This window comes from Cyprinus carpio, chromosome B21, assembly GCF_018340385.1.
Source record: "Cyprinus carpio isolate SPL01 chromosome B21, ASM1834038v1, whole genome shotgun sequence".
Lineage (NCBI taxonomy): Eukaryota > Metazoa > Chordata > Actinopteri > Cypriniformes > Cyprinidae > Cyprinus > Cyprinus carpio.
In genome coordinates, this window is record NC_056617.1 from 12983958 (window position 1) to 13272315 (window position 288358).

Consider the following 288358-nt stretch of genomic DNA (forward strand, 5'->3'; position numbering starts at 1 on the left):
TTGCACATGGTATGTGCTGTGGCACGCCATATGTCTGAAAAATGTGCATCTGTTTATCATCAAAGAAAAGACATGACAGACACTGATAAATAGACAGCGACCGGCTTATAAACAACGATATATTGTTATAATACTAGACCGTATAATAAACAGTTTATGCGGGATTGGTAAACATTAAAACGAGTACAAAGATCATAGCTTTTGTTAAACTAGCAGTCTGGGTTGTGACAATGAAAGCTACTATGGCGAAGACTGCTGGTCATGAATATTAAACAGATCACGTGATTCTTTTATAAATTGTTTGATTTTTTACTACACAAAGCACACGTAAAATAATTTTCAGGACAACAATAATGACTATCACAGTTACTGTAAATATTACTATTTATATACAGAACAAAACATATAAAACACAATAAAAAATAAATAAATCCATTCATACACAAATTAAACATACTAAAACATTTTTTTTCCGTAATATAAAAAAAAAATATTTACCTTATGAAATTAAGAAACCACATATTATCTGTCTGATCTGTTACTATAATAACAAATGATAGACGTTAGATTAAAGGACAAGGTCATTTGTGAAACCTTTAAGAAATAAGAGCACAAATCAGATAGGAATTATACAGAGATATTAACAAGAAGCACTACCTAATGTCAGCATAATCTTATAAATATTCATGAGCTGAGCTTGGGCCATAGCAGAGCATACGGCTCTGGGCCATAGGACCGTTCAAGCGGGACGCTCGAGGTTGGTTACCAAGCAACGTCAGCATGTCTCATTAATATGCATGAGCTCTGGCTTTGCCATAGTAGGCTCTACGATCGACGTATGTCTGAACCTTCTGGGCGGGGAATCAGAAGAGCGAAACGGCAGAGCGGAGAGTCATTCAGGGTTAATAATATTCCGCCGTGGGGGGGAGCGGGGGAGGACACACACACACACACACACACAGACACACACATAAACTGCCAACCCGGCGACGAGGTTGGGCCTGCGGTGCCTGCCTGCAACCCAGGAAACATGGAGCTCGAGAATATCGTGGCCAACACTGTTCTGCTGAAGGCGAGAGAAGGTAAGACATGACAGCCCGTCTGATCATTGTCACTTTTGACAGCTCGTGATACTCTAACGCCGTGCTATCTGGCTCAAAACGATGGGGGATTCCCCCAAAGGAAGTTAACGTTAGGCCAAAAATGACAAGAGCAATGCAATAAATGCATGCTTTATGATGCTTTCAAATCACTGGATCATATCTGAGGATTACACGTTGATAATTTTGTTGTTCGCTGCTTGCTTTGTTGTGTTCCAAACCTTGAGCGAACAAAAAAAAAGAAAAGATGGACCTGTCATTCAAAAAATAAATAAATAAATAAAATCCCATCTCCGTTTCTGTCAAAACCTTGTTTGGATTTTACAGCGTTTTTATGAACAGTCTAAGTTTTTATATAAAGGAGAAGCGATAGTCATTGTCAGTAATGTTATATATATTGACAACAGTGCCTGTGTGCTCGAGATAAGCGCCTGACTTAAACTGAACCTTTTGAATTAACGGACCCTCTGATTTTCAAAAGTGTTTTTTAAAATTGTAAACTACCTACTAACGTTAGATGGTGAGACATCATTGTCAAAAAATATGTCTAGTAGTGAGTTTTAGTTGTTAATAATTTATTTTGGCAGGTGTTTTTCTCAAACATGAGGGAATCCTACTGTATTTTCTTTCGTCCATGTTCGAACGTTCTTGGGCGGCACACTTGGGCTGCTCCGTTTGTTGTAGTAGACGTTTAAATTGTATATACAGACTTACTGAAAATTTACCATAAGATCCATACAAGATCGTTGGGGCTATATTTAATGTTAAGTAAAATTATACAGTTTCCTTCAAACAGTGTAAGAGGTTTGTATATATGCTTTTGTAAGCATACATTGGTTACAAATCACAAAAACAGCAGTTGTTAACTGCGTACTACATGTAATAGGCAATGTATTATATATTACTTTTGTTCACAGTTCTCAAGACTTTTTAAAATTTTGAAAGCTAGTTTCAGTTTAGTCACTGCTGTATGATTGCTTAACATGTTGTCTCTTCCTGTTTTAAGATGACATTTAACATCAGCATATCTCAGTAGGGAGGGTTGTATATTTATGTTGCACTTTATAATTTTTTATTATATACAGGGAAACATGTCAGCATCTTATTAAGGTGTGAAGGATCTCAGGAATTTTTCAACATTCTGTTAATTACTGCAAATTTGCTGTAATTTTGAATTATATCTTCAGTTGTCAGTAAAAACAAACAGACAAAGTAATTGACAGAAATGCACTTTATTTGTTGCAATTTAGCCCAGCAGACTTCCATTTAAACCTGTAAACTTTTTTTTTTATTGAAAATTATTCTATAATGTAAAATTATTATTATTATAAGTACATACAGTGAGGAAAATATTTCTTTGGTCCCCTGCTGATTTTGTAAGTTTGCCCACTTTCAAAGATATTAAGGGTCTGTAATTTTTATGGTGAGTTTATTTTAATGTATAGATACAGAATACCAAACAAAAAAATCCAGAAAAAACACATTATATAAAGGTTAAAAATTGATTTGCATTTCAGTGAGTGAAATGAGTATTTGATCCTCAAGCAAAACATGACATAGTACTTGGTGCAGAAACCCTTGTTTGGCAAGCACAGAGGTAAGACATTTTTTTGTAGTTGGTAACCAGGTTTGCACACATCTCGAAGGGATTTTGATCCACTACTCTTTACAGATTCTCTCTAAATCCTTAAGGTTTCTTGGCTGTCATTTGGCAACTCAAAGTTCCAGCTCCCTCCACAGACTTTCTATAGGATTGAGGTCCGGAGACAGGCTAGGCCACTTCATGACCATAATGTGCTTCTCCTTTGTTGCCTTGGCAGTATTTTTGGGGTCATTGTCATGCTGGAAGACCCATCCTTGACCCATCTTCAGTGTTCTGGCTGAGGGAAGCAGGTTCTCATCCAAGATTTTACAGTACATGGCCCCGTCTATTTGCCCCTCAATGTGGTGAAGTCATCCTATACCCTTTGCAGAAAAACAGCCCCAAAGCATAATGTTTTCACCTCCATGCTTGACTGTAGTGATGGTGTTCTTGGGGTCATAGATACCATTTCTCTCCCTCCTAACACGGGGAGCCGAGTTAATGCCAAAGAGCTCAATTTTGGTCTCATCTGACAACAGCACTTTCTCCCAAGCCTTCTCTGAATCATTTAGATGTTCTTTGACAAACTTTAAATGGGCCTTTACATGTGCCTTCTTGAGTGGGGGACCTTGCAGGCGCTGCAGGATTTCAGTCCGTTGTGGCGTAGTGTGTTACCAATGTTTTGCTTGGTGACTGTGGTCCCAACTGCCTTAAGATCATTAACAAGCTCCTCCAGTGTAGTTCGGGGCTGATCCCTCACCTTTCTCATGATCATCCTTACCCCATGAGGCAAGATCTTGCCAGTTGATAGTTGTTTTGTATTTCTTCCATTTCCGAATAATCGCACCAACAGTTGTCTCCTTCTCACCAAGCTTCTTGCTGATGGTCTTGTAGCCTATTCAAGCCTTGTGCAGATCTACAATCTTGTCTCTGACATCCTCTGACAGCTCTTTGGTCTTGCCCATGGTGGTGGGACAGGTTGGAATGGAAGATACAGATTGTGTGGACAGGTGTCAAGTAGGGCTGGGATATATATTGAACGATATGATCATGCGTATCTAGTCAGTAAAGACGGTTCCCTGATTAGCGCTAAATCGCCATCATCTGCTTTCAAATGGAGCGGCAATGTGAGCTAGGTTATTCCAGAGTTTAGGTGCTAAATAGGAAAAGGATATGCCGTCCGCAGTTGACTTGGATGTTCTAGGTATTATCAAATTGGGAGTTTTGAGAATGCAGCGGGCTTGGAGGACTATAATGTTACAAGAGCTTGTTCACATACTGAGGTGCTAGACCATTCAGGGCTTTATAAGTAATAAGCAAGATTTTAAAATCTATACAGTGTTTAATAGGGAGCCAATGCAGTGTTGACAGAACCGGGCTAATATGGTCATACTTCCTGGTTCTAGTAAGAACTCTAGCTGGCTGCATTTTGGACTAGCTGGAGTTTGTTTATTAAGCGTGCAGAACAACCACCCAATAAAGCATTACAATAATCTAACCTTGAGGTCATAAACGCATGGATTAACATTTCTGCAGTTGACATTGAGAGCATTGAGATATTTTTGAGATGGAAATGCTAGAAACGTGGCTTTCTAAGGAAAGATTGCTATCAAATAGCACACCTAGGTTCCTAACTGATGACGAAGAATTGACAGAGCAGCCATCAAGTCTTAGACAGCGTTCTAGGTTATTACATACAGAGTTTTTAGGTCCTATAAATAACACCTCTGGTTTTATTTTCAGAATTTAGTAGTAAGAAATTACTGATGATCCAGTTTTTTATATCGACTATGCATTCCATTAGTTTTTCAAATTTGTATGTTTCGATGGGCCATGAAGAAATATAGAGCTGAGTATCATCAGCATAATGGTGAAAGCTAACACCATGTTTCCTGATGATATCTCCCAAGGGTAACATGTAAAGTGAGAAGAGTAACGGCCCTAGCACTGAGCCTTGAGGTACTCCATACTTGTGATCGATATGATACCTCTTCATTCACTGCTACAAATTGATGGCGGTCATATAGGTACGATTTAAACCATGCTAATGCACTTCCATTAATACCATCAAAGTTTTCTAGTCTATCCAAAAGAAAAAAAAATCTAACGAGGTGACATTAGGAGTAACTTCTTAAAGTGGCAGGATTAATCTGTGTTCCACATAAGCACATAACCAATCTGTGGGAGCCAGAATTCTTGCTGGTTGGTAGGGGATCAAATACTTATTTGAAATGAAAATCAATTTCTAACCTTTATGTAATGTGTTATTTCTTGATTTTTTTTGGTTGATATTCTGTCTATATCAGTTAAAATAAACCTACCATAAAAATTACAGACCCTTCATTTCTTTGTAAGTGGGCAAACTTACAAAATCAGCAGGGGATCAAATAAATATTTTCCCCACCTTAACCAGACAGTGTTCAAAACTCTCAGACTAGCCAGATTCACAACAGTAAGCTTATAATAATTGTCTCTAATTTTAGTGGTACTGGTAGGTTTTCGCAGGAAATACAAGCATGCCGCAGTTCATCTTTGTGTCATTATGTCACCTCTGTAAACATAAAAAAGGAGTCCCAACTAGTAGTAGGCTTGCCGTGATAGACGGTGCTAACGGTGATAACGTTGTTAAACCGCAACACCAGTTACGTCACCTGCCCATCGTGGCACCGACCCCCACCCTCGCTTTGATTTCTTTATAGTTTATAGTAATAAAATGAATTTAGTTCAGTAAAGGAACAGACACTACAATTAAAAACTGAACACCGCTGCTCAATGCAGTGTGCCGAACGTCACATTACAGATCAGATTTCATTTATCCAGTGAGGAGAGTGAGGTGAGACAGACAAGATGATGGTGGATGATTTAGTTTCGAAACGAAATGCAAAGGGATTTTTAAAAGTCTTTTGACGCTTTTTTTTTATCTAAGGTGATTTTGGAGTTTTTTTTAAACTTGGTTCCACAGTGTTTGCTGATTTTTACTTTTTTTAAACTTGATGTAATTTATTTATTTACTTTGACATCAAGGTATATGCTGTGCCTCCAAGCTTTCTTATTCGTTTTGCTAATAAACGTTCTACGTTTCTTATATATTTGGTTATATATTATACAAGTTTACTTATTTCCAATTTTGTACACCAATTTATACTTTATGTAAGTTATTTGTTATTTTATATTAGGCATAGCCTGCCATATAGCATGGTGTATTTTTATTTGTTTTATTAATAAAAGTTCTATGTTTTATATAAAGGCTAGTGAGTTTGACGTTGTATTTTGTTGTTGCATTCAAGCAATTGACACCAAATTGCAGCTAATTCGAAAAAATAAACAATTGCTTTGTGCCGAATTGCCGCTATTTAAAAATGAAAGTAAAATGCGCAAGCTGCTTTCACAAGCTATTTAAAAGCGAAGGAAAGCGAGGAAAACAGGAAACGCCCCTGCCCCCGTGGTGATACCGGTATTACCGGTGTTGTCACATGTCGATTAACCGATGGGATTTCTCACCATCACAACCTTTACTAGTAGGCTATATCAAACGTAAGGATGCTGCAGGTGGAGGATCATTAATAGCCTTTTCTCACAGCAGCTGGAATAATTAAATGTATCATTTTGATGGCGGATTGTAATCCAAAAATTTCCACATGACAATCATCAGTGACAAATGGAAATTCACTCGTAGTCACCAGTAGTCTACAGGTAACGCTTACACACTTAATACATGTAACTTAGGCCTGTTGACACTAGTGCGTTTTCATTTGAAAATGTATAACTTTTGCTACGGTTACGCCTATCATTTACACTACTCCAGCGTTTTCGACCCTTGGAAACGGAAACTTTTGAAAAACACTGCAGACCCTGTTTTAGTTTGAAAACTCTGGGGTTGCGTTTCATTGTAAATGGACCAAAACGGAGACTTTTGTAAACGATGGTGTGGCTGCCCACATTCGCCCCCGGCATATTCTTGATGACCGTGTAAACAATAACATCATGCGGATTGTTGTACCCATAGATGTATAGGTAGATTCTCCATTCTATCGCTCCAAGCATGTAGACGGATCCACGATCTAAATAATAGGGAATCTACCTATTCATACCTATGGCTGTACCTGCATGAATGGTCACGTGACATGCGTTTTAGGTTGTGTAGTGTAAACAGAGATATTTTTCTGAAACGCCAGTGTGGACGAGGATCATTTTAAAACGAAAACGCACTAGTGTAAACAGGGCCTTAGTCACACAATGCTGATGTTGTTAATATTAACATTCTGAACAAAATATAACAATAATATTAATTTGCATGGTTTGATGTGATATGAGCTAAGCGATTGTTAGATTTATCACCATTGTTAGCGCAATGTATTGTAATGCTTTTTTTTCTCAGTTGGTCAGAACAAAAGTGACAGACATGTTACTTAATTGTTCAGATGACATTTTTCTGGTCAAAATTCTAATTTGGGTTATACTTCCAAGATGAAGAATCTGTGATTCCAAAGTACAGTAAATATCCACACCGGTGCGGTGAATGACAGCTACATATAGCCTACTCCTCAAAACATTACATTCATCCGAGCTGAGGAGCTGTGCCGATGCACAACCCATGTAAAGTTGATAATTCCACAGATAACTGCAATTGCAGGGTTCAAACAGAGATAGCGAATAAGAGGCAAAACTTACAAACTGCATCTTTAAAGTGCATAAAGGTGCGGTCACAATTAATGAAATTTTCCTCTTTTAAATCCTGTCATTCTGGGAGCTGTTGCATGAAGGCAGAAAGTTCCTGACACAGATTTTGCTATGTTAAAGTTGGTCATGCGAATTTGCCACACTGACCAACAGAAAGCTACTTGGTTTGAAAATGTTTACAAATTTTCACTAATCTGACCATACATTAAATGTCAACAAATATTTAACTGCTTGTGTTTACTCCCTTTTATTCTCTTCACACCCTTTCTCCTAACAACATGACAGGATGTAGTCATGCGTTGTTTTTTTTTGGTTGTTTGTTTTTTACAATGGAAGTGTTTCATGTCACAATCCTGTCAGGGATTTATAGGGCTTGTTCCTTTTTTTTCTCGAAAGAGCTCTTCCAGCAGAACAAGGAAGATGAGTGTTTGCCATCAGTTTTATATGATCTGTTCTATATTTTCTTGGTGATTTATATTGTGAATAATTTGATGAAAGTGGGGCCTTTTTGTTGCTGTGCTGGAGGCAAGTTTTGCACACCGTGAATGAAACCCCTTCACTTCTGAACTGATGCTGCATAGACAATACATTTCTTAAGCCATTTGCATCTTGGCAACTTCCCACAGCGCTAATGCCGGGGGTTTGCTACTGTACCCGTACCATCATAATCTCTTAACTGCAAAGCATTTGTTTGAACTGCAGATAGCACACCATGGTGTTAGCTTCCTGCTAGCTTCCACTCCTGCCTGACTTTACATTTTAATTTTTCATGAGTTATATCTTTGAGGTAAGTTGAGGTACAATGCCTGGCCTTGCACAACAGATTTTGATTATGTAAGATAATGAGGATTCACAGCTGGGCTCATCTAGTGTCTCTCATGTGGGAAAGTCTATGTTGTAACATACAGTCGTGTTTTGAACTCTTATCAGATTGCAGTCACAAGCTTCTCCTGTACATTTGTAATCACTGGATCTTCCACCATCCCATCCCATCCCATTAGCGTTGAATCTATTCCTCAAATCCCCTCATAGCCTAGCAACAATGCAAACACCTGGCTGCAGCTTTCACAAGAGTCCTCTCCATTCCCAGCGAGTGTGTCCCATGCACAGCATTGCATCCTGACCTTTCCCCGCACAGTCTGTTGACAAGCGCATCAGGCCCAGCACCTGGGCCAGTCATTCTAATCAGGGAGCCCGAGCTGTCCTGATGACGTTAGCTTGGACTGGCATGGGCCAGTGGGACATTCACATGGCATTGGCGTGATTCTTTTCCTGAATTCAATCCAGGGAAGTATTAGATATGGGTTGGACATAGATAAACAAGGACTACATCTTAAGCCAACTCGTGTTAGACTGGAATATACCAATATGAAATATGAAATTGAAAATATTTTGAGCATTTTATTACTGATAGCCACGTGTTTGTTGCCCTTTAGCAAGTGTGTCTTGCGTTCTTGGCAGAGTTTGTCATTGATACAAACATATGGAGCCATAGTATTTTAATGTATATATTTTATATCATAATAAAACATACTGCACTGTACATCATACTATAGTTATCAAATCTACACATTGTATGTTTTTTGAAATATATATATGTCATTGCCAGAATAGTCTGTATTTAAGAATTTTAATCACAGTCCATTTCTTTTTATTTCCAGTTCAAAGCTAACTGGTTTGTTAGCCAGTCCAAAGCTTCTCTTAAAAGGGAGAGATGTCATTGCCATCACACAATATCAAACATCCATACTATCACACATACCAGAATCCACTTGATAAATCTGATAAATGTTTTAACATTGATGAAACAGTTTAAAGAAGTCTTATTTTTTTAAGCTTCCAAAAGTGCCTTAATTAAACAATGACCTGTATATTACTTACATTATAGGAAGATATAAATGTATTCATATCCCATTCTGTCTTCGAAAGCCCACCTGTGTTAAGATAGTAATCTAATAGCATTTTAGAGCCTGCATGCAGTTCCTGCCTCTAATTTGATCTTTGCTCGATTCCTTTGCAGGAGGGGGTGGGAACAGAAAAGGCAAGAGCAAGAAATGGAAACAGATGCTTCAGTTCCCTCACATAAGCCTGTGCGAGGAGTTACGTCAGACTATAGGTACTCATCTTATGCTTTCATCACACGTGTCTTATATGTCATATAAGCAAATGTAGAAAGACTGTTCGTTCATTTAGAAAAAAAAGGTTATTATTTCTTTAATTATAAGATTCTTGGTCATTTTCATGGGGTCCTATTATACTTCTTTTTACAAGATATAATATAAATCTCAAGTATCCCTAGAATGTGTCTGTCAATTTTCAGCACAAAATTACTTATGATTTATTATACCATGCTGTAAATGCCTCTGTTTGGGTGGAAGCTAGGGCTTCCAATCTAATAATTGACTAAATGTTAGTTGACAAGAAGAGGCTTATTCGACCAACAGTTTATTAGTTGGTTAGTCACCAAAAAAAAAAAAAAAATGTCAATGTCCATGACAGACCAAATGTTAACGGTTGGTTCTTGAGGTAATTACAGCATATTGGGCAGGAATTCATCTCATCATCTCAAATATGACTTATCATTTGAAATTTAAACATTTAAGTAATAGCAACTTTACATGGCCGATCGCCAAACGGTAACTTGTGTATAGTCACAATATCAACAAAACACTGGTTTTGTAAAATAAAGAAAAACAAAGAGGATGTGCTTTCTGCCGTCTCGGTTTCCATGGACTGGAGTGTGTCACAAAAATTAAACTTAACATATAGGCTACTTGCCTCACAGACATGAGAGTAGACATTTTAAGCTCTCTCTCTCTCTCTCTCTCTCTCTCTCTCTCTCTCTCTCTCTCTCTATCTCTATATATATATATATATATATATATATATATATATATATATATATATATATATATATATATATATATATATATATATATATATAGAGAGAGAGAGAGCTTAAAATGTCTCTCTCTCTCTCTATATATATATATATATATATATATATATGTATATATATATGTATATATATATATATATATATGTATATATATATATATATATATATATAGAGAGAGAGAGAGAGAGAGAGCTTAAAATGTCTACTTTAAAGCAAACCTATCAAAAACAAAAACTCTCTGTCTATTCTTTGTAATCTATATGAAAGGTGTATTTCTCTATAAAGGCACATCCGGTGTACTGTTGAAATGGTGAATCAGCATCATCAGCTTCATCTTTGCAGCAGATACTAACTCAGAAAATACTACTTTATTAATTAATAATTAAAATATGTTATTGCTATTTTTTTCCAACACATTCATAGTCATTACTTTTGCCGGTGCTTAGAGGCAAGCTTTATGCTTGTGCTTGAGCACAGAATAGTCTCTATATTAAAGGCTCATTATATATTTTAAGTATTTAAATGAATCTAAACGTGCAGTTAGTTGACTAATGACTTAAATGAACGACTGCTAGTCAAGGATGCTAGTCAGACCTAGTGTAGGCAAAAACATTCTGTTTTTGTGTGTCTTTTAAATGCAAATGAGTTGCTGATCCCTGCCCCCTTTCCAGAAGAGGGCTGTGCTTTTACAGTTCGTGCCTTGGTTAATTTGCCAACAATTTGATTATCATCTCTATTGCGCTCACTCTCATGTGAAGTTGCAGATCTTAGTCATCATGATAAGTTTATTCTTAGCTTATTCTAAGTGCAGACATGTCAAATGCATGCAAAACACACATAAACACAGTCAGTTATGTCTGCAAACGTAAACAGCTGCATGTCAGTATATTAGATCTGAGAAACAGCATCTTTTGGACATGGCAACAACACACTATTAACACAACTCAACCAAGCTTTGCCTCCTCTTATTTTTTGCATATGCCCTGGGCAAGATTTATTTAAATAAGGGATATTGTGACGTGTGCATTCCCGGAAGAAAATTTAGGACTGCAATTAAGCCGTTTGAGGGAGTTAAGAAACAGTGCTTATTGCTGGGTTAAATGCAACCAAGCGATTATTGGGTTACTGCCCAGAAGGTTGGGTTAAATGTTTAACCCAACTGTTGGCTGAAAACAACCCAGTCACTGGGTTTGTTCATATTTTACTCAGTGCTGGGTTGTATTTAACCCATCATTTTTTTAGAGTGTAGTGATATAGAGAATCACTCTATATCTCTTTTGTTATTTATAAATTTGCTGATGTTTTTTTCATGTGGCATTGAAAAAACAGCAATATTACAAACTAAAGGAAGTTGAAAATATAAAAAAGCATAATAGTTAATTAGACACCTTTAATGGTGACATATAAAACTATCTTAAATGAGATTGCAGGAAAGGAAAGTCAATCCTAAAATTATAATGTTTGCTTGGAGAATGATACAGTGAGCAAAAAAAATCCATAAACTTCAAGCCATCTCTATATACCTAAGCGACTTTGACTTGGGCAACCACCCAGAATACTTTAGCAACTACTAAACCTATTCCTTAGCAACATTTTAAAAAAACACTATGATCACCTTAGCAAGCAGATAGTATTTGCCTAGCATCACACTAGTTATTATTTAATCATTTTTATTTGAAGAGTTCTTACATTTTGGCATGGAAAAGCTGAAATTGTGATTAGACTTTACCATCTGACAGCTGGCTCTTTTATTTTTACTTATTTAGCCATATTGCACTTTGCAATTTCTTCCATTCATATTATTACAAGTGAACCATCTAGTATCTTAGTATTTGTCATCACAAATGGATCTTTCATTGTTACAATGATAATTCACTTGTGTAAATGAAGGTTGTAATATCATTTGCAAGTATTTTTGCAAGTATCTTGATATTTGTGTGTTGGGACAGGGGTGTTTTTTTGCATTCAGTATTGTCACGCATATGACGCATATTTTTGTTTCCACACAAAAACACATTACCTTCTTCTTTTGTCTCTCATGCTCCTTCTTAGGGTAGTACACAAGTCCAGCTGTTTTTCAATCACTAAAAATGTTATGCATACTTTTGCAATATTGCCCAAAATTCTGAAGTTATAATTAATGTAAACTGGGATGTTGAGAATGTAGGTTGGCCACAGAGTTTCATGCCTTCGTCAGCAACAAAGTACAAGGGGTAAATGTGCGACTGTTGTAGAGGAGAGGAAACTGTGGCTGGGCCAGAAAGAGGAAGTTAACTGTCATTTTTTTATGTTCGTCGCTTAACCCTTCTCAAGAAAAAAAAAACTGTGAATTGTGCAGTTATTGTCTTTGATTTCTCACCGGTAAATTAAAACAAGATACATTTTGCAGATGCATTGTGAATTAAGCTGTTTAGGCTACAGATTTTTATTTACAGTAGGCCTGTGTGTGCCTTGTGATCAACTTTTGCTGAATCAGTTTCCTTTAGAAATCACATAGATGTTCTTACCAAATGTAATGTTGCAATCTGCATCTGCAAACTCTCCCCACTTCTGCACCTTCTAACTCTGTCAGTTCAATATGAAAGGAAACTTAAAATTCAAATAGATCTGATGTGACAAAAAACAAAAACTGTTATGATTGTTAGGGTCATGATATTGGTATTCTGTAACAGTAGATTTGTTTTTTTGACAGCTTAGGTGGTGGTGGTAATGTCAGTGATAGAACAATGTTGTTGGAATGGTTGTGGAAGAAACCTGAGGTGTTACACAACCACTCTTAACTTCCTGACCATTGCTGGTGTGATCTTGGGCATGTGCAGTGCCAGGAAAATGTGGTATTTCCCTCTATTCTCAAACCAAAAACTTCTCCTCATATCTAAATAAAAATACTCAGACAGGTGCAGCAACTAGATGTTCGCATTTGCTTTTGAAAATGTAAATTTTACGTGGCTGTGCAAAAGTGTGTGACAGTTCTAGGACGTCGTGTGTGGTTTGCATTATCATTCATGGTTGTAACAAACAGTGTGGGATGAGTTACCTTTCATATTTATTACTACTTAGGGTTAGAGGATGGTTCACACCCTAAGCCCATGTGTAAGCAAAGCTGCAGTAATATTGAGATTTTCTTTGTAAATGCCACAAAAATCATGTACAGTGGACGTACAAAAAAGTCCCTATTAGTTTAAATTCAATCATATAATTTCCTCTAAATTTGGAGCCTAATTCATCCTAATGTCACCAGATTCTGCAGCTGAGTTGTGGTTTAGATGGGAATCAACTGTGAGCCGCCGAGGAGTCTACTCTGGGAAAGCATTGATTTTTGATGTTGAAGAATGCTTCCTCTGTTTCCCATTATGCAGTTGTATAAGTATAATACCTGACTTGACTTAACCAGAGTTCATTGGTGAAACTGGTTCAAAAGGAAACAGTCCTAAGAATATTAACCAACTTCACTTGGGCAGGAAGTGAAACACTTGGTGTTTGTGTGCACTGTGCCCATCGCACATCTCAACGTTGTGCTCACTTACTTCCTGTTTCCTTTGTTATAATTACTGTCTCAAGCTATTCCAACAAGTTTTTTTTTTATTATTAGAATTAGTACTGTGACCAATACAATTACACTTTTGGGAATAATCCAATTTCCCATGTAACTGTGGTGCCTTTTCAGTTTCATGAGAATCACACTGGCTTTGCCTTAGGTGTCTGAAGCAGGAACTTGAGTGCAAAACCACAAGTGAAGGCCCAGACAAAGTAAACATTGAAAATGCTTAAAAGGACACTTAAAAGAGCTAAAGAAAATAAAGGTCCCCTTTAGGCATATCCGATTATTTTAAACGTTTCATGCCTGGGGTGTTCCCATCCCATTTAATGTGCTCATTCAATAAAACCTCTCTTCATCATTTTACATGGTAAAGGCGTCATGTCTTGCCACATTGCTTCTAGGGAGGCTAAATATCAGTTCAAGTTTTCTTCACTTTGTCAACAGTTTTACAGTATATCAAATGTTCCTTATAAACAAGTCTGTGCCTAAAATAACTCCGCTTTCTCTTACAGTTTTTATGTTTGATAATATGCTTCACGTAAATTGCGACTCAGTAGGCTACATGATGTACATTCATATCCCAACTGTCAATTGTCAGAGGATTCATAAAGATTTTTATATTCTTCATGTTCTGTGAGGTGATTATTTCACAGCAGTGACAGAAATGAACTTTTCCATTAAAGGTGCAGTAAGTGATTTCTGAGAAATGCTGTTGATATTTGAAATCACCAAAATAAACACACCACTACCCAAAAGGATCTCGATTGCTCCGTCCCCAAAGTTCATGAACATGCTATGCAACACAGGCACCTCCTACATAGGATTACATGCATGCAAGGTGTGCATTTAATATCACCTCATTTTCCAGTAATTCTTAAACGATTCGTTCAAAGCAGTTCAAAGATTCAGTCTCTCTAAACCCCTCCTTTCCGTGAGCCTGCTCTGCTCTGATTGGTCAGATGGCCTAGTCTGTTGTGATTGGTCTTCGAAATACAGCAGTGTCGGAAACAATACGTCTATTTCAACAGTTCTGTATTTTGAACACTCTAGAAAATATAAACATCTATTATTTATCATACTTACAGGTTGTGATTCAGTGGAGCAGCTGGTCCAAATAAACAGGATACTGATCCATCTTTCAACAGCAAGCATTTTGTGAAACCCACGTTATACTCCCCGAGATTAGAGAAGTAGAATGACGCGTTTGTGGGCTGGGTCAAGTTGTTCACAGCCGGCCAACGTAGAACATAGGTGTCCATTATGCAAATGTGTTAACCCATGATGTGTAGCCATCACGGAAGTGAGATTCGAATTACTAACATCTTGTTTAGGCTGTACAGAGTCGATTCTTTATTTTGGGAGACAATAACTTTATTTATCGTGCACTTTCAGCTTTACAACTATGCAGATTGTTTACATTCACATACAGCTACATTACACACTGCATGAAAGGCAGTATTGGAAATGGCATAATAGGGGCACTTTAAATAACAATCACAACAACATATAAACCTGATTGAACAGTGCAGATAGACAGACAGATTCAGAGTAGCATTTTTCATCTTTATGCAAGACAGTGTTTCCAAGCTTAACGAGGCAGGGCTGTCCCCTTTCAAACCTTCACTACACACCCAAAATGAAAAATCTCACTCCGGTAAGCCTTGGGAATTTTTCGCACAGTTGAGTGTAAAATTGTGATGACAGACCCAAAGGGAATTGAGAAAACATGTCTGCATTGACTTTTGTCGAAGGTCATGATTCAGTTGTTTATATGAGAAAGTGTCTATTTTATTGTCATTGATTCCTAAGCTTAGAGGTCTCAATATGGTGCTTCAGACCAGACCACAGCAGATTTTCAGGGGCTTTTCTCTGTTTTAAAGCACAGTCGTTTGGGTTGGCACCTCAGCAGTCTCTGTTTAAATGTCTTCATGTTGAAATGCAAGGAACCAAAAAACAACCTCCATGGCAAATGACAACATGCCCAGAAGCACACTCTAATCCACCCAGACATCTTGCGTTTTACTTTGTCTGCACACAGTCAGGAAGGCTGAATGATTTTCACTTCTGACAAAAACAAACCGGCTCAACATGCATCCATGCCAAGGCACATATTCCAAACAGTCATTATGGGGCCCATGGTTTCCATGTCAGGCTCCAGTGGGCTTTTGTCTATATGGCTTTTGTGAGTCACCACTGCAACTATTAATGAGCCTTCAATTCAGGTTTATGACATTGACTGTATATTTCCCTGGCTGTATATCTGACTTTATCACAGAATTGCCCCCACTAGCTAAACAATGACAAATGAAAATCTAATATCACCCAGTGTTCTTGGAGTTTTTAGCATAATGTTGACCTTGTTGTAGTTATATTTAATATCAGTTTTTCACAGACTCTGGTAAAAAAAAAAAAAATGTGTTGTTGTTGTTGTTGTTTTTGACCCATGTAACCTTGTATTCTAATAAGGTTGTCATGATAACAGTGAAATTGTAAAAAATTTCTCAATTTCAAATTTGATACCACATTTTTTTTTTTTTTTGGTGAACATTAATAGCCCCTTTCACACTGCATGTTGGACCCAGAAAATTGCCGGAACATTGCCGGGTCGCCTTCTGTGTGAACGCAAACACGTCCCGGGATTGATTCCGGGATTGATCCCGGGTCGGGGACCTAGTAACATTGCCAGGTTCAGTCCCGGAATGAGCCCTGTGTGAACAAAAGCCAGATCTAATGCCGTAAAGGGTGTGTCGTAGTGATGACTTCTCAATAGAAATTATGTGTGCGACTTTTTTACCAGGTGTTTTGAAGGCAGATCAACGTTCGCGACGAAAAAAAATATGTGCAAACTGTAATGAAGCAGAGATCAGGTAGTTCCTCACTTTCCACGCTGATGCTGAGATCGTTCGTCAGCTTCAGTGAAAGTTAACGTGCCTAGCGTTTTCGACTCGTACATTACACGTAACATCCTGATGTCACGTGTCTTTATGGGACCTTTAAGGGGTTGTGTGTGAACGCACACACATATTCCGGGTAATCAATGGCAGTGTGAAAGGGGCAAAATCTAGCGACCCGGGAACAATTGCCGGGACACATTACCTGTGTATTTTCCGGAATCGCAGTGTGAAAGGGGCTAATGACAGATATGTGCTGTATTCGGCTGTTGACACTTAAAGGCCTGATTCACATTGAATACACATACCTCTGAAAACTGTTTACATTTACTTAAAGGCACAATATGTCATTTTCGCCTCTGGATTTTTCGGCACATATTCAAAATGAGCAAAGAGACAAAGGCGTAGTTTGATGATGCTGTAACTGAGTGTGGAATCATGGGAGTTGTGGTCTTCATCCCCACAGCCGATGCAATCCGATGGGAGTCGGGCAGAAATCATATTCATGGATAAGCTAATGATTTATTAACGCAGTCGAATGAAGCAGGGTGAGGCTGAAAGCTGTCAAAGCGATACAAGGCCGCTGAACGAGCATGACATGGCTCGAAAGCAGCGGAGCTTTTATTATGCCACAGTCAACCACTTCCTCTACTTCCGGTCGTGAGTATGTGGGGAAAAAAGCAGCGCTGTTTTACAAAAACTGTTTTATCATACTAGATACATTTGAAAGTTCTGTTATAATACCACTCTGTGTGGTCGTCACCAGTCTATTAAAACGTACAACATATTAAAGCGTCTTTGCCATTTCCGGAAATCGAGGGGTTATGACGTCATTGGCAGGCGACACAATGACACTATGGATACGGTCCGTGTCTCTAGTTCAAATTGCCTATTTCTCTGGATTTAAACTTTCTTTGAAACATTTGGAATAATGTAAGTACACAAGTCAGCAAAATATATAACACTTCTAGTGGTATTTGGATATTTTAATAAAAAAATCTTACATATTGTGCCTTTGAGACATAACTGACTGTGTTTACAAGGATACTGGCCAAGAAAGCATTTTAAAGGATAAGTTCACTTCCAGAATGAAAAATTTCCTGATGAGTTACTCACCCCCATATCATCTAAGATGTTTGTCTTTCTTCATTCGAAAAGAAATTAAGGTTTTTGAGAAAAATATATTTTTATATTAATAGATTTTTCTCCATATAGTGGACCTCAGTGGGACCCAATGGGTTGAAGGTCCACATTGTAGTTTCAATGCAGCTTCAAAGGGCTCTACATGAATCTTGCCGAGAAACAAGGGTCTTATCTAGAGAAACAATCAGTGATTTTCTTATTTTTTTTTCTTTTAATTTATGTACTTTTTAACCACAAATGCTCATCTTGCACTAGCTCTGCAAAGTGCATGTGCAACTTCACGCATTATGTAATCATGTTGGAAAGGTCACACGTGGTTAGTTCTTTGTCTGTGTACTTCGGTTCAAAAATGTAGGTTAGGGCGGAAAAGTAAAAAAAACTAATTTTCTCCTCCAACTTCAAAATCGTCTGACATCTTTGGACTTTCTTTGCATGTTCGCTTTGTAAACACTGGGTCAGTGCTTCCGCCTACATCATATGTGACCTTTCCAACGTGGCTATGTAATGCGTGAGGTCTAGCTAGTGCAAGATGAGCATTTGTGGTTGAAAAATATATTCTTTTTTTTTAGAAAATGTTTCCGTATGTAAGGCCCTTTTTCCTTGGGTGAGATTGTGTAGAGCCCTTTGCATCTGCACTGAAAATGCAATTTGGACCTTCAACCCGTTGGCTCCCATTGAAGTCAACTATACAGAGAAAATACGGATAAAAATACACTATACAGAGTGTTTTCATCAAAAACCTTAATTTCTTTTCACCTGAAGAAAGAAAGATATGAACATCTTGGATGACATGTGGGTGAGTTAATTATCAGGAAATTTTTTATTTTGGAAGTGAAATAATCCTTTAATGTCATTTTGCGCAAAAGACCAAATGCAATTCTACATTTGCGCATGGGTGTGTGCACAGAAAACTGTTTATCAGACATTGCCCGACTAATGAGCGTGTTTACATGCACGTTCTTAAGCTGATTATGCTTATCAAGACAAAAATGCACGTGGTCATGTAAACGCAGTAACCCGCTTTCTTTTATCGGAGTAATCTCATAAACACTGTAAGCATAAATCAGTCGACACAGGTAGTTTTTTTGTATATTACCCTGATTTTGCGTGGCATGTAAACGCAATAACCCGCTTTCTGTCGGCTTATTAAAGTGCGCATGTGTGATACGTGACAGGAACGCATCGTTAGTGCAGATCTAAGCGCATCTAGATAGAGCAAAATTTTGCAGTAAAGAAAGAAGGAAATATATCACAAAAGCAGAGTCTTTCATGACTCAGAAAATTATACAAGTGTTCTCATCTCGTGCAGCAGAAGTAGAAGTGGTTCAGTCAAAACTGCTATATAACTGCATCAGAGGATAATATGAGTTGTAAATTTCGCGCTGACATGTTGCAAGCTTTATTTAACATCACAGCTGACAAACATATGGAATAATCTGAGTCCGATACGCAAATGATTATATTTTGACGTCACTAAAGGGAAATAAAATTTAAAAAGTCATGTAAACACAGCTTACTTGTGTTGTCAGGTTACTGATGTGCATGTAAACGGGGAAACCTGGTTATTTTCAAAAGCTGAGATTTGTGAGTTCTCAGCTTACTGGTGTGCATGTAAACATGCTCAATGAATTGAGTTCTCCTTTGCATGTTCTTGTGCTTGAATGGTCAAAAATTGCTTTAATGTTTAAATCGATAAGACACATGCAAATACTAAACTTTTGTGATGATCCCGTCAGTTTTCCTGAACACCTTCCATGCTGTCCCAGAGCCAACGAGCCGGCTTTTTTATCTTAATGCCTCGTCTTTAGATTTTTTTAAGATAGTAAAGATAGTAAAGCAATGACAATAATACATAAACATAAATAAATTGTGCAGATAGATAGGACAATTCTTCATGTCTTTATGCAAGACAGTGTTTCCAAGCTTGTTCAGTCTTGTCTAATTGTTGTGCTTGACACAGTCAGAATTTACATTTACATAATAGTTTTTGCCCTAACTCTGGCCTGTAGAATGAAACGGGCTGTTTTTGTTATAGTACTTTTAAGATTCTATTTGCAAATGAACTCTGTTTTCATTGGCTAACCTTTTGTAAATGTGAACGGCCCTGTCATGTTGCATATAAAATAAGTGTTCATGTGGTTATATGTTAATAATCAATAGTTCACCCAAAAATGACAATTCTGGCATAATTTACTCAGTCTCTAATCTGTTTTTTAAAAAGCAGTAAAAAGAGTCATTTTTAAGAAATTCACAAAATTTCTTCAGTTTACAATATTCAGCACAGCAGTAAGCAACTGCTGCATATTTATCAACCATGTGTCAACCATGACACATTTACATGCATTGAGTAAAAATGTAGAGTTGCACTTGATTTAATCTGGAATTTACTGGATTGGAGAAGTCATTTTAGGCAAAGCATTTTGGCAAAAGATTACAAAGGCCATTTTTGAATAATATGCAGTGATGAATTGTGTAATAATACATTAAATTAAAATTTCAATTCCATGTTGACTTCAATGAGGAGCTTCTCTCTTAACTCCTATCTTTTAACTAATTTGTCCATTTAATAACAGGTTATTAAACGCCTCTGAAAAGTAATAGTGTGACATGGCGAGACCCTCTTCCAAAGGCCAATCTCTCCATCTCTTCCAATGACTTTGTACGCTCAAAGGAAGCCTTGTGACCATATGCATGAAACCATGTTGCTGCTCATTTAATCATTTACATAAAATGTGCATGGGGGTCAAACCTGATTTGTTTTTAAGGATTTTAAGTGGTGTTATATATAGTCAAAGACCACCCCGGGTGGGGGGAAGAGAGGAAGATAAAGCGGCCTCATTTCATGATCAATTATTAATACCATAATCACTCTGTTTTCTGGCTACAACTGAGGCAGTTTGAAACTCATCAGAAAAGCTTCAATCAGGAAACCGTTGACGTAAACCACTGAACAAAATCATGGACTACATGTTCATTGTGTGACAAAATGCCCTTTTATGACCTCAAACTGTATGACACAATCAAATACAGTGGCCTCCCCAAACATATTTGGACACTTAAAAATTAAAATTTGTGTGTGTGTGTGTGTGTGTGTGTGTATAGTAATATATATATATATATATATATATATATATATGTGTGTGTGTGTGTGTGTGTGTGTGTGTGTGTGTGTGTGTGTGTGTGTGTATGTGTGTGTGTGTGTAATGTATGTATGTATGTATATATATATATATATATATATATATATATATATATATATATATGACAATATACACATATATATATATACAGTGCCCTCCATAAGTATTGGAACAGTAAAGACAAAACTGTTCTGTTTGCTGTGGAGTCAAGAAATCTGTAAATATGATTAAAAGATGAATATGAGACAAAACTACAGAATGTCACATTTTATTATTGGGTGACTCAACACAAAGATGTTTTACCAGCTAAGAAGATCAGCACTTTTAGAGTTTCATCTCCCTATCTGATGTGAGTATAAGTATTGGAACAGTTGCCTTACAGGTCTTTCTAAGTGTTCAGCTGTGTCCTGTTGCATTAATTCTTCAGATAGGGAATGTGTCTTATCAGTTGTATCCATTGCTTCTGCATTCTAAGTCATGCATTCAATGATGACACACCGAAGCTGACTCTGAAAGAAAAGCAAGCAATTTGGATGCCTAAAGAAAAGAGGAAGTCAATTAGAACTATAGGAAAAACAAAGGGCATGGAGAAATCAAGAGTTTGGAAACTTCCGGCGACATTAGCAACCGATCTGATCGGCTGAGAAAAAAAACAGTAGTTGATGACAGACAAATCATAAAAGCTGTGAAAATGAAACCTAAAATACATGTCTATAAAATCACCAACAACCTCCAGAAAGCTGGGGTGATGCTCTGTCAAGCTACAGTCCGCAGGAGAATTTGACACAGAATTACAGAAGCTACACAGCAAGATGCAAACCTCTGATCAGCACCAAAAATGGAAAGGCAAGTTTCTTCACAAATGTGAGCCAGTAGAGTTTTGGAACTGAGTTGATGGACCGATGAGATTAATTTATCTAAGTGATTGGAAAGCAAAAGTGTGAAAAAAGGAAACTGCAAATGATCCTAAGCATACAACCTCATCTGTAAAGCTTGGTGGAGGTGGTGTCCTGGCATGGGCATGGATGGCTGTCTCTAGAACAGGACCTCTTCATTTTAATGATGACTTAATGTATGATGGCAGTAGCAGAATGAATTTGGAAGGGTACAAAATCATCTTGGCTACCAATATTAAAGAAAATGCCACGAAACTCATTAGAAAGCACTTCATATTGGATCAGGACAATGACCCAAAACCCCCTGCCAGTTCAGTCAAGGGCTTTATCAGGGCAAAGAAATGTAAAGTCTTAGATTGCTCAAATCAATCTCCAGATTTAAATCCGATTGAACATTAATTTCACCAGCTGAAGAGGAGACTAAAGACAGACCCTCCTCAAAACAAGCAACAGTTAGAATTGGCTGCATTAAAGGCTAGGGAAAAGCATTTCAAAGCATAAGACCAAGAGTCTAGTGATGTCTAGTGATGTCTATGGGTTGCAGACTCACTGCTCTGATTGCATGCAAGGGATCTGCAACTAAATAATAGCTTTTAATCTTTTACATCTGCCTTAAATTCAGCTGTTCCAATGCTTATGTTCACATCAAATAGTGGGATGAACTCTAAAAGTGCTGTCCTTTTTAATTGGTAAAACATGTATGTGTCGAAAGACCTAATAATAAAATGTGACATTCCGTAGTTTTGTCGCATATTCATCTTTTAATCATATTTGCAAATGTCTTGACTCCACAGCAGAGAAAGCAATTTTGTCTTTACTGTTCCAATACTTAAGAAGGGAACTGTGTATGTGTGTGTGTGTGTGTGTGTGTGTGTATATATATATATATATTCATTCATTTATTTTAAAGAAATTTAAAACACACTTTTCAATTTGTAACTTTGTTAGGGTTTAAAAAAAATATATATATATATATACTGTATATACAATATATACAAAATGTATATATATACTGTATATACAGTACATGCAAAAGAGAGAGGGAAAATAACAATAACAAAAAGAATAAAATATTTATTTAAAAAAAAACAAGGAATTGTCATTTACCCTAATATCACTCAGAAAATGCAGCCTATGTTCTATAATACAGTACGCTCTCATGTAGCTCTACAATCACATTTGTATTTGCTTACATTCAAATGTGGCAGATAATGCTACATTATGGTAAAGTGCAATATTTTCAGTGATTAATGTCCAACATTTAAGTTAAATATGGCCACATAAGCTTTGAAATATAGTAAACAACTTGTTTTGTGGTGCTTTTTGTCATCTGACAGCCCCAATTCACTTGCTTATAATTTGGAAAAGTGCTGCATAAAGATTGAAGTTTGAGAAGTTGAAAAAACGAGTTTGGAACAACATTAGTAAAAATTAGTAAATGAGAATCTATTTGCTAAGCTAACATTAGTTAAGATTCTTGGAGATGGTAGCATCTTGTTCTGGACATCAGTATCAAAAACACAATGTATGCTGGTGGTCACCACTCATTTTCAACAGTAATGCTGAGGACAATTATTTCCTGAAGAGATCTCATCTTCTCTAATTAAAACAAGCATATATCAACAGCAGTAAAGCTGATTGTTATCTGCAGTACAGTTTTGCGCTTTTTGCCAGCAGCATTATGAAGTAGCTGTAAGCTCTCCATGTATTTATGCGGCATTGCTATCAATACCAGCCTCCTACACACTGCCTCTATATTGCTGCAGGTCCACACACTCCCAATTGCCTCTGTGTAAATCCTACTGTCTCTTTGCATATACCTGAGCAGCAAATGCAAATCTCAGCCACTGGCCACTGTCTTCCCACTCTGTTCACTTCAATGCATTCTCTCTTCATAATCACACTCATTTCAACCAGTCTATCAGGTGTGTGGCTCACTGGCTACGTTACTGCAAAGCGGAATTAATTGCACGTTTGGCTATACTTGCTCAAACTGACAGAGCTCTATATCAGTCAGGGCAATTAATCCACCAACATTTGGCCATTTTGAGTTTATTAACTGGTAATCGTTTATGTTTGGCTGAATTTCTGTTTTGTTTTGTTTTGTTTATTGAGTATTTTGGATTTTAAGAAATTTGAAAAAAAGTGAAACTGATAATGTAAAATATGAATATATTTCATTTCAGCAATTTGTGTAAATCTTAGTCAGTCTGAATAAATAGGGCTGGGCAATATGATTATATTATTGTATATCGACGATGTCTCATAAGTATCGCCATGTCAATGTCAACCGTCAGGTATCAGATGATTATCAACATTATCGGGGAAAAAAAAGACAAATTTTAAACCTAGTAAGTTGCAAAATAATTTTTACATAGCACCGTAGTCACCATACAGGTCTTTTTGCATGCAAGAATGAAATAATTTAGTAGGAGGGTTGGGAATCGAAAAACTATTCCAATTTCGGAAATCAGATCAGATGCGTAAGGTCAGGATAAATTTACTTGTTATAAAATTACATTTCGAATATAACTCACTTTTGCACTGTTTTCCGCGCTGAGCACACACACACAAACACACACAAAGCACACGCACAAAATTAAAAACTAAAACTAAACTAAAAAGTTTAGTTGCAAACGGATGAAGACTTTTGAAGCTCGGATGAAGAGCTTTGAAGCTCGTCCTCGCAAGCGTTTGGAGTTTCGGGCGCCCAACACTGAATATTATATTGTGGGCGTTGTATTTAGATTAATAAAATAAAAATTATAAAAATTAACATACAGAAATTAAATTTAAATTACCCTGCTTCTAAATAAATGAAGCAATTATTTTTATTTAGTTAAAAACGGACTAAAGTAGACTACCAGAAAAGGGGGGGGGGGAAGAAGAAGAAAAAAAAACCTTAAAGTTTTTGCTCTGAATTCGTTGTTAATCCCTGCATGATTTTAGTAATTAGTGATAAATATCAAATACGTTATAGCTTGACTAAAAGTTTAAAAACAATGCTGCAAGTGTCATAATTTAGGAAATTAAACCTACCATCTTGAAATGTGTCTGCACAGGAGATAATGCCAAAAAGAAAGAGAAACATCAGAATATAGGCATATTTTATTCAAGACATTATTATATGACATTAACATGTATTTATCATTATTACAATCACCGCCAGAATGTCCAACTTCACCATGATAAACTTAAAATTGTGTTCTATTATTTTTACTCAACAGTTCTCCTCACAAAACGAAATTAATTTCAAACACAAATTTGATAAGAACAGAGGGGAAATTATTAGCAACACCAAAATAACAGCAAAGCTAATGTTTTCTGTTAGTTTAGGCACAAACTAAGAAAAGTAAAACCAAACTTTGTGCCAATAATTTAAGACCAAACTGAACATGGTGTGTGTTCTTGGTGCATGTCGGCAATGTTGTCTCGGTGGGGGCGGGGCGTGGTGGAGGTGGGGCTTAGGTAGACGATATTATCGGATATTGCGATATTTTGCGATTATCAATAAGATATTTTTGACATATCACCTAGTCTTAACTCTGAACTTACATTACTAGATCAGTGGTTCTTAAGTGGTGGTCAATTTAAATTTTATATGTTTATTATTATTACTATTTAATTACATTTTATTTTGTAAATTAAATACAAATTGCTATTAAATTTCTAATTAAATGAAAGTAAAATAATTTTTTTATTTATATTAAAATTAAATAAATATTTATGCAAATCATAAAACTTTGGCACACTGAGCATATTCTCAATGCTTACTGCTTAATTTGTTCTCAGTTCTCAATCATTTCTGCATATTGCTGAGCCTGTGTACTTTATGAAAGTATGAATACAATTCAGTTTAATATTTATGGACATTTTTGTTCACTTAGTTTATGCTTAACAGTTTTGGTACTGTGCTGGGTCACAACGTCGTGTTCAGTGAATCTCAAGCAAATCTGCTGTTCTAGATATCAGTATCTGCCATTGCAAAACTCGGGTTGCCCACTAATCTGTACGCAATTACTGTGCATTTTCTTTGAATTTGGCTTAAAAGGAAAAGCTTTACCAATCCTGGGGTGTGCCTTTAATATTTTTAGGATGTTGTCGACAGTATTGTCCATTTCGTTGTGGTCAACTAATGGTTTTGTCTCTTCAGTTTCCTTTCCAAAGCGAGAAGAAGAAAGGAAAGTGCTATTGATTTTTATTGTATTCATCGAATGTCTCAAATGATATTTACTCATTTGTATGTGTGTGTGTGTGTGTGTGCATGCTTAACTCCACCTTTTCAAAGCCCTTAGTCACTGTGTTTCATGTTGTTGTATTTCCACAGAGAAAGACTACAACAGCCTTTGTGAGAGGCAGCCAATCGGACGCTTGCAATTCCGGCAGTTCTGCGACACCAGGCCGGAGTTGAGGCGCTGTGTCAAATTTTTGGATGCTGTGGTGAGAACCAGACCACTAATTGTTCTTCACTTTAAAGGCAAAATGTGTTTGTTTCTTCTCTTTACGAACAACCCGCCTTGGATACAGTGAAACTAGCAAGTTGAGGGTAGTTCTAGAGCAAATATTTCTATAGGAATTACCTTAACACTTTGTTACTCATAACATACTGTGAGGTCACTGTGGTGTTTGGGTGGGCTTGGAACAGCTCTGGCTTTGGAAATAGCCTTTAAATGCTGTTCACACCAAGGGCGATAACTATAACCTTAATAATAATTTTTATTCTATGAGTATAGGGAAGTCCACACTATAGATATAATGATAAGGACACAGAGGAACAACATTGTTGGAATCACTTTTAGAACATTTATTTTTTTCCAGCTGATGAATGATAAAAACAGTCACTCAGAATCCACCTGACATGAAAGAGCTTGTTCATTTTAAACAACAGATGCCATAACTGAAGCGAGCTTTTTGTAATAGACAGAACTTTATCGTCTGTAAGTGTGGACGCTAACAAAGATATCGGTACAAATATTTATATGCTTATTAGGGGTGTAACAGTTAACAAAATTCACGGTTCGGTTCAATACGACACTGGTGTCACGGTTCGATACGTTTTTGATGGGGGGGGTAATTTCTTACTTTGCAATGTTGGAAATATTTCTGTTTTAAACCATGAAGGTGAGCCAATGGACATCATATAAGAAACATGCAAACTTTGCGCAAGAGTTAAGCAGATGATCGTCATCACGGCATTGTGATCTCCCCCTCCCCCCATACCCCCCGCAATCCGCCGCATCCCAATTCCGCGCACACACCCTAAGCCCCCCCGATGTTATCGTCCATCACAATGTTTCACTGTAGACATCATCCGATGCCAATTTGGTAGACATTGCCGAACCCTAGTATATAGCTTACTGTTTTAATTTAGTCCCTTAATATTTCTCTTGTGGCCCGTACATAGTGAAAAAAAAAATTAGAAGAAACGTATTTTGTGTTAAACAGGTTGTTTTTGAAAGTCGGTTCTTAAAATAAGCTAAAGCTTTTTATTTCATTGATTTTTTTTTTATTGATGACTGCAGTGTTAATATTTTGATTATAGGCCTATAATTAATTGTATAATAGACCTGTTTTAAATCACCATTTTTTACAACATGGTAATTGAGGAGTAAATAGTCTAATGTTATCCTCACAGCGCGGTAGTTATGCGGTAATAATCTGTGATATAATTAGTCTAACGAATTCTTCGGTTTATAATGCGTACCGAACCAAAAGCCTCGTACCGAACGGTTCAATACGAATACGTGTATTGTTACACCCCTGATGCTTATCGTTCTTGGTGTGAATAGGCTAAGCTAGTAAAATGTAAAAGTTAACCTCCAGAATAAATAATAACCAAATATCACAGAAAACCAAATGTTTCAGTTTGTAAGGCACAAAAAATGCATACATGGTCAAAATGTTAAGGTATAGCGCTGACCCAATGAAGAAAGTAAACGTTTTATAATGTTTAAAATAAGCTATGTCATTTCAGCAATTTTGTGTAATTCTCAGACTATGTATATCGGCATTTTGTCACTCTAAATCAGTGGTTCTTAAATGGTAGTCCATTAATTTAATTTTAAATCAAATTCAAATATCACAGAAAACCAAATGTTAAAGCTTTCAAGGCATAAAATGCATGCACATAGTCAACAAGCTGTAAAATGCAGGATGTAAGCTATAGCACTGACCTTATAAAGAAAGTGAACTTTCGGTTAAGTGGACTCTCAAAATGGCCTTTATTATTATTGAGCCCTGTAACAGAGTTCAGTTCCAACAATCATGAGCTTCCTTTTCTGTTAGTCTGCTGCCGCCTATGTTGACAGTGGTCACTCATAAAGATTTTTAACAGATCAAATGTCTTTTGAATCAAAACGATCATAGATTTCTTCTGACATTCATTTTCCCTCTAATACAGTTTATAATAGTATTGCCTGCCTGTATTTTTTTTATTATTATTATTCTCTGCTTTTACCCTTTTTCAGAAGTTGGGTGACCCAACACCTCAAGTGAATGCCCACTAGCAAGTCCAACTTAAAAGAAATGTCTGAATTTCTTGTCCACACCCATAACTTAAAAGCTTGACATAGTGGCCTTGGTGATAAAATCACATTCAAACAAAAAAGCATCTCGAACTAATTTGAGGTCAGGTCTGCCGTTCAAAATCCTGCATTTTAAGGCAAATCTTTTAATTGTAAATATTTTGACGTGACATGCCGTTTCAGTTATGGAATGCAGAGTCTGCAGACTACCGCTTACTCTGTTCCTGCAAGCTAGAACATAAACATCACAACGTGCAGATCGCCTTACACGTACATGTGCACGCCCACGTAAAAAAACTTGCTGGTGTTTGCTCCACCTTTAAAGACCTTGATTTTGCATGTTCAGTGGAGAAACCACTGAACCACTACTTTTTGAAGTTTTATAAATGAAAGTGAATCTAAAACCAGATTGTACACATATTCTGAAGCAAATATGTCTGGTGCATGCCTCTGCCAGAGTTCTAGGGTGTTGTGGGTGGTTGCCAGCACATTGATATGTGATTGCTACAGTGGTTGCTTGCTGGCCTAAGTCAAAATCTGGTCCCTCCTTTAATATTTGTATGTTTTGTTGTGTAGTTTTGCTAGTGATTTCATTTGCTTTTGTTGCTTTTGATGGATCATTGTCTTCTTTAGAACATTAAGAAGTTATAAAATTATGTTGAAATCAACTAAATGGTTTGAAATCCAGTCATCCATACAGCTTTGTCATGATTCTATGAAATGTGCAATATGGCTGTTTTGTCTTGTCTTGTCTTGTCTTGTCTTGTCTTGTCTTGTCTTGTCTTGTCTTTAATGCCTGCAGTTGCAGATAGGACATAGAGCACGCTGTAAACTAAAAACAAAGCTGAACTGAAATTGAATCTTTACTGAATGATGATAATGTAAAGTCATCATAAGTTTATAAATAATGAAGAATGTAGATATGACAAATATTACAGCTAATTTTTTCCATAATTTCAGGCGGAGTATGAAGTAACGCCAGATGAGAAGAGGAAGGAGTATGGACAGGAGCTCTTAGACAAGTACCTCAATCCGAAGGTACTGAGATGAGAAGCACAGGAAAGACCCAAATCAACTGGTCATTTTAGAGTTTGTTGTAAAGATAATAGGGATGCTCATTTTGGTTAATTTTCCTGACCGACAACCGCTGCTTGTTAACCAAACCGTTAACTGATCAAATTAGAACTAGATAAAAAGTAAGTCACGACAAACTTTAAGTTGGCTTGGAAAGCCAGACCAGAACATTTGAAAAAGTTTGAAAAGATTAAAAAGTTTAAAAAGTTTTAAGTTCTATGGTTTTTAGTCTGAAATAGTTAAGTTTAAAGTGGTTTTAAAAGATTAAAGTTTGAATGTTTTGAAGGCAATACAGTCTGTCAAAGATAGATAGATAGATAGATAGACAGACAGATAGATATATAGATATATAGATAGATAGATAGATAGATAGATAGATAGATAGATAGATAGATAGATAGATAGATAGATAGATTTAGATAGATTTAGATAGATAGATTTAGATAGGTTGCTAGGGTACTTGGGATGGTTGCTAAGGCATTTGCTAGGGTACCAGTGGCGGTTGCTAGGGTGTAGTTATGTGGTTGCTAAGGTACCCAGGTGGGTTGCTAAGGTAAGTCAATAAGTCTATGGGAAGTAAGTCTATGGGACTTTTATGATTTTTAATCTTAATTTTTATGAAAACTGAAGACTGATCAGTCTGAAAAGATATAGCAACTAACTTCAGATCAATCTGAAGAGCTGGGCTGAGTTTGGAGTTTGTAGAGTTAAAGCTGTAGGAGGAGTTAGACTGAATGCTTTTAGTAAGAAGAATAATAAGAAGATTACATACAATTAAATCAATTAAACTTTATCAATCCAACTTAATAACTGTAATGATGTGTTCACATCAGACGCAAAGCGAATATGTGCATCGCGTTAGTCACTCTAGATTACTCGCGGGATGTTTTTCGTGTCACTTGTGCGAATAAAAACATAGCGCGATCAACCATGGTGGAGATGACTACAGTCGCAAACGCCAATGTGTCTGGGTTCACAGCACCATCCACAGTAGGATGAGTAACGTTAGGATCCTGCATTAATGTGTGTTATATTTTACTACTGTATATATACCCTGATATTACTATTATACTGTATTTATTATTGACAGCAGCATGTCTATAGCCATGCTAATAAAGTACAACTACCACTACAACTGATCTTCCATTGTCTGATTCAATTGGACATGTCAAGAATCTCTTCGCTGATTGGCTTTCGCAAGAATGAGTCATGCGAATTTTCTGCTCTAGTTGAAATTTTTGAACTTGCGTGGAAGACGCATTTGAGGTGAATATCGTGCGTTTGCGCAAACACGTAGCACATAATTCACGTTGCCCGGCGCGAATTTGCCTCTATTCGCGTCTTTGTGTTGACTTTGTAATTTACTCACACGAATAATTACATTCGCATCTGGTATGAACACTCCATAAGTTTAAGTCAGATTTCAGTAAGTTGGCTTTCTGAAGCCAACCTAAGTTAAAGGCTTAGTTCACCCAAAAATGAAAATTCTGTCATTTATTACTCACCCTCATGTCGTTTCAACCCCGTAAGAGATTCGTTCATATTCAGAAAACAAATTAAGATATTTTTGATGGAATCTGAGAGCTGTCTGACCATCCCATAGACAGCAACGCAACTGAAATGTTCCTAAGTCCAGAAACGTAGCAAGGAGATCTGTAAAATAATCCATGTGACATCAGTGGTTCATCCGCAATTATACAAAGCTACAAGAATACTTTTTGTGCGCAAAAGAAAAAGAAATAACAATTTTATTCAACAAATCGTCTCCTCAGCATCACCCTGTAAACAGCGTATGTTGTTCTGTGTCAGCTGCGTAACGCCGGATAGGATACGCTGTTTCCATTCAAATCAAATCACAACAACGTAGGAAACAGCGTATTTGGTGTGATGCAGCTGACACAGAACAGCATGCGTTATTTACAGGGTGATGCTGAGGAGACGAATCTTTGAAAGCGGTGACGTCATGCATGTGCGTAGTACGTGTTAAGCCCAAGACACACTGCACAATTTTCGGCTCTCCCAGACAAAAGATTGGCATCGTGAAACAATCGTGGCGATTTCTGTGATCGTGGCTCCTAATCGGTGGTCCTATGTCGTACATTGAGAGAGGTTCAAAGATGGCCGTTGTCAGACTCTTGCGACCAAAGATAGCCTACGATAATTTTCTGGCAGTGTCAGAAATTCAGCATGTTCATCGTTTGCAGTTACGACCCACGTTTACTGACCAATCAGTAAAAATGCGACATGAAATTAACTCGACATCTTTGAATCAACTTTGACGGTTGTAGTTTTTATGTGTGCCGAAAAAAAGTGGGAGCGGAAGAAATAAGAGCTTAAGGTAAGCAGTTTTATGTTTTAGCTCCACTAAAACATAAAACTGCTTACCTTAAGCTCTTATTTCTTCCGCTCCCACTTTTTTTCAGCACACATAAAAACTACAACTGTCAAAGTGTGATTCATTATGCTCTTTTTGTTTACCACTAGTGCATGCTAATGATGTTTTATTCTTCTATAGAAACATGCGTTGTAGCCTACAAATCAATAGGTGTAATCATCGTACAGTCTACATGCATGTCATACCAAAGTTTATTAGATCCATGTCACACAGTGTGACCAGCAATGATCTTATAGGATTGCTAAAATCGTGCAGTGTGTCGAAGGCAATGGCAGAGTACATGGTACTGTTGTTTCTGCTCAAGAGTTTGCTAATACTTCTTCAGCAAAGTGTGGATTTACTTCACCGAATAAAACGCAGATAGAGAAATCTTGACCGAGGAAACCTGACGACAATAAAAAATGCGATTGCACAAAATATATGGTCTGTGTTCTTTAAGCAATCTAAGGTATTTTTATAAGGATAAAGTATATTTATAATGCAATGGTTATTGACATAGACTTTATCACTGTATATAATGCTATAAAATTGTAAGATTTCTGCCTTATTCTGTGACACGAAACCACATATGAGCTCAAAAATAAGTTATTTGAAACACTCGACTATGTTATGAAGTTAATATGGAGAAAAAGCATGTCGATGAATAATATCTTTGTTGGACAACAGGTTTGTAAATGACTCATACACATGTAAAACTGTATTGCACACGTGCTACTGTACATTTACTCAAGGCTCAGACCGATTTATGTCACACTGTTCAGTGTTATCCAAACCTGTTCCAGATTGTAGAAAGAGCTGCTCAATTTCACGTCCGCATTCTTTCACATCACTCCACACAGTCAAATTTTTACCGGTATATCGCAAACAATAAGATATCGCCCATCCCTAGACAGCGCCAACTACTGGCCTGGCATACGTAATACAGGGTTTTTTTGGCCGTTTTCGCGGATATGTGTAAACGCGAATCGTTTTGGAAACATTGTCGTGTATACGTGAAATTTTTTAAAACGCAAGGGAAAAATGTTTCCATTTTTGACTACATCATTGTCATGTAAATGTAGCCTTAATAAGTTTGTCAATTTCAGTAATGATAATAAATTAGTATTAAATAAAAATGGAATGGACAAGTATCTGTGATGATACATGAAAAATACAAACAATTATTTTATTTTAACATGCAAGCAGAAGCATACAGAGAACATCAGAATAAAATAATATAAATTAAAAAATGAATAAAATAAATAGGACTACACTAAATATATTGCCTATAAATTTAAATAATTATCTAATTAAGATGAAAAAACTAAAACACACACTGAATCCTTCTATGCGCTTTGAAGAACGGTACCGTCAGACATAAAACTATATAGCAGGCCTAACTCAGTGTACAGGTTTTTTTTGTTTTTTTGGTATTTTTTTTTAAGTAACGTGTACATGCTGAACAGATAGACTGGAGTGCTGCCTGTTAACTGTTAGACCCGCGGGAAAATCACCATTACAAAAATCGCTTCAATTAACGGTTCGGGACTTTTCATCCACTTGTCATATGTTTCTATTCACAGCACGTTTTGCAGCGTTGAGCAGTATAGCCAATAACAGACATATCTGTTGATTTCACTAACGTACAGTGGCCAATCAGAGGTGGTTAAGTTACAATCCTTTCACCATCCAAAATGCCGGTGTTCCTCAGTTCTGCTGACACGTTCGCGAACTCTCTCATTAAAACAAAGAAAGTGTAGACATGATGTAAATAAGAGATTAACTGCGCAGTGTAAAGGTTCTTTTATTACTTTTTATTAACTTTGTGAGATCGCACTACAGTAAGATGAGTGACAGCTTTCCAGTGATAATAATGGCACTTTCTAGGCTGTAATAATCCATTCAGAATTTGAATATACTTATGGATTCACTCTCTGATAACCATTTATCCAATATTGCCAATTACCATTGTGTTGCATATACTAGCCTACATCAGTTAACTAAGTGAAGGTGAAGCAGGTGCTTGCTCAGCGAAATATGTCTGTATAGCCTAGGCACGCGCCCTTGAGTAAACAAATAACTTCTATAGTATTGTTTTCTTCCACCATGCAGTAAACGTGTAATAAAAATAGTAGGAAAAAAAATCCTTTTAAACCGTTTAACTGATAGTATTAATCTGTGAAAATTCTTACTGTCGGTTAACAGTTAAACATTCAATATGAGCATCCCTAAAAGATAACTAATGTGTCATATCTCATAATTTAAATGCAGTTGTTTTTTAATTTCCTTTTTGCTTTGTTCATAGCATAATTCATGAGCATGTAAGCATTTATTTGTGTTTAAAAGATATTTTCATGTTCTAATTCTTCCATTTGCAGTCAGAGGACAATGTCCCTGAGGTAACAAAGGAGATGGTGACTAAGTGTGCAGAACGCTTGCAACAGGAGGCATGTAAAGAGCTCTTCATGGAGTGTACCAAGTGAGTCTTTTAGACAGGAAACACTCTTATTATCCCATTAGATGGCACTAGTAGATACTCCTACCCTGCCACTGTCTGACAAACACATGGCATCAGATCAACATTTTTCTGAGTGAAACGAAATGGAGCATTTTCATGCAAATCAGTTAATTAAATCAGGATGTGAGAGTCATATTTTTTTACTGTGCAATTTTGTAACACTTTAGTGGAAGTCGTGCCCTAGTGGTAAGAGAGTTTGACTCCTAACCCTAAGGTTGTGGGTTCAAGTCTCGGGCTGGCAATACCATGACTGAGGTGCCCTTGAGCAAGGCACCGAACCCCCAACTGCTCCCCGGGCGCCGTAGCATAAATGACTGCCCACTGCTCCGGGTGTGTGTTCACGGTCTGTGTGTGTGCACTTTGGATGGGTTAAATGCACAAATTCTGAGTATGGGTCACCATACTTGGTTGTATGTCACGTCACTCACTCACACTCACTTTATCTCAATGTTTTCTTTCTTGTAGACTGATCCATGACTTCCTGAGCATGGCCCCCTTCGCAGACTACCTCGATAGTATGTACTACAGTCGCTTCTTACAGTGGAAATGGCTTGAGAGGTATAAACAGCTCCTGAATGCATTTTGAACTTTTTGGTTTTGTTTATAATGTACAAACTCAGTGATTTTCTGTAGTTCTGAACTCTCATATGCATGTTAAATGACAGCAATTATATTTAGTTAATAAGTTTTTTTCACCGCTGAGTAGAGTCTAATTATTCCTTTGGGTGCCATGATTTATTTATGAAGCTAAGCTTATGCAAACCAGATGTGAACTCTGAACTTGCTATTTATTTACTTTTAGTCATAAAAATGTCCTTTGACTGAAAGTCTAAGGCAGGCCTGGACAATTCCCATCCAGACCTTTTACAGAGAATAATATGATATGCCGGAACAAATACTTTCACTCTCATGTACACATTAAGAGGCCTAGTTCACTAGCCATCTACTGAATATGTAAAACAAAAAAGGGTCTTAATTATATTAAAGCCATGCGTTTTAATATTGTGCCTCAGTGTCTCTTGAGATATAAGCTTCTTGTGAAGGCAACAGGAAGTTATTCTACTGTAAAAGTATGTTATAATTAAATAAGACGGGGTCATGTTCGTTCTCATGAAATGTAACTTTTGTTTATTATTCTCTTCCTTTCCTCAACAGACAGCCAGTCACAAAAAACACATTCCGTCAGTATAGGGTTTTGGGAAAGGGAGGCTTTGGCGAGGTGAGTGTGAAATGATTAAGCATCGCTCTGTTTATGGCAGAAACATATTGAGGCATTATTAGTTATTAACTGGAATGCCACTAAATCAAACGCTATCTGTCTACTCCAGGGTTCATAAGGCTAATATCCTATTTTTGTTACGCTATCAGACATAAATCCTTCAGATTATCATACACATTGCCATTCAATGTTGGCAGATATAGAGCATGCAAGTATTTTTATTACTCTCAGCTGCCCTTTAGAAGGTCCTTTTAGATGAATCCCTTTTAGGAACAAATCAGAGTCATATAAGCAATTTTTTGCATTAGTTTTATGACCGGTTTTATTTATTTTTAAAAAATATTGAATTAAAGTACTTTTTATCCTGAATTTACACTGTAATTATAATAAAAATGTCACAATGCAAAATTTAAAGGCAAGATAATGAATCCCAACAAACCAAAAACAATTACCAAACTGATCAAAAATCACTTCCCTCTATCCCCCAAAAAAGCATGAAATATCTCTTTGTATACTGTCTAGTACAGCCTCATCACATTTGTATGACAATTTACATAAATTAGAATTTCATGTAAGAAAGTTACAAATAAATGCCCCCCCTTCAATTTTCCCACTGAGCTTTTATTTTTAATTTTTTTGCACCCAGTCTGTGCATGCCAGGTGCGGGCCACAGGGAAGATGTACGCCTGCAAAAAGCTGGAGAAGAAACGTATCAAAAAGAGGAAAGGAGAGTCCATGGCCCTGAATGAGAAGCAGATTCTGGAGAAAGTCAACAGTCTGTTTGTTGTAAGCATCTGAAGTGCTTATTTCACCCAATCTTGCGTTTGTTTTGTTAGTGCGTAACCTTATCTTTCAATCTCTTCCACACATATGTTTTCTACAAAAAAAAAACATGAAGTCGCTTTAGTTCTGACTTCTGTTTTTGGTCTGATTAGCTCACAGAGGCCCTGCTTTTGTCATTTCCTGTGAGATCACAGGAGATCTGAGTGCCCATTTTGGATCTTCAGATTTAGACAAATTAAGGCATGGAGATCTGATGTAGAGAGATTGTAGTGTTACTGTTGTTTCTATTTAATGTTTACATTCAGAATCCTACACTTTATTTAAAAAACAGAAACCGAAAAAATTGTTTTTTTTTATATAAAATTGAAATTTCAAAACCTTAACATCTGATGGTAATCCCTATTTTGATGAAATAATAACTTTGTATTTGGGGTTTGTGTATCTAAAGGCCTGACCTCGAGCATGCTATTTTGAGTTGTTTTGTTTGGCGGTTATTCTTGGGATTTTCTCTTAATTTATCCTCCATTTTTAGGCACTTTCCCACACAGGCTGTATCAAATACGGGAATTCTTTTTTTGTAACTGAACCAATGTACCTTCCTGTTTTCCCATGGAGGTGAGTCTCGCATATGCATACGAGACAAAAGACGCCCTGTGTTTGGTGCTCACGCTGATGAACGGAGGGGACCTGAAGTTCCATATCTACCACATGGGAGAGGCAGGTTTTGATGAGAAGAGAGCTGTGTTTTATGCTGCTGAGATCTGCTGTGGGTTAGAAGACCTCCATTGTGAGAGGATAGTATACAGGTGAAAAGATTCAGACTGAATTGTGGTTTACAAGGCATTGTTTGCAACAACAACAAAAAATACTGATAATTAAAAGTGTTGACTTTATTCAAATGCTGTTATTTTTTGTGAAATTTTGGTTGTTGATTGTTGACTGACTGGTTTCTTTGTTTATCTTCTGTTAGGGATTTGAAGCCAGAAAATATACTACTGGACGATCATGGTTAGCAGCATCTTTTCTTTGTGATTGCTTATGAAATTTACTGGTTACTGTAATGGTAATTGGTATGAAAATGGTAAAAAAAAAAAAAAAAATCTTAAAGGGACGTTCCAAACCCGTAAGACCTTTCTTCATCTTCAGAACACAAATTAAGACATTTCTGATGAAATCCAAGAGCTCTCTGACCCTCCATAGACAGCAACACAACAGAAATCATGTCACATGGACTATTTTACAGATGTCCTTGCTACATTTCTAGGGCTGGGAACATTTCGGTTGTGTTGCTTAATCTGAATTTGTGTTCTGAAGATGAATAAAGATCTTACAGGTTTGGAACGACATGAGGGTGTGTAATTAATATCAGAATTATCATTTTTAGGTGAACTATCCCTTTAAAGAAAAGCTGTGTCACATGGAATGTCACATTCTAAACTAGCACTAATGTTTGCCACAAGAGGGGGTAGAGTACATAATATTGTTTTTGAGCCATAAAGTTCAACATCCACATTTATAACATACAGTCAGCTGTATGTGTCAGTTTATTGAACTAGGGCTGTTAACAAAATAAATGTTCATCAAATTAATTACAGGACATGCTGCAGGGTTTCCCATATTCATGGAAACCTAGAAATAACAGGGAATTTTACAAATATTTGTAATATAAATGAATCTAGTTTTTGTAAGTTTGATTTTAGCAGAATTATAATAATAAATCATTATCAGGTTGTCAAACTGCTGAAAAAATCATGAAAAAATCATAGAAATTAAATGATCAAAGTGTGGGAACCCTTACATTAATTGCAATCTTTTAAAAGAAGATAATTTAAATAAATGATTTTGGCATATGGAATTTCAAAATAAGTTGATTTTAAAAGATTACTCAAGTTATTAGTAAAACTAACCACTGATAGACATCATTTAAGCGTGCTTATGGAAGAAGTAATTTAACAAAGCTGTTATGTTTCACCTCAGGTCATATACGTATATCAGACCTGGGCCTGGCTGTGCATGTACCAGAAGGTCAGACAATCAAAGGACGGGTGGGAACTGTGGGGTACATGGGTATGTATTTGACTTTTAGTAACATATTAGCAGCAGCTGGAACAATCATTGTGACCTGAATATGTTTATGCCCCATCAGCCCCAGAGGTGGTGAAGAATGAGCGTTACACATTCAGTCCAGACTGGTGGGCTCTCGGATGTCTTCTCTATGAGATGATCCAGGGCCAATCACCCTTTCAGCAGCGCAAGAAAAAAATTAAGCGAGAGGAAGTGGAGCGGCTAGTGAAAGAGGTGGAGGAAGAATATTCCAGCAAGTTCTCAGAGGATGCCAAATCACTCTGTAAAATGGTAAGTATGCAAACAATTATTCAATTCAATTCAATTTACTGATCTGCATAATAAGTAATAGCAATTAAACACATACATCAGTATTTCTAAGAAAATCCCCATTTTTTTCTGTCAAGTTCATCTTTTAAATGTGCTAAATGGAAACACAAGGAATATTACATTTTTAGTTGGCAATGTTGTTCTGAGATGCTTGCAGAACAGATTTTGAACATCTTAATGAGATAGTTCGTGCAAAAATGAGAATTCTGTCTTAATTTCCTCCCCTTCGTGTCAGGTGAACATATCATTTTTGTCCATACTATTAAAGTCAATGGAAACTGAAACTTTTTGGAAACTTTCTTCAAAACAACAAAAAAAGGGTTATCACATGTTTGGAATGGCAAATGTGGGTGATGATGGAATTTACTATTTTTTTTTTGTGTGTGTGGAAAGGAAAGATTTTATATAGTTGTTATTTGTTGTTGTTGTAAGAAACGTAATTATAAATTTTTATTTTTATTTTTCTGTATTAAAGCCTATGTTAATATGGTATTAAAACAAATAAATAAAAACATTTTGAACATCTTTACAGTTGTCAAAAAGGTGTTAAAGATGATTTATTTCAGCAAGTGTGCACTTTTTTCCTTAGCTGCTAGCCAAAGACCCTAATGAGAGGCTTGGCTGTCAGGGGGATGGAGCCACAGAGGTGAAAGCCCACCCTATTTTTCGTTCCATCAACTTCAAGCGACTTGCAGCAGGCATGCTCGAAGCACCCTTTATTCCAGATGTAAGTATCTTCTGAGCCTCTAAATAATTTAATTGGGAATATTAACCACAACTACTGTTGTTATTATTATTATTAGTTGTTCACTGTTCAAATCATTTGTTCACCCAAAAATAATAAGTCTGCCTCATGTTGTTCCAAACCCATTCAAACATATTTTTTCTTGGAACATAGAAATTTTGAATAATGTGCCAGTTGCTCTTTTCCTTGGATTTACATTTATTGATAAAACACATTTGTATAAAGAAAATAACAAAAGTCAGTTCAGAGTGTGACTTGCAAATGGTTTGTTCATGAATCAGACATCTCTTCTTATTTTAATGAATGCACAAGGTCCGTAGCATGACATGCTTTTATGTCTATCTCAGCCTCAGGCCATCTACTGTAAGGATGTGTTGGACATCGAACAGTTCTCCACAGTGAAAGGGGTGGAGCTGGAACCCAAAGATGACTCCTTCTACAGCAAAGTATCCACTGGAAGTGTTCCCATCCCCTGGCAAAATGAGGTCAGATCACTACCCAGAATAACCTCAGTAAATGTTTTACCCTGATTGACGATTTATGACCAGCATACAATAAAATGGAAATTAATGTTGACTTTGATAATGTGTGCAAACAGACTTCAGTCAATGCAAATATGTGATATTTTTTCTTGACATGAATGCAACGTTGCCATTCTGAAATTAACTGCCTTGTATAATTGGTCTGGTTTTAGGTTAACCCGACTCTGATCTGATGTGTTTCTTACCTTTACATAAGATGCATTCTTGTGAAATAAAATGAACAGGAACACCTAGAAATTGGCATGAGAAGCAACACAATAGCTGAAAGACTACTGTCTAAAGGCCAGATTTACAAACAGCTTGCACCAGTGCAAACCATCTTTTGGCATTAAAATAGTACTGTCAGGATTTACTAAAGATGCACACTGAAGAATTAGCACTGAAAAGGCATGGACACAGTTATTTTTGCGCCTGACCTTAGTAAATATGCATTTCTAGGAGATTTTCTTTCAGACGCAAAATTTATGGGAGGAGAGTATTTAAATGAATCACGCAATGAGATTTACTAACGTTTGCACTTGTCAATTTACTGGTATTTGCGCCATTATTTAATGCCCCAAAAATAACATGTCGTAAAGCAGGCGGTAATTTGCGCTGCTTTTGGTGGATTGCGCTAGTCAATTTGGAAATGATCTGGCTGCGTCTGTGTTCTTTAATGTGTATATTGTTAGTAAATCACCCGCAGAAATTTCCCCTCCCATCGGTGCTTTTATGGATTTGCGCTCTAACGCTAATTTGCCCAGTTTAATAAATCTGGCACTAAATGTGTATAGCTGTTGTGGAGTTGCTTGAAAATGGATGAATTTAAGTAGTGGCAGATCTTTTCATCGATGTTGTAAAATAAATCTGAATGCAAAATTGCAGTTAATCGTAAGAATTTCAGGACTGTAAGGTTAATTAGACTAAATGATTAGAAAAGCCCAGCACATGTCACCAGAGAAAAGTCTGTTGTTTTATCAGATGAATTATGACAATGTGATTCAAATTACTAGCTCAAAGGTTTAAAAAACTGAAACAATAAAACAGTAATTTTGTGTCAATTACATTTCATTCATAGTTTCAAGATATTAGAATGTGAGTTAAATGTATATCTAACATAAATTATAAATTACTTTTATTATGAATAAGGGTGATCGGGACATTGTCATTTTAATTAGAATTTATTTTCATATTATTTAAATACTTATACTGTAGTTTATATTTAAGTGTGTAGTGTATATAGTGTATAATATATTACTTTTTTTATTACAATTATTTGCTAATTATTTTGAATTTACTTTTATTTTTATATTTTCGGTTTTCATTTTAATTTCATTTAAAAACTTTTTTACAGATATATCTAAATGGTTATCATCATTTTTATTTTAGTTTTAGTTGTATTTCAGTTTGTAATCCAAGTTTAAATTAAGTTTTTAATCTGTTTCTTTTCAGTTTTATTTCTGATAACAAAATAGTTTTTAATCGTTTTGATCTTGGTTTACAATCACAGAAATGGACAGAATTCATAAAAATGCTAATTTAAGAGGGTTTTCAAAGTAGTTACTAGAAACTTTGTAGTTAATATTAGGACCTGGTGGTCACAACTTGCCCCTGTGACAACAAGCCCCATTTCTCCCTATATTAGTTTGACTTTTATTCTGAGTGTTATTTCATTGATCCATTCAGATGATAGAGACGGAGTGCTTTAAAGAACTTAACATCTTGAATTTGGATGGCACTGTGCCCCCTGACCTGGACTGGAGAGGTCAACCCTCACCCCCACCCAAGCAGGGCTTACTGCAAAGACTCTTCGGCCGGCAGGTGAGATTTCCTCACATCCTTCTATTATTTATATGCTGTGTTTTTGCTCCAAGGCATTATTGTTTGTTCCATTAGTAAATGAGGTTGTCAGCATCGGGTTTTCAGCTCAGCCAAAGTGTATCTGAACCTGTTTATATCCTGTTTGATACTGAAATCGTATATGGCTTAGCAGGCAATTCTTGTAATGAAATAAAATAACAGTGTGCAGGATTTCTTCCCCCTCTTCTTGCTGTATAATTAGGCCCAATCCCAAATCTATTTTATACCCTTTCACCTACCCCTACCCTTACCTCTGTGCCAACCCCTTCCCCTTGTCCCTTGAAACAGAGTATCAAACATTATCATACATCGTATATACCGGTGAAAATTAAAACCACAACAATACCGTTACACGTCATCATATGTCGTCAAGCTTCTACAAGACATGCCTATACTGGTGTGATGGTGTGCATTAGAGCCTTTAATTACTGTTTTATATTAATGCACTGCTTTTACTGACACACACACGCACACATATCAGAATTCGCACAGCTCACACATTCAGGAGCAAAGAAACTTGTCAACGCTGCCCCTTGACTTTTATTAATTACGTAGTTTAAATATTGAATTGCTACATTATATTTTCTTGCAACGAGTGGATAAAATTGTTGTTTTTGAAGTAAACTCACTCATTGTAAAGAGAGACGTACAGACGCACGTACATGAAACTTTCATCTCTCTCTCTCTGATTGATCATATTTGAGAAAAAGGTTTAGCGATTTCTAATTATGTCTCAGTGTCTATGGTGGTTATCACCCTGATCATACATGAAAATATGTTGTGGCACAAACGTGCGATAAGTAATAATTTAACGTTAGCAAACTTTAGCAATTTTTTGTAAACATTTCTTTGAATAAAATTACCATAAATATGAACACACGATTGAATGTAACATAAAACAAATGATTACTTTTCATTTAAATCGTTATTAATGCCAATATTTTTTTTTTTTTTTTTCGCTCGGGCAGCCATGTTGTCGCTGTAGCCAGTTTATGCTGAGATTTGAATTGTGGTCCTGAAAAATCTTAGTATGAAGGGGTATTTCGCCCTTCCCCCTACCCCTACACCTCCAGCCAAAAGAGATTCAAGACACCCCTACCCCTTCACATGATACGCAAAACGGAGGGGTAGGGGTAAGGGGTAGAAATGGGATTGGGCCTTAGTTAGATACATGAAATGATTTATGTAATATACTCTGTTTACTAATGTATAACTTTTTAGAGGCTTTTGCCTTGCTTCTCAGTTTTATTTGGACCTCCAGGCACTCTTTAATCGGAATGTAAATGTAAACAGAAATTTTTTATTACAAAAAAGTCAAAAAGTAGGCCCTTCATTGTGAAATGGTAGAAACAGCATGTAATGGTTTGACGAATGCTATTTTGTTCCTGTGTTGAAATATTTCCTATCGAAACAGGAAGTTTGGGCTGGACATTGAAGGCCTTGTGCTTTTTTTTTTTTAAATAATAATAATTTAAAGTTAAGACACATTACCAAACCATTATTTGCTAGGCTGACTGTGTGTTTTCTAGGAATAGAAAGTGCATTTTCAAAATTGTACATTTGCTAAATATTTGAGCCAACTTTTATTAGCCCACTACTGTGACCTCAAAGCTAAGAGACAACCTACATTCTTTGATTCTTGATTCTTTTAATGCTATGTGAAAATGTCTGTTTGACGGTGCATGTGTCTATGCTGCCCCCACAGGACTGCTGTGGAAATTGCAGCGACAGTGAGGAGGAGCCCACACGGATGTGAAGGCGTGGCCTGGTTGTGGCTCCTCCCCTACACCACTGAGGATCTCATTTGTTTACAGTTTTTGCACATTTGTATTTTTAAGATAGCTCTATATAAACATTGGAATGTATATTTTCACTATATAGCCATGCAGTGTATCGTATTTAAAGTCATCGAAATGAAAAGGACAGAAAATTATTATTGTCCTTTATCATGTGTGACATATGGAAAGGACAGATCTTTCAACACTGCTCAAGTCTCAAACCCGGTTGACCCAACCGATCCTGTACATTTCTTCATCATTACTTCCAGCATCCTCTCTCCTCTTTCTTTCTTTTTTCTTTCACGAACTAACTCACACACATGTACAGTATGCACTCTGAATATTTGTTTTAGATGCGGGGAGCAAAGGAAATTTGCTTTTGCAGATATTTTTATATTTATATTTTGAATTTTATTTTCTTATGGTAATCTCGACAATCAAATGACACCATTTGTATAAAACAGTGATAAATGTGCATTAATAGAATTTAAAAAAAAGCAAAAACAGGAAGTGACTATAAAACAGAGGAAAATTTTAACATCATAAATTCTCTACCAGAAGTCTCAAATACGTAAGGTTACTTAGCCAGAGATACCTAGAAAACCAAATAGACGTGATTAAAGTGCATATATGTACAATAACAATGGCTGACAGTTGTACCATGTTGTAAATATGCGACACTCATCTGTAAAGTCTTCAGCGCGTCTTCCTGCTAATTCTTCTCTGGATAATTAGGAAAAACATCCTGATTATAGTCCTGTGTGGCCCATATGTTACAAAATGTGTCGAATCATAAGGCATTATTTTTCATTTACGATATATTTCACAACATGACTGGTAACAACATGACAGTAATTTGTCATTCCAGCTCTGAAGACTGAAGGACTTTAATTAAGGCCTATTTCACACTGCACACTTAAGCAGGGCGTAAGCAGCGCATATATTTTCTTGCCGCTCATGTTAACAGATCTGAACATTCACACTGGACGCTGCAGCAATGCGTAGCAGAGCAGAAGCAGCAGAGCCGCAAATATTTGCTTCACTGCTCACACAGTATTTTTGGCCAAAATATGCATGTTGACATGAAAAATTAACAAATTTACCATAAAATTATAAAAGTGATGTCTACTGTGTTTCACACAATCATCAAATGACTTTCAGCACTGCGGGGAAAAAAAATAATTAAATCTCTGAAAATGCAAGTTTGTTTGCCCAGACCTCAAATCATGTTTAAATGATTACAGTTTTTCTCAAATTGATTTGACACTTTTCTCCAAACTGTTAACACAGTGATCTGAACACTTCATAATTGTCCTAAACAAATCATGCAAACAATACATCATCTGTATAATAAGCTTTCCTTTGATGCATGATTTGTTAGGAAAGGACAATATTTGGCCGAGATACAACTATTTGAAAATCAACTTTAAAGTTGTCCAACTGAAGTTCTTAGCAATGCATATTACTAAGTTTTGATAAATTTACAGTAGGAGTTTACAAAATATCTTCATGGAACATGATTTTTACTTAATATCCTAATGATTTTTGGCAAAAAGAAAAATTTATCATTTTGACCCATATAATGTTTTTTTGGTTATTGCTAAAACTATACCCCAGCGACTTAAGACTGGTTTTGCGGTGCAGGGTCACATTTGTCCAAACACAACATAGTTATGAGAAAAGTTTTGTTTGCAGTTCTTGCTGCTAATGGTGGCACAAACAAAGGGGCAGTTAGTTTTTTCTCATGGGTGACGGCAAGTGTGGGATAACAATTTTTATTTAATTTAGATATACATACAATATATAAAAAACAAAACTCCCTGTTGAAGAATTGCAATAAACATGTATTTTCAGTACCATATTTGTGCATCTACAGCTGAATGTGTTTTATAATCAATAGAAAACACACCTATAGATTTGATGTTAACATTTACATTTAATAAATGCATTACTAGAAAAAATTGCAGTGCTTCATTATGCAGTTAAGTTGAACTGTTTGGTTAAGATAATTTTGTGTTTGGATGGCTGTGCTAATTGTTTTGAGAACAAGTACATTGCATTGGAGAAAAATTGTATCAAATTGATTGAGAAAAACTGTAAATGATTAGACTTTATTTATATATATATATATATCTTAAAGCGTTAGTTCACCCAAAAATGAATATTCTGTCCTTAATTACTCACCCTCGTGTCGTTCCGCCATTTTCCGCTCTTCGAATGCGAAGCTTTCGCACTGCTATCGCTCTTCTTATGCATCCAGTGTGAAATAGACGTAATACTCAACTGATGCTCAGTACGTCATCATCGCTTAACAGTTCAACATGCTAATAGACAATAGAAATGTTATGTAATGTTTTAAAAGTAGATATGCGCAATTTTAATGGGCTGTGTATAATTAAATTGCTGCTTTTTTATATGTAGGTCAAACAAAAATTAATTTGCCAAAAATAAATATTTTGTGTTTTGTTTTGTGTTCCGTATCCCCTGCAATCACAATCTCTTTACAGCTCTTTACATTTTCAGATGCTTGGAAACATGATGTCATGGGAACTTTGTTGTAAATTTGAGCTTGATTGATGCACTTAAGACCAAACCAGTTCCATTTTTGTCCTCCATCTTCATAGAAGGTGCCTTTTGAAGTATTAAGGTACTCATCTTTAGGGATTTTTTATTCAATTTTTGAGTTAGCTTAGCATTTTGTGCACACACTTTCTATTTTCTTTGCTGGTGTTTTACCTCAAATATTACTGTGCCCTGTGGATGTTATTATTTTTTGTTTGTTTTTTTTTCCAAAACTTGTGAATTCTTATGTTGGACATCGTAGTAACTCGCAAAAGCTTCGGGACTTTGTATTGAAGCCTAGCTGAATGCATAACATCGGTGACCTGCCAACTCAAGGGTCTGTAAAACAGGAAGTCCATGGAAGCCCCATCAGCTAATGACATGGTGGCTCCTTGACTGTCAACACATTTCTCATCCATCTGCAGTTTACGTTAATTCTCTTGGATAAACTCAAATACATTCCAAACTCTACCACACTGTACAGCTGTAAGTTTGATTTATGTTTTTTTTTTATGTTTTGTTATTGTTTATTTAGCAATAATGGATTTTATAACTACTATATAAATGTGTATAAAAGGATAACATTTTGAATCTAGAGCGAAACAGAACTCAGTTTGACTCAATGCTTTCCTGAGCCAGGCTTTTAACACTGTGAAGTGATCATTTCTGTCACAGTTGTTTATTTTTTGTTGTTGTTGGTTTTGTGCAATGCACTGAAATTTTCTGTTTATAACTGTGTATGTACAGTATGTGTGCCTAAATGCTGTATGACTGAGTGTATGTGCGCTTTACCTGCACTGCACGTGCCCATGTTTTTTACCATAACCACTAGTGAATGCCATTTTTATTTTTTATTTTTTATTTTTTTTGCCCTAAATCAGTGAAATGTTATGGTTTAGGGGAGCTTTTAGTGTTTGTTTGTTTGTTTGAGGAAAGATGGAGAACTTCAGGCTCACTGATAATAATGTTATCTATTATTAGTAATGCCAGTCATTTAAATATCATAGATTTCATGTTTACCTCAAGGCTGTGGTGGAGCTAAACTCAAAATTTCTTACAAAACAAGACTTGTACTGAGAATTAGGCATGCCAGTGCTTTAGAGGTCCATGTCAAAATGAAAATGGCAAACTTCCAGCTACATTTATCAGTGTTATTAATTCATTTCAGTTGTCAACAGTAAAAACAGACCCTGTGATATGAACTCTGTCATATTAGTACTTCTGTTGTTGTGTTTTTTTTAAGAGTATAAACATCTTATAAGCCTCAAAGTGTATGGTCCCAGTTTAAGCATCATGTTCCATTAGCAAATAACATGCCATTGAGGGCTATAGAATCAAATATGATTGTTTTTTTTTTGTTGTAGTAACTGTGTATAATGTGCTAATATGAGTAAAGAATGATGTATAACAGGAGGATCTGGCCACTCTAATTTCTAACGGAGGTTTAATTTGTCAATGTGCCATTGTTATTTTCACTTACTATTGAGTTGTTTTGCTGATAGTGACTTAATTGTAATTTTGTAAAAACTGATTTTTACATATCTGTATTATTTTGAAGCAGCAGTTTTTCTTTTCTTTTGCATAATATGTAAAAGTCCATAGCCCTTTCATTTAAGGCCAAAGGAATGTGTTTTGTTGCAATGAAAACTGTCTTGTAACTATTTATCCCTGTTTTTGAAGCCTTATTTGTATGTGATAAAAAAAATAAAAAAAAAATGGTTTCTGGATTGCACATTGAATACAGTTTTTTGCTGAATTCAATAGTTAATTCTCACTCAGGTTACTGCCATCGTTATGTAAGTTTTTATTTGCTTAATATTTGTACACAGCCTTACTGATAAAGTAATGTCAAGTTTCTGGTTTATATTTGTCCATTTTAAAGTTGCATAAAAGACATGCCACTTGGAATGTTGCTTATAGACTTTGGTGTGAATTTGTATTGATGATGATGATTGAAGGAGTCAGTAAACCTTTTTTTTTTTCTTGTCAAAGCACTGATGCTGTTTTTCCCTCTGTTTAGTTTCTGCTGTCTGTCTCTGGCCTGTGAAGCCTGTACATTGCGCATGGCCTCATGCAGGTCTTTTGTGTAACAAACCGAATTTTGTTTGTTTTCCTTTTTTCTGCAGTAGTATTCAACTTCAATAAATTTTTATTTGGTTAGTTTTTGTGTAGTTCTTCAATTTACTTCATATTTGAATTCATTCAAAATCTATCTGTCTTCAGTTTGAAACGCCGTAGCAGTGCCCAAGCTGCTGTACCATTAACACCACTTTATTTGTCTGACATTAGCAAATTTATTCAGACAACAATGGCCATGTCTGTTTTCAATAGTATAGCAATTCATGAAGGACCACTCACAACAGAAGTGACTTTTAAACCAAACAGCTATGCATGAGGAAATTAAACCTGATGAAATCTCTGTGCCCTCAAGCCTGGTGAAATGACAGAATTCCGTATGTGGCAATTTGCCAACTAAAGGTAAATGTGAACGCAACACATTGCTGCACAGTGGGTTAAGAGATATGCAACTCTATTTTTTAACAAATTAATCCTAACTTCTGGAAAGAAGAAATAGCAGACACTGGACAAGCATGAAACTTTTATTGCACGTGTCAGCTGCCTGAGTTAAACTTCCAGCTGTTCTTATCCCTACAGTAAGTCCCTTTCATGGAAAGTCTGTCCACTTGGCGGCCATATTTGCAATGTCTCCAGGTAGCTATTTCAGTCTTATCTTCTTGAATGGACAAATCCAGAAATCTCAAAAACTGCTTGCCACACTCACATTTGCTGATACATTTAATTTACAAAATGAAACAAACATGAACTGCCCCTTAAATGATGTTTTTTTAATGCTCAAATAGTGTTTAAAAATATATATTTCAGGCGGGGCCAGCCAATACGCATGTAGTCTCGCATAGCCAGACCTTCAGACTGACGGCTGAAGGTCTGGAATCCATGGTAGCTTTCATTGGCCAAGGCCCACCCTTGAGGCCATTTGACCGACTTGTTAAACAACCAATCACAGTTCACTTTGTTTCAGCGTCACTTTTTGTGGCGTGGAAATGTCGCTACAATAACATACCGGTGTGTAAAACTCTCTGACATATTGTAAAGATTCTATGCCATGAACTTTGAATATTTCACATACTTTTGAAACTCCAGCATTTAGTTCGCTCATCGTCACAGTTGTAAACACGGTGGCTTTCTTCTTTTGTGAGGGTCATTGGCGCCACTGTATCTTTGTTTCCAGGTGGAACCTTAAAGACGCGACATGCATGTCTCCCAGAAATCCTATAGAATTCAACCAATCCGATGATGACTTGGACACTCCTGAAGTGTTTCCACTATTGTGTCCCATATGCATCAGACATTTAGCCAATGGTCCGTAGGTGTGATGTCTGAGGCTGAGACTAATATGCATGTGTAGTCCTAACCTCGCATCTCAGGAAAAGGACTGTTTCTATGGCAAACCGGAGATTCTATGGCAGCTGCAGTGATGCGACGATTTTACCAATTGATGACTGGACCTTTTATTTAGAAGACAAGACTTATTGCACCATATTGTACTTTGCACTTTCTCTCTTTGATAATAATATGTTTGCACCGTCTTGGCATATCAGAAGTTCATATCTAAAAGGTTCTGGTCTGACCTTTAAGTTCCAGTTCTGAACAGCATTCCAAGAGCACTGAGATTTTCACAGCTTATATCACTGCGCTTCCTGTGTTTGTGCGGCTGAGACAGACTGTCATTCTGGGTATTTTTCAGTGACAGTTTCTGCAGGTTACATCAATACACCAGAAGGGCTTGATGAGTGAGTCATTTCAATGAATTGTTCAGTTCTTGCACAATTCTATTTAGAATTTGTTTGGAACTATTTTCAAAACAGCAAAAACAGACAAAAATAACTCGCAATATTGTGTAAGTTACTAAATATTAAATCCTTGTTTTCTGAACTTTTTCATGAAGTCAATATGACCCTCGCAACTGGGCTGTTGTTGTTATTGGTCTGAACAACCCCATCTCATGCAAGTGTGTAACAATAGAACAAGTTTATGTTTTGATTTGGCATACTGTTTATACCCAGAAATTGACTTTGGCGTGCATATGATACTGTACATAATGGGTAGGATTACGGTAGATGCGTATCATGTGCATGCCTACAAATTGCACATCATATGCATGCGAAACCTGCGTATTATATGCACACCAAACACATATGTGTCATATGCACGCCAAAGTAAATTTTTGTGTATCAATGCTACGATTTGTTATTTGACATACTATTTATATGCATTTTCATGAGACCAGGCTTTTCTGAAATAGCACAATAACAATGGAACAACAGCACTCTTGATATTACTCATCATTTAAAGAACAAAATGTTTAAACTGTTGTACACTTTTAGCCAAGGCGACATCAAAGCTTGTCTTTAAGAACTGATCCGAATTTCATGCAAATCTTTCAGTATTAATAATGTAAGCTTTTGTCATATTTCGGTACTTCATATAATGATCACCTTAAAGTTATAGTTAATCAAAAATGAACTTTCTGTCATCATTTCTCACCCTTGTGGCTTTCCAAACCTGTATGACTTTTGTAGAAATTAAAAGAAAGAATTTTGAGAAATGGCATAAGTCAATGGTCACCAAAATAGTTTACCAACTTTCTTCAAAATAACTCCTTTTTTGTTCCACAAAACAAAGAAACTCGTGAAGGTTTAGAACTGTGAAGGTGACTAAATGATGACAGATTTTTCATTTTAGAAAACTATCCTAACTCTCCTAGAAAATGAGAGTAATAGACAGACAGAACCAAATTAGACTCTTTAGAGGGCCGCTACTGCACACTAATCGAGTTCCTGATAGTAATGGTGTCTCTAAATGTTTGATACCCTTCTTTTTTTACGTCAGATGGGCAGATAAACAGCAGATGGGCTTCATCTGATCACTCAATACCTTGATATCCAATCCTAATGAAAGGTAATGTCACTTTTATTATGCATCACGCTAGTCTCAGTTCAGCCTCATTACACACAGCTCAAATCGTGAGTGCCATTTTCTGCTAGACCATCTCCTGTTGGGTTGAGGCTGCTCATGGCTGCAAACCATCCATGCACGTCCACGTTCCCTTGCACCTCGCTCTCCTCTCAACTCTTTCTCTCTGTTGCTGGGCAACCATCTTTAAGAGGGATTTAAAAGAAATAAATAATGCTGCAAATAGACTCTTCTGGATTTTTTAACATTTGGAGAAGAGTGAAACTGAGCCCATCACACACCGTCTGTGAGGTGTAGACATGGCATCTGGCTCAAGGGCCTTTAGCGAGAACGTTGAGGGAGGGGGGATTGTTGACGATGAAAGGTTTGAAAAGCATTTCTGCTGTACCTAACCAAGGTTGTATTAGTGAACATGAAGTGCTGAGGGACAGCTATTAGAAAAGCATCTGAGTTGTGAACTACATGTTTAAGGGTCTAATAACATTAGGAATGGATGCAACTTGGAATTTTCCCATTAAATCTTATGCCATTTGGACTCCAAAAAGTAGCCAATTATAATGCCTGTTCAAAAAGTAAATTATAATAGAATTTCCAGTTATTCCTTTGTAGAAATGGTAGATTACAGCAAACATACTGCCGTCAGCACCTGGAATTGAATGGGGTGCTTGGAGGCATAAGAGAGGTAGTAGTGCTTTGCTGGACTCAATGCTCTTGCAGCTAGAGCAGCCCCAGACGAGTCCAACTCTAAAGCTGACAAAAAATAGCCATTACCCCTCAGTATAAACACACTAGCAGATCAAAGCGCTGCATGCAGAGTGAAACACTTGGGGCTGTGCCACTCAAGCCTGATCACTTAGCCCTGCAATTTCACTGTCTCTTTCTCCGAGGTGACTAGAAGAAGAGAAACATGAGAGTGGGGGAGGCGGGGATCCCTTCATAGAATCAGGGAAAGCACAGCTTTAGCAATGCACACAAAAATACAACGCTGTCAATGACGGCTTTCTACTCCGGTCCGCCTAAGAGGATAGAGCTGCTCAATGTAAGAAGGGGCACTGATTCTCACCTGTAAAAACACCAAGGGATCAGAGCACTGCGGAGAGAGCGAGCACACAGGCTCAGTGTCAGCGTGGGATCACTCAAATTCGGTTGCTAAGCTCTGTGTTTCTGTTGTTTCTTTCTCCGAGCTTTGCTCGGGACCTGCCTTCACTGAAGGCAGTCCGCGAGTGGAGAAGAAGAACGAGACTCATACTCTCAGTTCCATCTCAGTGAGTGTGCAGTCTCTGTGTGTGTGTTATCCAGACAGGCGACGCTCTCACTGCCCTTTAGCCACACTCGCAGTGCAACATTTGCAGCAACATCGCTGGAAATTTGCTCTTTAGAAATTAACGATTTTAGATAGCAGCTGGGGACGAGCTGAGAGGCTGGAAGCGCGGAGCGAGAACAGTAGAGTGGCGCAGGTCGCTGAATCAGCTTCTGTCTGCAGCGAGGCACGTCAACAGCGAGCGGCTTCAAGTCTCGTAGCTCAGTGAAGAGAAGATCGTCGTCACTGAAGGAGAATTAATCTGAGATCCTGTGGCGAAATGCCCACTTATATAGCCAGATGGCCCCTCCCATTCTGGCGGGCTCTGGCGGGCTTCGTCGCCATAGGCTCGTGCAGCTCCACTGCCGATACATTGGTTCGTTTTTTATTTACTGCACAAACCAATGGCCATGCAGTTACACTGTGTGATTGTAGAGGCTTCAGTCCTCTGAGAAAAAGGAGTTTTCCCCATAGTGTCTAGCGACGCAGTATGAGTGAAGTATCAAAAGGGAACACAAGAGCTTATATACCCCTTGTGGGATTTTGTTTGTGTCAGCTTTACCATATAATCCAAACCGCTTATATGTTGATATTCACTTAATATGATGATGTTCAAGGAACAGATCCTTTCCAGGAGTGATGTTGTGATTAGTTTGTCCTTAAATGAGAGCACAATTATAAAGCACATAAAACTCAGACAAAACAAAAAGCACAATAAACTTTGTTGTGGCTTCATTAAACATGTTGATACAGAGTTCAATCTTTGTACAAAAAAAATAAAAAATAAATATGAATAGAGAAATTCAATAAATAAATAAATCAGTTGTAAGATGTGAGATCTTTCTTTTGAAAACAGACTTTCTGCAATCCTGGGGTATTTTCTTCATGACATCTGGATGTACTTTGAATAGACGAGACGAATTAAACAGCACCTTTAATTAGACACTGGGCAGTTTGTAGTCACTAGGGAATTGTAGATTGTACTTGAAGAGAATTAGGGTATCCATCTGTAAGATGAAGCTTAAAAGAAAGTGGGTCATCTAGAGCAACAGAGACCCTAAACACAAGTATGCAACTAAATGGCTTAAACAGAGGAAATCCTGTGTTTTGTAACACAAAGTCAAAGTCCTGTAGGCATGAACTGAAGCAGTTCATGGATCGAGCAGTGGGTAAAAATGGACTTTCAGAAAATACTCTGAATTATAAAACAGATTAAGCTAATGTTTTTTTAGTACAAAGACAATAGATTTTTTTTTTTTTTGGCATATTATAAAACAGAATAATAAAATGTATTTGCCTTTAAAAAGATCCTCGTATTTCCAGTGTAGGTATGTAAACTCTGGGGAGAAAAAAAGGCACAGGAAAATGAGTTGGTAATTTTCTCACAGGAGATTATCTATTATACAGATATTTCTGATATTCCTGAAACACACGCAATGAGTGAAAAACTTCAAAATACAGTAAAACCCCTTTAAAAAAAAACAGTATTAATACATTACTTTGTACTTTAGTTTTATGGATTTTTATTTTTAGATTGTGTGTATGTGTGTATTATTTTTTGCTTTTATAATGCCTTAAATTAATCAAAAGTGACATTAAAGACATTTGTTACAACAGACTTATATTTCAAATAAATTACCTCCTTTTGAACGTTCTATTAGTCAAAGAAGCCTGAAAAAAGTATCACAGTATATATATATATATATATATATATATATATATATATATATATATATATATATATATCTGCCTCAGTTCATGCCTACGGGACTTTGACTTTGTCAAACACAGGATTTCCTCTGTTTCAGCTATTTAGTATATATATATATATATATAAAACATTAATAAACTATGGAAAATAAGATCCTTTGTTACTCAGTTTACATTATAGGTCAAATTAATGAAGAACTAGAGAAAACTGTGTCAGACATTGCCACCTTTGTAAATTATAAACCAACAAACAACTAATCTACTAATGAAGAAAGTTTAAATCTCTCTACAATTCTTAATGATCATTAACAAGTTTTACTTGACAAGTTAATAATGCGCTTTTTTTAAAGACAATGAAACCATTTTGTCTACCAAGGAATCAAGGTTAAGCCACGCTGTCTACATCAGTGTGAAGTCATGCTGCTGTAAAATGTGTGGCAGGCTTATTTTTCACACTGACCCCAAGACTACGCTCATGCAAAATTTGCCAAAGAAGAGAGAGAAAAACGCAAGCAGGCCTTTGTGACGATGAAATTTTTGCTATTACTCATCGGACAATGACTCTCGTTGTCTCAAGTGTATGAGTCAATGTGTCACTGATTGTATCTGTATAGTGAGTAAGGGTGAATTGTGTCACACTCTAAGTCTGCTGGCATGGGATCCGTCACACAGAGCGTCTGTGGGTCAATTCCTGTCATTGAGGGCACACCACACGAGGCAGAAAGAGGTCAGCCAATCAGAAAGTGACCTTTTGCCTCCTTCGAGATCACGGTGTCATTTTTTCTAAATCACTTACTCTATTCAGAATGAACGACATTGCCTTTCTCCTGTGGTAAAATGCAGGGAAATGACTCAAACTTTAAACCCTGGTGAGTAAATAGTACAGTATGTGGTAAATGGAACCTCTACCACTATGTTATATACAAGTCAGTCCTTAATGTTTATATATATTTATCTCTCTGTCCTCATTTACACACCCTCATGTCATTCCAAATCCATAAGACTTCCATTCAGTTTTATAACAAATGAATTTTTTTTTTTTTTAGATTTGCTCATAATTTTTTTTCATCCACTGAAAGTCTACATGATAAGCATTTTCATGCTTTAAAAGTACATAAAGACATTGTTAAAGTAATCTGAGTAGTTTATACACGTCTTTTATAAAGACACTAATTAACAGATTTGCGAGTTTGAGTTTGGGTTGCAATATTATTGTAGACCTGGCAACACTAGTGTTTAGAAAACCTGTCTGGAAACAGTCCTCATTTTCACGTCCTTTTGGTGATACAGTTTTGCCTACCCATCAAGTTAAGACCACCTATAGGATGCAGGGGTTAGCTGTATATAATGCATGATCAATTATGCATTAAAAAATATAATTTACCATTTGCTTAGGGCAGTGGTTTTCAAACTTGTTCCTGGGGACCCACAGCTCTGCACATTTTGCACGTCTCCCTGAAACCATGAATATGCACCGGTACACTGGAGCCTTAAATCATTTTCACCACCTTATTTTTATTCAAACTTTAAGTGCTAGAGAGATGCTAAATCATTGGTGAGTAAATTTCCCTCTCCACCTTCTGTGAAGTGATGTATTGATGTTCCCATATTCCCTATGCCATTTGCAGTGCCCTTCAAACTGAGCATGTTTGCTCCCTTCAGATTGACATCCCACTTAAGATGCAGAATATCCTGTGAAGTCCACTTTGCAGGGCATTTGCAGTTAAATGGAACACACCTCATGACTTGGCTATTAGTGCAATACTGAATCTTTAAAATACTGCATCTTTAACACAAGGAAGACACCCAAGGACAAAACAGAGATATGCTGGTGAAGTGATAAAATGTATAGGAGTAATTGTTTAAGTATGAAAATGTTTCCATGTTTCTGCTCTCAAAGAAACTGCTCATGGCTCAAGGTTGACATCTCTAAACTGCATTACAAGTATGTATGTGTATGTGATTTCTGAAAATAAAAGGCAAAACTAGACTCTCTGATGTCTTTTATTCATCCACAGGGCCAACAAGGAGAGAGGCTGTTGTTCAGTATGAAAACAAAGACTGCTTTAAGGAGGTTTTGCCCAAGACTTTCAAAAATGAACACAGGCATTGATGATGTCCGCAGCATGCCAGAATTATTTAAATAAAGTGAGAAGTGTGTGTAGAGAGACTAGCTCTAAAATTAAACACAGACATTGCTCTCAGGTAAATAACACAGTAAACAGCATTTGGTACTAATGGTGTGTCCATTGTCTGTCAGAAGGAATTTAGTGATTGTGATTCACATTGTGGAATTTTGTGATTCACCTCTGAGCTTTATAAAATCCCAATGGGAAAAATACTTAAGGAACAAAGGCTGCTGTTGCAATCTACATAGCAGTGTTTCCTAACCCCAGTGGAGGCACCCCATCACTAAAATCCAAACTATTTCTAATCAAACATACCCGAATAAACTACAGTAACTCATTAGTAGAAACACTAAGACCTGAAATGGATGGGTCAGGTAAGGGAGAAATCCAAAATGTATACTGTCGGGGTGCCTCCAGGAACAGAGTCGGGAAACACTACTATACAGAATGTTTTGAGCATGATTCTATCTTTTTCAAAATGTTTTAAGCATATTATCTCCTATACAGAATGTTCTTGGGCAAGCTGTTGTCTCTGCAAAATGTCCTTGAGCATGTTCTCTCCTATATTCTCTTGAGCATGTTTATACTGAATGTTCTCAGAATGTTTGCGAGCATATTCTCTCCTATAAAGAATGTTTGCAAGCATGCTTTTACTTTCTATATGCAAAATGTTCTTAAGAATGTTCTTTCTCAGGAGTTTCTTGAGCATGTTCTCTTCTATAAATAATGTTTTTATTCAAGTACTTTCTTATACAGAATGTTCTTGAACGTACTCTCTCCATACATGAACAACATAAACATGCTCTCCCAGGTAAAATGTTCTTGAACATATTCTCTCTTATGCAGGATGCTCTTGAGCATGTTCTTTCCTATGCATAATGATCTTGAACGTTCTCTCCTATGCAAAATATTCTTGTGCATATTCTCTTATGCTCTATATAAGATATAGATCTTATATGCTCCATATACTGCTAAATTCTGAAAAAACATATCGGACCTAAAACCTCCACATGTAATCACCTAGAACACTGTCTAAGACTCAATGGCTGCTCTGTCAATTCTTTGTCATCAGTTAGGAACCTAGATGTGTTATTTGATAGCAATCTTTCCTTTGAAAGCCACGTTTCTAGCATTTGTAAAACTCCATTTTTCCATCTCAGAAATATACCTAAATTATGACCTATGCTCTCAATGTCAAATGCAGAAACGTTAATTCATGCGTTCACCTCAAGGTTAGATTATTGTAATGCTTTATTGGGTTGTTGTTCTGCACGCTTAATAAACAAACTACAGCTGGTCCAAAATGCAGCAGCTAGAGTTCTTACTAGAACCAGGAAGTATGACCATATTAGCCTGGTTCTGTCAACACTGCACTGGCTCCCTATTAAACATCGTATAGATTTTAAAATCTTGCTGGAATAACCTACCTAACATTTTTTGGGAGGCAGACACACTCTGTTAGTTTAAATCTAGATTAAAGACCTATCTCTTTAACCTGGCTTACCACATAAAACACTAACATATTTTGAATATTCAAATCCGTTAAAGGATTTTTAGGCTGCATGAATTAGGTCAACCAGAACCGGAAACACTCCATATTACATCCAAAGTACTTGCTACATCGTTAGAAGAATGGCATCTACACTAATATTAGTCTGTTTCTCTCTTATTCCGAGGTCACTGCAGCCACCAGATCCAGTCTGTATCCAGATCAGATGGTGGATCAGCACCTAGAAAGGACCTCTACAGCCCTGAATTTAAGCGGAGACTAGGAAACTAGAAGAGCCCCAGAGACAGATCCCTAGTGAAGACCTTGTCTCCTAGACAGCCACCGGGACAAGACAACAGGAACCAGATGAGTCCTCTGCACAATGTGAATTTGCTGCAGCCTGGAATTGAACTGCTGCTTTCATCTGGCCAGAGAAGAACTGGCCCCCCGACTGAGCCTGGTTTCTCCTAAGGTTTTTTTCTCCATTCGGTCACCGATGGAGTTTTGGTTCCTTGCCGCTGTCACCTCTGGCTTGCTTAGTTGGGGACACTTAATATCCAACGATATCGTTGACTTGATTGCACAGATACGATTTAAACTGAACTGAGCTGGATGATGACATCACTGAATTCAATGATGAACTGCCTTTAAATGAATATTGAGTGTTTACTATTGTCATTTTGCATTATTGACACACTATTTTCCTATTTAATACCGTAAAGTGCTTTGACATAATCTGTAGTGTTAAAAGCACTACAGTATATAAATAAAGGTGACTTGACTTGACTTATAAAGGATGCTCTTGAAAATGTTCTTTCTGATACAGAATGCTCTTGGCCATGTTCATTCCTATGCAGAATTTTCTTGCTCAGTTTCTACAGGTGCTGGTCATATAATTAGAATAACATCAAAAAGTTGATTTATTTCACTAATTCCATTCAAAAAGTGAAACTTGTATATTATATTCATTCATTACACACAGACTGATATATTTCAAATGTTTATTTCTTTTAATTTTGATGATTATAACTGACAACTAAGGAAAATCCCAAATTCTGTATCTCAGAAAATTAGAATATTGTGAAAAGGTTCAATATTGAAGACACCTGGTACCACACTCTAATCAGCTAATTAACTCAAAACACCTGCAAAGGCCTTTAAATGGTCTCTCAGTCTAGTTCTGTAGGCTACACAATCATGGGGAAGACTGCTGACTTGACAGTTGTCCAAAAGACAACCACTGACACCTTGCACAGGGAGGGCAAGACACAAAAGGTCATTGCAAAAGAGGCTGGGTGTTCACAGAGCTCTGTGTCCAAGCACATTAATGGTGAAGGGAAGGAAAAGATGTGGTAGAAAAAAGTGTACAAGCAATAGGGATAACCGCACCCTGGAAAGGATTGTGAAACAAAACCCATTCAAAAATGTGGGGCAGATTCACAAAGAGTGGACTGCAGCTGGAGTCAGTGCTTCAAGAACCACTACGCACAGACGTATGCAAGACATGGGTTTCAGCTGTCGGATTCCTTGTGTCAAGCCACTCTTGAACAACAGACAGTGTCAGAAGCGTCTCGCCTGGGCTAAAGACAAAAAGGACTGGACTGCTGCTGAGTGGTCCAAAGTTATGTTCTCTGATGAAAGTAAATTTTGCATTTCCTTTGGAAATCAGGGTCCCAGAATCTGGAGGAAGAGAGGAGAGGCACACAATCCACGTTGCTGGAGGTCCAGTGTAAAGTTTCCACAGTCAATCATGGTTTGGGGTGCCATGTCATCTGCTGGTGTTGATCCACTGTGTTTTCTGAGGTCCAAGGTCAACGCAGCTGTATACCAGGAAGTTTAAGAGCACTTCATGCTTCCTGCCTGCTGACCAACTTTATGGAGATGCAGATTTCATTTTCCAACAGGATTTGGCACCTGCACACAGTGCCAACGCTACCAGTACCTGGTTTAAGGACCATGGTATCCCTGTTCTTAATTGGCCAGCAAACTCGCCTGACCATAACCCCATAGAAAATCAATGGGGTATTGTGAAGAGGAAGATGCGATATGCCAGACCCAAGAATGCAGAAGAACTGAAGGCCACTATCAGAGCAACCTGGGCTCTCATAACACCTGAGCAGTGCCACAGACTGATCGATTCCTTGCCACGGCGCATTGCTGCAGTAATTCAGGAAAAAGGAGCCCCAACTAAGTATTGAGTGCTGTACATGCTCATACTTTTCATGTTCATACTTTTCAGCTGGCCAAGATTTCTAAAAATCCTTTCTTTGTATTGGTCTTAGTAATATTCTAATTTTCTGAGATACTGAATTTGGGATTTTCCTTAGTTGTCAGTTATAATCATCAAAATTAAAAGAAATAAACATTTGAAATATATCAGTCTGTGTGAATGAATATAAAATACAAGTTTCACTTTTTGAATGGAATTAGTGAAATAAATCAACTTTTTGATGATATTCTAATTATATGACCACCACCTGTATATTCAAAAAGTTTTTGGATACTGAAACATAGGCCTCTATGTCTGGAGTCCAGACAGAGTCTTCATCTTACATTAATGTATTTGTATTAATTTATATTAATGTATTTTAAAGGTCAACCGTCCATGTGAAAATTAATGTTTAAAAATAATTAAGTAGCCTACACCTTATATAGTCACACCACCAACAACCGAAGAGATTACTGATCTCATTGAACACACAACAAACAAGCCTATTCAGACAAAATCGTGCCACTTCGATCGCTTTGTTCTACTAACAGTTAAAAAGGAGGAGCGATCGTGTCAGTTTGTTTGGAGAACCGTTATTCTCTATTTGATACAGAGTCCTCATGACAGCAGCAGTGCGGAGTGCCAATGTGGGTGTTTCATGACGCGCGCGCGTCAAATACAGGTGTCCATTAACCACCGCGCGCACCATGACCTCGAGGAATGACGCGGAACTCGAAATGCTTTCTGTTTATCCAGGTAAACATTAGTGAAGACAGGAAAGAACACGCTCATCTACGAACAAATCTGCTGTTAATATTCTGTGCCACTGACAACTACCGCAACTTTATGTGGATTGAGTCACGTCCAGTCCATTAAAACGGTGTCACGCGTCTGAAAATGAACTCTTCGTGACTGGAAGACGTTTATCATGTAAGTACGAGCTAAGAGGCATATATATTTGTTTAAAATTGCGAACATGCAATATATAGGTGGTTAAAGGTATTAAAGGTATTATGAAAAAGCGAATGTAGTATACGTCTTATAAAAGCTCAGTGGTGATGCAGACGTTTATAAGTTGACATTTTAATGTCCTTGATTTATTTTTATGTTTATTTCCCCCCCTACTGTTCGTCTGTCATTTCCAGTTGCGCAAATTTTTCCACAAATATCACCCACCTGAGAGACTGCACATCCTTCCATGTATATTAAACGACGGGCATCACTGGATTATTTATTTATGGATTTGTTCATTTATTGTAAGGACTGAAGATATAAGCTTACCAAACATTAAATACGGGGTTTCATGCTCTAATTAAATACATGTACACCACGAATTTACATCTCTTATTCTTTTGTGAAATGTATTTGGTTATATCATAAAACATTATATAATTTTAATCAAACACTGAAGGTTCTAGTATTAATTTATTGATGTAGCCTATTTTTAAAGACGCATGCAATATTATGCAATGCATTATTTGTTTATATCAATGACATTGTGATAATGGGGGACATTATTGAGGTTAGGCAAAGTCACATTTCTTCTTCAGGTAAGTAAGAGGCGATGACAGCCTCCTCATTCATGTTAAAAAAGCCAGTCTTTATCGAGTTCTCTGACCAGTCCTCTAAACTGAATGCCTACCAAGGTAGGTAGTTATGTTAAACATAACAGACACTAAATCAGGAATCAGGGTTTTTATAGGTAAAAAGCAATCAACCATTATTTATCAACCGATACTTGTCTCCAGTGAAATGCAGCTCTGGTAGTTCTTTCAGGTAATCTATAGGTTATGTCCTCCAAAGATGACACAACTGAACCAGTTTTAAGGCAGTATGTTGATGCAGTCAGAAATGGATGACCACATGCTGTAGAAATGAAGCAGTACAAAGATTTAATCTATTTCCTCAAGGTCACCAAGATCTTATTTGGATAGAGATTTAAATGTGTGTGGGGAAAAAGCTTTAATAGTTCATTTGACAAGATCAAAGCTGGTTATATAAATTGTCTTAATCTTATTGATAAAATGGCATATGTGTTTTTCGGCAGTCGTGAGCTATCATTAACAGATGAAGAGTTGCCACGTTGAAAGCCATCATTAATGTTCAAAAGTCTCAGAATACATTAGTAAATGAAAATTCATGCTGTTAACACCGTTTCCTCACGATCTTTCTGGAAAACTATGTGTACTCCCACTTTCTCAATGTACGAAATTGATACTTACCCCCTAAAGTCATTGTGTGAGTTGTGCTTGAACAGCTGAGGTTAATTATGAAATGGGTCATAGTGTGAGAAATATGAAAGGTCTGTGTTTTGAAAATATGACAAGTTCATAACTTATGACGGTTGCCCCCTTCTATGTTCTTTCTCTTTGTTGAGCAGCGTGACTGCCGATGTCCTCTGGAGATCTGAAGAGCCCTGATCTGGTCAGCAGAGGATCACAACACAGGAGGAGACCCAGGCACTGTGAGACTTTAGCATTCCCTCATTGCACCAGCTGTCAGGAAAAGAGCATCTGCAAATATTCATTTCTTCTTGTACAAGAGGCCCTGGCAGACTGTCGGAAAGTGCCTCTTCAGTTTCCCTTTTGCATTATATCGGAAATCTTGCATTTTCATGAACCACAATTCAAACTGACCTCTGGTTAACTTTGAGAAAATGAGATCAGCAAACACTTGGATAGACTCTTAATGGTTTTAAACTACAGGATTTGTAGAAATATGGTAGCTATGAGACTTGGTGAGTGAACTCCACAACAAAGTAGACTTCAAATCCTCCCACTGGATCCTGGAGGGCACAAACCTCATCAAGGTGATAATCATGGTGATGTCGCAGGGCACCTATACGTTTCTGGCGTGCTTTGCCGGCTTCTGGCTGATCTGGGCTCTCATTGTCATGCTTTGCTGCTTTTGCAGCTTCGCCCAGCGCAAGCTGAAGCGCCGACGTGAAGAGAGGCTGAGGGAACAGTGCCTACGGGCGCTGGAGATGGAGCCTTTGGAGTGCACTGGAGGGGGATATCCTCCCAGGGAGCCCCCTCAGTTCTCCCCACCCATTCAAATGATATCTTCACAGCTGCCTGTAACACACAGTCTCCCTCAGGCAAGCTGGACTATCCCTGAAGGTAGGATGTTTAAACAAGCTCAGTCATCCAATGCATTTTTGTATGCAGTCAGAGATATGGGGACTATTAAAATTAAGAATTATATTCGTCCAACCATATTTTCAGAAGATGTGGTTCAGAACATTTTTTTAATGAGCCATGCCCTAAAGATTCCATGAAACCAACATTTGAGGTTTGTGAATTATTAGGTCTGTTGATAAAATGAACCTGTAGCAGGATATAGGTAAATAAAACTCAAAATAGGACCTATGTAAAACAGACCTTTGACAGGACATATGTTTCGATGTGTCCTTCTCCAACTTCTGGTTAGTTTTAAATTTTTCTTACATCCAATACATTTAATGCTAATTTTCATTTTGTTCTTACATCCTTTTCTTTTAATATGTATTGTCTCATAGTTATGAAGCTGTAAGAATACATCTGTAATCATGTTGACTGTTGTGTGTTTTTTTTTAATACATTTCACCTTTTTGACTTACACCTACTAGAGATTTTAAGCTACATCCGCTAAACTCGGCACAGTCCCTTAGCCTGTTTTAACTTTAGTGCTCCATGTGTCTTAATAATCAGACATAACCTGATTAAAATTCCTATAGACGCCTTTAACAATAATGCTGTATAGGCAAGATGTTAAAGCATTTAAAGTACATAATGCCTTTACAACCTTCAAACCTAAAAGCTTTTTAAACTTGTCAAAATGAACTTGGTGACCTTTCCAGTCCAATTTTGTAATATCATCTTTTATATAGCAGTCAGCAAAATCCAATAACCAAACACAGGATGCTACAGCTTTATTAATACATTCAGCATGTTGTGTTTTAAGCAACATCGATCGTCCATCTTGAGCTGAACCACTCACAACACCTCACACAGTGAGGGCAGGCTGAGCTGCATTTTTTCATGTATGACATGGTAACAGTGAGTCTTGTGTGGGTGATGTGTAGGCAGAGGAGTACAGCACTGAATCTAGCAGCATTAGAGCCGGGCTAATCATGTGCTTTGGCAGACAGGCAGACTGCCAGTGTGGTGGATCCCTGGCCATGGGTGAAGAATATCCCTTTAAACCTGTGCCAAACACACAGGATGGATGGCCACACATTAAAACAAGGTCTGAGTAATAAGTCAGCTCACAAAAGAGTAAAAGTCAGAAAGAATTGTGCTCTTTAAAGAGGCTCTGTGTCACTTTACAACAACAAGCTCATTATGTCCCCTGTGATCCCAAGGGCAAAATAAGAGAAAATTGTATTTGATATAATCTAAAGTTTTAACAAATCTGCAGTGGTTTTTAATATACTCTTTTAATATTATGTATGGTAAACCACCATCTATGATAAGTACATTTTCCCCAAAAAATTATTTAATATTGTATATGAATAAATTCCAAATCACCGTCAGGAGTGTCGATAGAAAGGACCTCTCTGCTGTAACATTGTCCTTGGGAATTAAAGATAAATGCAGTTTTTGTTAATGTTATAAGCAGATCTGAACAATATATAGTGTCTGGAACTTACCTATTGTTTAGTTAGTAGTGCTGGCTAAGACAAACATTTGTATCCAACTCTGCTCTGTTTGTGCTTTGAACATGAATGTTATTTCAAATTGCATCGCTTAGACTTTTCGCCTGGCCTGGCCATATCTACCCCCGACCGTACATGGGACAAACGGGTTAAAGAATGTATGGATGCCCATATCTAGGAATCAGAATATGATTGAGATTAAAAAGGTTAGAATGCACTACACAACTTTTAAAATCTGAACATAAAACACTAGGCATGAAACCCTTGCTGAGTTTGTAAAAGGCTAAAAAAACAATAACAACTGGGCATCATACATTAAAGAAGTGAGGATCACACATACTTTCAAGTTGTTCTGAGCACAACAAACTCACATACTGTAGAAATGTGCCTTGTTGCTAGGAGACACATGACAAATGAAAACGATGTGTGTTCTAAAATCGGCTCAAAATATCAAACATGTTTGATATCCTCTGACTTCAAGGAATCATGGTCTGAAGCTAAAAAAGGCTGTGCCCATAATACAGTTTTCTGTGAAATCTGTCAAAATTTGACTAAATTGACCAAAATCTGCAGACTGACTTTGACATTTGGCAGCTAGCATTGATGCATCCAAACTCCAAATCTGGGCAAAAATGTATTCCACCCTTTAGGCTCTTTTGATAACCCAGCAAACTTTAGCAACACCATTGAAACCACCTAGAATTCCCTACTAACAGCATAGCAATGTGCTACCTATCCAGAACACCCTATCAATCTTCTTGCAACCACCCAAAATGCTTTAATCACCTGCTAACAACCACTCAGAACCTTTTTGCACATTTTGGCATAGAGTTTTGCATTGGCATTGTCCTCAGAAAATGTCAAAATGTGTTTTCCACAAGTTGGGTTTGCAGCGCAGTTTAAGAAGCAACACCTCCATTTGCTGCAGTCCTATATCAGAACACATGATAATTAAGAAGAGCCTATAAGCTAAGTGCTTCCACATGGCACTGCTAGCCTCTAGGACTCAAAGGTTTTTTTCTTGGTTGGCTTTCATCTTCCATTCTGGCAAAAGCACAGCTGATAGGGGGGAAAACATGGCCTAGTCACAGCCAAACACATTCTTATCTCTGACCTCAATATGCTGGTTTATCACTTCCCTCCACAGGAGAAAATCTATCCTAGCTTTCATCTAAGAGTGAGAGGTGACCTTGGAGGAAATGATAAAAGCTTCAGGTCTTCTACCCTCTCCTGATAAAATATACAGAGTCCTCATTTATGTTGTCTAATGTCCTCTGATAACATCATGCAGAGGTTTTTTATCTGATAAGTTGTGATTGCATATATTTAATGATGTCTGGGCTGACTTGGAAAAAGAAAGGGCCACAATGTCTTGGGGTCATGAGGCAGCAGTTATTGTAAGCGTAAATGTGAAGGACTTTGCCACTAAAACCTTGTACATTTGTTGCAGCTTGCAGTGTACTTCCTGTTCTTTAGTGAACTGTTTGTTTTTCTCAGCAGACACAGATGTCTTTGGAAAACCTCCCTGCTACGAAGAGGCTGTATTAATGGAGGACCCACCGCCCCCTTACAGTGAGGTTCTGGCGGACCCCAGGGGAGGAACTTACACCAAACCTTCATCCAGGTCCTCCAGGGAGCACCAGGAGTCCGAGACCAGCAAGATGGCCCCTGTGACTGTGTTCCCAGAACGTGGCTACTCCTCCCTAATACGCCTACCTTCGGCCAGATGCTGGGACTCACTGGGGCACCTCCTGTCCACCATGGACCTTAACCACAACAACCTGCCAGTTGAGCCTCAGGCCTCTGCCATTGCCACCATGCCTCGTGAGGGCCGGACTCACACAGACTTGGGGCTGCGGGGACTCCGTGGTCTGGATCAACACTATGGTTTGCCCACAGCCATTCCCCTTTTGGGTCGAAGCACAGCGGTATGAGACCACAAAAATAGACCTCCAGACCACTTTCTGAAATGAACACACAATGCTGAGTCATATGTGGTCTGAAGAGTCTGCCAGAGGCATTTCGAACTCTGTCTTTTGGGGGCCGCATCAGTTCAGTATGATTCAGCTTTGTTCAGGGGTTCATTTGCAGATCCATCATACTCATATTTCTCTCTCGTCCTCCTCCTAGCTCTCCGTGGCATCTCCACCTGATGCAGAGCAGCAGCTATTATGTGAATTCTGTTGCCATGGCTCCCGGGAGCTGTCTGCAGCCCACCAACACCTCACCCCTCACATCATCTCTTCTTCCTTTCTAGTCTGCAGCTCACTGATATAATACAAATGACATTTCAAACCCTTTGTTTGTGACATGGGGTAAAATACAGAAGTGCGACATGGTGAAATGACAGTGGTAGGTCCGTACTGTAGCTACACAATGCTGCTCAGCTGTACAAAAATGTTTCATAAACTGGGAAACAATACCTGGCATCTCTTTCTGGATTTTCTGCCAGTTCTTTTCTCGAGAAGGAGTCTGAACTTTGGGGGTGGACGGAAAAGCTTCAAAGTAATCACAAATCCTCAAAAGGAAGCTGGCTGAAGAATTGCGATTTTTGAAACATGTCTGTAGTGTCAAAAAAAAGTTGTCTCTCACAGCTTAAAGGGGTCATGAGCTGCCTTTTTAAATTACTTTGCACTGTTCTCTGAGATCCCTTACTAAGATTTTTACATCAAAAAAAATATTTAGAAGTTAATAGGCTGTTTTCTGTCATGTTTTAACCCCCCTCATCAGAACGCTCTGTTTGAATAGGCGTTGCAGAGTGTAGACTGTAAAGTAAACAGCTACTGTGATTGGCTAACACTTGTGTATGTTTACATCCTTTATAGATGAATGATGCTGTGATTTAGGTTAAAAAAACATAAATACTCAGTACATATCAAACAACCTCAGACAAAGCAATATTGACCATGTAATGAAAACAGTTACTCACACTTGTGTGGTGAGACATTACTGTCAAATCAAATAAAGTTGGCACATCAGTCTTTTAGTTTCAGTCTTTCTGAAAATACTGCGTCAAATTGTGCTTTGTTTGTAAATGATTCCATGGAAAAATGAAATTAACAAAGGACCAAGTTCTTGCTGATGCAGTCTGAACCTTCATTAAATCTAAAGTTCATTCACTCTTTTCTAATATTAGGATCATAAGCATGGCGATGCAAAGGCCGTGTTTTTCCACAACTTGGCACTGCACATCATCTTGTTTTCTTTGGAGCATCTTTATCATTTGATTTCTGTGTACACCTGCATTTTCCACTCTCATTTACACTACATGCCCAAATCGATGGGCGGGTCTAAAGAGGCAGCGATGTAGAAGCAGGCGTTGATCCTCCTCTGCGGAGGTGATTTAGCCGCACTATTACATCATCAGTGTTGGGCAGTAACGCATTACTGCAATTTGATAACTTTTTTTAGTAACGGAGTAATTTAAGTGAGACTTAAGTGAGGCCCATGGCCTGTGAGACTCGACGCAACAGAGCACGGCGCGGGACAAGACTTGATAGGCGAGTGCAGAGACTTGTGTGTGCGGGATGCGGGAGAATAAAGTGATTCACAAACCTCACAAAATAGAAATATCTAAACAAAATATCTAAAACAAATAAATTGTTATTCATCTATTGTGCAAAAGCAACATGAACTATTATAAAATATGAATGATTAACAGGTGCAAGCGTATGCAGAGTTTCTATTTAGGCTATAACACGTGTTTGCAGCAATGAGCAATGCAGTGCTGAAATTATGTTTATGCTTTAATAACAAGTATTTATCGGGAGCTTGTATGCTGGGATTTCATAGACATCATGGAGAAAAAAGTAACATAACTAGTATTGTAACTAATTACTAATTACTTTTGAAATAAAGCAATCAGAACAGTAACGTGATTACTTTTAAATGGAGTAATCAGTAATTTGATTACATTTTCAGAGTAACTTGCCCAACACTGTACATCATAGAGTGGCACATTCCACAACCTGTCATTTTGGCAGACTGGCTTCAATATAAGCTGTTTTTAGAGTAATGAGAAAGTTTTGAGTTCTAAAACTTACAGGATATTTTAAAAAGCACAATAACCACAAATAATACAAAACAACAAAGTGACCAGGATCTTTCAATCCACTAACCCTTTAATGCATCAGACCATGCGGGTACGTTGAGGAACTGCCTTTTATTTCATGTCAATAGTACTATTCTCTTTTTTACTGATACTGAATCTCTGTATGAAGAATGATTTTATATATATATATATATAAATGTAATCCATCCTCCTTAAAGTGCTCATAAAATTGAAGATAGGACCTTGTTTGTAATGACCTGCGATTTATCAACATTTTCATGCATCACCATGCTGCCCTGCTGTTGTTGCAGCCACATGTGGGATTTCTGGCATTTATTCAACAAACTCCATTTATATACCGGTGCTTCTCAGAGTTTTCCCTTTTGCTAGGCTGTTTTACGTTATCAATGTAGTGATTGCTACATTGGAAAAATGCTAGATTTAATTTTTTCCTTTTATTGCCATCATTTCTATTATGTATGTTTCCATGTCCTTAAACGATTCTACCTCAATCCATCTAATGGCTGTCTTTGTCAGCTTCCCGGCAAAAAACTCTGCTTTCATGCATGCGCTGGATGTTTTAAAATGACATTTGATTAAAATAAGCTCAATTTTGGAAATGTGAAAAAGCAATTAGCGGCGTATGTGGGCACACATTCAGCACAATGCTTTTACTACATCATAGTGATGAGTCTTTGGTTCATTATTTTTAATTGCGCAGCCATTACTAGACCGCCCGAAAATAACAAAAGCATAAAGGAATCATACGTCCCACAACCCACGCTATAAAGACTTGATGTATGAAGAATTGTTCCCTGCTTCGTTTATAACCTGTCCTGACTAAATTAAATAATGCAATTAAATGAAGAATACATTGATTACTTTTCAAATTTCATTCCTGACAATTGTCAAAGTTGACAATGAAAGTTTACCTTGAGTACAATTTCAAGGCATTGTACACCATATTTTTATTTCTATTTGAAATAAAAATAATGCCCTGTAAAAAAAAAAAAAAAAAAAAAAAAAAAAAAAAAAAATGGATCAGTTCAGGTGAAACATTCATATTTTTGCACAGACCAAAATACAATATTGTAGAGAGACAATCAATTAAATTTACAGCACTTTACTGTCATTTCAAAAACATCCTGCTAGGTTACACTACAGCATTCAAAAAATGGCTACAGCCCCAAAATACTTTTAATTAATCTAAAGGAAATGTTTGATGATAATTTTGGAAGAATATTGCAGATTAAAATGACTGTATCTGCTTTTACTCTCTATATTCAGTTATATCACAACAGAAGCTAAAGACAGAGATGTAAACCGTCTTCTCTCTGCCAGCAATGTGTTGCTAAGCGACCGTAGAAGAGCTGTGTGAATCTGTTTGCATAGATGAAGTGAGCAGTACCGTCACTGCTCTGGTACACAGCCTTCTCACATCCACTATGATAAGTGGACTGTGGTTGCAAATTAGCATATATGAGACGTATTATGTACCAAATGTACCCCGTTTGTGCCATTTTCAATGAAAGCCATCATAAGCTTAAAAGAGGCTGATATCAATAATCACAATTAGATAAACAAATTGTCCAAAAAACGCCAAATATAAAATATATTAGTCTTTAATACTAGGATCATGCTTCTCAAGGCAAAAATAAGACATTCACCTTTAACAAAGGCCAGCTTATGCAGTGAGTCAGTGTTTTTAAAACAGAACATTATATATATATATAGGATTAAAGCAGTTTTCTAGCTCATTTCATCTTGGTTATGCCCGCTGAATTAGGTTAATAATATAATCTTTTAGGTCTTATATCAATTTGTTTGCAATAGCAGACACGGTCTAGCTTTGGGAAATACTTATTAACTCTGTTCATTCTTGGCGAAACAAACTGCTAACACTCGGCAGCAGATTGAAGTAAGGTTTTAGTGTGGCAACAATTTTGAATTGTGACTGCGCTATCGCGCATGTTAATAATCACTAAGCCACGCGGTTCATTGATACAGAAACGTTGCTCGAGCCTTCAGAGGGGGCATGCGGGCCACTTGAAATGTATCAATGTTATAATGCTTATAAAAAAAAAAAAAAAAATTTTTTTCGCGTAAACTGACAGGAGAGTTATGAAATCGATAGGCTATTGTCCGAATGCAAACTTTTTAGCCTACAATGGGCAACAATGTTTGGATTGTCCCGAACGAGAGAAAAGCCAACGATTTTAGCTTTCTGCTATTAAAAATTTGTTTTTAATTTAAAATATTAGTTTAATTGTTGTTGTTATTTTGCTACAGATCTATATATAATGCGCTGGCTACAGCATATTTATCTCCATTACAAATATATATTCAAAACAATTCTTGTGTCTGTTACTGTATATTACAGTTTGTTTTTAAAAGCATTTGTGCGTAAAGCGAGGGAACTGTGAATGTCCTGTATGTACATTAAAATCTAGCCGATTTTAAGCAGGGAGGCCGTTTAACCTGTAAAAGAATCAACTAAAGGATGTACAAATTCCTTGGCGTGAACTCGCCTTAACATTTTATCCATCTCGACTATTTTACCGTTGCATCTATAGTACTTCTGTGCATCACATGCCATTCTGTGTATCAAAATATAGCTAAATATCTTTTATCATGGATGATTCTGTGCTAAAAATGTCGGCCTAAAGGGTTCTGTCATTTTATACGAAAGATTTCTCAATGAAAATCTATTCGTCAATGGATATTGTTAGGTGGAGCGAGTTGAAAAATCCTCGACGCTCCTGATACAAGTTTTTAGTCTAAATCCGCTCAAACTTCAATTCAGTGTCAAATAACACCGCTTCCGCTCATACTCTGCTCGGCAGCAGTGTCAATGGAGGTTCAGCCCATAATTTATCAAAAAATTAAAATAATTTATTTTTAATTAAATTTTCGTTTTTGCAGTTTTCAACGAGGAAAAAATCAGTCGGCATCTATCCATTACAGACTGTACTTTATTTCTAGATCTGTATTTAATTTATAATGTCGTGCTTCCAAAACTGAGGTACAAAGTCTAAAGTTATTACAGCGTTTCAACATCTAGGTACAAAGTCTAAAGTTATTACAGCGTTTCAACATCTCTGTGTCTGTTTTGTTGCAGATAAAAAAAAACATACACAAGTCCACAATTTTCTGAAGGATTTTAAAGTCTTTTAATAACATACATAAGCACATAGCATGTCACAAAAGATCTTGTGCTTGTTTCAAAAACAGCGTGTGAGAAGCGGACGGAAAAAGGAAGAGATAGAAAAAAAAGAATTAAAAAAGAATTTTCAGGAGTCGCTAAGCCTTGCTTCAGGGGCAAAGAAGAAATTACTGTAGTAGAACAGTAGTACTAATAGTAATAATAGTAGTGGTAGTAGTAGTAGTCTCCTAGTAGTTTGAGGGAGAGAGAGAGTAATAATCACTACTAAGGAGGTAGGAGGGTGAACAGGAATACACTGAAGTTATTTCAAAAGGGGCTAAGTTACTGTTAAAGATGCGGGTTACTTCCTATTAGGTTTCATACTGAGCGACCCTTTTCTCTCTCACCAAAGAAACATAAGAATCCCAATCCAAACATACGCCAACCCCCTGTTTTTCATGGGTGGTGAATCAATACATGTTAGAGCAAAATTAGAGCTATTTACAGGACAATACTAATGGTTTAGTCGTATTGCTTGCTTTTCCACTCCAAAAATCCTTTGTAAATCCAAGATGTTATGATGCTGCTTTACAACTTGACTAAAAGTATGAGGAAGACAGTGGTCAGTCAAGGCCGGGACAGTGGGTGGTGATAACTTATCAGTTAAGGATGTGGGCTGTTACAAGAAAGATTACAGGTTGAGTCATTGTTGAATACGTGAGATAATCTCTCAGTTCTGCCCTTGAGCAAGGCGACGTGTCCTTGCATTTGTCTTTGTGTAAAAGTCAGTTACAAATCCAAATTTAGTTTAAAGGTTTTCAGTAATATTAGGTTCATAAAAATGTCTTTACAAATTGCTGGACTTGCTAAGGTCACATTACTCTAAAGAAAGTCCTGGGTTAACTAGCAACAACCTAAAAATAAGCATATTAATATTATATTTCAATAATATGGATTACCATGGCTTGAAATCTGAGATAAGAAGGAGATTCCTTCCCTTGGAGCATGAAACGAATTTAAAAGTTTCAAAATCACGTCCACAAAAAGAAAAAAAGGTCGAAACCATACTCTACGCAAGTAAATGAATGCAAATACTTTTATTTCACTTGTTGCAGCTTGCTAAAATGTGTTAGAAGGATGCAGTGAACGCTTAGAACGCTAAGCACAGCATTCTCAGCACTACCACATGGGGTGCTATAGCTAGCATTAACATAAACCGACTTTTGTAAGACCGAAACGACCATAATACGTTGACTACTGTCATAATGGAGTGACAGTTTCAGTCCTGGTAAGCTACACATTTATAGCTAGATATTTGAATAATAGTGATTTAAAGGTAAATATCTTGGCTTCTTACAGGTTTAGTTCACCCAAAAATAAAAATTCTGTTATTTATTCACCCTTATGTTGTTCCAAAAACTGTATGACTTACTTTATTTTGAACAACAGAATGACAAAATTTTCATTTTAAACTACTGATCTTTTAACACCATTTTTAGGTTGCATGCCAATATATACAGCGGGACTACAGACTTATATTCGTGTCAGCATTTGCATACTTGCGTAGAGTATGTTTCAGGCCTGAGCCTTTCCAATAATAATACAAACACGCACACTACCGAATATCTAACTAAAACAATTCCCAATGGAGTCCACTACGACTGTTATTGCCTAAATTCTCAATAAATTGAAGCTCTATTGCAGTTTAAAAAAAAAAAGAAAGAAAAAAGTCAGTTTCAGCCATTGTTTATACACACTGTCTCATATGTAGTCAAAATATACATATGCCACCTGGCGCTAAAGTACTAAAAGGCCGTTACACCGACACGTCATACTCAAAATAATTGGCACAACACAAAATTGTTTCGTAATCACATAAACCCCCTTCATTTTCCATTTGCTAAATACAATTGACGCAACTGAAGCTAAAATCGAGTTCTGACATGCCTTTGCTTCGACGAAGGTGAGGGTTCGACCGTCCCTGACCGATTGAGTCATCAAAGCAAAGGCCCCTGTGGGCATAACACTCAAACACATGTGATTCAACTAAACAACTAAGATTGTAGGGAACTTGATTGAACCACTGAGCAGACCTAAGCTCAGTGTTAATAAAGGAGATAGAAACTAAAACAGAACGGTCTAATCTGCTACTACACACACCTGTTAGGCACAGGGATCGATAAAACACAGGTGAGCGCTAGAGACACGCTGTGCTATACTCTGTATAGAAAAAAAAAAAGACCGAAATAAATAATAAACACACTCATGCACACATACAGGAACTGAGAGCGCTCATACCCACTGGCATCTTTAACAATAACCCAAGTCCTTTTCTTCTGTGGCTAATGTAGTTTTTATTGTTGTTTTTTTTATCTAAAACATTTTGATGCAAGACTTCTGTAACTGTTGTAAAATAAGTTTTCATAGAGGTGTCGCCTCTTTTTCCCTCAGTCGCTCCTAATCATCATCTTCCATCACGGGGTCTGTATCCCAGCACGTAATGTCGATTTCTGCGGCAGAGTATAAGACAAACATGTTATATTAGGATCTTTTCTGAGGCAACGAAGTGATTTAACAAGAAGTAATTATTTGCTTGTTTTTCTTGTTTATTCATACACCTGCAAGAGGACATATATCTGGAAGAAAGGAAAACATCAATTGGAAAGTTCATTCAATTATTATTTTTTTCATTATTTATCCATATGTCATTTTGAATGTTTGGTGAATTTTTGGGTGAATATCTCATCACTTGTTTCTGAGGCTGTATCACTGAGATACTATAATAGTTTTTAATAATTGTTTGAATTGAATTTTTTCTGTTTTCACTTGACATTGTTAAAAGTTTTTGGTGTTGTTATTTTTTTTAATGTCTATATAGTTTTTTATTTTTATTTCAGTTTTAATTTAGTACATCATGTTAAACTAAATGATTAATTTATTTATTTTTTGTTCTTGGAAACAAGCATGCATTTTTCTATATTATTTCATTTAACTTTATTTCAATTAATAAGAACTTTTTTTTTCTTTTATGTTCCACAGAGGATTGAAAGACATACAAACTGAATGAAGGTGAACTACTCTTTTAAGGACCCATAAAATACAAATTTTGCTTTTGTGGCTTTTCGTTTATGTCGGTCATACAGCAATGCTAGTGTATTATTATTTATATACTATTATTTTATTAATTTTTGAATTATCATTAATTTTCAATTTTTCATATTAATCGGAATAATTTTATTATATTCCTTTTCATTATTTAATTTTCACTAGTTTAATTTATTTCATTTTTAGTTTATGTATTTCCAGTTAGTAATTTTAGTAATAGTTAGTAGTTAGTAATGTTTTAATTTTAAACATATTTCAGTTAGTCGCCGAGGCAAAATGTAATATTTAGATTTTATTTCTGCTTTATTTACAGTATATCAACAAAATTTTAGATTTCATGATAATATTCCTGATATCTAATGTGCTGTTCTCCAAAAATTTAAGCTATAAACTCAGAGTCTGTTCACATAGCACACATTCTAGAGTTAACAACAGGTAACTGGAACAGAAAACAGAAGATGTGTTTATAAGCATAATAACTCCCATACAATGTAGCTAATATATACAATAAATATGAATTTTGTTTGTTTTTTTAAAAAGGCATTGATCTGCTTTTCGTTTTCATTTAGTTATACCTTTTATGTTTTCCTTTTTCAATTAAATTTGTATTCAAGTTTTAAAAACTTTTATTATGACTTTTATTTATTGCTTATATCATTGCTTTTATGTCAATATAGTTTTTATTCATTTTTAGTTAGTTTAGTACATCAATTGCATTCATTAAATCAGTTCATGTGCTTCAAAATGCTGTGATCTCACCTGGTGGTTTGTTATAAAAAACTGGTGTTGGGTTGACTTTTGCAGTGCAGTCATCCGACTGGGCGAAATCCTCCTCCTGTGATTGGCTGAAGTAGCCTTCACTGGCCTGTACAAACACAAACATATGATGGCTATATGTAAACACATAAAGCTTCATGCAAATGTAGCATCTTGAATATAGCTAGTGTTTTGTCATGAGTCATAAAAAGGAACATATGCTGCCATCTAGTGGCAAAAAAGCATACATAAGTATATAAAGCACGCTGGAGAATGAGGGGCAAAACAACATTGCATTGTTCATTTTAACATTGAGTTCTGCTCACCTGGGTCCCTTCTTTAAGCAGCGTGTCTCCATTGGTCAACAGCAGCTGTCCGTCATCCAGGTCCTGGCTGTCAGAGCCAGAAGCATGCTGCAGGGCCTGCTGGTAACTCAGGGTCATCTGGTGGGGTCCGGCCACATCAACATCCACCAGGCTGGAGGGGTCGTCTTCTGTGCCGGTGCAGTAGGGGGTGTCAGGCACCTCATCGAAGCTCATGAGTGGCTGCGGGAGAGCAGGGGAGGAGCTGGCAAGATGAGGCTCCGGGGTGTCCTCCATCAGGTCCATAATGTGGCTGGGGGTCTGGGAAGGGGCCGTAGCGGGTGCTGGGCCACTGTCCCACAAGTCTAGCAGGCTGTCGTCTGTGCTGGATAATGGAGCGGTGCTACTGGGCTGGGGGGAAACACTTGGAGAGGTCTTGACGAAGCCGGATTCCTGCACTGGAGTTTGCTTGGGAGTGTCAAAGGCTGAAGGAAAGAAAAAGAAAACTGAAGAAATACGGAACTATATTGTGCAAGAACATTTTGTGCAATTAACTCCAAAGAACAGCAATTTGGAACATGGAACTTGTACGTGCAATGCATTACTAAAACACCCTGGGGGCCCAAAAGGGTGCTTTTTTATCTTCTAAAGAAATTTTATAATATTAACCTATTTTACAGATAAAATTTTTTAGATTTTACTTAAGTGACAATGTATGTCTATTTATTACATTTTACAAGTTAAATCAAGTTAAAATTTTCACACAAAAAAAAAAAAGAAAATTATATTTGGGGTATAAATTGTTCCATGTGATTACATGACATATTCAATCAGAAAATATTGGGTTAACAAAAATAATTTTAAGGGTAAAATCAACTGCTTGATTTCACATTTTTTTTCAATGTTTAAAGGTATTCATTACACCATATAATATATATCAAATACACTTCAGTTCAGTCCTTTCGTCTTAAGGAAGTATTCATGGTGAAAATCAATGATTTTTATGGGTATGTTTTCTTACTGTTCTGATTATGAGCAATAAATTCAGCCCCAGTGAAGTGCTTTTCTTAAGTACATTTAGTGCAGGGTTTACACTCATGAGCTGAAAAAATCAGTCAGCTGTGAAGGCAAACACAACCTGGACAAACAAATGAGCCCCTGGCCGCATCACAGGGGCCAGTTTGCATGCAAGAGATGATTTTGAGAGAGCAATAACAGCCTCCCAACTGTGTAAATGATTAAGCTGAGATTCAACATTTTACATCCCAAAAAGTCCTTGTAAACTTGTGAACTCATTTTTTGGAGGACACTGAAGAATCTGTTTCTGGATCTAAACCGTTTAGTATTTAAAATAACACTGCTGCTTCAGATACAATATGCATGCATTGTATGTCCTTTGTTTCTTTTTCTTCCTTTCAATCAAAAAGCACTCAGCTGAAACAATGAAACAGGTTCTGTGCAAAAAGTTGGTAGCAAGAATGTGTCATGGATAAAACAAACTAACGATAATTCTAAAAATATTATATTAAGGAATATATTAATAGTATGACTTAAAATTATTTTTGGCACATTGCCACCTAACGGTCAGGAGATATGAAAAATGGTTTGGCCAAAAATCATAAGGCTGGTGTTTTTAGATTTGAAGAAACTCCGAGTCGAACAATAACCCAATTTTCCACTGACCATGCCCTGAAGGTACTTGAAAAGTAATGCTAATAGCTTTTGATTAGTTTTGTCTATTGTCATGAAACTGGTGTTAATAGATTCTTTGCTGAGAACATTGATACCAATTATGCCATAATTGACAATTCAGATTTTCTTTGAAAACGTACAGTACTTTTTCAAACTCCTCCTAGACCATTGGGCTGATTTTCACCAAATTTGACATAGATTTTGGATTTTGTGTCAATAAACCAAATGGCTTTCAATTACTGTTTCAACAGATTTGATGGCATAATGACAAACTGCATCTAAACTTTAATTCAATTACACCAAACTTTTGCCGTGTTTCCACTGAAATTACCCGGAACAATTGTACCAGGAACCTTTTCCCCAGGAACTATTTTCCCCCAGATCTTTTGCTTTCTACGTTTCCACCGCGGTCTAAAGTACCATGAAGATTAGGCAAATATTCTGGTGACCTAGGTATGTGCACGTTTCTCAATACAAAGTACGCAAATTTTGGACCGGTAATTCTGCAAACAGCAGCGTACTTGATAACATCAGTCAGCTCGCATTGGCTACTGCAGTTTTCCTCACTGTATATTTACAATAAAACGAAATAGGATATCAAATACCACTGCCTCCTTTTGTTTTCATTTAAACATAATAATTGCCGCAGAAATGTACTTAGTTCAGGGAAATGTGTATATATACACCCTACATCACAATGAAACAAAATATTATATCAATTGCCTTTTTTTTATTTTCATTTTAACATATAGATAAATTGAATAAAGACCAAAGATTACCTGTTAGATTTACCCCAAACTAATTATATTTTATGTTTAACCACTAAAGAGACATCAGAGCCAGCGGCAAATGTCAGGAGGACTAGCCGAGTTGAGACTGCTCTAGGCAGATACATGAGAACTGAGCTCCCACTGATCGCGTGGAGCTGATCGTCTCCGAAATCGGCGAAACACATTTTTAAACAGGCGCTGTCTTTATAAATAAACCGCAGATTTGAGTTTTAAACAACTACATTCTTGCCTGAAATACTTTTAAAACTACATTTCATGACACAATAACAGTAATATTTTGAAAATTATCCGAATAAATGATGGTTGAAATCACAAAGCTGCGTGAACTCAACCAATCAGCATGTTTAGTGCCCAAGTCCTGCTCCTGAAAGTTCCGGACCTTTGAAAAAGTACTACCTCGTGAGCAGAGACTTTCTTAAGGGCATTTTTTTTACCCGGAACTTTATTTAGATACTGGTTCCTGCGGTGGAAACACACCGAGTACCAGCCCAAACTCTCTAATTCCTGGGTAAAGTTCCAGTGGTGGAAACTGGCTTCTGTGTCATTGTCACATCACAGTGAACATAGCACCACCTACTGGACAAAAGTGATAGACCATTAATTCATATTACCAGCGACTGTATTTAGGATTTTTCAGCCATTTTGCCTCTGTTGTGCTAGGCCCCTTATATTTATTATTAATATTGCTTTGTAATTTTTTAATTACTATTTTTTTGAGACTTTAATTGAGAGGTAGGTAACTGTTAATGATAAGATAAACGAGGGGCATAAGATCAGGAAAAATCCTGAGTGAGATTCAAACTCATGTTACCCACACAAGCATAATGTGCCAACCTCTAGGCCACAGCTCTGACCCAATATTAAATCAAGAAAAAACACTAAACAAATATAAAAAAAAAAAAATGGTCAAAAGAGCTCCCTTGTTCTTGAGGCCTTACCAAACTCCTTTCGAATGAAGTCCTCTTTTTCCTCCTGAATGGCAATTTTGGGGATGGGAGTACATCCAGTGGTCATGCTGCGCTCGAGGATTCCAGTGGAGTCATCTGAGACATCAAAGAGAAGGTAAACGTTTGATCTGGGCTCAAGTAAATCTCAAACTACTCATACCAGCCAAAATATCAATCACAACACAGATGACAAAATTTGCAGATAGTCTGAAACGATTGCTAACAATGCCAAACAATAGCAAGCAGTGTTTTGTCTGTCTGAAAAAAGTGAATCGTCCCCAGTGCCCTCGTCAGTGATCATAACAATAAAACACAGACATGCCAACGTGACCATGAAGACACAACACAGTGTGCAGCGCAGAAAATTAGTTCACAAATTTACAAATTCATGTAGTTTCTGAACATGCACACTCTTATAGATATCAGTGCAAGAAAGATGATTTATTAATAAAAAATGTCTTAAACAGCACTTAAGCATGTATGCATCCACCAATGTGTCATGGCATTATGAAATGATACATACAGAAACACTAAAGGTTGATCTCTCGATCTCATGACAAGCTAAAGCAAGCTGACAAGTTAAAAAAAATATTCAATTAATTGAGTTTTAAGTGGCATGTGGTCAATATAAGACAAGATGTAATGTAATCATACAGCCAAGATCTAAAATCTATTAGTCTTATGCAATTTTAGAGGATATCTACATAATGACACACCAGCCCTCTGGGAAGAACAACCACAGTTGAGATCTCTTTAATATCTCAATTGTTTCTCCTGGACAGTAATATTTAACATAGAGCAAATTTAAATGTTTACAATCTCGTATATGTTCTCATCTACTGTAAACTAATACAAATCATGCTCTGATTTGCAGAGATTAAAGGGGTCATGACATGAGAAACCAAATTTTTCTGGATCTTTTGATCTCTTGTATCAAAGAGGTCTTTGTATGCTCAATACATCCTGCAAGTTTCATAACTTAAAATGTCCTCATCATCAATTAAAAATAAGCATTTATTTAACAAACCCTAAGAAAATGGCTCGTTTTGGATCCGAGGTGCAAGGTGACGTCACCCGGGTGCAGTCGATTCCATAAGACATCGACAAACAGTAAACTTATAACCAAAGGTCCTCATGGAATATATTAAAATAATTAAAAAAAATCCATGTTATGACCCCTTTAAGAAGTCTACAATCAAAAGTCAGAGATTTCATTTTTGAACTCAAATAGTTATCAAATTAATTCAAAACTAAATTATCTGACCTAATTCTTATTGTATGTCAAGAATCGTCTCATTTAATTCTGTTTTAGAAAATTCAGGAGAAACATCTGAGACAAAGTTACTATGGATGATGAAGCATACTTAAAACCCAATTAAGTCTCCTGAACTCTGAGCTATGAAATTTTCCACTGGAAGTCACCATCTCGTAATGCAACAAAAAACTGAGATGCAAATATTGGAGATAGCCACTTTAATACAGCTACAGCTGAAGGAAGACCTCACAAGACATAACAAGCACAATTAATGAAACCACAATGACCATCAGAAATACTGATTGCAGGAAAACAGTTGTACAGACCAAGTGACAATTCAAATTTCTGAAAAGTAAAATCCACTGCATCACTATAGATAATCTTTAGATGTTGGGTCTTAGTACAGACCCAATGTTTAGTCCTCATAGCACACACTGATAATTGTGGGTGCCATTTGTCCTTGTGTTGCTGTTGAATTTTACAGTCAAACACACCACAAGGTCAGCTCCACAAACGATACCATAGTCACACAAGGTCCATGGAACGCAGAGACCACAGTCACATGCGGTGCAATGTGGCATACACTCACAGGTCAACAGGACGGAGGGAAGCGCAGGTAGGGCCGCCGGTTATCCGTCAGAAAGAGCATGGGAGGAGAGGAAGGGGGACATGAGGGGAGTAACATTGGTGAGATTCAACCAGATCTCCCTAACCAAAAGAATCACTTTGTCTCAGTCCTCCAAACGTCCACAGCATTGCTTCAAAACAACACATACTCAGTCTTTCCTGTGCAAAATACAAAGTCGACGGACAACAAGTATAGAACACAAACACGGACTGTGGACCCAGAGAAGATGGCAGTATGGTTCAAATCACTGAAGAAATGGATTGTGACACTGAGAAGGCCGTAGTCTAGTTAGCTAGAACGGAAGGTTACTTGAGATGGGACATACAGAAGGGGAGATGGTCACTTGAGATTGGACATATAGTTCAACCTTGTAAGAGCTGAGGACACAGTGTCTTAAAAAGTGGTTCTGTCTTTATCAGGACACCCTAAACCTGCTCCAGAGTGGGACAATTTTCAGTTCATACTGAAATTCTAATTTATTAATCCACAGAAAAATTTAATTCTGTCATTATTTACTCACTCTCATGTTGTTTCAGAACCTGAAGACAATTTTTTTTTTCATGGAAGACAAAAGGAGAAGAGCCAATGTGATACATTATAGAAGAGAAACATTTTTGCGATGTACTATTCAATATGTAAAAAATTACAATTAAAGTTGGAATGAAGTGATCTATTTTGTAAATGCATGTTATATACCTTTTTTTGACTTCATAATATTTTTATCCAAATGTTATAACTTGACCTTTTGGTGAAATTACAGACTTACAGAAGAAACAAATCTCTGCTCTATGCTTTTATTTCTTTTTCAGAACACTGTTACACTTGGATATACATCACAATACAGCAGAAAATATCTGTCGCTATATCTTAAATTACTTTTTTCTTTTTACTCTTAAATTATTTTACATCTATAATATACAATAAAAAATATTAAATATAGCACATTCTATTTGATGCTTTGATGTATGGCTTAATATATAGCTAATTAATCCCATTGTTCTTTTTGTCTTTTTTTGGAGAATCACAAACTTTAATTTTAGAGAAAAGAGCAGCTTGGCAGTTCCACAGAAGAAACTAAGTCACATGGGTTTGGAACGACATAAGGTTGAGTAAATGGGGACAGATGCTTAATTTCAGGGTGAACTATCCCTTTGATACTAGCACATACTGACACTGGAAGACCAGGGTGCATCCGGTACAGTGCAGCCACAGTGAATGCTCTCAGAACAGCAGTGTTGCTGAGAAAGCCAAAAGAAAAACGGTAATTCAGTGAAGAGGGTGGCTACAGGCTAGGCTGGTGCCTTCGTGATCCTATGCTGATGCAGTAGCCCTTAGCAAGATCTGTCCAGTACCTACCAGGTGGACCTGGCTGCCGCCGTGAATAGGGCGGAGTGCGAGAAGGGGACGGGCTGCAATCGGATGGACTGTGCTGCTGCCTCAAGAATGGACTGTCCAAGCGGCCTGGTAAACGTGAGACAGGACCATCGTGCGGGACACGCAGACACACACGCACACACATAGAGCGATGTACACAGGTGTGACATAGGAAGACCAGCCAAGATAGACAGGATGAAAGAAATCCAGGGATAGAGAGGGGAAGAAATTTGTAGAAATGAGAAATGATTAGAGAAATAGAGAGGCAGGAGTTCAAAACAGAAGCAATGATGGATGTGCAGCAGTTGGGTAGAGGTTAAATAAGATCCAGGATCATCAGAAGGATAGATGGAATGGACAGAATATTGAAACGGAAATCAAACAGATGTGTTAACAACCAAAAGAATGGAGTGAGCAGCATTAAAAAAAGATATTACCAAGAAATGGAGAGAAAAAAGTGAGGTAGAAGGAGAGAGGTAAGAAAACAGTTGTTAGTGTGATGGTCTCACACCCTCTTAAAATAAAGCAGCAGTTGTTTCAGTGTCTGTACCCTTCGACAACAGATGGTAGTGAAGAGTTTGACTTTCACTCCAACACTGAAAAGCCTAAGATCTTAAATAAACAATGAAATGGCATAATCATCCACTAATAATATTGCTCAGTCTGTTGGAAAATTGCACCAATATAACATTTTTGACAATAAAGCAATCCTTGCTTCAGCAACCCTGCTGAAAAAAAAAAAAAAAATCACTACTTAAACTATCCTATGGTGGTTTGCAGGTTTAAGATGGTTTATCTCAGTCATAGCAGTCCTTGTTTGAAATTTCCAGTCACTTTTTTCAGCAAGTATTGAAATCATTGATATACTCAACTTCTAGTAGGTACATCTGAAGCTGATGTGAAAATAAGCTGAAACAAAACATGTTCTCAACTAGTCACTTTAGTAAGAAATAACATCAGTTAGTGAGCTGTATGACTTAGGCAAAGCACAACTATCAAAAAGATTTCAAGAGTTTGCATGTTGTTAGCATGTTGCTAAGCTATTATGCTTAATATTCTATTAAGCATAACACATTAGTACACAGAAATGTTAGGTTTTTAAACTATTATTATTATTAGATTGTACTATTTGTTTTGATCAAAATGACCAGCCGGAGGTGGTTTAAGCTGATTTTAGTTGGTTTAACTAGTCTCCCACTGGTGTTTAGCTGGTTTAGCTTAGATTCTGGCCACAATGAGGCATCTTAGTTTAGGGTGACCTAACGTGTCATTTTCCCAGGACACGTCCTGGCTAGGATTTCTATATTGCCTAAAATATCCAGGTTTTGGCTTTGGTTTCCTGTTTTCATACTTAATGAAGGTAAATATCGTTTGACCAATAACATGCAGACATTGCACGTTATCGACCAATCATGGTGCGTGAGAAGGTGGGATCTACAGAGAACGGCCAAAGCGATGCAAATACGCGTACATATTAGTGTTCGACTTGAAGCAGCACTGAGCATACCGATCATCCAAGTACCGTGAGAGCGATTCAAAAGCACAAGATGATGTCTGCTCTCTAGTGCTCTCACGGTTCTTTTTTTTTGGTCGGGCAGTGCAAACAAAGCCAAAACGTGGATATTTTAGGCAATATAGAAATCCTGGCCAGGACGTGTCCTGGGAAAATGGCACATTTGGTCACCCTATCTTAGTTAATCAAATTAACTATGAACATTTATTATAACATTTGAATAATCTGTCTTTCTATATATACTGTATATCCATAAACTTTGATACATAATTCAAAAAAGGCTTACATTAATCATCGGGAGTATATGAAGTTTAGATCCTCTTTAACCTCTGTTCTCTATATAAATATATAAAGGTATATCTATCTACATAATTTAACTGTCTATGAACCTAACAAATCTGTCATGATGATTCAGAGCAGAGATTTCAGCACATTCTGAGACAGATGGTCTCTCCTGAGCTGTGCTGTTTCATTCACATTAAATGACAGATTGAGAGACATGTGAAGAGCAAGAAGCAGGACAAACAAAGGCTTAGGATTTAGCATATATGCCTTCCTCCTCCCCTTCTCCACCCTTTTACTATGATCTTACCGGTCCTGTGCGTGGTGACTGGGGAGATGTCCACGCTGTTGGCTGTGGCCCTCTCTCTCTGCTTGAAGAATTCCCGTGGGTTACTTTGCCTTTGGGCAATGATGGCTGCTGCTTCCTATAAACATATTAACACGGGAAAACAAGGTGAAACATAATATAGATAGATAGATAGATAGATAGATAGATAGATAGATAGATAGATAGATAGATAGATAGATAGATAGATAGATAGATAGATAGATAGATAGATAGATAGAACCAGTAATACATGTTGTGACAAATAATAACTGCAGGTAACAATGATTTTTTTTTTGGTCCATTCTCAGACTGAAGATCCTATTGACTGCGCATGCACAGAAACACAATGTCTTGAAATAGCATGAGGAATCCCACTGACCCACATGTAAACCCCAGCAGAATATCCGTCATCATAACAAAAATCTGCCCCACATTTGAGTTTGTTAAGGTCAGAATCTGTTCTCCTTTTGAAAAACACTTATATGAGAAATGAACCGATGCTGGAGTGGCCTTACAAGCTCTGTTTCAACCCACCTCAACCTCTGTTTCCTTTTTGTCCAGGCCAGAGTCTTCACAGCTGGGCTCCGTCTGTGAAGGGGATGAACGCACTTATTTATTTCCAGCAGGGGGCAGCAAAAACTTTTTCTTTAAAATTACAGTTAAATGTGGGTTAGTTCACATGTAGTTGTCTGTAACTAATTTACTTTACAAATGTTTAGTGAAATACATCTGATTTTGCGTAAATACTTTTGAAGTGTGTGTACTGCCCAAATATTTTATCCATTTATTACAGAACAATATTACTGAATACACGAGTCATAGGTCATCTTTTGGTTACCTTCTGGTTCAAACCCATAAACCATCAAGCATTCTGTAAATGATTCAAGCCATAAAAGCATCTCTTAAAACACCAAACCTGGTTTACTGTATGCAAAGCATACGCACTCTTACAATCAATGGTTGATTCCTTGACCTCTCTTTGGCCTCTTCCTCCTCCAGCATCTTCTTCCTGTGACCACGTATATAAACACAGATAGCATTATAATCATGAACAGCTGAGGGTCATCAGTGTTGGCCACAGTGGCACCATTCCTACCTCTGTTCCTCGATCTGCTGCTCCCTCTCACGGTACCGCTTCTCTCTTTCCTCTTGCTCTTTTTTTTCCAGCTCCATCCTCTCTGCTTCAAAGCGCTGCCGGTCCTCTGCAGCCTTCTTCCTCTCTTCCTCCTTTCTCAACTCCTCCTCCCGCTTTAAACAAGGAACATGTCAATAAAACATCAATGAAAGAATTTACAGTCAGAATAGGATTCCCACAATAACATTTATACTTATTATTTTTCCTTATTTCATTTATATTGTATGCATTTGGTTCCACATCCATCAGTCGATACAAATAGATCTAAACATTATAGAACGCAATACTCTATTTTGATAATGATAAAAACCTCAATTTTACCTTTTTCCACAGCAATTAGCAGAATGTTTCTTCAACTAGAAGAATTCTAGGATTTTTATGAACCAGCAATGTGTCATTTTCAACACACCTTTAACTATTTTAGTTGAATAAAATATTTTTTTGTCAAAATATTTTTTTTACATTTATGTATAAATAAGACTCTGTCTTGCTTACTTACAGCTAAGCTTAACAACTTAACAGCTAGCATTTTATGTATCCTAAATGCACATACTTAAATAATTCAGTAATTAAATTCATGCAGCAAAAACAAAAATAATTAAAATAATTAATAATTTTAATAAAGTTATAAAGTTTATTTGTAAATATTCAAATATGTGATAAAAAATAGTTCATAATGCAAAATTACAGTATGGTTGGAAAATGATACACAACAAATAGTCTGCACTGATTAATTTTATTTTTTTTCATATGTGTCTCAAATTTATCTGCACTGGCAAAAAAGTATCTACCTTTTATAAAACATTATCGTGCAACATTATTGTTGTTAGTGGTGACAATAACAGCCATACGTTTTGTAAAAATCAACATAGATATGTGACCCTGGACCACAAAACCAGTCATAAGGGTCAGTTTTTTGAAATTGAGATTTACACATCATCTGAAAGCTGAATAAAAAGCTTTCCATTGATGTATGGTTTGTTAGGATAGGACAATATTTGGCTGAGATACAACTATTTGAAAATCTGGAATCTGATGGTGCCATAAAATCAAAATACTGAGAAAATCGCCTTTAAGGATGTCCAAATGAAGTTCCTAGCAATGCATAATACTAAGCAAAAATTACATTGTGATATACTTACGGTTGGAAATTTACAAAATATCTTCATGGAATATGATCTTTGTATATATGAATATGATCCTAATGATTTTTGGCATACTTTTTTTACTTTGATTTTTGACCCATAAAATATATTTTTGGCTACTGCTACAAATATACATATTCTACATATTAATAATCCAGCAATACATAACCACAAATATACCATGTGATTTTCCAGTTATATTTTACTGTTAAGATTATCATAGCTTTTTAAATTGGCCAAAGTTTTTATAACAGATTTTCACCAATTAGGACTGAAATCTGTACATAAACAATGTAGTAGTAGGTATGGTAAAAAGTTTCCAAGACACCCCAAGAAAATTTTAATAAAACCCCTGAGACATAAAAGTTAGTACCCAGTTAGTACAGTTTTATTGAGCTACAAGAATGCAGAAAGTATTCTACTTAGGCTGCTAGTAAATGAATGGTATCAAACAAATCTGACAGAACCACTTCCTCAGAATGTTAAAACAAAGAGACTAGTTTACAGTTCACACCGTCATCCTGAAGAGAATCAGAAAGACAAAGGAATCAAATTGCTACCTTGGCTTGCTCCCAGAACTCCTCTCGATTGATTTTCTTCATCTCAATCTCTGCGTTCGTTTTCTCGTAGGTGGTGCCCTGTGGTCAAGAGGAAAGGGGAAGTGTGAGTACCAGCCATTTTAATTGGATAGCTAACTAAGAACAAAGATGTTGATCTAAGGGAGGCACTATGGGGACAGTTTGTTTCTTCTCCAAACATAAAATCAGCTAGAAAGCACACACACACAAAGGTAACACTTTACGTCATTGTTTTAATTTGACTACAATCGCAAAAATGAACAAATGATGAACAATACTGTGTTAATCATTTTTTAATCTAATAGTAATCTACAGCATGCATTATTTTTATCTTATTGTTAATTTTAAAATGTAATCATTCATTTTTTAAATCAAAAGTTGTCTCTGTTAATATGAGTTAATGCACTGTGAACTAACATGAACAAACAAATAAGAATTGTATTTTTATTAACTAGCATTAACAAAGATTATTAAATGCTGTTACTTCATGTTAGCTAATATTAATAATGGGACTTTATTGTAAAGTGTTACCACTGTCTGAAAGGTGTACAATCTGGCTTTGAGATTACATTACACTTCATGCTTGGATTTGTTTGGCTGAAACGCTGATACACTAATACAAAATTTTAGGGTTTACAATACTTGTAAAGATGTCATTCAGACAAGTGAGCAAAACAGCCGGAAGGATCTTGGTTATTTTAAAAGTGTGTGAATCAACTCACAATCATTGTTTCAGTTCCTCTGAATCAACAATGCAGCTCTAAGAGCTCTTTCCTCTAAAAACAGCAACAAGGCTGTGCCCTTGTGTCAGGAATCACACTATTAGAGAGCCATTCACAGACAACTTGATTTGACCACTTTCCAGTAGCGTCCGTATGCACGTAAACAAGCCCACACACACACACACACACACACACACACACACACACACACACACACACACACACCGGTCCCTTTTCTCAACCTTTAAGCAGCCATTCTGTCACCAATCACGCACAACGTGCTCTGCGTTCTCCTCGTCTCTCATTCGCAGGCGGCTTAGAACTGGACTTGCCACTGGAGCCGTCCCATTGGTCAGCCTCTGTCCGATGGCTGAGGGGTCGATGTCGTCCATGCTGCTAGCGTTCACGATGATGTCAACACCCTGGAGAGAGAAAAACAGCATCAGTAGTACTGCTGCACACACACTCACGTCACCTGGCAACCAGCATCAACCGCGCATTTAAATGACGAGCACTTTGTCACTGGCATACAGCCCGATTGTCCCAGGAGTATCAGACAAAAGAAGAAAGTCACAAAAGCATCAGGCTACTCCAAAAGGTAAAAAGTGTTTCCGAATTAAAGTTCAGTAGCACAAATCACGAAGTGTTGGAAATTTCAGTTCATTTCTGTGAATCAGTTCAAACAGTCTGTTCAAAGGGACCAGTTCAAAATGATTCATTTGTGCAATTATTATTTTTTTTAACTGTTTTTGGAGTTGTTAAGTCTGATTAATTTCTGTTAAGCAGTAAAAATCAGTAATACTGTAACTGTCCAATTGTGGCATTTTCCATTGATTAAAATGTTTTAGTAAAAATATAATGCTGTTAAATATTTCTGTTTACAGTATGACTATGGTATTGTAATATTAATGCATACAAATAAACAAAGATATAATTAGATATTATTCTATGTACTGTATTATTAAAAATTAAAAACAAATGCAATAAATCTTTTAGTAGCTTGCCATTCTTTGTCAATTAGAAGAAAAATGCAATGGCATTTAATCATTTACAAAGCCATCTTGGGGGTGTTGCTTTCATATCTCTGTTGTCTTATTCAACTAAAAAATGCTAGGAAATATTCCCTTCTTTCTCAAAATGTTTATACTGTATTGGGTAAAAAAGGCTTTTATGTATGCAGCTCCATCTGACTGGAATCTTCTTCAATCAAAATTTAAATTACAAAATTTGCCGTCTTTGGAACATGATGAAGATGATTCAATGATGTAATTGTTTTAAGTATTTTTAGTTTGCTTTTGTTTTGTAAATCTGTGATGAAACTTATTGTATTGCTGCCCATTTTGGCCAGGACATTCTTGTGAAAGAGATTTTTAATGTCAGAGGGGTTACCCTGGTTAAATAAAGGTTAAATGAAAAAAAGAAAAAAGTAATTTAAGAGCAAATACACACATATCAACTCAAGATGTACAAATAGGCTAAAAAACACAGATATTTTTTTCTGGCTACAACGCCCTTTAAAAATGTTAATTATTAATGTAGAAGATAGGTGGTGCTATAACAAAATCTACACTACAGTTTAAAAGATTTGCAGTTTTTAAAAAAGTCTCAACAAGGCTGCATTTATTTGATCCAAAATATGGCAAAAATAGAAATATTGTGAAGTATTATTACAAATTAAAATGCAATTTATGCCTGTGATGGCAAAACTGAATTTCCAACAGCCATCAATCCAGTCTTGAATTTTCACATGATCCTTCAGAAATCATTCTAATCTGATAATTTGGTGCTCAAGAAACCTAATCACAAATATTTTTGTGAAATCATGATGCACATTTTTTCAGGATTCTTTGATGAATAGAACGTTTATTTGTAATAGAAATCATCTGTAATATTATCAATGTCTATACTGCCATTTTTAATCATTTTAATGTACCCTTGCTAAATTAAAGTGTTAATTAAAAAAAAAAAAAAATCTTACTAACCCCAAACTTTTGAACAGTAGTGTATATTATTAAATCATCAATCATATTAATGAAAGAATGAGTTCAGACTAACTGTGTACAGTACAGTATGTACATATAAAGCGATAACTGTGAATCAGTATAAATGATGGGAAAAACAAGAAGTGAATGCAATTAGGCTTTTCATTCAGTATAAAACAGGTCTTCAATGTGCTTGTAAGCACACAAGAGCGTTTGTGTGAGCATCACAGCATACTGAGCTGGACCTCTAACTAAGCATTTGTAAGAACATCAAACAACCGGCTATTTCTAGTTCATGTGTGTTCCTCTAACACAGCTACATGAATGCTGCCATCAGTCTTTTCAGTAGCTCAAAAAGAGCAGCCGATGAGTTGACTGGCACTTTAGATCAATTCATTCCTGATAGCAGCGTCTCTCTTTCAGCCCAAAAGCACAATCTCTGTGGAGGCCTTGGTTGTCTCACTGATGTTTCATCGTGGAGTTTCTCTACCTCAATACCTCTATTCTCTCTCTCTCCTTTTCTCGCCCACGCACCCACGTTGAAGAGATTGAGAGATTTGAAAAGGTGAGCGGACCCCCATTCAGATCCCTCACACTGACACACCTCCAACACAATAGCCCAGAAGAGGACTGTGTTAGTCATCTAGAAACATCTTCTGCTGTTAGGTACATACACACAGAAGCACACACACATGCAGCAAACCCCCCAAGACTCTTTGGCCCACCCACATGACTTGTGATGTACTCTTATCTGCTGGAGCACAGGACTGAATTGCAGCAAAGCTAAAGAGGCATGCTGTTCAACAAAGCCATGCACCAAGCCGAAAAACAATAACAGACGAGATGGTGGTATGAAAAGCACTAAAAACATTGTGTTAGAAGTCAATGTTGGAAATGTACACTTCAAAACAACTTCTGAAAAACACCAATTATGTTTCAATGGGTGAATTTCACAAAAACAGGTCCAGGTCCGCTATTTTTTTTTTCACTGATAAGAAACAAAATAAAATAAAAATGGAATTTTAATGCATACACTGTAAATAAAAATGAATAATGTTTAAAAAAATATTCAATTTATTATTCAATTATTCTTTTTCTTATTAAGGTATTTCGCAGATAAAAAAAAAAAAAAAAAAACTAAATTTACAACATACAACATACTATAAATATAAATGAACAAAAAGAAAAAAAATTGTTCAATATAATTTTACATTTGTTTATTTAGTCAAAAAAAAACTGTGTAAACAACACGTTACACAAAATTATTTTGCATTGTTTTCTTTTTAAGGTCACATTTCACTGAAAAAATCAAATATATTTTCTATGAATAGAAAATTATCTGGTCTGGATACAATTATTTTGATAAAATATGCATAAATTACAGACAGTGTATGTCAGATTAACCTAAGTCAAATACTTCATAACTTTTTTTAAGTATTTTGTTTTACAGTACATAATAGTAATGCAAATTATTTTTTTGTGTGCATGTGCATTACTATAAGAATTAATCAGAATTAGGTTAAAACATGCCTAATTGTCACCAAAATGATGTCACAAGTCCTTGAGTCAACGTAAAAATAAAAATAAAAGAATAAAAGTGATGGTACAATTTAATCTTTTGAACAATCTCCCAAGTATAAATACTTTGATTTGATTTGGTGGTGAACTCAACCTGCCCTGGACCAGATTTTGAGAGATTCACCCCAACACTAACAAAGAAAATTGTTTTAGATAAATCACATTTCCTTTTCTTCAGTCAGTTTTCAAAGAAAAGTGACAAAAAATGACTTGGAAACTCTCGCATGCTCAGAGCAGAGATGATGTGAAAATGACAGTGACAGTGGAGTCATGTGTCTCTGAAATGGATTATTACCTAATTTAGAAGAGAAGTAAAAGATGTTTGTTTTACCTTGGGGAGACCCACCTGGAAAAACTCGGCTATGTTGGCTACATGACTGGCACAGGCACACTTCCTGGCATCAGGCACATCTTCACCAACCTGAACACACGTTGTCATACATGTGTTTATTCACAGAACACAACTGTAGAGTATACATAAAAAAAAGTCTAGCACGCTTCAGAGTATACTGGTAATATATAATTGTCTCAGATTGCCCACCACTGCATTCAGAAAACAAAAACCTGATAATCACATCCTTAAAACTTAAAACTAAGGTGAATATTGTGTTCCACCGCAACCATGATCTGCGTTTCCAAGGCAACAATATATTTAAAGAGATACTGCCACTTTAATAATTCAGCTAACAACAGGCAGACTTCTCTGATCAGCACCCATTGAAAATAATCAAGCTCACACAATTTAAAATAATTGCTGTGACATAAAGGGATGAGTACTAAGAATACAAAGTCCAAAACATACTTGTAATTAAACGAACATAAGAAAATAATGAAAGCATTTAAGAGTGTCTTTCATGAGTTGTGTGCAACAGCCGGTACTTCGCTTTTTACAATTGCATGCACTTCAAAATGGTGCCAGCTTTAAAACGGATGATCTAAATGGAGCTAAAATCATGCCTGGAGGCTTGTTCTTTTATTTTATCTATTCTAAGCAATATTATCGAGTGATTCAGCCATACTTTTTGCCATCCAACTCATGTTTTAAAAAAATCAAAACGCCTTCAAGCCACTAACCGTTATACTGGCCCATATCAGCCTAACCACAGGCCAACAGAACATGTCTTCTAATCTAATCTTGGATTTTTAGCAAAATTGTAATTTTATAACTACTAATTCAGGATTGTGGGGGCTTGACGTGGGGTCTTGCTCCCACCACCGTCACAAAATGATTTCCTGATTTTGTATGATAAAAGAATGCATGTCTGATTTCAGGGCAGCACTGATGTTGATTGACTGTGCTTATGTTGACTGCGGTGTCTTTGTTGACCTCTAGAGCTAGTGTTCTTGCTAACGGGTTTCAAAATTCACTGAAGGCAGGTTGTTGCGTCATCTCACCCAGTTGATGAGGATGTAGCGAGGCAGGGCTGCGTTGGGCTCCTTCAGGCTGCAGAAACCGTACATGATGCGGCTGTTATCGAAGGTTACTGCAATCTCTGCCAGACCGCAATAAAAGAAACACAACAATAACAAATCACAAAAAAAAAAAACAATTCTTAAAAAAAAAATAAAGCAAAAAAAAAATCTAAAGCAGAATATTTCCCGTTTTGGCCTGACCACACAGTAATAATACATCTAATCAAGTCATCTCATAACTACTAATTCAGGACTGTGGGGGCTTATGTGTGGGCTCCATCAGAAAATTATTTCCTGCCTTTGTAAGATAGTTGTTAGTTAGACCCATTTTATTTAGTTAGTACTCACTACAAAATAAATAAATAAATGTCAAAGTTTAAACATCCTTAAACATCCAAAATATCCATAAGATAATAAGTTATTTCATAAGTTTGTTTTCAGGAAATACATTTTAAAATGTTGACCTTTGTTTAAAGGTCTAACTAAAATACCACTGGAATAAGAAAAAGGAATGTATTTAACTGAAAATTAGATATTCTCTATAAACACAGTTCATTTATATATACATTACTATAAACAAAAACAATTTAAAACAAGAATTTACTACTTAATACTGGTAATTGTGTTTAATAATAAAAATATGTATATATTAAATATTTATATCATAAATATTTAATAAGAATAAAATAAAAATTAATCTTAATAAAATACCCTTCTTAGCTGTTGCAAATGCTTCCTATTTAATCACCATGTGTGCTGGCTACCCATTATGCTGATAACCATGACTGATCGGTTAGTTACTGCTTCTCATGAGAGGTATAACTGTGCCAATAGACAGAAATAGATCTCTTGAGAGTGTTTGGTAGACATAAACACATAAACACACACACACACACACACACACACACACACACACACACACACACACACACACACACACACACACACAAACACACACACACACACACACACACACACACACACAGTCTGGTGGAAGTTCTTTCCTGCTTCGGAAAGAGGAAATCACACAAAGCAGTAGACACATAAGCCCACTACTTTCTACCCACATAAAAAAATTAACTCTGTGTACACTAAACCGATCTAAATAAAATTCCAATCTTGGACATTTAAAATTGCAATTTGATAAATTTAATAATTATGGCTATATATATATATATATATATATATATATATATATATATATATATAGGCCTTGCATGTATCTAATTGCTAAATATCTACAAGTTTGCATGAATAGCAGGAATGCATGAATGTCCCCGCTCTGCTTGGGATCATTTTCATATTGTGTTGGCATTTTTAACATCACTAAGATATAATATTGTTTATGAAAACTGCAGCAAAATTATGGTTTTGGACACAAATACTTTAGAAACAAAACAAAAAAACATTGCGGGAAATCTCTTGCAAACAGACTTTCCGCAACAAATCCTGCTTCTGAATGGTGTCCACTGTGCTAATCAACACGGCCCTTAATAATAACCTTCCATCAGTCACAGACTAAATGATTGTCATCAGTGTGAAATGACAGGTTTCCCTCCTCCAGCTCTGAGGGAAATCAGAGACTGTGCAGCTTGATGCATTATAATAGTTTGAGATTCGAACTGCTGAGTGACGGTTACCTCCAGTGTTTGGGATCTGTACTTGGATGGCAGGATTACAGTCCATTGAGTTTTATGAATATTTACAGTAGATATGCTGCAAATTAATGAAGACGTTTGTCTGTTGTTGTGTTAATATCACATTTAATGCGTTTGGCCTCTGTCCTGATACAATGGCACAGTTGCATTCACTAGCACAATCATGGTACATCAACAATGCAAATGAATGTCATCAGTCATAACCGACAGCGTTATTGCTTGTGCATGACTACATTCTGGTTGGTTATTATTAGATCGTCTATATTTGGACAGGAAGTATGTTGAGATGTAGCCTACCTCCTGATGCAGACAGGATCAAATCGTTACTGTCATCTTCATATGTGTATAAGGCCCTGCAGAACAGAGAAAGAGGAATCATCTTAGTAAAGCAACTATTCAATCAAAGACAGCAATAATAACACCAATAATTCAATACAATAAGTATAAAAATCAAAAACACTTAAAAACAATTATGAATGATGTTAAACTATTTGTTGTTTCTTTAATGAAATTCTATAAGCATGCCCAATGTATTAATAGTATTAAAATGGATTGTTTACACTTACTGTATACCTTATATTTATACTATATATTTTCAGTTTATATTTATTATAATAAATGTAATCTTTAGCAAATCTCAAAATAAATATTTATTTTACATATGTAAATTATAATGTTATGATGCCCTAATTCACATTTAAAATAATTGATTTAAGTGTTTTTTTTTTTTTTTTTTTTTTACATTTAATTAGATAAAACAAAGTAATTACCCTTTATCTGTTATTGCCCATAATGTGACCATAATTATTTGTTCCTTCCTATTATTCGTGTTAGGGAAAACATAATTCTGGCCATATAAAACAGTAAGAGCAGAAATCTTCTCAAATAGGTGCATGATAAGGCATCATTCATGTCTGTAGCACAATTGCTTTGGGATAAGTTTAATGCTTAGGGTTAGGGGTTTGTTCAAAGCAAGTACACAAAACACAATAAAACAAACTAATGAAAAAGTTTTTTATTTCCAGGTCAGTCCCATGCACAACCCTTTATAAAACTCATCTCCATGGTACTGATAGACTGGAATGCATTCTATCCAGAGGGCCAAAGCAGTGCACTCTGGGTCAAGGGTGCTGTTAGCTCGGAGGAGAAAATGGCATTATCCTCTGTCATCTGAGAGCTCTGTGTAGGAGGATAAAATATGGAGCACTAGTACTTGTTATGCTTCTAATAAAAGTGAAACTACTGCTTTTTCATCCTGTCTCACGCTTACCTGCAAAAGCAAGAATAATTCTGGTAACAACTGTGCATTCTAAACCGATATCTAGAGATATTAATGAATTGTGTATGCTCAGATAAAACACACCCCAGCGTTTCTAACATGCCAAGGCTTTGATGTTTCATTCTTTAAATAATGGAGGTAATCATTAACATATTGTAGTGCACAGCTAATCTCATTCCCCCATCATTGCAAAATAATGAGTAGGAGTTTGGTGCTACGCTAGTAAGGACAACAAAGAGAAGAACAGAAGTTCTACTGCCGTAAGCTACAACATGAAGCATGGGAAATGGATGAAAATAATGTCTCACTGTTTAGATGAACTGATATACGGTGTTGTGAATATACTGTCCCAAATCTATTTAAAACAGGAATTTTATGATGTAGAAACTGTGTAACCTTAACTGTATTTCTGTCATGACAACTCTCGGAGGGACTGGCATGGTAATGTACATGACAATGTTAATGTATTTCGTCTTGGCAGAATAGATCTGCTACACTGCAGCTGCTGCAGCAGAGCAAGTACCGAGACATGCTACTGCCAATATATCCACAACATACTGCTGTGATAATGTAAGAAATATTGCTGTTGAAAATATAACATAAATGAAATAACCCCCATATAGCATACATGAATCACCTTGTAGCAGATCTACACAGGTGGAGCTGGGGAAGGTGGAGGGCTACTGCTACAGTAAACCCTAGTCATATATTTGAATGCTGAGCAGTGAGCTCATTGGCTACCAATACAGGAGGTAACCAATCAGCTGTGCCATGTGATGAGGTCAGATTGAGTTAGACCTATCGGACCGCGCCATCTAGAGTTTCATGCAAGAACTCTGCATATAACGTGCACTTGCAGTGTACGTTAAGTCTTTAGTGTACTTAAAGAGAGTACACTTTCAAGACTATGTTTATAATACACTTTCAAAAAGTGAATTTTTTATTATTGTCAGATTAAAACTTTTTCTTTAATCATTGTTTTATTAATCCTTTTGCTTAATCATGCTACATTTTTATGGTACTTATTAAAGTCACCGCTGTGTGGTGTTGCTAAAGTGTTTTAAGCAAATTGCTATTTTGGTTACTAGGGTGTTCTTAGTGTTGCTAGGTGGCTGATTTAGTCTCTATAATATTTTGGTCTAAAACTGTAGAACGTTTAGCATTCACAAGGCTAAAATCGTGTCCAAAGCACAAAGATGGTTTAAACACCAAACTGTAAAGGGTCCTGCCAATGGAGTGGGCCGCAAATCCAAAATGCAGGACTTCCCTCACCCAACACTGTTCTCCAGCCTTTATCAGCCATTATACTGACAGGCTTACAAAGAGACACATATTATAATGCAAACAATCATATGCAAATGATCTAGAGCACTGGGAGAGAAAAAGATATCTCAAAGCTATGCAATGTTTGGCTGCAGCCATGGGTAAAATTATTGTACGGCTCTTCTGAAATACGAATTATAATGTTACACGTTGATAATGGTAGAACAAAACTAACAAATATCTCAACAGAGAAACGTTGTGGTTGAAGGTCAGCAGGATTGATTTGGATCTTTTTATTTGGGGTCTAACTATTCCTAATTTCATTGTGTGCTAAATTTGCATACAATTACCTTAGTTTTTGTAATCGAGCATCAGCATCCTAGGGCTGCAACTAACGATTATTTTGATAATCGATTAATCGGTCGATTATTTTTATAAAAGATAGCCTTTATTATCATCTAAAGCAATAGCGGTACCATACTACAGATTGTATAAATTCACTGGTGGTGGTTGATAGTGGATATTTAAATGCGGATGCTAATTGACCTTATTTTTACATTTAGATAGCCTTTATTATCATCTAAAGCATACTTAAAAGGATAGTTCACTCAAATAGTTCATTCAGTGTCATCATTAACTCCCATAAAATCTCATTCATGTTCGAAACACAAATGAAGATTTTAATGAAACCTGAGAGATTTCAGTCCTTCCTGAAAATCAATTCCACCAATAAATAGTAAAAGTACTTCACAGTCTTCTGAGGAGACACAACTGAAACACTTTTTAAAAAGACTAATAATCCTGCTAAACGTTAAAATGTAACAATGCTAAATGTATTTGTGTATTTTATTGTATGTAATATATTTTATTTATTTATTCACACAAAATTGTATAGAATTTTAATATCAATTAAGTCATAAGTAATTTTTTGTAATTTTAATATCAATTAAGTCATAGCAGAAACTACATTTTTGTCATCAGACAGTATTCTCCAGAAAAAACTCCATATTTACACATTCTGAAGGAAATCTGTAGGTGGTTACCAGAGCATTGCTAGAGGGTTGCTTCGGGGAGACCCTAAGCAGAAAACACCTCTGATACTTATTGTACTAATGAGTTGAGATTGTGCCTTCACTCTTAGGGTGAGTGAATATGGTTCTGCTGAGACTTTTACTGGACATTATGTGGGATCTTTAATGTTTATTTTAGTTGTGCATGTGATTGTGGTTAAAGACATAATAAAGTGGAAAGGAGAATAACACTGGCCCCCAGTGCAAGGTCATAGATTATGTCTATCCAGTACAGAAAGAGTTGAAAGAATCCAATCCATCACATGTGATTACTTGGATCCTGCAATTATTATGTTGATTATAGAGGAGCTGAAAATACATCACGTGTTCTCTGGAAAATTTATAGCCTACAGCACCAAAATAGACCTGCTTGACTACGCTCTTATTATTTTCTGTCTGAGTGGTCCCACAATTAAACATCTAGGGCAGAATCTTCAACCCTCGCCTTCACCAAATATTCCACTGACATCAGTTCCTCTTTCATCACCTCTCCCCAAACCATTTCCTCACTACCAAATATCACCGTTCCCTTCAGGGGCCCCAGCCTGAATCATTAGGTCCCTGGCTCATTCACAGTCTGTTTCACGATCCCCCCAGCTAACATAACGGTATAAAGAAAAAAACACACAGCCATGGTAAGGAATGCAAGATGGGAGATATATGAGTAAATAAGAAGTACCACAAATGTCAGTGTCACAGAAACTATATCTGAGAAAATAATACAGGAAGGAGGTGCAGCATTTGCTGTTTCACTTCTATAAATATTCCATTTAAAGCAGACTCGTTTTATTATTCATAACAGACTCTCATGACCTAGAAATGCGGCTCAGAGTGTCAACGAACCCAGAGTGAAGCTGAGCGCGATTTGCTCAAGCCCCTGAGTGGGAGGCCTCCTCTATTGTCTCGCAGGGTGGGAATCATGCGAACAAATTCTCTGTAGCCACGGTAATTAAAACACTCCCTTTTATGTGAATGAAATCTGGCTGCATTCTCACCATATCAACACCACATAACCTGCTAGAGTGACGTAATGCTAATTTTTTTGTCCAGATTTATTAATTTATTCAAAAATACATTTCAATGCAAATGCAAATCATATGCAATAACTTGAATACACCTCTTCTGTGATGAGCATACTTTTAATTTCTGCACTACAATATTTGTTTTAATAATTTTTAGTAACATAAAGCCAAAAATATCAGAGTAAACCAACCATCCTAATATTATATAAAGAAAAACTTTATTTTTTACTTTATTTTTATCTTTACTTTATATAATTTTTTATTGTTATTTAATAAATGAAATTCTTGAAAATAAACCCTATTTAAATTGTAAAATGTTTTATTGGCATAATGCTCATATTTTAAAAACAACTGCTTCAATGCTTATTAATATTTGAAAACATTTTGACCAAATCAAGTCATGTGATGCACACAACACGCAGAAAAAAAACATAAAACAGTACAATATCATGACAAAACAGCAATGAGAGTCATAGAGAGGTCAAAAAAGTATTGTAATAGATGTGGCAAAATTAGTTCAGGTTAAAAAATGTCATGGGGTGTGCATTAAACTCCCCAAAAACTCCATAATATTCATTTTAAAACTACTTTTTACATTCTAAAAATATATTCAAACAATGAAAATAGTGAAAAGATGTATACACTGATATTTATTTACATTAAATGAGATCTTTTTAATACATAAAAGTTCTTGAAAACCATATGATGAATACAAAAACTTGACACATTTCTAAAGTTTTTTTCATCTAATTTCTTAAAATATAATTTTCATTTTCATTATTTTGAACACTGTTGTATGTCACTGAGCCTAATACTACCAAGATATAAATGCTTTTAGTAAAGCATATGTATCTGCAAGTGAATTTTCTCATTGTTGATTACATAGCAGACACAGAAACGGCCAAATTAAAAGGTATCCCAAAGGAAGAGAAAAAAATGTGCACGGAATTTGGTCAGTTAGTTCCATTCTAGGCTTCGGAATTCATTCTCAACCATGTCATTAAAATAACCCTGCCGCACGCCTACGAACGGGCTTACTAATCCGATTGTTTCTCAGGGGGTCGCCGTGTCCAATCTGCCCCATACCCATGACAGGGCTCTTTTTTTCCAGGAAGCCAAAGCAATCAAACATTTCGGAAATGTTGCCTACAGCATCACAAACTGATACCACATGTGTAATACATCTAGCCTCTATGAGAAACAAGACACAGGTAATTTTCTCTAAAGTGAGTGCACATGTCCCTTAAAGCAGTACTGAAAGTTTCTTTCCTGTTATGCAAAAAAGGCAGATGAATTGTTTGCGACATAGAAAAGAAAAGGTCAGAGGTTTTGTAGTTCATGCGTTTCATGTGGAAATTAATAGGTTGACATGGGAGAAAAGGCTGCGATAACAGATTTCATTAGATATCATCAGGTGTGCTCTGGGGAAGAGCACTGATACTGATATAAATTGTAGATTAGTGGCCAAAAAACAATATAATATAGTATAGTATACCATATGGTATACAAATGTAGAATATGGATGTACAAACTTGTACATACAAAAATGGTTCCTTTAGCTTGTCAGTGATTATTAGTATTCTGAGGTAATAATATGAACGATTAAGGTAGTAGTGTGCACTTTTTATGGGTGGAAAAGGTACAAAGATGGCCCATATGGTTTAAAGGGCCCTATGAAGTCCGTTTTATTTTTTCCTAAATTCCGTTTTATTATTTTCCAAATTCCATTTTTTTCTGTTATAATTTTTTATTAATCAAAAAGCATGTCTAATTAATTAAAATCATGAAACTTATACATTTTCAATTTTCAATTTTCACAAAAATTACATGTTTTGGGCCCTATGAAATTGTATTTTTTTCTCATCATATTTTTATTGTTACCAAATTCTGTTTTAGCATGTCTAATTATTTGAATGCATTAAAAAAATCTTCTTTTTTTATCTTAAAGTAGCCTCATGAATTTTTTTCCCTCAGAAATTCTGTGTTGTGTATTTAAATTTTTCTGGTTATCAAATGAAGGCATAAAACATTAATTTCATTTATCTTTTAATTATTGAAAATTAAGCAGACTTTATTTTTTGGCAAACAAAAGGGATTTACTATTAAAATTAAAACATGGAAGAAATGTTGTGTGATTGTTCCTTAAAAAATAATGTTTGTTTCATTTTAGTAGTAATAGGCTATGTGCATTCTACAAAAAAAAAAAAAAAAAAGAAAAAAGAAATTGTAATAGGCACAATGTCTTCAAATCAAACCAGACTTTTATTTTGACGGGTTGCCGTTAATACCTTTACACTTCTGTGTTTGTGATATGACACTAGTTTTACTCAAATCAAATGGCCAAATGCTCATGAAGTGACTCTCAGAGCAGTTCTGGAGATATTGTTCATGTGTTTATGTCCTAATTCAGTGAGACAGCAGACACTGAAATCACACACACAGAAAAATCTAATTCAAATTTTGCAGTTTAATATTTACACATACTAGTTCACAACACAACAGAGACACACAGAACATTCATATTTAAATCAACTTTTGCAATTTAATATTTACACATACTATTTCATATCGCGATTTGATTTAAGTGAAATAATGACCTAAATAATAACAACAAAATAAAAATTACACAAAATCATTTACAAAACAAAAAAAATATCACAACCACACTTATACAAACACACACACACAGGTCATCTTGTATAAAACAAAAACACAAGCACACCCACACTTATACACACACACACACACCATCTAACCATTCTCTTGTGACGCAATTGCCTCTCTGCAAAATAACGAAGCTCAGCAAAACGTCCAGCCACAGAGGAGCTCATGCAATTAAATTCAATGGATGCAAATCAACTGTGGGCTGTAGATTCTTTCTAAATATAATTATCAAAGGAAATAAAAATATCATCATTTAAAAGAGGCTGATACAGCAAGTTCAGATGAGGAAAAGATGCAATCCTAAACCACAGTTTTTAAACCCATTACGTCAGTAATCCTAAAAACACCAGCAACACTGGGGCCATTTTAGGTAAAAGGTTTTTTTGTGTGTGTGTGCTTGTTTTGTATTTTTTAAATGAGATCCAATTGTGTATGAAAATAGGTCACATACATCATATAAATTCAAAATAAAAGTATATAAAAAAATTATCTTAAACTTGGCATATGCATAAATATTTATATCTTTCACCTGTGTAACTGTAGAAGACAAATGATTGGAAAAAAATATGAGAGTTTACATCACCTATTCTCACAGTACAGGTCCTTCTCAAAAAATTAGCATATTGTGAAAAAGTTCATTATTTTCCATAATGTAATGATAAAAATTTAACTTTCAATATATTTTAGATTAATTGCACACCAACTGAAATATTTCAGGTCTTTTATTGTTTTAATACTGATGATTTTGGCATACAGCTCATGAAAACCCCAAATTCCTATCTCAAAAAATTAGCATTTTCATCCGACCAATAAAAGAAAAGTGTTTTTAATACAAAAAAAAAGTCAACCTTCAAAAAATTATGTTCAGTTATGCACTCATATACTTGGTCGGGAATCCTTTTGCAGAAATGACTGCTTCAATGCGGCGTGGCATGGAGGCAATCAGCCTGTGGGCACTGCTGAGGTGTTATGGAGGCCCAGGATGCTTCGATAGCGGCCTTAAGCTCATCCAGAGTGTTGGGTCTTGCGTCTCTCAACTTTCTCTTCACAATATCCCACATGATTCTCTATGGGGTTCAGGTCAGGAGAGTTGGCAGGCCAATTGAGCACAGTAATACCCTTATGGTCAGTAAACCATTTACCAGTGGTTTTGGCACTGTGAGCAGGTGCCAGGTCGTGCTGAAAAACGAAATCTTCATCTCCATAAAGCTTTTCAGCAGATGGAAGCATGAAGTGCTCCAAAATCTCCAGATAGCTAGCTGCATTGACCCTGCCCTTGATAAAACACAGTGGACCAACACCAGCAGCTGACATGGCACCCCAGACCATCACTGACTGTGGGTACTTGAAACTGGACTTCAGGCATTTTGGCATTTCCTTCTCCCCAGTCTTCCTCCAGACTCTGGGACCTTGATTTCCGAAAATGACATGCAAAATTTGCTTTAATCCCGAAAAAAAAAAAGTACTTTGGACCACTGAGCAACAGGCGCTTCTGCCGCTGTTTCTGGTTCAAAAGTGGCTTGACCTGGGGAATGCGGCACTTGTAGCCCATTTCCTGCACATGCCTGTGCACGGTGGCTCTGGATGTTTCTACTCCAGACTCAGTCCACTGCGTCCGCAGGTCCCCCAAGGTCTGGAATCGGTCCTTCTCCACAATCTTCCTCAGGGTCCGGTCACCTCTTCTCGGTTGTGCAGCGTTTTTTTTGCCACACTTTTTCCTTCCCACAGACTTCCCACTGAGGTGCCTTGATACAGCACTCTGGGAACAGCCTATTCGTTCAGAAATTTCTTTCTGTGTCTTACCCTCTCGCTTGAGGGTGTCAATGATGGCCTTCTGGACAGCAGTCAGGTCGGCAGTCTTACCCATGATTGCGGTTTTGAGTAATGAACCAGGCTGGGAGTTTTTAAAAGCCTCAGGAATCTTTTGCAGGTGTTTAGAGTTAATTAGTTGATTCAGATGATTAGGTTAATAGCTCGTTTAGAGAACCTTTTCATGATATGCTAATTTTTTGAGATTTGAGGAATTTTGGGCTTTCATGAGCTGTATGCCAAAATCATCAGTATTAAAACAATAAAAGACCTGAAATATTTCAGTTGGTGTGCAATGAATCTAAAATATATGAAAGTTAAATTTTTATCATTACATTATGGAAAATAATGAACTACCACAAAACATGCTAATTTATAAATAAACAACCGTACATGGAAGGACCTGACAGGTCCATTTATAGGCCACAAGCACCATCAGCCAGTTGCATTTATAAATTCACTATCTTTGATGTACTGAAGAACAGACGTTTTAACTGGACCACAAATTGAGAGAGAAAAAAGGAAAGGCTCATTAAAAGGGACAGTGACATGCATTTCAAAGAGCGAGGAAGTGCTGACGTTAAAGAAATGGCCTGAAATAGAACAGTTCTTCTCGTTCTCGGTTCACGCTTGATTGGGGCTGATGCTGGATTATAGTCCAGCAATAAATCATCACCAGATAGGAGTTCTTTTCCCAGATGTTCATTCAAATAATCTGTAAAGCCTCAGAAAACAGAGTGATTGAAAAATGTGATGAAAAAAGACAACACTGAAAAAAAAAAAAATTCTAGCATGATGTAGTAATTTGTATGAAGAAATGAAAGGGAATGGGGGAGGGGCTTAATCCAAATAAATAAGCGAATGTATTAAAGATAAATGCTGCAGGAAAGACAGTGCTCCAAAAAGAAAAAAAAAAAGATTCTAGCATAGAGAAATTTATACACTACGGAGCATGATATTCTACCTTGAAAGAAAAGAAACATGCAGCTCACGGTCACCCTGCTGCTGACCCCATCCAACAGCCAGGCAGTCAGCATCAGAATTATAGTATGGCAAGCCTATACAACACTCTTCCAAAAAGTCACTTGTGATTTGTGTAAAATTACTGTGAACTATCTCTTTAATTAAATATGACATGCACTCTTAAAAAGGTCTGTGGACTGAAAGGAGGGGGAAAACCAGTTGAGGAAGAGAAAGAAAGGCATAGATAAAGAAGCAGATGGAAGCATCTGGCAGTATAAGCCTGCGGGCTGGAGGAGAGGAGTCGGGGAGGATGGGTCATGAGTTGAGAGGGGTCAGGCCGACACGTGACCACCACACTGACAGCTGTCACCAGGACACAGCATGACACAGGGATTCTTAACCAGGCCGTCAGCAAGTCTCAATATAATGTGTGAAAATTGCACATATACTCACACATAGGGTCCTGTTATTCACACTTCTCAAAATAAGAAAATGGAGATTCTGTTGCTGAGCAATAGTACAATTGGGAGCATGCCCATGTTTTTTTGGCAGATTTGAATGTTATAAACATGCTATTTTTACATCACCAGTCTATACCAGTATTCAATCTACACATGCTATTTTTACATCACCAGTTTATACCAGTATTCAATCGGGATGAATAGTTAAACTGATTTTTTGATTGACTCATTAAGATTATATTAGATGCACCAAATCTATATTGTTGTATTATAATTCCATACTGTATATAAATAAACTGAATACATTTTGTACCGTATAGTGTGTATTGTTTAATATAAATTCTATATTTGGCAATGCTTTAGTATAGGGAACAATTCTCAATGTTAACTGTATTAGCATGCCTATTATTATTAACATATTGGCTGTTTATTAGTACTTCTAAAGCACATTTTCTGCATGACCATATTCTACATCCCTAATCCTACCCAATACCTAAACTTAACAACTACCTTTCTAATTATTAATAAGCAGCAAATTAGGAGTTTATTGAGACAAATAAGTAGTCAATGGTTTGTTAATAGCGAAGATTAGACCTTTTTTGTACAACATTGCTATTAAATTGCATATTGAATTAAAAAAAAAAGAAAGATAATATCAATGATTACAAAAGGATTTAAAGGAAAACAGGACCAAAATTTTCTCTTATACATTTATATTAATTTTTACCTAAAAAATGAAGTGGATTATGTCAAGTACGCATTAACTTTTGCCTAATAACCTAATAAACACATAAGAAAACATTTGCTTTAATACAATCAGACATGAGTGAGTCTCATCACTTTCTCTTTTCCCAGACAGCTTTCCTCGGACTATCTTAAAATCCCAAAATCGAAAATTTAAACCCAACCTCCGCAGCAAATGTGTTCACTGCTAGAAGTGAGAAGCCGTTGACTTATTCATGACAGGAAGCCCCCTCCCTTTACCGCAAAGAAAGGAAAAAGGCAAGGAAGGGGAGATGGGGGAGGGGTGATGAGAGAATGAAAAAAAGGAAAATCAATAGCTTGATTTGAGAAAGAGGTGAACCACTCCAGACATCTGCTACCCTGAGCCAAACTGTCCCAGCAGCCTGCTGAGAGAGCTTTTCACAGGGGGACGGCACACTGACAAAGCTCATGACCAATTTAGATAAATGTACACACAAATCATACATACTTTAGTAGCAATAATCTTGGTCCAAGTGTAATTTCAGCTGATTGTGTGCACAAACACATACAGCTACAGACAAATGCACATGCATTCACACACTCACACACACACACACACACACACACACACTTCTCTACCCTCACTTCAGAACAAGTTAAAGCTTGCCCTCTCCTCCACTCACAGAGCATCATTAGGACAGCCAGCAGCATCCCTGCCGTTACCATGGTGATGCTGGTCCATGGGCATCTTTCTGCCAGAGGGATGTGTTCATGCTCCAGTCTGTATCAACAGCAATAAGATATTTCACAGCGGTCTACACACACACACGCACACACACACACACACACACACACACACACACACACACACACACACACACACACACACACACACACACACACCGTAGTATGCAGTTTGTTTTCCAGATAACACAAGCCAATTCAACACACAAGAAACACCTGTGTTTTAAACCCATTACGTGTGTAGAATTATGATGGCTAATGGGAAAGAATTCTACGAATTCTAAGAATTCACACACACCCACACACCCACACGCTTTTTATGTTTCACTGGTAAAATGGGCCTGCATGCAATTTTGCTTTAAAATATTATTATAACACATACAATATTATATTATATGTTTGGCTTTAATATCAAATAAAGGGAAATGGCAATAATGTTTAGTTTAATTAATAATGAATTAATTAAGCTTAAATTTAGCTCAAACAATTACACTACCAACTACCCTTAGTGGAAAATAAATGTAATAAAATGCATCTGAAATATATTTATTTCATGCTAAGTATACCACATTTACATACCTATGTACTTAATAAAAATACCCTGCAATTGTACTTTTAGTATACTAAACTGGTATAAAGTCTGCGAAATTGGAACGACTAATTTTGTACTTAGTCCACTTTAATTGTAGTGTATATTTGATTGTGCTAAAGTGGAGCTATTGCAAGTATACTTCAGGCACACTTTAAATATCTTGCATTTAAAGACTAATATTATTCAAAAGATCATACAATCCTCATTAATAGTGACATTAAAGCACATTTTAGTCTTAATATTAAGAAATGTGCATTGTCCAAAAGTAGTAATCCAGTTAAAGTTTAATTATATTTTTTTTATAATTTTATAATTATAATTTTTATATCAGTATACAAGTCTCAAACGATTTGTCAGTAAATATGTTAATAGATCCGAACTGTACTTATTATGAAATAAATTTATTTTAAATATATTACTTTTTTACTAGGGTAGCAGGAATCAATACCAAAAATAAATAAACAACCACAATAACAATTATATGGATTGAAAATGATGTCATCCAGGCATCAAGTTGCTAATGAAATTAAATATGCACCGTTATGCCCTCATTTGAAGCTGAGTGAGACAAAACGATACCAGACTAGACAAAACAGCGTCAGCGTAAAAGCATGTGATTTAAAAACATCTCTTGTGCTTTGGAACGGAGTGGAATGTCCCCAGAAATTTGGTCAAACTGCAGATTGAGCCATTGTTCTTGTGGCCCGAACAAGTAGGTCATTTTCATTCGAGGCTGTATTTGCAGTTGTAAAATACTTTTTTTTTTTTTTTGAGTTCACAGTGTAAAGTATGCATCTTTGACTTTAAAATACATGAAAAAAAACTGCTACATGAAATATCACTTTTTCATACTAGAAGGCCTCTAAGTTTAAGTGCAAATACAGAAGTGATATTACCCATACACAGAATATCAGTATATACAGGTATATTGCACTGTTGTCATGGCAACCAAAAATTCCCATAAAATGCATAGGGGAATACTGTTCTTCTATGCAGCGCCTAAAATGGCTGAACTGCCATAATTTGCTGCTAGGCATTGCTCTCAAGACTGCGAATATTTTGGAGATTTATCTCCTAATGTTCTGGAAATACCCAGCAGCTGTGTAACACTCAGAAATTATGACTGTAACAAAAAAGAAAGCCGCAGTAATAACAATAGCATTTTGTGAAGCTAATGATCATTCCAGATCTTGATGCACCGTGTTTTCCTGACAAACCAAGCAAAAGTGTTTTAAAAACTGGATCATATTTGTCACACATATGGAAACTACATTTGGCCAAAACCCTCATGGGTGGAAAAGCCTTATGCTGACTATGACAATTATTCCTCCAGGAAAGATGATCACAAAACCTGGTTCATTTTCCGCACATCATAACATAAGGATCCTTGTTGCAAAGGAAATAAGTGACTGGAAAAATATGCTGAGGGCTGCAGGTTTGTTGGCCCTGTTTTGGACATACTGGGCCGAAGCTTAGTCACACAGCATCTCTGTGAAGAGTGTTTAATGAAGGCCTTTAGTCTGCAACTCAAACCATGACAAACATTTCCAGTTGTGAAATGTGTGTGTTTGTTTATTTGTATATTACAGTCAATACGAAAGCTATTTCCAAATGAATCCGGATATTATTCAATGAGAAAAAATGCAGATCTCAGTAAATCCTTAAACCACTGCAAAGGCTTCATGTTTTTTTTTAATGATTAAATATAGCATTATATTTACAAGATGCTTTCATGAAATACCTTGGCACTTTTTCACACATACAGCCTTTTCTGGAAAATTATCAGTGAAATAAAAGAATGATTTACTGGTATTCTGAATAATACCAAAAAAAAATTCAGCACCAGCAATTTGCCAGAAGTTATAACATTACTGGTGGATTGCCGGTAAGTGAACAAAGAATACGATTACCAGTATGAGCTTGTACAAGGTCAGGATGTGCTGAGGTAAGAAATCTGCATGCTTTAGGCCAGTTCTAAAGTTTTGACAGAGATTGGCTAATTACTCTGCACTGTTTCCAGTAATGGCTTTCACTCCAATGTAAAAAAATAAAAATGTTGTCAGATTGGACAAATAGTTCAACTAAAGCACTTCTTCCTATCCAGGCACATTAAGAAAAAGTGGAATAGCGTTTAAAGGTAATTTCTGATGACTAGCTTAAAATGAACGGAAAACTATGTGCATACATACTGTATGGTGTATTTACTTAGAGCTAGACTTAGAGTAAAACTTTATTGTCCTTTGCAGGAAGTTTGTCTTGGACTCAAAGCTGCAGTAATAAACAACAACCACAAACAACAACAACATTTTTAAGAAAGAGGAAAAAAAGTTAAAATACCATCAAAATTACTGCACCTTACTATTTAAAATCCAGATTTAAAAGTAAATCGGGCAAGTTTATAATAATTTAACAAGTAATTAGAGATGGAACAATTAACACAACTCGCAATATAGTATGATTTATGATACTGATATCACAAAATGAGATTTAATTGAAATGAAAAGGTGCCCTTTTATTATTTCTCAAACAAAATGTTGCACATACCTTTGTGAAATTGAAATGAATGAATAATAAATAATAAAAATGAAACATTTCATATAAAACAGTCTATAAAACAGTCTTTGCCTGTGCTCAAAAATGTAGCATGAGCAGTTTTTCTTTTAAATTAGATTGTATGAAATTTGATGCAAAAACAGACCTTAGATTTGTGAAACTATATTACATAAAACATCTGCATGAAACAAAAGTAGCAGGTGGGCTGAATGAGAGCACAAATTCATTCTCTGACAGCAGGTGGCGCTTACGGAACAGCAGTTTTACACCATTTCCTTGGTTGATGCAGTAAACAAAGCAGTGCTGCGCTTATAAACACTACTTTAATATGCAAGATGAAAAAAAAAATACCATCTGCTCTCCTCAGAGATTCATTCATATAAACCCCCACACCCTCAAATGTATTGCGATTCATTTAACATCAGTCATTACATATGTGTACAAGTGAATCATTACATATTTTCATTGATTTTTAACTGGCTCGGGATGCATTGTTACATTCCTACAAGTAATACCATACTAATTTGTGACAGTGGACAGTATTAACTGTGTCCCAATACGAGACAGTTGGATCTGGACTCCAAGTAATTTGGCCTTCTAACGGAGAATACAATTGTAGCACAAACACCAAGATAAAGAGCTCTTCAGTCAATCATTGGTTTGTATGAACACAACAACTCTGTGGCATTCATACAAACCAATGATTGACTAAAGAATAAACCTCCTCAACAGAAAGCTGCAAATGCATGACGTTTCCCGGAAGAACGATGATTGAAGACTTATCCATATGGTGTCCTCAAGAGGTGATTATGACAACTCAGATAAATTCAGTCAAAGTCTCTCCTCCATAGACAGTGTGGTCAGCCAAGACAAAGTTTTCTCAGGATATCCAGATATCTACGGGGAAAACTCTTGAGCTCTTCCCGGATTAAAATACCTCACATGTTATGCTCCTGTTTCAGGGACATGCCGAAAAAATTAACTAGAAGTGATGAGGCATTAGAGACTGTCTATGAGGCATATGAATCATATGCACATCTCTGGAAAATCTTTGGCCTGTAATTAGGAGCAGCCTGTTCGATAGTGTGGTGAAAAAGGAATGTGAGCTACAGGACTGTGGATGGTACATTCCCAAACTATTCCAGAGGCCGATCAACTGCTCTACCAGGCCAGAAAAGAAAGCAATGGATGTAATTGGTACAAAGTTGTTTGTGACAGCCAGACAAAGGGAGGGGATGTATCTGAGTTATGCCGCCCTTTGACCCGCAGCTAGAACGTGGTGACATCATTCCCTTGGCTTATATAGTCATCGCTCTGTAAGACTAGAAGAGAGGGACTGAGCAGGGATGGCGAATACCCGAAAGTATTTCTTCAGTCTGGGAATGTGTTGTGAGTATGTAGCGGTGTATTAGCATTGGGAGGAGGTCGAGAAGCTGGGAAAATACCCTTATATAGTCATGGGTACAGCAAGACACTGGAATCCATCAGGAAATGACCATGTACTGCTAGAGAAAATGCTATTGGTATCAATAAACCAGGCCACCTCAGAGGAAATACAAACCACCTGCAAAGCTATCTGCTTTCATTACCACTTCAGTGCAACAGTGAGGAATAATTATTTGTAATTGTAGTGATTACATGGGTTCCGCAAAGTTTTCCATTTTTGAGTTTCAGAGTGATAGGTTAGAAGGTAAAGAGACACAGGGACACCCGAGCATGAGCAGATGGGGTGGGGGAATGATTTTTTTTCCCCACAACAGAACATAGATGAAAACAACTCAGCCACTCCTGGGGCTTTTAGTGACTGTGAAGCAATAATGGGTGGAGTGGCATCTGTCACACCCATGATTCAGTACATGGAACACATCCACTACTGGTCAAAAGCTTGTAATAATTAAGATTTTTTAAAATGTTTTTGAAAGAAGTCTCTTACCCTCACCAAGGCTATTTGATACAGTAAAATACAGTAAAACATATATTATGAATCATGATTATTACAACTCATTGTATCAAAAGATAGATAGATAGATAGATAGATAGATAGATAGATAGATAGATAGATAGATAGATAGATAGTTTCAGATACTGTACATAATTCATCAGTGCATATTCTCAAAAAAAAAAAAAAAAAAAAAACAATCTGCTTCTGAAATAACTTTTGTTCTGACTGAGTATCCTGAAATACCTCACAATAAAAAAGTAAAATGTGAAAAATGTCAACTTAAACATATCAAGCATACAGAGATGCATTACTGCAGAAACGGGGTCACAGGGTCCTCATGGAGATCGGGTCACATCCCATCGAGCATCAACGCTGCTCTGACTCAAACTGTGAAAGCCATAAATACCCTCGCCAGCACTTACTGCTTACTCAAACTATCTAGATTCAGAAATACTACACACATTGTGCACACATAAACACTGTATATTGGTCTTTTTAACAGCTGAGGTTTTTCATGCCTGTGCACACACACACACACACACACACAGTTACATCTGTTTCATTCAGCTAAGGGATGAGTGATAACTGAAATAACTTCATTCTACAAGAGTTTCTATAATTAGGGAACCCACGCCTCTTTAAAGGGCCTATTAATGTAGTTCCGGCAGGAAAATTGCATTGATTTGAAATAGAAAGACATAAATGCTTGAAATCATTAATATCAAAGGCCTTATGTGAAGTTATCCAAAAAGAGAAATTATCTATTCTAATATATATTCTTGGAACAGTGCAGATCAGTCCAGTAAAAAAATGTGGTTGTACCACAACCTTAAAAGATTTAAAGAAGAAAATGCACAGATTGGAGAAAGATTTCCGTCACTTAATGCCAAGTCTAATTGTCAGTCTAGGATAATTTAGGCGTAACTTCTGCTGCATCCAATCACAGCTGACAAGCTCACATTATCATGTAAATGAGGCTGTTCCTCTGCATAAAAGAGTATCACAACTATTCATTTAAACAAGTTGTGCTACTGCCACATCAAAGAAAAGAAAAACAAAGAAAGTGATTAAAGTGCAAGTTAATTCCATGCTTGTGGGTACAGCTGCCTGTTTGTCCGCAGTCACCATTGGCAATGCTGAAGTTTATGTCATTCCCAAGGAAATCCACCCAAAAAATTAATTCTTCTTTCAAAATTATTTCTTCTCATCTCTGAGGTTATAGAAACCTTGTGAAATAGAAATGCACTTTAGAACAAAGTAATTATTATTGTACATATACTTTAAATGAATATACTTAAATGTGAACCAAATTTACTGTTTTTGGACCCTTAATTCCATGTTATTTACAATTAAATGAAAATGTATTATAATTTAAATTTCAATTAAATACAATAAGTGGAACTTAAAAGTGCTATTTGATCCTCTTAAATAAGGTTAAAGTACATCTTTATATGTAATTTTATAATTAATTATTGTTTTTGAAGTTAAGCACATGCAAAATATATGATTATCATATATAAGTATATAAGTATACAATTTTTACCGTTATATGATATAATTAAAGTTAATAAGTCTTAAATGTACAAAATGTTAAAAATATTTAAATATGCAAATTCCAATAGAAATTACATTAAAGCATATTTTACCATAAATGATTGCAAAAGTCATCGCATCAAAATAAGTGTACTTATGTATGTATGAAACAAAATAATTTTTAAAATGAATTTGACATTATGCCAGCCAGTGTGTTTAAACATAGACTTGAACATTATTTTTAAATATTCTTGAATGTTAATTCTTGTATTTCTTGTATTTAAATATTCTTGTATGTGCACAATTAAGTGCACATTTATTCCACAAAGGAAGACAATGTGAAGAGTGTGAAAAGCATCAGACTGATTAATCTAATCTTGTGAAATGTCTGTGGGATTAAGGTGTTAAAACTGAGAGAATATCAAATTCACAAACACAACTTCCTCTTACATCTCAGGTGTCTTATCACTAGAGCAAGGTCACCATTGCTATTGCAGTCCTTCTGTGCCACCAACTCAGGAGATTTTCGATTTTCTTTACATAAACCTAAATCTACCATGATTGACCTAACAAAAATGGATGTACAGAAGATGATTAATGATTTTCTAACCAATTTTCAGGAACTACCTCTGCAAAAAATAAAAAAATAAATCAAACCCAGCACTTTTCAAAAGTGCTTTTTAAATTGGTTGTACCATTGTTTCCCATCACCCAATCATGACCACTTATTAGACTATAAAGACATGTTTGGACAGCAACCTTTCAAAAAAACATCAGTTTGGACAAGTATTCAACTGAAAACATTCTGTGCACAAACTAAACCTAGTCACTAATTTTCATTCAAACACAGTTTAAGGAGAGGGAGACCGGCCATTCATTAAAATAGCTGCACAGGGATGTTGCCAAGATGGCCACAGAGTTGACCAGCTAGCTCATTCAAGTCCAGGCCAAGGCCGAGAGCAGAAAAGAGATGAATCCAAGTCAAGACTGAGCCTACATGCTCCCGGGTCCAAGACCAAGATATAACAATATGGTCTTGAAATTAAAACCACTTTTAGATCAGGTCTTGACTTTTTTTGTATCATGACAATCCTCAATTTCACAACAGGACAATCTGGTGTCTAATAGTATAATTTCAGACACTTATTCAGTATCTTTTATTTGTTTCACTTGTATCTGTAGCTTATTGTTCAATAATTTCCAATTCACTTCATCCCTTCTAAGCATTTACTGTTGCGCTCTTCTAGGTGTTTATTCCCTCAGCTTCCTGCTGCTCTGGAGTCAGCATGACTGAGCTCCTTTTCAGTGTCAGAACGAAATCTGACTGCTGAAATGTGCAGGATATGGCCTAGCTTTACCAATAGCAGATGGTCAGCTGTAAACAAGGTTTGGGTACAGAATCGGCAAACAAAACCAAGCTGACAGGCTTGTCTTCAGGCTGTTGCCAAGACGTCACTGAACTAATCTGAGGTCTCTCATTTGCTTTGAAAAAGCCAGCTTCACTCTACAATGGCTGGGCAAGGTTTCACATGAAATTATCATCCATATCCCTTCGGATAATGAGGTTTCAAGACAATGAAACTTGTCCTTTCACACAAGGCTGCAAAATGCAATGTCCTGTTTCCAGGAACACGTAGTCCATTTTATCCCATTACATGAAGTGACACTATGTCTTTGCTGCAGTGATGTAAGAGCTTGATTATTTTACGAGTTTTAATATCTAGGGCGCATACCCAACTGCATTTTTAGGCTTAACAGTATGGCTGTTCTGCCACCGCTTGTGAAAAAGAACATCATTTTGGCATACGTTTACTTATTACATAAACACTATACTTTAAAGAAAATAATTAAGTGCAAACTAGATGTAATGTTTTCTGACACTCATTTGCAATTAGATACAAATGTGTACTATAATTTTATAATAAATACCAAAACTTGAATTTATAGGTACTTGGAAGTAAGCAGGATCTTTAGATGAATTACTGCAATATTGTCTTTGAAATGGCTGAAATGTAATGCCGAATGTACTAACAAGCAATTATGGTATGGTCATTTCTATTTAAACTTGTATGTCAAATGTTTAAATACTTTTATGATTACAAATTTTTAATGCTGAAGTTGAAATTCAGTACATTTAAAATGTATTTACTTGATATGCAATATTAACACACTACATTTATTACTTTACATATACTTTATGTGCTTCAGTAGTAGACAATAGTTAATTAACATTATATCTGTTAATGAAATTACGGTATTTAACTGTAAATTTAAATTAAAATCGTAAAACCTAAAACGTTGTTACTGTATTTTTACAGTAGAATAACGACAACCACTGCTGCCATTTTTTTACCGTAAATTTTACAGATTTTTTTACAGTGTAATTAAAAAATTTGACTATACTTTCATTTAATCCAAACTGTGTACATATTTCATTTTAAAGGGATTTTGAATTTCAAAGCCAAGAATAACAACTAAGTTAGCTTAAAAAAAAAAAAGCCCAGAACTGCTTTTCTGACTGATATGAAACAAACAATGTTAATTTGGACATTCTCTAACATGCATATTTTAGATTCACAATTCATTAAAAAGCCTCTGGTGTGTAAAAATAGCAAATACCATCTTGTCATCCAGTTTTTTTTACCCTAATAAAAGTTATAAGAGCATTAAATAATTAATAAAGAAACTTAATTCTTGACCGGGTACTCCGTACCACCGGTACTTAAAAAACTGGTACCGTAACATTTTCAATTTTTTAGAAACCGACTTGGTACCGAAGTACTGGGTCTTTTGACAACACTATAAGGGGCAGTTAGTTGGCCCTAATAAGCAGGAAAGTGCCTTGGAAAGTTAACTTTAATAATTCCCAAGTGAAATTCTCTTATTTCATGTTGCATACCACATTTGGTCCAATTTAGCCGCCCTGGTCTCAGTCATGTGGTCATGATGTCACTGCACAAGCAGGCGGTTCGGTTTTGTGGTTGCAGAGGTCATAGTCACATTCCATGTCACCCATTTTATGCCTGGTGATGATGTGCTTCGATACTAATGCTAACAGCAGATTAGTATTCATTATTTTATTTTATTTTTTTCACTTGAGTCACAAGAGACAAGGAGGATTCTTGCTAATGGTTATTTCTGATTAGGACACTCAAACCTTTTCAGACAGCCATTAAAAAGCCCAGCTGGTCTTTGGGGAGACAGTTAGCTCCTTGAGCTGAAGTGCTTGGTCTGAATAATACAAGTGTTATTTATCACAAGCAGAAGAATACGAGAGCTGTCTTGCAAGGTCAGTACCGTACAAGCGCAAAACAATCAAGCCAGTCATGTTAACCATTTGCTTTTCCTTCAGGCAATGGTATGCCGGTCTCTCTCGGCTATGGCTTTCAATAGAAAATTGATATCTAAAAGAGAGATTTAAAACCAGTTCACAGTAAGAATGATAACTATAAAGATAATTTATAAACTATAATGACAGCATCCACATCAATGCGCATATCATTCTGTTTATCATAAGCATGTGCTACAGTTACATGTCTGCCACTTTAAATGTTCAAGCTCTTTTAAAGTCAGTTGATTCTGATTGGATTCTGATCATTCATCAGATAAAAAAAAAAATCATTCTGAAAGGGTTCTTTTATGTCATTACTGTTACAGCTGTGATGTGGGCTTATAGGGATTGTTCACAAAAGTCCAGCTTCTAAAGGGGTACTCCACCCAAAAATGAGACATTCCTCATTAATTTCTATACCTCATGCCATCCCAGATGTATATGTCTTTTTACAGAGAGAGATTTTTAGAGAAATAATCCATCTCTGTGAGTCCATATAATGCAAGGCCCTTCAAAGTTGACACTTAAAAAAAACACACAACGTTGATACAGTACTAATTTATTTGACCCCAGTTTACGAATAAATGACATTGATTCAAATTTACTGTTGTGTTTTTTTTTTGTGTGTGTGTGTAGTTTTGGAGTGTCAACTTTGAGAGAGCTAACCACATGCTTTATTTGGGTTACTTTTCTAAAAAGCAAGTCATATACATAAGGGATGGCATGAGAGTGAGTAAACGATGAGAGAATTTTCAGTTTTGTGTGGATTATCCCTTTAAGAGTAACTGAGCTAAATACTGATGTTAATTTTGGGCCGATAACTTGAACATGCTCAGCAGGGCCCACTTAGCTTGACGGCATAAAAAAGCAGTATAATTCAGCAGCACTCCAGCAGGATGCCAAATATAGTTCTACATCTGCCTGAAGGAGGTGGCAGATGATGGAGGCCACTATTATATGCACGACAGATTCTTCACACCTGGACAACGGAGGCTTTACACCCACAGTACAGGTTCCAGTTGTCGTCCATGTTGTCATTTACTGGGTGAAGTCAAGCTTCTCTGACATTTTCCTTATTGAAGTGCAGAACTGTGCCACCTGCTCTTATCCACATGCAATTAGACCCTTCAGTAGGAGGGCAGCGAACCTGTTCGCATCAGTGTTGCCAAGACCAACTGTCATGCAGATAACAAACCTCAGCTGTCTATACACAAATACACCCTCACAATGGTTTCTAAAAGTTCCAAGACTGGTGTTCAGCTGTCAGTGTTTAGAGTTGTGTGTTGTATCTGTTGTTCCTTGCCATCTATTAAAAACAATCAAAGCACATGAGTGATAATTGATAAACAGCTTATATAAAATATATTGTTCATTGTTAGTTCACATTAAAGCATTAACTGATGTCAACATATGAGAGTTATTTGTAAAGAGTTACCAAAATGTTATACCATTTTGTCTAAATAAAAAATATAAAACTAACAATTAAAATCAGTGAATTTAGGTAACACAAAATTACAATGTACAATATGAAAAATGGATATTTATGAATTTAACAGTGATAATTTATTTATGTTTTTAACTTTAAGTGTTTTTAGTACTATTCTTCTATTATTGGATCTGAGCGCTGCGTTTGATAAAGTAGATCACTGCATCCTGTTAAAAAGATTAAATATTGAGGTTGGCATTTGTAATACTGCATTAGATTGGTTTGCATCAGATCTCACAAATAGGAGTTTTTCTGTGGAAATTGGTGAATTTTCATCAAGCTCAGTTCTCATAACTTGTGGGGTACCCCAGGGCTCTATTCTGGGTCCAATTCTATTCTCCTTGTCGAAACTTGGTTATAAAGGTTATGAAGATGTGAAGTAATTAATGACATAATGATCATTTTTAAATGAACTATCCCTTTAAAAAAAGAAAACCAAAACAGCAACAGGTTTATAATATCTTTAGTATATGGTTCTGAAGAACTGAAGTTGTCCTCTTGTCTTCTTTACCAGACCAGTTAATGCATCAGGAGGGAGGTGGCAGCTCACAGAAACGTTGTGTTCTTCTCCTCTTGGAGGTGACTGTAAAAAGCTCCAGGAAGAAGGCGTGAAAGCCTCCAGAACAAGCTCGGCTCCATATGGGAAGCGAGAACTCCAAGACAAGCTCTTGCAGAGTGACATTTAGCCAAGAAGTGCATGTGAAAGCATGACCACTGAACTTCTGTGCTGGATTCCAAATGCCAATGTGTCCATTTATTGTGCAGACGCTCAGCCGATGCAAAGAGAGTAAAACTGAAATGTATCAAGTGCAAACAGCCACTGGAACCTGTGGCCAGACTATATAATGGCTGGTTGACATTTAAGCATGAAAGGTTAGAAAAAAAAAAAAAAAAAACCTTTGCAAACAGGACTTTTTTCTAAAGAATAAAGTCACAGTTGTATTGCACATGCTCTTGACTATTTAGAAAAGTAAACGATTATTGCCTCCACACCAGACTTTAATCATTTCATCATTTTGCACACTTTTCTTTTAATCAGAATGGCCAAACTAAAGCACTGCCCCTTACAAAAACATAATTACAGTGTTTGCTTATTGCTGCTTGAGTTCCACTGAAAAAATTTTTTCCAAACCACACCATCTGCAGGACTCTACTGCTTGACAGACATTTGTCATCTCAGTCTCAGCTGCTTTCCAAAACAATTCACTGAATGATAAATATGTACAGCCATTCTTTCAGTAACCGCCACTGTTAATTAATCTAAAGTGGACATTGTTTTGAGTTGTTTGGTCTGGTAATTTTAGTGGGTGTATAGATGACATGAAAGAGATCCACACCCTTGCATATCTGTTTAAGATTTAAGGTCTTAAAAAAAAAAAACCAAAAAACCCTCCTCATTTTGTGTTTGCAAATTATTAGGAAAATAAACATTAAGGAAATTAAATATATAGGGCAATATTTGATATTTTATTGTGCATGCTTATTTCCCCTATTTTACATTTAGATTACATTTGCCACCATCTAAAACTCATCTAAAGTGAATATTCAAAAATACTAATAATTAAAATAATTGTAACAAATAAAAAAATGTGGATTCCCACCAGCTATTTAGGGGTCTGAATGCTGAATAGCTATTTTGAAAGTGTGTGGACACAAACAATCGTAAGCCAGCATCACTGTCCATTTTTGTGAATCACCCATATTGCATTGTCTGAAGGCATATTTGTAAAGGAAATTATGAATGCTCTTTGAACAATGGCTTCTCTGACAGATCCCATGATAAACGAAAGTCATCATCAGTCAACTGCAGTCTGCAGCTTTCCTTTACTCTTCTGATAAAAACATTCATCTATACTGCTGACAAAACGCCTTAATCATTCAGCTCGATGGCACATAAAACTCTGTTATTAGCAGCAAAACACTAATCAAACAAAGCAGGTTACAGTATCATACAGGCCTTTTGCACTAACCAGACCCATTGGGCCTTTCACCACCAAGAATATTTAACTGCACCGTACAATAACTGCACAATCTAATCCACACATATCAACCCATCCACACATGCCTACAGTATCTTAAGCTCCAAGACCTGATAAACCATTTTCCACACCAAAACAGAAAAAACCTGTAAAACAAACCAAGGCTGCACTCTGATTAATGTTGTCTAAAAAGGTAAAGAGACAACAACACCAGGATGAGGTTTAAAGAGCCAATCATGAGGTGCAGTGGATTCCAATATAAACCTATTTTAGTAGGTATTTGCAGTCATACTCAGTATATGAGGCAAGGCATTTTGGAGGCTACACTAATGATATAAGCAGAAATAATCAATTACATCTGCTAATCCTAACCAATTAATTCATCAATAGACCCTTTTTCTTTTCAAATAGTGAGTACATTAACATTTATTGTGGTGCCAAAAAAAAAAATAATAATTAAATAAAAAAAGATTTTAAAATGTAAATTATTGTATTCAATAAAACAATCCTATGGTACCTGGTTTAAATTCATTTTATTTTTCCATTGCCAAAGTGTACATCTAACAAAATTTAGTGGGGTTTTATAAAAAAATAAAAAAAAAAAAAAACTCTAAAATCAGAGTGTTTTAAGAATTCTTTAAGAATATTTCAACTGGAAAATAAGACTAAATTACTGGTACTGAAAATCTTTTACAGGATCAATGGCGAGATTTGAGCTTTCATCAGCCTCTCAAATGTCATTGCATTCGCTGGCCTGCGATCTTTTTCAATAGACACTCTGAAAGGACCATCTGTGTGGACAGTGCGGCTGTGACTGTCCAGATGTCCACTAGTGAGTGGGATGATCAAGCACAGCAGCAGGGGTCACTTCCACTTCATCAATGAAACACACAAAAGAAACGTCACTGGGAAACAATGAGGTGGAACTGGCAGATGCAGCTGCGACTAAGAGAAAAGAAACAACAAAGGATGATCAGAAATAGCCTGATGCTTCAGTCAACCCAACAGCTCCACTGAAACTACATAAATCCAGCACAGAGCACATCGGTCCACGAACTACATTGACGTTTTACAATCACCTCAGTGAAAAAAGGAACAATACCCACAGGAGGTTTGATTAAGTCACACATCATAAAACTATTAAATTGGCTGGCTACTACAGCCGTGTTGCTTTGGTGTTGTAAAGCCCACACATTTAAGACCTCGTAAAAACAAACTGCAAAATGAATGATTGAGCAAATTAAAACACAAATAGTACCAGAAGTACCAGCTATTTTCGAGTGCTGGAAGTCTGTTATTTCTTACAATTAGAGATTGAATCATCTCTACCTCTTTGTGATCAAGATATTATGATCATACTTCAGACAGGATCACAAAAAACATGATTCATCACTACAAACAAGATTGTGGGTGACAGAACAAGGTATCATTCTAACAACAAATTTGGTACAGGAAATAGCCAAGACCAATCCTGAGTCTTTTAAGAACACTAAATGACAAGTAATAAATGATAAATGACAAGTGTGAACTATTCAAAGGTTAACCATTAACCAATCAAAAAATAGCTACTTTACCTTTAAGAAGTCGTAGGTTCAGTGCCAAAATAGAAAATGGCAATTTAAAACCAAATTATTTGGTGTTTTGGTGCAAGAAATCTTTACAAATATCTTTAAGACAGTGTGTACAGTCTTAAAGCAAAAGAAACAAAGCAGAGTCTCAAAATGGAGGAAGATCCATGTAGAGACTGCATTGAGTACTAGTCACTGACAAGAGCTTGTGCTAGTGGCCCTCTGTGGATTTCACCAGCGTCAGCAATTGAAACTGCATAGCCCAAATGACAAACAAACACAATTTGTACCACCATTTCACACTGAATACTGACTAGCCATCTGTCAGAAGGAGAAAACAACATGTTGAAGCCACAGATGACTTGGCTTGTGGTTGCAGCCCATGTGTACTAACCAGCTATTAGGAAAAACAGGATGCAATGCATATGGATGACATTGGTGAAAACAGTCTTTCCTCTGAATATATAAGGGATCACTTTTAGTGAAGAGCTGAGGATGGTCCTTCCTCAGGGAGAAGATGCTAATATATGAGTCAGCAGACTGCTTCTACTAGGGCTTGACACAGATTTGTTTCTTGGTCACCAGCACACTATAAGCTTAGCAGTGGAAGTTTTGTCCCAAAAATTGGCACTGTGTGCTTCCCAAGGACCTCTCGCTAATTCTGGACGCATTGTGAGCTTTGAAATAGATTAAGGGAGCATTTTGCCAAGACTGGATAACTGTATTATCAGGTATAAAGTCAAGAAAAGCTAAATGCTAAATCACTGGTAACTGAGATTTTTGCCAAGTAAGGGCTTTTTTTTCTTTAGAGCTCACTCTAAAAATGACAATTCTGCCATCATTTACTCACCATTATGTCATTCAAAGCTGTATTTATTTCATTATTCTATTGAACATAAACAAAGACAATGTCCACACAATGAAAATAAACTGAGCCAATAAACACTGATACATTTGTGTTCCACAGAAGAAAGTATGTCACATTTTAATAAATGCAATTAGCTGAACTTTGGAGTGATTTTTCTTTTTTTCTTTTTATTGACCCACTCAAGTATTACATTTTTATATGTATTTTTTATTTTTTTTTATAAAACTAAAATACACTTTATGGTCTGAAACGTATATGTCATATTTATTTAACTATATTTGTAATTACACCTTTGTAATGATTGCAATTTAATATGTAACATAAATTCATTTTAAATGTAATATTGAATAACACGTTACCATTATTCAGCAGTTACATTTGTTCCATAAAATTATAGTCAAGATTTGTATAGTATGTTAGTCAACACATCAAAAGTTTTCTTTTTAAAGCATGACAAAAGATTAAACATATAAACATATAAAACATATAAAATGTACTTTCAAATACAATTTACAAACTAGCAAATTTTAATATTATTACGAAGGACACTTTTTAAAGTTGTACTTACAGCAAAAGTTTTAAGAAACAAAGTATACTCTTTTTAAGTAAATTAAGTCGTCTTTTATTTCATTAATATTATATTATCTGCAAGTATACTTGTAAGATTTAAAGTACACAACAAATGCGCATTTAATACAGTAAATGAAGACAGAACATGCTTTTTAGTCGAACTATTTCTTTAAGACATTAAGACTTTTTGATCAAACTGTTCTTTTGTCCCTCATTGCCTAATTTTTATTCAGCTCACATTACATACAGCTACTACACTGACTAAGGTCTGTTGCCTTGCTGTGTCATGTGCTTGCATTACCCTTCGAAAACTGTCTGACCGTGAACCACTAGAAAAACAAACATGACATTGAGATACACTGAGGTTAGGTTAAATTATGCAAGGATATTAGACAGCCTGATACAAATAAAACTCAAATGAGCTATGACAATGCCTTTGAGTTGATTCTTAGTGGGGGTAGTGCATGAGTGACATTTTTTCCGGACTTTACTTCTGTCCAGACTGACAGGAACATGTATATTTCAGAAAAGCATAGCTGTGAGCAAGTGCTGAACCTGGGAAAGCACAGAAAGAGAGTGAAAATGAAAATAAATGTGCCGTATGTGTGAATGGAAACAGAAAGAGAGATGGGTAGAGATGGTGAATGACAGAGAGAGAGAGAAACAGGTGGGAAAACTCTTTGTATGCCTGCCAACCAAGACTATTCATCAGGGCTTTTTGGAAAACCCTCTCCTTACATGCACTGCCCTAACATTCATTTCAAAATTCCTCAGAGCTTCAGATCAAGCGGATTTGTTTATTTTGAAATTTTGTAATGATGTAATGATGATTTTTTACAAGTACTTTACATGTGCTTTGATATGTTAGTCAACATCAAAACAAGAGTACTTTACATTCAGGTATTTTTTATAACTATAATTACAGTGTTAAAACATGTATGTACACAATGAATGCATTGTATCAAATTATTAATTTAAATTCTAAGTACATTGTAGCTAAGGCCACCTAATATAAAATATAAGATCTGAAATACACTGGAAGTACAGCATATATAGAATTGGAGTTTATTACAAAGAAGGGAAGAGGGCATTTTCTGTTTAAGTCTAGACCTTTCGGTTTCAGTCTCAATCAAAAATGCATTTTAGTGCATCACTATTAAATACCCCAATAAAAGCCCCTGTTGAGCACATACCTCAGTTCTGATTTTAACCATGCACTACTATGATGTTCATGTGTTTCTGGGGCACTGAAATCTCAGAAATATGTCACCAGTGCCGTCAGTAGGAGTTGGAGAGATTCACACTCCATTCTGTCCAACTCTGTGCTGTGATCACAGGCCAGCGCTGATGCCATTCTTGTGAAACTGCCTCCATCATCAGGGGCAAATCCTGTTATCCACGCAAAACACCCACAGAAGCTTCCAGACCGTTCCTAAGGGAAAATGGATCTGGATGGACTTGACTACTAATCTCAGGCCCTGTAGGTCTAAAAGCTGGGTTAAATGAAACATCCTTACTGGATTATTCATGAGGTTTCTCATCACAAGAGGGATTTGTTTTAGGATCCACACATGGACACATGGGTTAGAGTACGTCAAACAGCAATTTGCTTTGGTTCTTTGTTGGTTTGCTGTGCGATTTTGACTTTAAGTAGACAAAGTGTCATGAACAAAAACATCAAAAAACATAAAGCAAGATAATTTACATTTATGCATTTAGCAGATGCTTTTATCCAAAGCGACTTACAGTGCATTCAGGCTAACATTTTTACCTAACATGTGTTCCCTAGGAATCGAACCCAAAACCTTTTGCGCTGCTAACGCAATGCTCTACCACTGAGCCACAGGAACACTACAACAAGACAATATTAAATATGAGTTTGCTTGTCAAGCTGTAATATTTAAGAAGGTGCATAAAACCTGGATGAAAAGCAGTTGAGAAGAACTGTGCATGTCCAGGTCAATCCTTGGTTGTTTTTATCATTAGGTATACTTTTATCTAGAAAGGTGATCAGAGATTGAATCCAAATTGAGAAAAAAATGCAGCATCCCTCTTCCGTTTTCAATTACTGTCCCAGTCGCCTCACAGCTAAATTTAGCAAGGACAGTTATCTAGACTCCTCAACAATCACAAATCACAAATCCTAAACATCCACTGTAACGCTATAAATCCACTACAACGTAATTATTCCTGGACAACTTAAACCTTCAACACTGGCAGAACTTTTCTTGTTCAAACAATTCCTAAAAACACTGCTGGCTTTCATGGAGATGGAAAAATGTGAACAAAAGAATCAGTAACATATCTATTGAGCCTTATGAAAAGGAACGAGGAAGTCCTGGCTTATATAACCTCATGCTGGCTCAATGTGTCACCGAAAGGAAGGTTAACACTCTCATTTTAGAAAAACCTGTCTCATTCTGTTATCCCATTAAAGACAGACAAAAACTACCTAGTATCTATTTTGTGCAGATCTTACACTGGCTCAGTTTCTGACATGCTTGTTAATAGCTCTGCAGGCTAGAGGAATAAATTTAAAGGGCCGTCATCAAAAAAAACCCCGCTCATTAACTATTAATCTATAATTATTATTAATCTATTAACTATTATATTATTAACTATTCCAGACTGAGGTAGTTACATAATTGTTTATGCCTGTCAAATTAGATCAAATTAAAAGAGTTATTCATTTAATTACAAATACAAATAAAGAATTAATTTACACATTTACACTTTTTTTAATTTATATTTTTTTACAATGTGATGTGGTGCAACTAACATTAAAAAAAATCTTTGACCTCTTTATGGCAAGAAAAGGTTAGATTATTAAATGGCATGCTGTTCAACTCCCCTTAAACATTAATAATATTTATGAATTAACAAGTAATGGTATTTGTTAAAAAAAATGAAAAAAAAAGCCTTTTATTTTTTATTTAAATTTAAACTTTTGGGGGAGATTATGCATTCATTGTGTAAACTTGAAGAAAATATGTTTTTATTTTTAATTTTGTTTTTCACACATACTACATTTTTGAATTTTTTTTCCTTTTCTTTACTTTTATTTGTCAATGCCCCTTATGCTGTGTCAGAGAATCCATTTGATTTCAATGAGGATGGTGCATCATAAGGACGTTCTGAAACTCAAAATGCAATGGTCTGCAAAAGTGAAACTCTTGTTATATGCAACCACAAATAATTTTACTTTGGCTGCAACCTTGGAAAAAAAGACCACATTGTTTATATTTATGGCTGTGGTCAGCATCTGATATGTTCTTGGTAACTATAAAAAAAAGTCCAAATAGCATTCTTTACCAAACACCAAATTCATGACCAAGAAGGGAGACAGGAAACAGCAAACACAGGTGGAATGTACCAAGCTCCATTCCGACTGATTGATGCCTGCAGGGTATTAAAATTCCACTGCGGCAATCCGTTTGCCCCCACCAGAGCAGAAAAGAGATCCCTTGCCAGGAATGACGTGGCCCGGTGCAGTTTTGACTCCCTTCTAAAGCCCTTTAGTACTGCCACCAAAAGTCAGTGCAAAATAATCAGCCATTCATGATTGGACACTGGATGGGTTATCTGCTGGGCTTTAAGGTGTACCTGGTACAAGAGACAGAACAAACAGTGATGAATCAGGCAGGGCAGATTTGGATATACTGTCTGGGTACAGCTGTTGTTTTTATATCCGGCCAGAAAGAACGGATCAGAGCGGTAACTCTACGACCTGGCATAAGCCTGTACACATCAATACTCCCCACCCATGCCCCCTCTGCCTCATCCATTTAAGGCAGTGTGCTTACCTCAGCAAAACTCAGCTTGAGCTAACATCCACAATCGTTCTTATATCCGCAGATCATACTCTGTCAGCTTCCCTTTCCCCTCCTAAATCTTTATTTTAGCTTCCTAATCTCTCTAATCTTAATTTCCCTATCATCCATTTTTAGGGAATAGAAACACAAAGACAATCAATCTCCAGCTGCAGAGGCACTATTGCATCTAAGCCAATGCCTCTGCTAAAGAAGCAATTGTGTTTACATTATTTCAATTAAACTGCATACTGATGCAGCATGTACCTACCAACTGCTGCTTTGTTTTCTCACTTTGCTGTAAATAACCGAATAATACTCTTGGTATCATTGTACTATTATAATGACACTAAAACTATAGCTTCCAGCAACTTGTGTCCATAAAGGCTTTTTGTTATAGGTTTAAACTGTCATTCAAATGATTGGGTCAGTTTTTGTTGAAGTTCAAGTGTCTCTATTATGGGTAATAAAAGGTTCATATTTTGGTTTTGGGAGTCAAAGGTCAAAAAACACTTTCATTGTCTTATAATATGCATTTAGTTTTACCTTATTTGCTCAAAGACTCCTAAACGATTCGCTCAATGATTCATTTTTCCAAACCCCTTCTTTGCGTGACGCTAATCTATGGTGCTTGGTCTGATTGGTCTCATTTTCTTTTTATCATGCCTGTAATGCCTGATAAATCAGTGTTTGTGAGCACAGTGCTGCTTTGTGTACAGCGTAACCAGGGAAACCGCTATTTTTACCACTCAAAAAGTGGCACCTATTCACAAAAAACCAAAAAGAACAAAAAATTCACACCAAATATAAAAGACCAAAAATTCTAAACGCAATATGCTAATCCAATATGATAAACGGGTTGGGATTCTTTTAAAAAGGAGTCATTTCAATGATTTAGATTCGACCCTTTCTTTTGAGAGACGATAACTTTATACACGGTGCACTTTCAGATTTAAAACTTTGCAGGATGTTTTCATTCACTTAGCTGTGTAACGCACTACATGAAAGGTCATTTTTAAAAATCCATAATAGGGGCACTTTAAAGGGATAGTTCACTCAAAAATGAAAATTCTGTCATTAATTACTCACCCTCATGTCATTCCAAACCTGTAAGACCTTCTTTCATCTTCGGAACACAAATTAAGATGAATTTGATTAATTCCGAGAGCTCTCTGACCCTTCCATATACAGCAAGGATAATAACATGATCAAGCCTCAGAAACTTAGCAAGGACATCATTAAAATAATCCATGTAACATCAGTGGTTCAACAATTCAACAATTCGTCTCCTCTGCGTCACCTTATAGCTCCATTTTTGAGAGTATCACATACATAAATAATGTATGCTGTTCTGTGTCAGCAGCATTGTATGCAGATACATTGTTTATGTTTTGATCTGAAGGTAAACAATGTATCCATGTACATACGTTGCATACGTTGTTTACGTATGTGATACTCTCCAAAATTGTGCTATAGAGTTACGCGGAGGAGATGAATTGCTGAAAAAAGTTATTTTTGTTTTCTTTGCACACAAAAAGTATTCTCGTTGTCTATGGGAGGGTAAGGGAGCTCTTAGAATTCATCAAAATTATCTTAATTTGTGTTCTGAAGATGAACGAAGGTCTTACAGGTTTGGAACGACATGAGGGTGAGTAATTAATGACAGAATGTTCATTTGTGGGTGAAATATCTCTTTAATATTTTTATTCAGCACAGATCCGTTAAATTGATCAATAGCGAACGTAAAGGCATTTATAATGGTACAAAAGATTTCTTTTTTTAAATAAAGAGACTACAACCTTACAACACTTACACATGTTCATTTTGTAAAGTATTTTCAGTGCTATATTGGCAATCTACATATTCCTTACAACTGCCAACATACTAGTCAAATAAACGATTTGACTTTGATTAAGATTCTATGTGTTACCCAGAATTGTTATGGATATTGTATTATATGCAAAAAAGATATAAAAATAAATGTTGAAAGTTATTGCTGAAAATTTAATTTTAAAAAAGTATTAAATATTATTTTTCATTAAACTCTGAAAATTATAATATATTTGAAAAATGAGGGAAAACATGGGAGGTATAAATACATAATAATAATAAATAAGCAACCATTTAAAAACACAGCAATGTAAAACAGTTAATATTCTCTGGTTATGTACATCTCAAATTTTTAGCATTTCCATTTTGGTTCTTTATACATAATTTATGAAGCACTGGACAACAGAGTGATTATGGTTGATAGTCAGTGATAAAAGTAGGAATATCCTACATCCAAATTCAGTATTGATTTATGATTTTATTTCAGTTTAAGTGCCTAAAGCACTACTAAGAGCATTTTAATACTCATTTATGCATATTCATGTTTCTGTGACATTTAAATTCTGATCGGCTCAATTAGGTTGCAGCTTTCTGGATCAATAATTTCAGTTGAGGCTTTCTGAATGCGCTTCAACATCTGCCCTGCTGCACTATGGGTGTAGGGAAATAAATCTGTCCCCAAATCCATAATCCCCTGTCACAGAATATCTCCTATTCCGCTTAAATATAACATCAAGCAGACCAAAACTAGTAGTACAAATCACTTGAGGTACAGCCATGTGGTTAAACGATCCCGGAATTAAAAAAAAAAAAAAAAAAAAAAAAAAAACCTTGCCTGATCTGAACCCATTTCATTATAATAATTTGGGTGAAATGACATAAAAAGGGTTCTCACTAGCATCTAATGTTTTAATAAGGACTAGGCTAATTCCCCCGGAAGCTCCAAAGAACCTGACCTAAATGGTAAAATTACTCATATGCATTTTGCGTGTGTTTTTTTTTTTTAACTGTGTCATTCCTGCATATGTGGGGACTTGCGTAAATCTGTGTCCCTAATTCTCTGAGACTGATACAGATTAGAGTGTTCAGGGATTTGGACTTCTTTCAATGGCAGGTACAGAGCCTGTCGGGGCCAACAGATAGTGTCCAAAACTGACCAAATGACTGCCATTGGTCTAAATATACTCATGTACTGATTCCAGTGTTATAGTTGCTATCTTGTCCCTCCAGGCTGGGAGCCTGTCTGGCTGCCTGTTTGTTTGAATACGCAGCCTGCCTGCCAAAATGTGCCCTTTAGACAAATTGTGCCCTCTCAACATGGTGAGCAAGTCCAAGACCTCGATTTAGTGAGTTGAATCATCAAGGGATAGAGACTTGAGATATACGTCTTTGAATACTGTTAATGTGTGTACTTATGAAAAAAGATGTTTGCATATTGTATTGGATATGCACTTGTAATGTACTTCAAATCTACAAAAAAATATTTAAAAAAAATGAAATAAAAGGCCACTTAAGTATACTTGAAGAGTATACTCGTTTTTGACACACTTAAGAACACCTTTAAAAGTGCACTTTGTAAAATTGTCAAATGAAGTATTACTTTAAAGTATATTTTAAATTGTTTTAACAATCTTTTGTCGTGCTAAGTACACTTATTTAATGTGTTGAGTAACATGTAAAGTTCTTGATTATAATTTTAACTATATATTTAGGACGAAACTATTTGCCCAACCAACAGAAGATGAGAGTGTTCTCTGAAAATCGGTATTAAAACAATTGTTGTAAAATTGCTTTCACATTCGCTCCATTTAAAAATGTGCAAATACATATGTTTTGGCTGTGAGACTACAGTGTACATATCTAGTGATGCACCGAAATGAAGGCTCAGCAACCGATAATATTTGGCTGAAATTGTCAAAAAAAGAAGGAAAGAAAGAAAATCTGAAACAAATATTCTAAAGTAGCAATATGAGAATGTTTGTTGCAGAAGAAATATACTATGACTGGTTTAATCACCTGCGAACACGACAACCTGAACATATGAGTTCAGTTATTCAATTAAATTAATTACTGAAACTTTATTTTCAGTTTGGGCTTTTGAGTTTTTTTTATTTTCCCCACTGTTTTGTTGTTTTCATGGCTTTCATGGATGATATGAAAATTTACAGTTAATGTGTGCAGACAAATTATCAATGAGGGAATTTCACTTTGAAATCCCAAAAAATTACTGCCATATTGTAGCTAAGCCTACAGTATTTGTCTATAACAACTATCAGATGAATAACTGAAAAAAATCTAAAAGCACTGGCCTCTGTGGTGAGCTAAACCAGCTAAAACTGCTAGTTTATGCAGGTTTGTGATCTCTTTCTTAAATCCCCTGTATCAAGTGACTGGTAAGCAAACTCCTCTCGTTGCACGATTCAGAATTTATCACAGCGAATGTCATTGTGGATGAGAGCGAGGCTAAGCACACAGCCAGATGGACTTCACAGGGGCACTTGGAGCTCACTGAGATGCAAGCCTCCACTTGCAACTGCACAAAACTAACTATACAGTGCACAGAGCTGTTCACATCAACATATCTGACACTTTAAATTAGAAATCTGTGCATGTGTAAATAACATTGTGTCTCATTTACTAACTGCGTGTACATATGCAGTTTTGTTTGTAAAACTTTTTTCTTTTTTTTTTTACGTAAAACAAACATATGTGAAATAATGATTCACCAATAAATTAGCACTTCTAAATTTAGGACGAAACACTAAGGCAAAAATCTGACTCCCAGTGGCATTGGAAATGTAAAAAGTGTGCCAAAATATATATTTTTAGACTGCTATTAGAAATTGAAAAAACTAAGTGACTCTATAATAAGTCTTATTTATTGCAGAGTTAGATAAATGATTATAGATGGTGTCACAGCTCAGTTTGCTTCAATAGTTGACCTGGTTTAAAGAATGCCAGAATTGGCTTTACTTAAAGATTCATATTCATGAGGTTGTGCCTTTACTGTATATAGTTTGGGGAGTGTATTATAAGCATAAGCATGTGCTTAGAATAATCTGGATTCATCATCAGAACGAATTGTGTTTGTGTTTGTAGCTTTTCAGGTTAGAACCACACATAAACTGCGTTAAGCTAACTGAGACTTGTTATAACACTTGTATATCATTGCTCTTTTGTTGATTTTAATTGCTTCCATTGTCCTCATTTGTAAGTAACTGGATAAAAGCGTCTGCTAAATGACTAAATGTAAAAAAAACAGCCAACTAATACACAATTATTAATGAATAATTTCTCCAACTGAATGTATAGGTATGTTGATTCAAGACTATTATAATTAACAAAACTATTTCAAAGACGACTATAAAAGACAAAGAGCAGAGAAAATATTTTCATTGACAAATTTCATTGTGTGTTTTAACGGATGAAAATTACTTAAAAAAAAAAAAAAGCACTAAAACTCATCATTTTCTAAAGATACAAAATGAAACAAAGAGAACAAAAAACAAAGAACTACAACTAAACTGAAACTAACAAAAATCTGAATACATAACACAATTAAGATAAAAATCCAGTGAAATTTTAAAACTATACTATGCACTATAATGACATTACAGAATGGCCACCTGCATGAGAAATTAAAATATTAGTATTTAAAGAGTTTGGCAGATATCTTCACAACTCTAAATATGCAAAAACATCATCTTCATAAAAATATCAGAGTATGTTTAAACCGACAGGGTGAGTACGGCTTTTACCAAATTTGTCTCTCATTTGCTCTATGAACGGGCTCCACTGTAGGAACCGTCTTCAAAGATAAAAGGCTCCTCATGATGTCATTCGGATTCAAAGCCCACCTCTCCTCCCCTGTCTCAGATAGTTCTGAGCTTTCAACCGACACCCACGCTAAGCAAATCATTTCCCATAAATCCCTGAGCCTCATCCACTAACATGAGCCTGGTCCCTGTCAGAGTCATAAATATACATTTTCATAAGGGATCAGAGAACATTTTTCAGCCCAGATTTCAACTGTTGCCATTACGACCGGCTCTCTGCTTAAAATAAGATATTCTAAAATAGAATCCAGGGCAGAAAACTAAAAAAATTCCCTGTATTCATTTTTTTTTTCATTCAAATCGAATACTGAGTGAGATGAGATCTGAGTGTACAATTTCTGAAAGAGAAAGAAATTCATGGTGGTGCTCTACATGGAACATTGTGGAGCATACGTTGTGTTATTAGACCATTCTGCTTTGCAAAGTACTATAGAACTCAGTATGCATTTCATATCTCACATTCAGTCCACAAAAGTTCTCACTCAATCGGATAATTTCCAGAAATTTCACAGACACTTGACATTCTAAGAGAGAAAAGACGAGCTTTAACTGATGCAGATGGTTATTGTAACTCCCCATTGAGAGCCTATAGCGAGATGAATGACCTTGAATGAAGAACAACTCTAAAAAAAGATCCAATCTCAGTAATGCAATGATGTCCACTTATAGATGCTACAAGTAAACCTATGGAGCCAATTTAGTAATGTAGCTCGCTTTCTTGACAATTTCCCACAACTTGTCTGATGCTTGACAGTTATTATTTTTGGTACTTAAAATGCTTTTTTTTTTAATGGAAAAACAATGACGCACAAGATTTATTTTTATAATTTGAGCAGAGAGTGTAATTTTGTAGAGATCAAACAGTAATCAACACCTTCAAGACAGAAGAAGCAAGTGATAATGTACAGTCAGCCAGTCATTATCGCAAAACATGAGAAACGGGGGTCCTTAATGGGTTTATTATGACAAATAGACTGTATATTATCTCACTTACTACAACTTTGCTTAACAAATAAATAAATACATTGAAAATTAAATTCAAATAATTTTACTGCGAAGTGTTAAGAGTGAGCACAAAGTGATATGAGGCATGAATCTATCAATGCTGTGTGTTTCAATTCTCTCACTGAGAGAACTTTTCCATAGACAAAAATAAAATTAACTTTTCAGTTGAACAAACTTAAGTGACCCAAAAACAAACATAATCTGAGCAAACTGTGCCCATGTCCAATTGAATAGAGAGGATGTTTATGCAATTTCACTAGTCTACTTCTAAGAGGTGTGGCCAATGAAGCACTGAATAAAAGTGCGTTTTAAATCTTGCAAGTTAATTCCCTAAACTTGTACATGTTTAATAAGAGAATGGCCTCATTTCAGAAAAATGTAAGATACAAAAAATTGCATCTGTACATCCACTTAGACCTACTTAGAGAAGTAAACTACTTGAGGAGATTGTTTTAACAAGGCTCAGAGAAATGTTTGAACAATTAGTTACTTATTTCCAAGATCAATGTTCTGTCAAATGCTTTAGTTGAAGAATTACAGATTAAACAGAGAAGTGAACCATCACAAATATTCAGCAATAGTGACCACCACACATTGGTCTAAAATAAGACCAACTAACAAAATTGAAATGAATGGACAGACCAATGTCAAAAGACAAAGAGCTTTTTGACGTGGGGAAGTAAGTAGCTGTTAGCAGAGGGAAACTGGGAAATTTATTTTAGCAGAAGAGTTTCCTGATGGGAAGTCCCATCAGGTCAGAACCCAGTGGGATCCCACTCTCTGAAAGCTCATTTTTGTCTAATGAAATTTCGGATAAATCTTTCTTTGTTAATATCAACTTGCTGGTCTGAAGGCATTTTGGAGCTTGCAAGCATTTTGGGTTGAACTTTTTCAGTAGCAAATTTATCACCAGTAGATATATTTCAAGCATTGAGTTTATTGATGCATCCAAAGCACATTAGTGGCGTTGTTATCATCCAAGTATGATCTCATGGTTCTGTCTATCGTTCTGTCCAGATGTAAAAGTGCTGTGTCAGCATAATCATCCTAATCACTGTTTACTGGTTTCTCAATGATGCAGTTAATCCAATGAAAGAGCACTTCCAAAGAAGGTACTGCCAGATGTTCAGCCTCATCACAAGGATGAACATCTGAGAAGAATCGCTCACATCAACCCAGGCCTTTTTTGCTTTGCAGTTATGTCTAGGGAAAAATCCTTTTATGGAACTTTTTGGCCATTAATGTTCTGCAGTATAGAAGTTTAAAAACATTGAGAAACAATGTGCTAGTTTCACTTGATCATATGACATTATTTTAGTTCCACATTCTAGTGTGCAATCAAAAGTGTACATGGTTTTTATAATGATTTTCATTTTGCCAAAACGATCATAAGATTTGTCCATTGTTATCACCTCCATGTGGTGTCTCCACCTTTTGACATGACTTGTCAACACTTCAAACTAGTAAATCAACAGTTTACCACCATTAGCTAAAATCAAAACACAACCAACACAGCCAGAGCAAAACGAATTTTCAGTCTGGTTTCATTTCCAGTAGTTTAAATATGGAATCACATTTGCTGAGGTTATGAAAACAAACCCCCACAAAAAAGTTCTTATTCCTTCTCAAAATCTTCTGCAAATATCAGTCTGCATGTACATGGAAGCTGTAGTTGTAACTAGTTTTGGTTAAAATGCAACATTTCACATATCACACAATGCTCACTTTCATATAGTAAATGCTAAATTAAATGTGTAGTATTCATATGTACAAAACCATTTTTTTTTAAAAATAAACATTAAAAATACAGGAGCCAGACCTGACTAACTGATAATAACATTATTTGTCATAATATCATTAAATTGATTAGTTGTTGAAGTCCTAGTTATAGCTTTGACTTTTATAAATGCTTATTTTTTGACCAAGTAATTAGCATGTTCTAAAATAAATAAATAAATAGTAAAAATTTGAATGTTCAATGATCCTTACCAGCTCATAAAATTTGGACACACATACAACTTTTGTGGACTGGATCTTATCACAATTGGGATGTAGACATGTTCGGACTTCTGGAATGTCAAGGGTCAAGATCCAGGCAAGGGGCCATCTTTGTTATTAAGATATATCACTCACAAGGCGAGTTGAAGGAAAAAGAGACAGCCATGATCTGAATCAGCTGCCTTTCACAGACAGCCCTTGAAGAGTGAAGCCAAAGTATCATCATCTACCCACACAGCACACCACTATGTCTGGAAAGTGATAACACTGCATGTACTTTCTTCAATTACACTGCAGTCAGGCTGCATTTCTTTCAGTATGCATCACAACCGAACTGTTACTCTTACTAGCCTTTCTAAAGAAGAGTACGGCTACGGTAAAGATCAGTTTTCAATCTAATCAAACATTTTTTAAGAGGAAACCACATGACTCATATATCCTCCCCTTCCAATGGCCATTTGCTTGTCCATTAAAGAGACACGAGTAGTTGGAAATACATGACATTACAGCATTAGGCGTGAAACATACTACACATAAAAACTTACATCATGCATCATTACATTCCAGATGACTGCAGTGCTCAACACAAAAATATGTGCAGCATTGTCAACACTGCCACAAGGGGCACTGTAATGGTTATCAGCGTAAAATGATTTTTTATTTTATTTTAATTTTACACTTCTATGATTTTATTAATTAATAGCTTTCCTTTAATCTCATACCACAGTTCCTTCATGAAACACAGACTGGGAAACCTTGAAGTAATGTAATGTTTAATGCACTAGATGTTGTTAATAACAATGAATGGAATATATTTTCTTACTCTTTGCATTTTTATATCAATATGATACAAGATTATCCTATTTAAATCAATGAGTTTGGTCAAAAGTAATCTTAAACTAGTCAGTTTATATTATCTAAAATGTGGAACGTAATGGATTACGTAACCAACTGCGATTTTTGTAATGAAATTTGTAATCAGTAATGGACTACAATTTTTGTAAGTAATCTACTCATCTCTGTGTGCAACTTGTTTTCCAGTAAATATGGTACTTTAAATGTTGAGTAGCTTGTATCTTGGCAAGCTACAGCTGTAATGTAGCCTCCCCAGCACTGGTTCAGCAAGATAAATGACTTGATGATTAAGATAGTGACCTGATGCAGAAGGAATGCAGGCATCAGACTGTGGGACTCTAGAGAGATAAACTCCCTCCAGGTGATGTTGAGGTCTGGACTTCACACCACACTTCTAGAGAAATTGTAACATTTTATAGAGTCTGGTAAAACTCTAAATTTCCAGTCATCTTTGTGGTTTCCCCGACATTTCTTGGCAGCCTAATGCAAACAGAAGAGTTGTCTCTGGAGCTCTTATGTGCTTTCTTTGTGCTCATAAGACCCAAACAAAAACCAAAAAGGCTCGAGCTCAGCTGAAAGAGCAAATTTCTTCTAGCTGAAGAGGCAGTGGCTATATTTTTGGAAATTGTAAATATTGCTGTCTGTTGCATTTGGAAAAAGACACAAGCTGCAGCGCACCAGTGTGACAAGAAGACATTGCTTCTAAAAAACATATTTGTGGAGTCATCTTTTTGGACGATCAAAACACAAGGAAGAAAATCCACAAGATGAGATCTCTTGAATCACTCATATAGAAGGTGATGAGAATTTTGCTTAAATAAATCTCTTTTTTCTCAAGAAAACAACTATGGTCGTCACCTCACAGTTTCAGAAGAGCTTTCAATATAAGAAACTGTAGCTTTCTGAGACACCATAGTCTGCAAACAAAAGTCAGATGTGAGTTCCCATCAATTCACAGCGGCCAACATTACATTTCCTGCTAAATGAACAAGCAATAAAATGTTCTTCTGAGAAGGAGCCAAGCTCCTGAGTAGCGAGGATGACGCTTGCAAATGTTAAAGGGATAGTTCACCCAAAAATTTAAATTCTATCATCATCCTCTCCCTCATGTCATTTTAAACCTGTATAATTTACTTTCTTCTGTGGAACAAGAGAGATTAGTCTCTGCTTAATAAAATACGTTTTCCATGTCTCACATTAAATTTCAGGAGGGAATCTCTCTTTCAATATGCAAGAGTTCTAGTTACATTACTTAAATTTGCTTTAAAAGCAATAATGGATCTTTGCAATTTCTTAAACTGAGTAACTTGCATAAAACAACATTCGATAGATCTGTAAGAATTGGGTTCTTCCTGCCTTTTGCTACTGCAGTGTTACACAAGACATTCTGTGCTGTGATGCCCTGTGGTGCGACTGGGTCCCCACAAATCTCCAATAGCACTTAAGTTAAAGGAGACAGTGTATGCAGGTCCATGCAAGGCTGCATAGTAACTACTGATTGAAATTTAGAAGTCAAAACAGCAATCATGGACATATGAAAAAGGCAATGACCCAACAGGAGTGAAGAAACCATGGGAGAAACGGGTTTCCAGAATCCCAAGAAGCACTTAAAGAGCTAACATAAAGTGACTGGTGACCAGAAGATACTCCACTAGCTTGTACATTCTACATAATTATTCTTGAAGATAATTATCATCAGGTCTGAGGATCACATATCCATATACTTTCTTCAGATCAGCAGCCTGAGCATTCTTTGCAACAATTCTTGTTTGATATTTGAGAGGGCTCTGATATTCAACTCTATCCCGACTAGCTTGGCGTCACCTTTCCTTGTCCAGCTTCAAAAGCCTGTCTTGTCAAAACCCTTCGGCACCCCAGTCCACATATCAAAATCCTTTTTAAAAAGGATGACAGCCCTCGGCCTATAAAGAACATCCTGGAACCAGTCCTCCAACATTACACATGCTCTCAAGAAAATTTGATTTCCATGTCCGATCATGCTTTATGTTTTCAGCTTTGAAACCTTTCCTGAGGTACTGTTGGCACTGAAGATGGTAAGTAAAGTGTTGATGACCCTGTGGGCTTGACCTCATCCTTTAAACAGAGTTTGCCTTGTGTTAAAGGGGTCATATGACGTTGCTAAAAAGAACATTATTTTGTGTATTTGGCGTAATGAAATGTGTTCATGCAGTTCAAGTTTTTGAAGCTCATCGTTCTGAAAAAGCGAGGTGTATGCTTATTGGCCAGCTATCTAGTGCTTTGTGATTGGCTGAATGCCTCAAGCATGTGAAAAAGTCTTTAAATATGTAAACATACTTACAGGCTGTGAGTCAGAAGCGCCAGACTGTCCTTGCAAAGTTGGAACTGCCTCACTTTATTGAAACAGCCTTTGTGCCACAGGCGCATTGTTGGCTACTGGTATAGGAAACAAACCTCATCCTCCATAAAATGCACTGCACACATCTCAATATTTGGGTTGAACAGTTCTGGAACAGTGTTGTAAATACAACGTAACCACTGATTTCTAGTCCTCTTTTGAAAGGCCAAACAAAGTAGTTTCGCTTTCTCAACGAAACACACAGTGTCTCCACAACATGAGGGCGGCGGCAACAGCAAGAATAAAAGTTACGCCTTCTTTGCGTGAACATTTGGGAGGCATTATGCAAATCTTCCCACATCATGATGTAGACATGTGGGGGCGTGTTAAAATGAGCCATTTTAGGAGGGCGTGGTTGACTCTTAACTTTTATAAAGAATATCTCTTTGGATTTGAGACTTTAGTCTTTGCAACTTTACAGATCTTCTTTATGCACCAAGAGCTTATAACACTCCAAAGTAAGAAAGGAAAAATTGAAATCGCATCATATTAGCCCTACAGAGGCTCAACAGTGCAGCATTGGTTGCATTGTAATGCCACATGGATGAATACCAGGAAGAGGAATGTGAGTTAACTCAAACAAGGACAGCCGCACTCGGTGATAAGGTCAACTATGTGGGTATAAAGACTATTGTGAGTTTTGCTTACAGGAAAAAGGAGAGGGTTGTGTTTGTGTCTGGTATAGTCTTGTGGTTTCACGCACGTAGAACAGGAGCATTGTTTGGACCAAAGTTTAAGAGTGAATATAGAGGAAGGCAGCTGTTTACAGAGGCTAAAAGTCTTTGTTGCCCTCACGTCAAGGATGCATAAAGGGGCAAATCTGGGACATCCGTTTATTCTAAGCAATAATCATATAATCAAGCAAATTACAGTGTTGATGCAGAAAACAAACATCTCAGTGAAAACTAAAGAATCTGAATGCTTCTGGAAAAAGGGATTGATTTCATGTCCAGATTTTTTCTTGAAATTGTACCTATTTTTTCTTGCACAATGACATTCAGCTCAAACAGTTGATATTCTTCAGATCTGGTATTTTTGCTAACTAAAGAATTCTTTTGGATCATATGCTTGTCATCAGCAGTCAACCAATATGGATTCAATTCAATTTAAAAAAAATAATTGTTAAGACTGATATCTAGAAAGCAGGGCGGCAGATGACCAATAAACATTTATATTTAGAAATTAAACAATTTAACAGGTTAAATATTGCCAAGTTTCAATACATTTCAATACCAAGTTTCACACACTGCAATACATATGCCATCATATCAAAATTGGATTGTGGTTCAAACTGTGAGACGGCTTCTTCATTAATTAAACTTTCAAAATGGTATGAATGAACACATAAGATCCTGGAATAAAAATGGAATATGATATTAAAAAAAAAAATGTTGTGTCTAATAAAGTACTATATATAGAACTAAGTATCTATAAAAAAGCAAACATTTTTTGAAAATAACCCAAACCAAACTTCTAGGCTGAGGTGCTGAATCAACAATGCTTTACCAGTGATCCAGTTTCATTTCAACACAAAGGGATCAGATACCTAACCTCACTATCCTGAACAGATACAGCCACGAGGGCTATACAAAAAAGCATATACGCCATACAAAGAGCTCAATCACTTTGAGTCAGTAGTTCTTATAACAAAGGTACCATTTCCATCCATTACAAAAGATAAAGATGAGAGTGCATTATAAAAGGATGACAGACTGATAGACAGCTCTTGCCTCGCCCATCCCTGTCCTGCAATGCAAATTGAAAGGAGCTCCAAGAGCCCTGATATACTTTAATCAATAGATATTTAATACGGAAAGCTGCAAATATTTGGGTTTGACATGATCATCTGGACACGGTCTTCCAAATGGCAAATCACAAGTGTTATAGTGTAGACTCCCTTGAACTGAGCAAACAGTACAGAATCCCTTGCACAACTCTCTGGAGGGCAAAGCATGAACTGCAACCTACTGTAGCTAGGAGTAAAGGAGTAAAGCAAATACGCCAGAGAAAGATGCTAATAAATTACAAATGTGTAATTTTACGGTTAAAAAATGTATCCAAGTATGCACTATTAAAACACAATTACCCCCAAACCATCCGAGATTTAAGGCGTATAAATCGATTTATCTTTGGGAAGAAAAAAGAAGAAAAAAAACAGAAAAAAAAAACAGAGCAGAACAAGAGATTCAGCATTCATCCCAGACGCATGCATCCCATTCTGTGCACCCATCCGCATACAGATATAATGCAAGTTTTATCCTTTTCTATGCAACACAGTAACATCATACTATAATAAAGGAGTTAGTTTAAGTCTGGTTTTATTTTTCTTACCAGTCGGTTGCCGACGTCTCGCTGATAACGTCCTGGTAGGCTGTTAAGAGGGCCAGTCTGTTCTTGCTGAGATTTACAGCCATGTTGCTGCCACTGCAATCATCCAGACCAGTGTAGCGGTGATGATGAGGAACGCGAGATTCACTGCGGAGCGCGAGAAGAGGTGGAGAGATGTTGCACGCCGAACAAAGAAACGCTGCTGCTGCTGCTGCTCTGCTGCGCTACGCTGCACGGTCCTAGCGCCCCACTGGAGAAATCACAAGATCCAGGGGGCGTGGTTGGATCCACATCTAGGAGGTGGAGATTGGTAGGTTTAGGTCGAGCGGCAACCTCCCGCTCTCTTTAGTGAAGCCAACAAGAAAGTGAATAAAACTGCAACTCATCGACTGGCCGCTTGAGGCTGGCTGCAAAAGGGAGTCAGTCCCATAGACTCCCCATGTTAAAATGCCCAAATTTACAGCAGAAAAAAACGTTTACAGCCTGGTTCAAAAAATGATGTTGGTCTATATAGCTAATTTTTAACTAAATGACAACCCACATGAGTGACAATTTTATATAACTCATCCGTTTAAATTATATTAAGCCTTAAAGTTCTGCATAATTAAGGGCGTGGCCACTTGAGTGACAGGTGGATTGCCGCTGCTGACACTGCCGTCGAGCTAGGTGGGCGTGGCTTCATCAACCAGCTCCCGCCTTTTTTCCCATTTGCAATTATCCGGGAGAGACGCTTGGTGACGCGCTGACAAGATGGCAACGGCCTGCTCCGCCCACTATGAGCTTCAAAAATGCTCTTCAGGAATCTACGGGTGACGTAACGGACGTAATACAGTCTATGGTTTAGGTATATGTCAGGCGGGAGGAGTTGGATTTGGATCTTGTGTTCTGCACTGATGGGCTACTGGCCCCAGTGTTCAGTGCGTTCTAATGTTCAGAACAGCTACAATTTGGTTTGGTCAAATTTAGCAAAATACATGGATATAATGGATTTAAAAATATGATGTTCTAAATATAATAATTAATATATTGTTCTTATACAGGTCCTTCTCAAAAAATTAGCATATTGTGAAAAAGTTCATTATTTTCCATAATGTAATGATAAAAATTAAACTTTCATATATTTTAGATTCATTGCACACCAACTGAAGTATTTCAGGTCTTTTATTGTTTTAATACTGATGATTTTGGCATACAGCTCATGAAAACCCAAAATTCCTATCTCAAAAAATTAGCATATTTCATCCGACCAATAAAAGAAAAGTGTTTTTAAATACAAAAAAAGTCAACCTTCAAAAAATTATGTTCAGTTATGCACTCAATACTTGGTCGGGAATCCTTTTGCAGAAATGACTGCTTCAATGTGGCGTGGCATGGAGGCAATCAGCCTGTGGCACTGCTGAGGTGTTATGGAGGCCCAGGATGCTTCGATAGCGGCCTTAAGCTCATCCAGAGTGTTGGGTCTTGCGTCTCTCAACTTTCTCTTCACAATATCCCACAGATTCTCTATGGGGGTTCAGGTCAGGAGAGTTGGCAGGCCAATTGAGCACAGTAATACCATGGTCAGTAAACCATTTACCCGTGGTTTTGGCACTGTGAGCAGGTGCCAGGTCGTGCTGAAAAACGAAATCTTCATCTCCATAAAGCTTTTCAGCAGATGGAAGCATGAAGTGCTCCAAAATCTCCTGATAGCTAGCTGCATTGACCCTGCCCTTGATAAAACACAGTGGGCCAACACCAGCAGCTGACATGGCACCCCAGACCATCACTGACTGTGGGTACTTGACACTGGACTTCAGGCATTTTGGCATTTCCTTCTCCCCAGTCTTCCTCCAGACTCTGGCACCTTGATTTCCGAATGACATGCAAAATTTGCTTTCATCCGAAAAAACGTACTTTGGACCACTGAGCAACAGTCCAGTGCTGCTTCTCTGTAGCCCAGGTCAGGCGCTTCTCTGCCGCTGTTTCTGGTTCAAAAACACACGCCCTGTGCACGGTGGCTCTGGATGTTTCTACTCCAGACTCAGTCCACTGCTTCCGCAGGTCCCCCAAGGTCTGGAATCGGTCCTTCTCCACAATCTTCCTCAGGGTCCGGTCACCTCATGATGGCCTTCTGGACAGCAGTCAGGTCGGCAGTCTTACCCATGATTGCGGTTTTGAGTAATGAACCAGGCTGGGGAGTTTTTAAAAGCCTCAGGAATCTTTTGCAGGTGTTTAGAGTTAATTAGTTGATTCAGATGATTAGGTTAATAGCTCGTTTAGAGAACCTTTTCATGATATGCTAATTTTTTTGAGATAGGAATTTTGGGGTTTTCATGAGCTGTATGCCAAAATCATCAGTATTAAAACAATAAAAGACCTGAAATATTTCAGTTGGTGTGCAATGAATCTAAAATATATGAAAGTTAAATTTTTATCATTACATTTTGGAAAATAATGAACTTTTTCACAATATGCTAATTTTTTGAGAAGGACCTGTATATATTAATTAAAATGTTAGGGTCAGTAACATTGTTTATTTATTTATTTTTTTAACTAATACTTCTATTCAGAAAGAATAAACTGATCAAAAGTGACTATAAAGGCATGTATAATATTACAAAACAGTTCCAAATAAAGGCTGAATCAAGTGTCCTCAAATGTTAATAAGCAAAACTGTTAAGAAGCAAGTGTTTAAAAAAAATAAAAAATTTAAGCACCGATTCAGAATATAAGAATAATTTCTGAAGGATCATGTAACATTGAAGACAAAAGGATAGCTTTGTCATTACAGGAGAAATGACATTTTAAACTAGATAAAAAAGTTTGTCAAGACAAACTTTAAGTTGGCTTGAGAAAGCTGGACCATAACGTTTGAAAAAGTTTGAAAAGATAAAAAAGCTTAAGAAGTTTAAAAAGTTTTAAGTTTGATTGTTTTCAGTCTGAAATTGTTTGAAGTTTAAAGTAGTTGTAAAGCTTAAAGTTTGAATGTTTGAAGGCAATACAGTCTGTCAGAGATTGCATGGGTACTTGGGGTGTTTACTAGAGCGGTTGCTAGGCTACTCAGGATAGTTGCTAGGGTTTTGCTATGCGGTTGCTATGGTACCCAGGATGGTTGTTAGGTTGTTGCTTTGTGGTTGCTAGTGTACCCGGAGCAGTTTCTAAGGTGTTGCTATGTGGTTGCTAAGGTACCTAGGACGGTTGCTTAGGTGTTTCCATGCAGTTGCTAAGGTACTCGGGGTGGTTGCTAAGGTGTTGCTATGTGGTTGCTAGGGTACACGGGGCAGTTGCTAAGGCATTGCTATACTGTTGCTAGGGTGTTGATATGTGGTTGTTAGGCTACCCAGGGTGGTGGCCAAGGTGTTTCTATGTGGTTGCTAAGGTACTCAGGGTGGTTGCTAAGGTGTTGCTATGCAGTTGCTAGGGTGTTGCTATGAGGTTGCTAAGGTACCCGGGGTGGTTGCTAAGGTGTTGCTATGAAGTTGCTAGGGTGTTGCTATGAGGTTGCTAAGGTACCCGGGGTGGTTGCTAAGGTGTTGCTATGTGGTTGTTAGGGTACCCAAGGTGGTTGCTAAGGTCTTGCTATGCGGTTGCTAGGGTACCCGGTGTGGTTGCTAAGGTGTTGCTATGTGATCGCTAGGGTACCTGGGGCAGTTGCCAAGGCGTTGCTATGCAGTTGCTAGGGTGTTTCTATGTGGTTGCTAGGATACTCAGGGCGGTTGCTAAGGTGTTTCTATGCGTTTGCTAAGGTACTTGGGGTGGTTGATAGGGTGTCGCTATGCAGTTGCTAGGGTACCCGGGGTGGTTGCTAAGGTGTTGCTATGCGGTTGCTAGGGTACCCGGGCGGTTGCTAAGGTGTTGCTACACTGTTTCTAGGGTACCCAGGGTGGTTGCTAGGGTACTTGGGGTGGTTGCTAAGGTGTTGCTAGGGTACTCAGGGTGGTTGCTAAGTTGGTTGGACAAGTTGATAGATAGATAGATAGATAGATAGATAGATAGATAGATAGATAGATAGATAGATAGATAGATAAGATTGAATGAGTTTGAATGGGTTAGAAATAGTACATAGATAGCATGTCTGATTGAGTCTAATGGGCTTCAGTCGGCTTGAGTTTGGAGTCTGTAGAGTTAAAGCTGTAGGAGGAGTTAGAGTTGATAATTTCAGTCTCAGAAGAAAAAGAAGAAGAAGAAGAAGAAGAAGAAGTTTAAGAAGCATTTCAGTAAGTTGGCTTTCTCAAGCCAACTTAAATCTATTAAAATAAATTTAACGGTTTAAACAATAATGAATATAATGCATATATATCCCGTTAAAACAAAAATATTATAAATATATAAATATTTAAATGAGTCAAAATAATTAAAGTTTGCAAAAATGGACAGCATTATAGCAAAGCCCATAAATCATAGAGCTGTACAGTCAAGTAATTAAGCGGACCTGTCCCTCTTATCTCAGAGGTCTCTGCGATAAGTCTCTTATAAGATTTATAAGAAAATATTTCCTTTATCATATTTGACATTAGATGTCCACTGGGACACAAGAAGCTTTCCAGTTGTCTGTATGGGGGATGTATAGAATATGACTGTTCCTCAAAACATGGTGAGCAAGGCTTTTGATCCCCAAATGTTTCCAGATGTATGTGTCATAGTAGAAATGCCAAGCTTCAAAACATTGTAGTTAGTTATGACTGAATGTGTTCAACTATACCCAAGCGGACCACACAAATATTTTCAGATATATCAGATGCACTGGGTCAGCATCTGTCACTGCCCTGTTCTTCTGGGCAATAAGCTGTAGGACAAAGTCAAACGTGAAAGATATCCTGTGGTGGAAACATCACCATCCCTTAAATAGTAAACAAATGCACACCTTATCCTATAGTATCCTGTACTTAACAACTTCTTAACAGCAGTGTTCTAGAACTCAATGGATTCCATCCAATCCTGTATCATGGCACAAGGCCAGGAACTGCCAGTCACAGCATGGGTCAGTGTGTAATGTATTCAACTAAAGCACAGATTTCATCCACGATACACACACTTCCAGTAGGGTTCTTTATTTCTGGCTGAAAACAATAGGAGCATTTCTAATCCCACGACCCACAAACATACATTTTCGGTGCTGTGAAATGTACACACACACACACACACACACACACACAGAAATAAGCTATTGAGCTTAGCCCTTCACCCTCCTTACAGCCCAGCCTCCACATTATTGCCCCCCACCACCACAAACACACACACACATTCACCTTCCTCTGCAGTCTCATCCAATCAGGATCTCTGTTTGCCCCAGAGCTTCCCCTCCCCTTGGCTGCCCACTAAATGGGTTACCATTAATTAATTCTTCTCACTCATCTGGTCCTTGGCGTCTCCTACTGCCTACAAAGATAGCAATTATATTCAGTGGTGATCAGGATTGTTCTTAGGGAAGACATCTGTCCGACAGAGCCACGGCAGGCATCCAAAAAGAGGCATGTGAGGAGAGCATTGCCATTCAGCAATACAACTTTGTGAACACAATACAAGACTCTGATTTAACCACTACAGTGGGTTTAACAACTCTAGTGATTTTAGCACCACAGCAGATTTTTCACCTAAAAATGTTTCTCTTCAGCGTGCTATTAATTATCATTTCCAAATATACTGCAAAGTGGCAATACTGCTAATTGCATTTGATGTTATAAAGGTGCCCTGTGACTTTTTAAACTTTTTTTTTTGCACCAAAAGAAATCAATGACTAATAATAATAATAAAAAACACTATAAATAAAAACCATTTACATAAAAAAAACTAAATAATAAAAACACACCATAAAATTGTACATTTAAATACTTAGTTGGACTACTAAAATCAGGCAACACAAAATAAGACCTCAATATATCAGCAGCAGCCACAGGGATTCATTTTGTTTTGCCTGTATATGCTTTTTTGACTCTCAAAGTGACGGTAACCAATGACTTTAATTTTATGAATCACTATGGACTATTGCTTCAACTAAAAATCTTCTTCACTGTTCTACTGAAGGAAAAAGTCACCTACATCTTGGGTGGCCTAAGGGTGAGTTAAATTAACAGCAAATCTTCATTTTTGGGTGAACTATCCCTTTAATTTAGAGATGGGATGTTTGGATCATTTTACTGCCTCTCTCATTTATTCAGTCTCTTTATTCAGTCATTTGAATTGAGTTAAAATTTTATATTTCAATAGTAACCTTTCCTGTACACCTTCACATACACAATCTTTGATCATAATTTCAAATTAGGAAATCATTATAACACTAAAGTATGAGAAACATAAGTAATTAGTTACCTCCCAAGTCTTTCATTTGTGAAATGGTAGGCTTAATGCATTATTTAAAGTGTTTTGTTCCAAATTTCTGCAAGTTTACATTGATAAACCAGTAAGTGGCAACAGGTGACTGTCTTTATGAGTGAGTCGTTATATAAATAAATTATTCACTAAACTGATTTATCAAAAAAAAAAACAAAAAAAAAAACAACTTGATTCATAGTGATGTTTTGCTAATGTGACCACACCTTTAGACATGCACTTATTTGTTAGAAATATATTTACCTTTTAAGCCCAAAATCAAGCTAGGCATATTTTTTCCAGGACACTTTTCCACACACATTTGTGCAAACTGGGAAGGCGTAAAAAAAAGTCATTAATCATAAAGGAAGGCTTTAAGACCAAGCGGAATCCTCTGCCGGCTGCTCCCGGCCTCCCGCTTCACAGAGAGCGGGCCTCGCGCTAAAGCTGGCTGCACACTAAACGATATTTAAATCTAAACCTATTTTTAAAACCATGGGAGACCACAGACAAGAAGACAGTTCAACTGATTTTTAGCCCTATAATCCTCTGAACGCACACACTAGACGATTCGACCAGACCACGAGACCACACACTTGATGATTGTAGGAAGGATTTCAGAGAGACACTTGATCTCACGGAGACTCGCGAGATCAAACGTGACTAGAGAGGAAAGACAAATAGAGGACAATTAACGTTGTCAGCTGGCTCTCCTGGCGCGCGTTCTGTTTCACAGTGAAAAACAAAGTATAAAAAAAGAATATGGGTGATGTTATCTGCTTTCATGGCATGTTTGTTGGTACCAGGTTTCAGTTATAGAATCATGCAACATCCGGTAGGTGACGCTTGCTCGCTCTCATTTAAATCAGAGAAAGACCGATTGAAAACTCGAAAAAGATCTGAGTTCGGCGACGCTCCGTCTCGATCAGGAGCAGATAAATAATCGTAATTTTGGACAAAGTCGCGAATCGGGCCACACCCCCGATCGTTCGGTATGCAAATCGGACTTAAAGGGATAGTTCACCCAAAAATGAAAATTCTGTCATCATTTACTCACCCTCATGTCGTTCCAAACCTGTATGAGTTGCATTCTTATGTTGAACATAAAAGAAGATATTTTGAAGATTGCTGGTTGCCATTGACTTCCATAGTAGGAAATAAAATACTATGGTAGTCAATGGCAACCACCAACTGTTTGGTGAGGTGTGAGTAAATGATGACAGAATTCTCATTTTTGGGTGAACTATCCTTAAAATTATCTAGTGTGTGGCCAGCCTAACTGCACCCTTCAACCATCCGCTTTTTTAATTTACAAAATCAGTTTGGGCGAATGCAAATAACTTATTGATCATGAGCCCAATATCCAGCACGGCAGGAGAACATTTAATCTACTTGAGGAAAGACGTCTTTCATTGTAAGTTAATGCTGTTAAATAGAGAGGGGAAAAATTCTAGGGTAGGCTATTTTTAAACTTGGACCTCATTATTGAAGTACAAATCCAAGCACCAGAAGCTGCCCACAATCTCTAAATTTTCTTTCATTTAAAAAATATTAAGCATTTTCAATCATTCAGAGGCTATAGTTGCAATAATATTTTAGTTCAAAACTTTAAGTGCTGTTGGTTAAAAAAAAATAATGCTTGGTTGACTTAAGCTTCATAGACCTTCAGTTGTTACGCTTACAAATTTCATGCCAGTTGTAATTTCACAGTATTTTCACCTCCTAAATTACACGTGTGAAGTCACAATTCTATGATGGTACAATTTACTCAGACCAATGACATTTTTTGTATGACATTAAAATTCTTTTTAGAATAATTGTGCATAAATAGGTTAAGCAAAACAATTGTTTTTATTTCTGAAAACTTTTTAACTGCAGGCAGACTTAGGCCTACATTATGGTACAATAAAAATATTTGGAACGTCCCTTATTTTCATAAAGAATAAACACTATTTTCTTAAAGAAACAGACTTCCATTTCTGAAGTTAATTGGCAATGATGGCATAATTATCTTTTGATAACCCTTGACAGCGGCACCTTGCTAAAAAAAAGTATTCGTTGGAGATATGCGAGCAAAAAATATGTATAACAGAACGCGCAAAGGCGGCACTGAAATGGCCAGTACAAAAAAAGAAAAATAACCAAGTGGGCCGGACTAAGGCATGAAACTCCAGCACTGAAAGTGAGTCCCACTCCGGTCCTGGTCATGGTTCCAGGAAATCTGATTAGTGCTGACAGTGGTCTCCAGTCACCACCACAACACTTTACTTATTCATCCTCCACACAAAGCAAGCATACACAATCCTTAACAAGGGGTAAAACAGATGGCTAGAAAATTATCATTATGAATATTGTAAAGTCCAACATAATTAAAGTTAGCAATAAAAACATCCAATGCAATGCTATTGAGGACTATTAGAGGAAATTGATAACACTTATGTAGCCTCAAGTCTGTGAAATGTTCACTGTAAAGTTCGGATTTCTGAAAAGAGTTAGTAAAATGAAAGATGGTTCGAAAGGGTTAAAGAATCACAGCAGCTCTGTGAAAATACAATCCACATACCAGACATATGAAAGCGAGACCCATGGAGAGCCTTTTAAGTTAAAACAAAGAATTTGACCAGCGGAAAGACCCGAGAGTTATGTCCAAAAAAAGGGAGAGGAACTGTCTGATTTATTCAGTCATACAACAAAAATCCTCTCATGAAAGACTTTGTCTAATGTTTTGCCTTGGCTGAAGCATTTACTGGAAACTGCTGACCTCACCTGTTCAAGCATTGAGAGATCGCTGAGCAATATCGCCATCTTCTCTGCTTTGTTTGGATTGACAGTCAGTTTTGACTAGTTTGGTCCAAGAATCAATATTAACATCTTTGTAGTAAATGTTGGTTAGAAATTTAGAATGTTGAAGCCAGTTTGGAAGTCAGTAAGAATGGCCTTGTAAATGTAAGATGATATTGCACCCTGGTGGCCACAGAATGCTGCAACGGTATCAGCCAACAAGGCAGAGAGTTCCCTCCCCTTACAAAAATGATCATGGCGGCTAGTTACTGCAGTTAGTTACTATCATAAAACCCCTAGTAATCTGACATTGGAGGTGCCCACTGTCAGCAAAAAATAATTTAAAACATGGCAAAGCTTCAAACACTAAAGATAACAATTTATGACTTTACATTAGCTTTTGTGGTCAAACTTTAGTTTGGGGACCAATTCTCACTGTTAACTACAACTTTTGCCTTAAACTCCTAATTTTCTGCTTATTAATAGTTAGTAAATTAGTTGTCAAGTTTATGTTTGGGGTAGGATTAAGGGATCTAAAATGCAGAATAAGGCATGAATATGTGCTTTATAAGCACTAATAAACAGTCAATATAATAAAAATATACATGCTAATAAGATTGAGAGATTGTGAGAACTGGTCCCTAAACGAAAGTGTTACTGCTATTATAACTATAAAATCATAAATGATGTGATCTCTTTTCAAGTGTAAGAAGCTTTCAGGTATTTTAATTTTTGCATTTATTTCAGCAAAATATAACAATGTCAGTATATATATTTTTATTATAAATATTCAGTGTTTAAACATGTCTGCAATGACGATCTGTCACAGAGTCCATGTCCCATTAGCATAAGCATGCAAAATAAGGAAAAAAATATTTTTTGTAACCTGGTGGTATTACAACAGTTTATACGTTAACATTAAATAGGGATTAGCGTTCTGTTTGGCTGCCTTTCAAGTACAGAAATTAAATGAAAGAAAAATACGACAAACAGATCAATAAAGAATAATCATACAAATGTTTTACACAAGCAATTAATTACGGTTCATTATAGCAAACTGAGTGTAAATTATGAAAATATAATTTGTAATCTGTAAACCTGTGGAATATATTGCATTAAGAGAGGTCAGTCTAAAAGAAGGAGTGAAAAGCAAATTAAGTTATCCATTTTCTCAGGCGGCTGTACATCAGTTTCTTTGTAAACACATATCAATGATGTCTATAAATGATGTCACAAATAGTAACTACCTACAATATATGACTACATGTTAAGAAAATGCACTTTTAAAATGATAGAAAAAAGGAAATTTGCATTGAGACCCACAATATACATACTATTTGCACAATACAGTACATTGTTTTAAAACGAGTAGCTATGGAAAATATGATAAAATCCAGCACAGAGGTCATATGGTGGCCTTTTCTTAAATAGCAAAGTTTAACAAATACACACAAAGAGAAGGAAAATCGCACAGCCTAAAAACAGTGAAGACTAACTGAGATAAAGGAGTAAAACAGATAAATAATAAAAGAATGACCTACACCAACTAAATGACACTGCTTTCATCATAAAATAAAAACAAATTACCATTTATAAACAAAGCATTTATGTCTAAGAAAGAACATACAGTAGCTGACCAATTCTTCTGCAATGATGTCACAATACGTGTTTGATATCTGGATCCAACAGTATCCAAACCCAGATTCTTTGTCCTTGTTTTTCTTAAATACCTGTATTTTTCAAAAAAAGAAATTAAATGCTCCATGAGTCATGTGTCCTTTATTGGCTGGACATTCGATGCTTCACTAACTACAGCATATGTTTCAACTTAAAAGTACTAAAATATAGACTAATCAAGTTTAAGGCACCTTATCTTTGGTAGAACCATGGCCACCTGCATCAGTTCAAAGTTTAGTAGTGTTTTAAAAGCAGGTACTTAGCAGATAGCAACGCATCTGCAGACCTGTCTCTTTGATCATACACAACACAAACGTGTCCACGGGGAAGGCAGAGCAAAAAGCAGTGATAAAGTACACAAGCGTTAGTAACGCTGCCATGTCTGCATGCTAACAGCTTGATGGTTTTGAAAGTAGGGAACTAGAGAGTACTTTGAGAGAGGAAACTGTGTCTGATTCTTTGACGTCATCAGTAGGTACACACTGTGAGTAGAGGTCATGGATTGGTTGAGGTTCTAGATCTGGATCCAGAGTTGCACCCTCTGGTTCTTTCTTAACTGTCACTGCAATTGCGCTAGTCTTGTCTTCCCCATGTTTCAGGTGATAAATACAAGCTAGAGTGTCTGGGGAAGCACCAATACTTGAGGGCTTTTCAGGGGGGACATCTAATTTGGGCACTAAGGTGAAACAAGTGGCCTCAGGAAGAGTCAAAGCCACACTGGTCCTGTCCTGAACTAAAGCTCTGGCCCTGCTGGGAGAGCTAAGATCAGCTGGCTCATCTTGGTTCAAAGGCACCAGAAGGGACGTGCCATTCCACTTCAGAGATACTCCAAGATCCTCAGCTTCCATCTTCGGCCTTTTGGTCATTAACTGGTCATCCTGACTCTGCAGTTCTGTGAGCTCCACGTCTCCAGCAGACCTCTTGGTAATGGCTCGCTTGCTCAGGTTAAGCGGGAGGGATTGGTCTTGAGGAATACTTCCATTGGGTTGGGAGGTCTTGCTAAGATCCTGAGCCAGAACTTCAGAAAGTCGCTTGGTGAAGGTGTTCATGTGTGCCGAGCCCAGACGGGTGCGCATCAGTTGACGCAGCTGTAGACTACAGCCAATGTCCAGCGGGAGGATCCTGAGAGGGGGTAGGGGAGCTCTAGTCATGGTGAGTCCTCCGTTCTGGGATGAAGCATCTGAGCTACACCCTGAACACTGGTGTTGGGGACTCTCAGGAGTCTCAGGTGTACTGACTTTGGGCTGATGCACCATAATTGTCTGGTGGGGCGTGGAAGAATCTTGAGGAGTTACCTCATGAGTACTCACTCCATTAAGACCCAGACGGGCTCGGAAGAGGTCCAAAGGACACAGTCCTTTAGTGGGACTGAATCCTTCTAGGGAACCACCTGCCAGCAATTTGCAAGGGACTGACAGAAAGGAAGGAGCTTGAGGTTCTACAGTCTCTATCTTCACATCTCGCCCCAGCACGGGTTGGTGGGGCACCGGGGTAGAAGATACAAGTGACAGACCTTGGCCATGAGGATGGTTGGTGAGCTTCAGTTCTTGAAAAATAGTCAATGGCTGGACAATCTCTTGATGGGGTCTTGCTGGTTTCTCTAAGGGAGGTTTGGGGTACAAGGGCGGTCTTCCAACTCTGCCTTTGGACAGAACCTTGGCGTTGCGTTTTCCAGGAGGCCTTCCTCTTTTTCGTACAACAACAGCACCATCTGGTGGTGAGGCCTCAAAAAGTAGCACAGAAAAGAAACTTAATTTTCATTCTTCTGATGCATAGTATACAAACAAACAAAAAAATGCCAATGCTTTCTTGATTTAGTAAGATCTTATATGATAGGTTAGTATTACGCAAAATCTGAGAGTAAGTGCGCACAGCTACTTTTATCAGTCTTGACATCAAACCTCACTGCACAAATATATAAATTATTTTTTGTACAGCAGTGTGGTATAACGTATATCAGATAAACAGCACATGAAGAAAGCAAACTGTGATTCATCACATCACATGTCAGTCAGGATGCTTTTCCTGTGTGGCTTTATTTTAACCATTTTATTTAGAGTACTTGCACGCAACAAACCAAGAGCATCAGCATTTCTCTTTTCTTGTGCTACAGATAAGTAAAATCCTCACCTGGTTGGTAACTGCATTCTTTTTTGGACTGTTTGACACCCCTCTGCCCCGCACAGTCTTTTTGATGGTAGTGGGTGAGACAAATGTAGCTCTAGGCTTGCCAAGTTCTGTGTTTTCTCCCCTTACATGCAGTTCATAAGGGAGCATCAGCCTAGAATTGAACAACAGAGAAAGTGAGAAATCAGTTAGTTGAGTGAAGCCCTTTGATTCAGCAGGAATGAACTGCTGCTGTAATCAGAGCCTCACACTCACCTTTCATAATGCCTCCTGGTGCAGGTGGCAGCACTGGTGCTGCCTGGGCTTCCACCCAACTCATTGTACACAGTCTTCCACAAACGATGTGATGTCACCTGCAGGTGATGGGGAGGACAATTACTCTCACTTACACTACTGAGATCACCGCTATCACTTTCATTCCGTTATGATGGATGACAGCTTACTCAGCAGGGCCAAGTAATGAAACAACATGGTAAACATACCCTCTCATAGCCCCCCAGCCTTTTTACAACTGAATACATGAGGAAGAGGTCAACTGTGGACAAATGAAAGACAGCTTGGTTAAATTACTGAGTTAAGTTAGCAAAAACATACATAGAAGTGATTCTATTAAGTGACTGGTGCTCAATTTCTACATATAAAATCAGTCATACATACTCTTTTTGAAACCCAGGTTGGGAACTTTGCTTATAGGGGAACCCCTGCGCTCCATAAAAAAATACAGCTGATCCAGGAAGAGCTGCTCCTCTGGATGAGGGAGCCAGTTCCCATCCCAATGCATCTCCACACTGCCCATCACATTCTCCTACAGGAATCAGTTAGAACACATTAGAAAATCATTCTTTCAGTAACTGCTAGATAGAAAAAAAAGTCTACTGTCTATTGTCAATGTTGTAGTGATATACAAGCATAACTCCACCGTTTAAACCAACCAGCATTCTGTTGGTCACTCCAGCAAATCAGTGTGTCCAACTTAAAGCTACTGTGAAATCTGCTTTGGGAAATCTTTTGTTTACACGCAAAATTGTAGATTTAATGGATTCTACTGAAATGAGTGGATTTCATTGGTGAAATTTTGTCGAAAACAGTAAATGTGACTGTTAAATTTAAATCCCTTTTAAAACTTTATAGACAATTCAGAAATCTTTCAAGATAAACCCACCATAAACTTGAAGGTGTTAAGTTATGGTATTTATTTTTAACTTAAAATGAATCATAATACCCACTAATCAGGGTTGTTTTGAAGGATTGCAGGCTGACTAGCTAAGCAATGTTAGCAAACATTAGTTAAGTAGCTACTTGCCTTACATTAGTTAATATTGGATATTGTAGGTAAATCATGAAAAACAGCAGTGTTCTCCAATAAAGTATTTTTATGGTATATGCTTGTATTTATATATTTCAAAACACAAATTTGATTACATAAATGTCGCTGTCTTACTGGAACTACTCAGCCTTGTACCTTTTCTGCTTTTCTATTTTTGCTTCAAATCAAATTTTGTAATAATATGATTAATCTCTGAACTGTTTTTTTTTAACCAGATCACTCTTTCATATAATATAATTTTAATATAATATGATATATAACAAATAATTAGTAATTGAGCATTTTAACCAAATTATGTTAATACAAACTAGCAAAATGGGACATGAACAAGATTATGACAGAAGAAAGTGACACTAAAGTTACAAAGACAAAAATGGTGTGAAAGGAAGTCAAAACATCAAAGTTAAAACAAAACAGGAAGCACACAGTGACGTCACAGTATACTTTACCATTTGCTGAAAATCTTAAAACATCCTGTTTAGCCATCAGAATTGTTTTCCATAAAGATGTCTGTAGATCAAATTGTGTTGCTAAACTCCACAGCATACCTTCATCCTTTCCATCCATGACTCTGATAAATGGTTATGGTTTTGCTGATCAGCACCTTTGCCATCCCTGCCCTTTCTTTTACGAGGTCGCCCCTTCAGACTGAGAGAGGAGCATCCTGGGACAGAAACATAAAGCATCCTTAGGGCAACAGTTTGTAAATTCATTTTACAAACAGTGAAAATCACATTTTGTTTTATGTAGTGTGGACAAGGGCTGGGCAATATGGCAAAAAATTTAAAACTAATTTTTTTTTTCAGAACGTTTGACCGATTCTCGATTTTTTATGATTTTTTTAACTAGTCAACTTGAAAAAGTAACGTCAAGAGGATTCAGGTAACTTGTTCTTTATTAACCCTCTAGTTAAAGAAAATTCTATTCCAAGTGCACCACACATGAAGATGTCAGCATGATGCATGATGACAACAAATCACTTGTTAAATATATTTGCAGAAAAGATGCATGATCTACAACTACATCTTGTACAAACTTGTCTTATACATATTATATGTTGAGAAAAAATTAGGAAAATGCTTTAAAAAATCTAATTCAAATTCAGAATGACTGAAGGTATAACACCAGGAGACTATTATGAACTATAAATGTTCTGTAAAAACAACAGCAGCCATGCATCACCATGATGCAAACACGAAATATCACGAAAAAGTTTTTTTATTTGCTCAAGTTAAAAGAAGTTCACTCCCATGATCTTCTTGCATGTTTTTTCGTATTCCGCTGCCTGTGTAGCATCTATGTCAACACAAAAGTGCGTTCTGTGTGATTGACACCTAGTGATATGAGCGCATCACAATCACGCGGCGTCATGCAGTCGGATGGTTCTTTTCTCTTTACTGTTATCATTGGAATATTGTCAAAGTGTCTAATTCTAACGTTTCGTAATATTTCTTATTTCTAAAAAATAAAATTATGGCAAAACATTAAATTCGAATTAATCGATAAAATCAGAAAAATCACCCAGCCCTAGTGTGGACATTATTAAAGAACAATGAACGCAACCAATAAAGCAACCATTTGAGCATTTAGTTGAGTTAAAATTAAAATCAATATTTTGGAGTTGTCACAATAGCACAATTTCAGTATTAATACAACTACAAGTGAAATTCCACTTTTCTCAATGACAATAACAAGGTAAAAACTAATGCACTTTTGAACACAATTTTAGTTCATATGAATGAATTCAAATAAATGGCATGTAGCCTAAGCATTTGTCAATTAAGTAAACACTGTATCAAATATTTCATGAAAAACTAGTAAATACAAACTAGTAAATAAACAAATCAAGTAATGAAAACATAAAACAACAGATCTTGAGCAAATCAAATAGTCTACTATAGAAAACTTATATCATGACATAAAGGTCTTCTATCAACATTTACTTGTACTGTGTAGCCGTTCATCTAGCACGCCTACATTTTGGACCCTGTGTCCTAGAGCCCGACTGATATATCGTTCAGCCGATATTATCGGCCGATATGAGCCTGTCGCCAATATATCGGTATCGGCGAATATGGCGCCGATATTAACTTTTTTTAAAGAACATATAACGCAGATTAAATGCTTCTGAATGGTGTATTTACTTAGTTTGTCCAGCAGAGCACACACCATTGTTTGCTACTGGTGACCCAAGTCAGGTAGTGTAGAGATGCGTGGATGAGCTCAAACTTCACCCAAGTCCCCTGGTACAAATTATACACCCGCACTTATATTTGATTGTCACATTACAATGATTCTAATTCTTAGTTTTGCATGATGATATGATGAATGAATGGGTCATTTTTAACAGCAGATTCAGTGATGTTAGAGACTAGAGCTGATCTGCGCATCACAGCACGCGTGCATTAAAGCCTGTGTTACGGCCACCAGAGCGGATCGCAGCCACTCAGTCAGTGCAGGTGTTTGTAGCAGCCCAGAACTCATACTTATCACATAGGTCTAGGGAATTTGTTGCGCCACGCTGCTAATAGAATATAACCCACTGGAATCAGTGACGTTGACTACACTGGATGCAGTAAACTTATGACGTGCTGACACAAAGTTCAAATGATTTTAAACGGTCGGTTTGTTGCGTCCTGTTGATGTGCTGACACAGTCTATATATATATATATATATATATATATATATATATATATATATATAGATTGTGTCTGTGAATAGGCTATTAAACTGCAAAAAGATAATTTAAATATGATGCAAGAACACAGAGTTTGTGATTTTTTTTTATTAATTATTATAATTTATTCATTTTAGTTGTTTACATTTGGAAAAGCTGTGCTTCCTGCATAAACCAACCCTTGTTGGTTTGGCAGTAGTTTGCATGCCCTACACAGTTACCTTGTTTCATTTCTTAATTCAGTTTATATATACTTTGTTCTATTTGTGTTAAGTTATTTATAATAAGAAGTTAAGTGCACTGTTAAGTGCACTGATGTCAGACTCATTTTGAATAATAAGATGTATTGTTAAATTGTTAAATACCCTGCCTCCATTACATAGGCCTTTGTTTGTCACATCATTATAAGTGTTTGATTACCACATTTGAGTTATCACTGCAAAAAATGTGTTTATGTATATATATTGTGTTTATTATATTGTATACTATATTCTATATACAGTACCAGTCAAAAGTTTGGACACATGAATGGGAAGTGTGTCTAAACTTTTGACTATACTGTATTATAATATAGCCTACACATAAAGAATATCAGACGATATATTGGTATCGGTCTTTTTATACTCCCTAATATCGGTATCGGCCCCCAAAAAACCCATTTCGGTCGGGCTCTACTGTGTACACTGACAACTGCATTAGCCTACCATATAACAACAAAGTTTAAGGTCACAATCTATCAAGATTATAGCACTCACCAAGCTGTGTCAGTATGCTGGCATTGCTGTCTAGAGTAGGGTGGTTGAAAGTATCCCGGCAGTAGAGGACTCGTGTGGTGTCGAGGTCCACTTTTATCCCCCCCAGAGCCAGCAGGTGAGGGTCCTGCAGACTAGGGGAGCTAGCCTGATCTGAGACACGTCTTTGAAGAGAACGAAAGCGGCAGTACTGGGGGTAACTGAGAACCTTAACCTTCTGGTGTAATACTTCATCTGCAAGAGAACACAAAACAAAAGTGTCAGTCCATAGATTTAGAAACAATTTATTTACTGTAAAACAATGATTAGTACTATCACCATCAGAAGGTATATTTCTTAGGCAAATTAAATTAATGTATACTACCATAGATAATATTGAAATGAAACAATATAGCCGATATCAATATCATCTACAATCTAGCCTGTTACTAGACATAGTGGATCATCACCCAATCGTCTAATAGGGGTAAAAGTATCCCGGCAGTAGAGGACTCGTGTGGTGTCGACCACTTTTATCCCCCCCAGAGCCAGCAGGTGAGGGTCCTGCAGACTAGGGGAGCTAGCCTGATCTGAAACATCTTTGAAGAGAACGAAAGCGGCAGTACTGGGGGTAGAGAACCTTAACCTTCTGGTGTAATACTTCATCTGCAAGAGAACACAAAACAAAAGTGTCAGTCCATAGATTTAGAAACAATTTATTTACTGTAAAACAATGATTAGTACTATCACCATCAGATCTGCTGGTATATTCTTAGGCAAATTAAATTAATGTATACTACATAGCTATATATTGAAATACTATGAAAATATAGCCGATATCAATATCATCTACAATCTCTAAAAAAAAATTATGTAAGCTGAACCACGTTAAATGTCAAATCATGCTTTGACCTTTTGATTTTACATACATACATACATATATATATGTGATTTTTATATCATCTTGCCTTCATTTTAAAAATGAAGCTGAAAAATTAAAAAGATAAAAACAGTGAGGGACAGGCTAAACACCTTACCCTTACTAGCATAAATGCTATTTAAATGATTTAAAGTAATATTTAATTGACCTTTTTGATGTAATATTGATGAAAGCATACATAGAATTATGTTTTTTACAATTTGATGTTGTATAAAATCGATGTTTGATTATTTCTTAGGGTCGCAAAAGGCACAGATTTTGTGGAATGACCCTCTAATGCTGCCTTCAAGCCCCGTTTACACTTATGGCTGTTACTTGCTTCGTACTCCAGTGTGATGGGTTGAGTTGATTTTGGCATGAGAAATAGACAATTGGCCATTTTTACTCTCTCTAGTCACTTTCTGACAAAAGCCCTCAAACTGCATTAGCTTTATAAGAAGATAAGGTAAGATGCTCTTTATAATTTTAACTTTTTGAATCAAGTGTTTGTTATTGCTAGGTAAAACTAAAACTTTTTCTTTAAATCAAAAAGCTGAAAACTTTATAAAAGAAAAAAAGAAAGAAAAAAAGAAAAAAAAAAGAAATGTTGCAACTAACTGACAAATTTAAACTGAAGTACTAAAATGACAAAAAAAAAACCTCAATAGAAAAACTATACTTTATCGTATACTATTATATTATTTAAGCAATACAATATAATCTGTCTGAATCAAACATTTTTCACAACCACAAACTCCATTCGTTATATGTTTATTTTAATTCAGTTTAACTCTATCCTTTGCGTGTTTATTATAATTTTGTTGCTCATTTTTCATCAGTGGTAAACAAAATACTACCAATTAAAAATGTCGGGTTTTATCTGCCTTTACCAAATAAGGTAAGACACCTAGGCCTGTTGAATATTAATTACATGAACTACATGACACCACATAAATAATATTCATGAGCCAAACTGATATATTTTAGAATTGCTTCTCCCCCACCTTTCATACTGACACACACACTTCAGGATTTTTCATCTGTTACTCACCTTCACTCTTTGACTTTCCTTCCTGTAGATAACTAGCATCTTGTGACCCATCAGACTTCTGCGACCCATGAATGTTTTGACTGCTGTGCTTCCACTGTGGTGGTTCCTGACAAGTCCACTTCACCAGATCCTCCACTCTGACCACAATCTTTTTTGATACAGCGAGGACTTCATCCTGATGCAGAAACGCATATAAACACCAAGCAAACGTCTATAACACAACACTACACATCTTATACATTCAATGAGCTTACAGGCATGACCAGATTTTGCTTAATGGCTTGAAATATTTTAACACCTTCAGTTAATGAGAAGCCTCTCCCTTTTTCCTATGTTATACTAGTTAACAATAGGACACTCGTCGCCTCAGGCAAAAACAACCAACTCAATCTGCCTTTATAAAAAGGGGGGTAAAAGGCCAGTTGACATTTAGATGCTTATCTTTGCAACATTCTCACATTCAACGGTTTACGATGGAAACTGAGAAAAGCCAAAAAGAGAAAATTTATCTTTACTCATTTATGTTGTTATAACATACGTTGTCTGTTCAAAATGCGTTCTAATTTAGGCATGGCTACTTCATACAGCAAAAGAATGAGCAATGAGTATCTTTCATTTTCAAATAAAAGTATCTTAAAGGAGTCTTGACAATTTTGGTCAGCATATATAGCTGAATTACCTAACAAACTATAAATGCACTAGTTTATGTTCATTACTAATTCAAGCACTCTTCAACATTTTACAAGTGTTTGGAGTAACTTTATTTGTGATTGGAGTTGCAATCTCAATTTATTGCTAGTTAAAATATTTAACAGCAGTTTTTATTCGCACAAAACAGAAAGGGGTTTGGTTTTACATTCTCCCTTTTGTGTGTCATCAAGCTCAGGCCATATTCAAGAGAAAGTTCACATGGAAAACATAAGAAATGCAATGCTGTGCATGTGTGTGGATCGTGTCCTCAGACAAAATTAGGCATTATTACATAAACTAAATGTATTGCAGATACATACAATAATTGCTGCATGTATTTTGGATTATTTATAATTGAATCAATTTATATTTTAATATAGGGGTGCACAATAAATATCGGCCGATAATTAATGCGCATCTCATCAGTAAAGCCGGTTCTCTAACCAGCGGTAAATTCCATCAGGTGCGTGATTTCACACAGAGCAGCTGTTACTACACAGAGCCATTGTTAACTGACAAGCTGTGCAAATCCACGTTCATTATCAGTGTTGATTTGCACAGCTTCTCAAAATGTTAAATTATATATATATATATATATATATAATATTTTGTTTATCTACATTCAGGATGATAACATACAGTAATTTGGTGCTCTTGGATGGATCTATGCAGTCTTTTCCTTCAGCCAAACGTTATTTATGTAACTTTTCCCATCTCTCACCTCTCCGTGCTCTACTGCTCTGCCCTTCGGGGTATCCTCAGGTAAGAAGTAAAGTCTAGAACTGGCCAGCAGGCGGCGTTGCGTCTGATCTTCCCACAGCAATGTTACCTCTGCTATACACACCGGTTCCTGGGGGCCACAGCGCATGAAGTAGAACTCCCCAAGCTTCCAAACCTGCGTTGGACCCCCAGACGCTTGCTTGCAACCCACTGACTTATAAAAGGCAAAGGACCCTCGAAGGCAGCTGGGAGCATCTAACCACTGTTTAAGACAAGAGCAAATAGTTAGAAAATAACCTGCACATATGAGAACAACAGAATAAAGTCACCCACATATGGCTTTTTTGCAGCTGTGTGAGAAAATGACATATTTGATAAGAATACCTTCAACAATAATGAGTCAGAGCACAAAAATTATAGGTTGCACAAGTTAACAAGCATTCAAAAGTCTATGGTGTAAAAAATAAAAACAACAACTTATCAATTCATATAGTTCATTTAAGAATTTGCTCCTGTGCAGGTATTTTAAGCAAATAGAAATGCTGTCATTACACAAACACTTCTTAACAGTCAGAGCTCTGGAAGAAAACTTATGCATACAAACTATGAAGCTCAAATACACACATGCAAACACCCTTCACATGATTTAAATTATCTGTCTGCGAAGTAAGCATTGCAGTCTTCTCAAACCAGCTGAGCGGTAGGAAGAATAATCCGACTTTTATCAGTGTTTTCACTAAAATCTGAGGCAAAAAAAGTAAAATTCCCAAAACATAATTTAATGTAGGAGCAAATTACACAGGAACTAATCATTCACATAACCTACTCAGAACTGCTTGGTCTTCGTTGGTTTCCATGGTTGAAAACACATTCCAATGTATTAATCTACTTAGGAATGGCCTAATAGCAGCGGAAAAACACAAAGATTTTTTTATGGAAAGTAAAACATAAAATTTCTATAACGACGGAGCCAAAATGTGGTTTGCTTCTATCAAATATAAAAACTAAGTAAAATGGACAATAAATGTGACTCACTGAAGGCTACACTGAATAACACAAACAAACACAGGAAATAATTAAAGATGATTCATTTATCTTAAATAGATAATTCAGTTAATACAAATTACTTTTTTTGTTGTTGTTAAAAGCATGAAAGTACAATGCTGTGGTTTAAATACATTCTTTTACTTTTACATTTTACATTAGTGTGTCTTAATACTTGTATTATTATAATTATTGTATTATTATTAAAATAAAACAAGCTATTGTTATTTCATAAGCATTCTAAAATATCTCAAAAATAAATAAAACCAAATAAAACAAACAGGTAAAATACTTAAAACTATACATAATATAAAAGGCTCACGGGAATTCATTAATCTGTAACAAATCCAATTCATTGGATAATATATATTTTATGAGGGCAGTGTATGTATGGATAATATATATATTTTAGATTATAATATTACATATAATTTGTTACTAATATTTGAACTCAAACCATAAAATTAGAAATGTATTTTTGGTTTTTATGTCAGCACCAAAGGCTATTTCCATCGCAAAAACAGAGTATTATGACAAATAACAAACAGCACTGTAAGAACTTAAATCTAAACAAGATCTTTCCGTTTTCATTGTTATTAATTTGTTTGTATTTAATATTAAAATATTAATAAATAGGTTATAAACAATGCAACATGCATTTGTAAAGTATTTCATTTATCAGTAATATGTATTTTGGAAAGGGACATGATCTGTACATGCACAGCATTTTATGTCATATGTTTTCCATTGTTACAGTGTGTTACTGCCTCTTATTAGTGGCCTGAACGTGACATACTCAGTACTTTAACTTAATATGTCAATCACAGGTCGTTAATACACAGTCATGGGTCACTCACCCCCGCCCCACCCCCACCGGTAACCCACATATTCACCGAAAAACCGACCAATCACAAGCCACAACATTCGGCGTCCGCATGTCGAGCGCCTACTGGTAAAAAAGGAGAACTAGTCTACAGTTAAACCACAATACACGTCTGTGACTGTCAACTTTTTACTTTATGTACTCCAACAAACACCAAAAGGAATGTATAATCCCAATTCTAAACACACGGAGAGCTTAAGAAAGATTTAGAAAGGCAATTATATAATAAACTATATGACCTTGGAGCATTTAGTGTGCCCCAAACCGTTTACATTTATTTATATGCAAATTACAATATGCTCATATTAGATTTACGGACTATATAAAATGTCTATATTTTATATGTTTAATCATTTAGGTAACAACAGTGATAAACAACATCCTCAATCCGGGTGCTTTGTGAGGATTAATAATATTGGAATTCATTCAATACGTGCAACAACATATTTTAAGCAACTTCCTACTGCCACATACATAAAAGTGTCATATCATTTCAAAAATGTACTGCTATAGCCTAGCATTTCTAGCCAACACGAGAAATCTCATATTAATATTAAAAGGAACGGAACAACTAATCGATATTACGTTATATTGGCTAATCACAACATTTTAAATGTAATATTACGGCTCATACAACGACCAAATAACTTAGGCATGACGAAAAAACTTCTTAGTCTCGAAGAAAATCAGCAGCTCCACCAAGTTTACCTCTTCCTACAAGTTTCATTACCACGTCATTTTAAATTCATGCTTAATATGCGCGAGATTTTATCGAAAAACGTGTCGACAGATTGTGAATAAAAACAATACAGCGTCCCCTTTAAAATCGAGGACTGGATTCGTATTGTTTTTAATAGAAAATAAAACAAAATCTGTTTGGCAAATGTGAAATGTGGGGGTGGGGGGCAAGAGGGAGAATGTAGGTAGTCAACACGACACAAAGAAATTAATCATTAACGAAAAAATCGAAATATCAAAAGCACGCGTTCTTGATATAATAATTATAATTTATTTATTTTTTAAAACAAAACCGACATTGCATGGGAGAAATTTCAAATACATTTCAAAACAAATAAAAGTTTCTCGTCGAAATACAAGACAATATTTTCAAGTCTGCGTTGGCTTGATTGGGAAGAAATCAATTCGGTATTTTAGCGAACTTCAAATATTACGACGTGTCGAGGGTGCTTCGATTAACAAACAACGATTTTAATTTTCAAAAACAAAGAAGCAAATTTCAAGCTCGCGCGGCGACCGCCTCGAGCTGCAACAAAGTAACAATTTAAAGTTGTAATTCAGTTTACCTGTATCGTACTCTGCTCCATTGCAACTCAACATTCCCTTATCCCTCTCGATGCCCCCTATCAAGTTACACAGCCGGGTACTAACAGCACCGGCACACACATAAACGTAGCTGCTGAAGAAAAGCTTGTGCTTTTTTGTGAAAATAGGGCAGGATCTAGGTGTGGCTTAACTCCATTTGCCAAAAGAACTTTAATATATGTTGTGCATTGCACATAATATTGCTTGTGGAAACAAGCTCGCTGTTTAATTTAATCCAGTGATTAACAGCGATCTTTAATACAACACAATTTCAATATGGAGCCTTGAAATCAGCATTTCAGGACAAAATCTATATCTACAGTACAGAGCATGCGTGTTGATTTTTAATGAAATAGCTCATTTTGAATGCATCAAGCAAAGAGTGAACCACTAAAGATTTACATTAACAGTGTGACGTGAAATATATATAATTTCGTGCTATTTATTTAGCTATTTATTTATTTTAAATAATACAATAGCAGCTATATAATGTTTGATATATCATATATTTGCAGATTTAATCTGAAAATAAACATTTTCCAACTGTAAACACTAGTCTTGTTGGCCAGAAAGTCGTTTCCTGAAACAATCAGATAAACCCGTTTTAAAATGTCAAATATATATTAAAATATTTATATAATAAACAATATAAAATTCATATATTTTGTTCGCCAGCAGGGGGAGTGTGCACGTGATCATTTCCACGAGACAATGGCTGTGACGTTTCATTTTTTCCTGCTCTTGCTGACGTCATAAAGCTGAACTGCATGAGAACATGGTTGACTCGTGGTTGTTAGAGTTGCAAGGAAAAAAAATACTCATATTAGTCATTTATTTAAATATATTTTAACAATTTGATATTAAATATAACATTAGTGGCAGGAAGACTAGCTTTCATTGTGCAAGGGGAGGGCAACAAACAAATACAATCTTTACAATATTGATTGCAAATACTATTGAGAATTTGATTCTTTCCCACTGTCTAAAGATATGGAGCCATGCGTGGCTTAAAAATAAATAAATAAATACAAAATTTAGAAAATGCAATGTAGACTATTGTGTAGGATATACACTTATTTAAACCGATCTGTTATTTATATATGATCAATCATTATTAATTATTAATAATAAAAATATCATCTTTTTCATTTTATCCATAACAAGCCCTATACAAATAAGAACAAAACTCAATTAATATTATTACAAAAACAAAAATAATAATATTATAAATAATAGTAATAATAAAAATAATAAAAAAAACAAAAATAATAATAATAATAATAATAATAATAACAGTAATAATAATAACAACAATAATAATAATAATAGTGCGTAAATATGATGTAATGGGTAACTAAATAATAGTTTTAAAGGAATTATGCGTCATAAAAATATAATTGGTTAAATAAATCAAAAAAAATATAGGAATTATGGATTGTGCCATTAAGCAGCAGTCCAGGTCCATTGTTCTTTGTTTCACATATGGTTCTGCATTTCAGCACTAATGGTCAAACTACATTAACGTCATGACATTATCTCTTTGCTGAAACAATATTAAAAATTAAGTCATTTCTGAGGAGATTGCGAATTCATCTTAAAAGTAAAATGCCTTTTAAGAACACAGGAATCTAGCGCACTCGTCCTCACACTGCGTTTAAAAGACCCCAAGGGGGCGCTGTTGCTCAGTTTCTGTGAGTGCTAAACTGCATTCTTCTCAGTCGATTTATCCCCAAGTATATGACAGTTGAGAAGTGCTTAGACGTTCAACATTCTCTTAATACTGCAGCAGAATTGATTTGTAAATGGATCAATAACGTATTTTGCCTAGGCTAGGCTATTTGAAACGGGTAATTTACGCATGCTTGCACTTCAAATGCACTGTACTTCCAGAAATACAAGGCCACTTAAAGAGAGTACACTTTCATGAATGCTTTTTTTTTTTTTTTTTTTTTTTTTTTTGCAAGACAAACCTTAAAAATTTGATGATGTAAATTTTTTTTCAAAGTTTTATTTTAAAGTACATTTTAAATCATCATATTTTAATAATCTTTTGTTGTGCTTTAAAGAAGTAGGCCTTCAGTTATTTTGATGTTTGGACTAACATACAAAAATGCTTGATATTAATTTTAACTGTGCTATTCAATTAAATTTCTATATATTTCAAGTGCACTAATTTGCAGCTTCATCATTACAAATGTATAATTTCATTTTTTTTTTTTTTATAAATATGACATTCAACAGAAAAGCAGGGTCTGGGTCATGCAGAAAAGCACTCTTAAGTTCAACAAATGCATCTAAATAAATAAATATATATATTTTTAATTTTATTGTAAATAACATGCAAGTAATGAGAATGCTAAAGTGTACTTCTTTTTCACAATGGTAACAGAGATATGTTAAGTGATATAATAACTGTTTTGTAAACACACTTATGTAATGTAACAGCTTTATATAAGCAAGCAATTGCAGCATCAATTAGTACCTATTTGCTAAACTGTCTCAACCGATGGCATGATTGTGTTTGTCTGACCTATGGCATGTTCTATGATCCATATTTGGCCCTACATACATGTGTTATTGGTATTATTTTTAGACAGGACCCCAAAATAATGTTAACAGGCAAATGTGGAAAACATTGCATATAGAAGGAAATAGGTAGAGGGTGGAAGAATAAATAAATAACTGAATACATACAAATCCTCTGATGCACATTTATTGTGGTTCAGTTCAGGCATGTTCCCCTAAACACAGAATCAGGTCATTTAGATCCCAAACCAGGAAATTTGCCTCCTTTTTTGTGGTACAGCCAAGTACTATTATATTAAAATCCCTGAACCATCAAACATTACTGGAAGCCTCAAGATATACAGTACAGTAGACGCAAGCAATTCTAATAGGCTTAGACAGAATGAACTCTGTTATTTCTCATGGACATTTGAAATGACTATACCTCAGATTAACCTGGAAATCTTGAAGACAGAGGAACTTTTGATAGAAACCACCTGTTTGAACAAATATCTTTACTGTCTGTGCAGCCATTAAATATTAAAGATTTATTCATGTATGATGTTTTGTTTATGTATTCTGGCATATGTCTCACACGTTTACATATTATATTTATATTTATAAAATGCTATAAATCTTAAATCCTATTTAACATTAGTGCTGTCAAACGATTAATCGCGATTAATTGCATCCATAATACATTTTTTGTTTATGTAATATATGTGTGTGGACTGTGCATATTAATTATGTATATATAAACACACACACATACAGTATATATTTAAAAAATATTTACATGTAATTACATGTATATATTTAAATTTATATATATATATATATATATATATATATATATATATAAATAAACCATATTGTTCTAAAATATTACATGCATGTATATGTATTTATATATACATAATAAATATACACAGTACACACTACACACACATATATTATGTTTAAAAAAATATATTTTTATTATGGATGCGATTAATCGTTTGACAGCACTAATCCTAATATTTCCAAACTATATATAAATAGTTAGTTAGACAGACAGACAGACAGACACACACAGACACACATACTAATATTGCAATATATAACAGCATTGGGTGGGCTGGTAAAGTATTTAAACTAATTTAAGTAGGGAAAATGATATCATACCAAAAATAAACAAAAGCCTATAGGCAGCAGTGCCAGAGAGAGGAAACATTCCACAGGAAGTGGCTGAAATGCTTGCTGGACAAAACAACATAGCAATGGTACTTTCGAGTTAAAGCTACTTTAATTTCTTGAAAACCGACCTTGACCCAATGGAAAAGCAAGCTTCTCAGGAAGTTTGTGGCATCCTGAAATTAGATAGCTTAAATGTCAACATACGTATTGCAGCAGTTTTCCTTTCTGCACTCTCTTGGCAATGAAATATGAAATATGACACTTCATGTTTTAGTTTGCAGTCTTGCAAGAAATACTGCTCAGTATTAACAACTCATGAGCTTCCTTACTTGTATCAGTTCCCACAAGTCAGAGGCAGGAGCCCTAGAGGCTGTAGGCCACAGGGATTCTGGGTTTCTGCCAAATAGAGCAGACGAGTGCTTAGCTGATAATCTAGTTTGTCAATGAAACAAAAACTGGACCTGTTTCACTCTGGATTTGAAAACCTTTAAGCTAAAACTAAAATCCATTCCAAATTCAACAACAAAAAAGCCTTTGTTTCAGGTTTTTTCAGAATAAAATATGCTTCACAATATCACATTCACAAATGTAGAGCTGTGAATTACGCCGACTTCACCCTGATGACAAATTAACACATACTCACAAGTGATAACAAGAGCTACGGTTTATAATTACAATGAAAATTAAATCAAGACATGCAGGCCTCTTTCAAAACTTATGTACCAAGTTTCCCCACTTCCTGATACTCCTTACTTTTGTGTATCACAAGATAGGGCTGCATGTTCTGTTTTTTTCTAAGATGAAATTAGGGTGTAGCATTTCCAAGAATTTCAGGCATGCACAATCATTCACATACAGATCCTCTAGCTACTATTTTAGCATATTTCAGTGTCTAGTAATATGGGAACTTGTTTTAAAGCTTTGCAATAATACCAGCAAACATCATAAGAGCTATTACTTTAATAATCACACTTACTAGCTCTTTAAGTCTGTTTATTTAACCTTTACTTTAAAGTTTAAAAAAAAAAAAAAAAAAAAATAAACATTAAAATAATATTAAAATATTTTAGCAATATAAAACCTTATATATATATATATAAAAAAAACTAAATAAGGAAACTGTAAGACTTTACAGTAAAGGTCAATTTGTTATTATTAACTGTAAATTTTAAGTTAATGCATTTGTTATAATAACCTAAAATTTTTTTTTTTTTACAGTGTTTATTAATCTTGGCAAACGTTCTACATATGCTAATCAATTTTTAAAACTGTGTATGCATTTAACAGTTTAACAGTGTACAGTAAATGCAAATTAATGTTTTACCTATTAATTAATGTTTAATTAACTACTAATTAATGTTACCTACAAATGAATGTTTACCTTGACTGAATAAATGCTTAATGCTTAATAAATGGTTAATAAATGCTTAAGAACATAAAAGTTCTTTGTTAGTTTGTGATAACTAATACAGCAAGTAATGTTAATAAATTGAGTGTTATTGTAAAGTGATACTAAAATAAAATAAAATATACTAAAATGTATCATTAAAACATAAAAAATTTAAACATAAAATAAATAGGATCTTTAAATGGTTTAAAATTTGCCACCACATTTTATTGTTAATTACAGATATTGGGTCCACAAAAAGTATGTTTTGTCCATGCTTTAGGACATTCTCATGAATCCCTATATAACTGGGTCACAGCAGTTTAAATGAGAACTGTCCCGCAGAGAGCATCACCCCCACCCCCTCACTCTGTGACATGCATTCCTCGTGTTTCCCTCCATATTCTTTCTTTTCTTCGAGCACATTTGCCCATGTGCAGGGGCAAAGCAGCAAGACACAGACCAATTCAGTCATCATCTTTGTTATTGTAATCTGTTTTAAGGAGTCAAGTGACATACAGAGATTCACTGTCATGTGACTGATAATCATAGGAAATGTTTCTTGAGCACCAAATCTGTTCTGAATGATTTCTGAAGGACCATGTAACTCTGAAGTCTGGAGTAATGAACTTCCATCACAGGAATACATTACATTCTGAAACATATTAAAATGGAAAAGTTATTTAATTTTTAATAATATGTAACTATATTACTATCAGAGATAATATTAATATCAGACATATAAATAATCAAGCTGGTCACTGCATGGACTTTCTTCTTCCAAGAGCTGCAATATGAAAATTCCACAAGGTGGCGCTATTGCCACACAAATTACTGCATACAAATCTGACTCTGCTTATCATAAACCTTACTGAAGTTTATATAAAACAGACTAGATCAGCATATTAATATTGAATTACTTTATTCCGTGTGGTTTAAATATTACTAGTCACCCTGTAGTTCATCTGCGTGGAGAACATTTTCGCCCTCATGCAAAATTTCCGATTAAAATTGGCCAAGCAACAGTAAATGTGAGCACACCTTTATGGATAGGCGGTCCAGCCAGATGAGTGATATAAAGATAAATATCAAATCAGACTTTTCATGAGGTGCCAATATTATTTAATACAATTTTATAAGAAAACAAAGACTTAAATAGATACAATTGTGCACTTTTCATTTTATAAAAAGCCATACAAATGGAGAGGCAGTGAAAAGCACAGACACAAGTAATACTAAAAGCATGTTGACACTATTTCTTGAATTTTCTCTTTCTTGAGAGTCTTTGGCTGTTCTTAGAGGAGTCAGTAAGGCACTCAGTGTTCTCTGATCGAGGAGTGAAGGTGTTACTGGTACAGGAAGTCATCGCTGAGCAGTCTACACTTTCAGAAGTCCTCATCACCGCATGATCGGCAAGGCCACTGGGGAACCATTTATGTAATAATTACTGTTGATCTGGATAAACATGAAGGCATATGCACATCAAACATGTTTAGCAAACAATATTGGAACTGTACCAGTTGCTTGTTGTAGAAACATCAGATGGACCAGGTTCATCAGTGCCTGTAAGTATAGAACTGAATGTAATAAAAGGCCTCATCTGTCAAACTTTATTGGCATAAACGCCAGAAATGAGAGAAAGATTACACACCAGTATGTCTCCGCTCCGTCCGGTCCAGAGCAGAAAGCAGGCCGTTTTCCTGCAAAAGCAGTTATGTTGACACTTGATACAAACACCATACAAAACTACTTAAAACCTGCTGTTACCTGATTAGCTCTTGAGTCTTTCTTTCCAAAGCACAAACTGACATGTTCTGGATACACCTGGAGTGTAAAAAATCCCTGACACATGTAACACTTCTCCATCTGTGTTGACCTGCAAAGAAAATACAATTAAAATGTCAATTTTTTTTATGACACTGCTATTTTTGTTTAATGATCTTTCAGTGTTTGAATGTTTATTGTACCTACTTGCCAGATTGCTGAGTTTCATCAAAATTTCTTTTGGTCCTTTTCCTTCGGGCAACAACTACAATAACAAAATATCTCACTTCACAAATTTCTTGTCATATTCCACAATTAACAGCCATGTTGGCATCATAATATTTGCATGCTGAAATTGACTGGTCTTCTTTCTTACATCTATTTGCATACTGGAAAGTTGAAAAAGTGCTATTAGAGAGCTAACCTTGTGATTGCTCTTCCTGGTGGTCTGCTTCACCATCACAGTAAGCTGCGTGTATCTCGATCTTGCTTAAGGGGAAGAGTTTGGAGCACATGGGGCATTCCAGCTCCTGACTGTGAAGAGGAGCTGCCTCTTGCTCCATTATCTCCTCCTCTACAGCAGGAGCACCTCCTCCCTCCTCTACCTCCATCACCTCACTGTCAGCATGAGACTGGGGCTGTGAATGAGAGATCCTCACTTAAAATAATAAGGTCTTATTGAAATTCATTCAGATCCTGTCTGGTTGTAAATGGAAGTCTTTATGGTCTGTTGTATGAGGTTCCTTTTAGGAGGCTGCATTTGGATTGGAACAGAGTTGTATGGTGCTACTGTACCTGAGCAGGACTGGTCACCATTAGTTCTGGTGTGCTGTTTTGAGTCATCTGAGTCTCTGTATGAAGAACATGCAACTAAATTAAATTTATACCAGTGGAAAAGTTTTCATCATCTTCTGAAGGGTTGGAAACTTGAGTCACATACCTGGACAAATGATCTCATCCTCTTCACAATGCTTGTGATTCTGGGCCTCTTCTTCCTCCTGCTCAGCTGAACATTGTATTTGAGTTTCATCTGAAGTATCCCATGGAGCACTTTTCCTGTCAACGTGATGTGTTAGGACAGCTTTATAATACTGTTGTGGTGCTATGTGTCCTTGCTTTCTAAAGTAAATCCCTGTCCACTTTCACTGAAATATTCTGGCAGATATTTACTGCCATTATCTTTATTTTCAAAAATAACTCAAACATTACACAGTGTACAACCTATTCAACCTACGTACAACCTATTTTTTGCAGGATTCTTTGAAAAAAATTGCATGCACATCTATACCTATATACACACACACACACACACACACATATATATATATATAGCAGTGATTGCAGCAAATTTGATGCTGACTGTGTTTCTGACATAAGCACGTCACCCAATTCTTTCAGTGGATGGAATGTGTAACATAGGTTACAAAAAGCTACTTTGACGGAAATACAAACACCAGAGCAATTTTCAATCGTGTGTTTTTCTGTTTGTTTGTTTTTTTGTGGAAAAAAAAAAATCTTCTTTTTAATGTAACTACATCTAAGAGCGAAGAGAACGAGACACCTAAAAGGTTACCTGGAAGGTTTATTTAAAGCGGCAGTTACAGGCTCCTCACTGCTGAGGAAAGGGGGTTTTTCCTGTTGAGAAAGCAAACAAGCTATCAGTAACAGGTGCAGCAACATTCTTAACATTTTGTCTTTGTTCCAGTATATAAAATAAATGGCGCGTCATCTTGTGGTTGATGATGGTATTACACCAAAATACAAGTAAAAAACCCTGTATCCTCCTGGGACCCAGCTACAGACATTTTTCCTCTTTTTTTCTTCTTTCCTCAAAAATGAATGTCTCAGGAGACCTTTAGGGTTTCAAACCAGATTACGCCTTTTTATTATGCCTCTGTTGAAGACAGCAGGACATAGAGCATTTTTTATGACATTTTGGGGACACAACAAGTGAATAAGGAAATAATTTGTATGTATTTTTCTCTCTAAATAAATAAATATATTTCTATGAAATATGAGATTCTTATAAAAATGTTACCAAGTTGTTACTCTCATTAATACACATTTTTTTTCTATGTATATACAATGCATAGAGAAGGAATATCCTTTTCTATATGTTTAAACATACTGTATAAAGTAAAATAGTATATCAAATCGTTCTGTAATACTATTACAAAATTTTATAAAAAAAAATTGGCCTAGAACTTGAAAATTGATTGGTGAATAAAAACCTTGTTTTTGCCTATATTGTCTTTTTCCCTAATAATTGCGTCCCTCTACAGAGGATACAGCATATAACATCAATAAAATATCTACAAAAGCTACCAGGAGCCATGGATCCAAGCAGACATGCTGAAAATCTGACTACATAATCCTTTCAAACGGTGAAATTTCTAGATCTATACAACAAATCCAATGACAGAGGTTAGAATGATGTCAAGAACAATATACTAACCACTAGCTCATCTTTTGTCTCTGGAGATGACAAAACTATGTATGTTTCACTCTGCCCGCCCTCAGCGTCATCCTGTGACCCCACCACAGACTCCTCCTTGGCTTCGTCCTTCTCTTCTTCTACTTCTGTTCTGTTATTTTCTTTCTCTGCCTCTTCTTCATTCTCCTCCTCATCTTCTGACAGCTGAGGAGCTCTGTGGCGCTTCCATCTCCTTGCACCAAACGGCCTCTCTGAGCCAGGACACACCTATATTTAAAAAAAAAAAAAAATACACATTCCATCATTGGCCAATCCACGTTTAAATATTGTATTAAAAAGATATTGTTACAGTGGTCTTGGCAACCATAAAACAATTGTAAATATGTCACGTAATTCATCTTCATGAGGAAAGCTGGTAAGTTTGAGTTCTTACGGCCCGCAATATAACTGTTGTAAATGAATGCAGCTGATGTCACTCACTGGCTGTCCCCAGTCTGCTTTGTGCAGCAGCTCTCGCTGGGCCTCCTTCAGGCTCTTCTCATACACCTCCATTTGACACATGATCACACGTGTGTACTCGTCCGGGTTTTGCCCCATGGGGCAGAAAGGCACTCCCCAATAGTAAGAGATAGTACATTCTCCCTTTTCCACTGAAGAATGTGGAGATTTACAGTCGGAGGATTTGAATGTTATACCCTTGGATGCTTTCAAGTCCTCTTCCAGGACAGACCGGGACATCTGTGTGTCTTGTGTAGAAGAACAGAGTGTGATAATAGTTGGAGAGATGCAGGACTGGGTTGGGGAAAGCTCAGTCTTGATTGGCTTAAAAATCTTTTCCTTGCACAACACTGGGCTGGGGGAAAGAACCTGGAATTGACAACACTTTCCAATTAAGAACCATATTCTGGTCGAACCTTGCTGTTTACATGTTCTATAGCTATTGGAATATTCCTGTATACACATAAGCATATTTCCAATAAACTATGACATGCACATACCTTTTCTATCTCTTTGTAAGAAAAATTAATTATTTTTTTTTGTTTGGAAACACAGATATGAATGTTCATTTTATGGTTGCCATCCTGACCCAAAATTCTTAATTTTATCTTAATCTGGTTATGGCAATAAAGGGGTTTCATAATAGGAATATGACCAAATATTCTGAATATGTCTTATACCCTTTCTTCAACTGACCAGCCATTAAACATGCAGTTATTTTTAATATACAAACTATATAACTATAAAAGTACAGTACCTACCTCTTCACTGACATCATCTTCATCATCTGTTAAATGCAAGACCATGTGACTAGTAAATTCATTCCAAGACTGAGTGTTTGGAGCAGTTTCTGCAGTTGAAAACACAATGAAATGATTAGGGCTAATTCAAGCGTTCAGCACAAAATCACATATATAACTATCGCTATATACTACAGTACAAAAAATTGTGTGTGTTTTTGGTTTTTGAAAGAAGTCTTAAACACTGTTCACACCAATAACAGTAACTATAAAGCTAACTATAAAGATAACAACATTAGCGTCCACACCAGTGAATGATATCATTTATTCGAAGCACACGCTCGTCTGCAGCTTTAAAATCTCGAACTCGTTATAGCAGGATGGATTCTGACTGGGTGTCAATGTTTGTGTCAAAAATTGTTCTGAAAGTGATTCCAACGATATCATTTCTCTGTGCCTTTATCGTCATTGCTGTGGATTGTACTCTGCTACTCTGTAATATTGAGAACAATCTATAGAACTGTACTTTTATCGTTATCTTTATAGTTATCGTCCTTGGTGTGAACAGGCCTTTAGACTTTAAACATTTCTTGTAGGATTTTTTGATTAACAGAATGTTCGACAGATCAGCATTTATTTGAAGCACAAATCTTTTGTCATCTATTTTTACTGTCACTTTTGATCAATTTAATGCATCCTTGCTACACAAAATTTTGTATTTCTAAAAATAATATATAATGAATTTAAATTTGTATGGAACCATCGCACAGAGAACCCAATAACTTGACAGGCCCTGTCGGCAGGAACCAAACTCACTCTGTGTGGTACCAAATACTGCAAAACACTGCTCAGTCTTGCAGCAACAGTAGGTCAACCACACACGCAGCTCAAAGCATTAAGTAATTGCTTTTCTGTTGCCATAAATCAAACTCAAATTGCCTTGATTCTTTACTAAACACTAAAGTATTTAATTTGATACAACTATATGGCCTTAAAGAACCTGTGCATCTTCATACCACTTGGAAATGAAGTATGCACATTAATTTGTATTTGAAAACTACAGACTCTTAGTTCTAGGCCCTACGGCTCTTGAGTAAACTGTGCAAACATGAAGAGGAGATGAGTGCAACAAATGGCATACCAGTGTCAGATTTTACATTCTCATCCCGAGTGGTCTGATCCTCCAATTGCTTAAGATTAGGGGTTTTCTGTTAAAATAATAACACAATAGAGTTACAACACAAATAGAAAATGTCAGTCAGGGGTGCTCAATCTCATTTCTGGAGATATAGGCCAAATCCCAATTCACATACTATGCATCCAATACAGAATGTAAGAGAATCAGCAACATAGTGCGCCAAACATTTGAAGATAGCATACTATCTAGCAGATTTTACCTTACTGGGTAGGTCTCAAGTAGCAGGATTGTGCCATTTTAAGTAAAACGATTTTTTTAAAATGATTAGAACATTAGAAAGGATTAATCTAGGTAAAGCTAGTCTTCTACAAATACAAGTGACTTTCAAATACAGTTCTCTGAGGAATACACACTACCATTCAAATGTTAAGGCGTAAGATTTTTTGAATGCTTTTGAAAAGAAGTCTTGTGCTCGCCAAGGCTGTATTCATTTGATCAAAAATGCAGTAAAACAGTAATATTCTGAAATATTTTTTACAATTTCATATAAATGTTCAAGATTACTATTTCAAGATTAAATAAAAATGTATTGGAACATTATATATGTCTTTACTTTTTTGATCCTTGATGATTTTTTTTTTTTTTTTGTCCAAACAAAACCCAAAACTTTTGAACAGCAGTGTAACTGCTAAACCTCTCATTCAAAGATGTCCTACTTACACTTGCTACAGTGACATCTTCAGTGCTGTTTTTAGGCACAAATTTGGGGCTTGATCTTTTAGAAGGTGAAAGGCAAGTATATGGACCTGTGCTCAAACCTTGGCTTACTTGTGTTGGTAAATGAGTATCTTCATCAGATATTTGAGTATCGTCTTCACTTGCATTAGTATTTTTACAGCAGTCTTTGTCCTCTCGCAAATCTTTTTTTTGTTTGAAGTCTTTCTGAGTGAAGACTGGGCATTTGGAAAAGGGCAGATCTTCCTGCTTGGGGGATGTAGCAGCAGCGCTGTCCTGTGTGTGAAAATTTGAGTCTGTGCTTGCCGGGATGAGGTCCTGACTCAGTTTCTCTACACATACTACAGGGTGACGAATGAAGCAGCCATGCCTGGTGAAGAGAGGGGATGTCTGGGACTGGGAATCTGAGACAGATCTGAAGAGCTCAGGAGTGCTGCTGATGATTGTCTGTTTATCTGAGGTCTTGTCCTAGGAAGATACATGAGCATAAAGGAAACAAAGCGGAAGGTTAATACTTTTGTAATTAATCCTGTAAAGCCTGACCAAAAAATGTCCATGTCCAAATGTTGTTGTTTTTTTAAATGGAAGAGTTTGTTGAACCAAAATCATAAAAAAGTTTGCATATCATATTTGATACATCAGACTTTTACAGCTCATATAGTATCATAAAATTCGAATATGGAGCTCATACCAGAGAAGGAAAGAAACAACAACTAAAATGCATATAAGCCCCAGTTGTCATTGATATCAAGAAGATATTTAAATGATTAGCTTTATGATCAAAGCTCTGTAGTTTTTGTTGTGGAAAACATATCATGGAATGCAATACATTACAATGATGACTGAGAGATAAACATCAAAAGCCGTATGTTTCATATTAAATATATTCATTTTAATAGTTTCAGATAAGATATAGAATTATAATAAAGGGCCTAATAAAATTTAAACTGTCAATCAGATAACAGAAGGCATATAGAACATTGTGTACAACAGATCAGTAAAGTTTTGAGAATGTTGATAATTTAGAGGCCTTAGAAGTGTGCATATGAAATATGATAAGGTTTTACAAGGTTATGAGGAAGACAATAATTTGATAATAAAATGTAAAGCCATTTAATAACAACTTACCTGAGTGGTAGCAGAAGGACTGGAGACCTGAGCTGGAGAACTCCTCGTTGAAAGATGCGAGGAGGTCGCCTGTGATAGATCAGGCATTTCTGGAAGCGGACTAGTCGTCTCCCTCTCATTCTCACTGTGTGTCTGATCTCGGCCGGGGTACGACAGTTTTCGTCTCAAGCGTGATATCGCATTTGTTACATCCTGCTGTGGTTGATCTGTAGAGCTGGCTGCTTTATCTTGACCCTCCGATGCTTTTACAGTGCTTTCCTGAAGCAATACAAGCAGTTTTTGATTAATACCATCTCGTGCTTTGACTGGTCAAACTTATATAATACACTACACAAGTTTTGCACAAATTTTGAAAGTCAACGCAACTTGATGAAAGACAGAACCAGTCTGAAGATTTTGGATTTCAATGAAAATCACATAAGGTATATATAATAGGCACAGATTCATGTTTGATATTTTGAGATGATGTTAGAATTTATATTGTTTGTTTTTTTCATGCATCTCACAGCAGCGAGGCACACATTTCTAAGTGAATTTGCTTGTTTGTTTTCGGAATGACTTAAAGTCTAGTAATGTGAGATCCTCAATTGTTTAGTGCATGATGCTCAGTTTTCTCCAGTTACAAATTACAATAGTGAACGATGCCTAGTGTTATGAAATCTTTTCCAGTTTAAACGTCATATAATGTACAACAGCCTTAATGAGAATAAATGTTTCACCAACATTAAGACTTTCTGCGATTGCTTTTTGAATGTTGCCGTCGTCTTCCTGCTGTTGTTTCTGGGCAGCACTGTTTGCTTCTTGAGCGCTAAGTCTCATGGCCAGGTCCAGCATCTCTTCTTCTGTCATGTCTGAAATCACAAGTAGAACACCACAAACAGGTCTGAATCAGATGCACACCTAATTTTTCAGGCAAAATTAATGATTTGTTGTGAAATTCTGAGTTACAGTACCTCGTAGCTGAGATTGATTCTCCCTTCTTTTCCACCGGGCTGTCCGAGAGGACCGTTTAAATGAGCAATCTTCCTCCTGAGGATATAAAGCTCAAATTTCAAGTTGGTTTATCATTCCTTATAATTTACCATAAACTTTCATAGTTAAAGGGGTTTCTTTGGGAGATTCAATGGAAGACATGGGGAATGTTTGGAAAATCTTTCAATTTTTTTTGCAGTTCCATTTGATGTTACAGGAACAGAAATTAGCACAACATACCCAAAATTGAATATCTAGTACTAACGGTGAAATGTATTAGAAACAATTATTACCAAAAAGGAAAAGTTGTCGCTGTCCCATTTAGAGACGTTAACTCTTAAACCACACAGAAACCTTTAAACGAAGCCAAATACACAGTATGTGGTTGTCTACTGTATACACAGTACCTCTTCATTTTCAGAGTCAGATATCACCAGGGTCTCTTCATTGTGCTCCACTCTGCTGACTTTCGCTCTTCTTCCGCCTTCATCCGTAGTGCGCTTCCGGCGGGGCATCCTGGCGCGACCTCAACAACATTAATTCTCTCGGCGTCCACCTCTAAACACACTCTCTGAGACTCTAACTGCTCATAAACTTTTACTGAACACGTTCAATGTTCATATTCGATAATACAACGTTAGCTCGGTCGGCCAAAGGCTCAAAAAACAAGGACTTCGATTCCTAGATATTTTCACAAGCTGTTGTCACGTCACGTGACATGAGAGCCAAGGAAAGACCTTACGTCACAACCGAGAGCGCGCGAGCTGGCACGATTTTTTGATTTGATGGGAAGTCCGAGTCATTTCCGCGAATCGGTTTGTTTCAAAGAACTGGTTCAAAAGCGATTCAATGATTCTTTTACGTCATTACAACATTTACTAGGTTTTAAAGACAACTTTAATCCAAATAAGAATGCGATATTTCCAAAATAAAAACAAATCATATAAAAATTAAACTGGATCACTAACATATAGTGTTTTAATACAGAATAGGGTTTTAAAACGCCACTAAATTTTATGGATATAAAATGTGTCATATGTGATATTAATAAATTGTAAGTCATACAGTCACACATTTTTATTATTATTATTTTTAAATTAAGGATGTTCATTGTAAATTCATATGGCCTAACTCAGTTTGAAGCCAAAATTCAGCTCATAAAAACATGAATTTTTGAAACTAAATTTAATTTACACTTACAACAAAACTGTTGTTCAGTGAGCTGTTAGCTCGGATTCAAACCTATTCCTGAACGGATTTTGTGAAATGGTTCACGGAAAGATTCGACTCCACAAAACCAGACGTTGCTCTTAATCACGCCAAAAAGATAAAAGATTTGAGGTGCAAACAATTACATATTCCTGTCAAATCGTAAGCGAAATTACGAGTGTTCATTTATGCATTAATACCACTTAAAACTGGTAAAATGCCAGTTGGGAGATTAAACGTAATTTAAAAGAATGTCAACTTCACTTGCCAGGTCAGAAAGTAACGATTCCTTTAGCAAAAAAATAAATAAATAATAAATAACAACTCGCATAGCACCAACATATTTACCCCTTATTCTCTTACGGACCCTTACGTCATCTGCATTGCTCAGTGGTTGCGAGCACGTGTATAGAAATAGTTTTGTGAAGCATGGTGGATAAATGGTTCACATATTTGTTTGTAAATAGAATAAAAATGGGTTACAGGATATATAAAAAGACGTGTGCCGCGCACGTATCGTCTGCGCGTGCGCGATCCGCCTCCTGCAAACATCATGGCGCAGCAAGAGCCGAATGGAGGTTTTCCATATTTACCTTCAGGGGCGGCCGAGGGTAAGAGATCGGCAACATTCATTCAGAATAAATGGTGTTATATTCGATGCATTATTTATAAGCCAAACGTGAAATTTATTCCAAGAATGTACAGTGCCTGAGAGTGTGAGGGAGTATAAAGCATGGTAGCAGAGCTCAAGCTCTTCAGTGCTCTTAGGACTGCTGCTGTAGTGTCTACTAGGAAGAGCAGCGTATCCAAGGTCGATTTAAGACATAGTCTGAATTTTTGCACCTAAATGCAAATCAAGTCTATTTTAGGTTTGATTTGAGCGTTGCATACTTTGCCTCAAAGCTTTTTTTGTATGCGTGTCTTTTATATAACAATGAAATACCGCTTTGTAGTTACTGTTTCTGATGCTGATCTTTTTTTTTTCAGTGAACCGAATGATAAAGGAGCACAGTGACTTGTTCTCTGATTCTCAGTGTAAAGTGTGTAGCGCTGTCTTAATCTCAGAATCCCAGAAACTTGCACATTACCAGGTATGAATTCACACTCATATGGACAAAGTTTAAATGATCGCATCATTTCCTTTGTTCCTCAGCCAATACAGTACATAATGGGGTTTTGGGGCTAGATACTGATTTCAAGTATTTCAGAATGGCATACTAGCATGCTACTCATACTACTTATGCAGTGTGCTCTGTTTTTATGTATGCTTGCTTTGAATACCCAGACTGCCTATTGAGTTTGAGAAAATCTGCAGTATAGGCCCACAACCATGGTTTTACTTCAAATAAAACCAAAAAAACATGGTTACAATAGTTAAACCATGGTAACCACAAATTAACAATTGTCTTGCTACACTAACCGTAGTTTAACCACGTTGTTTGTAGTAAAACTGTGGTTATACAAATGGTAATCAGTGCGCCAAAAACCATGGTTAATTTAACAGAGAAAAGAGATGGGTACTGTCAGAGACAGAATATAGCAGAGGCGAGCCACTTGAATTACAATAAATGAGAGAAATTTGTGTTCACAATATGACAGTTCTAGTAAACAAACTCTCATGACAGAATAAATACTAGAAGATTTCCCAAGATGGTTCCCCAGTAAGCTGTCCTCCCTTAAAAGGGACAGTATTTGGTATTGTGGATACCAAGTCAGTCTGTATCCCACAATGAAGTGTGCTCAATGACCTTCAAGTTCCAACATTTTGTTACATCACACAAGATTTTTAACATCTCTTCATTATTTGATCAGAGACATTTCTACCCAAACGTTGATGAAACATGCTACATGTATTTCCTACATGCATGATAACTGACTGTTATTTGGTAAATAAAGCTTGGAAAATGTTTCATGACAATTATCCCATGACAAAAGCACTTTACTAAATGTCATACCTTCTAATGTTAGTTTTTTGTCTTTTGTAGAGCAAAAAACATGAGAGCAAAGTACGCCGGTACATGAGTATTCATGGTAATGAGGAGCCCATCGCAAAACGGTTCAAGCCTTCAGGTGATGTAAGTCCGATAAATAGCCAGATGTGATGGAGACTTATTGAATATTGGCTCACAGGTGTGTTTGTGTCCTGCATTAATGCTAGTGTTATGTTTTGCAGACCATTAATGTCGGCGAAGGGGACAAATACAAAGTCTGCAGTGTGTGCAACATGACATTCTCTTCCCCAGTAGTGGCACAGTCACATTACCAGGGCAAAGTTCACTCCAAGAACCTTCGCTTGAAGACCTTTGGTCAGCAGACTCCTGGTAAGAAGACTTGATTATCATGATATTTAGTGCTTAAAATCCTGGAATTATCAGAATGAGATGTGCTCTGCGATCACTTCTTTGTACTGGGTATTTTTGTAATGCATTATACAGTAAAATGCAAAAGAATTGATCATATTTTCAGATTTTACACCTAATAGTTTAGACATTTTCATAAAACATAGGATTGAAATGATGATGATAATGCATATGCTTTCCATTCTGTTTCACACTGAAAAGCTGACCTGCTTTGTTTTTGCTCGTATTCCAGCATTACCTCAGCCCAAAGCGCAGGTGAAGAAGAATGACGTGCTACCTGAAGGTGGGCAGGGGGGGGACCCCGACCGCTTCTGCTCCATCTGCCAGGCTTCCTTCAACAATCCCCTCATGGCTCAGCAGCACTACAGTGGCAAGAAACATAAAAAACACCTGACTAAACAGAAGCTGATGGAGACCTATGGGCCGTCCTCTGCACCAGGTCAGAGCATAGAAGGGGGTCTCGCATCCCATGTGTAGAAGTTGATGTAGACTTTTAAGTGGGAATTACATCAGGAACACATAGCCAGAAATTACCCTTTCATGTAGTAATATAATAATTTATATAATTTAAATACAAATTATTAAACCAATGATGTGCTTTAATAAAGGTGCACACTTCACAATTCTGTGAATGTTCAACTGCATTTGCAAACTTACATTATAAGTATATTATTAAAAAAAAATATATATATTTTTTAGGAGTCAATTAATGGTAATCAACTAGAGTGACAACAACTGAACAAGTTGCACAAAACATAAAGAATATCATTGACCATGTTTACATGCACCTCAAATTATTATATTAATTTGCAGCTATATTTCCAATACAGTGTGTTTATGCATACAGTACGGATTTCTGCAATGCAGATGGAATCACATAATCCAGTCATAAATATGGGACTTACAGTATAATGCAGAATGCCATGGAATTTGGTTAATTTTGGGTGAATAAATCACAAGTAGGCTATACAGTGAATTAAAACACAATATGTGCTGGTGTCTGTAAAGTACAAAAACCATTTGAGCTGAAGTGGCAACATTGATCTGTCATGCAAAAATTAAACCGTGCCGAAACTATATTTATGTGTAAATAGACAAAATTAGAAAGCTGAGATTTTTTTTTTCATACCAAAAGTATCAAAAGCTTATTGCGCATCATCAGAAAAAGTCACCACTAAAAAAATGGATCTTTTGGATGTTGGTTCATTTTTTTATCTATTTTTATCAGCCTCCACACTGAAGGGCTACCCATGTACTGTGTGCAATATTGAGCTGAACTCTGTGGAGCAGTACCAGGCCCACATCAGCGGTTCCAAACACAAGAACCAGTGAGTAACTCATGCTGCTTTAAACAGGCCTTTTCGAAAAGATTTCCTCATCTTATTGGTCGACTAATAACATATTCCCACATTTGACAGTGGCAGACTCAAGAAAGGGCCAAATGCATTTCCCAGTCCCCTTGAAAACTACCAGCCCGTTTTCCAGTATCCACCCAACCAGGAAGGACCAGAGAATGCGGTGGACTGGAACAGCTTCAACTAGGGCTATAAGTGAGAAGATGCTGTCAGACTCCGCTGCACTCTTCTCATTTGTGACAAGCTTCCTCTGTTTAGGCACAGGTCAATGTGTGTCTGCACTGTGCATCTCCTAAGGCCAGCTTTTCACCACACTACATCTCTTCCTGTCTGTTCTTGTTGCTCTCACTCACAGTTGAGGGACCACGATAAACTTCCACAGGTTTTTTTTTTTTGTCCCCGCTCCAAAACCGAAGGCAAGGAGGCAAAACTTTAGAGTGCTGCTTTTTTTCCAATGTTAGGATTGTTTATTAATGTTATGTTAAGTGTTTGTTTGGTTTACAAAAATTCATTTCCACAATCTCCACATACAGATGCAGGTTCTGAAGGTGGTTTCGGGAGATGTTTTGTCTATGTGTTTGATACTCTTACTCTTACTTGTTGCCTATTATTTTAAACTGCTCAAGCTCCATGTTTTGTTAAATGAATGTCTGTGAAGTTCAAAGCTGTTGAATTTGATAGCGTGCAACGTTTGGAAAGTTTGTTACTTAATTTCGGATTTTCTATGTCAAATTTAAAAAAAAAAAAAAAATAATAATTTTTAACCAGTTTTAGTGATTTATTCTAGGCTGCACATTAGTTGTCTTTAATTTCTCATGGCTCCTTACCATTTCCACGTAAACGTTAATCTTTAGGTAGGAACTATACTTTAATTTCAGAAGCTTACTAGAGATTAAAGTTAAAATTGGTGCTTCACTTCTAACATCCAAACTGAACTTGTCCTAGTTATTAAAGGTATACTCCACCTCAAAATGAAAATTTTGTCATTAATCACTTACCCCCATGTCGTTCCAAACCCGTAAATGCTCTGTTCGTCTTCGGAACACAATTGAAGATATTTTGGATGAAAACTGGGAGGCCTGTGACTGTCCCATAGACTGCCAAATAAATAGCAGTGTCAAGGTCCGTAAAAGGTATGAAAGTCATCGTCAGAATACTCCATCCACCATCAGAAGTGCAATCTGGGTTATATGAAGCGACGGGAACACTTTTTGTAAGCGAAGAAAACAAAAATAACGACTTTATTCAACAATTTCTTTTGTCAACAGTCTCCTCTGTGTCTCTCCATATCACCGTATGGTGTGTATGCTCTTCTGTATCGTCCGCACCACAAGGATGTGCGGTTTTCTTTCAAATCAAAGCTAAATACATGTAGAAACAGCGCATCCTTGTGGCGCGGACCTTGACACTGTTATTTATTTGGCAGTCTATGGGACAGTCACAGGCCTCCAGGTTTTCATCCAAAATATCTTAAATTGTGTTCCGAAGACGAACAGAGCTTTTACAGTTTTGGAACGACATGGGGGTAAGTGATTAATGACAAAATTTTCATTTTGGGGTGGAGTATCCTTTAAAGCTGTCCAATCATAGGAAATTAGCACCACATAATAAAGTTGATTTATTTATTTAGTTTATATTTAGGTACAAATTTCATCTTGGCATTGTCACGACACAGATTCCTGCAGTATATTCTGGTGTAACTGTTTTTCAAAGTCAAACTAGTACTACAAGCTGATTAGTCATATATGTACTTTTAAGTTAAAAGCCTCTGTTTAGGATTAATATGAAAACGCTCTAATTATAAAGCGAAAATGCAAAGTATGAAGTATGTATGGCTTGCATTGTTTATTTTTGCAATGTACATTGCAGGTTGTTCTTGGTGCAAGAGACTGATGCTAATGCTAAGATGTAAAATCAGCAATAGTTCAATTAGTGTTTAGATCTATTGAAATGATTCCGTTTAAGAGTCTGTTTATTAGGAACAATTTAAGTCATTGTGAAAGACTGGAGCGTGACCATTAATCTTTGTGTGTCCTCAAACCAAAAGGGTCTAGTTTTTCTTTCTCCCAAGTCTGTTATCATAGATGTATGTTGGGAAATGATACAGATGCATCAAAATCTGTCAATTAACCCAATAGCAGTCAGCAAAAGGACTACTGTAAGTACAGTGTTGCTTAGTTTGGGAGCCTGAAATGTTATATTGACAAATGTTCTTGCGATGTTAAAGTCTTCTAAGCAGTACAACAGCAATTATGTGCTGGATTAAGGCCTTCAAACTTGGTTGTCATCAATGTTTTTTGTTGTCATTTTGCTTTTATTGGTCAATTTTCTTTTTAACAGACAGTGTGAGCCTAAAGAGATGTATGTTACTTTTCATCCAGTAAAATGGTTTGAGAAAAAGAAAAAAACAAAACCCTAGTATTTCAGACTGGTTTAATGAACATACATGCACTCACACAAATTGCTCTCATATCCACCTCATTCAGTGCTGAAATAAGCTATTTATTAAGTGTAATTGATTGTTTTTGTACAACAACAAAAAAAAAAAAAAACTGCCTGACACTGAAATCCTAGCATGTTTCCGTTAGAATGGCTGTGCCACTTCTCTGTTAAAATACGACTTCAATAGGGCAGCTTTTATTATTGTACACTTCTTTTCAATGTAGAAGTCCACATTTATATAAGTTTACCGTTTTCCATCTGCTTATTGACCTTTTCAATAAAGCTGCCATAAGACATGTTAGCTAACTTCTGCTAGAGCCTTTTGGAAGGTTTATATTGCCTTACCTCACCCTGTTTTTGCTACTGTACCTTTAAGAGTTCTGTATATAAATCAACTCTCTTATGATTGGTCAGATTTATGAATACTGAATTATAGCTATTTTAAATGGTTTAATGTGTGTATAGTTATAACGTCTGAATGACCTGTTTGTTTAAACAAATTTTCTACCAATTTTATATATAAATAAGCAAATACTTATAATACCAACATTTCATTCAACAATTCTTTTAACACTAAGCATGTTTGGCAAGCATTTATTTTAACCCTGAATGATACAGTGTAGCTTTAAATTTCTTAAACAACCATTATGTTGTCAGTTAGAGTTAAAAGAATTGTTGACAAACATACAACGTGAGAAACATGAATCACTGTAATAATGATTCAATCCTAAAATCTGAAGTGTTTGCTTATTTAAATCCAGACGGTAACTCTTTTTTTTTTTCGCCAGGCCCTCTAGATGGCGTAATTTACACACTAGCCCCTTTCGTGATCACTACTTTTGGTGAATGAAGGACAATAAAATGTTCTTGTTTTCTCTGATAAATGTTTTCCGATATGCATTTGTATTAATGTAGACTTCTCAAAGTCTCTTACATTTTTTATTCATTTTATTCCATTTTGGTTTCATAGCGTTGCTATACAACATCTGTAAATCAAGTATGGATTGTTAGCAACTTCATAAAATGTCCAATGTCTTTTTTGTTGTTGTTTTTGCTACTGAAATAGAGATAATAAATCAACTCCACAAAAAAAAAAAAAAAAAGTACAAATTAAAAAAGCAGTTGCCTAAACGTTTATAGCTGCTAACAGCAGTTTCTATATCCCTCGTGTGCTGTAAAAACGAATGTGGCTCGTTTTTGCCAGGTATTTCCATTCATAAAAAGCCACTGGGGAGGAGGGCTGACTATTTTCATTGATAAGATCTATTTACTCGAAAGGGGAGGTATCTGGTGCTTTCCATTCACTGAGAGCGAGGGGTACTGCCCCTCCGGTGAGGCGCCAACAACCCAGTTCTATGTTCCCTGTGTGAGCCCAACAACCTCTTAAAGCTTTTCCGTATGCATATTCACTGCAGAGATATTAGCACCATGTTGGGTTTAGCTCTCCTGTGAATTGCAGTTATTTACGAGGATGACAGATTAATCTCTACAAATTTATCCCGACAAAGACGTTTAGAATTACCTGGACTACATTGCCGTGAAAAGAGGATTGTTTCGAGCTGGCTGTAGCACAGTGTACTGTTACTTTAGTGGTTATAGTCTGTAGTTTCATAGTTTGACCCCTACATTTCATCCAAAATGAGGCCCAGGGAGCTTTGGGTCATGTTGAGTGTAACTTGATGAATGAGAGCTGGACTTTGGCAGACCCATTCAAGTTTACACTCGCGTTTCCAAACATGCCCTTGTGTATTGAATGGCCACATGGACACTTGTTTGAACCGAGCGCTGTTTGCTGAACCCCTCTTTGGGTTGTGTAGTCATCCTTTATTTGCTGTTTGTGAGCTTTTGTGGCCTGCATGGAATAGACCTAATGCAAACTGTCCTATTTCTTTTTATATTCATTTTTTTTATCTTCTATTTTTTATTTATCTTAAGGCAAGACTCCTTGATTAATCACAGCACATCGAAATGTTTTGAATTCTGTTTTTTTAATTGGTAAATAAAATGTGCAAATGAGGCACGATGTATTTGAACATGCACTGATTTGCACACATTTTCAGAACAGAAATCTGAACACTGGTTCAAAATTGGTTTTTATGTCATTATGATAGCATATTAGATATTTAGTTCTAGGAGTCAGGGCAAATTATTTATGTTCAAACCATTTTGTAAGAACTATAAAGTTTAGTGTATGTAAGTGTTAATGAAGTGGCGATTTTTGGCTCAGTGCATTAAAAAAGCCCATTTATAAATAAAAAGGCCTTTAAAGATATGAATTGTGATTTAAATCTTCCTTTATCAAATAGATAAAGTTCAATAAAATAAATACTTAAAAAGGCCTTTAAAGATATGAAATGTAATTTAAATCTATCTTTATCAAATAGACAAAGTTCATTACAATAATTACTTAAACATGTTTTTTTTTTTCCTAATCAGAAACAAAATATGCCCAAGACCTTAAAATTGACAAAAGCAAACAAAAAACAAAAAACAAAAAAAACCTTTTTTTATTTTTATGCGTTTGTCTACTGCTATGATTTTATGATTTTATTTTATTTTATTTTATTTGTCCTTTTTGTGGGTTTGTCAGGTCACTTAAAAAATTGTGTGTGTTCCACAGGATTTGTCTATTTATTTTTATTAATTAATTAATTTTTATTTTTTGTAGTTTTGAATAAAGTGTTGATAAGTGAAAGACAGCATTTTTATTTATTTACTTTACACAATTGTCCTTTTATGAGAACACTTATGCTTTATTAAGAATACCTTCATGATTCATTACACACAAGCCTCTATAGCATTTTTTTTTTTTTTTCTAGAGTGTTAATGTTAGGGAAAAATCCTAATTATTTGAATGTTTTAACTCTCATGGATGGTATACAGTATGTGTGTTTGGTTGTGTGGACAGTCAGGATTCAGGAAACAGGGTTTGCTCATGAGTGAAGAGAGAAAGTGTTGTGGAGGGGCATGTGGGCAGCAGGAGGCTGTATTCTCTGTTTTGCCTGTCACAGTTTCAGGGGCTTATTGTCTAGGATGGAGACATCCGGAGGTCAATGCCTCAAACCCTGTGTGAGGCAGGGAACAAAACAGCCCTGTATATGATAAGGCCAAATGGGAATCACAGGTGGCAGGAATGGGCTACATCTATATGGAAATGAGCTCACTGTTCTCAGCGTCTCTCTGCAGCCACTGCTAATTTGCTTGATGCGCTGCTGGCCTCTTATTTTGACATGGGAGGTGAGCTGTTGGCTGGATCTCACAAAAAGTGAAAATGTCCAGGTCCAGCAATTTTTTGTAACTGCTATTTTCTGAATGTTTATTCACCTTACTGTAATTTAGTTTTTAAAAACTTATTTATGTAGCATAAATTAATGGAAAATACAGACATTATAAATACTTTTATTATGTATAAAATACATTAAATAACTTTACTTTAAAAATACATTTAATAAATACATAAATACATTTTTAAAAAATTAAGACTATGACTTCTCCATAATTCTCATTTAATTTTTTAAATAAATACTGGATAATATTGATGCAATAATATTATTTAACCTCACTTTCCAATAAGAACTAATTTCAGAGACACATTAGAAATGAAATAAGCACAGCTGTTGGCTCATATTTTTCACCCTGGATGAGCAAAAGCTTAGTTTAAGCCACAGAAAGGGTTGAGCCTTTCTCTTGAGGTTTTGCAATAATTTTCAAGTGTTTATCCTCCAGAAACAAACAGCCCATAATATATGTTCTATTTCAGCTCAAACATATTATATCCAAAAGAAAAAAAAAAAAAAGAAAAGAAAGAAAATCATGATTTCCCTAGAACCATGTTTCCAGGAATTAACACTACCAGACGTTCATGGGCAGTTACAAAACGGCTGTTTCATAATGTCAGATCGGATGTTTGCTTGACATAATCCAACAAACATGAGAGAATGTGGAACTGGTGATAAGAGAGGGTCAAACATTTGTTTGCCCGATGGGTAGGACTTTTAGGTTTTTGGCCGCTTTCGCTTGCAAATACAAAAAAACAAACAAAGAATATGATTAGTGTTAGTGATTCTTAATACATAACAAATACAATTTTTTTTGTGAAATGTTTTGGTTAAAAAGTGTGCTTTTTCTTTCTTTTGGTCAGTTACATGTTATAGTGTCCATGATAAATGAGAGAGAATATATTACAAAAATCAAGTTAAAGCATTCTTAAAAATGTACTGTGTATTCATGGTTCTATATAATCTTTCTTTCAATTTAATGACTCTAAAAATGTTCATCCTTTATGAAGACATGTAAACATCTTAATCAAAGTTGTCATAAAAAGATACAATCTTCTGACATTTTTATTAGGTTTATTGACCTCGGCACACAGTCACAAAGGTCAGTTTTTGCATGTTAGCTCTATCATATTTTGGGCAGAGCTTTTCAAATATTAATAAGAAGTGAACCAGTTTACTTAAAATATAAAATAAAATAAAAAATGAATATCAAATAAATTCTTTTCAAGAATTTCATACTTTCACTGAGGCCTTTATTCATTAGATATCAAGATAGTTGTCCCAACCTAGAATTTTTGACATTGTTATCTAAAAATAAAAAACATGAATTTTAATTAGGAAATTAAACAATATGCTTTTAATAAAAGATGATGAAAATATTAGACAGGACAAAAAAGATCCTCACATCACTGTGGCTTAAAACAAATGCCACTTGGTTTAAAATTTAGGCACATAATGCAAAGACACTCACATACTTTAAGTGAGACATAAATAAATATTGTAGGGTCTATAAGTATATCTCCTAGGCATTTCTAACATTAGCAGGATGTTTCTAAACAAGTTGCTATTAACCACTGCCGTTAACTTCATACCAGCCCTAAACAAATCCTTCTCTGCATCAGTCCCATAAAGGAAGCTGTATATGTCTGCATGCAACTCTCATGTAAGATTATTTCACCATGAGAGCTTAAAGAAAGACCCATGTACTCCATTTCCTGGCCTCTGAGACAAGTGCAGGTGGCTGAGGGGTTCAGATTACACCCCAATGAACGTTTCCTCTGCCCTCTGGGCCCTCCTTCCCTTCTAGCCCCCCTTTTACCCACCAAACCAAACCTTTCCGTGATCTGAGAATTCCTGCAGACTACTCCTAATTCTTCTGACAGATGGACACACTTAATCTGCAATGGTCAGGCTGGAAGTAAGTGCTACAACCTGTGAACAGGCAGCTAGGACAGCCACCTGTCAGGACCCCTGTCACATGATAGGCACCGCATGGCACAGCTTTTGGGGCATATTGTGCATAAATAAGATTAAAGTTTTACACATTTGAAAAGTCACTTAAAGTGCATTACATCCACTAGAAAAGCACACTTTTTGAGTTCTTTTCTTCTGGGTCTCTGATTCATTCAGAACCTATTCAACATGACAACTATTCAACTTCATACCAAAAAGGGGGTGTTTCCCACAGCATGCCAACAGATGGATATCATTTTGATAGTTTAAGTGTCCGAAAAAGCAGAGACAGAGTGCTGCTCTAAGATCCCATCTAGACCAGACAACAGGTGAGCGGTTACGGTCAGCCGGCAAATCTTACTGATATTCTAACCTATTGAACTTTCCCAGAACAGGGCTCCTCTGTAGACGCACATTATTGCATTGCAGGACCTGTTCCTTGTGCTTTGATCCAGTCAATGTGAAGCAGATCTGTGGCTGTGGCCTTAACAGTGAGATAATGAAAGCAGGCTGGCCGGGAGAGAACTGGCCTGGGACAATGCTTCTCTTTCAGGCAGCTGGCTTGGTGGATGCTTGTACAACAACTAGTAAAGTGACTTTCCAGCTTCAGCACCTTTTGCTGGAAAATGGAGCACAAGTGAGAATGATCTCCCTTTTTTTTGGTTCAGAAAAGACCTTTGTAACTAAGTGCCAAGGTGTTTCCGAGCCTATTCCTGTGTAACAGCCTATGTTTTACCCTGCTTTTGTATAAAATCCTAGAAAAATGTAAAATGACTTGATGTTTACATTTTAATGTAAAGAGTTGGGGAGGGATTTTGGAACATGACTCAGGTCTGATTCAACCCTGGTTTCACCCTAAGGACAATTTCTGATTTTGTTCAGTTGCTCTCTTCGACTGTAAGTGCCCTACAAAGTGGACTTCACAGTAAGTGGGATTCGAAGGGCACTGTGAATGGCATGGGAAAAAGGGAACATCGATTCATCACAGACAGTGGAGAAGGAAATTTACACACCAGTCATTGCGCAAAGTGCACAAGATGAACAGTTATGATAATATTGTGAATGCAGTTAAATAAAATATAACTAAGTCAGAAGCCATACCCATGTCCATATTCCAGGATGACAATGCCAGGATTCATCAGGCTCAAACGGTGAAAGATTGTCCTCCGCAGAGTCCTGAAGTTAACCCCATTGAAAGTCTTTGGGATGTGATGGAGTCGACTTTACTAATATTTCATTGGACCACTTTAAATTTATTGACATTGCATAACACAATCAAGTGGTGCATTAATTTTTGGCCAAGATCTTGTACTGATAGTGGGAAAGTTGAACCACTTTGTAAAGTCGACTCCTGCACATCCCAATGACTTCCAATGGGGTTTAGGTCAGGAAACTGTGGTGACCAATTCATGTGTGAAATTCATTCCTCATGTTCACTGAACCACTATTTCACAATTTGGGCCGGGTGAATATTGACATTGCCAACATTGGGTATGTCTTCATACACGGTTGTTCAAAAAATATATTCATATATGTATATATGAATGTGTGTATAGCATGAATGAAATCTGGATGTGCTACATGCATCATGTGACTTTACACAATCAGTTGCCCCCGTGGCATCATGGGAAAGTAAAGTGTTCTTTATATTTGCACTTTGGAATCTCAGCAGTAGTAGGTCATCCAGGTATTTTTTGCCTGCTGTTTTAAGAATTTTATTCTATGAATTCTGACACACTGTTGTTTTCACATACTGTGAAATAGGAATGAGGCAATGAATCTCAATGAATCTCTGTGTGGCGAATGGACAGTTTGTGAATATATTTGAATCAGAATCCCTGTTAGTAGCCTATATTTCAGCTGCTTCAATCTGGGCTCATTCAGAAAGACTTTATCTGAAGTGTTTCATAGAATGAACTTTTGCAAAGGATGAAATCTGTATTTGCTGTATCCTCTTGGAAATTTTCTGAGCTTGAACTCGAGGGCCAAAATATACTTGTTGCTTTATAAGCTGGATGTTGCGCTCAAGTTGTGCTTTTGTTCTGGGGGATGGGGTGAAACAAAAAGCTCAGCTTAGGCTTTTGGGTTTTAGCCTTCCTTCAGACCTGTGGAGGAAGGATCTTTCACTTTTCTGCTTATAATAAGTGACTTCCCCTGTTCCACACACACAATAGTCACTCTGTTGGGCCCTTTTTAAAGGCGTTGAGCCTGTACGGTTCGGCAGCCCTTCCTGGCGTTTGCTTAGCCACCCAAACGGCAGGCGCAAGGCAAACAGAGCCAGCCTCCACCGCAGCCTTTCAGTGCTCTGTCCTGCCTCTATTAAGAAGCTTATGTCCTCACCCAGGGGTGGTAGGAAGCACAGGATGAATGGATGAAGGAGGGAGGGGCAGGAAGGATGAAGGTATCGGCCCAATCACCCGTTAGTGCTGAGATCAGAAGAGCTGAAGAGTGACCGGTAAAGTGAGAAAAAGCATTGCCATCGTACCTCTCCTTTAAGTTTCTGTGAACATTTTAATCGACTTTCAAAGAGGAGATGAGGAAATTGCAGAATGCTGGTGATGTCATGCTTAGCTGGAAATGCAAACATTTTTAAAAGAATCTCCTTGGTGCTCTTTCTGTGCTTTAGGGGTTTTGGCAATGCAGGAGGATCCATAGTTATTTGCTAATCTGGGAGGAAGTGCTGTTTGCATGAGTACATTGAGACTGAGGTGAAGGATGGGTCTATTAAATAAGACCCCATTCAGTGAATGAATGAAAATGGAGGGATGAATAGTTCCTTACACAGATGAATACAAGTGTAAGTTGCATTGCACAAAGGCAGACCACAGGGACTTTTCTTTGAAATCAGGAGTTAATCTGGAAAATTCCTGGCAGCAGGCATCCAGAGCACAAATCCTGATGCCTGGAGAATGGCACAGTGGCACAACGTCAGTTAAAGACCATTAACAAGGTTTTACACACCAGTTTTACTTCGGTTTGTAATGCTCTTTTTCCCCCGGTTTATTATTTATTCCAAAGTACATAAAAATGCTATTCACACATTCAGTCATTTGAATACACCTTTCTTTCATAAAATAAAACATGTCACAATGTACTGTCTTGATATCGTAAAAGAAAAAAAAAGCTGCAATAAAAGAACGAAGCCTTGAAAAGAAAACTTTATGGCATTATGTTCTTTAGGCAACACTTTATTTTAAAGTGTCCTTGTTACACGATACATGTACTCACTTTTAAAATAACTATAAATTATGCATAATTACTTGAAAGTAACCCTAAGCCAAACCCTAACCATATAGTAAGTACATGTAGTTAATTAATATTACTCTGTACTTAAATGTATAATTACACTGTAACAGGGACATAAAATAAAGTAACTGTTCTTTATTTTGATAGTCCACTTTAGACATTCAACCTTAAGTAACTGTGCACATGTCAACTACAAGTCAATATCTGCTATTGCTTTATTTTGATGGGCCCCCAAAAGACATTCTACTGACTATAAGTAACTTTGCAAGTACATGTCGACTTTACTAACCCTAACCGACTAGTCTGCTAATTCTCTACTTGAAATGTACTTGTAAATTAATGAGAGTCAGTTGACATGTAGTTGCAAACTTACTTAGAATGTCTGAAGTGGGCTATTGAAATAAAGTGTAATATTTATTTATTTACAAAACAGCTTCACTGTGTATAAAAATTTGGAAAAGTTTTGTGCACAAAAATCAACTAAGAAACAGAAACATGCAGACAAAATATGATATCATAAAGTGGATATGATATTTTTGCATACCTGATAATTTAACCGGTCAGTACTAGTTCAGGTGTCATGTGGAGCAACTTCCCCAAAACGTCATTATTAAACAAAATAATAAGAATAATACAAAAACTGTATGGCCTTTTTAAATGTAAAATAACTATAAAGATTTGTACATTTACATGTATTCATTTTAATTAATAAATGTTTAACTGATAGTTAAACCACTTGACATTTTTCATATGAATCTAACATGAATAAAACAGGGCACATTTAACTTTCACACAAATTCTTATAAATTAGTTTTTTTTAAAGTCTTCCTTTATTGTGAACAGTCTTATGTGTCACTGATCTTTGAACTGGCAACTCAACTGTCTCACAACAGCACCCTTTGCAATACCAGTTAAGCACTTCCTTTACATGCTGTTCTCTCATGTAAACTCCAACATACAGATGTGACATGGTTCGGATCTCAGACTCATTCTTCATTGTGCAACGGTGGCTAATTTTTTTTTTTTGTGCCATAAGCCAGGAAATCCTGGGTTGGCGTGGCAGTTTGGCTACCAGTCCATTGTCTAACCCCAGCATCAGAGACTCCATTGAAGCTCTCCATCCAGCTGTAAAATTGGGTAGAGACGGGACCCCCTCTAAAAACCTGATATTGCCCCACTCAGCCGGCTTGAGCGACCCGAAGGTGTAAGCTTTAGGAGGGCAAACATGCCATGTTTGCTTTCTGCCTCTTCCTCCTCGGGACTCCAGTTTCCTGCCTGGAGATATTGCGTTTCATGGTGCATTTCCCCACGTCGGCCGCATGAATTCTACAATATTAAAGAAGGCTAGATTAGCATGAAACTCCCTCCAGGAGTTCTGTCAGTGGAGGAGACGTTTCCTCAGGAAGTGATTTGCCGTGTAATCTTTACTGGCCAAAGCAAAAAAAAGCACCAGGAATATGTAATTGTCAGAAATTATGAGTGAGCACAGCTTGCTGAATGAACATAGTCAAGGAAACAGCAGTGACCAGCAGAGGAATCTTGGGTTTGGAATGGAAGAGAATCCAAAGTCACTGCCAAATGGTTTCTGTGAACAAACTACGTAAATATGTCTGACCACAGATCTCAGCAATGTATTTCCAGATATCCTTTAGAAATTATTTCTTTCAGAATCATGCTTTCTGGTTTTCCTTTGTTTGTTAAGAAGGTCAACAAGCTTATCTTACAACTTAAGTGTCTATCAATTTTAGAACTAGAGCTGGAGTATCACATTGAAATACTGACAAAAGTTACGTTTTTTATGCATTAATACAGATTAGTTTATCTATATAATATAATATGACATATGGCTTGTTGCTAGTATATGTAGTTCCTGTGGCTCAGTGGTAGAGCATTGCGTTAGCAGCGCAAAATTTCATGGGTTCAATTCCCAGGGAACACACATACTGGTAAAGAAATATATATAATGTATAGCTGAATGCACTGTAAGTTGCTTCAAATCATCTGCTAAATGTAAATATACTCTCTAAGAAAAAAGGAGAAAAAGCTGTCACTGGGGTGTTAAAGTCTAAAAGGTAAATTTTTGTATCTCTTAAATGGTTTATACATTATTAGTACCTAAAATATGCATACTAGTACTTAAAGTGTACATTTACATTTAGTCATTAATGTACATATTAGTACCTTTTAAAAGTTTTGAAAGTGTACAAATATAATATTAAATATTACTGTATACACATTTTAATGAAAGAAAGAAAGAAAGAAAGAAAGAAAGAAAGAAAGAAAGAAATAAAGAAAGAAAGAAAGAAAGAAAGAAAGAAAAAGAAAGATTACTAATATTGTTGTTGTGATTATGTAATATTTATAACATGGAACACATCTAGTCACACAGCAGAATTATTTAAACTAAGGCAAAAGATAAAAATGTGATTTGGTGAACAATGAGTAGTTACAGGACCTATTATTATATGAACTAAAAAAATGGTGTAGAAACATTTTTCATTCAGAATTTACAAGTAATTTTCACAATTAATTATAAAGAAACAGCAAGTAACATTGAAATAAACATTAAATTTTGAGGTAGAAAGACACAAATATTTTCTTGTATAATGTACTCTAATAATCTTTGATTTATTTACAGATTTGAAAAAATATTTTACAGTGCACTTATACATATTAATTTTGAACTAAAACCTTAATAATAAAATTTCCATAAACATGTATTGCAATAGTACCCCTTATTGCTTTGCATTAAATCATGCATTAAATGACTGCATTGCAATTCACTTTTTAGGTATGGAAAGTCACTGTGCACTTGGTTTGAAAAGTAGAATATTTGCCCTGATTTTTTATCTTGCTCTCAGTTTGAATAGACTTGAAGGGCCTTTGCCCCACTGTTGGGCCACCAAGCCAAAGGGCACACCTTACTGTCCATTCACACACAAAGACCACATTGAGTCTGCAGCACTGGTCTGTGAGTCTTGACCTGTAGCCCTGAGATAAACCTTCAAAACAACAGCTGTGGTGGAGGAGGGGTGAGACCTGGGCCTGTGGCCATGGTCACGCATGGAGGCCTGCTGTTCTTCAATTGAGATGGCCAGATCACTCCACTTACAACAAGTGGGCTTTTTTGGAATTAGTTCTGTGAGTGGTCTTGGGTCAGGACATGGAGCATTTTCTGTAGTGTCTTTGTGTTTAGTGTGAATATCTATCTATCTATCTATCTATCTATCTATCTATCTATCTATCTATCTATCTATCTATCTATCTATCTATCTATCTATCTATCTATCTATCTATCTATCTATCTATCTGTCTATCTATCTATCTGTCTATCTGTCTATGATCTGATTTGATTTATTTTTAGATTTAATTTTTTTTTAAAATTGTATCTCCACATTGTATGCATTGCCATATAGCTGTTTTTAGGGGTCAGCGTCTCTACCATCACACTCAATCATACATACAGCCCCATTCAAAGCTTAAAGATGTTTTCAGCTGTCATTGCTGGCTACATAAGTGGTTCTTTGTTCCCTGCGTGCTGTGAAAGGGCCGATTTGAGCCACTGCCGGCCTCCCTGCGGCTCCCCTCCACCCCACCGTTAGATGACGTGAGGTTACCGCTATGCCCTACCTGAATCGAGGGCCTTTGTTAAGCCAGGAGACCCCACCAACACTGAGGGAGACCTGCAATTGGATCTTGAAGTTCCTCTGGCTTCTATTCCACTGCACTGTTTTCTCTGTCAACAGAGCACTTGAGAGAGTGAAGGGGCAAAGTACTTCTGGTCTTATGGTGATATGGGAGTGCAAGGACAATTTAATCCTCCACGGCCTCTTGCCCTGAGTCCTTTATTACTGGTGTGCTCCTCTGAGAGGCTAAATGAATGTTCAGACGCACAGCTGTGCGAGAGCTCAAACCAAGTTTGGTTCTTGACATAAATCTGCCCTTGAGTGTGTTTTATCTCTTATCTAAGCAAAAACAGCGATCCAAACATAATTCTAAATATTTGTGTTTGTTTTCTATGAAACAAATTTGACGCACTTAATGTTGTTTTCTCATTGACTTTGGCCAGGGCTTTTCATAGCTCCCTTGGTATTGCAAAATATCAGCATCTCTTTTGTTTAATTAAAGTTACAAATCATGCATAAGAGCTCGTCCTCTTCCCAGAACATTTCACAATACAGTTCCTTTTGAAAGCAATCTTTTAACAAGGATTTTCTTGTAGGCCAATTACCAAACTCTGTTACATTATTAGCTCTGAGAACTTGGCGCATTCTGACTATATGTCTCGAAAACGATGAAATGTTTTTGGTCTCAGATGAGACCAATTTTATTTTTGCAAATTAAATGCCTTTGGTATCGGAGATTTATTTGACATTTATTGTGGTTGATTGTCTAATTTGTAATGCATTCCCAGTGTAAGCCCTACAACTATACAAAACAATTCTGAACCCAATGGGACATTGTGCTTTTAACAACAGAGAGACTTTGTTGAGAATTTATGACTCTTGGGAAAAGCTCAGCACAAGTGAACCAGTGAATCAAGAGGGACACTTTTAGTGCCAACATAAAAACAAACTCCTAACGCCAGTGCTGAGAACAGAGAAAAACACTGATTTATTCTTGACAGAAAAATTGTTGTAAGGGCACATAAGCCATTTAGAACCTCTTATATTTTGGAGGATCATTTACCTGCTCACAGAATTTTGAGGCACTCAAAAAATGTCTGTATACTTACAGAAAATTAGTGCCAAATATTTCACTCGTTATTGATTAGTGTGATGCCTGGAAATAATAAATTGTTTATTTATGATTGTATTTAATCAAAATAGCTTTTTGCTTTGAATTGAATGAACTTAAAATCATTTGCTTGTTATTTAAATATATATATATATATATATATATATATATATATATATATATATTTACATTTACATTTTGTTTTGAATCTACAAATCTCATAAATTACCGTAAATAAATAAATAAATTTTAGAACATAAAAAATTATGATTTATGACTAAATGTTATTATTATTATTATTATTTTATTTGAAGTATCCTCTACATGTCCTATCAAGTTTGCATAACTTAAAATTTGACTCTTTTGTAGAAATTTTAATGTACTGATCAATTTAAATATGAACCATTTCATTAACAAATGCACCATAATATCTCAAGATGTTACAAAATGTGACAAATCAACAACAACAACAACAAAGGCATACCCCAATGCATGCTTGGAAGAGAACAAATGGACCCAAATCTACAAGAAAAAAAAGGGGGAAAAAACCATAATGTAAAATGTTTTGGTTTTATTAAGCCTAGCTTAAGAATATATTTACAGTGTAAGTTTTCTCATTTGTGAGGAATTAAAAACAGAGGTGAAGCGAGGAAGGAGAGAGACAGCACCGAGCCCCAGGGACAGGCTGCTTCTAATGGCTTTTGACGCTCACTTCTTCCGTAATTTGCCGATTAATGGGTGACAGATGCGCATAATGCTTCTGTGCATGGAGCCAGCCAGAAAAGGATGGAGCGGGAGTGCTCATGGGATGAGATAATGCCTATGAGAGGAAAAAGAGTTAGGGCCCTCTTTCACCCTCTCTCGCCCTTTTTCTTCCATTGCCGCTGCCCCAGTGTGATTTCCAACAGATGTTCAGCAGACCCCTCAGCACAGAGAGAGTAGCTCACCTCTTGAGAAATCTCTGACTCTGGGTTAAGAACAGGGAAACTTTGAGATGTGGTGTCAATTTAAAACCACCTGTCTCCATCTAAGGCCAGTGTCTTCAAACTCTGGGGGTCTGTGAGGGTTCTGCAGGAGGTCTATATGGCAGATATGCACAACATAGGATTTATATAACGTATAATATGCTTCGCTGTTGGCTTTTCAGTGCACCTGTTGTCACTTTCATTTGCACCAAAGCAAGAAAAAACTGATTCACAATCACTTATGCTCACGTTAACGTCAGTTTGGAAGCATAAGTGATTGTGAATCTGTTTCTCTTGCTTTGGTGCAAATGAAAGTGACAACAGGTGCACTGGAAAGCCAACAACAAGACAACCCCCCAAAAGGGAATAGTTTTCCAGGTGGTGGCCATAGACAATTGCTGTCATCCTGTAGTGGGACCTGTGCTCACAGCCCAGCACCATGCAGTTCGTTTGGCATTTGCCAGAGAACACCAGAATTGGTAGGTCCACCACTGCGCTCCGTTCTCTTCACAGATGAGAGCAGGTTCACACTGAGCACATGTGACAGACGTAAAAGAATATGGAGATGCCATGGAGAACATCATCCAGCATGACTGGTTTGGTGGTGGAGCAGTGATGGTCCGGGAAGGAATATCCGTGAAGGGTCACACAGACCTCCATGTGCTAGCCATCCATATCTACTGCATTTAGGTAATGGGATGAAAGTTTCAGAGCCACTGTCAGACCGGTGCATTGGGCCCTAAGTTCCTCCTGGGTCATGTCAGTTCATGGCCTCAGATGGCTGGAGTGTGTAGACCATTTTTGGATGATGAAGGAGTTCATCATCATGTTTCCAAATATGAATCCAATTAAGAAATGCTGGAATATTATGTACTGGATCATCCAAAGATGTCAATTAGCACCACAGACTCTCCAGGAGCTCACTGATGCCCTGATCCAGGTCTTACATTATGAGTTGCTGTGAGGAAATTCATGCAAGTTAGATCAGCCTGTAATAAAAAAAAAAAAACCTTTGATTTCTGTTGTGATTTTGAATCCAGCCCTGAGTGGGTTGATGATTTTGGCTTCCATTGACCATTGTCACTTATTTTTATTCTCATAATTCTCATCATTTTTATTCGTAATGAATTATAAATGTGTGTAAACTTAAAGAGTAAAAAGTCAAAGTAAAGATTTTGAACTTGAATATTATGTTCATCGTGATCCAATGTATGATTTAAGTGGCAGTGTACAGTATACAGCCAAAATCATCAACCCATTCAGGGCTTGATTCAAAATCACAACAGAAATCGATGTAAAAAAAAATAAAAATAATTAATTACTCATACAGGAGCTTTTTTTTTTTAATGCCCAATAGCTTGACTTTTGGGACAAAACTGCATTTATGGAGTTGTTGCCCTGCATCATATTTGTAAACATTTTTTTTAATTTTTTTTTACAAAATTAAAATTGTACAATTTTCATTTTAATTTAAATATTTTTTAAATTAATTATTTTTAATTAAATAATTTTAAGTTTTAGTCTCATCATTTTTTTCATAACAAATTAATTAAGTTAACATTTTAAACTGACAGCTCTAATATATATATATATATATATTTATATATATATATATATATATATATATATATATATATATATATATATATATATATATATATATATATATATATATATATATATATATATATATATATGTATATATGATTTAAGATTAAAGCATTGCCAAAATTTGGAACTAAACTTCTTAACTGCCATTTTTGTATGACAATTCATTTTGAGTGAGAACAATTTTTTTGAAGAACATGTTTTTCAAGCACTCTAATTTTATAACAGTGTGTGTGTGTGTGTGTGTGTGTGCACGCTGAATGCTGAGTAGATTTCCTGCAGCGAGTTGCAGGGCTCCGGATCTGAGGGCAGCGCGCCCCCACTAATCCCCCCTTCCTGTTTTGAGTAAATGCAGCGCCACAGAGGAAGAGCGGGATGTATTTGATAATTAGGCAGATAATACCTTACAGCCAATTACCTGAGATGGGTGGGTTACAAGCATGTTTGTGAGCGTGCAGGGCTTGTGGAAGGGGTGGCGACATCCGTATCGCTCCACACTTGTTAATGGACAGTCACTGATCCAGATTTGCGAAAACTTGGAGTCCTGTTGGCTGTTCACTGAGTCTGAAAGCTAAACGTCTAATTGAATGCTGTCAAGTAAACAGGCGAGCGTTGGAATCTGGAAGAGTTTGTGGCTTTGCAGTCCTGCCTAAGCAATTTTACCCTGCGCTCGCCCCACTACACACAGAAATATGGCCATGGATCAAAGCCTGGCCCACAAAATAGCATCAGTGTGGAGATGCTTCTATAATGTGGTTTGAAGAACCAGAGGGTATTTTTAAGACCAAATGACTGCGAGAAATGTTTCGCAGTGAATGACTTTTTAAGCCCTGTAATCTGATCAATTTTCTTTCGAAGCTGAAATGGAAAAGAAAGGAATGTGCTCTAAAGGAAAAGACAGATTTACGTTGCTAAATTAGTCTGTGAAGGAAGTTCTTTGTTTATTTTCAGCTGTAAATGGGATATCCTGTCAGCACGGCATTTGCCTTGGCCTTCACACTTCAGTTTATTGGTATCTGTAGGCAAAGGATCCCCTGCAAGCACTCCATTTCTGAAGAACATCTATATCATTCCAAATATTTCTAGAGATATAAGGAGGAAACACTTATTGAGAAAAAGAGCTGATTGCTTTATTGAAAAAGGCTTCATCTGATCTTTGGGGCAGTCTCAAACAAGAGTTTTCACACTTTTTTGATATATGATGTCAAATAGGCTATGATGAACCTTTTGCAAGGGACTGTTTCCTAAAATATATTAATATATATAAAATTTTTGCCTAAGGTCTGTTTATACTGTATAATATCAAATATCAAAAAACATGATATTATAAAACAAAATGTTTATATAATAAAATATAATATAATTAAAAAGTATTACAAGAATATATTTTTATTGTGATAAACCCTGATAAAAATATTATTTGCAAAAAATAAAATAAATAATACTTTTTAGGAACTTGACTGTACATGTTTAAACCTGAAGAAAAAATACAATCCAATACATCTAATCCAAAAACCTATGTAATAATAAATTAAATTAATCCAAAAACTTAATGGTGCTTATTACAAGTACCACAGTTATAATAAAACTATAAAGGGTTTATATATATATATATATATATATATATATATATATATATATATATATATATATATATATATATATTAGATAGTTTATTATACAGATTCTCGGTTTGTACATATTTTGATTAGCTTTTTTATATATTTATATTTCTTAATGTATTCTGTTTTATTTGAATTTGAATGCTTTTTTCCTTTTTGATTTATTTATTACTATTATTATTATTATTTGTATATAATAGGTTTTTTTTTTCAGTTATAGCTTTAGTGTTATTTCAGTCATTTAATACTTCATCTTATTTCAGTTAATTGCCAAGGCAACATTTCTCATTTTTGTTTAGTTTAAGCTTTTCAACTGATTTTTATATGTTATTTTATTCCAGCTTTATTTCAATAACACAGAAATCTTTGAATAGTTTTAGCTTTCGTTAACAATAAAAACACTGGTCTTTAGAAAGCAGAATGAAATGATTAATAATTCTAATTCTGTAAACATTTTTAGGGGACCCAGGACCCCAGTCAGAAAGCAGATTACAAAAGTAATGAAGATTTAAAATTTTGAAGATTGTAATTCCTCATTCAAGAGAGGTAATTGCAAGAAAATAGCCAAGTGGTCTGGCTTGCCTGAAAAGGACTTTTATATTTCTCACATTTAGAATCTCATGTTTCTCATGTTGCCACTTCATTAAAGCACAGAAATTTCCTTCATTTTGGTCTCAACTGAAATTTGACAGTTTGTTATGCCTCAACATTCAGTGTCTGGAAACTGATTCTGTTACACTCTGATCCACTTGGTTGGAAGCTACCATTTTGCACAGTCTTGGGCTGGATCCCAGTCTGTGCCCTCAGCATGCGTGCTGCTCCTTAGCTGAAGTACTTGCGTGGAATATCATATTGTGTTGTTTTAGCCATTCGATACTGACAAACATTTATTCACCCCTCCACCCTTTCTCGTCGCCCTCTGCCGTGCCGCTCCAGGTCATTGAAAACTTGTCACAGTTTGGGCTGGTGTAAATGACTGGTGTGTAAAAGGCGCCGTCACATGTCTTGTTGTGGGAATGCTGATAAAGTGGCTTGGTTTGGAGATTATGGCAGACTGTGAAGGGAAGTGAGGCGGTGAAGGGGCCCAGAATCCCCATTCCGATTGCAGGGGCCCGTCCCACTCCTCCCATGCTTGAAATCCAAGCCAAATCAATTATACTCCCCCGGCACCTCCAAAATTACAGAGCAGTAAATAACCCCCCAGAAAAATATGAAGGAGTTATGAGGGTTTGCGGACGGTGGTGAGGCCCACGGCTCCTTCGTGGTTCCCTCTGCCCCCCCTTCTTCTGTCCTCCTTGTGCTCTTCTTCTTTCACTGACTGTAGATTTGGTCCCCTTGATTCCTTCTGCGTCTCTAGTTTCAAGGCTTTTTGTTGTCCATGACCTACAGTCCAGCTTTAGGATATGTGATCCAGTGTGTAGCAGGCGCCCTGCTTCTCCTGTAGCCTACAAGGATTGCGGGACATTTATCTTATTTCCTCAATTGGCCCTTGAGCTCTCGTGAGCTTTAATGGAGGATGATATCTCACTTTTTTTTTTTTTTTGGGGCATTCGTAGATATTTTAACCTGTTCATATTTGCAAAGCTATCTAAAAAATACCATATTAAAATATTTTTTATTTTAAATTATTTATTTAGGATTTTTAAAATCATATTAATTTTTACAAATTAATATTATTATATTTAATAATGTAGTATGTTATTTTACAATTAAATAAAATTAGTGCATTTTCATTATTTTTTTATTTAATATTTTTATTTATTTATGTATTTTAAACGCACAGCTTTCATAAAGACATGCAGAAAGTTTCTTAATGAAGGCTGTGATTCAGCCAACACACTCTTATGGCAGCTCCTAATAATTTTACATTTTGGCAAATTTGTGGCTAATTCATATAAATTTGTACAACCTCATCCATACATTTTCATATGATACCCCGTTGATGGTTAGGTTTAGGGGTGGACCTTCATGCTAACTTTTAACCCCCTAAAAATCATGTTTCCATTCAAATCACATTAATGTTCATTTATAATTCATACGAAATGATCAAGTGAAATAGTTACATTTCTGTGTTGGCTATAACATAATAATAGTCTCTATGCTTCTTGTGTTTCCCAAAACACATAAAATAACAGTTAACTTTATAGAATAAACTATTTTTATCCAGTTGCACAGCATGCTGGGAACCTAGCTTTTGTGCAATTTCAGCTTTTGTGGTTTTTAGCCATTTCAGCTGAAATTATGTGACAAAAAACAGCACTTTAATAGTTATGTCTACTTGTAAACTAGTTAGGGTTAGTAAAACTAATGAATTAGGTTAAAACCACATGTGAGATTATTTAATCTACACAAATTTGAGCCTATTCAAGACATTAACTTTTACTGAGTACTGAAGTTCTCGTGGAAAACTAGAGGAGTCTGACGTCAAGTTTAACTCCACCATATAATCTAACAGCAATATATCTTCACCATAAAATCTGATGTTTGCCAGGCCAGTTCTGACAGTTCATTTCAAACCTGTGTAGAAGCGTAAGAGCCAAAATAAAATGGCGCCATTTACTGGGGGATGTTTACCCATTACACTTCCTGGCCTCACACACTCTAGGCATTATCCACAGAGGCTCTGTGTACAGACAAGTGTTCAAATACTTCCCTTGATCAGCAGATAGAGAGAACGAGAAAACACACTCACACACACAGATAAGCCATTGTGCTTTCGTCTGGAGCGCTGGGCTGAAGGCTAAGCGATTGAACATTAACTATGAACAGCTGAACGGTTAGCATGACTCAACTACAGCGTGTCTTTACATCATGTTACCTGAGAGAAAATATACAAGATTAAATATAATCTGTAAGAGTTAGTTTTGTGAATGAGTCTAATGTTCATTAGTGTTTTTTTTCTTCACAAAGTAGGCCTATGTGAGGGAATGTGTTCAGATAAAGAGAGATTTTGTAAGCGTGTGACCTTAATTGGAATAGGATACAGGAAGGCAAACAGCTGATGTAATATTCGAAGTAATTGCTACATAATTACTCTGGCTGGCCTTACTATACTACACACTGGTTTCTGCAGATAAAAATGACATTGACATAGTGCGAAGAACATGTACATAAAGATGTTTCCATTGGCATATGTTCAGTTATTACTTTGCTCCTTAGCAATTTCACTCCTCAAGAGGTTTTGATAAGAAGATTGACAAATGCCATGTTGCATGTAACATAATAATGTAATTTTCAGGGCTGCATGTGCACAAAAAGAATATGCTTCATTTAGAAAAGTATATTAAGATAGTACAGACATGTAGTATTTTGATATCTCTTGTGAAAAAGAACTACACTTTGGCATAACTTACTATGGAAATAATATACTTTAAAACAATATACTTAACTGACAACTAAATTTTATGTTTTGGATACTTAACTGCTTGTTATTTATAATTAAATAAAATGTATTATAGTTTAAATTTATCTTAAATGCAATTAGCTGAACTTCTCTGTAGAGTGTTTTAGTAGATATAAGTAGAATTTAATTATGCTGACTGTTGACTGATCTCTTTATGTGTGATTTTATAATTTCTTATTGTCTTTGAAATGCATTGAAAAGTATACAGCCGAATGTATTGACAAGCGTTTATGGTAAACTAAATATGCTTTAATGTAATTTCTACTGAAACCATTCTATTTTTTAAAAAATGTATTTGTAATTACACAGGAAGATTGCAATAGGGTATTTAAAATATTTTAAATGTAATATCAAATAACACACTAAAGCTATAATCAAGCACTTGTGCTTTAGTATGTTAACACATAAAAATAAGTACACTTGTTTAAAGATTATTGAAACATTCATTATAAATATACATTTCTAGGTCAACTTTTAATGTGACATTTTATTAAAAAGTGTAAATGTGTATTCTAGGTACACTTAAGTGGTCTTTATTTAAGTAGTATGTTATCTCCAAATGCAGTTTTTATGTACTTTAAAGATCTAAAGTATACTGCAAGTACACATTCAATTAAATTAGGTGCACTTCTTTTTCACAGTAATATTTAATATGCTTTTTAGAATTATTACTGTAGCATAGTCCTAGCAGTGCTAAGGTCATTGGTTCAAATGATTGAACGCATCAACTATATACCCTCAGTTTGGAAAAAGGAAGGGGAAGATGTTGGCCTCAACTGCTTGCTGTCAACGAATAGTTCCTTGATCAGTAACATCAGAACAATTGAACAATTGTGCTGAAGGAGGTTGGCAGCTATGCGACTTCAAAACAGAAGTAACTCGCAGAAGGGAAGGGGTCAGTTTAAGGCACATTTAATCACTAAAGACAAAATCGCTGCCACTAACTTTTACTGAAAGACACTGAAAACCCATGAAGACAACTGAACCTCAACATCAGATATGATTCAGTGACAATTTTGTTTAATTTAAGACAATTCTGATGTATTTTGGCAGAGACATTTCCAAGCACAGCTCCAGCCAACAAAGATGTGGACTGTCCCCAGAAATCATGGACATCTGGTCACCCTGTATTATGAAAAAATAAAGCAGGAAGCCAGAGCTTGATGCAGCCCATGGCATTTGGTAGGCTGGTTTGGGCCTTTGCCCTTTGGCTAAAGATGCAAAGATGAGAGACGCCCACTCCATGGTGGACAAACTCTTATCTAACCAAGACCAGCTGGCTGAGATTGTCTCCATGGAGAGACAGACACATTTGGGCTATAGTGATAGTTGTCCTGCTTGTCTCTTAATGGATTGTTACACATGAGAGATAAGTCAATGATGCAGTAGATAAGCGTCTAGACATTTAGAGGGAGACTCTGAGGTGTGATCAGTAAGTCAATCTTCTCGATTGAAGATCGAAATACAAACAGTTTACAATAACACAAAATAGTTTGTTGATCTGATGTCCATAGAACAAATAATTACCTTGTTAAACCATTGATCTGAAACATTTTCTGCAATTTGATCACATTCACACAGACAATATGGGCCAGTTTTTAAATTATACTTTATTTAATATAAAATGAACAATAAACAAATAAATTAAATATTTCTAAAATAACTCTCTTGAGGGGAAATTTATAATAACATTGTTTGATTGTTACAATGAGGACTACACAAATGGAATGTCATGTGGTTTATAATTTCATACACAACGAATGTGCTCTTACAATTCTGGAGGCGTCATGGACTGTGTTTGTTTCTTATTTAGAGGTCATACATCACTGTAGTTGACTGAAAGAAGACTGAGCTCTAGTGATAAATCGAATTGAACAGTTCTGCTCACATTGGGGAAATCAGCTCGCTTACTCATTCGGAGTATGCGCACCAATTGAAGAACCCAGAATGTGCCCAAAGGGAACTGTGGGAGTGTCCCTGGCTAAGAATGCAAAGTACAAGGTAAATTAACTTGAAAAAAGCCAGTGGCTTCTTATCAGCTTGTGGGATGAGGCTTTGCATTCCCTGAAGGACATTGCTGAGTTTGTTTAGAAAGGCTAGCATTAGCATTTGTATATTAAAAGATAGTGCAGGATAAAGATGGGCAGCTGGAGCTATTAGCATAATAAGGGGCTTTCTCATTTGCACACAGGCCTCAGACAGCCCCCCAATCACCCTAGCCAGCAGTCACACACATCACAGCTGCATGAGACCATTGTCCACTTAGGCCTATGCCTGGACCCCACAAACAAACTGGGGTGGTTAAAAGGTTACAGCCAAACAATGGAGGATTCACCATTTGAAATCAATCAATATCAAGGCATTTCACATTCAGTCGAGTTCTTTTTCTTCTGTACAGTACTGACAATGGAAGCGTTGCTGCTCAGTTTGAATGGGATGAATGGTTGGGGAGAAGACCACGACAAACCAAACGCTGAGGCATGAAATGAACAGAACAACAGGAAGTTGAGTGCTCAGAGGTTTAGCCTTGACAGTGTACAATGGTACGAGCAGCAAACAATAGCTATTGTAAATGTGTCGATGAAATGAAGATTCATTCAGGGATAGCTTCAGAACAGATTTACATAATTTCTTCACCTAAGTAACACCTTCACTTTATATCATTTAGAATAATTTATAAAATGTAATTGTCTTCTGTAATGATATGTACATAAAATATTTTAAGGTATTCACAGGAAATCAAAAATCAGGCACTTTGCTGCCACTACAGCAATTTTTAACATGCAAGATCCTGAGAATTAAGACAGTTCTTTAAATAAAAAATGTAGAATAATTTTATATAGAGAGATATTTATATTTATCAATGCTATCTGCTTTTTATATCAAAATAAATGTTCTCTTTTTTTTTTTTTTTTTTTACATCTGGTTTGAAAACTCTCCTGTATGCTGCTTCAGCATAGCTTTCTACATACAGCAGCACCCATTCAATAAAAACAAAAAAAGCTCATGACCAGACTCAGTCCTGTTTCTCTGTGAAAATTACCAATCACCCAGTTTCATAGTGCCAAGCATTGTTATAATGTTCTTAGGCAGAGCAACAAAGGTGAAAATCCTTGTACCGCTTTTCATACAAGTGTTTCCAAGCAAGATCTGATGTCCATAAGCCTGTGCCCAAAAAGGACTATCGCATTGTCGTCTTCAGATCCATCCGAGAGCGCACATCATGGTAGCCAATAAGGCATGGGTCAGTTGACATAGCATCATGGGTAAACACTGAATCATTGTCTGAAGAGCAAGAGCTGGAGGTGTCCTCACAAGATGGGGAATACTGTTCGAAAGGGGTGGACAGGTCCAGGTACTGAAAATGTAAAAATACAAATGGTTTAGAGGTTTGGGTATAAAACAACACTCTAGGACTCAAACTGTTGCCGAAATAGGTGTTTACCTCATCGGAAATGGACACCAGCACCCTATCAAGCTCTTCTACAAGCTGTTTGAATGTTGGTCTTTGTGTTGGTACTGCATGCCAGCATTCTCTCATCTTCATGTAGCTAATAAAAGCAATTTGAATGTAAGTACATAACCTTGAAGACCGACGTTAAACATGTTTTTGAGTGAACAGATTGATGCTTACAGTTCATGGGTGCAGTTGGAAGGTTTGTCCATTCGATGACCTTCTTTCAACAGCTTAAAAAGCTCCTCTACTGGTATCCCAGGGTATGGTGATCCTCCCAATGTGAAAATCTCCCACATCAAAACTCCAAAAGACCAACTGTGGAAGTAATAGACCGAAAATGTCAGCGCACCATGAAGGGTAATCAGCTTGAGCCATACAAATTCAATCTTCTTATTGAGAACATTTTTAGTCATTGGGCCATATATATATTTTAGTCGTTAAAAACATCCACCATCAGGATTAAACTGTACTGGTGCATTCTGGTTAATCTGAATGGCCGACATTCCAGCCAGGGGATCCCTGCTCAGCTGATTCTTTGGCATAGCTGCAATGATTAGCCAGACTTACACGTCGCTCTGGTGTGTGTAGACTCTGTCAAACAAGGCTTCTGGTGCCATCCATTTCACTGGCAGACGTCCCTGAAATTGGAAACAACAGGGTTGTGAGTGGGACAGTTAGCTGCCACACAGGCTGAGCCAAAGAACTCCACTTCCTTTTGATCCTCAAAAATATGACTGCCCACTCCTTCGCTAATCCCCGCCCCCCTTTTCCTAATTATCTTCTATTAAGCTGTCTGCCAATCAGCATGGACACATTACACATCTGTCTTTAAAAGCATTAAGGCATTAAACGGGCACAAACAGGGTCATACGGCCCTGCTTACATATGGGATTTTTTTCAAAAGAGCAAACAATATCTAGCTACAGGTTTTGAATAGAATTGTTACTTACATTTGTGGTTTTTTTGTAGTAGTCAATCTGATGCACTCCTCTTGCCAAACCAAAATCTGCGATTTTCATCACATTGTCCTCTGTCACAAGAACATTCCTTGCAGCTAAATCTCTGTGAATACACTGTTGAGACAAAAAAAGAGATTTCTATTTAGTTGAATTGACCCAAACAATGTTTTGGCGACTCTTTTCCGCTTCTGGTAAGTAGATAAACATGCTCACAGTGAGGCTAGAGTTTTGTTCCCGCAAACCAGATGAAACCTCAACAGAAATGACAAACTACTTTCTATATGAGGAATGCTATCTGTATCAACATATAGCGAGCAACATTTGCAAAAGTTTAAACAACCCCAACTTTAAATAGACTTGGACTTCACGGAAAAACAACACAGAGCTGGTTTCTGATGTAAATGCATGTCATTAAGTTTATTTTGGTTTTCATTTTAAATAGTTAGTGGTATTTGAGGATTGAAAAAGAGGACAAAAATGGCCCCTGGTTTGTGGCCCTTAATGGAGGGGTTTCAGACGACTGCATTCTTAGCAGGCCACAAAAAGCTAGTAATACGATCCAGTGCACAGGCGGGTCCGAGCGCCTGCTTGCTAACAGATTTATGGCAGTGCTAAAAAGGACAAAGCCCACAGAGACAGGATGGACACAGCGGTAAACACGACACACCGCCACTCCACTAAGGAATGCTTGGCATCACGTGTCAGACAAAGGGATGTGTTGATAAGATGGGGGGGGGGGGGGGGGGGGGGGGGGGGGACTGGTTTCAAAACTAAGCTAATTGAGCCCTGGGAGCAACTTACTCTTTTGGAGGCCAGGTACTCCATGCCTCTTGCAACTTGGTAAGCACAGGATACTAGGTCTTTAAAAGTGAGCTGTTCTTCAGGAACCTTGGTCACATCAAAGGTGTAGTCCATGCCAGGAGGTCGACGTGCTCTGAGATATTCCCGTAGGCTACCCTTTGATGCGTATTCAACCAGCACATACAGCGGACCTGAACCAGAAAATATACATTGAAATGAAGTCAAATGGCCAAATGAATTTGTGCAACCATGAGATGCCAAAGTGTTTAACTTACCATCCTGTGTGCAAACACCAAGAAGATTTATAATGTTCTTGTGCTTGTCCATCACCTTCATTAGCTCCATCTCAGAGATGAGGTCTGCCAGGTCTTTGTCAGTTGCATCGTCTGAAATTGACCAAAAAAATCCTTAGTCTGTGGTTCAAAAATGCTCAAAACTTCAATACAATGGCTGAAAGCACAAACGTACCTTTTAGCATTTTAACAGCTACAGTTGTTACTTGATCTTGATTCTCTTTATTTATCCTATAAGCCTCCGCTCTCACCACTTGACCAAAGCAGCCCTCTCCAAGTGGTTTACCTAAGTCAAACTGGCCCCACAAAAGAATTCAAATAAATATGTTGACTTGGCTAATGTGAGCTTGTTACTCTTTTTGGAGGCAGGTACTCCATGCCTCTTGCAAACTTGGTAAGCACAGGATTACTAGGTCTTTAAAAACGTGAGCTGTTCTTCAGGGAACCTTGGTCCATCAAAGGTGTAGTCCATGCCAGGAGGTCGACGTGCTCTGAGATATTCCCGTAGGCTACCCTTTGATGCGTATTCAACCAGCACATACAGCGGACCTGAACCAGAAAATATACATTGAAATGAAGTCAAATGGCCAAATGAATTTGTGCAACCATGAGATGCCAAAGTGTTTAACTTACCATCCTGTGTGCAAACACCAAGAAGATTTATGATGTTCTTGTGCTTGTCCATCACCTTCATTAGCTCCATCTCAGAGATGAGGTCTGCCAGGTCTTTGTCAGTTGCATCGTCTGAAATTGACCAAAAAAATCCTTAGTCTGCGGTTCAAAAAATATGCTCAAAACTTCAATACAATGGCTGAAAGCACAAACGTACCTTTTAGCATTTTAACAGCTACAGTTGTTACTTGATCTTGATTCTCTTTATTTATCCTATAAGCCTCCGCTCTCACCACTTGACCAAAGCAGCCCTCTCCAAGTGGTTTACCTAAAGTCAAACTGGCACAAAAGAATTCAAATAAATATTTAATTTACCATCATATAAAAGGAAACATTTTACAGCAATGGTTGCTGGTAGTGCTCACTTCTCTCTTGGAAACTCCCAGTCAGGGTCATAAGGCAGTTCGAACTCCATAACTCCAGCCAGCATTGGGGAACAACTGGAGGAAAGACGAGCCACCCGCATCAATGACGCACTTGATTTTCCAGAAGAATTGGACTCCAATGAATACTGTGATAGGGTCCAAAACATACAGGATTAGAATCCAGAATGTTCTTTTGAATACCATGTTCTTGGGGAATTTTCATGAGGTTTGCTCAGAAGTGTCATCTTACCTGTCTGCGTAGAGGAAATTTGGAGAGTTTCTGCACTGGGAGAGTATCAAAAGGCTCCCGACTGGGATGAACCTGCATACGGCAGAGGACCACTATAACAATGGCCATTACCAGAGCCAGGAAACCAGAGGCATAGATGATGATGTCAGTGTACTTGGCTTCCATAAGGTCCATCTCCTTGGCCACATCCTCCTCTGTGGAATTGACAAGTTTTCATTACTTGTACCTCTGAGTCTCAAGCAATTTTTAGGATTTGTGTCATCAATGTGTCTATAAAAACCTACCTGATAAGACTGTAAGCCAAGCAGACTGATGAGAGAATCCAATAGAGTTTCCCGCCAAGCAGGTGTATTCTCCCGCATCCTCCATTGTGATATTGGTAAGATACAAGACTTCAACTTCAGACATGTTCAAGCTTCCTGTCTGAAAATTTGGAAGAAACAATCAGCTTCTTAATGCTTGTTTGCTCCATACAGATCTGTTTCACCTTTTGAAAAGTATAGTGAATGACTTGCTAAATACCTTCACAATCTTCACGTAAGGAATGCCATCAGGCCCATAACGGCTGCCATTCATCTCTATGTGCTTTAGCCACTGGATGTGAGGCTGGGCATCACTGTAGACTTTACACAGGAACTGGGCATCTCCACCCACTACAGCTGTAATGTTTTTGGGTAAACCAGCTTGAAGGATGGGCCTGTGTGGAGAGCGTTCTGAAAGAAGAAATTGGAAGGTCATTACTTTTCTATACTATATCTGTAAGATATTTAACAGTTCATCCAACAAAATTATGTTGCCTATGAAAGTTGACATTCAAGAGCATTTGATGAAAGATAAGGCACAGCGATAAACAAGCGGCACTTCCAAAGCTGATCAACGCTCACTAATTAGTTCCATTAAGGGATTTTTAGAGCGAAGCCCATGTGTTTGGTTGCTTTGAAGTCGATGGGCTCTTTATTCCCTGTTTTTCCCCGTCTGCTAGGACACAGCAGTTGACCCCACGCCGGACTCTTAACAAACAGGTCTGTCACAGGTCAGGTAGAAAATTGGTCTGGACGCCTCAACCCACAGCGCTTCCAGGCACGTACCATACAGACCGATGCCAGCCCCCATCCCACATTCTCCCGCTGTGATGATATTTATTGCCCTCTTCCAGTGAGGATCTTAAATATCTGTATAGACATGTACAGCCTCGAGTGAACCCTGGTGCCTGTGGTGTACCAGTGTGCCCTGTGGCTCTCTCTGAGGTGCATTTGGTGCCTGTCTCGCTATGTGACGCCACTGAGCTGCTGGTACAGGATCTCACTGATTTGATGCTTATTGCCTCTGACATTTGCTAAGCATGGCAGGCCTGTGATGGCTCCTCATGGAGCCAGGCGACTGTCTAGAGCAGGCAAGCAGAAGCCCTCTTACCCAACACGTCCAAGAGGTAGGTGTGAGCGATGGAACCATATTTGTTCTCCACCACACAACTGTAGTTCCCACGGTCTGAGGGAACCACACTTTCCATGACCAGGCTCCAGTGCTGATGTCGTAGCTATGAACACAAAATGGTAAGGTGTGAGCATGAAGTGATACTTAGTATATTGCCATGTCTCCAACAAATAAAAATAACAATCTCTCACCTTGATGCCTCCAATCCGGTGCTCTCCTCTGAATTCTCTGCCATTCTTTAGCCAGCGAATGGTGGGAAGAGGGCTCCCTGTGGCAGGGCAGCGGAATTTGACAGTGTTCCCAGCTGGGACTGCGTAGAGCTTCTTCTCCATCCTTTGAGTGTGAGTCCAGTATGGTGCTAAATCGTAGAAACCAATGGTACATTTCAAGCTATCACTCTAAAACTGAAATGCAACTGAATGCAACTGAACATGCAATTAACACTAACCTCTGGAGATGTAGACCTGGTCATTTTCGGTCTCAGGACCAGCATCATCAAGACCATTGTCCTCATCGTCATCTCCTGATCCTACAGCATCTGCAAAGAAGCAGTAAGTGTTCAAGTTATTACATGAGCATTCAAAAGAAGGGTTATTATTGAAGACTACAAATCTGCTTAAAGGTCACCATGTAGCAGAACCTACCTGCCACTGTGATAGTGAAGTTGCGTAGAGCCTCTCTGGTGCCACGTAGCATACACACATACACTCCTGAATCTTCAAAGGTGACATCAGCAATCTCCATGACTGCTGCCCTTATCTGGATACGAGCATTGTGTTGCACCCGTATACCACCCTTGAACCACTGGACAGTTCCAGGACGGTTTGTATCACAACGGAGTTTTAGTACATCTCCAAGCTCTAGGAGTAGATGCTCTGACGTTTCCTCAGTTGGCTCCTCAGAAACTTAGGACAAAACATGGCAACATTATCACACGCAACTGAAGTTTACTTCTAAGATGTGACCTTTCAACTCTAGTGTTCAGTTCTGTCCTCCTAAATACTCATAAACCTGTTTTCATGGCAATATAACGCCAATGGCTGACCTGTCAGAGAATGATGGAAGATATGCCCTGATGATGAGAAGGTTAGATGGCTTACCTGATAAGACTTCCACCCAGGCAGAGTGTGTAATTTGACCAACTGAGTTTTCCGCTTTGCATATATACTCCCCAGCATCTTCCATGGTGACATTCACTAAAGGAAGAATGTTGACTTTGGAGAGGTTCTCAAGAAGAGGCTGCAGGCAGAAACAAATGTAACATAACTACCTCTTTCCTGAAGACAGAAAATATGCACAATAGAGGATCTTTAAATCACTTTCTCACCGTAAGCGCTGTAAGAAGTGGTGATCCATCAGGCCCCAGGTGATTGCTGTCCTTCTTGAACCACTGGAGACGTGTTGAGGCTGGCTGGTGGAGTTTACACACCAACTTCACATGTCCTCCAACCAACACAGTAGCATTCTCAGGAAATCCAGGAAAAAGAATTGGTCGAGAAGCTCGGATATCTGGCGGAACAGAGAAAAGAAGGTTTTGAACAACTACTACTGTAATTAGTCTCCAGTATAAACCACATTTAAAAAAACACATCTAATTAACATAACTTCTCGCTAATTGCTAACTAGAGCCTTTCTCACAGAGATCACTACTGTTTTGGAGCAAATCAGGCAAACAAAGCCACAAACAAAAGAGAGAACAAAAACACAATTCTCAGCTGAGGATGACCTAACTTTGACTTCACAGCAGTGTTCCTTGTGGCCCAGAGGTGAATGAGATTTTGAGCGTTTGAGTGAAGAACGCCCCCTAACCAAGCAATGTCACCTCCAGCACTGAAGCATAACATTCTTTCTTCCTCCAATACACTAATGAACTTCACTGAATAAAACTAGGGCCTGGCCGGTATCTGACCCTGAAGAGGGTGTGAATGGTCAGCAGGAAAATAAAGGACAAGCTAAACAAAACACACAAACACATGCGCACACTAAAAATAAGCTGAATGGCTCAAATTGCAAACTTAACATAATAATATGTATCTTAAAGACATATTTTGTAGGGACATATATCATTATTTAAGATTTCAGGCCCGTACAGTACACATTATTAGGTTTCACGGAATCATAAGTGGGTAATTTGCAATCCCGAAGTGTCGTACACTGCCAATAAACTACTGGAAAACTACCTTTCCTTTTGGAAACTTTGAAATTTTTATAAAGGTCCTTTTAAAAAATAGCATACAGTAAAATGTTTATTATAACCTCTAGAATCCACAAATGACTCTAGTGCTATTTCTTTTAGTGCTAATTGTAAACAAGGCATTCTATTACTTAGCTGTAGATAAATCATATTATTACTATGAAATGCTCATATTTGTACAAGTTCATTTCTGCCTCTTCTTGTTCTTTTAGCTCTGCATTTCTCACTTGTCTGGGTGGCTCTGCCCATTAAAGTATTACAGTTGTCAAATGATTTTAATTTCTCCTGGCAGGAACTTAGTGGGGCATTGTTGGGCTGCACCACAGGGTTTTCAACCTTTATCACCTTGCTAGCTCTGAATGTAGCTTACAAGTGTTCAGAGAAAGATGCTTTTAACGAACACTTTGCCCCAGTCTTCACAAGGGTCTACATCTGTTCCCTTCATTCTCTAGAACTCAGAGCGGTGCACTCAGGCTAAGCATATCAACAGCCCAACACAAAATGCCACATAGAGCTTATGGCTAATACTGTGATTTAAAACAATCCTCTGATTTGTATGCATGAGGCTTTATCACCCAAAAAAACTCTGGAATCCAACTCTGTGAAAGTCTTAATAGCTCTTGGAGATAATCAGATACCTTGATGGCAGGTACAAAATCTAGACATCCCGGTGTTTGTATAATTAAATAGGAGCCCAGTCTTTCCCACCCCTCCTAGCATCCCACAATCCCCTGTTACTGGCACTGGGCCAGACAGATTTACACTTCCGAGCCTCGGGGCTTTGGCGGGATCAGGTAGCACTGTTTATGGCTCAAGGAAATTCTGGGATTGTTTTACTCTCTAAACGATTACATCCTCTCCAACTTCCTCTGGACTTAAATTCTTCACGATCAGCTCAGCTCAATTTATCATATATTGAATAATTCATCACATATTCCAACCATTCATTACACAGGGTCAGATTATGGATGCATAATGAATTTCAATAGAAAAAGAGTTTATTTAAATCCGTACCTTTTGCCCGGACTTCCCCGGATGTTATGCTTCTTGAAAACACCAGTTCCGTTAAGCAGATGGTAATGAAAACCTTAAAGATGCTCAACATCTTGCTGAGGTAATGTTTGTAAGTGTGGGAGACAGCTGGTCAGCTTCAAATGCTGACTCCAGGCATTGGCAACCTCGGTGTAGTCACAAACCTGGGAGAAAAGCAGAGCTGATTTACAATTCATAGATACTATTGTGAAAGATGAACCTTTAAAATTGCATAAATGCATAATGCATTGCACATCCCAACCCTGCCAAACCACAATTTGAAAATGAATGTCCTATTGTACACCTACATCATTGTTGGACATTGTCTATGTCCCTCATGGACATGAATAACCCTCAGGTACGAATGCGCAGCAGTTAAAGACAGTTGTTTATGAATGGGACCTGTACAACGTGCTTTTAATGGGCCGTGAATTGGATCCGGAACATCTACGATTGCAACAGCTAGATAATTGTCTAAATATACAGAAGAGATATTAATTTAAAGTACTTTAGAACTTTTAAACATTTAAGATATTTTAGCCACAATTAATGTAGCCTACAATTAAGAGATTACAACGTATTTACTTACTCAAACGTTTCTAAAATACTGATTTTGTTCAGCATGAGAGATAAATAAGACCAAACGTCAGGCTCTCCGGGTACGAGGAGACACTGTTCTCAAAACATACGAGAATTTCACACTAAAGTGAGAGTTTAGTTAAGCTAAATAAATCCATTTACAAGTGTGAAACCACTTGGTATGGTTAATGAAAGTCATTCTGAGCGCAAAAAAACTAAACCCAAACAGAAACAAAGATTCATAGCTTACATAATTATGAATGGAAACTAGATTTGAACTAGATTCATTAATTAATAAGAATTTGTATTTCACAAATAAAATTATATGATGGTGTTTTCATATTAAATTTAGAAGTTCAGACTAAACACTAAATTATAATTTGATCACTGCAAGTTCCTGAAAAAAATGCTTCATTTTCAGTTAAATGTATCTGAAGCAACTGATTATTTAATAAATATCAATATAAATAATATTCATAACCTACAACTAATCTGACCCCAGTTTTACAGCAGATAATAATTTTACCTATTTTCGTGTGTAGGCTACTTTGCCCCGTCCGTATAGGTTCGATAAGGTAACGTTACCAGAAGTTCTTAGTTCCCTTGGATCTTGGTGGCCCTCGAGACACTCATGTGTCCTTTTTTCCTCGCCGTTCCAGAGTTATTTATCCTTGGAAATCCAATAATGAACTTTTGTTACACTGGTAAATCCATCAAAAACAAAACCAATAGGCTGATAGTACAAGGGAACACTACTAATCTTCAGATTCAAAGTCCAGTGCTGCTTTCCTTTGATGAGCTTCTCCGTGTCTCGCGCTGTGCTCGTGAGGGCTCCCGAGTCCAAAAACCGCCTATATCCACAGAATTGAACGACACGGAGGATTTAGACCGTGTTTCCTTTTCTTCTCAGAATGTAAAAAAAATAAAAATAAATAAATAAAATAAACTCCTGCTTTAGATTGTGCTATGGAAAGCATCCAATACCAAACATATTGTAGCGTCCCTCTGTCTTTTTCACATGAATAATGTGATTTGCGCGTAATGACAGTGGAGTGGGGTTCAGCTCCGTCTCTCTCTGTCTTGGGTTCCTGTAGAATGATTCGCTCCACACAGTTAAGATGAGTTTAAAACTGAAGAGCCGCAGAGTCTATATCTGGCAACTCACTGCTTACACTCTGGGGCAGAGCAAGAGTCTCACTGGCAGTGCGAGACAACAGCACTCTGAGGGGAAGGCTCACAACAATGGACTAAAACCAGAGGGAGAGAGGGGGAAGGGGGGTGTTAAATCCCCCACCCACAAAAACAAATCCCCAGAGGCAGACCCCACGAATATAGACTATTATATATATATATATATATATATATATATATATATATATATATATATATATATATATATATATATATAATATAAATATAAATAATATATATATAATATATATATATATATATATATATATATATATATATATATTATATATATATATATATATATATATATTAGATAGTAAAAAAGTTTTATACATTAAATATATAATTATATATAGGCTACACTTAGACTTTTTTTATTTTAACCGCATAAAAAATATTATATTATATAAATAATGCTAATTATAAAAAAAGAAAGAAAGAAACACAGACTGACCCATGTATGTGAAAAAATAAACAGTTAATAATCCCACACTAATATAGTAAATAGACTGACTAAATAACTCTAAATAACACCTAGGTTTATTGCATTGTAAATAAGCAGGAAAAACAAATTAGGCAATTCCTTTGAAAAGTTCTCGAGCTCTGTATTCAACGACTGTAAATGACACCTTTCCTTAATTACATCATTGTAGGCTAATATCTTTCCCGCTAATCTTTTTAGACGTGACGTCACAACGCGCGCGTAATTGATTTGTTAGTCGGTGATTCCAGAAAGGTCTTTTAGAGATTTCGCGCGTTTGTATTAGAGAAGGAGGACCAACTTATTTTTAACCCATCAGACGTTTATACAAAATAACACATTATTATAATACAAAGTAGCCTAATCACTTTTGTTTCCTGTCGCCATTAGCACATATTATACAGCTGTAAGTGAACTGACCATGGCCAAGGTTCCGCGACTGTGCAGGTGTTAGAATAAACTGAAGCCGAGGCGGAGAGAGTGAGGCTTGAAGTGCTTAAGAGATCTAGTGGAAACACTTTGTTTAAAATGATACCGTTTCTCTCATTAATCAGCGGTCTGTGGCATAACAAGCCTCGCGGTCAAGTCCAGAGCAGAAGCTCTCTCAGAGTCTGACACCTTTTATTTTACACACATCAAGTGCACATTCATTTCACCCGCATACGTCTAACTGATAAAGATGATCAAACGTGTTATGCTGATCAAAGCCTACACATCACTCATGAAAAAAATTCACTTAAATCACTATAAATTCCTGTCATAGTATGCTATACAAATAGCACTTCCAAAACTAAAAACACAAAAATCCAGCTATATTAGATAATACATTTTAACAGTAGAAAGAATATTTAGCATGCTCTATTATTCTAAATGGTCCTTATATTTAGTATAGAAACCGTGCCAGACACACTGTTGCCAGGAAGAAGTGTGCTGCTCAGTGCACTGTCGCCTTCCAGTTCTTTATGTACAAGTGCACTGTTGCATGCTGGGCAGAGTGGCTGCCTTTCTGCAGCTTGGATGAATAAAATAGAGATTCTGCATATTGAAAAGCTTGTGGTCTCCTGTCTTTTCTTTGATTGCTTCTGTATCTCACTGTCCATCCTGCTCTTTCCCTCTGTCTGTTTATCTCTTACTTTTTCTAATGTGATCCTCTGGTCTCCCTAAAAAACTGCTGACATTCCCCTGAACAATGCCAGATTTCCCCCCACCATCATCCACAGCTTGTGTCTCCAAGGCCAGGAATTGAAGCACACTGGAGCAACAATCGGCCCCTCTCCCAAATCCCACTGCCTGGTCTTTATAGCCTGCTGAATGTGAATGCCCCATTAAAGCCTATTATCTGAAGCTTCTCTGTTACCCTGCAGATCCACTTCTAACCGTCCCCTCAAAAGAACTCTCTCCCCAAACCTTTGGCTGACCAGGGTAATCAGGTATACAAATTATTTCACAATTATATCTAGTGTTTAGTCCTCAAAAATATAAAAACCGACTGCTTATGCCTATACACAAAGCAGATTCAACATATATATATACAGTACAGGTCAAAAGTTTGGAAACATTACTATTTTTAATGTTTTTGAAAGAAGTCTCTTCTGCTCATCAAGCCTGCATTTATTTGATCAAAAATACAGAAAAAACAGTAATATTGTGAAATATTATTACAACTTAAAATAATAGTTTTCTATTTGAATATACTTTAAAAAAAATAATTTATTCCTGTGATGCAAAGCTGAATTTTCAGCATCATTACTCCAGCCTTCAGTGTCACATGTAACATCCAGTCTATCACATGATCATTTAGAAATCATTCTAATATTCTGATTTATTATGAGTGTTGGAAACAGTTCTGCTTCTAATATATTGTTGCTGAATAAAAGTATTGATTTTATTTAAAAAAAAGAAAGAAAGAAAAATTACTGACCCCAAATTACTGACCAGTAGTGTATATTGTTATTACAAAATATTTATATTTTAAAAACATAGCTTCTTTTTTTTTTTTTTACTTTTTTTATTCATCAAAATCCTAAAAAAGTATCACATGTTCTGAAAAAATATTAAGCAGCAGAACTGTTTCCAACTTTGATAATGAATCCTCATATTAGAATGATTTCTAAATGATCATGTGATAATGAACCTAAAACTTCAGCTTTGCATCACAGAAATAAATGATAATTTAAAGTATAATAAAATATATCACAATATTAATTTTTTTTCTGTATTTTTGATCAAATAAATGCAGGCTTGATGAGCACAAGAAACTTCTTTCAAAAACATTAAAAATAGTAATGTTTCCAAACTTTTGACCTTTACTGTGTATATATATATATATATATATATATATATATATATATATATATATATATATTATATATATATATATATATATATATATATTTTTTTTTTTTTTTTTTTTTTTTTTTTTTTTTTTCAGAATTAAAAGCTCAAATGAACAAATAAACATCAAAAATGGAAGCTGCAAAAAAGGTCATGTCATGAAGAATGGGTAACAAGCTCAAGAGGGCAGTATGGTGGGAAGAACACCAATGACTTCGGCCATTAATAATTTCACATAATAATTTCACTCTCAACTGTGCAAGGAGTTCATGGCTTAAAAATACAACATCCATGGCTTCAGTTTCCCTCCAATGAAAAGACCTACACTTCCAGTCATATGCATGCATGTTGGTAGAATGTTATTGCAGCCAGTGTTGATGTTTATACTACATTATTCTACTTAGTTGTTTGGCCTAATGTGATGCAGATGGGTCCAAAGTTCACTCATGTTACTGGTGTTGGGCAACACACAGACAATTACAAGTGAGTGTTTGTGCAAGCGGCTGTCTTAACATTACTGTATTGTGTTCCAAATCGTCACAGAGTACCTCAGAATGGCATTACACCAGAATATACACTTTTAAAGTATATTCAGAATTTTAAAAAGTATTTTGGAGTTTTACTATTCACAGTTTGGTTTAAGCTTCAATGTGACATTGTGTTGGTTTTCCCTGTTAATGGCAATCCTGAAAGCAAAAGAGAGCAGTAATGTACGACACACTGATCATAAAACATATCAAAACACGTTTATGACACTTCAAGCCTTTTTTTACAGAAGACCACTCATACTGTACTTCTCAAGTGCACTTGCTTTGAGAAGTAAAAAAAAAAGGTCAAAAGATAAATCAAAACAGTAAAAAATATATAATATAACTAAATAAAATGTTTTTCAATTCAGTTTACTGAATTTGACGTTGCTGTGTTTTATAGACAGATATTATATACACATGTGACCAAGGACCACAAAAACTTTTTTCTACAGATAACAAATTATATCATCTGAAAGCTGGTTTGTTAGGATAGGGCAATATTTGGCTGAGATACAACTTTTTGAAAATCTGGAATCTGAGGAAAAAAAAATAAAAATAAAAAATAAAATCAAAGTATTGAGTAAATTGCATTTAAAGTGGTCCAAGCGAAGCCCACAGCAATGCATATTACTAATCAAAAATGAAGTTTTGATATATTTACAGTATGTAATTAGAAAAAAAAAATATCTTCATGGAACGTGATCTTTACTTAATATCCTAATGATTTCTGGCATAAAAGAAAAAATGATCATTTTGACCCATACAATGTATTGTTGGCTATTTCTACAAATATACCCATGCTACTTATGACTAGTTTTGTGGTCCAGGGTCACATATATTATTATATAGATAGATAGATATACATATTTTATATATAATTAAAAATATATTTAATCAATTGTAAATAAATAAATAGAAATGACATGAATAAAAATGCAAAAAAAACATGCATTTATCATTTGAAATATAATTAGTTTAAAGGATCCCATATGTGTGGGGTTATTATTTAAAAGACCCCTGCTCTAGTGTAATGCAAAGTCAAAAGTAAACGCTGTCTTTGAGAACCACATTCCCATCATGCATGTTGGCAACAAATCAACAACAACATTCTCCTTTTCCTCCCCACCTCCTTCTTATCTGATTATACTGATACACTGGATGGCCCTTACTCCTCGGCCAGCTGGGAGACCTGAAAAGAGTCTGAAAGTATTGATAGTTGCATAACTATACTAATGAGCAGCCCTACTGATGACTGTGATAGGGGAGACAGCATTGTGAATAATTAGCCAGGGTTGCAGCCAGTGAGCAGCCTAGTAACAGAGCAAGTGAATGCAAGGTGGGGCTGGTCGCTCATTAACTGCAACACTTGTTGGTCCCAGGCTATTGTCTCATGTTTTTGTTAATTATTAGCCAAACCAGGCTAGACAATGGTGTGACAGAGAGGTCTACTTTGTAATGCAAGTTGACTTCTGCTGCCAAAACATATTCTACGAGGGTCACACACCCAGCTGTTTTTACAGAGATGGATATCCCGGCAGCCACTGTTTTCATTGGGTTCCTCTTTTTTCTTCTCTGGATTTCTCTTTTTTCATTAAAGATGAGGGTACTCTAGATGAACCTTCCCTGAACTCCACACTCTTGATGAATCTGATAGAATGCGTGAATGATTTCTTAAAGCGGGAGCATATGTGTCAATCAATGCGTGTGAGTATCAGATGTTTCAAGTCACCAGGAGTAATTAGAAATTAAAATAATAATAATAATAATAAATCAGTCTGAAGAACAACAACTTCCTTTAAACTTTATTTTGTGGCTAAATTCAGCCTTAGATATTATTTTAGATTTTAAAATCTTTTTAAAGATCAACACTTGAAAATATCCTATTGACCTATAATTGTTAATTCTAAAATATAACATCATTACACTTATATATACAATTATATATTAAAATTTAGGAATTATAAAAATTTTATATTATTATGCAATTAAAAATGCATAATTATATTTTATTTGGAATTATGATAGATCTGCAAAGTTTGCACATAAGCCATTGTGGATTCACACTGACAGTGATAAAGAAACCAAGTTCATTTTAATACAATATAATACAATGTAATATGATAATATCTGTATTTTCAACATTTCCAAAACTAAACACACACACAAAAAAAGATACACAGACAGACAGACAGACAGACAGACAGACAGATAGACAGATAGATAGATAGATAGATAGATAGATAGATAGATAGATAGATAGATAGATAGATAGATAGATAGTAATATCAATAGGATCAATGGAAAAAGATTAATTATTCATTAAGAAAAAAATGACAACAATTCTCATTAGTTAGGCATTAGGTTAGTTAATCATTATTTAAAACTCCAATTCTGTGAGAGTAAATTAGGTGAATGCATCATTGTCTCATTAAAACAACAATCCATTGTGTAAGTGTAACAGCTCTTCTCATGAGGCAATTCACACTCTCACTCCAGACACTGACAGAGCCATGACAGGTTCTTACATACAGCATATCGGGCCTCGTGCATACGCACACATGTTTTTGTGCATGTCTGATTTATTCTGCAGAATTACTCATCCAAGTGACTGAGCACGATAGCCCTATGATAAACTTTGCACATATGAAAGAATCAAGAGATTACGTTCCATAAATACAGGCCGAGCTGCGATGAACTCGGGAGGTCCTGCGTGTATTTTGATTCATCCTGACAAGCTTTTCATCTGAGGACCTTTCTTTTGAGGATTAAGTACAATTGCTATAGATGTTATCTCCATAGAAACAAAACCATATTTGGTGGAGTATTGATTACAGCTGAAAACAGAAACAGAGCACCCAGGCAGTAACTCTGAAGTCCGTGTTTATGTTCATAAAGCTTGCGCTAAAGGGATCAAGACATGCGCAAGGAGAAATAACATAGCTTGAATTATAAGTAACTAGATCTTCTCAGATCATCCAGATCGCAGAGAAACTGCCCTTTTCGGGCTATCTGCAGTGCGAGGCATGCTTGCCGTGTTTTTGAAAACCCAGTGTCCTCAGCTTCCAAGGCTTTGGAGATGTCCAACATTCGTGATTGAATGTTTTCTGAGCTAGAATCAAAGAACGCTGAAGTTCGAGCCAGATTAAAACTGACAGTTTTAATTAATCAAAGCAAGCTAGTGAATATTAGACAGAATATTAGACAGATTCCTGAGATTTTTTTTTTTCATTAGGAAGGTGACTTATGAAGACATTAAGCCTGTTTGACAGCGTCACACTATCCTTTGTTGGCTCCACCACCCTCTTTGTGGACCGGTCTTGTGGGGTTCAAAGGGTCGCCTTCTCCAGTTTAAATTAAGGAGTATCCAGGGTTCTTCTCCAGGGCTTCCTGCTGTGTCCTATCTTCAGAGGTAATCCAGGGGGATCAGCTCAAAGTTTTCTGCAGCTTATTAGATCAGGCCGCTGAAGAAAACAGGAGCGGGAGGTTGCATTGTTTGGCCTGATTAAGAGCTTCTCGTCATTTCTGAGGATTCTAGGGGAGCCCTGAGCCTGCCTCTCAGCTCATAGCTTTTCCCTTTTCTCTCATCTGACACATTGTTGCGGGATAAAGTGAAGAGTTTCTTTTAACAGTGGCTCGTGTGTAAACAATAGGATGTGCTGTGATTAGACTTTATTTCTTCAGTTCTACCTTTTGAATGAAGATTTCACTACTCCAAGTAGAATGATAGTAGTGACTGCCATACTTGAATGCATTTTTACCCAGATGTAATGCTTTTTAGTTGAGCTTGAATTTGATTAATCAATAACAGCATTCTGAGGTCAGATACTTTTCCATAAAAACCGCTAAACTGGTTGCTAAATATGCTGCATAGCTGTTAATGCAACACACTCTCATGGCTGTTTGTAACTATTTTACATTCTGATGAACTCGTGTCTAATTTGTTTGAATTAGTACGATCTCATTCATTTGTTTGTGTATAATCTGTTTAGGCCTCACTGATGGTTAGGTTCAGGGGTGGACCTTTACATTTTTTCTAACAGTTATGTTTTTGTTTTGTAATGCAACACACTCTCATGCTAATTCATAACTATTTTACATTTTGATGAATTGGTGGCTAATTCATATGAATTTGTAAGTTTTCATATAATCTTCTTATGCCCCACTAATGGTTAGGTTCAGGAATGGACCTTCATGCCAGGTTTTTTCTAAGAATAAGATAAGAATATAAGAATAAGAGAAGTTTTCATACACATTACTTTGTACAAATTATGAAATTGTCACTGTGTAAAACTGTGTTTTCTTGTGGGATGTTTGAGTGTTTCTCCTATCACTCCAATGTATCTTTTTTTATCACATAATAAAATGAATTCACTATAAATCAATATTTCATTCAAATATTTCATGTGTCAGCCAAAATTAAATTCTGTCATCATTTACATCATTTGTCACCCTCAATCTGTGTGACTTTTTTCCTCTGAGGAACACAAAAGAAGATATATTTTTTTAAATTGTCAGATATAACTGAAGAGTTCAGATTGAAGAGTTATAATTCTAGCTTTTTTTCCAGGCTCCTATGTTTGTTCAGTTGTTTATGTTTATGTTCAGTTACTGAACCTACACATAGAAGTCTGATAAAAATGCTAATTTAATAAGAAATTTTCAAACGGTACTTAGAACTCTTTAAATGCTTACACAGTCTGCTGTTTACTAAATTTAAGAAGTTCATATCTTCTACTATCTACCAATGTCCATGTATATAGGAGTTAGTTATGACGATTGATGTTCTCTGAGCATTTGAAACAGTTTATCTCAATAAGCTGCCCTCCAGTGTTTGACCACAGCAGATGTGCTGTGTGTATGTATGGATCAGAACAACACAATAATCTTGCTTATAAAAGCCCTCCCACCCCTGATCTACACCTGGCCCCAGGAAGCCATGGGTGGGTGCCAAGAAGAAGACCCTCTTCACCAGGAGTCGTTAAAACCCTCTGAAGATTCCATATCTCGCTCTCATGACCGTAACGCTCGGTGGCGTGTCGCTCTTGAACTCATCTCCAGAAGAGAGAGGCAAACCGTCTTCACATTCTCTTGAGACAAAGAGGGATGGTTCCTGGGGGGGTTTTTGGTATGTTTGGATTTTGAGATTTCAGTCACGGTTTGGGAGACAAAAGGACCTACACTCCAAACAGAGACAGGAGGGACCAGGTGCCACCTGGAGTGCTGCATCAGGGTTTCAGTCGACAGCGCCAGTGTGAGACTGGACCAGAAAAGACTTTAGAATGGTTTTATGATGCACGGAAAAATGTCTTTTTGAAAATGTCTTTGTGCTTATCATTACAATGTGGACTTTTATTAAGTATTATTTAAAAAAATCAGATGTAATATTAATAATTATTGTTTAGTTTATTTTTATTTGCAATCTAACACATACACACACACACAGGTATGTCTATGTGTATATGTATATACACACAGAAAACAAAGTAAATTTTAACTTTGTTAAATTTAAATTTTAATATTATAATATGTAATAACATATACATTATATATATATATATATATATATATATATATATATATATATACACACACACACACACACATACATATTACAATAATATTTACATATTTATTATTTATTAACTAAATATATATATATATATATTATATATAATTATACTTATAGACACACCCTTGGTTTGGTATGCTTTGTCTTGTGCTTATTTTTATTTATTTAAGTCGTGGCTTTTATTTCATTTACTTCTTTGTTTATTTATTTATTTAAATTGCATTTTTACACTTTACCAAGTATGTTTTTTTTTTTACGTAATTACATTAATTATTAATTTATATAACATAATATCATTGTAATATTTATTACATTTATTTAAAGTAATGTTTACATTATATATATTATATATATATATATATATATATATATATATATATATATATATATATATATATATATATATATATATATATATATATATAATATTTAATTTTACCCCCCTGTCTTGGTATGCTTATTTTTTGTGCTTTACTGATTTATTTAATATTTTGTCCTTTTTTAATGTTGGTTAAAAAAAATATCCAGAATTTTTTTTTTTAATGAGGGTGTTAAAAAGGTATAAATGTAAATTTTATCCTTCACATACCATACACCTACCATGTATGAACAAGCAAGAAAAACAAATAAACACTCTCTCAGTATGTGTGTTAGGCCTTGACTGTTGGTTCACTCTCCCTGGAGATTTCCCGCAGTTTTGGGTGTCCACATCTGTGCCTGATTAGCACAACAAAGGAAGCACAGCGCCTCTTGCATTAATGAGAGCTCCTCCAAGCCAGGGCTGAGGACCTCAGCACAATACACCCTGCAAATTACCACAGGCTTCTGGAGAAGATGCATTCACTTCAATGGCAGCTCCTGTTCTACAGTTTACCAAACTGAAATTACATTTGAAAACCCTCTTCGATAAACCCTAACCCTAAGAAATTCCTCTCTAAATCATCATGGGATTTTTTCTCCTAGTCCTCTTTTGTTCCCTGGGAAAGATGTTGGGATATAGGAACGAGAGAGACCATAGGTCCACTGATGATGTCAGCACCATTGTGTTCAGTATGGATTCAGCTGCTTAGGGAAGAGAAAACATGGATGACATTTGAGCTGCGCAAACAGATCTGTCTTTGCATAAATTGTGAGGAACTGCAGAGTGAATTGTTTGAAGAAAAAGTCTCTTAGATGAATCTTAGATCTCAGATGATTGATTGATCACTTTTTAATAGGTTATTGGTTGGTAGGTTTCGAGCAAAGGCCGTAATAGAGTGCTGACATATGAGCATCACCCTGGTTCCCTCAGCAAAAAGAACCCAACTGTATTTTTATTTTTTATTTTATTTTTTATTATTGTAGAAAATAAGTTCTGTAGCAAACAGAAGTTTATTATTATTACATGTTTGAGTCATCAGTGTCAGCTTTACAAACACAACTTTTATGAGTTTTGTAGCCTAAATACAAATGCCAGAAGTAAAATGCTAAATGTAAGCTATAAACAAACTACACAGTAGTCTCATGACTTCAGTGTCACCACCATTAAGCTCCCGACAACTCCCTCACTCTTTACTTAAAAGTAATTTTGCCTGACAGTTTGAAGTAGAATAATTTGCAGGAGCGCAATAAACACAATGAGGCTGTAAAAGTGGACTAGTGAGTAGATGAGTTTTCCTGTTTTTCTGATGTGATGACGTTTAATGCTACAATATGCATTGTGAAAAGTGCTATGCAAATGAACTTGAATTGAGCTGAACATGACATGAGGTCAGTAAAAATCAAGCGCAGGTGCCAAATGAATGTTGATTAAAAACCTGACCTAATGTCAGAACAAGGTGCTAATGTTCTCCAACAACAAAACGATGATTCACGACCTATCCACGTAAACGGTCAATTAATGCCTTTAGTTGCCAGTGTTTATTACCCTGCCTAAATGAATTGGGGCCTCCCCAGAGTCTCCTTCTCCTCCCCTGCTAGCGAAATGAGAAACAGCAAGGGCACTTTTGCTGATCTGCCCAACTCGCACTGTGTGGTCTGAGATAGAGGGGGAGAAACGCTTGACTTTACGGGCTTCAGTAATCGCCAGGCGTTAAACTGAACAATTAGGCGTTGGCTATATTGTCGCCCGGTTTATGGCTCTACCCTGGCTGCTTTAGATCACACAATATGGCTCCATTCAGTCACTCCTCCCAGTCTCCTGCCCCCTCTGGTAACGGGACGTAGAGACACCCCCGAGCCGAATGGAGAGGAAATTACAGGTATATGCAGCTAAGCAGCTTAGTGTACCATGACAAGCTAAGCATGGTTAATGAGACATATCAGTGCCCTGCGGCTGGAAGGATGGAACTTCTCATTAGGAGCTGAGCTGATGTCTTTCTGGACATTATGGAGGACAGGTTTTTTTTCTCATTGAGACTAGTAAAAAAATTAATGACTACTAAAAAAAAGTTGGATAAATATAGCATATGTTTTATACACTATTCAGGGATTTTACGAACCAGTGGTAAGCCCCACTGCTCGGGCCCCAAAATGACAGAAGGTGAGGAGAGTGTACGTGATGTGTTGTTGACAGATTCGACAGGGCCACAGCTGCAGACCATCCCCAGGGTCTCCCGAAAGGTGTTTGCAGTCGGATGTAGACCCTCTCCATCATGCTGAAAAGGATGACCCCCCTGGCAATACCGTGGCCTTTATGGAAAAATGTGTGTTTTGCAGAAGACAAATGTCAGCCAAATTCACCGGACCCTATTTATCATAGCTATGTGAGTGAGATGAACAGCATCAGTTTAGTGTATCTACTGAGTGAATGAGTAACATCACTTAAAAGCATAATCTGTCCAAAAATCATCGTTTGCTCTCCCTCATGTCAAATATCTTATATTGGGTTCCACAGATAGATAGATCTAATACAGGTACAGCATTTTAATAATATATGATTAAGTGCATGTCCAATACAATTAAGCACACTTCTTTATCACAAGCAATAGGTCTGGAATTAAATGAGGATGAGTAAACAATGACAGAATGTTTATTTTTGTGCAAACTATCACTTTAAGAAAATCTCACAAGGAATGCTTCATGGGTTACAGAGATGTAGAAATGAAACCATTTTGATGTTTTTCACGTCCCGTCGAGCCTTCCACCCCATGCCAGCCTAAAAATAGCTAGCCGTTCACTTGTGGCTTGTGATGGCCTGACTGATTGCGCTGTAGTGGTCTGTGATCTCAGCTGAGCAGAATACCATATCGTTTCCGTGCGCCACGTGTTCCTTCCCGTATTGTTTTACATACCGCTGTAAGTGATTCCAGGCGTTTGCGATGCACTGTGACGCAGATTATGAAATGCAAGTCGGGGTACAGTGCACGAGAAGCCTTCAATTCACCCTCTAATTATATTAATTACATCTAATTATGTTTATTAATTATCTGTGAAATAGCTTCAAATGCTCAAATGGCACCACAGCCCGATTTGTTAAGTTCAGGACGTTTTGTTTGGAAGGTCCTAGAATGGCATGTTTTCCTGGTCAAATACACCGTTGGGGAAAGCCTAGGTCATGCAGTCTAAAGTGATGGCAGCTGCTGTGTTTAACATGGCAGATCTCAGCTTCCTAACCATTGGCTGGATGATGTGTTAATGCTCCCGTGTGATGACAGCACATAAACAAAAAAGATGGCTGGGAAAAGGAAATGGCAGAACGGTAGAGTTATCAAATAAGTGTTAAATCGTTCACCTTTTACACTCACAGATGTATTATCACTCTAATGCCCTGAGATTTTAGACTTGTATTAAATTATAAAGTTTTTCAAAACAGTCTAGAACAAATTGTGAAGCCTCAGGGATATAGTGGTGCCAAACATAGAGGATTTAGACACATAAAAGGATGGTTTTCACTCAAAATGAAAATGATTTACTCACCCTCAGGTAGTTCAAAATCTGTATGGCCTTCTTTAAACGGTGGAACACAAAAGAGTATATTTTGAAATATGTTTTAACTGTTTTTGCCCATGAAAGTTAATGTCATCTAAAATACAGACACTTCTCATATATACTGTATCTTCTTTTGTGTTCCACAGACAAAGACTTGGAATGACATAAGATGGTCCAAATCATTTTTAAGTGAATTGTCCACACTTAAAATGTTGATGCAAACCAATCTAATCCAATTTTTTAGAACATTTTTGCTGTGGCTTATAATCAAATGGTGATTTTTAGTGGATGTATGAAGGCAGTTAACCTCAAGCTTGAGCAGGTTCATCCTAACATAATCCACTAATGTTTGTCAACCAGAAAGTGTCTTGATATTTTTTGGGGCCCCAGGTTGATCCAGGTGTACTATCCCTGAAACAAGTTGTTTTAGATTAAAGCCAAAATTATGTGACCTCAGCTCAGTCCTGAACGTCAAACAGAGAGACAAACTGAGTGAACATTACCAATCCAAGTCAGAATCCTCCGGTAGTGATTGAGGGCCAGGTGGGGGCTCTTTCAGCTCAAACGGACCTTGAAGGCAGCTGATTGAATTCCCACTTCCTCTCTGTGTTTCCCTCTCAGCGGTGTGGACAGCAGGAGTATATCCTGAACGGCACTTCATTCTGCTTCGCTACTCTTTCCACACTCAATGTGCTTTTTGTTCCCCCTTACACACTTTTACACACACACACACACACACACACACACACACACACACACACACACACACACACACACACACACACACACACACACACAGAGAGAGAGAGAGAGAGAGAGAGAGAAGAGGGACAGAGGAACTTATGTCTTATGTTATGGTGGTTGCTTAAAAATAAATAATACAGAACAATGGTAATGTTTAATGCAGAATGCTAGCTGTCATTAAAGTAAAGTAAAATGAGTAAAAATGTCTTTTGGCAGTCAAATCACATAATTGTGGATGATATCATTCTCTGTTCATTCATCATGCAGGTAATAGAAGGTCATATCAGATACAGTGCATTGCAGGATACAGTATTCCATTTGCACATTTGACTTTCTAAAACAGTATCAGTGTCATTAGTGTCAAAATTCAAACTGTTTCCATCACAGTGACGCGTATGAAAGCCCAAAGAGTCTGTATTATTTTCTCATGATCTCAGTGTTTTTGTGTGATGGTAATTTAATGGGCTTGTGTTAAATTATATATCACTAACCATTTCTCTGGTCAGCCACAAACAATGCAGATGTGTCTAATGTCTAGAATAGTCTCATTCTTGAATGTTGGACACCAATTTGAATGTGGTCCATCACTGACAAACCCAGAGCTATTTCAAAATAATAAAAAAAAAACATATTTGTCCATGACCCAGAAGTATATTTATTGCACTTAGTAATTTTTATAACCTTCAGAATAATAAACTTTTAATTTAAGATCTGTTTTATGTTGAAATCACACACACACACACACAGACACACACACAAAAATAATCAAGTTGAGATCTTGAGAAACAAATTTTGTTGTTTTGAAATCACAGCTTGAGATCTCACAAAAACAAATGTTATTTCGTAGCGTTCACAAGAAAATTAAGTTGGGATCATGACATTAACAATGTATATGAATGAGGTCAAGGTGCTGATCTTTAATAATTTCCAAACATTTCTCCAGCAATCCTTAAATAAAACCTGATTGCTTATTGACTGAAAAAATCTGGAGGGCTATATAGATTCCACAACATTTACAATGCAGAATCCCTCATATGACCACAGTTATTTTTCTCTGGATCAATGCCCTCTGTTTATGCTTACCTTCAAAATCAAGCAAAACATTGTTTACAATTCAATGTATGTCTGTAGTTGGCTGACCCAAAAAGTGCTCCCTGCATCCTGTTGTATAGACATGTATCTATTAACATTTCGGTCTAGACCTTTCGGTCCCTGCTCCATAGACTCAGAGGCACCATAAGTATCCACTTAAATTTATTGGACTCCCTTAAAACCACAAACTCAGTGTTGAGCCGCCGGTTGTCTGAGGCCCCTCTCTCAACACCCGTGCAGTGAAAGTCCTGTCTAATAACAAGACAGACGTGGGCTGTGGCGACGTCAGCAGTCGCAGGCCAACATTTCAGATCCGGCTGATCCCTTACAATGGACTCCTGTCACCGACCCCTCCACCCCAGGATTCGGAGGGAGTGTCTGGATATGAAGGCCAGGGTTGGTGCTGTTCGTCCAGGCAGAGAGCGGCCCCCGGGGATTACGTAGAGGCCGACGGACAGACGAGCCGACTGCAGTGCCATGCCGCCGACCACTTTTGAGGAAATGACCCCATGCTAAGTGCTGCCTGACAAACTAGAGAGGCCGGTGATAAAGTAATTGGCGAACTTAGAGACTAATCTCACTGTTGAGCATTTACAGGCTGATCTAGAGCTCTGATAAGTAGAACCTAGACTGCTTACCTGCTTATCTTAATGTTGCACAAGCAACTTAAAGACTCAAGATGAAGTTCCAACAAGTAGCGACTGGGAACTGTTGAATATTTTGACCAAGCTAGGGTTTGGGTGCAGTTTCCCAAAGTATTAGACAATAAATGTGTCATTAATCAATGGCATGTTTATCCAAATATTCAGACATTATTATGTAGTTCCAACCCCATATGCTTTTATTTCCGTGCAAAACCAAAGGTGAATTTTTTTAAACACTAAACAATTTCTAAATGGCTTGTCATATGTGACCCTGGAGAATAAAACCAGTCTTAAGTAGCATGGGTATATTTGTAGCAATAGCCAAAAAAACATAGTATGGGTCAAAATTATTGATTTTTCTTTTATGCCAAAATCATTAGGATATTAAGTAAAGATCATGTTCCATGAAGATATTTTGTAAATTTCCTACCGTAAATATATCAAAACTAAATTTTTTATTAGTAATATGTATTGTTAAGAATTTATTTGGACAACTTCAAAAGCATTTTTCTCAGTATTTAGATTTTTTTTTTGCACCCTCAGATTCCAGATTTTAAAATGGTTGTATCTCAGCCAAATATTGCCCGATCCTAATAAACCATACATCAGCTTTCAGATGTTGTATACATCTCAATTTCGAAAAATTGACTCTTACAGTAAGACTGGTTTTGTGGTCCAGGGTCACATATGACAAGTAAACATCAAGATTCCTGGCAAAACTGGTTCCTGAGTGTGTAGAACACATTGTGTGTGTCTAAAATGCAAACGGGGCTAGACACAAGTGTATCACTAGTTTAGTGCAAGATTAATGGATTTGTATGATTTTTAAAAATCTAATTTTTGGTTGTTCATCAAAGTTACCATATGATTCAGGTGGGAAAAAATTGTTAAAAATGAATAAAAATAAAATACAGATTTAATTTTTTTTTAATACTATTATCATTATTGTATATGATTGTTATTGTCTTTATAAGTAGTATAATGTACACTTTTTCACCTGGGTAACAATTTCTACTTTTGTTTTCCACTGGGGGTAAAAAACAGCATATGGGTTTAAAACATGAATAAATGAGTGAACTATTGATTTGAAATTGTCAAAAGCTTAGGACAATACTAATCATTCCAAAATCCTGACAAATTTAACTCACAAAGACATGCAGACTGACATGGCTTGTACACAATGTGTATTGAATACGACAGATTTTTCAACATCATCATGACATACGGCCAGTCAGTGGATGAGTGAATGAGTCATTTTTTGTGGTTTTTTCATCCAGGATATTTCACAACGGAACTAGACTGTGGATTAGAGGTGTGTGAAAAAGTTCTTCCGAGAAAGCAAACCTCATTTTAGTGCTGGCTAGGAAAACAAACACAGAATCGGAAGGGAAAGCGAAAACTGTAAACATACCATTCTTGTTTCATACCATTTTTCTTAATTGCACATGAAAATGGAAAGGGGAGAACAAACTGATCTTTACATGTGTTCAGCAGAGATGATAGCCGAGCAGCGGCTTCACATATTTGACGCTTGTATTCTTTTTGACGCTTGTATTCATCTTATAATAATAAGATGGGTAATAAAAACACCCTCGTATTACTGCAGATGACATGATCAAAGCCTCTTTGGCTGCTCTTTGAATGTGTCTTTATTTTAACACAAAGCTTTGCTGGAACCAGTCAGAGTGGGCCAAACATCCAGTCAGCTTATGAGATTGAAATAGTATAAGTTTTAAAATACAAAATATTCTAAAACCACATCAAAAAGATCTAGTGCCACTTTTATAAATATAAAATTAAAATAGTATATTTAATACTTAAATTTGACATGTAACACATTCAGCTTGAGAGATTTAAATAAATAGCAATTTTAATATTTTATTTATTTAAGAATTACACTGAAGGAAAGGCCTAAGTGGCCAGAATATCACAGAGACAAGCAACCATCCAAAATAAAGTACATTTGAAGTGAAATAAAGTTTCAAATGTACAAACCCGATTCCAAAAAAGTTGGGACACTGTACAAATTGTGAATAAAAACAGAGTGCAATGATGTGGAAGTTTCAAATTTCAATATTTTATTCAGAATACAACATAGATGACATATCAAATGTTTAAACTGAGAAAATGTATAATTTTAAGGGGAAAAAAAAGTTGATTTTAAATTTCATGGCATCAACACATCTCAAAAAAGTTGGGACAAGGCCATGTTTACCACTGTGTGGCATCCCCTCTTCTTTTTATAACAGTCTGCAAACGTCTGGGGACTGAGGAGACAAGTTGCTCAAGTTTAGGAATACGAATATTGTCCCATACTTGTCTAATACAGGCTTCAAGTTGCTCAGCTGTCTTAGGTCTTCTTTGTTGCATCTTCCTCTTTATGATGCGCCAAATGTTTTCTATGGGTGAAAGATCAGGACTGCAGGCTGGCCATTTCAGTACCTGGATCCTTCTTCTATGCAGTCATGATGTTGTAATTGATGCAGTATGTGGTCTGGCATTGTCATGTTGGAAAATGCAAGGTCCTTCCCTGAAAGAGACGACGTCTGGATGGGAGCATATGTTGTTCTAGAACTTGGATATACCTTTCAGCATTGATGGTGCCTTTCCAGATGTGTAAGCTGCCCATGCCACACGCACTCATGCAACCCCATACCATCAGAGATGCAGGCTTCTGAACTGAGCGCTGATAGCAACTTGGGTTGTCCTCTTTAGTCCGGATGACATGGAGACACAGCTTCTTTTTAAAGAACTTTAAATTTTGATTCGTCTGACCACAGAACAGTTTTCCACTTTGCCACAGTCCATTTTAAATGAGCCTTGGCCCAGAGAAAACGCCTGCGCTTCTGGATCATGTTTAGATATGGCTTCTTTTTTTGACCTATAGAGTTTAAGCTGGGCAACGGCGAATGGCACGGTGGATTGTGTTTCACCGACAATGTTTTCTGGAAGTATTCCTGAGCCCATGTTGTGATTTCCATTACAGTAGCATTCCTGTATGTGATACAGTGCTGTCTAAATGCCCGAAGATCACTGGCATCCAGTATGGTTTTCCAGCCTTGACCCTTACGCACAGAGATTGTTCCAGATTCTCTGAATCTTTGGATGATATTATGCACTGTAGATGATGATAACTTCAAACTCTTTGCCTCGGAGTTTTTCTCGGAGAAACTCCTTTCTGATATTGATCCACTATTTTTTTTTCGCCGCAGCATTGGGGGAATTGGTGATCCTCTGCCCATCTTGACTTCTGAGAGACACTCTGAGAAGCTCTTTTTATACCCAATTATGTTTCCAATTGACCTAATAAGTTGCAGATTGGTCCTCCAGCTGTTCCTTATATGTACATTTAACTTTTCCAGCCTCTTATTGCTACCTGTCCCAACTTTTTTTGGAATGTGTAGCTCTCATGAAATCCAAAATAAGCCAATATTTGGCATGACATTTCAAAATGTCTCACTTTCAACATTTGATATGTTATTTATATTCTATTGTGAATAAAATATAAGTTTATGAGATTTGTAAATTATTCCATTCCTTTTTTACTCACAATTTGTACAGTGTCCCAACTTTTTTGGAATCGGGTTTGTATTTATAGACAACACTTTTATTATGGTTATGATTTGCATAGCTTCCACACATTCATTAGTTCAGACAGACCATTTTATCCCAAAATGAAGTTAAAAAAGTCTTCAAGATGTGGTTGCGGCATGATTTCCCGTTCAACCAAAAAGGGCCCTTATTTATCTCGTCTAACAGACTTGGAGGAGAGAGACGGCGAGTCCAGGGAAGTGAAGCAGACCGCATTGAATCGCTCCCTTTTGACACTAATAAGCAGATACATTCTCCAATAAATGCTGGTGACATTTAAGAGCAGTGCCAGCTGTTTGTGGAATCTGTGTGGAGAATGAAGGGAGGAATTAACCGGCTACAGGAGGATCCTGACTCCCTTATCCACACACATACATACACAAACCCACAAAACACTGAGATCCGGCCCTGAATAGCCTCTACTGACTCAGGTTCCATAACCAAGGGTAAAATGTCACTTCATTTCTCTGCTCTTCCTTCCAGTAAAATTTGGGAAGGGAGTGTGGGAAAGAAAAAAGATTTTCAGGAATACATTTTGATTTCATTGACTCTTGTTTTAAATATCCACAAACATCTGCAAAGTTACAGAACCACAGGCCAGAGGAAGGTTAAAAAGGAGAACAAGATCTTTCCCTCAAGAGAACAAAACTTCAGAATGGGATGTAGAAAGAGACAAGAGAGAAGAATATGTGTTCAGTGTGTGTTTGAGGTCGCTGTGTTTCCTGGATGTCATGCTCAGGGGGCTTGTGGTTACTTTTCTCTGTGAGGGAGAGAGTTTAACGGTGACCCTACATGTGGCACTTACAGCTTGAATTCTTCAGTTGAGCAACACCAACCAAGCACTGGAGGAATAAAAATTACTCTTGGTTTCATTGAATTTCTCCTATTTATTTATAGAGTACAACAGTCTCACAGTTTTCTGAAGTAAAAACCCAATTCATTTTCTCCATAGGTAAATTCTGAAAGAAAAAAAAAAGAAAACATTCTCGCACATGCATTTTTCCCATGAAGCACTATATTTATGATGTGATAGAATCAATTTACCTATTCTCTCAAACTACTTAAATTTTGTACATATATGCATATTTTGCAATAAATGTACCAATTTTATAATACCAGTTCCCTCCTAATGTATGTCAGTATGAATTTTTCAACATTTCTGATCAATTATAAAAAAATAACAACAACACACCTATCATCAACAAGCGCGCAGCATAATGTGAGATATCATTTATGTTTGTCGTGCAACCAGTGTGGGCTGAGTTTGGCATCAAAGTACTAATATTGATTGATAGAGGTTTGTTCAAATTACTGTCCATACAGTGAGAGTGATGATGGATAACACCTCAATAGTTGCTAACAAATTGTGCACAGCACGAAATACGTTGACCTTGCTCATCCCGGGTCACAAAAGTGCTTGTTTGTCCTTCAAGTGCTTTGAAGCATGCTTTCGCATCTGGTTCTCAAATATGCATCTCATGCTGACTGTCTCTCTTTGGTTTGGCACTGGGGGTATGCGGGTAAGACTCTTGGCGCTTGGAGACATCTATTTCAAATAAGCAGTCGATGTGTCAGAACTGGCAGATGAAGACAGCTGGAGGAGGAAGGGGAGAGGATGTGGGGGAAGAACAGATCTCCTTCATTATATCACAGATATCTGGCTATGTCATTTATATATTCTCCTTAAAACAGGATAGCAACTAAGGATAGTGTATAGCAGTACTGAATCCTGCTACTTAAACATCTACTAAAGTTTGAGAACCATCCATTTTCCAAACTGCTTTTCTTATAAAGGGTCACTGGTATTCTGGTGCCCATCGCAGCATCTCAGGCTAAAGGCAGAGAAACACCTTGGACGGATGACCTATGGCAATTTAGTATTGCCATTTCACCTATGCTGCATGTTTTTTAATTGTTTGGTAACCAGCGCTTACAGAAGAAACCCATAGCAGCACGGGGAGAACATGCAGAAAAGTCTCTTGGCTAAGTCAGGACTTGAACCAGTAAAAACTGTAAAATTATGAAACTAACCGACCGAGCTAGTTATTTGCGAGAACCTTTTTCAAACCCAAAATGACAAATAGAAAACCCTACCCTGTGGACTTTACGGACCTGTGACTGCCAAGTCTGCAGACAATTTGTGCGGCCAAGTTCAAATCAAACCTTCTGGTATGTGCGTCCATGGAATTACACACTTCAATGAACACTACAATAGTTCAGAACAGCGTAACTGAGACTCCACTGAGTCAGCGTATATGTGAGTCAGTGCTCAGTACATTTGGATGAATCTGATTCTATAATCTTGATTTGATAGTGGTCCGGCTTTAGGTCTACAGAAACTCCCAAATTGCAGCTCTATTCAATTTAAGTTTATTTGTACAGCGCTTTTCACGATACAAATCGTTGCAAAGCAGCTTTACAGAAAATGAAGTTTCTACAATATATTTAGTATTAGTATATTTAGTTATATTTGAGTACTAAGCTCTGAGATATTACTGCAGATAGTATTCACAGTAACTTCTGAACCCTGTATTTCACCTAATTAAAGGCGACATCAGTCTGTGTGTAAAATGCCCCTGAGACCCTTGTTAAGGAAAAACGAGGGAAAATTCTGGGGTTGGATATCTGAATATGAGTGCCATTGACGTACTCTAAACAAAATTGCATGCAACTGAATAATTTCTCCATGATCTGTTTTCAGACAATTACAGACCTCAGATACCACAGAGAATTTTAAATGTACATGTTAGATTAAATTCTGATGTCGAAAATAAGTAATCACCCCTTAAACCGCACTTTAAATGCAACTTTGGCAAGTTTTATAAACTGTGGTTTGCCTTCGATAGTTTGCAGGGGTGTGAAATGCAGTGTGAATGCGACACTTACGGTGATTTATGTTCCACTTCTTCTTTGTCCTGGCAACTGAGTTTCCACACAGTTAAGTGTCTCCCAGTAACCACAAAGTAAACTGGCTTTGTTTGACTATTCTTTTGTTTTGTTTTTTAACTACAGTGTACCCAAAAACCTCTTTATTTTGTCTTGTCTTTCTGTTTGTGTACAGACACTATAATGAACATTCTCAGCTTGGTGCATCATTCAGGAAACCTTTAACTCTATGTTGAGAAAGTACGGCAGATAAACTCGCTCATGACCACAGGACGTTTTCAGGGCATGTCAATGAACTTCTAATGAAAAAAACCACATTGCATTTTGTATTTCTGTAATCATTTCCGTAATCAGGATGAGTGGTAAATGTTATTTGCGGTGTTTTGATTTTCTCCGGCCTGGAGACAGGAGGATTGAGGCTATGGATGGATCATCATTGCTTCCCAGTGGAACTCCCAGACCCGGCCAGATGCTAATGAAAACCTTCCCTCTCTGTTTAACAGCTCATAGATAAAAAAGCGGAACTCGAGAAGGATAAAGACAGTGCCAAACTCCCTAACTTACGCTCTTAGATTTACTCTTCCACCCCATGGAACAGGGTTCTTGTCCATCACTTGAGCAATGCCATTAAGAGAAAAGCTGTGACAATATTGCACTTTTTCGAAAACTTGTGCATAGTGTTCATATGGTTCACACCAATTCTTAGCTATCACTATAAGTAAATCCAATGGGGTAGTGTCCACATCTGTTTGAATCACTCAGGGGTGGGCCGCAGTTCTTGGCAAGTGTGGCGGCACAGACAGGTGATAATGAGGAAGCTGTTTGCTTTTACAGTAGGGCCAATGTTGGCCTCATGCAGTGGGGCACAAGGACAGCATAGGCCTCGCCGAGGACTACCAATGGGGCAACAAGGGAGTGATTAAGTTTTTAGGGAGCCGGCGGGCAGATATGGGGGTTAGAGGCTAAAGAGAGGGGATTTATTAGGACTGTAAATTACACTCAGACGGCTTCCTCTTTCTCCTCCGGAGCTCACTCCTCGCTTCCTTTCCTCTCACTCTCCCAAGCTTCTCCACAAAGTCCTCATAGTTCCTGAACCTCTCCCTGAGTTTTAGGGGGCAGTAGAGACTGAACCCTCCTGGCTCAAAGACGTCTTTGTGCTCAAGAATCTAAAAGAAAGAAAGTGGAGGAAAGATGGATACAAGAAAGAAAGTCAATCATTTGAATTGGCAGATTATTGTGACCTTCCTGAATGTCATTAACACTTCTTTCAAACAATCAGGCTTTGTCAGGGGTTGACACATCTGGTAACTCACCACTAGGGTGAACTTGTGTTAGCAGAGGAGATGATATGGAATACACTGTCTGTATGCACTTTTGGGAAACCCCCCTCCCCCTACATGAACACTCATTTACATTCATTAGTTGAACAATATTCCAGTAGCCTTAGTATGTGTAAAACTACAACAAGCTGACTTTTACTGCATTTAGACATTTATTTGGTGCAGTAAATCAGAATATTCCATGCTCCCTTGGCTGAATCCTGAATAAGCACACTATTTCACCTTCAACAAAAAAGCTCTGTTGCATACTGCAAATGCTCCCCTTTTGACTGGTGTGAATGGTGATAATTGTGGATGAATTCAAAAGCTCTTTCTTAAACTATCCTGTCTCTCATACGTGGCATTGGAAAGTCTGATGTATTTTATTGAATTGGTTCATTCAGGTATTTATATACTGTACATGAACACTGAGTCATAATTCTAAAAAACTGTGCACCATTTTAGGTCTTACTTTAATGCAAAATTAAAAAATGAAACTTCTTTAATTATTTATTCACCCTAATTTATTATTTTCTTACTTTTTTACAAAAAAGTCTTATCCCCCATGGAAGACTGAGGTTTATACAGGTCTGGAAGGAGATATGAAAGTAAATGATGACAGTTTCTGACATGGTAGTTGAACTATTTCCTTATTTGTCTTGATGCAAATTGAACTCAGGCTAGCTCCTGCGCTACCCTCAAACCTCCACAAAATATCAAAGAATCTCTTAAACACACAGGAAACTCTTCATGGCTATCTTTGGTACTAAACGTTTGGGGAAGAGTGTGATGTGGGCAGAACGGTGAAAGGGAGGGTGCTACACAACAAGTGTTTTGTGGCTATTGCACATGACGAGATGGAGCTTTATGTTCAGAGTGAATGGTAGGTTGGACGAGGCAGGAACAGGGGCATGCCCATGATTATACCACATCTACTCACACCAGGCATTTCTCCCTCCTTCAGTTGAGTGACTGGATACAAGGCTCAACTGAGGCCATCTCACTTCAATGCCAGTTTTTATGGGCAATGGTATATTTAATGTAGACCCACTACTGAAAAGGCCCTTAACAAGGTAGGTCTGAGAGTATGTTCAGAGGCCCTGAATGCAGCTCTAATACAGCATAGAAACTGCCATCTAAGAGACCCAACTGTGTGGTTTGGTGTAGAAGAGTGGCGTCAAAAAAACATTTCAGCTATTTTTTCTTGGCCCACCAAAAGACTTGCCTGAATGCCTTATTCACCTGTAGTGAATTCCCCTAAAATGTGCAACAAAACATTTCAAATGCAATTTTTGTGCCCATATAGCACCAGTCCACCGGTAGCATGTTAAGGCAACATTCATGTTCTATTATTGTTGGCTCTTGAATGAAATACAGCACCCTCACGACTCTATAAAACAAGGGTGGGACTTTAACAGTTTTCAGCTCTATTCACAATAAATGTGCTATTTTGGTCTCTGAGTGAACCACAATCTGTAGCTCAGTGTATTTGATGTCACATCTGGTTTCGCCCACAAAAACAACTTGAAGATGTGTCATGTAGCCACATAATTGGATTTTATTTTCATCCTAAAACATAACTGGGATTTTTCGCAATCCTTAAACACTTGTAAGTTGCATCACATCACTTTTGGCACCAAAACACTGTTTTTTATCACACAGCTATTCAAACTGTCTAAAAAACATTTGGTATGCAGAAGACGAGATATTCTTTTAAAAAACGATGTGTGTTAGTTCCAAAATACACAACAATCTATTTGCCTCTAAGAGCGTAAGTACTCCCTGTAGCCTAATAACACTTTTTCTGTGGATATATTTCATCATCTAATTGTTGTACAAGCTAAGCGACATAGGAAATTGGCTTCATCAAAGTTTAAAGCCCCCTTAATATCCTATTTTCAGTGTGACATATAAATATATACACACACACTGGTTTTATAGAGGTAAATCTCAGATCTACTGTACATTCCTGAGCAGGATATACGAATAGCTCATTGCAGCCATCACGTCACCAGTAATTTTCAGCGGCCAGGACTGTAAGATATGTGAACATGGTAAGTGATGCTCTCCAGTAGTACAGCATGTTTTATCAAAGGGGGCATGTGTTCCTGTGATCTCTCCCCCCGGGCATTATCAATGCTGTCCCGCCGGTTTGCAGCCCCCCTCTGTTGTGCCATTTTATCAGGGCTGCTGGGGTGGATAGGAGTCTGTGTGGGACGGCTTGGCTCCAAGTGCTAGGCCTGATCTCACTGAGCTATATCAACAGAGATAGTCCTGCAGAGGAGTGGTCGAGAAGATTTTAGAGTGCGTGAGACAAAGACACCTCTCTTATGGGAAGCAAACACTGAAATAGATTATCGGTTAGCATTTGGCGGTGTTTCCTATTTCACATCATCAGAGATAAGATGAGACTTGTATAAAAGTGCGTACTGCAATGTAGAAAGAAAGCAATGAATATGTAACCACACAAAGACAAAATTTTTAAAAATGAGAAGTTGACATTAGTATTCTTCATCAAAAACTATATGGAATTATACTTTACACTAAATATATTTTGTGCATTTAAAAATTAGGAAATAAAAGCAAAATTTTATGCTGGAAGCAATTCGTTATACAAATGAAAGTATTAAATATATATTCTTTTTTTTTCATAATCTGACAAAAATTCATCTTAATTGGACAATAAAAAATCCAAAGCTTTTTTTTTAACTCGAGGTGCCAAAGAGTGAAATCTGCTTACATACTTTGAAGACTGATGTAATCTATATTCTCATTTTAATGGGTGACACAGGAGCAGTGGGAGAATCAGGGTCAGCATGAAACTGGCCAGATGGGTGGGAGAGCTAAGCCTTATCGCCGTGGCCTCCCCAACAAGATAAGCTGCAGTATGTCCACTCACCTTCTTCCCTGTGGCAGAACCTCAGGGGGGCAGATAAGGGGGTCTTTGATGCATGAAAGGGGGAGAGGACATAGCAGGGCAGGAATACAGAGAAAGGATAAGAAAAAGGAGACTTCTAATCTTTTAATTAAGTTTGCTGAATTGTCTGTGGGTGTCAGAGTAAATGTCATTGTAAACTTCTCACTGGACACTATGTTTAAACATTCAAATGATTAGCATAATACAGGCAACTTGATTTTACAGATTATGTGTTCTTAATTACCCCTTAACTGCATCATGTCACATTTGCAACTTATCTGCAAAAGTTAGAAGATTCAAGTAAGATCAAGTATTTATATATATATATATAATTAAAAAATTAAGTATGACAACTAACAAATACTGACAGTTCTAAGAACTCAACCTGAATTCCAGCACAGGAATGAAAGATTAGGGTCACAGACTGTGCGTAGGCAAGGAGGTGTGGGGAGTAAATTTTTTACAGCAGCGCCACACCAGAGTGTCGGAGGCAACCGGCAGCCTGTCTGTCTCCATCTCTGCAGCTTAATTAGAAACACAACTGCGATATGGGCCGCTGCCGAACAAAGACACAGTCAAAGCCCTGTTGATGATGCAAAGTGCACCACGACCGCCCTGTTTCAGTGTGTAAAGTGCTATCTCAAGGCCTGGAAGACAACCTTCACACTGTCCTAAAATCAGCTATCTATGACCTGGCCCTACAAGGTACCCAGCAGAGACAGGCCTTTGTTTTTATCTGCCAATGTCATTTCTATGGCAAAGGAGAATCGGATTAAGGCTTTTGGGATAGTGTTATCCATAGCAGTGGGATAGGATGTTAGATAAACAGGAGACGAGGAGGATAAAACAACACTGGGGAGGCGGTGTGGTTTAATGAGAGTCTTACAAAAGGAGCCCTTATATCCTTCACTGGGTTTTGCTGTGGTCAATCAGGCAGACCCCTGAAGATAAAAGCCTCATGTTCCCATGACCTGAACTGTATCTAAAACTCAGGTCTCAGTTTACTGATTGTGGCTAGAAGGAATTACATATAGACAAATAGTAGAACTACTCATACACAATGACAAAATAATGTTATACTATTATAAAATATACCTGTCGAGGAAGACCCTGTTGTTTTTTTATTTTATTTATTTATTTGATGGCATTTTGAGTTATATTTCTTTAAAGTATAAACTTTCTCAGATGTTTCTTCAAAAATCTGAGAAATAAAATAGACATAAATAGCAGACATATAGTAAGTCTATATCGCAAAAAAGGATTTTCTTAGTATTTTCGTCTTGTTTTCTCATTTAAATCTCTAAATATCAGGACGCATTTACTTGACAAGATATTATGTGTCTTACTTTCTGAAAAATAAATATAAAAATTTTGTTAGTTTTTGCTTAAAACAAGCAACAATGTCTACCAATGGGGTAAGAAAAATAATCTTAATTCAAAAGCTAAACAAGATTATTTTTGCAGTGTATAAAATGCTCCTGGAAGAACGAGAAACATTGATACTGAGATGTCTGATGTTTGAATGCAGATTTTGATGTCTGTGCAAATTTGACTACAGTTTGAGACATTATTGAAAGGAGATTTCTGGATCAGAAAAGTAAGCAAGTCTTCAATTCTTAAATGTTGGTGTAGATGACATTAAAATAGCGATGTGAATTGAACAACTAAAAACAAAGTACAGTAAATCCACACAGTGGCAATGTTTACACTGTCAGTGTTTGGGATCTACTTCCACATTTATTTATAGCAGTGAGTCTCAAAATGTCCAGCTGTTGTACGAATGTGCAACTGAAGTAAAGCCTATGTTCTGTTTGTGATAGTGACTTGTAAAAAACAAATATGGCGATGTCCAAAACTATATTGTAACAGTCTTATAACCTTTGCCACAAAAAGTTAAATTGAGGCATGATTTCCAATTAAAATATGTGTGAACGCAACCATATTGATGACTCAAACACAGGACAAACAACTGTAATGTGCTGCTGCGTGAATGTGGTTAGGAACTCCATTGATTGGTGGAAGGTTGTTGATTGGAAGTTGCTTTAGACAAACACTATGTTGTTAAGTAAATCATCCAAGGAATTTAGTCAATCAACATTAAAGATCTTCCTGTTGTTAGACATGGATTATGGGTAATGTGTTTATTGTTTTAGTAGTATTGCTCTTGTACAGTCAGGAAAGTGTTGTAAACATTTAATGATGTCCATAGTGCAAAGGAAGCATTTAAGCTAAATTTCTTTTTTATAGTTAAAGAGGTGCAAGACAGAAGCATTAAAAAAAAAAAAAAAATTAAAAAAAATAAGTTTATGGTTCCAGTGTGTTACAAAATAAAACATTCTAATGACCTAGTCTAGTCTTTTCATGATCTAGGTGTCATAGAAAAACTAATTCATAAATGTTTTATATTATAGTTGAATTATTATACTGTAAACATTTCCGAAAAACCATCTGGTTCTGGAGTGACTCGGTTTCCTTTCATCATTGTTCAACATGAAATGATTCCCAGCCTGTAAAGACTGGCAGAAGATGAGCTTTACGTCAGTCACAGAGATAAGTTGAAGAGCCAGGACATGTGTAACAGTAAGTACTAAGCATTTGTTGTATTTCCTGTTTGGCTACATCCTGACTCGGACCAGATGATCCAATGCTGTTCCACTTTAATGTCTGATCTCCTGTCCTCACTGGTCTGCGTATTACAATCCTCTCTCTCAACCCTTGACCAACCTTTTGCCCCTGTCGCCCCTCCTAAAACCCCGTCAACCCTCACCCAACCAAACAGGAAAAATAAACTTGACCCTCCAGATAGCTAGCACTTCCTGTGGAGAACTGACCCCCCAAATACACTGTCTCGCCCCCCTAAAGCCTGAGTCTTCAGCCCCCAGATCAAGACTGAATGTTTACCCAGGTGGAGGGGTCAGATCTCCGCTGGGCTTCAGGGAGTGGATGCCAGGTCAATCTCTCACTTTCTCATTCATCTATCTTTCTGTCTATCTATCGCCCTCCTGGGCTGATGAATCCTAAGAGATGCTCTCCTGTGACCTCGCTCTTATCTAGTGAAAGGGTCATATCAGAGAAACCATTTGTTTGCAGATATCAAAGCCGGCATGTCTCTGTCCTCATCTGTGCTGAGCATTTAAATTTAAGAGCATTTTAAGCTAATGTTCTCAAGACTTTTATAATTAACATTTATAAAAATAACTTGGTTTGTTATACTAAATGAGCTTTATACCTGATCTGATATATACTTCTTTTTTTTAAAGATAAAAGTGAGCAATTATTTAATTTACAGTAAAAATCAGTAAAAGTAGATTTCCAGTAGTCTGTATGAAACATAAAATTTTATATTTTATTTAAATAGTTGTTTTGTCATCAGTTATGTACATATAACTGCTATGATTAGATTTTTGTTTTGCATTTGTTACAAAATAGGTTATTTTAATTAATGATTTTTCTGCCTGAAAGAGTGTACAACATTATTCCATTTTTTTTTACAGTGAATAATCAGGTTGTTTATCAATAAATAAAAGATAGAAAGACAAAACAAATCAGCATTATTTAACTTTTTAAAAATAACTAACATAATATTATTGCAGATTCTGGGTGCTTTAGCTAAATGCAACAGCTTTATTAACTGCACATTCTTCAAGCATTACTGTAGTGGGAGGAGACTGATTTCAGCTCAAATCTGTTTCTATTTTAATCACTACACTGGGTTAAAGGAAGGTTGAAAGTTCATGTGCAGGAAACTGAGGTGCAAACATATAAGAAAAGATGCCTGAACCAGAAGAAGATATGGAGAGCGAGAGAAAAATGGAGGTAAGGAGAGAGAGAGCGTGACCTGAGAGAGGTGAGAGGTTGGGGGTGATGGTGCTCTTATGAAGCTCATCAATCCAGCGTATGTGAATCCATGTGTGCATCACTGCTTGGCATGCTGGGAAACCGAGGTCTTCCCACACTCCCCCAAGAAAACCAAAGCTGGACAGGACAAGTCAACGCAATCAAAGTCTATAGACTGTGACTGAAGACAAATACAACGGCACTCCCATTTCAGATTATTAACTCATCAATCTGAGCTCTCAGCACGAGGCCCGATGCATCCACAGCTGGTTAAAAAAGAAATATCACCAGCAACTTAGAAATGTCAGTCTGTGATATGCATGTTCTAATCTTTTTTTAGGTCAAGTTTCAACCTCGCACGCTCAATAAGAGCACCCCAAAATGCACCCACACCCCTGCCGAGAGCTCTTAATATAAGAAAACATGGCTGACATGGAATTTCGATGAACTGTCCTATAAAAGCTCTTTGAAGTCGATACTATCGGGACTGAGAAAGATATTATGTGATATCATCACAGAAAATCTGTATTTATGCTCCAAACTATCGCAGATCCATTGATACATGTGTTGTTCCAACCGCTTCCAACCGTTGATATATTTAGCATGAGTGTGGAGTTCAAGATACAACCACAGTTTTACAGTTAGGGAGGACAAGGTAAGATAATGATGAACATTCTCCATAATAACAAACATATAACACCCAAACATAAATTACAAGAATTACAAGAAAATACATCCACTGAGATCCCACAGACAACATAATGACACTTAACGTGTGTTTTGTATTGGAAGCATGAGGCATGTGTGTGTGTTTAGTGCAACTTTTTCCCGAGTCCACAGTTCCGGCAGAAGGAACGAGAAAGAAAAACAGCCCTGTGTCTTGTTGCCGGACTGGAGCAGTGCACAGAACACATGGTCCCAATTTCACGGCTGTGGATGGAGAAGTGCGGGCGGATGCGGGGGCAGGAACAAGCATGCAATCTGCAGGCATTAATACCTCGGTAATAGTCACATTCGCTTAAAACCAGGAAGCATTTTTTTCTCCCATCAACACACATACATTCACTCTCTCTCTCTCTCTGTCTGAGAGTGGCTGGGGTGCAGCAGATTGCACAAAACAAATAGAATGCTGAGAGACGGGCCCATGTCCTGTTTCCTGTGCGTACCTCCAGTCTTAATGAGGGCCGTTACAGTAAACCGGACATGTGCTTAGGACTGGCACGCGTCTGGCCCGGCAGGCCAGAACAGGAAACAGCGGAGGGGCTCGTCAGCCTCCCTGTTTTCCCAACTGCAAAGGCTGTTCTGAGGAAGTTGACGGACAACTTGAATTTCCAAACTGTGGTCTCCGAGCCCAGTGTGTAATTACCGGACAGGAAGTTTCTTTTACCCGTTTTTTTTTTGGTGTGTGTGTTCTGGTGTAACCGCAGTGCCCGGCCTTGCTTGCACTGTGTGCGTAAAACTGGTTTTAAAGGAGGTCAAATGACAGGATATGATAAGGGTTTTAGTGCCTGTGAGGGTTTTAATAAAATCCAAGCCAGATCTTTGAACTGTGTCTCAATTAGCATCTATCAATGATTCTCAAATGGCCCCCGGGTCCCTCTATGGCTTCCGTGTAGTATTATAAAAAGCATGTGGACACGTCATGATTTCTCTGTAGAAAAGACTTCAGTTGTATGACTATAAACAATACAGGATGTTCTGGCTTTTTCCACACAGAGATAACCTACAGAACATCCCTTATGAACATTAAACATGGTTTTATTATAGTAAAAGTGTAGTAACCATGCTTTTTTGGTGTATTGATTACCATTTGAACAACTACAGTTTTACTCCGAACACCATGGTTAAACTATGGTTAGTATAGCAAAACTATAGTAGTAACCAACTGTAGTAACCATGATTTTTTTGGTTTTATTTGTAGTAAAACCATGGTTAATATGTCCATTTGCTAACATGAATGCTAGGAACATATATGTTTGCTAACATGTTTGCTAAAATGAATGCTAAAAAACATTTGCTAACATGTATTCTAAGGACACGAACACAAATGTAGCCTACATGTTCTTAGCATACATTTTTATTTATTCGTCTTTTTTGGTCAACAAGAAAAATTCCATTTGCATCATTTTGCACAGGAAAAAATTAAACTTACAAGTACATACATACAATTGTACATATGCATGTACACCTACATAACCATTCAAATAAAATAATTACAATCATAAAAAAAACAAAGAAAAAATTATGACCAAAAGGTGTAGGCTGAAGCTAAAGCTTAGTATGCCTACCTTAACTCCACACAAGCAGCACTAATTGACATTAATTTAAGAGACAATATAGAATATTCTCAATTTATATTTAGCAACAATTCATTATTATTATTATTATTATTATATATTGCTATTATCATCACTACTACTACTACTAACATTAACAACTATTCAGTATATCTTTCCATTACCAATCCGTTATAAAGTATTTTAAACTTTGTTAAGAAACTATCCTTTTTTAACTCATCAGGGAAGTATTCCAAAGCTGAACAGCTTTATTTGAAGGGCAGTTTCTTCTTAAATTGGTTCTACAATATGGTATATTAAACATTATGTCCCTCTAAGGTCGTAATTACTGTCTCCTCAAGCTAAACATAGCTTGCAAGGACTGAGGGAGAATATGTTGCCTTGCCTTATACACAAGTTTAGCAGTATACAAATCTACCAAGTCGTAGAATTTTAATGTTTTCAACTGGGGAAAAAAGGATTCGTTGGGGTATTATGTGGAGAATGTGTAATTATTCTGATGACCTTAAATTCTATATATTATGTTGTTGTAGTACAAAAACTGGAGTAGTTCTAGATTTTATTTATTTCCCAGATTTTCTATTCCATATGTTAAATATGGGTCAGTGGGATGAGAGAACTGTAATCATCTTATGTAACGGGAATTAACTTTGGGCAATTTTATTCAATTTTAATTTTAATGTCAGTTATATGCAATGACTGTTTATTCAAATACTAATTGTTATAAATTGCAATTTTTGATATTTTCTTTTGAACATTTTGTATAGGTATGTCCATGCCATTGATGATCTATAATCACTCCTAAAAACTAATGTAATTAACTCTTTAAACTATTATTGTCAATTTTAATCCAAATGTCATTTTCTATCAATTTTTATTAAATACTACCATGAATTTTGTTTTAGTTTTTCAAAGAGAATTTATTTGAGTCGAACCAGCTCTTTAGTTTGTAAAGTTCTCTCCACAACCATTACCAACTCTTCCAGATTTTGACCTGAGCAATAAACATTGGTGTCGTCAGCAAACAAGACATAATTGAGTACATCAGACACCTTACAAATGTCATTAATATAGAGCAAAAATAACTTAGGGTTTGAGCCGTGCGGAACTCCACAACTTATTCTCTGCAATTTAGAATCTACCCATTTATGTGTACATACTGACGCCTATCTGTTAAGTAATTTTGTCAACCCAAGAATGTGCTATCCCCCTAAAACCATACTTTTGCAATTTATGTAATAAAATATTGTGATCTATTGTGTCAATGGCTTTCTGTAAATCTAAAAAAATTCCAACTGGGTACTGTTTTTTATTTATTGCTTGTGTAATATTTTCAACTAAATTAATAACTGCCATTGTTGTGGACCTATGTGCTCTAAAACCAAATTGTTGTTCCGTTAAAATTTTTATATTAATTCTATTATAATTATCCAGCCTTTTTAACAAATAACTTTTCTAATATTTTGGAGAATTGAGGGAAAGCAAAGAAATGGGTCTATAATTAGAAAACAAATGCTTGTCACCATCTTTATGTAACGGGAGAACTTTGGCTATTTTCCATTTCATTTGGAAAGATACGGTTTTGAATGACTGGTTACAAATGAAGGTAAAAGGCTGAACAATATTATACATTATTTCCTTAACTATACACAAATCCAACCCATTTTTATCTACCGATTTTTTTTTGGTTTTCGGTTTTTCATTTTCGTTAGTTGGGCTTAAAAGAAATGAGTTTGAGCTCTTGTGGATAGAATCGATGTTTATAGATTTATTTTGTGGATGCGCTATTTTATTGCTAAGTTATAACCAATTTTGACAAAATAATCATTAAACTCATTTACAATTTCATTAATATTATTTATAATTCTATATCTTTAATCATGATTTGGATACTCACCCTTCTATTTTCTTTTATATACGAAAAAAATTTAGCACTTTCCATGTTCCTTGTATATTTTGTTTATGTTCTATCAATAATTTTGTATAAGTCTATCATAGTACATTTCTTTTTTTGTTCTATATTTTGATTTCAAAAATTATTCTGTACAATATATTTTTCTTCTTTACATGCTTTTTCTAGATTTCCTTTAGTAACACCATATTTTTCTTGTTACATGCTTTTATGATACCTTTAGTAAACTTTCTGTATTTTTATGCTTGACTTTGATTGCTTTTAAATGGACAGCATTTATCATAAATATTTAATATTTTTTCCAGAAAAAATATCATAAGCCTCATTTGGGTTTTCATAACTAATGAGACATCATCCCCAATTTTGCCTGCCCAGTTCCTCTTTAAAAATACTTCTATTGCTTCTGGTGTCCTGTGTCTCACAATTCTGGACTCATATATTGACCTGGAATTTACTTTAAATACATTTTGGAAGACTGCAAAAACAGGTAGATGGTCACTAATATCGGTTATTAAAAGCCCTGCGTCTAATTGATCCATTTCGTTAGTGAAAATATTATCTATTAATGTTGTTGATGTTGTTATTATCAACTTGGTTTTACTATTACTGGAAATAATGTTATATTATAGAAGGTGTTAATAAATCTGTGGTCCCTTTATGTTCTCCCGGATTAAGCAGATTAACATTAAAGTCCCCACAGACAATATAGGTCCTGTTTCCACTTTGACTTTGATACAAATCTGCTATAAATTCATTGAAGATTTCAAGTGGTGAACCAGGAGTCCTATACATACAACTAACAGTTACATTTTTTTTGTTTTTCAATTTTAACTTCAACAGTCACACATTCTAAAACATTATCAATTGTTGTTGACATATTATTTACTAGATTGGATTGTAAATTAGAATCCACATAAATAGCAACTCCACCTCCTTTTTTGTCTTCCCTATTCATTACAAACAGTTCATATCCATCTAGTTCTACATCTGATACCTTATCCTTATCCAGCCATGTTTCAGAAACAGCCACTATACTAAACTTTGGAAAACTGTTTAAATAGTCTTTAATTTTAACAAAATTTTTCCATAGACTTCTACTATTGAAGTGTATTACAGATAAAGATTGTTTTCATATTAACTTTACTATTAAACTGTTCTTCTGTATAATACTGACAATTTGGTTCATTATAAAGATAGGTTTCTGGGTCAATTTCTCTCTCAATGTCATACTTATTGGGTCTGATAAATCTAAAATTATTAAAATTATGCAAATCAAATAAGTTGTTGGATGTGTCAGATAAATCTATGTCATCATCTTCATGAATGCCTAAATTAGAAATTAAGTTTATATCATTTTCAGGGTCTGTATCACTCATTACTAATATTCAAACTTAATCCTTCCCCATCCCCACTAATAAAATAATGAACAGAAGAAAACAAATAAATAAAATGTCTACAAGCAAAAAAAATTAAAATAAAAAACATCACATCACCTTATAGGAATTCTTCACTCAAATTCTGTCATTATTTACTCACTATTTTTCTTTTTTCACATTAATTTTGCATGACTGGTACAACAATGTGGTCTTATTTCTTGAATGCAGTGCATAGTAATATATCTGGAAAGAAGCTAAACTGAAATGTTATGCTAAATGAAATGAAATGATATGCTTATCCTATACACACTATGGATTGGGTATGTTGTACCATGACAGCATGAATTCTCTCTCTAACTATTTGATAAAAAATAAAATATTAATAATAATATAAATGAACTAAAGTAGTTTGTCAAGATGAGTCTGTTTTCCTCTGCTGCAAAAATAAATAAATAAAAATAAATTATATTTCAAATTAATTTATTGCATGGAATGTAGTATTAAAGTTACTCTGTGACATAGACATTATATTAGATTTGAGAGTGAATAAGGAGTTACATTTTAATTTGTTCCTCACACAAACAAAAATATGAAATACAACTATTTAAATATCTGGAATCTGAGGGTGCAAAAAAATCAAAATACTGAGAAAATTCCCTTTAAAGATGTCAAATGAAGTTCTTAGCAATACATATTACTAATCAAAAATTAAGTGTTGATATATTTACAGTAGGAAATTTAAAAAATATCTTCTTGGAACATGTTTTTTTACTTAATATCCTGATGATTTTTGGCATAAAAGAAAAATCAATAATTTTGACCCATACAATGTTTGTTTGACTATTGCTACAAATATACCCCAGTGACTTAAGACTGGTTTTGTGGTCCAGGGTCACATATTAAACTGAAACTTGAGTTCAGCCCTCACTGCTCATTTTGGTATGCGCATTTAATTGGGAATTTAATTGTTACATAAAGCCAACAGTTAGCCAGAGCTGTAAAGCAAGGCGCTGCTAGTTTAGCATAGCATAAGAGAGGAGCCTCGGGTTTCAAAGAGGTTAGATAAGCTTGTTGAATGAGGTACACGAGAGGTTTTGTTTGATCCTCAAACATCACCACAAATATCAAAGCTACTGCCCACCCCTGCAATTTGGAGCCAGAAGCCATGAGATCCTGTTATTATTGTCAGGTCAAGGCTTTGTACCTGCATCTCTGTGTCATGGAAGTTATTAATTACAGGGGCCAAGGTCAAGATACAAATGTGAATAAGTCCATAGTGTGCCCATATCAAGGTTATATTGCTATATATAACAAACAACATGTGGCCTGTGGAATTTAGGGAAAGTGCACATAACAATCTATTTACATTACAAAATGTTTTCTTATAATCACTACTGGCATTAACAAGAACTGAAAAGACATGGTTCATGGTTCATCTGCTTATTTTATTTTCCTCAGGTGCAGAGAGCTCAGATCACGTGATTTGGACCCCTGTTTGACAGGGTTATGGGTGAGGGCCAGCTTTCACATACGGAGCCCAGTGAGGAGACCCAGCATGGGGGTAATTAAAACAAACTGCCAATGCTTTCTTAGCCTGAGCCAAACAAACGGCTCCGACTCTGGTGCTCCCGGGCACGTTGTTGGCGGCGGGCGCTACAACGAGAGGTGACAGTTGGGCTAGTGACCGTGAGGACATGGCAGACTGTCGGATCCACATGAAACAGCACACAGTATGTTTGCTTAAATGCTCAGACAGAAGCTGTGTCTTCACCTTAAGTTGTGTTTGCTCAGCCCTTTGGTTTAACATTAATCTTTTTCTCACACTCTGCAAAAAATCCCTGGCTTTTCCTTCTGTGTTGAAGGGGGAAGGTTGAAATCTTCCAATCTTCCAGAACTTCTTCACCACCTAGGTTCAGCTGGCTGGCTGGCAAAGCGACAACATGGCTGGCATGTAGCCAACTGTCCGGGCCAGTTTTGTCTAGAATAAACTACATGACTTAGACATGAATAGATTTTAAAATGTCTTTTAAATAGAGATAATAGAGAGACTTTGTAAATAGAGAGAAAAACTGGGGATCGTACACTAAATGACAGGCTTCTGAGGCAGCATATGATCTAATGAGTTACTACAAAACTCTGGTGATAACTGGTGATAAGGGAATATTTTATTACTATAATACTAATTTCAAAAGTTAATGTCAAAAGTTGTTCAGAAACATACATTTACACCAACCAGTTGACCACCTACCAAGGATAGTGGATATCCCCCAGAAGATAGTGAGATCTCAAGAAGCAATGAAAGCATCTATGCTGCCTTCAAAAACCAATCATATGATTGTATCACAAAAGACGTGTCAATAATCTAAAAGATTCATTTCTTTCTCAACTTTTTCAGTAGCAAGAGAATGACTTAGTTGTTTTTAGTGTTGAAACAGTGTAGTTTTGCTCATCACTCATATTGCTCATAAGCTAAAAAGTGATTCAAACTGATTTTAAAGATAAGTCCCTTTGTCTAATGCCCTTCTCGAAAATCCATTCTTTTTACAATCATTTTAGTGAACTGACTGTTCAGACAAATCAAAATCAATTGGTTTAACAACAATATTTGTCTTATGTTCAGAACTCTCCTGGAATATATTTTCTCTTCATTTATTTAAATGAATCAGTGCATTCGGATCAAAAAACTAACTTTGATTCCCAATATCCAGTACTCACAAATAACAGACTCTCTCTATTCACTGATTTACTAAATCAGATAATTCATACAATTTAATGTGAATTCATTCAGATAAAAAAAAATTTCGTCCCTCTTCACAGTATTTATCCAACTGAACCTTTCCAGTTAAATTAGGGTGTTTTATTTATTTATTGTAAATTTCAATGCATATTTTGTGCAATTATACATTTATATTTAAATATTGTAATTTATAAATGTAATGCTGTCACCCTGAGATCCCTGTAGCTTTTGTGCCAGATAAATAAATACCATATGTAAAAAAATCTTGCACCTTCTAGACTAGAAAAGCAAACACAGCTTCATCGTCTTCGGAGATCCTCCTGTGCCTGAAGCGAGACATGAACAGATAGCGGGAGGCAAACGGTCTCAATCTATCCACACTGTCCCTCATTGTTCAGGCTCTGAGAGGCCATTAGGCTCCATAGAGGGCTGTCAGAAAGTCTCTTTCTCTGTGGATGGAGGGGCGCATTGGTGGAGGACAGCTCTGAGAAGGGCAGCAGTGTCCTGGGCAGCAGGCCTCAGCTTTGATGGGGCCAAGTCAGGCTTTGGCTGCATTCCTCGCATGTCTCCCTGGTTTCCCTCTACCACATTACTACCTCCAGTCTAAACAAACAAGCTGCTCTTGAAGGTCCAAACCCTTCTCTAAAATATAGGCCTTCCATTTTTAAAAGCAGGAACACATATTCTTTGTTTTCGTGCCCACAAAGTTGTTCCACATGTCCCTGTTCCTAAGCTCTTGTCACTTGCCACATTTTGTTTGGAGATCTTCTCCTGAGATGATGCTGATGCATAGAAAGACTCACTGTGTAAAGCTGGGGTGACCACAAAAGTCAAGGCCACAGAAATTCAATCTACATTAAAATGTTTACTAGAGTTTATTATTTTTTTTATTTCATCCAACTTGGGTTATTATGCCAAAATGGTGTGGCAATTTTCATTTAAAACTGAAATGGTTTTATAGGCCATCTGGAAAAAATGAATGTATTCACAACTTTGAAAAACAAACTAATTTCTTATACTGTGAGTGCTAAAACAGAAACATTTTCTTTCACCATCAGCCAAACAAAGACAACCGCAATGACTTGAAACAAAAGAGGTAAACACGAGAAGCAAGATGTTACAGAAATGTTAAAAAGAGTCTATGAATAGACCAGTGGCGAGGCCAGAAATTTTCAAGTGAGTGGACCTTGGTGAAATAGGGTGGACCTCAGTGCCTTTGGCTTTTGGCTGAAAAAGAAAAAGGTAAAAAAAAAAAAAAAAAAACATATGACTTTACTTGAAAATGTGATGTTATATAACAGAAATACTGGTCATATATTGTTGAAAAAGTCTCAACTAGCATAATTGTTTTGGGACATCAAACAACACCAAATATATGTGAACAGTATAGGCTATACATGCAACTTTTGGACTGCGTTTTGGTTTGTAGCTTCACCAAACATAGCAGATTGGACAGCCCTTGCATTTACCATTTGCCACAGTATAGAAGAGCACAACTGAAAGATTGACACTGATCTTTTGGGGTCTTATTACTTATTATTTACTAGGGGTGTGTGATATTGACAAAAAATTATATCTCAATATTTTCTGGTATTTTATCAGTAACAATAATTACACAATATTTTGCTGAATGTGTTATTGTGCTGGTTTCTTAAGGACTACCATGGATAGCTGACTTCTAAGGTTTCTGATATTCTTCATTCTGTGTGGTGATCAGTTCACAGCAGTGATAGAAATTTTCCAATAAGTTTAAATAGATTTTTACCTTTCATAGTAATTTTTACCTTTATAAATATTTTTTTTCCTAGAAAAGTGTGCATCACCTTTTGATTACAATTTTTACATTTAATAAGTCAATTAGAATAATAAGACATTTGGGCTGTTACCAAGCAAATTAAATCAGTATTGACAAAATGCATCTTTTCAATGCAGATGAAACACAGAAGCTGCCTCTGAATTGGCATTTAAATGTATTTACCCACTGTTTAATGCAGCCCTGAGGAACATGGAAAACTTTAACCTGCAGTTAGAAATGCATAAATAATGTTTTGATATTTTAAACACAAAACGTTGAAAACTGATGTTTGAAATTATTTAAAAAAAGAAAAGATACTTTAAATGTGAAATCAAAACTGCCAGTAGGTGTCAGTCATTGTGATTGAACCGAATCATTTAAATGGTTGATTCATTCAGGAACGAAACACCGTCATGTTGCTCAGAGACGCAAAACAGTGCTGTGGCTGTGTTTGGAATTTGGAATTTTTTTGTTGTCGAAACTGAGCAAAAACAGGCAATATGCTGTCTAAAACGTAAGTCTCATATCTTGAATTTGGTTATCATTCTTAATACACTTCAATAGACTGAATCATGCAGTGAAAGAATTCATACGCGCATTAGTCTAACCTAGACTTCATCACGTCATGTATATGCATCCACTCTGTAGATTTTTTGTAAGGTTTTTGCGATATACTTGATAACGTCAAATTGCACATCATTAAATAAATAATGATATTATCGCAGACGATATAAATATATTGGGTGGACCAGCCGTCAATCTGAGTGGGCCAGTGCCACCCTGGCCCTTAGCCTCGCCACTGGAATAGACACTAAGGAAAAAAAACTACTTTTATACAGTTAAAGAAAACGTATATTGCTCAAGTCACTTTTGTGTTTTGGAAACTACAATATTGGATATATTTCTTCATATATCATGAAACCAAAGCCTTAAGCAGTTTTGCACAAAGGGGCAATGAGTTTGGTTAAATACCCTCTGATTGCTTATTGCAGACCCTGAAAGGAAAGACAAGGCAATGAACCATCCATGTTTTTAGTGGAGTCAATGACCTGAAACAAACCTTATGAGTGACATGATGAACAGTGTCATCATGACCAATAGTGTCAGTCTCCAAGGCAATGGTTGTGAGAATGGCAAGATTGACGCTGCCCTTTTGTGTGGGCTCAGAAGATGGTCTTCTTACAATAGTCTAAACATTGACCATCAGAAGGCAAGCTGCAAAACTGTTTTCAGATCAATAGAAAAGGGAAACCTGTAATCTGAGTAAGTAAACTGCGTAAAAAGTGATTCAGTAATATCGCAAAACCAAGTTCGACTAATGTGGTCTTTACATTACAGTTAAATGAAGTAGACTTCATTAAAAGAATGTTTTCATATAGTGACTAAAAATGTAATTGACCAAAAACATAAAAGCTAACCTAAGCATTAATACAGAGTTCTGTCATGAAACTCTAGATGGTGCAGACAGATAGTTTCTAACTGAATCTGATATAATCATTATTCACATGGCATAGCTGATTTGTTTCTTTTGCATAAGTAGTCAATAAGCTTGCTATTCAACATTCAAATACATGGCCAGTGCTCGCTGTAGCAGTTGCAGTGACCTTCAGAAACCCTCCACCTTCCCCAGCTCCACCTGTATCTGCTACGGGGTTATTTTATACATTTTGTATGTGCAGCTGCAGCATTTCTTATATGCTCAAAGCAGCATATCTCTGGATGTATTGGCAGTAGCAAGTCTCAGTACTTGCTCTGCTGCAGCAGCATAGCAGCTCTACCAAACACATTAAGGGTGCGTTCACACTTGTCATGTTTGGTTCCATTAAAATGAACCCTCTGTTAGTGCGGTTCATTTGAGCGTGTGTGAACGCTGCCATCTGAACCCTGGTGCGCACCAAACTGAGGCCGCTGAAAAGATGGGTCTAGGTCCACTTCCAAATTAACTCTGGTGCGGTTTGAATGATATATGAATGCAACACGGAGCAAATACTTCTAAACAAACCAAAAACAGAAAGTAATGACACGATGCAACGCTATGCGACATGATTTGATGACACGGTGTAACCAAAACAAAATGAGCAGAGGGCAAACCTGGAGCAACGATGAGGAAAAGTGCCTTTTATGAGCTCCTTGTGAGTTTGCGGGTGGGTGGTGAAAATAAAATTATATGTACATGCAAGAATGAGCTTGTTTAGTCCAGCAGACAGCATTCGGTGTGTTAAACTTAAAGTGGAGCTGAGCAGATCGATCGGTTAATGGGTGCTTTGATATCATACACCGTCAGCGCCACTTTAAGTCTAACGCTCCTTTTGTTTGGGGTGTTCGGTGAGTTCTGTCATGATATATACATCATTCAAGCTGACCAATTAGGTTGTGAATGTATCACTATGTCTTTAAGTGCACTGTCTTTAGGTTCGCTGTCAAAAATGCCAGTGTGAACGCTAAGCGGACCAGGACCAAATATATCATTTTCCTTTTTGGTCCGGACCAAATAAACCAAACGAACTGAACTACAAGTGTGAACGCACCCTAACATTGCCTTGTATATTACCATGCTGAATTTTCCGAGAGTTGTCATTACAGAACTGACATTGTACCAAAATCTGTTCTTCTGCAAAAATAAAAAATAAACAAATAAAGTAATGAATAAATAAATAAATTACCTAATTAATATTAGTATACACAAGATTCATTAACAAGAACACCAACAATCACCACCTTCATCAGAGGTGAATTCAAAATCTCAAAGCACAAGCATACTTCTGCTTGTGCATTTATAAATTTAAGGAAATATTTAAAGCCAAAGTCAAAATATGTTTGGTTAACTAAGCCTTTAATAGGCTGATTTCTCTGAAAACATGTAGCAGTGCTGAAAAGTGTTTGTTAAAACATCCTGAGCAACCTGACCAACAGTGTGATTTTGGGGCAGGACTATATTTGTCTGACCAAATGGCACACATGGAGAGTGTTCGAGAAACCTGTTTGGAAACAGTTCTGTTTACTTTGTTTGTTTGTTTGTTTTTCATTTGGTGATGCAAAATTATGCTTTATTATAAAATAAATTAAACAATAAAACAAAACTGTCACTATTACATATGTATGTTAATATTTGGCATGAAACATACTTGACAATGATGATGAAACCTTTTCATTCATGCCAACCTCACCATTAAAAACCAGTTAGGGCTGTGCAAAAAATCGAATACGATTTTCATGCGCATCTCTTCAGTAAAGACGCTCCTGTGATTAGTAGTATATCTCCAGCACGTGCGTTAAGATCAGGGTTGCCAGGTTTTCACATTTTAGGGGCTAAATATCACGTTATTGGTATTGGGTCCCTCGCTTCAACCCCGCAGACATGAAAAACAACCGCAGACTTGGCAACACTGGTTGGCATTTACTACACAGAGCCGTATTTCACTGACAATCTACACAAAATCGATTTTAAAATCGCAGGCGATTCTTTGTTGATTTTGTGTAGATTGTCGGTGGACTACGGCTCTGTGTAGTAAATGCTGCTCCACCTGAACCAGTGTTGCCAAGTCTGCGGTTGTTTTTCATGTCCGCGGGTTGAAGCGACCCCAATACCAATAACGTGATATTTAGCCCCTAAAATGTGAATATTACCAGGGCAACCCTGACAAAAACGTATATTTTAACCCCGGGATGCAATTTTTATCGGAGAACCTCCTGGAAACGCGATTGGGCTAGTTTTGGACTAGTTTTGAGAAGCAACTGGGCAAGATTTGTTGTGAAAACCTGGCAACCCTGATCTGAACGCACGTGCTGGAGATATACTACTAATCACAGGAGCGTCTTTACTGAAGAGATGCGCATGAAAATCGTATTCGATTTTTTGCACAGCCCTACATTCAGTATGAGTTATTATACGTCTGTCATTTTATCTCCGTCTTCCTCTATCCACACAAAGAGCAAATTTGCATGCAAAGCTGGCAATTTAAGTTGAACAAATAAAGACATTTACATAAAGCTAGGGTAATAAAATCTTGCTTTGTTTCTGGAGGTCTTCCGAGGCCCGTTTTCCTTTTGTTTCTGTCCAACATTCTTACCGCCTCCTGTTGGTCAGCTTCCGCTCTTATAGCCTTAAGGAACATCTATATTGTCTTTCTGTCTCAATCATGCACACACAGTCCCTTTGTCTCTCTGTCCATCAGGTTCAATTCTGAAGCAAGTAGTACTGACATCTCTGTCTCTCTCAGAAACACACACATGCACACTGGTCCTGTCAAACTATAGTGATTTCAAGGAACTGGTTGCAATAAAACTGTCTTAGAGTTCACATATTAATCTCTTATCCTGTTTGGGCTTTATGATTACATCAGTGTAATGAAAAATCAACAAGCAGAGATTAATTACATTAACTAAGAATGCATATAACAGGAGTTTCCGAAATGTTGCCCAGTTATCTAACTTTCTAACCTTGTCCTCAAAAATTATCATTCCCATTTTCATCAGTGTTTTGGAGAACAATAAGTACAAAACTAATATGATGAAATATTAAAGATAGATTAAAGAATATATGTGTTGAACATACAGTCAAGTTCCAAAAGAGACTATATTAAAAAAAGGTAGGATTCAAAATCAAAACTTCTAGATAAAGTTTAGTTAATTTAAATAATTGTTAAATTGAAAATAATAAAAGTAATATAAGTATATATACACATATTTAAATTTTCATTTATTGAATATTATTAATTTCTCACAATAATAATTAAACACACATATAATAATAATTTTATAAAAAAATTATTTCAACATTAAGATTCTGCTCAGATATTCTTGCAGTACAAGATGATTATTCTCAAATCGTGCTAGACAATGTGACTATGGCAAACTTGTGAAGCACATGAGTGCTGTTGTCATTAAAGCAAAGGACAACTTACCATACAAAATGAAATATAAAAGTACAAACCATCCCGAAACGGTTTGGACTGAACGGTGGGAAGGAAGAGGCTCTCAGCATCATCAGATTGTGACCTGCCCCTGTCCACCCACACCAGTGAGGAGCCCTAAACCCTCTACTGTCTCATCAACAGCTATATGACAGGCCTCATCCCACAGAACCACGATTCAGATTGACATCTCAATGAGGGGGCCGGTGCCAGTCTTTTACAAGCGCCATTTCACGGCTGTGCTCTTTGTCCTGTCCCCCCTCACTCCACCCCACCGGGTAGAGACCAGCCCTTTCTTTTTTTCAGAGCAGAGAGAGCTGCGACGAGCAGATACGGGGGGGCCTCTCGTCATGCCCCACTGCCCCTCAATCGGTGTCTGAGTCATTGCCCACAAAAACTGGCTTGCTCCATATACCTCGCTTTTGCATATGAATGAGCAGGCCATTGTTCAGCCTTAAATGCACATTAAACCTATCTGGAAACAACGAGAGGAGCCACACACGTTTTCCCCCACCTTAATAAACTAATTAATTGGACATATGAGATTTAGCAGAGGAAGAACATCTTGGCACTGTTTTTCCAGTCTTTCCTTAACCATCGTTAAGTGTCCCACATAAAGGAAAGGATGTTTATAGTTCTGCCAAGAGTAGCACAGTGTCTTTGTAAAGAGGCCAAACGGAGCCCTCTAGCTTTTGTCTACGAAAGAGGGGTGAATGGACTCATCCCGCAGGGCAGAGCATTGCCGAGACACCTTCGTCGTGTCCTGCCCCGCAGGTCTGCCCTTTGCTCTGGCCTGGAGAGCAGACATTGGAGATGGGCCGAGCTCAGGCGAACCAGGTCAGCTGAGATCTGAGAGAGAGCAAAGTGCACGTCCAAATAAGAGTGATTAGAGATATCAATAGGCATTTCCATTGACTTGCTCTGGACAGCTTTCTTGTCAGCCTTGTTAGGCCGTGTTGAGTATTGTCCATTCACACAAAATCTCAGAAAATATATTATGATTGAAGCAAATGTGTAAAGTTAAATCCAAGGGGTGGTTCACCCAGAAATGTTCAGAACTCATATGGCTTTCTTTTTTCTGAGGAAGAAAAAAGCAGATATTTTAAAGTGTTTCAACAGTTTTGTCCATACAGTGAAAGTCAATGGGGTCCAAAACTTTCAAGCTCCAATCAAATCTGAACATTGATCAACATTACATAGGTCTGTGTATGCTTGTGTGACGGCCATGAGCACTTCCTGTGTCTGTTTGCCTGTTTAAGAAGAATTGCTTTATGTATTTCCCATATTGTAAGTCGCTTTGGATAAAAGTGTCTGCAAAATGACTAAAATGTAAAAATATATCAGTTAAGAAGACACACAATACAGCAGGTAGTTCACTTCCTTTATATACTTTTCAGAGCTTGAAAGTTTTAGATTGCATTAATAATACAGACAAAAAGAAAAATCAAAATATTTAAATTTCTTCTCTTCTTTTTAGAAGAAAGAAAGTCATATGAGCTTTGAAGGACAATAAGGGTGAGAAAATGATGGCAGAATTTTCATTGTCCCTTTAAATTAGGGGTTCTGAATTATAAGTCTGCCCTTGACGTGCACAAAAACTCAAAGATGGATAGTTAAACATGGAAAGAGAACGCTTCAGTTACCCTTCATCTGCATGCAAAGCTAAAAGAAGATCAAGTCTGAGAACATCTAATCTCTGGTTTTCCTGGACCTTTTCTCAGAGCTAGCGGTTTTGCTAAACTACAGGGACTAAGACACGAATGTTGAAATAACAGTCCAAACTGGACATAAAGAATAAAGATGGTGTTATTAGTGGTTTTGCGTGTCAAAATCCAACAAATAGTCATTAGCTCTGCATTTTTCACCACCTAGAGTGCTAAACTTTTTTTTAAATCTGCAAATACACTCCATGAAGAGATTTCTGTAAAGATGTGAATCGCCAAAGCTGCGAGTCTCCAGCTAATTTTTGTGGCATGCCCCATGTTGGGCTTTGTGTCCTGGCTCTAACTGCTTGGCTCCATCCCACATGCAGAGGTCCTTCAGAGCCAGCGTCCCAGAGGGGGACTCCATCCCCAGCCTCAAACAGCCGTCAGCGCCCCAGTGGGGTTTGTTTGTACTTGGTCCGAGCAGGAGCTCCGCAGTTGTCCTCACACAATGTCCAGCCCTGCCATTCGGGGCTTGGGCCAAGATGCCCTCATTGCTGCATGGTAAGTACGTAAGGAGCCCCGGGGCCTCTTAGCGGAGCTCCTGACGGCCCAGCTGCACATGAGGTTCCTCATCTTTCGTGCTTATTCTTTTAATTAGACACTCTGAGAATTAGCTCTCAGAGGGACACCTTCACCTTCTGAAAAATACCCAGTCTCACCCCCCCATGCTATGAGAGGTGGCGGTCCGCATGTGAGCCCCAAGCTCATATACATAATCTCACCACATACCTCCACCCCCCACCCATCCTCATCTCAATAGCGCTCCCCTCCTTTACCCCACAGATACTCAAAAGAAGCCCACACCTCCCATTTCCAGGAGCCTGTGGGCACAGTGAGAAAATGAAGACCTCTGCGCCCCTCCAAATCCCCAGGAATTTCTCATTAAGAGCAGGTCCTGGGCTCCTGAGGACCCCCGGGTTTCCCCCGCACCTCCCGTTCCCTGAAGAAGTCGACCCTCTCGCCCGACTAGAATGGACTACTCCAGTTCACTTTGTGTTGGGCGGCTGTTTCCCTGTGCGTGTTATTCATCTTGCTCCTATTCTCCAGGCACAAGAGGCTTTCCCCGCCAATGGTGCTTTGAAAGTCCTCAAGACTTCCTCTTCTTTTCACCACATTTTTTATGTGTGTGCATGTGCGCAAGTCAGTGTCCATAATGAAAGACCCGGGTGCACAGAATAGGGGTAATTGAAATGACATTTTTTTAATGGTCTCCCATGACAGGAAGCGGGAGTTGGTTCATCAAGATGGTTTTGTGCCTTGTTTGGGATTCAGCTACAGGCCCGTTTTTTTTTTTTTTTTGATGGGACGAGTGCTGGAGTGATGAGAACAGAAGGGTACTCTAGTGTGAGCAGGACGCAGTCAAGAACAGTTATGTTTTTATTTCTCTGTGGCTTACAATCATATCAACCCTATGCTAAATGTAGAATAAGTATGTTATCAGTACGGTATTAAAAATATGGTTTAACACGAACCACCAAAGATTTTGCTACCAAAAATTTGCTTTTGCTATACCTAAAACATTTCTGATCAATCCTACCTTGGCAAATGTTGCCACCTGCCCATATTTTGCTTATTTATAATTTAAGTCTATAGAGGATATCTGCATTTAAATGGTTTCAAATTCAATATTATGGCACTTATAGTGATAGAGAGCACACTTTATATCAGACCTCATTCTCAAATAACCAGTAAATGAACTTTCTCAAATAATCAGTAAGAACACCTACATTTCTCCAAGGTTACAAGCTTAATGCAATTAAATTTACATATTGATTTCCATCATTGTATGTCAATAATAACTAAGAATTTTCATCAACATATTATATGCATGATAAAAACGTTTCACTAATTTTATAAGTTACATTTGCGTTCTAACAAGGCTTTACTTTTTAAACACCTGAGAATCACCTGATTCTGACCCATAGTCTCTGCAGTGTTTAATCCTTTTATGGCATAATTTATTTTTTAGGGAAAATTATAGATAAACTGCAAGGTTACAATTCACTGCATGATTTTTCCCCCACAAACCAGTTAAGCACAAACCCCACTCCGCATCTGATTTTAAAGATTTCATTGGTCATGTCAATGCTGAAGGCTACACAACACAAAAATAAATGTAAACCTTATCATTACATTGGTAGAACATCCTTAAAGATAGCATTACTGCTAATCTTGCTCTGATCCATCCAGTATATTTCTGCACTCTGACCTGAATCTTTAAAAGTCTGAACCATTTTTGACAAATAACAGCGTAATGGAGTTGACCAATGAAATTGGTTTTGGGGTGGGGTTTATGCTGTTTTCGGGGGAAAAAACACACTCATTTATTCTAGACCATGTCTGAATAATACCCAACAATTTTACCAATTTCTAAACATATCTTACTAAAAATTTCTTCTTCACAAAAATCTCCAATTTGGTACCATGGGATGTTTTTTAGAGCTTTTCTAAGATAGCAACAGCAATCAAGCGGAACTCCATGTAAGAAAATTAAACAGGTTCTATAAATAAAATGGATATATGCTGACAGTTTGAATGCTTATAAATAACAGTCAGTATTCAATCCAGAAGTAGTGTGACCTGCAGATACATCATCTATGAAAGAGCGATTGACTCCATCTAGTGGAGAGAATGACTCTCTGCCTGCATGTGATTCCACACATGGCAACATTTTGAAACTCACTCTGAATCATAACCAAACACAAAACAGGACGAAACCCTACTCAAGACGTCATTCGTCACAGTCAGTTGGCTCAAGTGTAGCATGCAAAATATAATTTCCTCATCCACATGAAGTCAAATTACAGGTCTAAACTTGAAATGTATTGTTAACTGTGGTTTTTGGTTTAAAACCAGGATTAAGCTCTACCGTTTAAAGTTCCTCTGCCCAGAAGTGAACAGTTTGCTGTGCATTTAGTTTCTGTGAGTCTTTGTGCTGTAAAACTGCAGTCTTTGTTTATACAGGATGTACAATAAAACGTTGGGTGAGTCATTTATTTTCATTTCTCATCCATTCATGCCAATTCGTGCTATCGACACTGGTTTGTTTAAAAAGTTAAGTAAGAGAGGATGTGGAAAAGGAGGGAAGCAGTGAGACAGATAGAAAGCAGGAGAGAGCTGTCACAAATGAAGACAGCTGTCAGCTGGGATGGCGAGGGTCAGAGGTTAAGGAGGAAAACAACGGGGGTGGAGAGTGGAATCTCAAACAACAGGAAAAGGCTTCTACACAAAGACTCAGACATGCAGGCCTCCGGAACTCTCTTTGAGAGATGGTGACAACCAGACACCTTCACTAGATCAGCTGCTCTATGCTAGCGTAACGTGTATAGCCTCTACTCACCAACATGAGGAGACTCCATGGCCCTGTACTAAATGCCCCTCAACCTTATCGGTAACACTGTCACACACCGGTAGAAACTAGTCCACTGCTCTAAGGAAGCACTGATGTAGGAGTTCATAAATCATAAAATATATCAGTATGATACTGTAGACCTCATTGACATGCAAGAGCAAATGTAAATCCATATCAAGTGTGCTATTTGGGACACGGGACAGGGCAGTGGGCTTCTGAAATTCTTTTGCTGGATTGTGCTGCCCCCTGTCAGTAGCATTTGTTACTACATTGATAGTTTGTGGAGATTTTAAATAGGCGTCAATGAAAGTATAACACTTACACATTAGAAATTATCCCTTTGTCTAATATACATTTTCCTTGTATATTTACCTAATGATATACTGATTTCTTATTAACATCAGTTCTTGGATTAACGTTTTAGTGTTTTTATCAGAGTAAAATTATTTAACTGCATTCTGTCAAAATGAAATATCCAGGTTCTGTTTTATTTTGTTCATACACCAAATGAGTCTACAAAAAAAATCAACAAAAGTCTTGTCATCTAATCACCAGAGGACAAAAGCTGTACTGAACGATTATTGAAGGGTAATAGGTCAAGACAAAAATGACTCACCACTAGGGGGCGTAAGAAAGCGCAGTATGCGTTTTAGGCTTAAAAAATACTATAACTGTGGTAGTAATCTATCGGAAAAGAACAATATAAACAACTAGATAAAAAAGTTTGTCAGAACAAACTTTAGGTTGGCTTGATAAAGTCTAGCCTGAAAGTTTAAAAGATTTGTAAAAGCCTGAAATTTGAAAATTTAGATAGATTAGATAAATGTTGATAACATGTTTTTAGCATGATTAGCATATTGCTGGCATGATTAGCATGTTACTAGCATTTTGCTAGCATGATTAACAAGTTACTACCATGTCACTAGCATGTTGCTAGCACGATTAACAAGTGACTAGCATGTTGTTAGCATGATTAGTAAGTGACTAGCCTGTTTATAGCATGATTAGCATGTTACTAGCGTGTTGTTAGCATTTTGCAGGAATGATAAGCAAGTGACTAGCATGTCTCTAGCGTGATTAGCAAATGACTAGCATGTTGCTAGCATGTTTCTAGCATGATTAGCATGCTACTAGCAGGTTGCTAGCATGATCACCAAGTTACTAGCATGTCGCTAGCGTGTTTCTAGCATGATTAGCATGTTACTAGCATGATTAACATGCTACTAGCATGTTGTTAGTATGTTTCTAGCATGATTAGAAACTTAAAGACTAGCATGTCGCTAGCATGATTAGCAAATGACTAATATGTCGATAGCATGATTGGCAATTGACTTGCATGTCGCTAGCATGATTAGCATGCTACTAGCAGGTTGCTAACATGATCACCAAGTAACTAGCATGTCGCTAGCATGTTTCTAGCATGATTAGCATGCTACTAGTATGTTGTTAGTATGTTTCTAGCATGATTAGCATGTTGCTAGAATAGATAGATAGATAGATAGATAGATAGATAGATAGATAGATAGATAGATAGATAGATAGATTAGAAATATTACATTAGTTTGAATGAGTTTAAATGGATTAGAAATAGTACATAGAAGGGAAGCTTGATTGAGTCTAATGGCCCATTCACACCAAGGACGATAACTATAAAGATTACGATAAAGATACAGTTCTAAAAATTGTTCTCAATATTAAAGAATAGCAGAGTCCACACCACAACTATAACGATAAAGGCATAGAGAAATGATATCGTTGTAATCACTTTCAGAACGATTTTTTACAGCTCATGGACGATAAAAATAGTGACAGCCAATCAGAATGCAACCTGCTGTAACGAGCACGAGAATTTAAAGCGGCAGACACGTGTGCACCAGAATAAACAGAACATTGGCTCATCTGAACATTCCCTCAATGTAAATCTATGGGATTTTTAATCTTCATATATAGCACACTAAGTCAGATCAGTCTGGAGAGCTGGGCTGAGTTTGGTGGATCTAGCTTGAAAACTCTAGGACGAGTAATTTAGTCTAAGAAGAATAATAACTAGATAAAAAAGTTTGTCAAGACAAACTTTAGGTTGGCTTGAAAAAGCCTAGCTAGAAAGTTTGAAATAGTTTCAAAAGCTGTGTTTTCTGCCAACCCAGGGTGCCGCAATACAATTGGGTAAACTGGCAGTGGGCGGGTTTCACAAACCAAAACAAACACCAACATTCCGGGCCAGAACGCACATTTTCAAAAGAGAATAACTGACTGTAGCACTGTTTTTCAGATAAACAAGTATGTTATCTTAGCATGTTTCTTAAATATCTGCAAACATATTATGGTATTTTTATGCTTTAGTAGAGTCAAAATCTTACATACAGCACTTTTAAGTAGCAGATCAGTAGGTTGGCTTTCTCAAGCCAGCCTAATAAGACAATTACAAATTATTATTAAGTTATTAATTATAAGTTAGCAAAACAGTAAAATTATATTTGTTACCTATAAATTTAAATAAATAAATAGGGTCCAATGGGTCTGTAGGCCCCAGCGTTAAAAGGCGTTGTTGATGAAACTTTCTCTTACATGACAACAAAAACCAAAAGGCCTACTCAACTAGCTGAATATACGGTGTAGTGCTGGTATGGAGGTGTACTGACTGTTCATTAATGTGAAATACTTAAAAATTGTTCATTTTTATAGCAGAATAATAGATCTTCATCAATATTTAATTGATTAATTATTTTTGGACCACATAATTAAAAATTAATACAATTTTAATGATTTTCAATATGTGTCAAATTTCAACACTTTTAGCAAAAAAAAAATCAGAAAAGCCAAATTATTAATATCGATTAGAAATCATTAATTTCAGTCATTATGCAATAATATGCCAGTGTGTTGAATTAGGCTAAATGTACAGCAGCAGCCTGACATATCTGACTGAGAAATATGTATTCCCTCGCTTTAAAAAATGACAGAGAAACAATAAGATCATTCATCGGTTATAAGCGAGGTTGGGAGACTTTACTGGAGCTCGGGTGTCTTTCTGTCAGGTGCGGCGCTGTTCAGGCGAAGCGGAAAGCAGCAGGCCCACAGACAGCGCTGAAACTCTTTCTCTCTCTCAGCTCCACACTAATTTTGACATCTTTCGCAAATCACCTTTTGAGGTGCTAGCGAGAAACATTTAACGACGCCGTCTGTCGACATAATAACGGTTCCCTAACCTCAAACACGCCCTCTCTTATAACAAACCTCACGGGACTATTAAGCAAAGGTTTAGAGTTATGCAGGATTTGGAACAGATATGTTGCTAAGCACCAGTATGTTTTTCGCTGTTACGTATTTAAACGGTACCTAAATCTGTTTGCTCGTCGAATTAAATCCCCCCAGTGTCACATTCACACGCTCACACGAGATTAAACTCGGCCACAAACGTCGAGATGGTGTCGGACTCCTCCATTTTCCCTCTCCTCAGAAAAAATAAAACAAACGGCAGAGCAGGAAAACAAATGCGCCGTTTATATGTTTACACGTCCAAATGATATAAGGATCAACACAGGTTCGATGTCATTTTCATATGTTAGAAATATGATTGAATGAAACGGAGAAGTGCTTTGTGCTGCGTTGCCTGCGGTATTTCTGTATGCCTTGTTTGTTACACAAACTCCTCTTAGTATATATAAATGTATATACCACTATGCTATTGTTTATTGCGCAGCACTGCTGAAACCACTATAACATAACAACCACCAACAACAAATAACCAAATAAGAAAAAAAAAGCGTTTTTAAAACGAGTCACAACTTCTTGAATGTATAAAGCCCTACTTCAAATCGAAATTTAACACTTTGTGGCCTGTGCCAGCACACGACAGACTCCATCTTGAATGATCAAGAGCGCTGAACTTGAATAAAATCGCGTATTGTTATACGGTTTCCGTGTTTGTGTTAAATGCATAGGTTTATTTCAGAATAGGATTATATGTGATTTAAGGAAAATACCACTTGAGGGTAGAAATGTAAGCTCGGTAGTTTCTTGCAAGGGAGTGTTAAAATATTATTAATAGGACACCGAATGTTAGATTAAACGTACATTTGAGCGTTTTATTACATATATAATTGTATTTTGGGATAAAGTGAAGCAGAGGAGTTGAGGAGAGCTCCACACACAGGGGGTTGGGTTGCCGTGCCGATTGCCTGCTGTTCACAGACACATACAGTCACGGGCTTGAAACAGAACCAGGGGCAGGTCGACTGCAAGGAAACCATAATCATTGAAAATGAAAAGTACATCGTCCGTGTCGTAACCCGAAAGGTACGTTATGACACAGACATCGCGCACTGGAAAGGTTCCTCTCTGTGTGAGTGTTATAATGCATGTGTTTGATGTGTTTTTATTTTGAAGGGGTAGAGTGATGATAGTATGAATGTGTTCTCAGGTTCTCTGGCCTACTGCTGCAGCTGCGGCTGGGATTTTCTTGATCCACTTTCACAATTTGGGAAAAAAGGTCATTTGACGCGCACAAACGAAGAGTTTTCGATATCAGTGACATTGGCCAACATGTAAATGGTAAGATTCCATCGGTGTTTCTTTAGGCATCACATTTTGTATGTTTCAAAATAACGAAATATTAAGAAGAAGACCGATGTAACTCTGTGAACTCGTGCTGATGTTTGTTCGGGAAAGAGATTTTATTCATATAATATCATATACATATTAATGAGATTAGCACGCGTGACAGTGAGCCCAGCGCTGACAGGTTTACATGTATGTCATTTCTGCATCTCATCATGTTGTACTATATGTGCGCCCGCTTTCATTGCTGCGTTCCTGTGTTATGGAGTATGCTCGAAATTGTATCCCATACTGCCCCTACTAGGAATAGTTAGCAGTACGTTATTAATCCGCTTCGAACGTACAGTCGCTCTAGAAACTTTGTGAACGCTTAAGAAATTTATTTATTTCAGCATAAAATGTACCTACATTGTAAACAAATCTCCATAGGAGTATAATCCAATTAAATAAATTACAAAAAAAATATTTGTATTTGCTCATGTTGTATATTCCACTTATTTATTCAGCAAAATGATTCTGGAGTAAAAATATTTTGGAGAAAGTATATGGACATCTAGAATTATCAGATCATAATAACCCAGTAATTAATGATTCAGTAAAAATGGGGGGAATTGGAGCAGGTGTTTTAAATAATGGGATCTCTGTCTCTATCAGTTTCTGGTCGAAAGAGATTTCAAAAGAGTTGCAAAAGTTATCTCTATAGTGTGGGGTTTCAGAAATCTATGCAGAACACAAATAGACACTCTTACTTCACAAATAATTGGTTGACTGCAAAAGTCTCTCCAAAAGCAGGACATCATTTTCAAGGAGGTCACAAAGAACCTCAAGGTGACATCTAAAGATCTTCATGACATTGGCTAAGGTTTGTGAGTCCACCATCAGGTAGACATGAAGTATAGCAAGGAGGATGCTATTGCTTCAACAAGAAGAACAATGCTACCGGACAAATATCATGTGGATGAGCCAGAAGACTAATTGAAATATATTTTGTGGACAGAGTCCAAAACAAAGCTTTTTGGTTTTAATGAACTATTACATTTGGAGAAAACTAAAGACTGATTCAATAATGGGAACGTCATCCCAACCGTATAGCACAGTGGTGGCAGTTTAATGGTTTGGGCTGCTTTGCCCGACTTGCCATCATTGTTGGAACTATGAATTCTACCTTATACCAGAAAAATTAATTATCTTAAGATGAATAAGGAATTGTTCCTGCGGCAAGACCACCTGTCTAAACTGATGGAAAGGTTCAAGTAGAAGAAATGTAATGTTTTGCAATAGCCAAGACACAGTTCTGATCTTAGCCCAACATTTTCAGCATAATAATAAATAAACACGTGAAAATATGCCATTATATAAACATTAATTATATATATTTAAATGTACTTAAAAGACATAAACATTTAAACAACAAAGCTGGTCACTTGTTGGCAGCTTTCATTTACTATTATTACTGTACCTTACTATTTATAACATTTTGATACAGTTTTCACAAAAGCACACACAGATTTGTCTGCTGATCTAATTTAGAGAATTTAAGCTTAATCTTTTAAATCTAAATGCATTTTTAAGAAGTTTTTCAGTCAGCTGAGTGAAAACTTGGAGTGGTGTGTATTATTCTCAGCATTTTAGAATTGTTAAGCACTAATTGTTTTTTACACACATAGACGAAGTGAATGTTTATATGCATATACAAATTTGTTTTTCAGATAATGAAGCAGTGCCATTATGATTCGCCCACATGTGCATGTTCTCAGTAATACAACACATTGCCGTACCTGTCCACAGGTGCCTGGTCCACTAGAAAGTACTGTACATGGAAAACATCACCAACAGACAGACACTTGGTTTTAACCGTCAACCTTCCAGTCTCATCAGTCTATGGGTTAACGTCTAAGAGTCAAAGCTTATTCATTTATAATCCCTAGAGAAGCCTTAGAAATCTGACCTTTGAGAATCAGGACCTGCCTCTGTCTGACAGGGACCCACAAGTCTTATGGGACAGTGCGCACACAAGGAACTCAGATGGGGGCGTGGTAGCCAGACTAAGTTGTTGACACATCTGTCTCAAAATGGATGCAGCTTTGACTGACAGCTGCACGTCCCCACCCAGCCCTGATTTTAGTCTGGACTCATCCAGTCCGTTTGCAAATGGACTGCACTTTGAGTCAATACTGTTTGAAGATGAGGACGAGGATGAAGTTATGGATCCAGAGATGGAGTCTCAACTGGAAAGAGCGTCATGTGGCACAACGAAAGAACATACAACAAATTCAAAGTTGAAGACAAAATTGGATGTCAGGTCTAAAAACAAAATTTCAAAAGCTCGTGCATCTCTGGGGCAAGAAGCTGTATTTAAAGACAAGTCTACAAGTGATGGTGGGCTTTCTTCTCTTGTGAGCAGGTCTGCTGGAATTATAATGGCAAGTTCTGGTTCTGTCCCACCATCCCCAACATCAAACCACTACCAATATTTTAGATATCTCCTCATACAACAATCAACTGTGGCACTAGCTCTTAAAAATTAGAACATGTAAAATCTTAGAAACTAATAAAATTTTCATTATATTAGCTTAGAGAACAGTACATTTTTACAATTCAAAACTTTTCTTATGCTTTGGTAGAGTATATATTTTGCATCAAATGCCATTAAGCAATAATTTTGTATTTTCAGTCTGACCAAACATATGTATTCTTGCATAGGCAGGTCTTTGACCAGAGAGAGAGGAAAAATTAAGTATTTGCTAATATAATAATTATATAAATATATATATATATATATATATATATATATATATATATATATATATATATATATATATATATATATATATATTCTCTTAAAATGCATATGTTAAAATTCTTAATAAATCATATTAAATATTAAAAAAACATGTTTTTGTAGGTGATACTGAAAATATTCAGCTGTAAATTAAACTCATTTATATATGATGTCTACCAGCAGACAAAAAAAATTAAAAAAACAAAGGCTCTACCACCAGTGAAATATTTGGAGGGCGAAGTAATATGGGCTAAATTCAACCGTAGACCATGGTGGCCATGTCAGGTGACTGTTCACCCAGTTGAGGGAGTTTACCACAGAATTAAAGGTAAGTACACAAACACAGAAGACATAAAAACCACAGAACACCCATTTCTAATGTTATGAACCATATTCACAACTTTTTCAATGGCGTTTTCCCTCACATAATCCACCCAGAAAAATCAAATTGTCCTTCCTTACATTTCTTTGTGCGATTATGTTCCAGAGCCACCAGATAGGACCAATCGTCAGTATTTCCTCAAGACATTTGGGGAACCTGAAGAACAGGCATGGGTCCCTGAGCGATCTACTCATATATTTGTGGGTGGATATCAGTTTAACAATCTTCCTTTTGTGAGAGGAAGTGGACGCCAACAAGATGAAAACACCAGACACTCAGTAATTTCTGAAACATCCTTTCAGTTTAATGGATATTGTGACACCTTTTTAAAACCCTTGTGAAATTGTTACTCTTGGGTTACTTTGCAGATACCCAAGCGTTTTCTGAACTCTTGGAGAGCTAGTGTGGTTGAAGCAGAAGCACTTCTCCTGGAGAAGCCAAGGGTCACCACTCCCTGCTCAGACTTCACCAAAACAATCTCTGAAGGAACTACAAATAACACAGAAAACAAATTGTCCGTGCCAGTGGAATTACCCAACTTTAGTCCTCTGACCAATGGAACGGTTACACAAAAAGACCATCTGAACAAAAAGAAACAGAGAAAGTCTTCAACACATTTGAAAAAATCTGAAGAATTTCTTTGTGAGAAGGATAAGATTATGGAAGCTTTGGATAGTCCCTACTCTGACATTGATTCTGTACCACAGATCCGAAGGTGTCCCAAAACCAATGAGCAAATTTCGAAGCACTGCGCTGTTAATAATCAGTCAAACTCAACCTCAAGTCAACTAACCTTTGCAAATGACAAAGAAGTAAAGAAGAACGTGGAGAACCAGGGTGGCCTTTGGTTTAGCAAAACAGGGAAAGGTCAGGTCAACGGGGGACACAGTCGTGCTGGCATTAAATCTGTGAACTGTTCTTTTGGGAAGGTATCTTGTAAAATTAAGATGCCAGATTCCGCAAGCATGAAACCCAAAGACAATCACATCCACGGAATTGAACATCTATCTACAGAAGCGAAGAAAGCTCTCGATAGGAGAGTGAAGTGCCTTCCAGCAAGTAGTCGCCTGATGACAAGAGCTCTGAAGGCGATGGAGGAGGCAGAGTGGATGAAGAAACAACTGGTAAACCAAGAGTCAGCATCAAATGTCGAAACAGAGAATAGTGTATCTTTTTCTGATGTTACAATGCCTGAAACAACAGATGTAGACAACCATATCCCTGCACAGAAGATGCCAACTACAGCAAGATGTGATCTGAAAGAGGACTCAAAAAGTAGCATACCCACCCAGTTATCATCAGATCTTCTGAGTTGTAAAGATGATGCAAATTTAGTCAAATCTGAAGATGAAGCTTCTTTGATATCTCAAGCACCTGTTGCCTTTCATTCATCCAAATTCAAACAAGAGAGTCATGCTTCCGATTCATCTTCTAGTTCTACTCCATCTTTGCGTTTAAAGATGGAAGATGTGGAAAACATGAAAGAAATAACCTTCAAATCACTAACAAATGAACAGAGTGGCCAGCCTTTGTCATTTCATCCTGATGCAAACTATAAGTTTAGCACATTCCTAATGATGCTCAAGGATATGCACGACAGCCGGGAAAAAGATGGAACTACATTGGAGATAGAACCGTTACCCATAAATGAACTTATTAAAGAGGAGCCATCATTGATTCTGGACGTAAAAGATGAGATGAATACAATTAACACAGTGAATCAACAAAAATGTCAACTGGGCAAAACTCCATCAAAACAGAAAAAGAAACCAAAGTCTGGGACAAATATGATCCCGGAAATTCAGCTAACCTCTACTGTGTCAAAAAATACTCAAAGACCTAGCAAAAAAAATTGTTCAAAAAAGAAAACCACTGAGATCACAGCAAATATCCACTCAAAAGATACATTTGACAAACTGGTATCTGAGCACCAACCGCCCTCAGAAGAACCAGACACCAAGTTCTCGGCTAATGTGCCTAAAAAGCGTTGGCAAAAGTTTGACCAAGTCAATGATAAAACATTAAATGTAGTCGAAGGTACTTGTATTCAAGAAACAGAACAGTTACTCTCAGAAAATTGTGACGTTTTGGTGGGTGATACAAATAAGTCTTGTCCCTTTGTGCCTGGGAAGGAAACTACAATCAATGCATCTGAAAATACTCAAGGCAACTGTCAAAAAAATGACATCCCAACAGGTAAAATTTCAATGTAATCCATGCTAACATCCTCTAAGGATAATATGTAGTTGTGGAATTTTAAAGTGGGCTCAAAAATGTTTATGCTTTTCACAGAATGCAAACGAATTAGAAAACCTAGCAAAAGACTCATAGAATGGACAGAGGAATACGATCAATTGTTTTCCACTAAGAAGAAAGCAAAAAAGAAACCTGAGTCCTTTACTAAGGTAGCTCAGTTTATGCTAGCTAATCAAGTTGGATGTGGAAGTTTTCTTGTATTCTGTAATTTACTTCTAATTCGGGCAACTTTTTAAACTTATGAATAGGTTGAAAACAATAACTGCACTGGCCCAGTGGAGAAAACATCTGGCGAAAGTGTACAGAAACCACAAGGTGTGTCAAGGCCCCTGCCAGAATTACAGACTCCTCCTCCAGAAGACCTGTCTCGGAGCACTCCTTCAATAAATCCCACGCCATGTCAAGAGAGGCAGGTGTTGTCTGTAGACACTCTTACTCCACCTCCAGAAACAATCCCATCACCATGTGCTGAAATTTGTCATAAGGAGGAGCTTCAAAAACAAAATGCTATAGCCACTGGTGAGTAGCTCTTTCTGAAAGTTTACAAATGTTTGGAAAATAGTTTGATATTTTTTCAACATTTCTGCCATGTTGTTTTTGCATTGGCAATTTGCAGACCTATTGCAAGCCAGAACCACTTTTTATTGCTTTTTTGTTTTGTTTTTAGGGCTAACCATATTCAGTAATTTTTATCAAAACACAAAAACAGTCAAAAGAAATAATCTTTTCATCATTTAAATAGGTGATGGTGTGTGTCTAAGCACAAAGAGACAACGGAAACCCACCAAAAAGATTTTAGAAAGCTCCATAGAAGCTGAACCAATTCTTGTGCCAAAAAGAAAGGTACTTGTTTAAACTATAACTATTTTAGAAAGTTTACTTTGATAGATAACTACATAAAGAATATTTGTTATAAAAAAAAAAAAACTTGTAATTGTAGTCTAGTTTTTTTTTTTTTTTTTTTGCCAACTATTAACTACTATTTTTTGCCTCAAACTCCTAACTGCTGCTTATTAATAGTTAGGAAGGTGATTGTTAAGTTAAGATATGGGGAAGGATTAAGGGATCTTAAATATGGTAATACATTAATGAGTTTGCAAGTATTAATGAACAGCCAATATGCTAGTAATATGCATGCTAATAAGCAACTAGTTAATAGTGAGAATTAGTCCCTAAATTAGTCCCTAAACTAAAGTGTTACATCTTAGTCTAATGAATGATAAATTGGACTAATAGCATTATCATTCACAGGTGAAGTCACAAAAGATTTGCTCATCTGTACAATCTGCAAATTCAGGTATGATCATTAAAAGCTTTAAAGACGGTTTGTTATTTTATTAAAATCATAAAGTTAACATTATTATTTTGGGGTATACCTGACAACCAGAGACAATTCCAGGACCCTGTTTCTTGAAAGTTTCAATTATTGTCAGTTATGTTAAATGACACTGATAAACTTAATAGCAGGTTAAATCAGGTTAAGATCAGTTCAGTTGTAGAAGTTATGTTAGAAGAGACTTTTATAATGCCTGTGATCAGTGAATTGTATTCAGTTATGTCAAATCATGAGTTTTTCTTCCACTGATGTTGGAAATGTGAAGAAGCCTGAATCGCAAATAATCTTTCGGAAACAAGAATATGTTTCAAATCTAAAGCAGGGGTACTTTAGACAGGCTGCCACTGAACATTTTTGTAAACAGTAATTTCATATTTCAGCAATTTTATTTGGTACCTTGATTGTCTTTTGAATTAATGTGTGTTGTAAATGAAGGGATGGAAGAACAATCATCAAAAAGTAAGAACAAGTTGTCTTTTGAGTCAGTCGACACACCAACTGCCCCAATCCTAAAAAGGACAGAGATGGAGACAGAAGTTGCCCATGCAACGCCTCATGCAGTTAACCCAGAATCAGCCAAGGATGGTTCAGATGATCTTAAATGCCCAGAACCAGAGGTCAGTAAAATGAAATAGTCTTATGCTTCTGTTGTTTCTTAGTGGCCACTTTATTAGGTATACATAAACAGCTACTTCATAATACAAATTTGTAATCAGCCAATCATACAGCAGCAAGAGCACACAGGCATGGCCAACAGGTGGATACCATAATAATATCATCTTTGGGCAGAAATATTAGAAAGTCGTGCATTATAAACTTGCCACTATAACTACTGTAGCTTCTCACGTAATCTGTTTAAATGTCAGTCATGTGCAGCATTGTGTGTATAATTAAAAAAAGTTTGAAATGCAGTATTCAGTTCCACAATACAAAAAAATATAATAATAATAATTTATTCAGCCTTCCTACATGTTCTCTTATTTAACTAACCTGAATATGTGGCATTTCATTCAGATGGTTGAATGTAGTTATGGCTTGTGTTCTGAGAGAGAAGAAAATTCACAATCCGAAGAAGGAGTCTCTGATAAAAGGCTCTCAGTGGAGAAAGGTGGCAGCACTTTACTCAAGGAGAATGTGTGTCAGGTAGGTGTGTTAATGAGAACTATAGTTGTGTCCTGACCAAGAGACAATAACAGTTATGTCATCTGCCACTTTAAATGCTTAAGCTCATTAAAATCTCATTAAAAATGGCTGTCAATATTTTTTTTTTCATCAGCTTAAAAAAATGTCTCTAAAAATAAAAAAAGTTATATTGTTATGTGGACTTTGCAATTATCATTATTACTAATTATCATTTAACTTTTATTGTCTACCTTTTATTTATTTTATTGACATAGCAACACATACAGTCATACTAGAGTTAGCATAGAATTAAAAAGATTATTATAAGTACATAGTTATTGTAATAGCTACTTTCCCGTACCAAACTGGCATTTATTTTGGCTAACAATTATTGTTACTAGTAAAGCAAAGGAAGACAAAAGAAAAATTACTGAATTATCATAATATTGACAATAACCTGTATTTTTATTCCATGTGGAGCAGTTTTCATAGGCTTAAAGCTGCGATGAAACAAAAAGTAGCAAGAGATCTTTGTATTATGATGTACATTCATGTGAAATGGATTATCAAAGAAAGAAAAAATATGTATGTTGGGCACTTTAATGGAGGCAAATCTGAATGCAAGCTTCTAGAGGGATTGTAAGAAAGAGCCGGGATTTATGTGGGCTAAATGATTGGAGAAGTCCAGAATCCATTAGCAGAGAGAGTTTTCTTGTTTTACCAGAAAATCGAGACATCTTCATTAAGAATTATTCTATTAAAATAATAATAATAATAAAAAGTAAATAATAAAAATTAAACATAGATGGATGAATGTATGGATAGATTATTCAAAGTAAGATCTATGAAATACATACTTTAACCATAGACAGCTGACAGAGTCAAATATCATTTTTCATTAGATAACTTTTAACAATATATAAGACTAAAAGTGGAGTGAGTGATCTGATCTTAAGATGTTTTAGCAAATGGATTTATCCAATTTAAAATGTTACTTCACTAAATTTGTCTGATAGCCATGGTATATTAGTACACACCTCAGTGACTGTCTGTTTCTGAAGGGATGTGAGAAGCAGGGAGACCTCCTTCTCTGTGAAGGACAATGCTGTGGGGCATTCCATCTACAATGCACTGGCCTGAACGAGCCTCTTTCAGGGAAATTTTTATGTCAGGAGTGCACGTCTGGTAAGAGCCGGCATCATAATTCACACTTCAACCATTTTAAAAAGTCTTGACATAATTGTACAATTTTACTGCTCTTTGACAGCTGGTTTTGTAAATGTTTTACTAGGTATACACTCATGCTTTTCTTGTAAGAGCCTGGGTGAGGACGTCAGGCGCTGTATGCTTCCAGGATGTGGGAAGTTCTACCATGGGGAGTGTGCTGCCAGCCATGGACCCACAGTACCTCTGAACCGGGCTTTTCGTTGCCCTCTCCATGCCTGCCTGTCATGTTTCATCACAAACCCTACCAATCCATCTGTATCTAAAGGTTTGTTGTGCTTAGAGCAGCTACATTCTACATCAGGTGATGCTACATGTGAGGGCTGGTCAACCAACAACTGCATCAGAAAACAGCTGGTTGATGGCAAAAAAATATTTTTGTGTGTAATATTAAGTCTATAAAATGTAGGCAAGGTTTTTTTTTTTTTTTTTTTTTTGCAGGTTTAAACATTTGGAATTACAAAAATATCAAAAGCAGTGACCGTGTACACTTACTTTAGAGATGGCAAGGACATTTACCTCATCATCATGGCAGCAGTCTTTGGATGTTGCTTTTGTTGGGGCAGTGTTCATTAGCATTAATACACTACATGACACTACAATCTCAACAGCATCATACACATGCAGACTTTGTAAATGGTTACACAGAAAAACTGGGCATCGTGCACTAAAAGACTGAGGATCACACATTACTGGATTTTTAAGTCATTCCAAACGCAACATGTCAAACGACTAATGTAGAAACGTGCCTCATTGCAAGGAGATGCAAAACAGTATGTTTTCTAAAATCAGTAAATATAATCAAACTTCAACTGGATGGAATCATAGTATGAAGATTAAAAATCAGAGTCTATGCAGAGTCTATCATACACTTCACAGTCTTCGGTGAAATATGCAGACTGACTGTGATTTTGGTAACTAACATTGACTAACTAACCTCCAGATTGCAAATCAGGACAAAAATCATGTTTGTCTAAATAATTTTTAAATAAAACACTAAAAACTAAAATCAATCATTTTAAATGATAAAGGTGAATTTAGGCATCACAAAATTATAATTTTGAAAAATACTTATTCATTTTGAGATTAAACATATTTATAAATGTAATATATTAATATCCATAAAATATATATTTTTAAAAGCCGATAACCAATATAGTATTTATACCAAATAACCAAACAGTAATAATACTGCTGATTCAAATCCAACATGGCGCTGCAGACGCTGCCTTAATGTTTGGCTCTCTAGTTTAACAGTTCTTGTTAGTTTTTCCAGTTTTTTTGTTTCTCAAACGCGATCAGTTTTACCAGGGATGAACTGCTGAACATTCGGCAGTACAATCAATGGAGAAAACGTGTGGCAGCGGGATATGTTTCTACATCAATGAACAGATGTAACAGTGTAAAATCTGATCTTAGAAGCTGTTTTGAATAACTGTAAGCCATTCTATTTGCTGCGGGAGTGTTTACATTCCACCGCAAGCACACGTGAGCTCAGCTTTACAGAAACTCGCTGATGAGATCACAGACACAGAGCAACAACACCCGGACTCTGTTTTAATCATTCTAAGGGACTCTAATAAAGCAAATCTCTCCCTGTGAACTGCCAAAATTAAGTGAAGTGACGTCCCATACCCCAAATTTGTGCTCTGCATTTAACCCATCCAAGTGCACACACACAGCAGTGAACACACACACTGTGAACACACCTGAAGCAGTTGGCAGCCAATGCTGCGGTGCCCGGGGAGCAGTTGGGGGTTCGGTGCCCTGCTCAAGGGTTTCACCTCAGTCATGGTATTGAAGGTGGAAAGAGCGCTGGTTATTCACTCCCCCCACCTATAATTCCTGCCGGACCTGAGATTCGAACCTGCAACCTTCGGGTTACAAGTCCGACTCTCTATCCATTAGGCCACAATTGTCTGTAACATACAGCATGTTACATGTCCCACCAGAAACAGTAATATACTGGACCATTGTTACTCCACAATAAAGGATGCATATCGCTCCGTCCCCAGAGCAGCCGTAAGATTCTCTGACCACTGCCTGGTTCATCTTATACCGACTTAAAGGTAAAAACTTAAATCTGCTAAACCTGTAGTAAATTCTGTAAAGAGATGAACCAACGAAACAGAGCAGGCATTACAAGCCTGTTTCGACCGCACTGATTGGAGTGTGCTGAACCTGTGCTGACCAACTGAGCCCCATCTTCTCACAGATCTTCAACAGATCACTGGAGCTGTGTGAAATCCCTGCCTGCTTCAAAAGCTCCACCATCATCCCCGTCCAAAAGAAACCCAAGATAACAGGATTAACGACTACAGACCTGTGGCTCTAATGTCTGTGGTCATGATGACATTTGATAGGTTGATGTTGGCTTATCTGAAGGACATTACTGGACCCTTACTTGACCCCCTGCAGTTTGCTTACCAAGCAAACAGGTCTGTGGATGATGCAGTCAACATGGGACTGCACTTCATCCTGCAACATCTGGACAAAACAGAGACTTTTGTGAGGATCCTGTTTGTGGACTTTAGATCTGCTTTCTACACAATCATCCCAACACTCCTCCAGACCAAACTAACCCAGCTCCCTGTTCCTAGCTCTATCTGTCAATGGATCACCAGCTTTCTGACAGATAGGCAACAGCTAGTGAGAATTGGTAAATTCACATCCAACAGCTGCACCACCAGCACTGGCGCCCCTCAGGGTTGCGTCCTCTCCCCACTGCTCTTCTCCCTCTACACCAATGACTGCACCTCTAAAGACCCCTCTGTCAAGCTCCTGAAGTTTGCAGATGACACTACAGTCATCGGTCTCATCCAGGACGGAGATAAATCTGCTTACAGACAGGAGATTAAAGAGCTGGCTGTCTGGTGCAGTCACAACAACCTGGAGCTGAACACGCTCAAAACTGTGGCGATGATCGTGGACTCCAGGAGGAACCCCCCCTGCACTCCCCCCAATCACCAGCTTGAAACAGCACTGTGGCTGCAGTGGAGTCATTCAGATTCCTGGGAACCACCATCTCTCAGGACCTGAAGTGGGACACGCACATCGAATCCATTGTTAAAAAGGCCCAACAAAGTATGTACTTCCTTCACCAACTAAGGAAATTCAACCTGCCA

The 288358-nt window shown here is 36.6% G+C and overlaps 8 protein-coding genes and 1 non-coding gene across 29 annotated transcripts in view; 4 read left to right on the top strand and 5 right to left on the bottom strand.

Moving 5' to 3' along the window:
• Positions 1–877: 877 nt before the first annotated feature.
• Positions 878–43757, top strand: grk6 (G protein-coupled receptor kinase 6). The gene is made up of 16 exons (XM_042747591.1): positions 878–1082; positions 9383–9478; positions 26200–26312; positions 29357–29434; positions 34223–34323; positions 34828–34920; positions 35518–35581; positions 36227–36367; positions 36980–37170; positions 37335–37372; positions 38342–38431; positions 38511–38719; positions 39348–39485; positions 39851–39988; positions 41711–41845; positions 43590–43757. The coding sequence occupies exons 1-16, from the start codon at positions 1031–1033 to the stop codon at positions 43638–43640; spliced, it is 1728 nt and encodes a 575-aa protein (XP_042603525.1). The 5' UTR covers positions 878–1030; the 3' UTR covers positions 43641–43757.
• A 16868-nt stretch (positions 43758–60625) lies between these two features.
• LOC109045459 (proline-rich protein 7) lies at positions 60626–67673 on the top strand. Of its 5 annotated transcripts, XM_042748092.1 has the most exons (5): positions 60626–60986; positions 62437–62865; positions 62970–63175; positions 66190–66620; positions 66823–67673. In XM_042748092.1, the coding sequence occupies exons 3-5, from the start codon at positions 63040–63042 to the stop codon at positions 66967–66969; spliced, it is 714 nt and encodes a 237-aa protein (XP_042604026.1). In that variant the 5' UTR covers positions 60626–60986; positions 62437–62865; positions 62970–63039; the 3' UTR covers positions 66970–67673. The 5 variants fall into 5 exon arrangements, 4 of the variants coding, with proteins under 4 accessions (XP_042604026.1, XP_042604024.1, XP_042604023.1 ...); XM_042748090.1 differs by having other exon boundaries at positions 60627–60986; positions 62437–63175; positions 66193–66620; XM_042748089.1 differs by having other exon boundaries at positions 60628–60986; positions 62437–63175.
• A 4221-nt stretch (positions 67674–71894) lies between these two features.
• Positions 71895–141790, bottom strand: dbn1 (drebrin 1). 11 transcript variants are annotated; one of them, XM_042748144.1, is made up of 15 exons: positions 141513–141790; positions 95367–95422; positions 93394–93506; positions 92345–92419; positions 88771–88860; positions 87699–87776; positions 85955–86106; positions 85804–85867; positions 85393–85446; positions 84841–84955; positions 82718–82822; positions 79470–79574; positions 76073–76533; positions 75750–75855; positions 71895–74395 (listed from the first exon to the last, which is right to left on the bottom strand). In XM_042748144.1, exons 1-15 carry the CDS (start codon positions 141593–141595, stop codon positions 74343–74345), a joined length of 1710 nt encoding a protein of 569 aa, XP_042604078.1. In that variant the 5' UTR covers positions 141596–141790; the 3' UTR covers positions 71895–74342. The 11 variants fall into 11 exon arrangements, with proteins under 11 accessions (XP_042604078.1, XP_042604075.1, XP_042604077.1 ...); XM_042748141.1 differs by having other exon boundaries at positions 92330–92419; positions 141513–141789; XM_042748143.1 differs by having other exon boundaries at positions 85810–85867; positions 92330–92419; positions 141513–141784.
• A 9550-nt stretch (positions 141791–151340) lies between these two features.
• Positions 151341–165894, bottom strand: zgc:77151 (uncharacterized protein LOC337153 homolog). Its single transcript, XM_042747662.1, has 10 exons — positions 165730–165894; positions 162500–162760; positions 161089–161263; positions 159143–159373; positions 156258–156373; positions 155040–155187; positions 154865–154917; positions 154638–154735; positions 154386–154536; positions 151341–153979 (listed from the first exon to the last, which is right to left on the bottom strand). Exons 1-10 carry the CDS (start codon positions 165748–165750, stop codon positions 152645–152647), a joined length of 2589 nt encoding a protein of 862 aa, XP_042603596.1. The 5' UTR covers positions 165751–165894; the 3' UTR covers positions 151341–152644.
• A 6027-nt stretch (positions 165895–171921) lies between these two features.
• uimc1 (ubiquitin interaction motif containing 1) lies at positions 171922–181000 on the bottom strand. 2 transcript variants are annotated; one of them, XM_042747504.1, is made up of 18 exons: positions 180633–181000; positions 180207–180282; positions 179977–180104; positions 179254–179511; positions 178219–178593; positions 177394–177460; positions 176274–176362; positions 175495–175881; positions 175036–175281; positions 174154–174215; positions 173521–173636; positions 173376–173431; positions 173005–173218; positions 172788–172845; positions 172584–172692; positions 172468–172516; positions 172334–172379; positions 171922–172237 (listed from the first exon to the last, which is right to left on the bottom strand). In XM_042747504.1, exons 1-18 carry the CDS (start codon positions 180738–180740, stop codon positions 172069–172071), a joined length of 2613 nt encoding a protein of 870 aa, XP_042603438.1. In that variant the 5' UTR covers positions 180741–181000; the 3' UTR covers positions 171922–172068. The 2 variants fall into 2 exon arrangements, with proteins under 2 accessions (XP_042603438.1, XP_042603437.1); XM_042747503.1 differs by having other exon boundaries at positions 178111–178593.
• On the bottom strand, positions 177001–177130 carry LOC122141361. Its single transcript, XR_006157747.1, has one exon.
• Positions 181001–181887: 887 nt separating the features above from the next.
• LOC109055526 (zinc finger protein 346-like) lies at positions 181888–186121 on the top strand. 3 transcript variants are annotated; one of them, XM_019072724.2, is made up of 8 exons: positions 181888–182045; positions 182422–182525; positions 183420–183509; positions 183608–183755; positions 184027–184233; positions 185023–185122; positions 185213–185337; positions 185393–186121. In XM_019072724.2, exons 1-7 carry the CDS (start codon positions 181988–181990, stop codon positions 185334–185336), a joined length of 831 nt encoding a protein of 276 aa, XP_018928269.1. In that variant the 5' UTR covers positions 181888–181987; the 3' UTR covers position 185337; positions 185393–186121. The 3 variants fall into 3 exon arrangements, with proteins under 3 accessions (XP_018928269.1, XP_042603439.1, XP_042603440.1); XM_042747505.1 differs by having other exon boundaries at positions 185213–186121; XM_042747506.1 differs by lacking the exon at positions 181888–182045 and adding an exon at positions 182143–182245 and having other exon boundaries at positions 185213–186121.
• Positions 186122–209994: 23873 nt separating this feature from the next.
• Positions 209995–221679, bottom strand: LOC109099356 (fibroblast growth factor receptor 4). Its single transcript, XM_042747649.1, has 20 exons — positions 220966–221679; positions 219843–220024; positions 217962–218143; positions 217735–217873; positions 217279–217539; positions 217083–217172; positions 216826–216992; positions 216614–216737; positions 215723–215913; positions 215485–215623; positions 215201–215394; positions 214951–215096; positions 214743–214864; positions 214547–214657; positions 213621–213811; positions 212811–212933; positions 212428–212498; positions 212038–212175; positions 211849–211954; positions 209995–211761 (listed from the first exon to the last, which is right to left on the bottom strand). Exons 2-20 carry the CDS (start codon positions 219931–219933, stop codon positions 211585–211587), a joined length of 2763 nt encoding a protein of 920 aa, XP_042603583.1. The 5' UTR covers positions 219934–220024; positions 220966–221679; the 3' UTR covers positions 209995–211584.
• A 53782-nt stretch (positions 221680–275461) lies between these two features.
• Positions 275462–288358, top strand: part of nsd1b (nuclear receptor binding SET domain protein 1b) — a 20796-nt gene continuing 7899 nt past the window's right edge. The window contains exons 1-14 of one of the 4 annotated variants that reach the window (XM_042747625.1): positions 275462–275870; positions 275995–276125; positions 277841–278554; positions 279097–279241; positions 279401–279573; positions 279664–281491; positions 281588–281700; positions 281800–282070; positions 282294–282394; positions 282803–282848; positions 283323–283504; positions 283902–284030; positions 285071–285194; positions 285301–285501. In XM_042747625.1, the coding sequence (XP_042603559.1) occupies positions 278204–278554; positions 279097–279241; positions 279401–279573; positions 279664–281491; positions 281588–281700; positions 281800–282070; positions 282294–282394; positions 282803–282848; positions 283323–283504; positions 283902–284030; positions 285071–285194; positions 285301–285501 (3664 nt within the window). In that variant the 5' untranslated portion in view covers positions 275462–275870; positions 275995–276125; positions 277841–278203. Of the gene's footprint in view, positions 275917–275994; positions 276126–277840; positions 278555–279096; positions 279242–279400; positions 279574–279663; positions 281492–281587; positions 281701–281799; positions 282071–282293; positions 282395–282802; positions 282849–283322; positions 283505–283901; positions 284031–285070; positions 285195–285300; positions 285502–288358 lie in introns of all 4 variants that reach the window. The other 3 variants (XM_042747624.1, XM_042747622.1, XM_042747623.1) reach the window with 3 other exon arrangements.

Coding starts and splice junctions, on each gene's coding strand:
- grk6 (XM_042747591.1), top strand. CDS start 1,031: ATGGAGCTCGAGAATATCGTGGCCAACACTGTTCTGCTGAAGGCGAGA. Junction 34,324..34,827: donor CTCTTCATGGAGTGTACCAA/GTGAGTCTTTTA, acceptor TCTTTCTTGTAG/ACTGATCCATGACTTCCTGA. Junction 37,373..38,341: donor TATACTACTGGACGATCATG/GTTAGCAGCATC, acceptor GTTTCACCTCAG/GTCATATACGTATATCAGAC.
- LOC109045459 (XM_042748089.1), top strand. CDS start 62,875: ATGGTGATGTCGCAGGGCACCTATACGTTTCTGGCGTGCTTTGCCGGC. Junction 63,176..66,189: donor AAGCTGGACTATCCCTGAAG/GTAGGATGTTTA, acceptor TGTTTTTCTCAG/CAGACACAGATGTCTTTGGA. Junction 66,621..66,822: donor TTTTGGGTCGAAGCACAGCG/GTATGAGACCAC, acceptor TCCTCCTCCTAG/CTCTCCGTGGCATCTCCACC.
- dbn1 (XM_042748137.1), bottom strand. CDS start 141,595: ATGGCTGTAAATCTCAGCAAGAACAGACTGGCCCTCTTAACAGCCTAC. Junction 84,956..85,392: donor AAAAGGAAACAGAGGTTGAG/GTGGGTTGAAAC, acceptor ATATGTTTATAG/GAAGCAGCAGCCATCATTGC. Junction 74,396..75,749: donor TTTTTATAACAAACCACCAG/GTGAGATCACAG, acceptor ACTCTGCCGCAG/AAATCGACATTACGTGCTGG.
- zgc:77151 (XM_042747662.1), bottom strand. CDS start 165,750: ATGGAGCAGAGTACGATACAG. Junction 154,918..155,039: donor CAACCTGGGTTTCAAAAAGA/GTATGTATGACT, acceptor ATTTGTCCACAG/TTGACCTCTTCCTCATGTAT. Junction 153,980..154,385: donor AGAATGCAGTTACCAACCAG/GTGAGGATTTTA, acceptor CTACTTTTTGAG/GCCTCACCACCAGATGGTGC.
- uimc1 (XM_042747503.1), bottom strand. CDS start 180,740: ATGCCCCGCCGGAAGCGCACTACGGATGAAGGCGGAAGAAGAGCGAAA. Junction 175,882..176,273: donor AAGATGATGTCAGTGAAGAG/GTAGGTACTGTA, acceptor TGTCAATTCCAG/GTTCTTTCCCCCAGCCCAGT. Junction 174,216..175,035: donor AGACAAAAGATGAGCTAGTG/GTTAGTATATTG, acceptor CTTTCTCAACAG/GAAAAACCCCCTTTCCTCAG.
- LOC109055526 (XM_042747505.1), top strand. CDS start 181,988: ATGGCGCAGCAAGAGCCGAATGGAGGTTTTCCATATTTACCTTCAGGG. Junction 183,510..183,607: donor GGTTCAAGCCTTCAGGTGAT/GTAAGTCCGATA, acceptor TATGTTTTGCAG/ACCATTAATGTCGGCGAAGG. Junction 185,123..185,212: donor GGTTCCAAACACAAGAACCA/GTGAGTAACTCA, acceptor CACATTTGACAG/TGGCAGACTCAAGAAAGGGC.
- LOC109099356 (XM_042747649.1), bottom strand. CDS start 219,933: ATGTTGAGCATCTTTAAGGTTTTCATTACCATCTGCTTAACGGAACTG. Junction 213,812..214,546: donor TGGTGTTTGCACACAGGATG/GTAAGTTAAACA, acceptor TTTCTGGTTCAG/GTCCGCTGTATGTGCTGGTT. Junction 212,499..212,810: donor ACTACAAAAAAACCACAAAT/GTAAGTAACAAT, acceptor TTCCAATTTCAG/GGACGTCTGCCAGTGAAATG.